Here is a 284232-nt window from a genome sequence, read left to right on the forward strand (position 1 = left end):
AGGTTAGAAAGTGCCTGTGCCTTTTGCTATCCCAACTGTGGGAACCAGTTGGCCCTTTGGTTTTTGTGACCCCTGCTTTATCATGAATTCTCTGGCATTTTCCATGGTTTCCATGAGAGGGGGGTTCTCTATGCCTGTACTTGTCAAACGATCGTTTTGTACTCAGCCCATGCCCTGGGTGTTTGTGCTGTAGCTCTTTAGTCACTGCTGTTCAACTTCAATAAAAAGAATGCCTCAAATCAGATGAAAAATGGCTGTGATTATGGTTTGTGGAATGGATTCTGATGCCCCCATTTATGTTCTGCATACAGATTTCTGTCTCATTTCCCCGGCTCTAAATGTGCCTGGTTGACTACAGTCTGGCGGAAGCCCTCAGAGTTCTACAGTGACCTCATAGAGGAACTGTCTCAGGGACAGTGCCCAAGATGTCTCAGTTGGGAATGGAGTCAAAACACAATAAGCTTCTGTCTCATTTAGCCAGCGGAATTAGCTGGGGAGATGATGTTGAGTCAGGGTGAGTAGGGTTTCGGGTTAAAGTCTCTAAAAGTTTGGACACCAACATTGAGATTCACTTGCCTGAGTTAAAAGGCTAAATGGGAACCAGGAGAACATCTGTCTTCCATTTCCAGGAGAACTTTAACTGCCTTTGCCTTACGTCATCTGCCCTTACAAATTCTTACAAACATTCAACAAACTGTTTATTCCTTCCCCATCCCTATCACATTTCCCTAGCGGCTGTTTCCAACTGTTTCCAGTCTCAGTGGTACCCTTCACAACCCTTCTATGGACCTGTAAACTTCAGGAAGTAGTTTGAGACCAGTGGGTATGGCTTACTGGTCTTACCTAAATATAATTTTTTTCTTCCCCTGCCCCTCCCCTGCTGTTTTTGCTTCTGTGTCCATTTGCTGTGTCATCTGTATCTATTTCTCTTTTTTGTCTTCTTGTCTTTCTCCTCTAGGATTCACCAGGATTTGATCCTGGGGACCTCTGATGTGGAGAGAGGTTCCCTGTCAATTGTGCTACCTCAGTTCCACGTCTCTGCTGTGCTTCAACGCAACGCTCCCCTTGGTCTTTCTTGTTGTGTCATCATCTTGCTGTGTGACTCACTTGCTTGGGTACTGGCTCACTGTGTAGGCCCTTGGCTTGCTGCGCGGGCCCTCAGCTTGCCATGTGGGTATTGCTTGCCACACGGGCCCTGGCTTGCTGTGCGGTCACTTGGCTTGTCATGTGGGCACTCACTTGGGCACTTGGCTTGCCACATGGGCACTGGCTTGCTGCATAGGCATGCTTTCTCTTCTTTTTTCACTAGGAGGCCCTAGGGATCAAACCTGGGTCCTCCCATATATTAGGTGGAGGCCCTATTACTTGAGCCACATCCTCTTCCCCTAAATATAATTTTAATTCTACATTTAAATTTTCTCTTCTTTCTCTTTAGTACTAGAGAAATGCTACTTCTATCTGCTTCTCTTGTTCTTTCCCATTTTGGGGGGGGGTGGGGGGTGGTTTCTTTTGCCATCAACCAGTATCTTTTTCCATTGGTTGGTCATATATATATGCATGAACATATACAGACTTGCTCGCTCTCTTCTGGTTAAAGACGTGTTTCTCTCTCTCATAAAACTTTTAATTTTGAAATAACTTAAAATATATAGATAATTGTAAGAATGGTAAAGAGGTTCCCAACAGAGGTAAAGAGGTTGACCAGTTGTGAATATTTTGCCACATTTGCTTTGTCATTTCCTCAATATCAGTATTTGTTGAACCATTTGAGAGTAAATTATGGGCATCGTACTTTTTTATCCCTAAGTACTTCAGTGTGTAATTCCTAAGAACTAGAACATTCTCTTTTATAACCATAGTAAAATTGTTAAAAGCAGGAAACATAGCATTAATACAATGTTACCTAACAGTCTCTAGTCTACATTCAAATTTCAGCAGTTTTCTCAATAATGGCCCTTATAGCACTCCACCCCTACCTCCACCCCTCTCAGTCTGCAGTCCCATTTCAGAATCAACTATTGCCATTAGTTCTTTGGTCTCTTTGGTCTCCCTTAATCTGGAACTGTTCCTTAGCCTTTTCTTTGTTTTTCATGACATTGACATTTTAAAAGAGTAAAGTCCAGTTATAATTAGATTCAGGTTTTGCATTTTTGGCAATTAATACCACTGAAGTGGTATGTCTTGAGTGTTATCAGGAAGCACATGGTAGCATTTTATTTGACTATTGGGTGATGTTAACTTTAATCACTTGCTAACAATAACTCAAAACAAAATCTACTTGTTTTCTTTATACATACACTTGCTTACCTGCTTTTACTTATTTATTTTTAAAAGATTTATTTATTTATCTCCCCTTTCCCCTGCACCCCGGTTGTCTGTTCTCTGTGTCTATTTGCTGCATTGTCTTCTTTGTCTGCTTCTGTTGTCAGCGGCACGGGAATCTGTGTTTCTTTTTGTTGCATCATTTTGTTGTGTTAGCTCTCTGTGTGTGCGGCACCATTCCTGGGCAGGCTGCACTTTTTCGTGCTGGGCTGCTCTCCTTACGGGGTGCACTCCTTGCGTGTGTGGCTCCCCTACGTGGGGGACACCCCTGCATGGCATGGCACTCCTTGCGCGCATCAGCACTGCTCATGGGCCAGCTCTGCACGGTCAAGGAGGCCGGGGTTTGAACCGCAGACCTCCCATGTGGTAGACAGACGCCCTAACCACTGGGCCGAGTCTGCCGCCCCCTGCTTTATATAAATGTGGTCACACACCTCTTTTGTTAGTGCAGACTTTTTTGTATTTCTTTTTTTCTTGGCCCACCTTTTTTTGGGCAACATTAGTCTCCCAGCTCCTCATTTCAGCACCCTAGTGTGTATCCTTTCATATTTTTCTCTGAACTTAGAATTGTGTACACACTGACAGTACCTCCCTTAGACCCAGATAAGAAGGATCCCTTCCCTGGGCCCTGAGCTTTAGAAGGTCCCGTTTTGTTCCTCTTCTGGCACTGTCCCTCTCTATGAGGTGACATGGTCACTCAGCTAACCTTCCCACATATTCTGAGAACTCAGGACCCTGTTATTCCTTGCCAAACTTGCCTTGAACCTGTTTCCAGTGTCTGTGGGGGCCTGTTCCCTAGTCCATTATTTTTGAAGGTAGCCCTATCTAGGCCTAAGGTGGCCAAGGAGCAATGGCGGTGAGAGAATGGGGGTGCCACTTGGTTGTGTGAGCTAGGGCATCCACATATACCACAGGCCCCTTGAAATAACACAAAGGGGGCGGGGGGATGAAGGTTGGCAGAGGGCTGGGGGCTGGTTCTCTTCACACTGCCAAATTCTAGCACTGAACTCTGAGGAGTCCAAGAATTCTAAATTTGAACCTGGCCTAGCTTGTGAATATATATGAAAGTATATTTTTCAAAGTAGGAGTGTAAAGTATATCTTCTTTAACAATATATTAACTTGATTTATAGACATTAAAATAACTGGAGGGAGCAGATGTGGCTCAAGTGGTTGACTGCTCACTTCCCACTTGGGAGGTCTTGGGTTTGGTTCCCTGTGTCTCCTGAAAAGAAAGCAAAACAACAAGCAAAACAAATGAAAAAACCAACTTGGGGAAGCTGATGTGGCTCAATGGTTGAGTGCCAGCCTCCCACACATGAGGTCCTGGGTTCAATCCCTGAACCTCAAAAAATAAAAAAAGACATGGTTATATTTGTACTCTTGCCTTAGGCCCCATGAATATTACAGATGGTCCTTTTACAGGTGTGTGTGTACATACACATATTTATATGTAGAAACACATACTCATTTTTCACTTTTTCAAAAATTGGCATCATCCTGTGCAACTTTATCTGCGTCTTGCTTTTCTTATTAGTGCCTCATGTAAATCTCTCCCAGTTGTCTGCTGAAGCTCAAATACATCTTTTGAGTAATTGGGCAGTTCTCAGTATAGATGTACTGATTTATTCATCCAATCCTCTACTGATGACCGTTCACTTTATTTTTGTTTCCTTTTGCATGATGAACAGCATTGTACACTCGTTTTTCATGAATGGGTAGTTTATTTTTTATTTTTTAAAGATTTATTTATTTATTTAATTCCCGCCCTCCCCCGGTTGTCTGTTCTCTGTGTCTATTTGCTGTGTCTTGTTTCTTTGTCCGCTTCTGTTGTCGTTAGTGGCATGGGAAGTGTGGGCGGCGCCATTCCTGGGCAGGCTGCACTTTCTTTCACTCTGGGCGGCTCTCCTTGGGGCGCACTTCTTGCGCGTGGGGCTCCCCTATGTGGGGATCCCCTTATGTGCATCAGCACTGCGCATGGGCCAGCGTCACACGGGTCCTGGAGGCCCGGGGTTTGAACCGCGGACCTCCCATGTGGTAGACGGACGCCCTAACCACTGGGCCAAGTCCCACTGGGCCAAGTCCGTTTCCCATGAACGGGTAGTTTAATATTGCCACCCATCACTGTCTACTCCAATGAAATGAATCTTAACGATTGCCATGAATCTTTTTTTTTTTTTTTTTTTTAGGATTTATTTTATTTATTTCTCTCCCCTTCCACTCCATCGTCTGCTCTCTGTGTCCATTCGCTGTATTTTCTGCATCCGCTTGCATTATCTGGTAGCACTGGGAAATTGCGTCTCTTTTTTGTTGCTCCATCAGCTCTCCGTGTGTGCGGTACCACTCCTGGGAGGGTGGCGCTTTTTTCACACAGGGTGGTTTTCCTTGCGGGGCGCACTCCTTGCGTGTGGGGCACTCCTATGCGGGGGCACCCCTGCGTGGCGGGGCACTCCTTGCCCGTGGCAGCACTGCACATGGGCCAGCTCACCGCATGGGTCAGGAGGCCCTGGGGATTGAACCCTGGATCCTCCATATGGTAAATGGACACTCTTATCGGTTGAGCCACGTCCACTTCCCTATGAATCTTTTTTGAATTAAAAAAAAAAGAAACAGAGAAATGCCTGATTTAGATCATAAAAGTCCTTTATAATCTCACCTGCTAGAGGTAAGTGGCATTACATGGAGTGTATTTTTCCAGGCTCTTTTTCTTTGTGCCAACATGTACATGCATATATTTTTATTTTTTTTTAATAGCAGAAATGGAATTATATATTTTAAAATTACTTCTGCAGCCTTTTTCACCAGTATCTCTTAATTGCCATACTTGGGTCTTTTCTCTTATCTCCTTAAACCACTCTGAAACATCCTAACTGCCCTAAATCATCCTGTCTTGTGTATTTCTTTCTCTCATTCCATTGAATATTGCGACTCCAGATTTCAGTCCCTGTATTTCCAGGTATTGATTTATTTTTTAATTTTTCAGTTCTAATTGGATAGCCTAGTATCACATGCGTTACACCACTTTCTCTCCTTATACCTGTTTCTGGAAATGGTACTGGCATTTCCCTGAGTTAACTGTGGTTCTTGACTGGCTTTCTTTGAACCTTCTCTTTCCTTTGATCTTTTTTTGTTTGTTTGTTGTATGAAGCAGGAGGTCAACCACCAAGCTACACCTGCTCTGTTCCTTTAGTCTTTACATCTGAGCTGTTGTCAAGACACTGTTAGTTGCCTTGGCCAGTCTTCAATCTTCCTCCAACTTACTTATTTATGTTGATGAATGTTCAGACTATTGGCCAGATATTTAAGATTCTACATTCTGTTTCCAGTTTTTCTTTTCAGTCTTTCTTACTGTTTCTCTCTAGGGACCTCCTCTGGTCAAGCTAAGCTGGCTCATTCAGTCTGTCCCCTGGGTTTGTCTTGGGCTTGGACTATTTCCCTGCCATTCTAGAGTGCTCTCTTAACTCATGTCTTGTGGAGCTTATTAATGAGGCGGATTGGTGCTCTGATAGACCTAACAAAATGCTGTCTGCCATCTCATGTAGGTGCTGCTGACTCAGTAGAAATATGCCTTTTATGTTCTCAGATGAGGGCTTAGTGGAATGTACCTTTCCACACGCTTTTGCCTGATCCATATGTCCCTATTCAGAGAGTTCTGTCTGTTATCCAGAAGTCCTGTCTCCAAGGGCATTGAAGGGCAGGGAGGGGTGCAGTGATAAGTCAGGGGCCCATTCTATCCCCATCTCTGGTGTATGCCTTTAACGCATTGGGCATGTGTCTGCCCCCAGACCTCATTTTCCTCATCTGTGAAATGTAGGTGGATCACAGGCCCTCCTAAGTCCCTTCCAGTTCTGTAAAAAGTGTGACCTCTGTAGGAAGCCTCTGGCATTGAACCAGGAGTAAAGTAACTTGAGAAGCCTTCAGTTTGAGAAGATATCAGTAGGATAACTCCTTAGGGGGTGGGATGGGAGGGGGGCAGGAAGGATGAGATGTAAACTTGAGATAAGCTGCCTGCTAGAGAAACCTCTATGGGAAAAAATGCTCACCAAATGCATGCTGGGAGTGTCCGTGGACAAAGAGCACCCACCCGCATCCCTTGACTCTGTCTTCTTTTCCACCCTTCTATAACTTGGCTAAGATCAACCTCTACATATTGTCCTTATAAAGATTGGAGTTAAAGAGACTATAATTCCCTATTCTAGGTCAAAGTTGTCTTCTGAGATCTTAAGAGACAGCTCACATTCTCAAAAGGTAAGAAAACCATCACAGTTAATATAGAGAGGTGGCATTCCAGAGCCACTAAAAACATCAATGTAGAAGTTTATCAGTCTCTGCACTAGGGTCAGGTAGGTAACTGAAGTGTGCACTGCAGCAAGCTCTTTTTACCTTTTAAAGCACTGCATAAAGGTAATGCTTTATGAGGCCCCAATTTGCATTCTCTATATGGACTGTACTTAATTTTTTCCAGCAAAGTTGTGGTAATGGTGGCATGGGCTGTATGAAATATATTAAGCCCAGTAGGTTTTGAGTATATGCTTGGGGCTGGGGATATAAAAAAGATTAATATAAATTAAATTGAGATAAATATACCTTTGCCTTCAAAGAGCAAAGTAATCAAAGTGATGAATAATAGTAAGAGATGACTTTGCTTGTGTAACTGCAGTTGGCTGGGGCTAAATTTATTCAGGTTTTATTTCGGTCACGCCACAAACCTGCTACGTAAGTACTGTGGATCTCTGTTTTGCAGATGAGGAAACTCATTCAGAGAAGTGATGTAATATGCCAAGATAAAATAAGTTGTAAACAAGAGCTAGTCAGAATTCTAACCTAGAGCTCTGTGACTCTATAGCCATTGGTCTCATAAGAGTTTCCTTCACACCTTGCTTTCTACACATGTGGACAGATAATTCGTAATGATCATGCCATGCAATGACAGGAAAAAAGCATGGAGGGGACAGTGATGACTTACTTGAAAGTTGTGGAAAAGCTCCTTGGAGGAGGTGCTCTTCAAGCTGAACTTTGAAGAATGGGTTGGAGTTCACTTCTGGGGAAGATGGGCTGTATTGTGTATAGGAGACAGGGTGAGTAAAAGTGGAATGCAAAAGTGCTTGCTGAATTTGGGGTAGTGGAGAGCAGTTGGTGTGCCTGGAACATGGCGTGTGTATTGAAACTAGAGAGGTCTGAACTAGAATGTGAAAGGCTTAGAATGCCATGCTCAGGAGCTAAAAGTGGGTGCAAGTAGTCAGGGAAAGGGTTAGAGCTGGAGTACAGACAGCAGATTTGCTTTCTAGAAAGATCACTGTGGTGGCGGTGTTGGGAGGTGCATTGGAAGGGAATCTGGTCCCAGTTAGGGGAGGGAGATCATTTTTCTTGACCCAGCAAAAGGTCAGGGTTCAAATTGGGGCTGTGCTTAAGGAGAAAAGTTTAGATGTAGGAGATGGATTACCTAAGAATTACCAGGATTTATTAAGGTAGGGGAAGAAGAGGGAAGAGCCAAAGAAATGGTTGAGATTTCTAATTTCGAGGCCCAGGTGGATGGTGAGAGCATTAGCTAGCTCATCTCTTGGCCTCCCTGAAGGCAGGGACTCCCCACTTTCTTCACTGTTTCCATAGTGCCTGGCAATCAGTATATGAGTATAGGCCTTGAATTAATGAATGAAAGCTCCCAGTGGATAAGTATGTGTGCTTTTTTTGGTGGGGTCAGGGTGGGGAGAGTGGGCAAATCCACCTACCTATACCTTGTCTTTTGGCTTTTTGAACTAAAGTCGTCTTGACTGCCCAAGACCCAAAGCAGTGTGTCTCAAAGCAACACTGCCTGTTTGCCACCCAGTGGAACATTTGGTCATCAAATAATCCACACTTGAAGTCTTTTGGGGAAGCAGTCATTGATACCTGTGCCTTTGGTGACCAGGAACATTGTGCTGAGTGTCAAAGTGAATAGGGGCTGAGGAAAGGAAGCATTTTTTGAGGGCTGGAGGATTGAGAAAATCTTTGGGACCTGAGAAGGATGAGTAGTAGTAGGAAGCTGAGGAGAGCCACTGATGGAGGGTTCTGCCTGGACTTTGGTGTATATGTGTGAGGCTTTTGAGGGGGCAACTGCTCTGACCCAGGTGAGGTATCTGGGCTGGTTTGGACTAGTTCAAACTGGCTGGGTAAGATGGACCTGGGTTCCTTGGGGTCTTGAATTCTGACCATTAAGGATTTGAAACAATAGTTGCTAACTTGAAGCCCCTGATAGAGCCCTCTTATGTGAAAGATAGGTCCTTGACTGTGTCCGCTAACCTCTAGGAGCCTCAGACGTGGCATCTGTAAATGGAAAACAATGGTTAACTTATCATAGTCAGGGGAAATAGTCTAGATTTTTCTTGATCCTCCTAGGTCTAAAAGTGGTTACAAGTTATTTATTAGTAACACCATAAGACTTGGTATACTGTCCTTCCCCAAAGAGTCTCTCTTTAAATAAGATGTTCTTAAAAAATGTTCATCTTAGGAAATTAACCCTCTCAGTCCTGGTTCTTGTAGTCATCTTTGTTCCAGCCGTCCACTTCAGATGGATTCCAGAAGATCAAGTCGGTTCTTAGCTCCTCAGCACTATCCATCAACCTTAGCCAGATGTCCAACATTCAGGAAGAATCTGAGCTCTTTACTGAGCTACCACTGGTCCAGGTGGAGAAAATGTTTGAAGAAACTGGAGGTAAAGCTCAGTCTCTGTAGCTTCTGTACAGAGTGGGAACCTATACCTGTGGTTTGTGGAGGGTTCAGACTTCATAAGTGTTTTCATATCTGGTGTTTCCTTTAAACCTTTTTATCATTACATATACATTGTAAGCATACTGGAGGCTTTTTGGGATTTACAAGGAGGGAAAAATGATCCTGAAACAAAACCCAAACATAACCACTGTTAGCACTTTGGTATATTTTCTTCCAAATAATTTCTAATGTATAATTTATTATCTATTGCTGGCAATAGTTCCACAAACTTAGTGGCTTAATAATAAACACATTTATTATAAATGTAATAAATAATAAACATGTTTATTTCAGTTTCTGTGGGCCAGAAGTCTCGGTTTGGCTTAGCTAGGTCCTCTGCTGAAGGTCTTACAAGGCTGTGATCAAGATATTGGCTGGTTTGTGGTACCATCTGAGGATTGACTGGGAAAGGATCCACTTGCAGGCTCACTCAGGGTGTTGGCACAGTTCACTTCCTTGCTGCGGGAGGACTGAGGGCTTCAGTTTCTTCCTGACTGTCGGCTGGAGGTCATCCTTAACTCCTAGATGCTGCCCATAGTTCCCCACCATGTGTGATTGGCTCCCATGGCTGTTTGGCTCATCAAGCCAGCAAGGGAGAAAAAAACTCGAGCAAGATGGGTGCTACAATCCTATATAATATAATAGGATTATTATTATAATACAGAATCATTGTACATCCTGAATCAGTGGTCACAGAATCAATGTACATCCTGTTACCTTTGCCATATTCTTATAGTTAGAAGCAAATCACAGGTCCTGCTGCACTTGAGGAGAGGGTATCACTCCAGTGAATATCACAAGGGCCACCTTAAGAGTCTCTTCAACCCAGATGGCTGATTGTGTTTTCATGTGTCTGTAGTAATGATACTACACATGTAATTTCAGAGCCTTATTTTTCACTTAATGTATGTCATAAGGGCTTTCCCATATTACCTTGTATTCTTCCAAACCACTAGTACTAATGGAGGCAAGTATTTGAGCCATTCCCTTGTTTTTGGGCAATTAAGTTTTATTGAATTGTGGTATCATCTAAGGCTTGACTGGGGAAGAACATCTTTTGTGCATCCAACTTTTTGCTCTTTAGAGGTTGATTTTTCCCCATTGGGGTGATGCTCCTTAAAGTCAAATAGGAATATTTAAAGGCATTTCTATTCATGTCCATTGGACTCTGAGTGCCAGAACTGGAGCCACATACACTTGCTCCATCCATTTTCTTTATTATTTATTTATTTTTAAGATTTATTTCTTTCTCTCCCCTTCCCCCCTCCCCCACATCTCCCCCAGTTGTCTGCTCCCTGTGTCCATTCGCTGTGTGTTCTTCTGTGACCTCTTCTGTCCTTATCAGTGGCACCAGGAATCTCTGTTTCTTTTTGTTGCGTCATCTTGTTGTGTCAGCTCACTGTGTGTGTGGCACCATTCTTGGGCAGGCTGTACTTTCTTTCGCGCTGGGTGGCTCTCCTTATGGGACGCACTCCTTGTGCGTGGGGCTCCCCTACGCAGGGGACACCCCTGCGTGGCAGGGCACTCCTTGTGCACATCAGCACTGCACATGGCCAGCTCCACACGGGTCAAGGAGGCCTGGCGTTTGAACCGTGGACCTCCCATGTGGTAGGCGGATGCCTTATCCATTGGGCCAAGTCCACTTCCCGCCATTTTCTTTAGTTTTGCAACCACACATGATGTAGGCAGGAAGGGCTAGCAAATCCCAATTTACAAATGAGCAAAATGAGGCTGAGGAGGGATGATTTGTGTCTGACCTGAAGATGCGATGACTTCTTGTTGGAGTTCCTTAGTGGTGATGTGTGGTGGCCAGGAGTTGCCACCATCATGTCTTGGAGGACCACTCATGTTTGTAGGCTAAGGAACAGCACCAAATTTGGTCATGGTGTTTGTGTTCGAGTATATTCACAGTTCAAAATTCAAAAGGTACTTTTCCTAGGACACCTTTTTAGTATATGAGAAGATGTCCCCCTTACCCCATGCATGCTGCCCAGTTAACCTCCCTTCAGGAAGGTGCTGTATTCAACTCCTGTGACCTTTAGAGGCACGTAGTCCATATGGTCACTTCCCCTCTTTTCATATGCAGTGGCAGCCCACTGTCCACACTGTTCTATTTGTGTGTGGGTTTTTAAAAAAGATTTATTTATTTCACCCCCTTCCTCTCCTCCTGCCCTGCTGTTTTTGCTGTCTGTGTTGTGTTCTCTACCATTTTGTCTCCTCTAGGATTCACCAGGATTTGATACTGGAGACCCCTGATGTGGAGAGAAATTCCTTGTCAATTGCATCGCCTCTGTTCCTGGTTTCTGCAGTGCTTCACATTGACTCTCCCCTTGTCTCTCTTTTGATGCATCATCATCTTGCTGCGTGACTCACTTGCATGGGCACTGGCTTACCACGCGGTCACAGTTTCTCTTCTTTTTCACTAGGAAGCCCCAGGGATCAAACCTAGGTCCTCCCATATGGTAGGCAGAAGCTCGCTCGCTTGAGCCACATCCGCTTCCCCTATTTGTATTTTTTTTTATCCCCCCGCCTTGTGGCTCTTTGCATGCTGTCTGCTCTCTCTGTCCATTTGCCGTGTGTTCTTCTGTGTCTGTATTTACTTACTTTATTTCCCCTCCCTCCCTTGTGGCTTGCTTGCTGTCTACTCTCTCTGTCCATTTGCTGCATGCTCTTATGTGTTTTTGCTTGTCTCCCTTTTTTGTTGTGTCACCTTGCTGAGTTGGCTCTCTACAGCATCTATGGGCTGGGCGGTGCTCCGCAGCACTTGTGGGCCAGGCAGCTCTCTGCAGCATCTGGGCGAGCCTGTCTTCACAAGGAGGCCCCGGGACGCGAACTCAGGGCCTCCCATATGGTAGACAGAAGCCCAACTGATTGAGCCACAGCTGCTTCCCCCCTATTTGTGTTTTAAAAAAATAGTTTTAACAAGTTTCCCCCCCTTGATTTTTACTTAATGTATTGGAGATCTTTTTCATAGCAATTTTTAAAAACTTCTTCATTAAAAAAACAAAACAAAATTTGGTTATGCTTTAAATCGGGGAAAGGAAAATTCACCATTTGCTGATACAGGCTTAAGGAAAATGGGATTGTTTTTTGTCTTTCAAAAGTCTTTAAAAGAGGTAGATTATGTGCAGGGGTTCAATACCATTTCTCGTGACTCATGGAGATACCAGGGTTCTCCTTGTTCCACAAGTTCACTTCTCCAGGCCTCAGTATATTTTGTCTTTGAGGAAGGAGGAAACTCAGTGGTTCTTGGAGAGGAGTTGTGTGTCAGTCTCTCAAGGAGTGTTTGAAAGCACCCATACCTGTCTCCTGCTGTATTCGGAGGTCCTGGCTCAGAGCCTCTGAGGTGTTTCCAGCTTCCTTAGCTGGTCACAGGGAGCTTGCATGGAGACCCATGGGCTGAGGTGCCCCCAGCTCTACCCTGGAGCGAAGTGCTCCTGTGTGCACATCAGTGTGACACATGCCCAGTGGGTTCCTCCACCTTTGCAAGCAGATATTTTACCAAGCAATGCCAGGTGTGTTAAAAATTAGTGTCCGTTTAGTCAGTTCTCATGAAAGCCTGGTGAAGCCTGCAGTGTGTCCTGATTGTACATGTGAGGAGCCTGGGGCTCAGAACGGCGACTTGCCTGTGCTCTGACATACGTCAGCAACAGACCCAAACAGGGTTGCCCCCAGGTCTTTTTTTTTTTTTTTAAAGATTTATTTACTTATTTACTTCTCCCCTCTCCCTCCTCCACCCCGGTTGTCTGTTCTCTGTGTCTGTTTGCTGTGTCTTCTCCCCTGTCCACTTTTGTTGTCAGTGGCATGGGAATCTGTGTTTCTTTTTGTTTTGTCATCTTGTTGTGTCAGCTCTCCGTGTGGGCGGCGCCATTCCTGGGCAGGCTGCACTTTCTTTTGCGCTGGGCGACTCTCCTTACGGGGTGCACTCCCTGCATGTGGGGCTCCCCTACATGGGGGACACCCCTGCGTGGCAGGGCACTCCCTGCGCGCATCAGCACTGTGCATGGGCCAGCCCCACATGGGTCAAGGAGGCCTGGGGTTTGAACTACAGACCTCCCATGTGGTAGACGGATGCCCTGACCACTGGGCCAAGTCCGCCGCCCACCCCCAGGTCTTCTGACACCAAAGCCAGGTCTTTCTTGAGCGCCCCACACCATATGTAGCACCACAGACACAAAAATGAATGATGGAAGGCCCTTGCCGACCATAGGCTCCCACTCTCCCTGGAAAGCAGGTGTGGGACAGGCTAGTGGAGAGCATCTGTGACTTTGTCCAGGAAGGACAAGTATAATGTCTTGGGGAGCAGAGGGGAGGCTAGAAAACAATACTTCCCCCCTTATATATCTTTAATAGAGCATTTAATTTTAATAGTATATTTTAGAAGTATAAAACAATTTCATTCTTGTCATTACAAAGAAAAGAAAGAAACAAATGATAGTTGTGTATAGGTTAGAAAATTCAGACAGCACAAAGAGGTGCAAATGTAAAGTGAAAACCTCTTTCCCTCTTCTTTCCCCCTAACCCCCTACCTCAACTCCTGTCCACAGAGGAAATAACATTTGCCTTGCATCATAAAAGATATGTAGGAGTTTCCCAGGAGGTAAGGGAGGAGGGGAAAGGCATACACAGAGGTGCAGAGGTGCTGCTGTGTGAGAGGGGCAATGGGTGTCCTGGGGTGTAAAGGCTGAGAGTGAGGTGGTAGGGCAGGGTAGGTGGAGCCAGGTCAGGAGGGGCTTCCATGTGGATTTGAACTCCATGCTCTGGGAAGGTGACACTTCTAGACCTGTTTGAGGAAGATGAATTTAATGGTGGTAAGGTCAGGCAGGGCACAGGAGCTGGGATTGGTGGAAAGCATCTTGTCCAGGCTCCAGATGTGATGGCCACGAATAGGGTAATTGTGATTATAATGGAGGTGAGGAGGCTGTTTTTTTTTAATGAAAAAAATTTTCTTTTGCTTTTCCACGTAACTTCACGCCATCTTTCTTCCCCAGGAACAGCCACTGTTTCTGACCTTTTTTTTACATATTTACATACATAAAGATACTTGTTACTTTTCACAAAAATGGAATTCTAGTGTGTGTAATTAGGCTGCAGTTTCCAATTTGTGCTTAATAATATATCTTGGTTTCTTCCATGTTAGCACATCTAGGTCTATCTCCCATTCTTCCATTTATAAGCTGCTGTACAGTATTCCACAGTATAGATATACATTATTCTTCAATGATGTGCATTTTAGAAGACTCCAGTTTGTTTTTGTTTTTTTCATTAAAGGTTACAATTCAACTCTTTCTTTGTATATCTTTATCTACATATATAGATTTTTTTTTTTTGGTGGCCTTTGTATTTATTTATGAAATTGTTGCCTGATGGGGAGAAGATTTTTTTGGGAACCTGACTCTAGAGTCAGGTTGCTTGATTACAATTCCCAGCTGTGTCCCTGTGTACCCTTGGGCAAGCCGCTGAGCCTTTCTGTGCCTCTGTGTTCCCATCTGTAAAGGTGAGAATTAAAGTACCTACGTTATGGGATATAGGGTTCTTGTGAGGATTTAGGAGGAATGGGTGTTGAAACCATACCTCAGGTTTTTAACCTGGGTGATTGGGTAAAGGTGATGTCATTAGCAGAGAAAGGGGAGCAAGTTTTAGAATTAAGATAATAAATTGAATTTTAGGCATGCTAAGTTGGAGGGAACAGTAGAACACTTGATTATAGAGCCTGGTACCTGGGAGAGAAATTCTCTCCTGAGTTGTAGAGCTGGGTGAATAGATACGATCATTCAGTGTCAAATTAGAAGGGAAAGGGCCAGTGATGAGAAGACAGATACCAAATGGAAGGACAGGGCAGCCAAACTGAGCCAGGAAACCAGACCAAGCCTCTCAGAGAGGCTGGGGCTGAATTCCCCAAGGGTGGCATCTCAGCAGCCAAGAAAGGGGGAGTGGCCAGTGCTGTCATCTGCTCAGAGTGAGGAGGCCCCATAAGACAAGGAAGGAAAAGCACCATCAGATGTGGTTTGGAGGTTGCTGGTGGTCTCAGTAGAGTGGCGTGGCAGAAACCAGGGAGTGGTGGGCAGAAGAGAGGGAATACAGACTGGGAAAAAGCACAGAGGAACTGGGAAAGGAAGTAAGAGAGTTTATACCCATAGAATTAGGAATTGATATATATATATCTATATATATTTTGAAATTGAGGCGTAATTTATGTACAGCAAAATGCACAGAACTTAATGAATTTTCACGTATATACATTTGTGTAACTACCATCCAGATCAAGATATAAAATATTTCTAGTCCCCTCATGCTTGTTCCTAGTAGTAATTCCTCCCCCAAGGAAGTGATATTTTTATATTCACGTTTTGAGTGTTATTAATCATTTGTCTTGAGAAGAGTGAATTCTTCCTTTTAGAGGTGCTGAGCAGGGAAACTGGCAGGTCTCCACAGAGTGCATATCTTTTCCAAAATACGTTTGTGTCTATTCTATTGTTATTCTCAAAAATTTTTTAGTAAAGTGTTTATAAAAAGTGCATTAAAATAACATGGCAGTGAACAATACATGCAGTTTCTTGAACATCTACAACATCTACATCATCTGTTCTTATACTGCATTCAAGAGAAGTTTGTTTTTTTTTAAATTTCTCTCCCCTTCCCCCTCCTTCCCCCCCCACAGTTGTCTGTTCTCTGTGTCCATTCACTTTGTGCTCTTCTGTGTTCGCTTGTATTCTTGTCAGTGGCACCAGGAATCTCTGTCTCTTTGTGTTGCACCATCTTGCTGCGTAAGCTCTCCATGTGTGCAGCACCACTCCTGGGCATGCTGCACATTTTTTGTGCTGGGCAGCTCTCCTTACAGGGTACACTCCTTGTGCGTGGGGCTCCCCTATGCGGGGGACACCCCTGCGTGTCATGGCACTCCTGCGCGTGGGCCAGCTCATCACACAGGCCAGGAGGCCCTGGGGTTGAGCCCTGGACCTCCCATGTGGTAGGCAGATGCTCTATCCGTTGAGTCAAATCTGTTTCCCAGGAGTTTGTTCTTTAAATGCTGCAACAAGTTTTACTCCCAGAGCACTTCTGAGGGAAGGCTCTAGTGCTCATGACTCATCTGACATTGCTCAGGCCCATCTTATATGCAGAAGGACCACTAAGTTCCACTCAAAATGCATAAGGTTCTTGGCTATATCTTCAGATAAGCAAGCTGGATCCTTCTTCAAGGAAGGTATGTTTTATTCAGGCTTTCATTTGTTCCTTAATCCAGCAATAAATAATAATGACTGCTGGAGCATTGTGCTGGATATTTCATGAGGAGCATAGAATAGAGTTAAGGAGCATAGAGTGTGGACATGGATGGCTTGGGTTATCATTGGGCATCACTACTTACTGCTGCTTGACCTTGGGCAAGTGAACAGGTCTTCCCTCATCAGGTGGTTAAAATTCATGAAGCACAGACAGCAGGCCTAGCATGCAGTGTCATTGCCATCACATTCTGCCACCCTTAGGAACACTCAGGGGACCCAGCAATGGAAGAAACATGTTTATCCTTGCCCTCCTGGAGCTCATGTTGTAGAGTAGAGACAGAAGAAGACAGATAATTAGGTCATGTATGTCAGGCAGTGAGGAATGTCAGGGAGAACAGTGGGCAGTGGGGGCAAGTGACTTCTTTATACCTGTAGAGGGCAGGGCCATGCTTTGAGAAACAGTGAGGGAACCACTATGGCTGGAGCAGAGAATGGAGGCAACAGTGGTGGGTGGTGAGATCTGAAAGGAGCCATATAATGCATGGCCTTCAGGCCTCTGCAAGGACTCCAAACATTTGGAGGGGATTTTAGAAGTGCTTTTAAAAAACTGCTTGTAAAAATTTTCTTAGACCCGTTTATAGTCAGACTCCTTAGAGTCACAAAACCCATAATATGGAGAACATGTTATCCTTACCCTCTCCACCTCTCCTCTTCCCTCCAGCCAAAGCTTGCATCTGGATAATTATCTTTAAAAAATGCACTTAACCTCGCCATTTTTTTGAGTTGATTAATGCTTCTTTCTTTTTATTTACTTTTGTTTTTCTTCTTTTCTTTGGAGAGTTTTTATTGATTTCACTTGTTTCAGTGCCTGGTCTGTCTTAAGGTGTTCGCAAGTGGGATCTGATCTTTTTTAGTAGCTCCTCCTCCTGCAACCTTGGGGGCCAACAGAGTTCCCCCATGTAGTAGATGTTCAGTCAGTATCTGTGGGATGATTGAATGTTGAACTGATGAGATACCGAAGATAACCTAGTAATGATGGAAGTTTCTGGATGGAGCCTAGCCTTCGGTGGATGGGGTGGATGTCAGAGATGTGAAGGAAGGGTAGACAGGGCCAAGTGAGTGACTGCATTTGAAGGGCTAGACAGCAGGAAGCCTTTCGAGGCTGTGCATCTCTGGCTGGCACTCCTCTCTTCAGCTGCAGTGGTTCCAGCTGACAAATACGGGGGAGGCTGCAAAGAGACTGCTTCTAATAGAAGGTACCTGGCAAACATGGTCCTCTGTGTGTCCTGCCTCAGTATCCAGAAACTCAGGAATGCTGTGGGTGGTGATGGGGATGAGTACCTTACAATTAAGTGGATGATGTTCGTTCTTCTCTCTTTTGAAGCCCTGGACTTGGCAACTTTCCTTCAGGCCATGAAGAGGGTTTTGAGTAATGTGTCAGATGAAATGCTAAAGGCAATATTTCTGAAGGTGGACTCCGACTGTGATGGCTCTGTTACCTGGGTAAGGAGGGCATTCCTGTGGTCTCTGAAAGGAGGCTGGAGGGAGGCTCGTGGGGTACAGTCCTTGATGAGTTGGTTGAACAAATGGAGGATTGAAAATGGGGAGGCAGTCACCACATCAGAAAGCCTCCTCGTGGATTCTGGCCCAAGCTCGTGCTTGCTGGAGTGGGTAGAAGGAACCCTTGGTGCCTGAGGGGTTGCTCCTGAGACTTTCGTGAGTGGAGCTCGTTGCAGCTCATTCCCCAACTAGGATGCAGGGAAGTGTATGACAAGTGTCAGTGACTCCTGCATGAGACCTACTGAGTGTGCAGCAGTGAGAAGCAAGTGTTCACCTCATCTGCCACATGACCCTCTCCTGCCCACCAGCCTCCCGTCTGGCTTTTGGGATTCAAGTTGGTGCCGCAACAAATATAAATGGCCCCTTCCTGGCCCTTTATGGACACTCAGGAATAGGTAAATCCATGACTGTTTTACATCCAAAAACATCAGGGCTTTATAATATAATAATAATAATAATGTTGCTTTTTTTCCTGATTTTAAATATTCTACAATGAGCATATATAGTGTTTTTTTTAAAGCACAGATGACATTTATTTTTAAAGTTTATTATTGTCTTTTTTTTTAAAGATAAATAGATCACACAAAATATTATGTTAAAAAACATAAGAGGTTCCCATATACCCCACTCCACTCCGCTCCATCCCCCATCCCCCCATCCCCCGCTCCTCCCACATCAACATCCCTTTTCATCAGTAAGGCACATTCATTGCATTTGTTTTTTTTTTTTTTTCATGGACCAAAATTGATTTATTGTTTTTTTTTTTTTTTCATTCAATGCATTTGTTGAATATACTCTAGAGCAGTGCCCCACTACATAGGCCATAGTTTTACATTGTAGTTCACACTCTCCCCCAGTCCATCTAGTGGGTTATAGCAGGATATACAGTGTCCTGCAATATTATTCAGGACAACTCCCAAGTCCTGAAAATGCCCCATATCACACCTCTTTCACCCTCTCCCTGACCTTAGTAAGTCCCGTGGCCACCGTCTCCACACCAATGATACAATTACTTCCATTGCTAGAGTCACAACAATTGTGTAGTAGAATACCAGCAAGTCCACTCCAATTTATATTCCTCTATCCCGTGGACCCTGAGATGGTGATGTCCACTCCACGTCTAAATTGAAAGGGGGCTTAAATCCCACATGGCTGATGGATGTGATTCTCCTGCTTGCAGTTGAGGACACTCTCGGTTCCCTGGCGTGGTGGTTGACCATTATTACCTCCCCGTCAGCTGAGCTGGGTAAGTCCATGGAACTGGAGAGTAGGTGTTCCAACTCTGCTGAGGCTCAGGGCCCAGCTGGCACCATATATAGTGTTTAAGCATACAATAAAGTATAGAAATTGATCTGACATATGGTGAAGTAATCATGAAAATGATAACTAGCATTAATGTCAGGTACTGTCCTAAATATGTCATGTATTATTTTACCTGAACCTCACAGGAATCCTATGGGTAGATAATATTATCTACTCCTGTTTGATAGATTGGGAAACTGTGGCATAGAGAAGTTAAGAAACTTGCCCAGGGTTGCAGAACTTGTGAGCAGTTGAGCCAGTATTCAAACCCAGAGACTTTCAAGAGCCCATGCATTAACTGCTCTGTTTTCCACCCACCCACCACTCCCAACTTGGTTTAGGAATGCATTCTGGTACTTAGGTTTCTAATACTTTTTTTTTGTTGTTTGCTTTTTAAAAATTTCTCTTAACATTCTATAATAAACATGTTTCCAATATTTTCTGCCTTCAACCAATGAACCTTAATCCAATTTCCTATTTCTTAGGCTCACTTTGGCTTGGCCATATTTTCATGAGGCTAGTCAGTGGCGTATAGAGTTCCCTTAGCGGCCCTAGGTTATGGGTACCCTCTGCCATTAAGTTGCTATATGAAGTTGGGCAACTTACATGTCCTTATGTGGACCTCAGTCTTCTTATCCATAAAATGGTGTGAATAAAGAGATTCAAATGAGATGCTGATGTGGAAGTGATCTGAAGATGTATTTAGCATTAACAGAATAAGGCAAGGAGGAAACTGCTATGCTGTTTCCACAGGTGCTTGTGAACAGACCTTTCACATGCTCAAGATCCAAGAAGAGGTCTGTTGCTTGGGTCGAGACGGACTGGAAACCAGGCATGGGGTCCCAAGCTAAATGCTGAAGCCATTCTGTTAACATTCTCCCTCCCTTTGCCTTTTCTTTCTGAGACAGCAGAAGTATGTGGATTACATGATGCGTGAGTCCCAGGGAAAGGAGTTGATGAGGAAGAGCCAGTACCTCCTGCACTTCCATCTTCCCATGAGGATTGTTCCCTTGTAAGGATCCTCTTCCCTGGACTCGAAGGGGTTTGTGTCTGACAATTGCTGGTGCCAGCCTGCAGTAAGCACCTCTTTCTTGGTGCCTACCAAGTGGTGGTACTTGGCTTGGGGCTTGATATACTTTAGCTTATTTCATCCTCACAACCCTGCAGGCATTCATGAGGATTAAGGTAGATGATTTATCCCCATTTAATTTAATTTATTTTTATTTTTTAAAAAAATTCGTTTTAAAGAAACTTTAGATTACATAAATGTTATATAAAAAATATAGGGGACTCCCATATGCCCTACTCCCTCCCCCTCCCACACTTTTACACATTAACAACATCCTTCATTAGTGTGGTCCATTTGTTACAATTGATGAACACATATTGAAGCATTGCCACTAACTGCGGATTGTAGTTTACATTAGTTTATACTCTGTCCTGTGCAATATTGTAAGTTATAACAAAATATATAATGGCCTGTATCCATCATTGTAGTGTCATGCAGGACAATTCCAGTGTCCTGAGAATGCCCCCATATTACACCTATTTTTCCCTCTCCCTACCCTCAGAACTTCTGGTGGCCACTGCATCCACATCAATGATAAAAGTTCTTTCATTGCTAGAGTAACAATAAGTCTATAGTAGAATAATATTAAGACTACTTTAGTCCATTGTTCATTCCCCAATCTTGAGGATTTGGGGATGATGATGATCACTCTACCCCTAATTGAGAGGGGACTTAGATCCCATGGGGCAGATGGATGGAACTCTCTTGCTTGCAGTTTTAGACTCTCTCTGTTCCTTGGGGTGGGTGTTGTCCATCTTCATCACCTTGTTAGTTGTCCTGGGTGAGTCCAGTGAACTGTTGAGTAGGTGCTGCAGCTCTACAACTGGCACATGGACGGACCAAAGATTTGTCTCTTGGACATATACCTATCAAGTGTAATAAGTATAGGTTCAAATAGAAAGGGCAGAAGAGCAATGTGTAGAGAAACCACAAATGAGTCCAACTCTATCACACAGGGGAGCATAAGTTTCAAGGTAAGGCCCACTGGCAGAGAGCAAAACTCCTGTCTGCCCTGCCTATATTGTCTGGATGTCTCTAGAGCCCTCAGGAGCCCTGCTATTTGAGGCAATATTTACTGAGGCAGTCAGTGAGATCCTGCTGAGAGGTGCATAAGCGTAACCTCTAGAATGACCTCCCAACTCACTGAAATCTCTTAGCCATAAGATCTCATTTGTATTAACCATTTCTCCCTTACAGTCAAGGTCTTTTTCCAGGTACATTGCTAGTAGGCACTTGGTAGTAATCCCTCTGTACCAGGGAGGCTCATCCCTTGGATTCATGTCCCATGCCAGGGGGAAGGTATATATGGTGAGTTTGGCTTAGAGAGAGGCCACATTTGAGCAACAAGGAGGCCCTCAGGAGTTAACTCTGAGCCAACATAATAGTAGGCTAAATTTCAATTTCGAAAGAAAAGGTTCTTAAGTACAATCATCACTATCAGGGCTTGGTACAATGGTCCATCTTCCTTCACTAGGCTGTCCCCATTTTATAGATGAGGGAAATGAGGCTCAGAGAGGTCAAACTGACTTGTCCCAGTCACACAGTCAGAAAGTGGTAGGATCGGTCTGTTTGTGCCTGCCCTGCCTGGGCCCAAAGATGTGAGCTGATCAAATAGGAAAGTATGTGCCATGCCATGTTGGGAAGTCAAAATAGTGGTGACCCTAATAGCAAGATGACTTAGTCAACTTTGGGGCAGGACAGAAGTCACCAGAAGGTAGCATTGATGCTTGTGAGGAAGGCTATAGGGGTGGCATCCTGTGATGCCAGGCCTGCCCAAGCAACTGTTTGCTCTACTTAATGCATGACCTTTGAGATGAAGAATGGGATGCACCAAGCCCTAGTTTCTCACTCTCCCGCCCTCCTCCATCCACTTTTATCTTATTCTTGGGTTCTAGTGCCCTCTCCATCCCAGAATGTTAGAGCAGTTACTGGAAACAGCATTACTTCACAGTTTTCAGTCACATGTTCCACTCACTTGCTCTTGGGGAACTATTTTTCTTATAAAAGATTTGTAAAAGATCTCTGTCCTCTGTCTCCTCTGTCCCACCACATCATGGGGGCAGCTAACTGGCTATTTTGGATAAATCTACAGCTTTTGGACACCTGCCTCATCCCAGCACCACACTGGTGTCCCTTTTTCTTGGCTGCTGCTGATAAACCAGTGGAAACCTGCTTGGGGAAGAGAGCAGAGTCTCCTGTCTCACAGAACCAGCGATAGCTACTTATTTGTGTGTGTGCGTGGGTCCACGTGCACATGCACACACCCAGCTTCTCTCCTGCCATTCTTCCTCTGTTGCTCATCTTCTGGGGCAGGTGCTCCCTACTCTCTGAGTTGTTTTATTTTTTGGACTCTTGTCTCTTTTATCACCTTCTACAGGCACCATGGGTGTGAGATTGTGAAAGTGCAGTTTTTAATCCCACGATTCAAGAAGATGGGGCATTTCCTGACTGTCACTAAGGATGGGATCCTGGAGTTCTGGTCTGAGTCCTTCTTGCTGATTAACTCCTTTAGGGTGAGTGGGGCCTGGTGATATGGTGCACACATGGGTCAGCAGCCTGCTAGTGAGGGTGACGCAGATGCAGAGCAGGCTCATTCTTGGGGTTTATGGTCTAAATAGCCCTCAACTTGGAGTCACAATGCAGGGTAAAGCTTCTGACTTCATCAGTGGCCTTGAGCCTCACATTTCTTTTCTACTAAACACGATTCCTTTGTCTCTTGGATGGACAACAGACACCCCAAATTCCATTTTCCAAACAGTGTCACTTTAGCCTTCCCTGCCCACCAGGCTTTTCCTCCCCCATTATGGTGAATGGCATTATCATCCACCAAGTTCCCATGCCAGCAATCAGCCTCCTTTCCTTTTCCTATCATGTTCAAACCATCACCAAGTCCTGATGATTTTATTTCCAGAATGGTTTTCAAATTCTTTGCCTGGACCAGTCAGGAAATCAGTGGTTTGAACATGGGCTCTAGAGACCAGTAACCAGGGTTGAAATCCTGACCACGCCATGTACCAGCTCTATCACCTTGGGCAGTTACTACAGCTCACTGTGCCTCAGTTTCCTCATCTGTCAAATTGAGTTAGTAATTATACCCTCTCACAGAGCTCCTGGGAGGGTTTAATAATATAATACAGCATAATGCTTAGAGTAGGGCACAACATGCAGCAAGTGACCAATAAATGTAAGCTGACATTATCAGTGTCTTTGTATGCTCAGCTCCTAGCCAAGTGTAGTGATAAAACTCTCAAGAAAACCCTCAAAACTCTCAAAACTCTCAAGAAAACTCTTCAGGCCAGTCCTGAATCCTGCAGATAAGGAAGGCACAGGTCTGCAGAGAAGAAAGGCTTATTGAAGATGTTGCCGGCAGCAGGAAAGGTTTTAAAAACCTTGTGTAATTGTATCAGATCTCATCCTTCACTGTATCCCAGCTGCTTAGGTCTGTGGAGGCCCAAAGACCCCTCTTCTCCTTGGTGGGTGTTGGGGGGTGGAGCGGGCACATTGCAGCCCAAGCTCCTGGTTTTGGCTGTTACATGGTTACCTCAGCATCCCATGGGCCAAAATCCAGGAGGGTGGAGGAAGGCAGAGGAAGGCTCCCCAGACCTGGAGATTCTTCCTTAGGGCTGCTTTGGCAAGTAGATTTTGGCCAGAGTTGAGCTACCAGGTACCATGTATGAATACTCACTGTGTGCCCTCTGTGGTACTGAGGTACTTGTCTCCCTGCCAAGGAGGTTGTGTGGGTCAGATTCCACTCCTGGGCATGAGAGAGGGCTCCAGAGGGCTCTGGTACATTGTCCTCACTGCCTGCACATCTGGGGGAGTCCCAAGAGGGCAGGCTTCCCTGCCCTTGGTGCTCTGCCTTCTGATGAAACAGTCTGCTTCCTGTCCTTGCTTTTGCCATTTCTTCTGGTCTTCTGAGTATCTGTGCAGAGAATTGCCTTAAAACAACCCCATTCCCTGCTTTTTTCCAGATCTCACACCTTTCTGCTTTTCCCAGTTCAGAGCCTGTGGTGTTTCTGGTGTTATTCAGGGAGCAAAATACAAATTCCTTAGTGTCTCCCATTCCTCCCCAACCCCAAGCCTGTTGGACTGGCCTTCTTGCTTCCCCAGGACATAGCAGCTCATTTGTTTTGCTTGTGGCTCCCCCAGCCTAGAGTGCCAGTCCAAATTTTGTCTGCATAAATGTTATGGAAGGGAAGTCCCAGAGTGAGGAAGGGTTCTGGTACTTACTGAGCTCCTACAAAGTGCTGGGCACTGTCCTAGATGCTTTAACTGACGTTATTCAAATTCATGCCTTATAAAATGATTTCTCATTAGTAAACTTCTCTGACTAGGTGATACCTGCAGATGGTAAACAAGGTTCGGACATACTGAAGGGTGGACAATGGAAAGTCAGTCTCCTCTCCAATTCCGAAAGCCTAATTCTTCCTAGAGGCAACTGCTGTGACCAGTTTTGGGGTGTTTCTTTCATGGATATTTTATACATATATCCTCTCCCTTTCTTTTTTAAATATACAGATGGTAGCACATAATGCTGCTTTCCATTTTGTTTTTTCACTTAATAATATCTTGGCAATTTTTTTTTATATTGGTATGTACCTAGCTCCCTTATTCTTACTGTCTGGGGGGTGCTCTGTGGATTTACTTCAACTGTCCTTTCCTGACAGGCACTCGGCATCTCTGACTGTCACTGTCCCAGCAGTGCTTCTCTGTGAGTACATGCAAACACATCCATAGATGTGTCTGGGAAATGGAATCTCTGGATCAAAGGCTTTGTACTTTGGGAAGCAGATGTGGGTCAAGTGATTGGGTTCCCATCTACCATATGGGAGATCCAGGGTTCGATTCCCAGGCCTTCTCATGAAGGCAAGCTGACCTGCGTGGAAAGCTGACCTATGCAGTGAGCTGGCTGAAGTGGAGTGCTGTCCCACACAAGAGTGCTGGGCCATGTGGCAAGCTGTCACAGCAAGATGATGGAACAAAAAGAGACACAGAGTAGAGATAATAAGAGATGCAGCAGACCAGGGAGCTGAGGTGGTGCAAGAGATTGAGCACCTTTCTCCCACTCTGGAAGGTCTCAGGATTTGTTCCCAGTGCTGCCTGAAGAGAAGACAAGCAGACACAGAACACACAGTGAATGGACACAGAGAGCAGACAACAAGGGGGTGGGGGGAGAAATAAATCTTTAAAAAAAACAAAACTATCTTGTCAAACTGCTCTAAAAATGTATTGTGAAGATGGGTATTCTTGAAGCCCATTTTACAGAGGTGGAAACTGAGACTCAGAGAAATTAGGGAATTTATCCAAGGCCCCATCATTAGTTGTTGGTGGTGCAGGGCTCCTGGGCTACCCTGGGAAAACATCCCCAAGCCCTGGTCTCCTCTGCTCTTCTCCTGGCCAGCTCAACCAGATCTTGCAGAGCCATCAGATGTGGGTTGTTGACATGGTGTGTCTCCATAACCTGAACCTGATTGCGGTTGCGTCTGCCGACCAGAAGATAGGTGAGTCCCTGGAGCTCCCCAAGCCTGTTCTTGGTCATTGGGAGACTTGGATTTGCACTTGGAGAGACCTGTCGGCCAAGCCTAACATGAGGATGGATTGTGTTCTTTGGCAGTGTTGCTGGGTGGTGGGGCCTTAGTAATTGCAGGTGGTTAATGACGGCCCACTTAGTGCTGGGTGCCATGAGAGGGTTGGCAGGGGGGCCAGTTGCTCATGTAGTTGACTGCCCACCTGCCTCACTTTATATCCTACCTCTGAGTAGGTGAGGGTGCTTAGTGAATGTTCACATGAATGTATGAATGCCAGAGATTTTTAAGTCAGAGGCCATAACCAGTCCCTCCTCAAATCCAATTCTAGCTCTTATATCTTGCCACTCCTAGTTCAGACTCCCATCATCTCTCACTTGGCAGCAGCAACAGCCTCCTTACTCCTTGCCTCATGGAGCAGCCAGGATGAGCTTTTAAAATGCCCCTTTGCTGAAAGCCTTCAACTACCTCCATGCTCTTAGAATGGACATTTGATCTTTAGCATGGTGAATGAGGTCTTGAAGGGTCTGACCCCTGTTGCCCTCAGCAGCTGCCTCCTCTACCTGTCCCCTCCCTGTGGCCTTCTCTCACCTCCTCTAACAGGTAGTGTGCCACTGTTTGCTCTATATTCTTCCCCATCCCCATAGCTTCTACTTTTCCTTTGGTTATCACCTTAGATGTCTCTTCCTTTAGGAAGCCCTCCCTGACCACCTTGTCCCAGTCAGGTTCTTCCATCCAAAAGGCCCTAATGAGATTGTCCCATATCCCTTCAAAGCTCTTTTTTCCCCCCAATGTAATCATACATTTATTAGAGTGATAACTTGTTTAATGTTTGTCGTCTTCTCCAGATTGTAAGCTCCATGTAGGCAGTGACCCCATTTGTTTCTCTCATTTCTGTATATTAGTGTCTGGCACATTCTAGATACTCAATGACTATTGAATGGATGGATGAGTAAATGAATGAAGTTTCTGACTGAACAAACTAGTAGGGTGGTCAGGGAGAGGAAAATAATATTTGCAGCTGTAGCCAGTGATGCAACACTAAAGGGGAGGAGAGAGAGCAGACTGTTCTGGAATGAGCAGGGACTTTGGAATCAGACAGACCTGGGTTCAGACCCTGATCCCACCACTCTGTAAGTTGGGACTTTGGGTTATTATTTTATCACCTGGTACCTCAGTTTGCCTAGATGTAAAGTGGGGCCAGAGTGTCTCCAGGGTGTGTCTCAAGGTAAATGTGGCTTAGTGGTTAGGTATGTGACACTGCTGGCATAGTGCCTAGCACATGGTGGGTGCACAATCAAGTTAACATCATTGTGATGATAAATTGTGGGATACAGATGAGAAAGCAGTCAGTCATCAGCAAGGGCCAGTGTAGTCAGGGAGGTGTTTGTGACCTAGTTGGGGCTTCAGCTGCAATCCCTGTTTCCTGTGGACTGGGTGCTGTTCTTTTTAAATTTAATTTAATTTTTTATTTTTTAGAAAGGATTTTTAATTTCTCTCCCCCCCCTCCCCATTGTCTGCTCTCTGTGTGCATTCGCTGAGTGTTCTTTATCTGCTCTCATTCTTGTCAGCGGCACCCGAAATCTGTGACTTTTTATGTTACGTCATCTTGCTATGTCAGCTGTCCACGTGTGCAGCACCACTCCTGGGCAGGCTGCCCTTTTTTTTGCGTGGGGCGGCTTTCCTTGAGGGGCACACTCCTTGTGTGTGGGGCTCCCTTATGCAGAGGACACCCCTGCATGGCAGGGCACTCCTTGCGCGCATCAGCACTGCATGAGGGCCTTCTCACCACATGGGTCAGGAGGCCCTGGGTTTCAACCCTGGACCTCCTATGTGATAGGCAGACACTCCATCAGTTGAGCCAAATCTGCTTCGCATGGGTGCTGTTCTGGGTGCTCTCTCCCTTTATCCTCAGACAGACCTGAGAATTTGGCTTTGGAATCTATTTTAGAGATGATCATTATCATCATCACTGTGCCAGTTGAGCGTCTGCCATCTCCTCAGAGGCACTCAATTGAGGCCAGAGTCAGGGATGGAAGCAGCACAGGTATAATCTTCGGGCTTGGTGGCCTCAGCCCAGCCAGCCCTCCTCTGTGACCCACAGCCCTTCTTGGGAGGCTGGGTATGTAGAGAGGCAGAGGGGAGGCGAGAGCCTGCTGTTGCAGATACGGGGAGCAGCGTGGGCAGGCAGGGTGTTGTTCGTTAGACAGAAGTTAGACTGAGGCTGGATCTGTTAGAAGGAGCCAGGTTTTTGAGATGAGATTAGATTTGAAGCAGCTAGGTACAAAGGCATCCTGGAAGGTTCTTGAACAGGATGAAAATAATGTTTCCTAAAGATTAATCTTGCAGGGGCCGGTGCAGGACAGGATGGGAGGAGGAGGTGAGCCTGCAGGAGGCAGTTTCTATAATGCATTCCTCATAAGCATCTGTGCATAATCAGATTCCCTTGTCTCTGACCTGTCTGGCCCTAATGAGGAGGCAGCTGGTCAGTGACTGACCAGAGGTAAACACACTTCCCTGCTCCTGTCTGCTCCCAGCACTTATAGGGAGATGGATGGAACAAGCATGAACTAGTCTGAGGCCCGAGGGGACAGAGGCACTCAGTTACCCATAGTGCCCACATCTCAGCATTGCTTACTCTTTTGCTTGTGACTCCCAATACCTATTCAGCTATTCTTCCATGGAGCCCTAGGCACTGACCTAGGCACCCAGGATATCATAGGCAATCATACAGACATGTTCCCTGCCCTTACAGAATCTACATTTTAGAAGGAGAGACAGATCTGAAATGTCCAAACAAAATAAAAAATAATTAGGGGTTGAGATAAACTCCATGAAGGAAATCAACAAGAAGCCGAGAGAAAGAATGACAGTAGGTCCCAGTTTAGATAGAGAAGGTCTTTTCAAGGAGATGACCCTTGAGCTGAGACTTGAAGGAGTTGGCATAGGAAGTGCCATGGGTGTTCTAGTGGAGGGAAGAGCAGGTGGAATGGCCCTGAAGTGGAAGACCTTGATGCTTTTGAGGAACTAAAAGGTCAGCATGGTGAGCAGGGTGGGAGAGGAGAAGGGGATGGGAGGTAGGGGGTGGAAAGGGGATGTTAGAGTGGCATGAGAAGGGATTGCAGAGGTCCACAGGGGCTAGCCTACACAAGCCTGCAGGCTGCAGTTGGGAGTTGGAATTTTATTCTAGCTACAGTGGGAAGCCATTGGAGAGTTTTTAGCTGGGACTTGGCTTGATGGGTCTACTTTGGAAAAACCTTCCTTTGCCTGCTGTGGGGAAAGGGCTGAAAGTCCAGAGAGGCATCAGGGAGAGCAGTGAGGCTGTGCATTGTTATCTACCAAGGGCTTTGGGTCTATGTGCTTTCCCTTCTGTCTCTTTCCCAGAGTTCTTTGATATTAGTAACCATAAATGTGAATGGGCCTTCACCTTCGTTGATCTGGACAGCTGTGCCCTGGTCATGGACTATTGGTGAGTTGCATGGAGATCAGTGCAGGGTCTTGACAATGGCCACATCACTGGGTAGGGTTGAGCCCCCCAAAAAGCCTCTCTGGAAATGGCTCTGGAAACCTTCCCAGCCCACTGGTTCTGAGGCCCCTCTAGAATGCTGGTGTGTCTGTGTCCTCTTCCCCATAAATCTGCTTCTCTCCAGGGTCTTTTTTCATGGCCACTCAGACCTTGGAGTCGTTGTTGACTCTGCTTTCCCCTCACCTCCACCCAGTCAGCTATTAAATACTGCAGAGGCTTGTCCCACTGAGGCCCAGGACTCTAAGTACTCTAGAAGTCATGGTCCACAGGAGGGGAGACTTGACAAAGAGCAGCTGGAGGACTAGAGATTATTTTATTTTAGTTAAAACAAAACAGAATAGAACGGATTTCTTTTGGACCTGGTTAAACAATAGCCTGGGCCTGGGCCCCTGAGCCTGTGTTCGGCAGCTCAGCAGATGCTGAGGGCAATGCTGGAAGGCCTCACTGTCACTTCCCTGCTCCTAGGGTCGAGTAAGGTTGTTGGAGGAGGGCAGGGATGGGCAGAGGATAGTAGGTAGGTGTGCCCAGCTGGCCCACAGCCTCTTTTGTCTCCATCTTTTCCTAGGTCTGACTATAACAGAGGTGTGTTCTGCTTTGGGGATATCAAAGGCAACGTCATAGTCTTCACCTCTGACAATGTGATCCACGGACTGTTCAACCCCCGTGTCCTCCCCAGGGCTTCAAAGTGGGGTAGTTAATCAGGATGGGCAGAGGGCCTGGGAACGGACTTGAAAGGGTGCTGAAAATCTCTAGCCCATGAGGTGATCTCCTCTCCCCCCACCTCCCTGCTCTGGAGCTTCTGGAAGGCCCTATCCTTCAGAAGCTCATGCTGCAGTGTGGCCCATGAGAGAGAGGGGTGATGGGTATTGGAAGACGGTGGGAAGAGGTTGGGAAGAGGGGCAAACTCTTGGAAGGTGGAGATTGTGTAGGCAAGGTTGGGGGGCTTCAGGAAGAATAAACCCTGGACCAGCTCTATGACCCTGGGGAAGTCACTCATCCCCTCTAAGGGTCTAACTTCCACATACAGTGGTGAGAAGGCTCCTGCTCTCCTTAGCTCTTGAGCTGCGTTTGAGTAGGGGTGGGCAGAGAGGCTGTACTGCAGGTGGCTCTGTGAGACCTGGGGCAGCCTGGTTGGACTTGAACGTGAATAAACACAACTGGCATTTATTGAGCATGTGCTGAGCATTTTGGGTGCATCTCCTCCTGTAATCCTCCCTGCTCTGCCCTGGGGTAGGGGCTCTTATTACTGTCAACGAGGAGAGGAGGAACTGAGGTTTAGAGGGGTGAAGCCACTTGTACGGTTCCCACAGCTGCTAAGTGGTGGCTGTGATTGGAAGTTAGGCGGACTGCCCCAGAGTCTTCACTTTTAACCACTTGCTGGGTTGCATCTCAAATTGATTAAATTCTGAAGGAAGCCGTTTGGAACTAGTCTGCCAAGGAACACTAGGTCCCCAGAGGCTACGGGGCCTCTGAACTGCACCCTGCTCAGGATCAAGCCTTGCTTGGGTATACATGGTGTTGGGTCTCTAGGCCACTCCATGTTCATCTAGAGGAGACCTGGGCCACCAGGGGCCATCAGCTTCAGGGACACTGATCTCTCCAGCGCTTCCTCTTGGGCTGTCAGCTAGGGTTTCTGAATAGGATACCCTCTAGAGGGTCCCAGCCTGGTGATACCCTCCTGCCACTTGCAGGGTGGAAATAAACCCTGCTCTAGGTGTAGCAGTGGATGGCACTCTGCTTTGTCCTTGCCTCATCAGCTTCTGCCCCTCATGGCTGTCCTGCCTGGGTCCAACCTGACCCTGGTCACTCTGAGCCTCCCTGGGCATAGGCCTGGGAAGTCCTGGTGGTTTTTGATGTGAATGGTAAATGGGAAACTGAGGAAGGCCAGTGAAGTTGGGCAGGAGTCCTCTCATCCCACCTGTAGATTGAAGCCTGAATTGAGAGCAACATGAAGACAAGGTGGTCTCAGCATATTGAATTGGGAGGAGAAGGACAGATCTAGCTATGCACCTAGTTCTGTGAGACCTGGAGCCAGTTAACCTCTCTCTGCCTCAGTTTTCTTATCTGTTAAATAGGGGTGATCATACCTGATCCATGGGCTTTGGTATAAGGGTACAGTGAGAGAGCACACTGTGAGGCACATAGTAAGTGCTTGGTGACTATGTTTTCCCTGCCCTCCCTGGATTTCTCCCAGCCTAGTGGGAGAGATAGGCAGATAGACAGATGGTCAGACTGCAGCTCCTAACAAAGCCTCCTCCTGTGTCCATGCACAGCCTGCCCCATTTTAGCAAACATGAGCAACATTCCATCCTGCATTGGACTTCCTTTTCAAGTTTCTTCCCCCCTTGCAAGGTGGGGTGGTGACTTTGCCCAGTAAAATTCTTGGCATAAGCCCCTGGAGCCCCTCCCCTCTCCCCCTAACCGGGTTTTCTCCCCATTCCTGGGAGCTTCTGTCATACCTGAGCCCTGCATTTCTGACCCACTTCCTTAAACTTCTCTGAGGGTGGACTTATGTTTGTCCCTTGATGCCACTGGCTCCTTCTACCTTGTGTCCAAGCCATTTAGCTTGCACCAGGGGCCTAATAGTGCTTTCCCTGAAGACTCATTAGCTGCCTGCCTTGGTGGCTTCAGCAGAAGACTCTAAGCCCTGTGAGGATAGGCCTATGCTTAATGTAGCACCTGGCATATTGTAGTTGCTCCAAACTTAACTTGTTTTATGATGCATACTTCTTGGAACTTGTGGTTGCTGGACAAGGAGCCCATAAAGTTTGAGGCATGATAGCAAACTCCCAAATGATTATTTTCCAGAATGAATAGAGCCTATTTGTTCTCTGCTTCAGCCAAGCTAGAGCTTCCTAGTGAAGAATCAACTTTAGATTACAGCAGCTAGGGAGAGTGAGGAGCCTGAATTCCAGTTCCAGCTCTGTGAGGAGCTTGTGGGGGACTCTGGACAGCACTGTTAGTCTGCCTGGGTCTTTTTCCTGGGATAGGAGACACCTCCACTGGATCTTCAAGACATAGAGAGCTTGACTGAGAGTTTGGGAAGAATTTTGAGAAGCATGAGAGGTGTAGACCAACTCAAGGTGTATTCTGAGGTTTTGATTGTCCAGCAAAGAGGAAGAACTGGTGACGTGGATATTGGTTTTTCCCCCTAGCGGAGCATTGGATCAAAGTTTCTATGCAGAAGCTCTTAAATGAGAAGTCCACTTTGCATAGAAGTTATCGACTGAAGGTAAGTTTTCTCTTTCCTTGCCCTGTTACCACGGTAATTATCTCTACACATGAACTACCCTGGGTTCACTAGACCTTGGGGCATGGTCTCTGGGACAGGGGTGGAGGCACGTCGGGTCCTCTCAGCTCCATGTAGAATACAAATATAACCCAGGTTGACTGCTTCTCTCTCACTACCTTCAATGCCAAGCCCTGGGCCTGGCAATCATAACGTCACTCCCTCCTGGTTTCCCCACTTCCTTTCTTCATGTAGACTTTCTGTACTCATTAGCCAGAAGGATTATGAAATAGAAATATAGTTGTGTCACTCCTTTGCTCGAAATTCCCAGTAGTTTCTCATCACATTTGGAAAAAGTATCTCATGACCAGGGTGTGAGGTGATCTGGCCCCTGGCTGCTCATGGGCTCTCTTCTCATTTACTCTGCTGCAGATATGCAGGCTTTCCCACCTCACTGTTCTTCAGGCTGCAGTGCTCTTCCTCAAGTACCTGTGTGGCCCTTCTCTGCTTCCTTCGGGTCCCTAACCAGCCAATCCAAAACAGCCCTGCCACATGCCTCTGCCTTTATCCCTTTACCTTTATGTGTTTACCACCACCCAACTTTGTAATGTCTATTCATTGTTTTATCACTCTGTTGCCCTCTCGAGTTTGACAGCTCCTTGAAGACAGGAACTTTGTGTGTTGTGGTTGTATCCTCTGTTCTGTCTCCAGGCCTAAAATGGTACCTGGTGCTTAGTGGCCTCCCAGTACATTTATTGACCAAATCATTGAATGAATCTGGCGCTCAGAGCAGGTCTGAGTTGTGTGGCCCAAGGTTCCTAAATGGTTCTTTTTGAGCAGATCAGATCATTCAGGCCCTGTGACCCTCCTGAGTCACACACTGGCACTCTTTCTTTTCCATCTTTCATTTTGGGCATGGTTCTCCCTCCATGTTGCTCAGTAAGGGGTTAGTTCCATGCCTTGAAGTCTTCACTGTGACCGACTCCGGGCCAGGCACTTGGTGAGATAATGTCTGTAAAACTTGAAGTGCCTTGCTCAGAGAAGGTGCTGCACACGTTTGACTGTCCTTCCAGCTCACCCTAGAATTCTCTCTCCTCCATTCTTGTTCTAGAAAGGAAAATCTCCAGTTTGGGAGGTCAAGCGCTGGTTCAGCTCACAGGGCTGGAGTTAGAGAACTCAGAGTCCATTAAGCCAGGCCAACCCTGGGACTTGTGTGCCTCATCCTTTTGTTGCCCACGTGGTGGCAGATGACATTCTCACCCACTACCTGCTTCTGTGCTGTGCTGTGTACTGACAAACATGGAGTGCAGCAGAGGGGCCCAGAAGCACAGGCTCCTCCACTGTGGGGGGCTCCCTATGGACAAGAGGAACTGGGGGCTAGGCAGACTCCTATCTGTCCTTTCTCCCTGCTTGGAATATAGGTGACAGAGAGTAATGTTAGTATAGGCCTGACCTAGCTGTCTTCTAGCTTATAAAACAAGAATTCACTAAATAATAGACTTGAGTGTTCTGAAGCTTTTTCAGTGACATGTGGTGACTACACACTCCTGATCACAGGACCTGGGGCCCTATCACTTTGCTAGAGCTGTCATCACTAGGAGGAAGGCATTAGGCCAGTGATGGCCAGGCTCTTCAGCCCCTAACACCTGTGTATCTTCTGGGGCCTGGCCCTGGAATGCTGCCCTTTGGTTGGGTCTCCCACCTTTGCTGTTCTCTTCCCAGGCTCTCCATCCCAACTGGTGCCAACAGGTCAAGTTCATCCCCCAGCTGAACCTGGTGGCCTCCTGTTCGGCCAGTGAGAAGTCATCTCTGGTGCTGACAATATTGCCATCCAACTCCCCTGAAAACCTCAAGTAAGGGCCACCTCCCTCCCTGCTGAGGCAGTGAGGTTGGGAAGGGGTTGGGTGGTGTTGCTACTGAGAGTGGGCCTACCTCCAGGTTAGCAGCATCTCCTGTGGGTAGAACAGTGTCCTGGGGATCAAGCTAGGTCCAAGGAAGCACTTCCTGCCCTATAGGCCAACAGTGGGAGTGGGGAGTGGGGTGTTTGGTGCATGAGCTCTCGAGTCTGGTTTTAATCATCATTCTGGTATTGCTACCAATGGTGAGAGTATTATAGGACTCTCTTACTCACTAGACTAGACTCAAAACTCAGCATAGAAGCCAGCAGTCAAAATGTCTTCTGAATGAAGGGATGGATGCAAATTACTTCACCTCAATGAACCTCAGTGTCCTCATCCGTAAAAGGGGGGGGGGGGTGATAACAGCACACACTTATCTCTCACTGTGACACTGTATATAATAGGTAGCATTTATTCTTTAGAAATGGTTCTTATCTATTTCCTTCATTCTGGATTCCTCTACATCAGACTGAGTTTCTTCCTTTTCTTTTTCTTTTTAAAAATTTATTTTTTATTTATTTCTCTCCCCTTCCCCCCCCCCATTGTCTGCCCTCTCTGTCCATTCGCTGTATGTTCTTCTGTGACCACTTTCATCCTTATCAGTGGCACCAGGAATCTGCGTTTCTTTTAGTTGTGTCATCTTGTTGTGTCAGCTCTCCATGTGTGCGGCGCCATTCTTGGGCAGGCTGCACTTCCTTTCGTGCTTGGCAGCTCTCCTTATGGGGTGCACTCCTTGTGCGTGGGGTTCCCCTACGTGGGGGACACTCCTGTGTGGCACAGCACTCCTTGCGCATATCAGCACCGTGTATGGGTCAGCTCCACACAGGTCAAGGAGGCCCTGGGTTTGAACCACGGACCTCCCATGTAGTAGGTGGACACCCTATCCATTGGGCCAAGTCCACTTCCTGACACACAGTGGTTTTCAGTGTATTCAAAAGTTGTGCAACCATCACCAAACTAATTTTGGAGTATTTTCATCACCCCCAGAAGAAATTCCATACCCCTTAGCTGTCACCTCCTACCCCCAAACTCCCCACCCCTCCAGCCCTAGGTAACCACTAATCTACTTTACATTTTTGTAGATTTGCTTGTTCTGGGCATGTCATGTAAATGGAATCATTATAGGTGGTCTTTTGTAACTGACTTCTTTTACTTAGCTTAATGTTTCCACAGTTTATCCATATGGTAACATGTATCAGTGCTTTAACTTTTCTTTCTTTCTTTCCTTTTCTTTTTAGGAGGTACCGGGGATTGAACCTGGGACCTCGTAAATGAGAAGCAGGTGCTCAACCACTGAGCTACACCCACTCTGCAGTGCTTTACTTTTTTATTGCTGAATAAATATTCCATTGTATAGATATATCATACTTAATCCATTCATCAGCTGATGGACATTTGGATTGATTCCACATTTTGGCTATTATGAATAATGCTGTGAACATTTACATGCAAGTTTTTGAGTAGATATATGTTTTTAGTTCTCTTGAGTATGTACTTAGGAGTGGAATTGCTGGGTCATATGGTAACTCTGTGTTTAACCAAGCTGTTTTCCAAAATGGCTGCACCATTTCACACACACCACCAGTGCATGAGTGTTCCAGTCTCTCCACATCCTTGCCAACACTTGTTATTGTCTGCTTCCTTAGGATTTTGACTCAGAACAAGGCCACATGGCAACCAAGAAGCCCATCTGAGAGATCCAGAGCTTCCCTGTGCCTCCTAGTTGGTTCGTGGTTTTTCTGGGAAGGCCTCTCTTGTCTTTGTGAAGGTCATTTCTTGGGCCGGGTTGCCCTTGCCTCTGCAGTTTTCCTCCTGCCCCAGGTATTTACTCCCTAGAGCTTTTGGGTCTATGATATTTTATACCTGAGTTGGCTGAAAAATGAACTGCAGCTTCAGATGAATCTTCTTAGGGGAATAGCAGGAGATTTGAGGACTGTGTTGGGAGAGCAGCTGGGGAAGACTGATGACATTCTGTTTGTCCCTTTTTGTCCCAGTTGTTTTCCAGAAGGAAATTCAATACTGGGATATTAGGGCTAATTTAGTTTAACTCCTCATTTTACAGATGGAAAACCCAAGTCTTAGGGAGGAGACAGGAAGATCTTGGCATCTGACTGGGGTTTTATCACAGGCTTTTAAAAAAATCATTCCAGTCCTGATAATAAGTTTGGAAGAGGGAGCCTCTGAGAATGTCTGCTATGGTGGGGAGGTTTCAATTTTAGATTCAGGGCTTTGAATTAGAACAATGTGATGGGATTTCCCATGGAGGTTTGGTTTGCTGAGGGTTGTCTCTACTTTGGTGGTAGTATTACTGCTTATGTGTGGTATGTGTTTTATTTCATAAACGATTCTTGTTTTATTGGGTCCTGAAAGCAGGATGATGTCAGGAGGATCATCTTAACATGGTCTGGTTTGGCCCAGCTGCCTTCCTAATCTCCCCTTTCCACCTTCCCTTTTTAGCCACACTGGTTTCTTTGAGGCTCAGGTATAGCCCTGCTCCTGGCCCTTTGCATTGCTGTCCTCTCTGCCTGGTGTGCTTCTGGAGGGTTTTGGTTTTGGTGGTTAGAATTTTTTATTATGAAAAACTTCAAACATAATAAAAAATAGAGAAAGTATTATTCTTTAATATCTAATACCTAGTTCAAGTTCATATGTCCCCAAATGTCTCAAATATGACTTTTTACAGTTACATGGAATCAGATATAAATCATGTTTTAGGATGGTTTAGAGCAGAGGAATGATTTGTATCTAAGAGCATTTGTTGGCAGCTCTGGTAAAAGTGGAGAGTACATGGTGGGAGAGGCAGTGGGGAAGGCAGGGAGGAGGCCTCTGAAACATTTCATACTGCATGTGATGGTGGCCTGGAGTTGGCCAGTGGAGTGGAGATGGAGGGATTTGAGGTACATTTTGGGGGTGGGTTGAAGAATATATTCACACATACAACTCTCACCATTTTTGTCTGACTGTAGTACAGCATATTGGTCGGCAGGTGGCACCATTGACCACTTGCTGGTCTCCAGTTCTTGGAGATGCCCTCTCAGGCTTCTGCAAGTGGGGCCTGGCATTGCCAACCTCAGCTGTCTCTGCAGTCTGTCTCCCATCAAGGCAGCTTGGAGTCTAGCGGTGTGGCTCACCAGTGGATGGCCTGACCTGAGTTCTTCAGGTGTAGGGGCTGGCCGTGAATGGGACCTAAGAACAGGGACGGGGTGGAGGCATTCAGGGTGCACCTGGCAGCAGGGCCTGTGTTGAATGTTTGAACAGACAGACTTTCCCATTTCTCTCGCTTCTGTCACCACCATCTAAACTAAGCTATCATCATCACCTCCCCATAGTTACCAGCCTCACTGAGATCCCCTGGTGGCCTCCCACCCTCTTCTTTGCACAGTGACAGGCTTCATTGCTCCCAGCCTTTGCCAGGGCCATGTGGTCCAGCCTCTGCCTGCCTTTCCCACCTCTTCTCATCCACTGCCTCCTTCCCACCTGTCCCAGCCACACTGGCCTTGTCAAGGGCCCCTGCTTCTACCTGAAACTTCATCCTCCCCTCCCTGTTCCTGCTGTTCCTCCAGGTCTCAGCTTCAGTGTCCCCTCCTCTGAGAGGCTGTTGAAAGTAGGTCTCCCTCAATCATCCTCTGTCAAAACAACCTGTTTATTCCCCCAGAACTTAACTATAATTGGTAAATATACATCCCCTGTCTCCCTGTTCTTTTACTGCACAATGTTAATGCAGGAAAGGGAGCCACACAGGATGACACCCAGATTACTGTCTTAGGCCCCTGATGAGTGGCAGTGCCTTTGACTGAGAATCTGAAGCAGTAGGAAGAGGTGGTTTAGGGAGAACCTTTGAACTGAGTTTTGAAGAAGAGTTTAAGGAGGAAGGACCGGCAGGGTGAGATGTCATAGGTAAGAGGGAATGGCATGTGCCAATGCACAGAGGTTCGAGGGTTCTTGGGCCTATAAGGGGCACTGGGCCCTAACCTTCCTGGAATTCCTGCCTGTGATCTTGGGCAAAATTTTTTCCTTTTTCTTCAGTGTTCTTGTGCCCAGCACAGGGTTGATGACACTCTTCAGGGTTGTGGGTGGGGTCCACAAGGCAGTACCCAGCACAGGCATGTAGCAGGAGCTTGGCACCCAGGAACTTTCTTCCCTTTTCCTTTTCCCCAGAGCCTTTTTCTCTTGATTTGTGTCATGGGTGGGAAGTACAGTTGACATGAAGATCAAGGTAAGTTTGCCCTTTGAATGAGGCAGAATGCTTAATACATGGAAAGAGTTGCTCCTGCTTTGGTGCTGATTTCACCTACCATCCTGATGTGGCTGTGGACTGAGCCCTGAGCAGGGTGTCTGGGGCTGCACCTCTCCTTGGAAGGAGAGGAATGACTTTACCTGAGGCCTCCCAGGTGGCTGTGCCTCCAGTGCTTCTCCACCCCAGTCTCAGTGGCTCCCAGCCCTGCAGCTCTCACCTCTTTGATGTTATAGGTCATCAGTGCTGGATTTAAGGAGAGGGATTCTTTGCTTTGATTACCTACCAGACAAGAACTTCCTGGGTAAGTCATCTTCATGTCACCCAGAACTGCTGGTCCAGTAGGGCTAGGGCAAAGGCTTCTGGGGCTGTGGGGACCCTCAGAGGTGAGAAGGCCCTGCAGTACTGGTATCTATGTGGCCTCCTCTCCTGTCTGTCTTGTCTCCTCTCGTTGGCACCAGGGGTTGTGTGATAATGGTTCTGCTTGGGATGGCAATGGAAGCGGTGGGGCAGGAGGACCAGAGAGGCTAATTGGACCCTTCATCTGCCAGCTTGGCTGAGATTCCAGGCCTGGCCCAGAAGAAGGTTTCTTGTGTAGGTCCCTGGTGGCGAATACCCATTTCTTGATCCCAGTGACAGGTGGCTATGACCCCATCATTCGCCTGTGGACCCCCTTCTTGAAAAAACCTATGTGGCTTTTGAAGGGGCATCAGACCTCGGTGATGCACATCCAAGTGAACCGCAAGAACTACAGCATCCTTATCAGCGTCTCCAAAGACAAGGTGCTGACCCTCGGACCACACCCCTCATGACTCCTCTCCCTCCAGTTCCTGGTCCTGGGGAAAAACCCTGGTCCTGGGAACAATAATCTAGCTCAGCCAGTTCAGTGGACCAAGATTTGGGCAGAAACTGAGGCCTGGAGGAATGGTGTGACCTCCTGGTCCCTGGTCCCACACCTGGTCAAAACTCTAGAGAAGGACCCCAGGTGAGATCACTGTGAGGGGGGCTGTGGGCCCTGACAGCCCAGTAGAGGGCTGTGTCCAGGCTGAGCAGACTTCAAAGCTGGACTCCTATGTGGCTCAGCCTGGCTTCTGTCTTTGTGGTTGAGGGTAAGGCTCTTCCCTTTTCTGAGTCTCCTTAGCCCCAGAGTGGGTAGTTGAGTGGCTTGAAGGAGAACCATTAAGTGAAAGAGCAGTGCAATGTCTGGCTCATAGTAGGTGTGTAATACATGTAAGCTGCATGCCTGCTCTCCCCTTCTTCCCAGGCCCAAAATTGTACCTCTTAACTCTACTTCTTGTGACTGGTCATTTCTCAGATCCCCAGGGGCTCCCCTGCTCAGAACCCCTGTCACTTTCTCTTCTGTGGCTATAAGTTCAGGGTATTGTCCCAACTGCTGGGCTGCTTAGGGCAACTCAGCCAGGGTGGGGATGAGGGCCGATGGCTCCAGGTGCCCAACTATGGGGGACAAGTTTGTGTTTTCAGGGACTCAGTGGATGGAGAATTGGCACCACTTCTTCACTTTTGCTATGGCATGTAATTATCACAGCAGCCCTGTGAGCTGGGCATTATCACCTTTAATGAAGGATCAGCAGCTAGAGGGCAGGGGGACAGGAATGGATTTGCTGAAATTCTGAGGGTCGGTGATTGCCAGGGCCAGGATGTAGGTTGGAATCTGCTTGACTCCAAGTCCATGCCCTTTCTAGCTCACTGCAGAGTCCTCTGAGCAATGAGGAACCTAGAATGGACTTCCATGGGAGAATTCCTCAGTCTGGGATGAGTGAAAGGAGGCTACTTTGGGGACAAGCAGGCCTTTTTTTTTGCAATTGTTTTGGTACCCACTCTCCTCATGTGTCCCAAGCTGGTCTTACCTCTGTGTGTGGCCACAGCACGTGAAGACCAGGGGAAGTGGGGGATACTGCCTTGGTTGGTCCTCATCCTTAGGGGTTGAGCATCAGCTTCTCTGCAGGGTTGAGGCCATGAGTGAAGGCTCTGGGGCTGGGGCTGTGCTTGGCCCTTATTCACTGTGTGCCTCAGTTTCCTGTCTGAGCAATAAGAATAGTGCCTCTGTTGAATGGCTGTTACCCCTGGCAGATTTGCAGAACAATGGCTGTGTGCTGGAAGAGCCTGGACAGGGTACACCTGGCCCTGCTTTCAGGGTGCAGCCACGAGGACTCAGGTGCCAGCTGCATCCCTGAAGATCCACTCTTGCCTCTTTGCCTGTTTGCCGTCCTTCAGAATATCCGCGTGTGGGACATGCAGGACTACATATGTCTCCAGTCCTTCTGTGGGAAGCTTTTTGAACTGGGAAACTGCCCCATTACCAGCACCTACTTCCACAAGAATGACACCCTCATCTGTAGCACCTACTCTGTGAGTGCTGTCCCTGGAGGGAGATGGGCTCATGGTCTTGGGGTAGTGGGTGGCTACAGTGGCTGGGGTTTGATATCCCATAGGGCTACCAATGGATGATTACATCCTGTCCCTCCCACAACTGCCATTCAGATGAAGTTTCTAGACTCCCATAGCCTGGCCCATGAGGCTCTCTTTTTTTGCTGAAAATTTGCTGAAACATTGTCTCTAGGTCCCCTCCCTACACCCCATCATTCCCAGTGTTCCTGCTCTCTCTTTTCCCCACCTGCACATCCTTCGGGTTCTCCCTCTGGAAGACCCCCCTGACCCCAGCCTGGGTTAGGAGCCTCTCCTCCACACTCCCTTGGTCCTTGCCTGCCCTTGGTCACAGCCCTTGTCACTCTCTCCAGACTCTGTTACCTGACTGTCTTTTTTGCTAAATCATGAACTCCAGGGAGGCAAGGGTCACACCTTAGCAGCCTCTCCCAAGGAGAGAACCTGGAACAAACTGACATGAAGACATCCTGTGAGCTGTGACTTGGCCGGTGCCCACAAGATTGGGATGAGTAGGAGGTGCTGATGCCCAGGGTGGTGGAAGTGGAGGGTGTGACAAGATGGGAGCTTTGGGACCTGGGAGAGCTCGGCAGCCAGCAGGTAGGCTCTGCTTAGGAAGGGAGAAGAGGGTGTCATTTGAGGTTGAGAGGAGGGGGCAGTCCTTGTGCACGTGGCTGGCTTTCCTTCAGAGAGCAGGTGTCTTGAGAAGGGATCTAGGGAGGTCTTCATCTCTTTGCTGAGTGCCAGGCTGACTGCAAGTATTTACTCAGTTAAATAGACCTTTCTTAAAAGTTCTTTTCGGATCATCAAACATCAATCCCCTGCTCTTTGTCAGGAGCTGAGAATATATTAAGAAGCCATGTGCCATCTCTTAAGGAACTTACAGGGTAGAAGAAAAACATGATTTCAGTAGAAAGTGCTAAGTGCTACCAAAGAGTATGTTAGCTGCTTCAGGGAGCATGGAAAAAGGATCTTAGCCTTAACCTGGTGTAGGGGTGGTCACAGAAGTCTTCCTGGTGAAGGGGGCAACTGATTCAGGCTGTAAGCTTCTCAGAAGTTATAAGGTGAGAGGGACCTTGGACTGGACTTGGGCTTTGGGGTTCTAGGAATACTAGGTTTGTGAGGCCCAGCCCTGGGGAGTGGGGGCCATGGAGTAAGGGTGAGGGGTATCAGTAGTCCTGATGAGGGCCTGGGGGTTGGCTTGGCTGAGACCTGCATGCAGTCAGGATGTCTTCATGTCTCTGTTTATTGGAAGTTTCTCCCTGGGATCGACCACTGAGGGCAGAGCCTTCTGACTGCCCAGCTATCTGCCCTTCTCCTTACTTGCAGATTGGGATCCTAAAAGGGTACTTGGAATCCCTGGGACCTCAGAAATCAGGGGAGGCCACAACTTACAGTGCACCCCTGTGTGCTGTCCTCTACAGCAAGATCTTTAAACAGGTGAGTGGGTGGGGCTTACCTCTGAGGCTGGCTGGAGGGCTGGGTGACACTGGCAGGACCCAACCTCCCCATGTGCCCAGGTCTGCAGCCAAGGAACAGTTAGCTCAGGTTGTGTGGATGGGGCAGAACTCATACAGTTTTGGTGCTGGAGGAGCAGGTGGCAAGTGAGAACTGGCCCTGCAGACAGATTGGCTGACATCAGATGCCAGCCCTACCACTTGGCTCTGGGATTGCCTGGCTCCTCTGGCCTTCAGTGCCCTTCTGACTGCCTCAGGTCAGTTTTAGACAGGCAGCTGCTTCACAAGGAGGGTGAGATGTAACGCTGGTCATGTAGAGGATCCTGTAAAGTTCCCAGGGTGGGTGCTGTCACTAGGCGCTATTTTCCAGGGAGGTCTTAGTTGACTTTGTCCCCTGTGGGAAGGGAGGGAGGCCCAGGCAGAGTTCTGGTCCTGAGCAGCTATCTCTGGGCTGGGCAGGGTAACTGGGTATATACCATTGTTTTCAAGGTATGAGAGCAGAAAGGGCTGCTGGGGCCTCTGCCTTCTCTCCTGGGGACCTGTCTGTGGCTTGAGCTCTGTGCAGGGCAGGCTGTATCTGCTGCAGGCAGCCTTTGGCCTAATGAAGCTGGAGCCCCCCTCTCTGTCTTTCCTCCTGTTCTGGCTCTTCAGTGCCTTCAGTTTTGTTTTTTTTAAACCCACCAGCTTTCCTAGATATTCTCAGCAGGAGGGTTGGTCTGAAACAGCGTCACCTTGCTGCTGCATTATAGCAGTTTTAATGGCAGCCACATGTTTTGTTGGGTGGACTGACCAGCTTTTACTCTCAATATTCTTCTACTTTTGGGACAGTTAGTTTTTTTCCTGTTTTTTGTTTTTTTTTTCTTTTTTTCCCTGTGATTAATGATGCTGCAATAAATGTCTTTTCTGAATTAGGCATTATTTTCTCTGGATAGATTCCAATACACACCATTTCTGAAGTAAAGGGAACTTCACTAAACTGGTTCTTTCTAAAAGAGCTGTGCCAGTTTGCACTGCCCCATGATACAGAGGAAATTCTGTTTTTAAGAGTGACTTACCTTGTAGCAAGGGGGCCCTGAGCATCTGTTTTCTCATTGCATGGAGGAAGGAGGGCTTGCTGGAGGTGCCCTGGGGAGTGGGGGCACTGGCCTCTCCAGGAGCCCCCAGCTATGTGTGTTTCCCCATAGGTGGTGAGTGGCAGTCTGAAGGGCATGGTGAGTGTGTGGGAAATCATGACAGGCAGGAGGATGATGCAGTTCTTTGTGGAGGAAACCCAGAACGTGGAGCTGACCGCCATGGCCCTGGATGAGTCAGAGCGGTGCTTGCTCACTGGTTTGCGCGACGGCACAATTAAGATGTGGAACTACAATATTGGTGACTGCCTGCTGACTTTCCCCAAACTTGACCAACTGGAGGTCAGTCTGGTTGGTCAGCTGGAGCCAGGGAGGTACACTTGAGAAGCAAAGCCCAGCTTCTGGGACCCTGGGTTGCATGATTTGAAGCAAAGTTATCCAAGAGTACAGGCTCTGGAGTCAGACTGTCTGGACCCAACACCCCCTGAGCCTTTATGTCCTTGGGCATAAAATGAAGGTGGGCAGCAGTGCCTACCCTTAGTAAGCTTTCTACAAATGTTAGTCACTCTTGCTCTTTCTATTTGGTAGCACTTCTTAGCCTACATATTGGAGCTTGGGATTGCCTTTCTAGAAGTGGGGTCAAGTGATTCAGAGCCACCTTTGTCCCCCCTGATTTGGGAAACGTCTGAGAGGATTATGGGGACAGTCTTTGAATGTGGCATCAAGCAAAGCCAGCAGCCCCACTTTGGGATTTGAGTCTATTATCTTGACCCCTTTGACACAGTCCTTTAACCAGTTCAGAAGGAGCATTTAGCCAAGAAGCTGGGAAGATGAGTAGTGGTCCAGATTCTACTACTGAGTAGCTGTTTGACCTTGGCCAGGTCTCTTGTCTATTCTCCAGTTTTCCCTTTGTATAATGGATAGGGCTACCTCCCCTGTATTCTAAGTCCATCAAATGAGGTAATGGGATGTGAGAGTAGGCTGAAATATATACTGTGGTATCAACTATAGGGAATCCTTATCTTCACTGAGTGTTTTGATTTCTCGTTTGGTACCTTTAGGAAGACAATTGGGGCTCAGAGAAATTTTATCTGAGGAGCCTTAGAGTCATATTTTCTTTCCTCTTCAATAGGTTAGTGGGATTATCCACATGAACAAAGTGTTCTATGTGACAGGATGGAGTAAGCGAATCACTTGTTTCACGTAAGTAGTGAGAATGCATCATGAGTAGATAGGGGCAGCTCACTGTTCTCTTTACTCCAGATGGATTCTCCATTCCTTGCTTTCCTATTGGCTGGACCATCAAGCAGGAAATTGGTGGGTAAGGCCGCTTGCTTCATCTGCTCATCCATCCATTCATTGAGGCTGGTTTGCTCTAGGCTTTGTGCTAGGTGTAGGTGTGGGTATAAGTAGGAATGATGGCGTTTCTGTCCTCCTGGAGCTTATAGTTCAGTGGCAAAGGCAGTAAATTGTAAGGTATGTTAAGCATTATGAAAAAAAACCCCACAGATTCTTAGGGGGGAGGGGATGAAAACGTGATTTATTCCTGGGAAATGTTCAGAAAAGGCTCTGTTGAGGATGTTGCAGAGATCTGAAGAGTGAGCAGGTGGGATCTCAGAAGAGCAGCAAAGGGCTTGGGATGGGACAAGTATTCTAGGGAGAGGGAACAGTGTGTGTAAGGGCCCTTCCTCTTTAGGCCATACTTTCCCCTTTTTTAAACCTTAATCCTTACCCAGGTGTCTGAATGGGATGGATTAATATTCATTATTTGTATTATTGTATATTAATTTCCATAGAGCCCCATGGACACAGTTTTTATGGTAGGCACATAGTAGGTGCTTAGTAAATAAGGTCAGTGAGGTAAAGCTTCAACCCTGCTCTGACATCTGAGAGTGCCCTCATCTGGGTCTGCTCTCAGTGTCCTAAAGGCTTTGGGGTTCTTCTGAGTAGAGCATTAAAGGCCCCTCTGCCTCTGGCTGTGGATGCAGGTTCCGCAAGGTGAAGCCGGTGCTCTTGTGCAAACACTGGCCAATATTCCACACTGAGGATATCCTGAGCATGGCCAAGTACCAGAACCAGTTCCTCGGGACCTCCTCCTACAATGGAGACATCCTCTTCTGGAATGTCAACATGTTCAAGCCCATCTTAAATTTCAACGCCTCTAAGAGCCCCTTCCCCTTGGAGCCTAAGAAGGTATGTTCAACAAGAATGTGCCCTCCTCTCGCCTTTCTCTCATTTGTGGGCCCGAATCTCACGGTGGGGGCGATGGGGAGGAGGAGGTAGGGAGCACCTAGGAAGTAGAAGGGATGGGAGTGATTTGTTCTGGAAGGAGTTAGGGGTTGGGGCCTCAAGCCCATCCCAGGTGGGGAGGAGGACCCCAGCTCCAATTCTGGACTTGTACAAAATTTTTCTCCTTCATTTAAAAGAGCACAGGCTATTCTTTGTCCCTCATCAAACCCTTCAACCCCTCGACTCTGGCTGAGCCCTGATGTTATCCCTGGTGCAAGATCTGGGCTGGGGTCAGAGGGCAAAAAGACAAATAGTTTGTGGACTCTGTTGTCACAAAGCCGTCTTTGTGGGGTGGGGCAGGGAGACAGTTCTTAGCAGGCTGTAATGATCATAGGTGGGTCCTCAGTGCTATGGGGCATGAGTGAAGAAGCAGATAACTCTGCCAGGGAGAGAGCCTGCCTTGGTGGAGGTGGGAAGGCTTTAAGGAATTATTTTAGGGTTTTGGTTAATAAACAGCAGCCCTGAGCCTCAACTTTATGTGCACAACCCAGTTAAGCCTCACAGCAATGCTATGTGGTGGGTTCTAGAATTATCCTCATTTGACAGATAAGAAAGCTGAGGCGCAGAGAGGTGAAGCACCTTGCCTAAAGACTCACAGCCAAGGAGTGGTAGAGTCGGGATCCAAATTCAGGCAGTCTGATGCCAGAAACTAGGGTGCTAATCTTTTCCTCTCTAGTAGATTACTCACACCTTGAAGGTGGCTTGTATTTTACCCATCACTCTTTTTTAAAAAAATTTATTTATTTATTTATTTAATTCCCCCCTCCCCCGGTTGTCTGTTCTCTGTGTCTATTTGCTGCGTCTTGTTTCTTTGTCCGCTTCTCTTGTCGTCAGCGGCACAGGAAGTGTGGGTGGCACCATTCCTGGGCTGGCTGCACTTTCTTTCGTGCTGGGCGGCTCTCCTTACAGGGTGCACTCCTTGCGTGTGGGGCTCCCCTACGCGGGGGACACCCCTGCGTGGCAGGGCACTCCTTGTGCACATCAGCACTGCGTGTGGGCCAGCTCCACACGGGTCAAGGAGGCCCGGAGTTTGAACCACGGACCTCCCATGTGGTAGACGGACGCCCTAACCACTGGGCCAAGTCTGTTTCCCTTACCCATCACTCTTAACTATTACCTCTTTGAGCTATCTCTGTCCTTGGCAGGGACTTGTAAACTCCATGTGGTCTCTGAATTACCATGGTTTAGCAGATTAAATCTGGAAGGCACTTTAGGGTCACCTCATTCAGAGATGAGATGCTGAGATGGGTAGAGATATTTAGAGGCCTCTACAGGGGGCTCCCGTGGATAGACTTCACACAGGCAGCTCAGCTTTTATCTGTTTTACACTTTGGAGTGCCCCTTAAGATTAAATGCAACCTCAAAAAATATTTGGATAATACTGTCTGTTCTACAGATGAGGAGATGAGTCCCTCCCAGGAAAAGTGCCCTGCCTGTGGACTCTCAGTGCATTAGCAGTTGGCCCAGTGATTCTGGTTTGATGTTTTCAGTTTCTGGGGAGCAAACCTTGGGGTAGCTGGAAGGCTTTGTGGTGTTGCTGTTGTGTTGGAGGCCCTGCCGTTCCCTCTGGGACACTGCAGCACCTCAAGGACTGCTTTCCCCCTGGTACAGGTGGAAGACACAGAAGGCGACCTGATCAAAAGATGCCATATGAAGGAGCAGAAGTGGGCATACAAGCCCCCACTCCACCTCTCTAGCTTCAGTGCCAAGACTGTGGCCAATGCCAGCCGGAGGCGAAACCTGTCAGCCCCTCCTGTGATGAGACGCTCAAAGGGAAAGGAATCCAACAGTCTCTCGCCCCAGCAGGTGGGAGAAAGTGCCAGGCCAGGGGACCACCCTCGTGCTTAGGCAACCTCTGTCTGTTTGCTTCCTTACTTGAATGCCCTTTTCCCAGAGTACCTTCAGGATCTATCAACTCACTTGCTTTGAGCACTGCAGGCCTGGCAGGGCACCACCCTGTTTTAGGCTTGACAGTGGTGGAGGCAGCATCTGTCCCTGTATCTAACCTGCTCTGCTGCCCTGAGCCTGGGCGTGGTCCCTTTCCTCAGCAGCCAGTACAGGCTCAAGTGTCTAAAAGGTTGGCAGGATCCAAAGGGAACACAGCCCAAAGGGCTTAAAAGTGGATGGTAGACCCTAGGCTGCATTCTCAGCCCTCAAGTTCAAGTTACTTGGCTCTGGCCCTGGCCACCAGTTGCAGAAGTGAGCTGTACAGGGTACCTGCCTTCCCCAACAGGCCTTGCCTCCCCAGAGACAGGCTCCAGGGGGAGACCCAGATGAGACAATCCACTTTTCTCCTCTGGGGCCCTCATTTCTGCCCCAGGATGAACCCTTCCAAGGATGAGTGATCATCCTATTTTGAGAGAAGTAGAGGGAAAGAGCAGGGGGAGCTACGCTTTTTCCCTTGGCCGGGGAAGACTTGACCTTGGACTTTTACAAGTACAGCAATCCCATTGTGGGGTGGTGGAGGAGCCAATTGGAAGGGTTCATCAATCAAAGTCTGATTTCCATTCTTGGGAAGCAAAGGCTTAAATGAGAAAACACTACCTTCTCAAAATACGTAAGAAATGTCAGACATATTTCAGTCTAGAGGAGATCAACATGATCTGCTAAGGCATACTTCTGCTTAAAGATGTAGGCAATTTGTATTACCATAAGACTACACTATCCTAGTCTGAAGTATCAGGGTTACATCACTGCATTCAAATCTTGGGCAGAAGCATGGTCTCTTCCAGGACGAAAGAACAGTTTTCCCCCAAAAGCACACCCAAATCTCTGCCCTGCAGAGCAGAAATTGCTGGTAACTTAAATTGGGCATTTCCCATCATCAGACTTCTTCAGGCCATGATCCCCCAGATGCCTGCTAGACTTTTCACAGGGTATAGTATCTACTGAGTGACTGCTTTTTCAGGGACTGCTTTGGGTTTTTGTTTCCCTGTGGGGCAGGGAGATACTGTCATTGCAGCCTATTTTGCTTTCCAGAAACCTCTCAGTGCTGGCAGCTCCAGGAGGCTGACAAAGTCCTACATCAAACAGTCACAGTCATTTCCTGGAGAGGGGGGAAGGAGAAGAGAGGGAACCTGGAAAAAGTCGATGCTGCGGTATTCCTACTCGGTGGCGTCGGTGGAGAAGGTGGGCGATGCTCAGCCTTGCCTGGAAAACGAGACAGGGAGTGAGGGGTCAGAATGGAAATGCAGTGTCTGCGTGTCTGGGGGCTGGGGCCAGAGTGCAGGAGCTGCCTACCGAGGTGAGCAGCATCCTTCCTGGCTCGTAGGGCTGGACTGGGAGGAGAGGTGCCATTTCCAGAACCCACTTTAAAATGTCCTGCTACCTGGGAAGGTGTCATATACGACATGTGAGTGAGGATTAGTTTATTTCTGTTTCTTCGTCATGTAGGACAGAGCTGCCTGCCATCCAGCTCCAGGGGGTCAGAGACTTGAGAATGAGGGGAGCAGTTCCTTCAGAGCTATCCTGAGGAGGGTGGGGTTAGAGAGCTAGAGTAGCTGGACATATCCCCCCACCCCCAGTTTCTGAATGTTCTTTTTTCTATTTTTAAAATTACCTTAAAAAGTTTAAGAGCAACCTATACTAGTTGATAAACAACAACATAGAGGTGTGTAAAGCAAAAACTATTATAAAAATACCTATGTATCAATCCATCCCACACCATCCCACTCCCCAAGAGTAACCTCAGGTAATAGATTGAATTTAGCCTTCATATTTTTTTGTACACTGGAGATATAAAATTATAGCTGTATCATGCCATTTGCTTTTTTTTTTTTTTTAAACTATCAGGACCAGGGATTGAACCCAGGACCTAGCATGTGGGAAGCCAGTACTCAACCACTGAGTCTCATAAGATCCCTGCTTTTTTAACTTACCAATATATCATGGGTATGTTCTCACATTAGTCATTGGTTTTTTGTTTTTTTTAAAAGATTTATTTATTTCTCTCCTCCCCCCCCCCCCCAGTTTTCTGCTCTCTGTGTCCATTCACTGTGTGTTCTTTTGTGTCTGCCTCTATTCTTGTCAGTGGCACGGGAATCTGTGTCTCTTTTTGTTGCATCATCTTGCTGCGTCAGCTCTCCGTGTGTGCAGCACCACTCCTGGTCAGGCTGGACTTTCTTTCGCACTGGGTGTTTCTCCTTATGGGGCGCACTCCTTGTGTGTGGGGCTCCCCTACACGGGGAACACCCCTGCATGGCATGGTACTCCTTGCACACATCACCACTGTGCTTGGGCCAGCTTCACATGGGTCTAGGAGGTCCTGGGTTTGAACCACGGACCTCCCATGTGGTAGGCAGACGCCCTATCCATTGAGCCAAGTCCACTTCCTTCTCACATTAGTAATTTGGATTGTCTTCTTCTTTTGTTAAGTTATTTCTTTTGAATAATTGCATAGTGTCCATAGTTTGGATGTACCATAAAAAATTAAACCAGTCTTCTATTGACAGGCATGTACTTAAGTTCCAATTTTTAACCTTTACAGATAGTACTTCATTGAACATCCTTGTACACATTTTTGGGCATTTGTGTGAGTATATCAAAAGGCTGGATTCCTGAAGCAGACTTGCTAACAGCCCCCACCCCTTTATGTTTGTGAATCCAAAGTCGATGACTCAAGCTTAAACTTGAGGGCTGGTGACCTTGTCCTGTCAGGGCACCGGCAGTTATTTGTTGAGTGCTTACTACATGTCAAGCACTGGGGAGAAAGCAGTGAACCGAAGAGACAAACATCCCACCCTCATGGAGCTTACATTCTAACTGGGATGAGACAGACAATTAACATATGTGGCATGTCATAGGACAAATAAGCTGGGAGGAGGGTAGGGAGAACATGCATGGGAGGTGAGTCTGGGGGTGCTGTTTTAACAGAGTGGTCAGGGAGGGCTTCACAGAGAAGGTGGCATTTGCACAGAAATTGAAGGAAGTGAGGAAACATGGCTTGCAGTTATCCAGAAGGACAATGACCTAGGTGGACAGTGACCCCTCCACCTGGCACAAAGGCCCTCAGGTGGAATCCTATTTGGAATGTTCAAGGAAGAGCATCTCTCTCACTCTCTCTCTCCTACCCCACTTTTTCTCCCCCCTCACCCTCTTTCTCCCTGCCTTTCTCTCTCTTCATCTCTCTCTGTTTTCCTCTCTGATGGTTTCTCTCTCTAACAGAAAGTGATAGATGTCCTACACTGAAACAAAAATTCAAACTGTATTGTAGTGTAAGTAAAAGAATAATGGTCTCTCTCCTCAATCTCCAGAGGTAACTACTGTTAAGATATGTGCTGTATTGTACCCCTTGAGACTTTTTTTCCTGTGCATATACAAGCTGATACATATATGACCATATATATATGCATATAGATTTTTTTCACCAAATATTTTATTATAATATTCTGCAGACTATTCTTTTTCACCTGACAATCTTGGGCATTTCTTCATGACATTGTTTATGGAGTCACAACCTTCCTTTTATTAGCTGCATAGTGTTCTAGAACATGCTGTATGGTCTATCCAGCCAGCCTGCTCCTGGTGTTGGATGGTTAGTTTTCTAGGTTTTTCCTTTATAGGCAACATTGCAATGAACATCCTTGTACATAAATTTTTTCCCTTTTGTCTATTTCCTAAATATAAAACCCCAGGATTAGAAATATACTCTTTGAAAGTTTATTGATATTATTTCCTAAATATAAAACCCCCAGGATTAGAAATATACTCTTTGAAAGTTTATTGATATGTTTTGTTAAGTAATACTATAAGCACCAGGTAATGCTCAGGGGGCCCTTAATATCTGCCAGGCACTAAGTGTACCGTTTTATTTTTTATTTTTTGTGGTTGGGAAATTATTTATACTGAGCAGGGGGTGGTGGGGGGGTGGGGGGAATGGAGTGGGTAGGTGTCCAGGCTCAGAACTTCTGGAACTGCTTCTTGGTGCCCGCAGCCTTGGTGACCTTGAGCATGTTGAAGCGTGCAGTCTTGCTCAGGGACGGGCACTTGCCCACTGTGACAATGTCACTGATCTGGGCATCCCTGAAATGCGGACAGGTGCACAGACATGTTCTTGTGGTGCTTCTTTTTTTTTTAAGATTTATTTATTTATTTATTCCTTTCCCCTCCCTCCCCCCGGTTGTCTGTTTTCTGTGTCTATTTGCTGCATCTTCTTTGTCCACTTCTGTTGTTGTCAGTGGCACAGGAATTTGTGTTTCTTTTTATTGCGTCATCTTGTGTCAGCTCTGTGTGTGTGCTTGGCACCATTCCTGGGCAGACTGCACTTTCTTTCGCGCTGGGGGGCTCTCCTTATGGGGCGCACTCCTTGCGTGTGGGGCTCCCCTACACAGGGACACCCCTGCCTGGCACGGCACTCCTTTGTATGCATCAGCACTGCACATGGGCCAGCGCCACACGGGTCAAGGAGGCCCGGGGTTTGAACCGCAGACCTCCCATGTGGTAGACGGACGCCCTAACCACTGGGCCAAGTGCGCCGCCTTGTGCTTCTTAAAGCAGTTGTATTTACGGATGTAGTGGAGGTAGTCCCTTCAGATGACGATGTCCTTTGCATCTTCATCTTGGTGACCACACCAGACAGGTTGAGCCCTTGGATGGAGAAGTTACCAGTGAAGGGACATTTCTCATTGATGTAGGTGCCTCTGTGGCCTCTGTGGGTGTCTTAAAGTCCAGACTGGCATTTTTGTAGTAACGCAGAAGCTTCTCCTTGCCAGTTTCTCCAACCAAGACCCTCTTCTTGTTTCGGAAGATTGTCGACTGCTTTTGGTAGGCATGTGCAGTTTGAATGTCTGCCATCTTCCCAGCTACTTGAAAAAAAGAGGCTTACTGGTTTTAAATGTATTATTTTCCTTTTATCCCTTAAATACCCCTGGGAGGTATGTGCCATAATTATTCCTTTTTTATGGATGAAGAAACTGAGGCTCAACAAGGTGAAGACTTGCAAAAGGTCTCACTGCCTGTAATGGCAGAGTCAGTGTTGGTTCCACATCTGTTTGACTTTGAATCTGAGTTCTTAAAAACTCTTTGTACTGCCTCTTTGGGAATACTTTGTGCTTTTCACCTGATGGAGTGGTGTGTTATATGGATTTTTATTGTGAATCTTGACTGATTTTTTTCTTATTCTTATTTTTTGAATAACTTTATTGAGATATAATACACCTATCATACAATCCACACATTCAAGTGTACTATTCAGTGAGTTTTAATACATTCACAGATACGTAATCACCACTGCAATTTAGAACATTTTCATTACCTTACAAAGAAATCACATACTCCTTAGCTATTACCCTGTATTGTCCCAGACTCCCTACTCCCCACTCCCCATCCTGTCAGCCCTAAGCAGCCCACTAAGTTACTTTCTATCTCTATGGATTTTCCTATTCTGGACGTTCATATAAATGTAGTCTCATAATATGTGGCCTTTTATTATTATTATTATTTTTTAAGATTTATTTTTTATTTCTCTCCTCTTTCCTGCCACCCCCCCTGCTCCCCCGTTGTCTGCTCTCTATGTCCATTCGCTGTGTGTTCTTCTGTGTCCACTTATATTTTTGTCATCGGCACCGGGAATCTGTGTCTCTTTTTTATTGCGTCATCTTGCTGCGTCAGCTCTCCATATGTGTGGCGCCACTCCTGGGCAGGCTGTGCTTTCTTTGCACAGGGCAGCTTTCCTTGCAGGGTGCACTCCTTGCGCATGGGGCTCCCTTATTTGGCGGACAGCCCTGCATGGCATGGCGCTCCTTGCGTGCATCAGCACTGTGCATGGGCCGGCTCCCCACATGGATCAGGAGGTCCTGGATTTGAACCGTGGACCTTCCATGTGGTAGATGGACGCTCTATTGGTTGAGCCAGATCCACTTCCTGTGGTCTTTTATTATTGGCGTCTTTCACTTAGCATGATGTTTTTAAGGTTCATCCATGTTGTAGCCTGTATCAGTACTTCATTCCTTTTTATGGCTGAATAATATTCCATTGTATGGATATATGACATTTTGTTTATCCCTCCTTCACTTGATAGATGTTTGGGTTGTTTCCACATTTTGACTGTTATAAATAATGCTGTTATAAACATTCATGTACAAGTTTTTGTATGGACATAAATTTTAATTTCTCTTGGGTCTATACCTAGGAATGGAATTGCTGGGTTATATGGTAATTCTGTGTTTAAACATTTAAGGAATTGCCAGACTATTTTCCAAAGTGGCTATACCATTTTACGTTCACAATAGCAGTTTATGAGGGTTCCAGTTCTCCACATCCTCATCAACACTTGTTTTTATGTCATTTGATTATAGCCATCCTAATAGGTGTGAGGTGGTTATCTTGTGGTTTTGATTTGCATTTCCTTAATGAGTAAGCATGTTGAACATCTTTTCATGTACTTATTAGCCATTTGTCTATCTTTGGAGAAATGTCTATTCAGATCCTTTGCCCTTTTTTAAAAAGAAATATTTTTATATTTTTTGAATTAGAGAAGTTGTAGGTTTATAGAAAAATTACACAGAAAACAGAGTTTACATATATATATATATATATATATATACACCCCATATTATTAATGTTTTCATTAATGTGGTACCTTTGTTATAACTGATGAAAGAATATTATTAAAATTATAATATTGACTATAGTTCATAGTTTACATTAAGGCTCACTGTGTTGTACAGTCCTGTGGTATTTAAAAATTTTGTATTCTGTTCACATATACACAACCTAAAATTTCCCCTTTAACAACATTCAAATATATAATTTGGTGGTGGTAATTACATTCACAATGTTGTGCTACCATCATGACCATTCATTACCAAAACTTTTCCATCACTCCACAATAGAAATTCTGTACCAAATAAGCATTAACTCTCCATTCCCTGTTCCTACTCACTTGATAACCTGTATTCTAGTTTCTGACTCTATGGATTTGCTTATTCTAATTATTTCACATCAATGTGATCATACAATATTTGTCCTTTTGGGTCTGGCTTATTTCACTTAACATGTGTTCAAGGATCATCCATGCTGTTGCATATATCAGAACGTCATTCCTTTTTAGAGCTGAATAAGATCCCATTGTATGTATATTCCACATTTTGTTTATCCATTCATCAGTTGATGGGCACCTGGGTTGTTTCCATCTTTGGGTGATTTTAAGTAAAGCTGCTACTTGTAAATAACATCAGTGTGCAAATACCTCTTTGAGCCCCTGCTTTACATTCTTTTGAGTATATACGTAGAAGTGGGATTGCTGGGTCATCTGGTAATTCTTTTTTTTTTTTTAATTAGTTATTTTATTTATTTCTCCCCCTGCCCCCATTGTCTGCTCTCTGTGTCCATTCGTTGTGTGTTCTTCTGTGTCTGCTTGTATTCTCGTTAGGTGGCTCTGGGACCCATCCTGGGACTTAACTTTCTGAGGTACCACCAAACTGTCTTTCACAGCAGCTGCACCATTTTTCATTCTTACTAAACAGTGAATGTTTCCATTTCTCCACATCCTAATGCTTGTTATTTTCAGTTAAAAAAAAAAAGGAGCATTCTAATGGGTATGAAATGGTATATCATTGTGGTTTTGATTTACATTTTTCTGATGATTAATGATGTCCAATATCTTTTCACATGCTTATTGGCCATTTGTATATCTACTTTGGAGAACTGTCTATTCAGATCCTTTGCCTCTTTTCTAAAATTGGGTTATTTATCTTTTTTCTTATTCAGTTGTAAGAGTTCTTTATGTATTATAGATATATATCCCTTATCAGATAGATGATTTTCAGTTTTTCTCCTAGTCTATGCTTTATTTTTTTTACTTTCTTGATGGTGTCCTTTGTAGCACAAAAGTTTTTTATTTTTTATAATATATGAATTGATTTTCAGATATTAAACCAACCTTGCAGTCCTAGGATAAATCCCACTTGGTCATGAAGCACAATTCTTTTTATATTTTGATGGCTTGTTTTGCTAGTATTTTGTTGAAGATTTTTGCATGCATATTCATAATGATATTGGTCTGTAGTTTTCTTTAGATGTCTTTGTCTGGTTTTGGTATCAGGGAATATTGGATTCATAAAATGAATTGGGAAGTGTTCCTTCCTACTCTTATTTTTTGGAAGAGTTTGTGAAGAATTGGTATCATTTCTCCTTTAAATGTCTGAGAGAACACAGAGTGTCCTGGATTTTTCTTTGTGGGTAGTTCATTATTCCTAATTAAATCTCTTCATTTGTTGTAGAACTGTTCAAATTTTCTGTTTCTTCTAGATCAGTTTTGGTACTATGTGTGTTTCTAGGAGTTTGTCCATTTCACCTAAGGTATCTAATTTGTTGGTGTACAGTTATTCATTTTATTTTTTTATGATTCTTTTTATTTCTGCAAGGTTAGTAATAATGTTCCCTCTTTCTGATTCTAGTAATTTGAATCTTTTCTCTTTTTCCTTTGTCAGTCTAAGGGTTTGTCAATTTTGTTGATTTTGTCGAAGAACCAGTTCATGGTTTTATCTCTTTTCTTTATTTTTTTCTATTCTCTATTCCATTAACTTCTATTCTAATCTTTATTATTTCCTTTCTTATGTTAGTTTAAGGTTTAGTTTGCTCTACTTTTTTTTTTGTGCCTTAAAATAAGGTTATTGATTTGAGATCTTTCTTCTTTCTTTAATATAGGCATTTATAGCTATAATCTTCCCTCTAAGCATTGCTGTAGCTGCATCCTCTTAATTAAATTTTTTTGATTAAGATTTTTAAAAGATTTATTATTTTTAAAAAGATTTATTTATTTCTCTCTTCTCCTCCATTGTCTGCTCTCTGTGTCCATTTGTTGTGTGTTCTTCTGTGTCTGCTTGTATTCTCATTAGGCAACTCCAGGAACTGATCCTTTCGCAGTGGGAGAGAAGTGATTATTCTCTTGTGCCATCTCAGCTCCCTGGTCTGCTGTGTCTTTTATTATCTCTCCTCTGTGTCTCTTTTTGTTGCGTCATCTTGCTGCACCAGCTGTCCGCCCCTGGGGACCTCTTTCTATGCCTCTGCTTTGCCGATTCCAGACTCCTTAAGACTTCTCTCAGCCTCTTGGGGCTTCTCTGTCTTTCTGCAGTCCTCTTTCTCACATGGCAGGATCAAAATGGCAGCTTCTTTTCTTTGTGTGTGTGTTCTCTTTCTTTCTGTGTCTCCATTTATATAGGGCTTTAGTAAAAAGGCAGAGACCCAGTCTGATTCACGCCTCACTGACATAGTCTAATCAAAAGGGATCTAATTGGGAAGTGGATGTGGCTCAAGCAGTTGGGCTCCTGCCTACCACACGGGAGGTCCATGGTTTGGTTCCCAGTATTTCCTAAAGAAAACAGCGAGCTGGTGCAGTGGGCAGGCATAGCAAGCTGACATAGCAAGATGACACAACAAGAGACACAGGAGGAAGAACATAATGAGAGATACAACAAAGGAGGGAACGGAGGTGGCTTAAGTGATTAGGTGCCTCCCTCCAACATTGGAGGTCCTGGGTTTGGTTCCCAGTGCCTCATAAAGAAACAAAGAAGGGAAACGGACTTGGCCCAGTGGTTAGGGCATCCGTCTACCACATGGGAGGTCCGCGGTTCAAACCCTGGGCCTCCTTGACCCGTGTGGAGCTGGCCCATGCGCGGTGCTGATGCGCGCAAGGAGTGCCGAGCCATGCAAGGGTGTCCCCGCGTAGGGGAGCCCCACGCGCAAGGAGTGCGCCTGTGAGGAGAGCTGCCCAGCACGAAAGAAAGTGCAGCCTGCCCAGGAATGGCACCGCCCACACTTCCCGTGCCGCTGACAACAACAGAAGCAGACAAAGAAACAAGACCCAGCAAACAGACACAGAGAACAGACAACGGGGGGAGAGGGGGGATTAAATAAATAAATAAATAAATCTTTAAAAAAAAAGAAAAGAAAAGAAACAAAGAAGATGAACAGACATAGCAAGTCCCAAACAATGAGAGGGTGGGGAGAAATAAATAATAAATCTTAAAAAAGTGATCTAATCAAGTTCTCTTAACCAAATCTAATGCAATCAAAGGGTCTTACACCCACAGGAATGGATTAGTTAAAAAGCAGTCTTTTCTGGGATTCACAAAAGAACTTCAAACTGTCACCAACACCATGATTGGCAGGTGTGTGTGTGTGTGTAAGCTCTCTAAGGCTGGCCTGCTTCTGATGCTGACCCTCACCCCTGTATCCTATGTGCTCTGCCCTCCATCCCTCCTTGAGCAACAAAGTTCTTTCTCTCTAGGTAGCTGGGCAATGGCAGAGTAAAACCTTTCAGGATGGTTCCCTAGAAAGGGCTACAGAGTGGAAATCCTGAGCGCCAGGTGTCATCTGTTCTCTGTTCCCCTTCTTGGCCTAATATGCTCTACAACTCTGACTGTGCTCTTAGCCTGATGCAGCACATCAGCCAAGCAACTCTCTCCTTAAACTTGCTGGGGAAAGTAATTTCCCATTGTGGATTACAGGAGTGACATGTTAGATAAAAGTTAGCAGAGGTGGAAAGAACATGATCTAAAGACCTGCACAAGAATTTGGTTAAAATACTTTCATGACTGATTAGCTGAAAATACGGGTATTTTGCTTGAAGGAGAAAGCTTTGGTTTTCCAAATCATTTTCCCCCTCCCCTCCCCCATCTTGCTGTTTTTTTTTTTTTTTTTAAAGATTTATTTTTATTTTATTTAATTCCCCTCCCCCGGTTGTCTGTTTTTCTTGTGTCTTTTTGCTGCGTCTTGTTTCTTTGTCCGCTTCTGTTGTCGTCAGCGGCACGGGAAGTGTGGGCGGCGCCATTCCTCGGCAGGCTGCACTGTCTTTCGCGCTGGGCAGCTCTCCTTATGGGTGCACTCCTTGCGCGTGGGGCTCCCCTATGCGGGGGACACCCCTGTGTGGCAGGGCACTCCTTGCACGCATCAGCACTGCGCATGGGCCAGCTCCACACGGGTCAAGGAGGCCCGGGGCTTGAACCATGGACCTCCCATGTGGTAGACGGACGCCCTAACCACTGGGCCAAAGTCCGTTTCCCTGCTGTGTTTTTTTGTTGTTGTCTCTGTCCATTCACTGTGTGATCTTCTTTACCTATTTCTTTTTTTGTCTTCTCTTCCCATCTTTCTCCTCTAGGATTCACCAGGATTTGATCCTGGGGACCTCTGATGTGGAGAGAGGTTCCCTGTCAATTGCACCACCTCAGTTCCTGGTCTCTGCTGCACTTCACCTTGACTCTCCCCTTCATCTGTCTTTTGTTGCATCATCATCTCGCTGTGTGACTCACTTATGTGGACACTCGGCTTTGCTGCGTGGGCACTGGTTCACTGCGTGGGCACTGGCTCACCATGCGGGCACTGGCTCACCATGCGGGCACTTGGCTCACTATGTAGGCACTTAGCTCACCACATGGGTACCCACGTGGGAACTTGGCTCTCTGCGTGGGCACTCAGCTCACCATGTGGGTACTCGGCTCACTGCATGGACACTTGGCTTGCCACATGGGTACTGGCTTGCTGGGCAGGCGTACTTTCTGTTTTTCACCAGGAGACCCCAGAGATTGAACTTGGCTCCTCCCATGTGGTAGGCAGAGGCCTATCACTTGAGCCACATCTGCTTCCCCAAATCATTTTTTTTTTAAGATTTATTTTATTTATTTGTCCCCCCTTGCCGCTTGCTTGCTGTCTGGTCTGTGTCCATTTGCTGTGTGTTCTTCTGTGTCTGTTTGTCTCCCTTTGTTGTGTCATCTTGCTGTGCCAGCTCTCTGTGGGTGTGGGCTGTCAGCTCTCCATGGGTGCAGGCCAACTTGTCTTCACAAGGAAGCCCTGGGAAGCAAACTCAGGGCCTCCCATATGGTAGACAGGAGCCCAGTCGATTGAGCTACATCCACTTCCCCCCAAATCATTTTGAGTTGAGTTAAAGGTCTTAAAAAAGTCTCATTTGAGATTTTTGGGTTGTTTCTAATGTGGAGTTATTGCAAATAATAAATATTGCAAATCAAAGTTGTCTGTCTTTACTCATTCAACAAACATTTATTGATCACCTACTGAGTGTCAGGTACTGTTCTATAGCTGAGGATAAAGCAGTGAAAAAAAGATAAAAATCCGTGCCCTCAAGGAGCTTATATTCTAGTAAAATGTTTCTTGGGACCAGCTAGATAGGAAGGGTGGAGCAGTCATCACCATTTTCTTTGTGCATCAAGGAGATCAAGGAGTGGGTAGGTGTAGTGACTTGTCCCAGGTGCCTCAGTGACAGGTGGTAGTGGCTGGGCTGAGCCCTGGCCCGTTGCCCTGGCTCATTACCCTGCTGGGCTGGGCCCACCTCTCTCTTACAGATAATCTTCCTGCAGACCAGGCCTCGCCTGCCCCAGACGGCTGCCCTGCTGAGCAGCTGCATTGATGGCTACATCTATGCTTGGTCCATCCATGGGAATGGAGGCCTGCTGGGAAAGTTCCCTGTGGATGTCCAAGACAATAGGGACGTGGTTGTGGGTGCCATGGCCACTGACAAAAATGACTGGATCCTCATCACAGGGGATTGCAAAGGATACATCAAGGTGAGGAAGAAAGATGGAAGGCTGGCGTCAACCAAGCTTCTGGCCAGCTTTTTGTCCCATGTGGTCTTTGCCTGGTCTCCACTCCTTCTGGGTACTGGTTTCATTTGTAAAACAATGGGAAGTAGGGTGAATTACCTCAGAAGTCCTCTCCTGCTCTGGTGTGCTAAGGGAATTGAGCAAGAAGTCACTTTGTTTTTGTTTTGATTTTTCATTTGATTGAAAAGACCCCTCCAAGAATCTTCCCCAGTGAACCTGTGTTCCATCATTTTCTTACAACTCCCTGCTCCCCCAGCTATGCTGTGATCAGGTGTCCCAGGAGCTGGGTTTGTGCTTTGTGGTGAGACATGAGTCAAGAGTGTCTTATCCTTGGGTTAGTCACTCCATCTCAGTGAGTCTGGCCTGCAAAATCTCTAAGATCCCTTCCGGTCCTGAGAGTCTGGGTGTCAGAGGGGTGAGGAAGAACTATTCCTGGGTGAAGAGGAATGGCATGCAAGCAGTCTACAGAGTGAGTTGGGGTTGGGGTCAAAGGGTGCTGGGCCACTAACCCACACTTTGTGTCTAGATCTGGGACATCAAGGATTACTGCACATTTGCTAACGACTGGCCATCACAAGCCAGTCAGGGAAGACACATCTCTGAAACACAGAACAAGTTCCAGGTCTCAACAGCTAAACCACTGCGGCTTAGCATCTCAGAATACAAGCCCTTGAAGGAGAGTAAGGTAGGAAGATGACTGGAGGGTTCCTCCGGAAAGTACCTTTGATTCCCATTAATGAGCTGGGGTCTGGATTCTCTGAGATTGAGTCTTCTTCTGTCTTGTTCAAGGTTGTCTGACTAATGTAGAAAAGTCTCTGAACTAAACGTCTCTGTTAACCATTTAGACTCAATATACACGCACCATATGTACACACAGGCATGCACACCTTTTCCATGGGCAGTGAGGACCCTGGAGTCGTGCATGCTTTTAAAAAATAACTAAAATTGTTATGTATTTTCTCAAACAGCTGATATATTAACATGGCTCCAGACTCACCTGGTATTTCCCTGATGACTAATGAAGTTGAACACCTTTTCATTAGTTATCAGGAAAATGCAAATTAAAACCCAGATGTGATACTACTATATGTACACCCACCAGAATGTCTAAAACTAAAAAGATAGGCAATACCAAATGTTGGCAAGGATGTGTTAATAGATCCATTGAAACTCATACACTGCTGGTATGAAAGTACATTGGTAGAATTACCTTGGCAAACTGATTTGCAGTAGCTACTAAAGCTGAATATTATGCTTACCCTATGACTCACAGTTCCGCACAGGTTTATACTTGTGATAGTTAGGCTATTGTGTCAACTCGGCCAGGTAATTGTGCCCACTTGTTTGGTGAAGCAAGCACTGGGCTAACTGTAATACAAGGGCATTTATGAACGTTAGACAACATTGACTTTACTGCAGTGGTAATCATAGATAGCTGGTTATAATTACATCAGTCAGGGAGATTGCCATCAGCAATGAGTGCTGCTTAGCCCAATCGGTTGAATGCCTTAAAAGGGGGAAGTGATTCCAGCATAGATAAAGAATTTCCCAGCTCGTCTTTGGACAGCCAACATCTCCCAGAACTCATCCAGAACCTTCATTGGACTTGTATTGCAGTCCCTGGTTGCAGCCTGCCTGCGGAACCTGGACTTGTGCATCCCCATGACTGCGTGAGAGAATCTTATAGAACTGCATGCTGTTGACAGATATCTCTTGTTGATTCTGTTTCTCTAGAGAACCCTGACTAATACAATACCCAAGATAAATCATGCAGTTAAAAGATATGTATATATGATAATATATATGATAAAAGATAAGAAAGATATGAGTGTTCATAGAATTACTATTTGTAATAACTCCACATTAGAAACAACCCAAGGCCCATCACTAGTAGCCTAGATAAATAATTTGTGGGGGAAGCGGACTTGGCCCAATGGACAGGGCATCTGCCTACCACATGGGAGGTCCGCAGTTCAAACCCCGGGCCTCCTTGACCTGGGTGGAGCTGGCCCACGTGCAGTGCTGATGTGCGCAAGGAGTGCCCTGTCACGCAGGGGTATCCCCATGTAGGAGAGCCCCACATGCAAGGAGTGCGCCCTGTAAGGAGAGCCACCCAACGTGAAAGTGTTACGGCTGTCACTATTGCCTCCCTTTTAGGTATTGCTGGCCTAAGTACCGGAACCGCCGCTGTCGTTCTCCAAAAACAAGGCTTTTCCCACTTGAGAGCTGCCATAGATGAAGATTTAGCACGCATTGAAAACTCCATCACCCATCTCTAGAAATCCCTTACATCCTTATCAGAAGTTGTTCTCCAGAACAGGAGAGGTTTAGATCTACTTTTCCTTAAGCAAGGAGGGCTTTGTGCCGCACTAGGCGAGGAATGTTGCTTTTACGCTGACCATTCTGGCTTAGTCAAAGATTCCATGTCCAAACTTAGGGAAGGAATTGCAAACCGCAAACGTGAGTGAGAAGCCCAAGGAAGTGCCTCCTGGGGATTCAACGGAATCCTTCCTTACATTCTCCCCATACTAGGCCCCTTAATAACCATACTCCTTATAATATCCTTTGCACCTTGGGCCATAAAAAGAATTATACAACTAGTAAAAGACCAAATTGATTCCGCTCTTAGCAGGCCTATTCAAGTGCACTATCACTGGCTTCACCTCGCTGATCAAGGTATATCTTTAGACTAACTAACTGCTGCCCACCCTCACGGGTGAAAAGCCCCCTCCTACGGAAACAGCCATACGCGGTCTATGAAGGCTTCCCGTTATAGCTTGCTGTAATTGCAAGCCATCTGTCGCTGAGGCGCTGGACTGGTTAGCCAATGACAGGCAACTGGGCTAACCCATCAATCAACCTAAGACAGGGACATGGCCTTTTGCTGCCATGATTCCCAATGATGGGTAAGATTGATTGCATACCGGGTAAGACGAATCGCTTACCGGTTGTAGCCCCGACCTAAGACAGCCACAGCCCCCCTTTCAGCACGGGAGTACCTTGCAGCCGCATTCTTCCTCCATCCTTTTGAAAAACAAAGGGAGGACCCCTGTTGGGCGCCAGTGTGTCTCAGCCAGCAGGACGATCAACGGGCGCTCTGGACCCTATGAGGGAAGAATGGTATGGGACAAGAGACACAAAGAACGACAGCAAGACAGTATTCTGATCAAGCTGCAAAATTTTATTGAGGGGACAGAGCATATATACTCTAGGGAGGAGGGGGGTGGCGGGTAAGGATAGGTGACGGTCTGGGATTGGCAGCTGCTGTTGCTAGGGCGGAAGAGACAGGCGGGTAAGCACTTTTGGCGTGAACTAGTTTCGTAAAGAAGGGAGAGGGTGACCTAAGCTATTGTTGTATCAGTCCAGGCGGCCATGTTACCGGCATTCCTGAAAGGTAGATTCTATGCATGCTGCCTTAATCGCCCATAACATGAAAGAAAGTTCAGCCTGCCCAGGAATGGTGCCACACACATGGAGAGCTAACACAAGCAGATGATGCAACAAAAAGAAACACAGATTCCCAGTGCCACTGATAAGGATAGAAAGGTCACAAAAGAACACACAATGAGTGGACACAGAAAGCAGACAACTGGGGGGAGGGGAGGGGTGAAGGGGAGAGAGAAAAAAATTTGTGGTATGTATGTACTGCAGAAGCCAGATATAAAAGACTAATTTTTAAAAACGATTTATTTATTTATTTATTTCTCTCCTCTTCCCCCCCCTCCCTGGTTGTCTGTTCTGTGTCTATTTGCTGCATCTTCTTTGTCTGCTTCTGTTATTGTCAGCGGCATGGGAATCTGTGTTTCTTTTTGTTACGTCATCTTGCTGTGTCAGCTCTCCATGTGTGCAGCGCCATTCCTGGGCAGGCTGCACTTTATTTTGTGCTGGGCGGCTGTCCTTACAGGGCGCACTCCTTGCATGTGGGGCTCTCCTACGCGGGGATACCCCTGTGTGGCACGGCACTCCTTGTGCACATCAGCACTGTGCATTGGCCAACTCTACACTGGTCAAGGAGGCCCCGGGTTTGAACTGCGGACCTCCCATGTGGTAGACAGACGCCCTAACCACTGGGCCAAGTCCGCTTCCCAAAACGATTTACTTTATAGTTAAGATTCCATTTATATATGGTACAAAAACAGAAGAAATCTGTCCTATTAGAAGTGATAAATTTTGGTGGAAGGAGTGGAATGACTAGCAGGGGTCATGAGGGGAATGTTTTTGGGGAATTGGTACTGTTCTGTTTCATTATCTAGGTGATCATACAGCTGATCATATAGCTGATATAAGTTTGTAAATATTTAATCAGTGGTATATTTATGAGATGTACATTTTTCTGTATGTATATTATATGTCAATGAAAATTAAAAATTATCAAACAATATGAAAAGGCTACAGGGAAGAGTCTTATTCTTACTTCTCTTTCCCCCCAAAACCATTTCTGCTCCCTTAACTAACCAATTCTATTGTTTTTTTCCCTTGCAAATAAGACATTTTATTTGTCACTTTTAAAAGGCTGAATTTTAACAGATTCTTGAACTGGTGGTTCGTATCCATCAGCTCGTTTGACTTTAGCACTTGTCTCATCTCCAGTTGCTTTTCCAAAACTATTACCTTCACCCTGAAGTTCCACGAGTTTTCCCAATTCAAATTTGCGCTTCTTCAGCATTTTCACTTTTCTAATGAAGACATCATAGAGATGATAGATAGATTGGTAAGCCTTTTCTATGTCTTTTCCAGTGCTGTCTGGAATCAATGTATTGACCACTTCTTTCAAGTTTGCACCTCTTAGGTCATTATTTCCATCATCTTCTTCCGAATTTGGCAGACCTGTTGATGCTGGGCGTATGAGGTCTTCTGAATGTGATTATTGCATTTTTTGGTAAAATCAACATAGAACAGATGAAGTAAATAACTATCGTAGTTTTGACATCAACATGTGCTTCAGTCATGGTCTACCATTTTTTCACCATGGGGCACATTTTGTCTTGGGTAAAATCCATGCCATGGAAGTTGGTTAGGCAGTTTTTGCCCTGCACAGCCTCAGTAATTAGTGTGAATTTTCTAAATGCAACTTCATCATTCTATGGATCAGCAAGGCTCTCTTCAAAAACACGATTCTTAAGGCCATCAGATGCAATTTATTGACCTCAATGACTTTTTCTGAGTGCTCAATAGAAATGCTCTATTGAATTTTGAAAGTTATTCTTCCAGCATTAATTAATGCAAACACAACTTTTCTCCTTGTTTTTACATGAAGGAAGCATATTGTAAACATTGATACTCACCTTGCATTTTTTCATTTTTGTTTTTTATTTTATTTTATATTTTAAAATTTCTCTCACCATTCCCTTCCCTTCCCCGCCCAAGTTGTCTGTTCTTTGTGTCCATTTGCTGCGTATTCTTTTTGTTTGCTTCTGTTGTTAGCAGCACGGAGATCAGTGTCTCTTTGTTGTTGCGTCATCTTGCTGTGTCAGCTTTCCGTGTGTGCAGCACCATTTGTGGGCAGGCTGAATTTTTTTCCCGCTGGGCGGCTCTCCTTATAGGGCACACTCCTTGAGCGTGGGGCTCCCCTATGTGGGGGACACCCTTGCGTTGCATGGCACTCCTTGTGCACATCGGCACTGTCCATGGGCCAGCTCCATACAGGAAAAGGAGGCCCGGGGTTTGAACCATGGACCTCCCATGTGGTAGGCAGACGCCCTATCCACTGGGCCAAGTCTGCTTCCTGTAATGTATTTTGGAGATTTTTGTATATTGGTACATGATTTTTTTATGGCATGTAGTAAGCCATAGAATGTGTTATTGATATAACCCCTTTTTGAGGGAAATTTGGATTGTTTTCAATCTTTTGTTCTTAAGAGTAAATCATGAATAACACTGAACACGTGTCATTTCACATGTGCAGGAAAATATCAGGATAAAATCTTAGAAGTGTGATTGCTAGGTCAAAGAGTTATATGTACTTGCATTTTTTCTTAAAATATATTTTGAAATCATGTCAAATTTATAGAACAGTTGCAAAAATAATACAAAACCCCTGTAGAGAGCTCCAACATACTCCCCTACCCCAGATACCCAGATCCACCAATTTTAACATTTTACCACATTTGCCATATTATTCTATCTACCTGTCTATTTTCTAAACATTTGAGAACAAGTTGTATATATCATGCTCCTTGAACACCTAGTAATTCCATGTACATTTCCTAGGAACAAGGATCTTCACTTATGTTACCAGCCTAAGCGCAGTTATTAAGTTCAAGAAATTTACCATTGCTATGAAGCTTACAAGTCTATATTCCATTTTTTTTCCCTATGTCCCTTTGAGCCTTTTCTCCTCCATTGTTAGATCCAGTCCATGACCATGTATTGCATTTAATGGCGTTGTCTCTTCAGTCACTCTTTTTTTTAATTTTAAATTAAAGAATCATATACACAACATAAACATTCTCACCTCAACCACTCCTAAGCTTACCCAGTGGAATCAATCACATTTACAATGATGTGCTACCTGTACCACCATCCATTCCCAGAACTTTCCCATCAGCCCAAACAAACCCTGTAGCCATTATGCATTAATTCTCCAAACCTCCCCCCTGCCCCTGGTAACCTATACTCTATTTTGTGTCTCTATGAGTTTACATATTCTAGCTATTTATATTGATGGAATCATGCAATATTTGCCCTTTTGTGTCTGACTTATTTCACACAACATGATATCTTCAAGGTTTATCCATCTAGTGGCATATATCAGACCTTCATTCCTTTTTTTCAATATAAATTATTTTTCATTAAAGAAGCTATAGATTTACAGAAAAATCATGCAGAAAATAGAGTTCCCTTATATCTCCCTCATTATTAACAACTTACATTAGTGTGGTCTCTTTATTACAATTGATGAAAGAATATTATTATACTTGTACTATTAACTGTAATCCTGGTTTGCATAAAGCCTTCCTGTTTGTGATGTACAGTCCTCTGGGGTTAAAAAAAAAAACTATTCTAGTAAAATATATACAACCCAATTCCCCCTTTAACCACATTCAAATGTATAATTCACTGTTAGTTACATTCACAGTGTTGTGCTACCATCATCCCCATCCATTACCAAACATTTTCCATCACTCCAAATGGAAACTATGTACAAGTTAAGTATTAACTCCCTACTCCTTACCCCTACCCCAGCCCCTGGTAAATTGTATTCTGGTTTCTGACCTTATGAATTTTCTTATTCTAATTATTTCATATAAGTGAGATCATAAAATATTTGTCCTTCGTGTCTGGCTTATTTGACTCAACATGATGTGTTCAAGGATCATCCATGTTATTGCATGTATCAGAAATTCACTCCTTTTTCTACTGAATAAGATTTCATTTTGTTTATTTATTCATTGGTTGATGGACCCTTAGGTTGATTTCATCTTTTGGAGATTGTGAATAATACCTATGAACATTAGTGTGCAAATATCTGTTCGAGTCCCTGCTTTAAATTCTTTTGGGTATATACCTAGAAGTGGATTGCTGGGTCATCTGGTAAAGTATATGTAACTTTCTAAGGAACTGTCAAACTGTCTTTCACAGTGGCTACACCATTTTACATTCCCACCAACAATGAATGAATATTTTTGTTTCTCCACATCCTTTCCAATACTTGTAAATTTCCCTTTTTAAAAATAGTAGCCATTCCAGTAGGTAAGAAATGGTATCTCATTGTATATTTTTTTAAAGATTTATTTATTTATTTCGCCCACTCCCCTTGTTATTTTTCACTTGCTGTGTCTGTTCATTTTCCTTGTTTCTTTTTTTAGGAGGTACCAGGAGTCAAACCTGGGACCTTTGATGTGGGAGGGAGGTGATTAATCACTTGAGCCACCTCTTCTCCCTGCTTTGTTGTGTCTCTCATTGTTTTTCCTCCCTGTGTCATCTTGTCATGTCAGCTGGCCATGCCTGCCCATTGCGCCAGCCCGCTGTTTACTTTGGGAGGCACTGGGATCCGAACCAGCTTCCTCCCATGTGGTAGGTGGGAACCCAGTTACTTGGCCCACGTATGCTTCCCTCATTGTGGTTTTTATTTATCCCTCATTGTGGTTTTGATTTGCATTTCCCTGATGACTAATTATATTGTTAATCTTGTCATGTGCTTAATGGCCATTCTATATCATCCTTTTTTTTAAAGATTTATTTTATTTCTCTCCCCTTCCCCCCCTACCCCTGTCCCAGTTGTCTGTTCTCTGTGTCCATTTGCTGCGTGTTCTTCTTTTTGTCCGCGTCTATTGTCAGTGGCACGGGAATCTGTGTTTCTTTTTGTTGCATCATCTTGTGTCAGCTCTCCGTGTGTGCAGCGCCATTCCTGGGCAGGCTGCACTTTCTTTCTCATTGGGTGGCTCTCCTTATGGGGTGCACTCCTTGTGCCTGGGGTTCCCCTATGCAGGGACACCCCTGCATGGCATGGCACTCCTTGCGTGCATCAGCACTGTGTGTGGACTAGCTCCATACGGGTCAAGGAGGCCCACTGTTTGAACCACGGACTTCCCATGTGGTAGACGGACGCCCTATCCACTGGGCCAAGTCTGCTTCCCTCCCCCTTATGTTTTTTTTTTCTTTTACATGTGCATGTTTAGTTTTACCAGCACCATTTGTTGAAGAAACTTTTTTTTTTCCCTATTGAGTAGATTTGGTTCCCTTGTCAAAAAACACTTGGCCATAGATGTATGGATTTATTTCTGCACCCTCAATCTGTTCCATTACTTTATATGTCTGACCTTTTGCTGGTATCACACTGTTGTGAATACTGTAGCTTTGTAATAAATTTTAAATTTGGGAAGTGTAGGTCTACCACCATTGTTCTTTGTTTTCAAAGATGATTTTTGCCATCAAGGACTCCTTACTCTTCCATATAAATCTGATGATTGGCTTTTCCATTTCTGCAAAGAAGGCTCTTAGAATTTTGATTGGTATTGTATTGAATCTGTAAATTGCTTTGGGTAGTATTAACATCTTAACAAAATTTAGTCTTATGTCCATGGCATGGAATATCTATCCCTTTATTTAGGCCTTCTTTAATTTATTTCAGCAGTGTTTTCCATGTATAAGTCCTTTCCATCATTGGTTAACTTTATTCCTAGATATTTGATTCTCTTAGTTGGCATTCTCTTAGTTGGCATTGCTTTCTTGATTTTCTTTTCTGATTGTTCATTGCTGGTACTTAGAAAACACTACTGATTTTTGCCTATTGATCTTGTAACCCACCACTTTTCTGAATTCGTTTATTAACTCTAGTAGCTTTCTTGTAAACTATTTGGGATTTTTTTTTTTTTAAATATAAAGGATCATGTCATCAGTATAATAGGGTTCGTTTTACTTATTCTTTCTCAGTTTGAATACCTTTTTTCCCTTTCTCTTGCCTATTGATCTGGCTAGAACTTCCAGTACAATGTTGAATGGGAATGGTGATAGTGGCATCCTTGCCCTGTTCCTCTTCTTAGGGGGAAAGCTTTCATTCTTTCCCCAATGAGTATGATGTTATCTGTGGGTTTCTCATATATGCCCTTTATCACAGTGAAAAGTTTCCTTCTATTGCTAATTTCTGATTGTTTATATCAAGAAAGGATGCTGAACTTTATAAAATACTTTTCTTTTTATTCTGCCCCTCCCTTGCAGCTTGCTTGCTGTTTGCTTTCTGTGTCCATTCGCTGTGCATTCTTCTGTGTTTTTACTTGTCTCCCTTTTTTGTTGCATCACCTTGCTGAGTCGGCTGTCTGGGGACTAATAGGCCTGTGGCACTCTGCAGGCTTGTTGGCCGGCTACTCTCTGCAGCATGCAGGTGAGCCTGCCTTCACAAGGAGGCCCCAGGATGCGAACCCAGGGCCTCCCATATGGTAGATGGGAGCCCAATTGATTGAGTCACAGCCACTTCCCTGTCAAACGCTTTTTATGCATCAATTTGGATCATTTGTGTGTTTTTCTCTCTCTTTTTTTCATTCTATTAATGTGGTGAATTACATTGATTTTCTTTATGTTGAGCCTCCCTTGAATTCCTGGGGTAAATCTCACTGAATCATGGTGTATGATCCTTTTGAAATGCTGTTGGATTCAGTGTGTTAGTTTTTTGTTGAGAATTTTTGCATCAATATTCATAAGGGATATCGGTCTGTAATTTTCTTGTCTGGCTTTGGTGGTAGGGTGACACTGGCCTCATAGAATGAATTAGAAAAACTTCCCTCCTCTTCAGTTTTTTGGAAGAGTTCGAGCAGGATTGCTGTTAATTCTTCTTTGAATGTTTGGTAAGTGATTTTTCTTTTTGGGAGGTTTTTGCTTACTTATTGAATCCCTTTACTTGTTATTGGTTTGTTGAGATATTATATTTCTTTTTGAGTCAATTTAGATAGTTTGTGTGGTTGTAGGAATTTGTCCATTTCATCTAGGTTATCTAATTTGTCAGTGTGCAATTGTTTGTAACATTCCTTTATAATCCTTTTTATTTTTTCATAGTTGGTAGCAAGGCCTCCCCCTTTTCTTTCCTGATTTTAGTTATTCATATTCTCTCTTTTTGTTAGTTTAGCGAAAGGTTTATTGATTTTTTTGATGTTTTCAAAGGATCTAGGGAAGCAGATGTGGCTCAGTTGATAAGACCTCCACCTACTATATGGGAGGACCCAATTTGATCCCTGGGACCTCCAGGTGAAAAAGAAGAAGAGAAAGCATGTCTGCGCAGTGAGCCACTACCCACATAGTGAGCCAAGTGCCCGTGCAAGGGAGTCACACAGCAAGATGATGACACAACAAAAGAGAGATGAAGGGGAGAGTCAAAGCAAAGCACAGCAGAGACCAGGAACTGAGGTGGTACAGTTGACAGGGAATCTCTCTCCATATCAAAGGTCCCCAGGATCAAATCCCTCTGAATCCTAGAGGAGAAAGATGAGAAGAAAAGACAAAAAAGAGAAATAGATACAGAAGATCACACAGTGAATGGACACAGACAACAAAAAATAGGGCAGGGGAGGGGACAGGGGTTGGGAGGGGGAGGGGAAGGGGAAAAATAAATAATAAAATCCTAAATAAAAAGGATCTGCTTTCAATTTTGCTGATCCTTTTGTAGTTTCTCTGTTCTCTGTTTCACTTATTTCCAGTCTACTCTTTATTTTCCTTCCTTCTGCTGCATTTGGATTTCATTTGCTCTTCTTTTTTCTCATTCCTTCAGATGGGAGGTTAGGTTACTAATGAGATCTTTCTTCCTTTTTAATAAAAGGATTTAAAGCTATAAATTTTCCTCTCAGTATTGCCTTTGCTGCAGCCCATAAGTTTTGGTATGTTTTGTTCTCATTTTCATTCATCTCAAGATATTTCCTGATTTCCTTTGTGATTTCTTCTTTGACTCACTGGTTGTTTAAGAGGATATTATTTAATTTGCATGTATTTGAATTTTCTAGTTCTTCCTCAGTCGTTGATTTCTAACTTTACTCCACTGTGGTGAGAGACGATACTTAGTATGATTTCAATCCTTTTAAATTTATTGAGTGGATGTGGCTCAGGCAGTTGGGCACCTGCCTCCCACATGGGAGGTCCTGGGCTCAGTTCCCAGTGCCTCCTAAAGAAAACAAACAAACAATGAGCAGACACTGAGTAGAAACAATGAGCAGACATTGAGCAAAAATAATGAGCAAATGAGAAAAAACAAGCAATGAGCAAAAAACCTCGATGAGCAGACAGTGAGCAAAAACAATGAGCAAGACAATGTGTAAACAATGAGCAGACAGTGAGCGAAAGTCAAAAAAAAAATGAGCAGGGAATGGATGTGGCTCAAGCAGTTGGGTGCCTGCCTCCCACATAGGAGGTCCGGAGTTCAGTTCCTGGTGCCTCATAAAGAAGAAACAAACAGACAATGAGCATACAGTGAGCAAAAACAATGAGCAAACACACATGGGAGCCATCTTGGGAGCGGAGGGTTATTTTATTGAGACGTGTTTTGTGACGTAACATATGTTATAACCTAGAGAATGATACATGTGCACCTGAGAAGAATTTGTAATCTGTTATTACTGAATGGTGTTCATGCATTTGCAGTTTTGATAGCCAGCTTTTAGTCTTTTAGATGCCTTTGGAAGATCTGCACAAAGATGTTTAGTCTAGTTTTATTATGAGGAGAATTTCATTGTATTTGAATTTGGTGGGATTTGGTTACCAATGTGTATATAGTATATGAATACTTTTAATATTTATATAACCATTATAATAACAGTGAAATTTCTTTATTATGTTTCCAGAATTGTGATAAATGTTTTTATGAATTCTCTTATTGAATCTCATAATGACTATGTGGGAGATGTTATTTTTCAGATACGACTGATGAATCTGAAGAGCTGGAAGGACTTGCCTAAGCTTACACAGCTGCCTGTGTTAGACCTGGGATTAAACCCAAACTTGACTACAGAATTTCTGTTTTCTGACCATGTGCTCTTAGTTTTGTAATGATATACTTTAAACAATTTGGAATTGTATTGTATGTTATTGGAATTTCCTATATCAGTAAATATTCTTGAAAATCACATTTTCTGACAATTAGATAATATGTCACTTTTTATAAACTTACATCATTTACCTTGTTACATATTGTTGGGCATTGCAGTTGTAAAATTTCTGTATCTTAAAAATCATATAAATGGAAAGATTCTTAGAAAGACTCAAACTATCAAAACTTACTCAAGGAGAGTGGATGTGGTTCAAACAGTTGAGCTCCCATCTCCCAAATGGGACATACTGGGTTCAATTCCTGTTGTCTCTTGCAAAAACAAAAAACAAACAAGCAAAACAAACAAAAAAACCAGCTCAGGGAAGGCAGTGTGGCTTAGTGATTAAGTGCCTCCACAACGAGGTACCAGGTTCAATTCCTGGCTCCTGATACCTCAAAACAAAACAAAACAGAAAAAAAATTGCTCAAGAAAAATAGAATTGGGAGCAGATGTGGCTCAAGTGGTTGAATACCTGCTTTCCACAGGGGAGGTCCTAGATTCAGTCCCTGGTGTCTCCTAAAAGCAAACAAAAAAACAACAAGCAAACAAACTAAAATCCCGACTTAGGGGCCTGAAGTGGCTATCCTGAGTTGAGTGCTGGCTTCCCATATAGGAGGTCCTGGGTTCAATTTCTGGCCTCAGTACTTAAAAAAAAAAAAAAAATCCGAATAGACTTACAAGTAAAGAGATTGCATTAGTAGTTTATAAACTTCCCACAAAGAAAAAGCCCAAGCCCAGCTGGCTTCACTGGTAATTCGATCAAATATTTATTTATTTATTATTTATTTATTTATTTTTAAATTTTTTATTTCTCTCCCCTCCCCCCCCAGATGTCTGCTGTCTGGGTCTATTTGCTGTATGTTCTTCTGTGACCACTTCTATCCTTATCAGTGGCACAGGAATCTGTTTCTTTTTGTTGTGTCACCTTGCTGTGTCAGCTCTCCATGTGTGCGGCGCCATTCTTGGGCAGGCTGCACTTTCTTTCACACTGGGCAGCTCTCCTTACGGGGCACACTCCTTGCGTGTGGGGCTCCTCTACGCGGGGGACCCCCCTGCGTGGCAGGGCACTCCTTGTGCACATCAGCACTGAGCATGGGCCAACTCCACACGGGTCAGGAGGCCCGGGGTTTGAACCGTGGACCTCCCGTGTGGTAGGCGGATGCCATATCCATTGGGCCAAGTTTGCTTCCCTCCACCAAATATTTAAAGACGAATTAGGGAAGCAGATTTGGCTCAACTGATAGAGCATCTGCCTACCGTATGGGAGGTCCAGGGTTCAAACCCAGGGCCTCCTGACCCATGTGGTGAGCTGGCCCACGCGCAGTGCTGATGTGTACAAGGAGTGCTGTGCCACGCAGGGGTGTTCCCTCGTAGGGGAGCCCCATGTGCAAGGAGTACACCCCATAAGGAGAGCCTCCCCATGTGAAAAAGGTAGCCTGCCCAGGAGCGGTGCCGCACACACAGAAAGCTGATGCAGCAAGATGACGCAACAACAACAAAAAAGAGATGCAGTTTCCCAGTGCCACTGACAAGAATGCAAGTGAACACAGAAGAACACACAGTGAATAGACACAGAGAGCAGACAACTGGCTGGGGGGAAGGGGAGAGAAATAAATTAAAAAATATATTTCTAAAAAAAAAAGACGAATTAATGCCTATTCTTCACAAACTTTTCCAAAAGAGTTTTTTATGAGGCAAGTATTACCAAAGGCAACATTAAAAAATCACTATAGATTAATATCTCTTAGGAATATAGATGTAAAAATCATCAATAGAGTGGGATTTATCCCAGGAATGCAAGGTTGGTTTAACACCCAAAAATAAATTAATGCAATACTCCATTTTAGTAGAATAAAGAGCAAAAACCATACAAACATCTCAATATATGCAAAGAAACATTTGCCAAAAATCCCTGGATGTGCTATGATTAAAAGGAAGCTTCCTCAACCTCATAAAGACTATCTATGAAATATACACAGCTAATTTCTTAATGGTAAAAGATTAAATTCTTTCTCCTTAAGCTCAGGAACAAGACAAGGATGTCTATTCTTGTTATTTGCATTTAACATTGTACTAGAAGTTCTAACAAGGTCACTTAGGCAGGAAAATGAAATAAAAGGCATCCAAATTGAAATGGAAGAAATAAAACTATTTGCAAATGGCATGATCTTGTATATAGAAAATAATTAGGAATCCACTAAAAACTATTGGAATAAATGAGTTCAACGTGGTTGCATAATTTGTTTAATAAGCAAAAATCAAGTGTATTTCTATGTATTAGCAATAGAGTGCAAAAACAGTTACTCTACAAACTACAAAATATGAAAGATCTTAAAGAAGACCTAAATAAATGGAAAGACATCAATGTTAATGGATTGGAAGAGTTACTATTGTTAAGATGACATTATTCCCCAAGTTTATTCAATGCAGTTCCTATCAAAATCCCTGCTTCCTATCTTGCAAAAATTGACTGCCTGATCCTAAAATTCATATGGAAATGAAAGAGACCCAAATAGTTAAAACAACCTTGAGAAAGGACAGAATTGGAGAACTCACTTAACAATTTCAAAACTTATGACAGAACTACAGTAATTATAGTCATATAGATAAATGGAATGTAAGTGAAAGTCTAAATATAAAGCCTCACATTTATGATCAAGACAATCAAATGTGGGGGGAATTGTCTTTTCAATAAATAGTGCTGGGACAACTGTATATCCATATGAAAAGAATGAAGTTGGACCCCTTCCTTACATCATATACAAAAATTAACTCCAAATAGATCAAAGACCTAAATATAAAAACTAAAACTAGAAAAGTGGAAGAAAACATATGATACCAAAAGGACAAACAACAAAGGAAAAAAATAGATAAATTGAACTGCATTAAAATTTTAAAAAGTTTTCTGCAAAGGATACCAACAAGAAAGTTTTCTGCAAAGGATGCCAACAAGAAAGTGTACAGAATGGAAAAAGAAATTTGCAGATCATGTATCTGATAAGGAACTTGTGTTAAGAATATATAAAGAACTTTTCAAACTCAATAATAAAAAGACAAGACTTCTGGGAAGATGGCAGACTAGAAAGACATGGGACTCTCTTCTCCTCCAGAAAAATACCTAGAGGATAGGCAGAAACTGCCTGTAAAAAGATCTTTTAGAGTTTAGGTCACCAGGCAAAGGCTGGACACCACCCAGAGGAGTGAGGGAAGAAGGAGGGAATCATGATGATAGAACTGTGAGTTGAAACCAGCAGCTGTTGTTGCTGGCACCCTCCCCCTCACCAAAGACACTTAGAATACTCAGGCCTCTGGGCCAGAGGCTACAGACAAAGGGGCTCCAGGGAAACACCACCTCAGGACAGGGGGGAGAGAGGGACACAACATAAGGCTGACTCAGCTTTTAACCCACAAACATGGTCTGCTGTGTCTCAACAGCCCTTCCAGGCCAGGTGGGCCTACACCATTGTTTGCCTTGGGAGCCAGCAAAGGGGTAAAGATATATGACCCTCCCTCCTTCTGTACTAACCAGGGCTGATTATTGAGGATGCAGAGGGGAGTGGAAGTATTTCCTACCCAAGAAAAAGAAGGGGGCTGCCAGAGAAGGCTGGAGAACTGTCTCTAAGAAAGTTTAAATTACAAGGATCTTAGCCTTCAGGCAGGAAGCTCTATCATATTGATTCGGTCTTTATTGCAACAAACACCCTCTGACCAGGCATTGAACACAGAGGGCTGCCAAAGTGTGCTGTCTACTGTCAGACCAAGAACATGCACATGAGAAAATTAAAAATAAATAAGAAAGGCTTTTTGTGGCCTTTATAGCCTCCCTCCTCAATGCCCTAAGAAGTGGGTCTGCAACCAATTACTGGGTCTACAACCCAGTTTTGAGCAAATAGCAGGGACAATCCTAATATTCCAGGTTGAGCCAAAAATCCTGCCACTATATCCCTACAAAAGAGAAAGAAATTAAGCATCTGAGTAAACTACATCCTAATCAGATGCCTAGACATCAGAAAAAAATTATGAGCCATCCTAAGAAAATGGAAGATATGGCCCAAGGAAAGGAATATATCAAAGCCCCAGAAGAGATGCAGGATTTGAGAAAACTAATTAATTAGTGAGATGTGCACCAATTTCCAAAATCAAATTAATGAGTTGGAAGACAGTATGGCTAAAGAGATAAATGACATCAGGAAGACATTGAGCAAGGAGAAAGAGGAATTTGAAATTCTGAACAGAAAAGTAACACAGCTCATGGGAATAAAAGACACAATAGGTGAGATAAAAAATACATTAGAGGCATACAACAGCAGACTTGAAGTGATAGAAGAAAGAACAAGTGGTACAGAAGACAGAACAGTTGGAATTGAATAGAGAAAAGAATGGAAAAAGTTGACCAGGATTCAGAGAGTTGAATGACAACATGAAACACAACAGCATACACATCATGGGAATTCCAGAAAGGAAAGAGAAAGGAAAAGGGGCAGAAAGAGTATTTGAGGAAATAATAGCAGAAAATTTCCCAGCTCTCATTGAAAGAAATGAATTTACATGTCCAAGAAGTGCACTGTACCCCAATCAGAATAAATCTGAATAGATCTACTCTAAGACATACTACTCAGAATGTCAAATGTTAAAGAGAAAATTCTCAGAGCAGCAAAGGAGAAGCAAATGATTGCATACAAGGGATGCCCACTAAGACTTAGCACAGATCTCTCATCAAAAACCATGGAGGTGAGAAACAGTATCCTAATTGTATACCTAACAGTAAACAATTAGGATACTGAAAGAGAAAAACTACCAGCTAAGAATTCTTTATCCAGAAAAATTGTCCTTCAAATATGAAGGTGAGTATAAAATATTCACAAACAAACAGAGTTCATAAAAAAAGAATCCACCTTTGCAGGAAATATTAAAGGAAGCCTTATAGCCTGAAAGAAAAAGACAGGAGAGAGAGGCTTGAAGGAGAGTACGGAAGAATTGCAGAAAGGATAACCAAAAGAGTAAAAAGACTGACAAAAATACGTGACATATAAAAACCAAAGAATAAAATGGTGGAAGGAAATAATGCATTTACAGTAGCATTGAATGTGAATGGACCAAACTCCCCAATCAAGATATACAGGTTGACAGAATGGAGGAAAAAAAAAAAAAGAGCTATCCGTATACTGCTTACAAGAAGTGTACCTTAGACCCAGGGATACAAATCGGCTGAAAGTGAAAGATACTCCATGTGAATAGTAACCAAAAAAGAGCAGGGCTAGCTATATTAATATCAGACAAAACAGACTTTAAATGCAAAAAAGTTATGAGAGATACAGAGGCCATTATATATTAATAAAAGGGACAATCCACCCGGAAGATATAATAGTCATAAATATCTATGCATCTAATCAATGTGCCCCAAAGTACATGAGACAAACTCTAGCAAAACCGAAGGGAGAAATGGACATCTTTACAATAATTGTTGGAGACTTCAACATCCCACTCATATCACTAGATAGAACAACTAGACAAGATCAACAAGGAAACAGAGAACTTGAACAATATGATAAATGAGTAAGACCTAACAGATATACAGAATGCCACATTCACACTCAGCAGGTTATATATTCTTCTCAAGTGTCCATGGATCTTTCTCCAGGATAGACTGTTAAGGCACAATGCAGGGAAGCAGATTTGGCCCAATGGATAGGGCGTGCGCCTACCACATGGGAAGTCCAAGGTTCAAACCCAGGGCCTCCTGACCTGTGTGATGAGCTGGCCCACGCACAGTGCTGATGTGCGCAAGAAATGCCGTACCACTCAGGTGTCCCCCGCATAGGGGAGCCCCACGCACAAGGAGTGTGCCCCATGAGGAGAGCCGCACAGTGCAAAAAATGTGCAGCCTGCCCAGGAATGGTGCTACAGAAACAGAGCTGATGCAGCAAGATGATGCAACAAAAAGAGACATGGATTCTGGGTGCTGCTGACAAGAATACAGGCAGGCACAGAAGAACATGCAGCGAATGGACACAACAGACAACTAGGGGTGGGGAAGGGGAAGAAATAGAAATAAATCTTTAAAAAAAAAAGGCACAATGCAGCTCTCAATAAATATGAAAAGATTGAAGTTATACAACGCACTTTTTCAGATCATAATGGAACAAAACTGGAAATCAGTAATAGGAAAAAAGTAAATTTGCCAAAGTGTGGACACTAAGCAACACACTCCTTAATAATCAGTAGGTCAAAGAAATTGCAAGTGAAATCAGTCAATATATTGAGACAAATGAAAATGAAAACACAATTTATCAAAACTCATGGGATATATAGCAAAGGCAATCTTGAGAGAGAAATTTATAGCCCTAAACGCCTGTATTTAAAAAGAAGAGAAAGAGCTAAATTCCAAGATTTAACTGAACAACTAGAGAAACTAGAAAAAAGAACAGCAAACCAATCCCAGACCAAGAAGAAAAGAAATAATAAAGATTAGAGCAGAAGTAAATGAAATTGAGAAAAAAAGGGAGAAAATGAACAAAACCAAATGCTGTTTTTTTGAGATCAATAAAATTGACAAAACCCCTAGCTAGACTAACAAAGAAAAAAAGAGAGAAGATGCAAATAAATACAATCAGAAATGAAAGGGAGGAAGATACTACTGACCCCACAGAAATAAAAAGATTGTAAGAGGATATTATGAGAAACTATGCCAACAAACTAGACAACCGAGTAGAAATTGACAAATGCCTAGAAATGCACAACCTATGCTGACATTAAAAAAAAATAAAAGAACTTAAGAAAACAATCACATTTAAGGAGATTGAATCCGTCATCAAAAATCTCTCACCAAAGAAAAGTCTAGAACTAGATGGCTTTACAGGCAAATTCTACCAAGCATTTTGAAAATAATTAACACCAATCCTGTTTAACTCTTCCAAAAAATTGAAGAGAAGGGAAAATTACCCAATACATTTTATGAAGTCAACATCATTCTAATACCAAAGCCAGATAAAGATGCTATGAGAAAATTACAGACCAGTCTCTCTAATGAGCATAGATACAAGTATGCCCAAATCACCAAAAGCATTCTAAAAAAAGAGCGACATGGGAGGAATTTCATTGCTTTATTTTGAAACCTATTACAAAGCTACAGTGGTCAAAACAGCATGGTACTGGCATAAAGAGACATCAACATCAATCAGTGGGATAGAATTGAGAATCTAGAAACAAACCCTCACCTATATGGTCAACTGGTTTTTGACAAACCTGCCAAGTCCATGTTAATGGGTCCAGACAGTCTCTTTAACAAATGGCTATGGGAGAACTGGATAGCTATAACCAAAGAATGAAAGGGGACCTCTATCTCACTCCCTATATAAGAATCCACTCACAATGGATCAAAAACCTAAATATAAAAACCAGGATCATAAAACTACTGTAAGAAATTATAGAGAAACATCTTAAAGATCTTGTGTAAGATCTTGGACCTTACACCCAAAGCACACACAACAGAAGAAAAAAATAAATGGGACCTCCTCAAAATTAAACACTTTTGCTCCTCACAGGACTTTGTCAAAAGGGTGAAAAGGCAGCCGACTCAATGGGAGAAAATATTTGGAAATCACATGTCTGATAAGGGCTTAATATCCAGGATATATAAAGAAATGTTTCAACGCAACAATAAAAAGACAAATGACCCAATTAAAAAATGGGAAAAAGACTTGAATAGACATATGTCCAAAGAAGAAATACAAATGGGAAAAAAAAAAACCACATGAAAAAATGCTCAACATCACTAATTATTACGGAAATGCAAACCGAAACTATGACATATCATTTGACACCTATCATAATGGCCACTACTGAAAGGACAGAGAACTACAAGTGTTGGAGAGGATGTAGAGAGATAGTTAGACATTCACTTTTGGTGAAAATGCAGAATGGTACAGCCACTGTGGAGGACTGTTTGGTAGTCCCTAAAGAAGTTGAATATAGACTTGCCATGTGATCCTGCAATACTACTATATATACACAGAAGAACTGAGAGCAGTGACACAAACAGACATCTGTATACCGATATTCATAGTGGCATTATTCATGTTTTGCCAAAAGTTGGAAACAACGCAGGTGTCCCTCAGTCAATGAATGGATAAACAAACTGTGGTGTATTCATGCAGTGGAGCATTAGGCAGCTGTAAGAAGAAATGAAGTCATAAAGCCTATGACAAAATGGATGAGCCTGGAGGACATCATGTTAAGTGAAGTAAGCCAGACACAAAAGGACATATACTGTATGATTGCGTTATTATGAACTAAAGATATTGTGTAACATATTGTATGATTTAAAAAAATTATATGTATCCAGCACATCTAATTGAAAACTGTATGTTTTCAACTGTATTTTCTTTTTCTTTTAAATTATTGTTTATATTTTCAATTATTAAATGTACAAAATTAAGAAAAAAAGGAAATGGGCAAAGGATCTGAATAAACATTTCTCCAAAGAGTGGGAAATGCAAATCATCAACTAGGATGACTTTATTAAAAAGGCATAATAACAAGTGTTGTCAAAGATGTGTAGAAATTGGAACCTTCGTACACTGCTGATAAGAATGTAAGATGGTGTAGCTGCTTTGGAAAACAATTGGACAGTTCTCCAAACAAATACAGAGTTACCATATGATCCATCAATTCCATTGCTAGATACATACCCTGGAGAAAGTAAATATCTGTCCACACAAAAACTTGTACACAAATTTTAATATCAGGATAGGAAGACTGAATATTATTAAGATGTCTATCCTACCAAAACTGATCTACACATTCAATACAATCCCAATAAAAATCAACACAGCCTTCTTTAAGGAACTAGAAAAACTAACTATGAAATTTATTTGGAAAGGAAAGAGACCCCGAATAGCCAAAGACATACTGAAAAAGAAAAACGAAATTGGAGGAATCACTCTACCTGACTTCAAAACATACTACAAAGCTACGGTGGTGAAAACAGCATGGTATTGGCATAAGGAGAGACACACAGACCAATGGAATCGAATTGAAAGCTCTGATATAGAACCTCACATATATAGCCACATAATATTCGATAAAGCCACCAAACCCTCTCAAGTGGGAGAGAGTGGCCTATTCAACAAATGGTGTCTGGAGAACTGGATAGCCATATGTAGAAGAATGAAAGAGGATTACCATCTCACACCTTATACAAAGATCAACTCAAGATGGATCAAAGACCTAAATATAAGAGCCAAGACCATAAAAACCTTAGAAAGCAGTGTAGGGAAACATCTACAGGACCTTGTAATAGGAAATGGATTTATGAATATCTCACCAAAAGCACGAGCAGCAAAAGAACTAATAGATAAATGGGACTTCCTCAAAATTAAAGCCTTCTGCACCTCAAAGGAGTTTGTCAAGAAAGTAAAAAGGGAGCCCACACAGTGGGAGAAAATATATGGCAACCATATATCTGATAAGAAACTTATAACTTGCATATATAAAGAACTCCTATATCATGAAAATAAAAAGATAAACAACCCATTTAAAAAATGGGAAAAAGATTTCAACAGACACTTCTCCAAAGAAGAAACACAAATGGCTAAAAAGCACATGAAAAAATGCTCCAAATCTTTAGCTACCAGGGAAATGCAAATCAAAACTACAATGAGATACCATATTACTCCCATAAGATTGGCAGCTATGAAAAAAACACAAGAATACAAATGCTGGAGAGGATGTGAAGAAATGGGAACACTCATCCACTGCTGGTGGGAATGCAGAAGGATCCATCCATTCTGGAGGACAGTTTGGCGGTTTCTCAAAAAACTAGCTATAGATTTGCCATATGACCCAGCAATACCACTGCTGGGTACATACCCAGCAGAACTGAAAACAAGGACACAAACCGATAAATGTACACCAGTGTTCATAGCAGCATTGTTCACTATCGCCAAAAGTTGGAATCAACCCAAATGCCCATCAACAGATGAGTGGATCAATAAAATGTGGTATATACATACAATGGAATACTACTCAGCTTTAAGAACAAATACACTACAAACACACGTGATAACATGTATGAATCTTGAGAACCTTATGCTGAGTGAAGCAACCCAGGCATTGAAGGACAAATACTTCATGACCTCAATGATATGAAATAACCAAGCTGCCCTAGATAGCAAGAGACTGAACGATAGACTTACAGGAAATCGGAGGGTGGAGGAAGGATGTGAGCCAATGTCTGCAGGGGTGGAATTTCTGACGAGCTGGTGGTAAGTATGAACACAAAGAAGAGATAAAATGGGGGCAAGGGGTTGCCTTTGGTTGGGGCTTTGCGGGTTTGAGGGTGGCTGGGGATGGGCGGATGGGTAATATTGCCCAAAAGTGGGGGGAGGGAGGGGTAGCATACGAACACAGGAGAGTGTCAGGTGTTGGTGGAGAGTAAAATGCTGAGAAAATCATATCAAAATATAATAAAGAGGGTTACCTGTTTAGAATGCTTGGAGGGGAGGGTCTGATGCAGGACGGGCTCCTGGGGAATGTCTAAATGCTCATTCTGCCAGAGTGGGTGACACCATGGGGTAGAAACCCAAGTAGTGAGAGTGGGGGTGGACCCACATCCTGGGGAGGACTAATGCCATCAAATAGAGGGAACTGTATCCCTCGAGAGAAAGGGTGGCTCCCAGGGCATTGGTGCAGTTGAGGAAGTTAGGCCCTGAACACTATTCCATCTATCTCTGGAAGTGGCTCCTCGGGAAACGGAGGTTGGCTGTCCTGTGGGCACCAAGGTGGAAGGGAAAATGGACGTTAAATGTGTGGAACCAAGGTAAATGGGGGGTAAGAGAGAAGTTTTGTGAGAGTACACAAGGATGGATATAAAACATGTAATATTACACCATAACATATAGGAGATGACAGACTGATAATGTAAACCATAATGTAAAACATAGGATAACTAAGAATTAAAAAAACTGTGTATCCTAAAGTATGCACCACAATGTAAGCACAGATGTCACCTTGTTTGAAAGCTATTGTCTCAGACTCTGTATATCACGTTAAGTAAATATGATGTGAATAGGGTGTAAGAGTATCGCTGTGGAAGGGAAAAGGTTTTGTGGTGGATGTATGGGAGTGCTGTATATTATATATATGCATTGCTGTGGTCTAGGGCTCCTGTGAAGAGAAGTTCAATAATTAGGGGGAAAAAAAAAAAGAAAAAGATAGGATGTAGAATTTTTTCCAAGTCAACACGTATTCTTTATCTAACCTTTAAATCCATCGCTATATGCCATTTCCTAGTAAGGGACCCTGACATTATATTGGGCTTCAAATTTCAGGGAGTTCTGGATCACAGAGTGGTTCAACAATGGCAATGGAGGAATACTGGTATAGGATACCATTGAGAGGTGATATATGGCTGACAGGGAGCTGTACAGAACATATGTCCAGGGTGCATGGTAATGTTTGGATATACTCATAGTGGCAACAATTAAAAACCACAGTAGGGGGGGTACTGGGTTCCTGGCCAGTGGTGCTCTGTCGTGGTCCCTAGGGGAGCAGCGACAGTCTCCCAGGTGCAGCGGCGGGGACCGGGAGGGAGTGAGGGTTCAACAGTGAACCCCTGACGCTAATGACTATGCTTGTGAGCTGATAAGCCTAAAATAAGAACAAGGCCTAGAGCAGCATTGTGCCTGGGAATTTCCTCCTGTCAGCCTTCATGTTACTCAAATGTGGCCAGTCTCGAAGCCAAACTCAGCATGTAAATGCAATGCCTTCCCCCCAGCGTGGGACATGACACCCGGGGATGAGCCTCCCTGGCACCGAGGGACCACTATCAACTACCAACTGATGATGCAACTGGAAAATGACCTTATATGGAAGGTTCAATGCGGATCAGCAGAATATCCCTGTCTACATAAAATAACATGACTTTAAAATGCTGTTTGACCTAATGTAAGGGGGAAATGGAGAAATGAGTTTATATCGCTACGAGTCTCTAAAAAAGAGTCTGGAGGCTGTCAGAAGGATTGCCCTTATGCACAACTGAGCAGAGTCTGAGAGACAGATAAAGCAGATACAACCCCCAGGTATTGGTTCCTTTGAGGGCTAAAGAGACCCATGGGAGTTATGGTCATGGCAGATGGGGTTAACTACCAGGTCAGATGGCCCCTCTTTGGAACTGGTGTTTATGTGTGATGAATCTGGACTCAGATGGGATCTCTCGTCATAAGACTTTCATGCTAATGTGCTGGAGTTGCAGTTAGTGTTGGGGTTTAAGATATAATTAGGGGATTTGAATCTCTGGACTGACAATGTGATAGCCAGGTCCTGAGCCTCAACAGACTCCAGCACCTACAATCTGATTTATTGGACTCACCACACTCAGCTAAGATGGAGTTGAAGAAGGACAACCACCACACCATGGAGCCTAGAGTGATTACAACTGAAAGTGGGAGGATTGCATCCAGCATCCATGTGAAATCTGAGCCTCCTCTTGACATAGAGGTGCAATGGACACAACCAATCCAATGTCCACATAGAAGAGGTGGCATTGGATTGGGAAAAGTGGACATGGTGGCTGATGGGTATGGGGAAAGGCAGGAAGAGATGAGAGGTGGAGGCGTCTTTGGGACATGGAGCTGCCCTGGATGGTGCTTCAGGGGCAATCACCGGACATTGTAAATCCTCACAGGGCCCACTGGATGGAATGGGGGAGAGTATGGGCCATGATGTGGACCATTGACCATGAGGTGCAGAGGTGCCCAAAGATGTACTAACCAAATGCAATGGATGTGTCATGATGATGGGAATGAGTGTTGCTGGGGGGGGGGAAAGGTGGGGTGGGCGTGGTGGGGTTGAATGGGACCTCATATATATATATTTTTTAATGTAGTATTATTACAAAGTCAATAAAAAAAAAAAAAGAAGACAAGCAAAAAAAAAAAAAACCACCAAATTTTAATATCAGCATTATTCATAATAGCCAAAAAGAGGAAGCATCCCAAATGGTGAAAGTCCACTAACTGATGAATGGATAAATAAAGAGCAGGTATAGCTTAGTGGGGTTGAGCTGCTTCCCATGTATGAGGTCCTGGGTCAATCCCCAGTACCTCATTAAAAATTGTGGTATATCCATACAGTGAAATATTATCCAGTAATTAAAAGGAAATGAAGTATTGATGTATGTTACAACATGAACCTTGAGAACATTATCTAAATGAAAAAAAGTCAGTTGCAAAAAATCACATAGTGTATGTTTCATTTATATGAAATGTCCAGAATAGGAAAATCTATAACATAAAATAGGTTAATGGTTGCCTAGGGCTGTGGGAGGGCATTGGGGGAAGTGGTTACAAGGTTTCTTTTTGGGATGATGAAGAGGTCTAAAATTGATTGTGGTGATAGTTGTGCAACTCTGAATATACTAAAAAACACTGAATTGTACCCTTAAAATGAGTGAATTGTATGTGAATAATCTCAATAAAGCTGTTTTTATAAAGGCATAAAAATCATTGAGCAAATATTATTTTTTGCAAATATTTTATCATTTGTTTGTTTGTTTGCTTGTTTTTATGGTAATGGGACCAGAGAATGGGAAGTTGGCACTCAACCACTGAGTCACATCAGCTCCTCTGAGTTGGTTTTTTTGTTTGTTTGCTTGTATGTTTTCAGGAGGCACTGGGGACTGAATCTGGGATCTCCATATGGGAAGCAGGCACTCAACTGCTTGAGCCACATCTGCTCCCCAATATATTTTCTTGTTTGTGTTAGTTTATCTTCACATCAGGTAATTTATTCCAAGGAAACTATGTTAACCATATAGGTGGTTTTTTTCCCTGTTGGTGAAATTGTAAGTTTACAGAAAAATCATGCAGAAGGTACAGAGTTCCCATATATCCTCCCTCATCCCCCTTCTGTTTTCCCTATTATCACATTGCAGTAGTTTGGTACTTCCATATAACTTTTTAAGGCCTTTGATACATACTGCCAAGCTGCCCTCTAGAAAATTTATACAGTTTTGCACTTTGTTAGCCTATTTTGCTTTGTCCTCTGTAACATGAGGTATTTACCGGCAGTATTTATCAGTGAGCCCTGCCCTGGGTCTGCCAAATTGCCTTGCCTATAAAAGGCATTGAATAAGTATTTGACATGAAAAAACTTTTGGCCAATTTTTAGGTACAAATAATTTCTTTAAGATATCTTGCTTATTAGTGATCTATATTTTATTGGATATGTATAGAAATTTGTAAATTTGCCTCTGTACATTTCTATTGTGGTAAGCATCTTTTGTAAATGATGTGTAATCATTTTGAATATATTAAAAGATATGAACTCATTGTCTATGATATACATTGAAAATATTCTCTCCCAATTTTTCATTTGTGGTCATTTAAAAATTGCAGTATTTTTGTGTTTTGTGATCAAGGCAAGTTTTCCTTTGTCTTTCTGTCACTTTCCTATTCAGAGATAAGGTAAGTATTCATTCATACTTTCAATTAGATGTCTAATGGTTTCATTAACAATAATTCTTCAACCCTTCTTACATTTATTTAGTTGTAAGGTTAAGATAATGATTTAGGTTTCTCTTAATAATTAATCAGGCATTCCAGCACCATTTTTTGAGTCATGTTTTTTATTACCACATTTTGCTGCCATTCTTACTATAGACTAAAAGTTTAATATGTATATGGGTTGGTTTCTGAGTCTTGTTTTCTTCCATTGTTCTACCTGTTTAAGGTTTGTTTCATTGTGATTGAACATATTTAAATATGGTGGTATAAATACCCCTTCATTTATTTTGTTTTGATTTCAAAATGATTTGTTATTTTCATTCATTTTCTAGTTAAATAGTGCTTTGTTTTCTCATAGTGTAATGTAATAAAGTATCCCCCTTACTCTTCATATCCCTCTCCTGATACTCAGTGAAATAACCGGAGAAGGCAAAAAGGCCTGGGGTCTTGCCCTAACCTAACCATTCTAGCTGTGTGACCTTGGACCATTTACTGTCTCTGACTCTCATTTCTCTTCTCTCTAAAAGGGTGAGAATCATACATATCCCAAAAGGTGGTTATAAGGTTTAAATGGAATAATGTGAATAAAGGTACTTGGTAAACATTATAACAATATGCAAGTGCATTAGTTTGGTTTTACCAAAGAACCTGGTGAGGTGCAGAGAAGTGCTAGGACCTACCTAAGTTCACCAGCAGGTCAATGTGGAATGTGTCCAGAACTAGAAGCCTGGGCCATGTTCCGGGAGCCTTATGCTGGGCTCTGCTGCCTCTAGTTTTGGGTGCCCTCTGATGAGCCCATGTGGTCTTGATGTAAGTAGTTCTCCCATACTGTCCTCTGTAGGTCCTGGCTGGCCAGACCACGTCCCTGTTTCCCCCCAAGCTCATGCATTCCTGGAAGGGTCATTTGGATAGTGTGACAGACATCCTGTATGTGGACTTCTTCCAGCTGGTTATCAGTGCTGGTGTGGATCAGAACGTCAAGGCTTGGAAACACTCTGGTGACCCCATTGGTATGAGTCCCTCCTGAAGCTCTATCTTGCCCTTTGGCCCTTTCTGGCCCTATGCCTTTTAGATCATAAGCTGGTATAAACCTTATACCTGTGGGAAGGGGGCTTCAGGCTACAACCAGATGTGAATCTGTCAGTTGTCTATTCAGCAGTCTGTCCATTAATCTATCCCATTCATATTTGATCAACATGCTTTGTCCTTGTATATATTTTCATCTTTTTAAAAATAAGTTTATCACACAACACACATAAAAGTACACAAATCAAGTGTACAGCTTAGTGTATCTTCAAAAAATAAACATATACCCACATAGCCAATATCCCTAAGAGGAAAGAACATTACCAGCACTCGAAGGGCTTTCCTTATCCCTCCCCCCATCACTACCTACCCATCTCCAAAAGTAACTGCTGCCTTGACTTTTTTTCCCTCTGTCTGGTTGCTTCATCGTCTTTTTGGTCATTTTCTCCACTCTGCGGAGGCCTGTGCCTCTCCATGCTGCACAGGTCTGGGATGGCTTTTTTCTTTTTATAACCAGGAGGTCCCGGGGATGAAACCCAGGTCCTCCATGTGGTAAACAGGAGCTCAATTGCTTGAGCCACAGCTGCTTCCCTGTCTTGACTTTTATTTTTATTATTTTTTAAAGATTATTTATTTCTCCTCCCTTCCCTCCCCCACCCCGGTTGTCTGTTCTCTGTGTCTATTTGCTGCATTGTCTTTGTCTGCTTCTGTTGTTGTCAGCGGCATGGGCATCTGTGTTTCATTTGGTTGCGTCATCTTGCTGTGTCAGCTCTCCGTGTGTGCGGCACCATTCCTGGGCAGACTGCACTTTCTTTTGCGTTGGGCGGCTCTCCATATGGGGCGCACTCCTTGCGTGTGGGGCTCCTCTACATGGGAGACACTCCTGCGTGGCACAGCACTCCTTGCGTGCATCAACACTGCACCTGGGCCAGCTCCACACGGGTCAAGGAGGCCCGGGGTTCGAACCACGGACCCCCCATGTGGTAGACGGACGCCCTAACCACTGGACCAAGTCCGCTGCCTGTCTTGACTTTTAAACACATAGATTAGTTTTGTGTGGTTTTGAATTTTGTATACAAAATGCAATAGCTTCTCCTTTGTATCTGGCTTCTTTCTCTCAACATTATTGTATACCACTATGTTTGTGCAATTTATCTATTTGTTGAGTATAGCAAATTCATTGTCACTGCTCAATATGGTATTCTATGGTATCATATACCATAATTTATTTATCTTTGCTACTGTTGATGGACAGTGAGTTGTGTCTGAGCTATTAAAATTTTGCTGCTATGAACATTCTTATACATATCTTCTGGTAAAGAAGAGTTTGCATTTCTATTGGGTATATACCTAGGAATAGAATTGCTGAATTACAGGGTATATGTATGTTCAGTCTCAGTATTTCCTGTCATACCGTATTTCAAAGTGGTTACCAATTTGGACTCTTTCACCTGCAATGTGCAAGAATGTCCCATAATTTTATCAACTCTTGGTATTATCAGTGTTTAAAATTTTAGCCATTTCAATGGCATCTCATGTCTTGTCTTTTTTTCCTTTTTTTATAGTATACTTTTAAAAAATTTCCCCTCCCCCCGCGGCTTTTTTCCTTGCTGTCTGCTTTCTGTGTCCATTCGCTGTGCGTTCTTCTGTGTCTGTATTTTATTTTTATTCATTTGTTCCCCTCCCCTTGCGGTTTGCTTGCTGTCTGCTCTCTGTGTCCATTCATCTGCGCATTCTCCTGCATTTTTGCTTGTCTCCCTTTTCATTGTGTCACCTTGCTGAGTTGGCTGTCTTTGGCGCTTGTGGGCTGGGTGGCACTCCACTGTGCTTGCAGGCCTGTGGCTCTCCGCAGCATGCGGGCCAACTTGCCTTCACAAGGAGGCCCTGGGATGTGAACCCAGGGCCCCCCATATGGTAGACGGGAGCCCAACTGATTGAGCCACAGCCACTTCCCTTTTTTTAATAATCTACTTTTTAATTTTAAAAAAGATACTTAGATTACATAAAAAATATGAGGGATTCCCATATGCCCCACTCCCTAGCCCTACCACATTTTCCTACATTAACAATATCCTTCATTAGTGTAGTACATTTGTTACAATAGATGAACACATTTTGGAGCATTGTCACAAAGCATGGATTATAGTTTACATTGTAGGTTACATTCTCCCACACAATTTTGTAAGATGACAAGATATGTAATGGTCTGTATCTGTCATTGCAGTTCATTCAGGACAATTCCCAAGTCCTGAAAATGTCCCCCTATTACACCTATTTTTCCCTTTCCCTTCCCCTCCCCTCAGAACCTCCAGTGGCCACTGTCTCCACATCAATGATGACAGTTCTTCCATTTCTAGAATCACAAAAAGTCTATAGTAGAATAATAGTCTATTCTAGTCCATCATTCATTCCCCAATCCTGAGGATTCTGGGATGGTGATGCCCAATCTGCCCTTAATTGAGAGCGGGGCTTAGATCCCATGGGGCAGATGGATGGAACTCTCTTGCTTGCAGTTTTAGACTCTCCCTGTTCCTTGGGATGGTCATTGTCCATCATCATCTCCTTGTTAGTTGTCCTGGGTGGGTTCCAATGAACTGGAGAGTAGATCTAATGAACTGCTGAGATTCAGGGCCCAGCTGGCACATGGACAGCCCAAAGATTTAAGTCTCTTGGACGTACACCTATCAACTCTAGTCTAACTGTAGGTTCAAATAGAAGGGGTAGGAGAACCATGTGTAGGGAAACCACAACTGAGTCCAATTCTGTTACACTGGGGAGCATAAATTCCAAAGAAGGGCCCACTGGCAGGGCACCAAACATCTGAGCTATCTGCCCTGTATATAGTGTCTAGGTGTTTCCAGAGCCCTCAGGATCCCCTGCTATTTGAGGCAGTATTTACTTTGGCAGTCAATGAGATTCTGCCAAGACATGCATAAGCATAACCTCTGAAATGACCTCCCGACTCACTTTGAAGTCTTTTAGCCATATAAACTTATTTGTCTTTACCTTTTCCCCCTTTTGATTAAGGTCTTTTTCCAGTTGCATTGCTAGTTGGTGCTTGGTAGTAATCCCTTGGTGCCAGGGAGGCTCATCCCTGGGAGTCATGTCCCATGTTGGGGGGAAGGTAATGCTTTTATATGCTGAGTTTGTCTTAGAGAGAGGTCTTGTGTTTTTTAAATAATTTATTTAAAAAAATTTTTTAGCCATTTCAATGGCATCTCAAGTCTTTTAAATGATTTATTTACATATTATGTAAATAGTTAAAAACCTTTTAAGCAGACAATTCTTTGACACTAAGTACATTGACAATACTGTGTAAACTTTCACTACTATCTATTTCCAGGCTGTTTTCGTCATCCCAAACCAAAACTCATATTCATTTAGTAATAACCCCATTCCTCTCTTCCCCCACCCCTGGTAACTATGATTCTGCTGTCTGTATGAATTTGCTTATTCTAAGAATTTCATATAAGAGAAATCATATATATTTGTCCTTTTCTGTCTGGCTTATTTCACTCATCATGATGTCTTCAGGGATCATCCATGTTGTTCCATGTATCAGAACTCCATTCCTTTTCACCACTATGTAAGATTCCATTGTATGGGTATACTACATTTTGTTTATCTGTTCATCTGTTGATGGGCACTTGAAGTGCTTCTACCTTTTGCTACTTGTGAATAATGTTGTGATGAACACTGGTGTGCAAATATCTATCTGAGGTCTGCTTTTAATTCTTTGGGGTATATACCTAGGAGTGGAATTGCTGGAACATATGTTTAACATTCTCAGGAACTGCCAAACTGTTTTCTACAGTGGCTGCACCATTTTACACTGCCACCAACAATGTATGAAGGTTCCCATTTCTCCACATTCTTGCTAACACCTGTAATTTTCAGTTTTTTATTTTTTATTTTTTAAAAATAATAGCCATCCTGGTGAGGATGAAGCAGTATCTTGGAATTTTAATTTGCATTCCTTTAATGACTAGTAATGTTGAACATGCTTTCATATGCTTACTGGCCATCTGATTATCTTCTTCGGAAAAATGTATATTCAAATCCTTGGCTCATGTTTTAATTGAATTTTCTTTTTGCTGTTAAGTTGTAGTTCTTTATATATGCTAGATAGTAAACTCTTTTCAGATATATGGTTTCCAAATATTTCTCCCATTCTCTTGGTTGTCTTTTTCTTAATGATGTCCTTTGATATACAAAAGTTTTTAATTTTAAAGACGTTCATTTTATCTATTTTTTCTTTTGTCTCTTCTGCTTTTGGTGTAAAATGTAAAAATCTATTGCCTACTATAAGGTCCTGAAGAAATTTGCCTATTTTTTTTTTAAAGATTTATTTTATTTATTTAAAGCCCCCCCCCCCCCCCGCTTGCTTGCTGTCTGCTCTCTGTGTCCATTCGCTGCAAGTTCTGTGTCTTCCTTTGTTGCATCATCTTGCTGCTCCAGCCCTCTGTGGGCATGGGCCATCACCTCTCCATGGGCATGGGCCAGCTTGCCTTCACAAGGAGGCCCTGGGAGGTGAACCCAGGGTCTCCCATATGATAGACGGGAGCCCAATCAGTTGAGCCACATCTGCTTCCCTCCTATATTTTTTGTAATAGTTTTATAATATTAGCTCTTGTATTTAGATCACTGATCCATTTTGAGTTAGTTTTTGTATATGGTGAGAGGTAGGAGTCCGCCTTCATTCTTTTGCATGTTGATTTCCAGTTTTCTCAGCACCACTTGTTGAAGAGACTATTGTTTCTCCATTGAATGGACTTGGTACCCTTGTCAAAAATTAACTGGCCAAAGATGTGCGGATATAACTCTGGACCCTCAATTCTATTCCATTGATCTATAAGTCTATCTTTAGGCTAGCACCACTGTATTTTTTTTAAACAAATCAATTTTATTGATATATGTTAATAAAGCATCAGATTCATCTGAAGTGTACAATCAATGGTATTTGGTATAATCACATAGTTGTGTATTCATCACTTCAATCACTATTAGAGCATTTTCATTATTTCAGTAATAATAATAATAAACAAGCAAACAAGAAAATTCCTCATCTCTCAATCTCTCTATGCTTCCCTCACTGTCCATAGCTGCTGTTTCTGGCTATTCTATCCAAAATGTATAATCAATGACTTTTAGTATATTCACAGTGTTGTACATTCATCATTTTATTTATTTATTTACTTATTTATTTTAAAGATTTATTTATTTATTTCTCTCCCCTCCCCCCCCAACCCTGGTTGTCTGTTCTCTGTGTCTATTTGCTGTGTCGTCTTTGTCCACTTCTGTTTTTGTCAGTGGCATGGGAATCTGTGTTTCTTATTGTTACGTCATCTTGTTGTGTCAGTTCTCTGTATATGTGGCACCATTCCTGGGCAGGCTGCACTTTCTTTTGCACCGGGCGGCTCTCCTTATGGGGTGTACTCCTTGTGCGTGGGGCTCCCCTACGCGGGGAACATGCCTGCATGGCACTGCACTCCTTGCGCGCATCAGCACTGCTCATGGGCCAGCTCTGCACGGTCAAGGAGGCCCGGTGTTTGAACCGCGGACCTCCCATGTGGTAGATGGATGCCCTAACCACTGGGCCAAGGCTGCCGCCACATTCATCATTTTAAAACAATTTCATTACTCCAAAAAGAAAGATTCCACACCCCTTAGCGTTCCTTCCTCAGACCTACATAACCACTAATTTAATTTCATCCTTATAGATTGATGTATATTTACATTTTTCCCCAAATTCTCAATTTATTCATTTTTAAAAAAATATTACATTCAAAAAATATGAGGTCCCCATTCACTTCCACCGCCCCCACCCCACCACTCCCTCCTCAGTAACACTCTCCCCCATCATCATGACACATCCATTGCATCTGGTGAGTACATCTCTGGGCATTGCTGCACCCCATGGCCTGTGGTCCACACCATAGCCCACACTCTCCCACGTTCCATCCAGTGGGCCATGGGAGGACATACAATGTCCGCCAATTGTCCCTGGAACACCACCCAGGACAACTCCAAGTCCCGAAAATGCCTCCACATCTCATCTCTTCCTCCCATTCCCCACACCCAGCAGCCACCGTGGCCACTTTTTCCACACCAATGCCACATTTTCTCGATTATTAACCACAATAGTTCATGAATAGGATATCATTAAGTCCACACTAATCCTTACTGTATTCCTCCTTCCTGTGGACCTTGGCTTGGTTGTGTCCATTCCACATCTATGTCAAGAGGGGGCTTAGATTCCACATGGATACTGGATGCAATCCTCTTACTTTCAGTTGTAGGCACTCTAGGCTCCATGGTGTGGTGGTTGTCCTTCAACTCCATCTTAGCTGAGTGGGGTGAGTTCAATAAATCAGAGTGTAGGAGCTGAAGTCTGTTGAGGCTCAGGGCCTGGCTATCATATTGTCAGTCCAGAGATTCAAATCCCCTAGATATATCTTAAACCCCAGCACCAACTACAAGTCCAGTAAAGTAGCATGAAAGGATTGTGAAAAGAGATCACATCTGAGTCCAGCTCCATCACGCAGAAACACCAGCTCCAAAGAAGGGCCAACTGGCATGGCAGTGAACCCCATCTGCCATGACCATAGAACCTGTGGGTCTCTTTAGCCCTCAAAAGGACCAATACCTGGGGTTGTATCTACTTTATCTGTCTCTGAGACTCTGCTCAGGTGTGCATAAGGGCAATCCTTCTGACAACCTCCAGACTCTTTTTTTAGAGACTCATAGCCATATAAACTCATTTGTCCTTTCCATTTCCCCCTTAATTTAGGTCAAACAGCATTTTTAACTCCTGTTATTATATGTAGACAGGGATATTCTGCTGGTCCATGTTGAACCTTTAATTCAAGGTCATTTTCTAGTTACATCATTAGCTGGTACTTGGTAGTGATCCTTTGGTGCCAGGGAGGCTCATCCCCGGGTGTCATGTCCCATGCTGGGGGGAGGCATTGCATTTACATGCTGAGTTTGGCTTCGAGACTGGCCACATTTGAGTAACACAGAGGCTGTCAGGAGGGAACTCTTAGGCACAGTGCTGCTCTAGGCCTTGTTCTTATTTCAGGTGTATAGGCTCACAAGCATAGTCATCAGTATCAGGGGCTCACTGTTGGACCCTCCTTCCTTCCTGGTCCTTACCGTTGCACCTGGGGAACTGCCGCTGCTCCCTTAGGGACCACGACAGAGGCCCCCCCCCCCCCCGCCTGCCAGGAACCCAGTACCCCCCCAGCTGTTGTTTTTAATTGTTTCCACTATGAGTATATCCAAACATTTCCATGCACCCTGGACACATGCCCTGTATAACTCCCTGTCAGCCATATATCACCTGTCAATAACATCCCATACCAGTATTCCTCCACTGCCATTGTTGAACCACTCTGTGATCCAAAACTTCCCGAAAAGTGAAGCCCAATATAATGTCAAGTTCCCTTACTAGTAAAATGGAATATAGCGATGAGTTTAAAGGTTAGATATAGAATACGTATTGATTTGGAAAAATTCTACATCTTATCTTTTTTCCTAATTATTGAGCTTCTCTTCACAAGAGCCCTAGATCACAGTAATTCATATATAGAATATACAGTACTCCCACATATCCATTATAAAACCTTTTCCCTTCCACAGCGATAATCTTTTAACTTATTCATATATTTACTGAAACTGATGTACAGATATTGAGACAATAGCTTTCAAACAAGGTAACATTTGTGTTTACATTGTGGTTTATACTTTAGGCTATACAGTTTTCTAAATTTTTTAGTTATCCTATGTTTTACATTATGGTTTACATTATTAGTCTATCGTCCCCTATATGTTTTTGGTGTAATATTGCATGTTTTATATCCATCCTTGTGTACTCTTGTGAAACACTTCCTTTGTCCTCACATTTACTTTAGTTCCATCTATTCAATATCTATTTCCCCCTCCCCTTGGGCCCCACAGTGACAGTCAATCTTCATTTCTTGAGGAGCCATGTTCAGGATACTTGCAACAGTGTTGAGGACTTGACTTGCTCAACTGCCCTAATGCCCTGGGAGCCGCCCTTTCTCTTGAGAGATACAGTTCCCTCTATTTGATGGCATTAGTCCTCCCCAGGATGTGGGTCTACCTTCACTCTCATTATATGGGTCTCTACCCAATGGTATTACCCACTCTGGCAAAATGAGCATTCACATATTCCCTAGGAGTCTGTCCTGCGTCAGATTCTCCCCTTTGAGTATCTTAAACAGGTAACTTTCCTAATTATATTTTGAAAAGGTTTTCTCAGCATTTTACTTTCAACCAACACCTGACAATCTCCTATGTTCGTATGTTGCCCCTCCCTCCCCCCAATTTCTTGTGCAATATTACCCATCCGCCCATCCCTAGCCCCCCTCAAACCCGCAAAGCCCCACCCAAAGGTAGCCCTATGCCCCCATTTTATCTCTTCCTTGTGCACATACTTACCGCCAGCTTATCATAGATTTCACCCATGTAGATGTCAGCTTACATCCTTCCTCTACCCCCTGATTTCCTGAAAGCCTATCTTCCAGTCTATAGCTCTCTGAGGCAGCTTGCTTATTTCATATCATTGAGGTCATGTAGTATTTAAATGGAATCATACAATATGTAGTACTCTGTGTCTGGTCTCCTTCACTTAGTATAATGTGGTTTTTTTTGTCTGATAGTAACTTGCATAGTGTTAAATTTGTTCAGCTTCAAAGAAAAATGATCTTACATATGCAATTCTACCCATATTCAAATTTTACATCATATATTTACATTTCACATTATATATACATATATTTTTAAAGATTTATTTATTTCTCTCCCCTCCCCCCTCAACCCCAGCTGTCTGTTCTCTGTGTCTGTTTGCTGCGTTTTCTTTCTTTGTCTGCTTCTGTTGTCAGCAGCGTGGGAATCTGTGTCTCTCTTTGTTGTGTCATCTTGTATCAGCTCTCCGTGTGTGCGGCACCATTCCTGGGCAGGCTGCACTTTCTTTCGCGCTGGGCGACTCTCCTTACGGGGCGCACTCCTTGTGCGTGGGGCTCCCCTATGCGGGGGACACCCCTGCGTGGCAGGGCACTCCTTGCGCACATCAGCGCTGCACATGGGCCAGCTGCACACGAGTCAAGGAGGCCCGGGGTTTGAACCACGGAACTCCCATGTGGTAGACAGACGCCCTAACCACTGGGCCAAGTCCGTTTCCCTCACATAATATATTTAATTCCTAATAGGGCGATTATACAGTATTTGTCTTTTTGTGTCCGGCTTGCTTCACTCAACGTAATGGGCTCCAGGTTCATCTGTATTGTCATACGTTTCCTGACTTCATTTCTTATGGCTGCATAATATACCATCATGTGTATGCTCCACAACTTGTTTATCCACTTGTCAGTTGATGGACACCTGGGTTGTTTCCAACCTTGGCAATCATGAATAATGCTGCTATGAACATCAGTGTGCAGAAGCCTATTTGTGTCATTGCTCTCAGTTCTTCTGGATATATACCTAGCAATGGTATTGCCAGATTCCATGGCCAAGTCTATATTCAGCTTCCTTAGGAACTGCCAAACAGTCCTCCACAGTGACTGTACCTTTCTACATTCCCACCAACAGTGAATAAGCATTCCTCTCTCTCCACATCCTTTCCAACATTTATGGTTTTCTGTCTTTTAATGGCCGCCAGTCTAATAGGTATGAAATGATATCGCATTGTAGTTTTGATTTGCATTTCCCTAATTGGTAGTGATGTTGAACATTTTTTCATGTTTCTTCACCATTTGTATTTCTTCTTTGGACAACTGTCTTTTCAAGTTTTTTGCTCATGTTTAAATTTGATACTTTGTCTTTTTCTTGTTGAGTTGTATGATATCCATATATATCATGGATATTAAACCCTAATCAGATACATGGTTGCCAAATATTTTCTCCCATTGAGTCTACTATTTTTTCACCCTTTTGACAAAGTCATTTGAGGTGCAAAAGTTGAATTTTGAGGAGATCCCATTTATCTATGTTTTCTTTTGTTGCTCATGCTTTGGGCGTAAAGTTTAAGAAACTACTGCCTACCACAAGATCGTGAAGATATTTTCCTACATTTTCTTCTAGGAGTTTTATGGTGGTGGTTTTTATATTTACTTCCTTGATCCATGTTTGAATTAATTTTTTTTGTATAAGGTGTGAGAGAGGAGTCTTCTGTCTTTCTTTTGTATATGGCTAACCAGTTCTCCCAGTACCATTTGTTGAATAGACTGTTCTGGCCCAGCTAGGTGGGCTTAACAGCTTTGTCAAAAGTTACTTGACTGTAGATGTAAGGGCCAATTTCTGAGTTCTTGATTTGGTTCCATTTGTCAATCTGTCTGTCCTTATGTCAGTATCATGTTGTTCTTACTACTGTACCTAAGTAATATGCTTTAAAGTCAGGAAGTGACTGTCCTCTAACTTCCTTCTTCCCTTTAAAGATATTTTTGGCTATTTTGGGCCCCTTACTCTTCCAAATAAATTTGATTATTGGCTTTAAAAATATATATATATATTTATCCCAATTCTGAGAGTGGTGTCTTGAAGTTTCCAACTGTTATTGTAGAGATATTTATTTTTCCCTTCAGCTTTGCCAGTGTGCATCTAGTGTATCTTGGGGCACTGAGATTAGGTGCATAAATATTTAGAATAATTGTTTCTTCTTGTTGAATTGCCTCTTTTATTAATACATGATAACCTTCTTCATCCCTTATAACAGTTTTGCATTTAAAATCCATTTTGTCCAATATTAATATTGCCACTCCAGCTCTTTTTGGTAACTATTTGTGTGGAATAGATTTTTCCAACTTCTCTCTTTTAACCTGGTTATGTCCTTACATTTGAGGTGAGTCTCTTGTAGACAACATATGGCTCATATATTTTTTTTCATCCATTCTATCAGCTTTTTGATTGGGGAGTTCAAGCCATTAACATTCAATGTTAAACTATAAAGGCATTACTTACTTCATCCATTTTGACCTTTGGCTTTCTATTGTCATATTGTACTATTGTCTATCTTTTTATCCTTTAATTTATCCTTTATAATAATCCTCATTTCTACACTCTTCTCCAAGTCTTTTGCCCTTGTTTTTTTCCTTTCAGGCTGCAGCAACCCCTTTAGTATCTTTTGTAATTCTGGTCTTTTGGTAACATATTCTATCAGTTTTTGTTTGTCTGTGAAGACTTTGAACTCCCCTTCATTTTTTTATTTTTTATTTTTTATTTTTTAAAATTTATTCCACCCCCCCCCCTTGCAGCGTGCTTGCTGTCTGCTCTTTCTGTCCATTTGCTTTGTGCTCTTCTGTGTTTTTACTTATCTCCCTTTTTGTTATGTCATCTTGCTGAGTCGGCTCTCTGTGCTTGTGGGCCTGGCCGCACTCTGTGGCACTTGCGTGCCAGTGGCTCTCTGTGGTACCTGAGCAGGCAGCTCTCTGCAGCATGAAGTCAAGCCTGCTTTCACAAGGAGGCCCTGGGACATGAACCCAGGTAGAAGCCTAACCGATTGAGCCACAGCTGCTTCCCCTTCCCTTCATTTTTGAAGGACAGCTTAGCCAGATACAGAATTCTTGGCTGGCAGTTTTTCAATTCCTTAAATACATCATACCACTTTCTTCTCCATGGTTTCTGATGAGAGGTCTACACTTAATCTTATCAAGATTCCCCTATATGTGGTGTTTTGCTTTTCTCTTGCTGCTTTCAGAATCTTCTCTTTATCTCTGATATTTGTCATTCTGAATAGTAGGTGTCTCAGGGTAGGTTTGTTTGGATTTATTCTGTTTGGGGTACATTGTCTGTCTTGAATAGTCATATTTATATCTTTCTTAAGGGTAGGAAAATTGTCAGTTATTATTTCCTCAAATATTCTTTCTGCCCCTTTTCCATTTTCTTCTCCTCTGGGACACCAATAATGTGTATGATTTTGCATTTCACATTGTCATTCAATTCCCTGAGACTGTTCCACTTTTTCCATTCTTTTCTCTTTCTGTTCTTCTTTCTTCTCCAGTCCAGATGTTTTGTCTTTGAAATCACTAATTCTGTCTTCAAGCAATTCAAATCTGCTCTTATGTGCCTCTAATGTATTTTTAGTATCCCCATCATGTCTTTCATTCCCATAAACCTTCAGCAAATAGTGAAAGTCTTTGCAGACTTTCAAATTGTTCTTCATGCTAACCCAGTATCTTCTTAATATCCTTTATCTCTTTAGTCATATTTTATTTAAATTCTTTGAAGTGATTTAGGAAAATTGTGTGATTATCATTGATTAATTGTCTTAAATCCTGAATCTCTTCAGGATATTTGATCTGTTCCTTTGGCTGGGCTCTCTCTTCCTATTTCCTGGTATGGTGTGTAATTTTTGCTGATGTCTAGGCATCTGATATGTTGGCAAATTTACTCTGGTGGACAGTTTCTCTCTCATGCCTATTATTTTTTTTTTCACAACTCTTCTTTAATATTTGGTTCAACTTATCCTAAGTCTTTAAGATTTCCCAGCTTAAGTTGTCAAAATCATGCCAGGGACTCACTAGTGGGATGCAGACTTTCTCCCAAGGGTCAGGTAAAGAGGCTCTAAAAGCAGTTTTTGTCCATGTAATTTCCAGACCAACCTGCAGAGGGTGCTTGTTTGCCATTGAGTTGTATCTCTCTCAGTTTTCATTGGGCCAGAGCCGAGATTCAAAGAGGGCTCTGCTGGCCCAATTCACTGAAGAAAAACACCCCACTCCCCCAACTGCCCTTCCATTTTCCCTTGTAAGAGCTGACAGGGAGGAAGAAGAATACTACTCTCTCAGCTGCAATGAACCAGGTGTTTTACTGCCACTGAGTATCTTGGGGATGGGGGAGGGGACCCCTTTCTAGCTGCTGGGAAGTTTAGTAACTCACAGTTTGTTGTTTCAGCTTCTTCATCTCTCTGTCTCATCCTCCTGGAAGTTGTGATGCACTGTCCTGGTCTGCTGGCACCCAAAGCAGGTCCTTTGGGCAGCTTTTGGCTCTTTCTCCATTGTTTCTGTGAGAGAGTTGAGCCTTTACTGTCTAATCTGGTGCCATCTTTCCACAATCCCCACCACCCTATTTTAGTTACTGTAGTTTTGTATAAGTTTTAAAACCAGGAAGTGTGAGTACTCTAACTTTGTTTTCCTTTTACAAGGTTATTATTGTTATTATTTTTTGTGGCTTTATGGGGCCCCTTGCAATGCCATATAAATTTGAGGGTCAACTTTTCCATTTCTGCAAAAAAGGCTGCTGGAAATTTGATAGAGATTGCATTGAATTTGTCGATTGTCTTAGGCAGTATTGATTTCTTAACAATACTAAGCCTTCCAATCCATGAACATGGAATGTCTTTCTAATTATTTAGGTCTTCTTTCAGCAATGTTTTGTAGTTTTCAATGTACAAGTCTTTTACCTCCTTGGTAGTTTTCAATGTACAAGTCTTTCACCTCCTTGGTTAAATTTATTCCTCAGTATTTTATTTCTTTAAGTGCTATTGTAATGGAATTGTTTCTTTGATTTCCTTTTCAGATTGTTCGTTACTGGTGTATAGGAATCCAACTGACTTCTTCATTTTAACTTGTAGTCTGCAACTTTGCTGAATTTGTTTATTAGTTCTAGCAGCTTTCTTGTAGATATTTTTCTATATCTAGGATCATGTCATATGTGAATAGGGATAATTTAACTTCTTTCTTTCCAATTTGAATATCTTTTATTTCTTTCTCTTGCCTGATTGCACTGCTTAGACCTTCCAGTACAATGCTGAATAATAGTGGCAATGGTGGGCTTTCTTGTGTTGTTCCTGTTCTTTGGGGGAAAGATTTTATTCTTTCGCCTTGGAGTATGATATTTACTGTGGATTTTTCATAAATATTCTCTATCATGTTGAAAAAGTTCCCTTTTATTTCTAGTTTTCTGAGTGTTTTTATCATGAGAGTATGCTAGATTTTGTCAAATGCCCTTTTGGCATCAGTTGAGATGATCATGTGTTTTTTAATTATAAACTTTTATTGAAATATATCATTAATATGTGAACATACATAAACAATAAATATATAGTAAAAATTGTGAACTTACAAAACAAGTATGCATATCATTGTACAGGCCTCCCATACATCACCCCTCCACTAATGCCTCACTTTGTTATAAAACATTTGTTACAAACTATGAAATAATATCATCAAAATATTACTACCAACTATAGCCCATATCTTATATTTGGTGTATTTCCCCCCCAATCTACCTGATTATTAACACCCTGTATTAGCATTATGTATTTGTTATAGTTCATGAGAGAACATTCTCATATCTGTTCTGTTAACCACACTTTCCAATCCATGAACATGGGATATCCACTGTCTTACACAGTTCCATGCCTTGTACATCCATTCAAAGTGTACACTCAATGGCTGTCATTTTCATTACAGAGTTGTGCTGTCACCCCCTCAGTCAATTTTAGAATGTTTTCATTACTTGTTCATGTTTTTCACCCCCTTCATTCTATTAATGAGGTATATTATATGGATTGATTTTCTTATATTGACCCATCCTTACATTCCTGGAATAAGTCTCACTTGATCATGTGTATAATCCTTTTGATTTGCTTTTGGATTTGTTATGCCAGTGTTTTGTTGATGATTTATTGCATCTATATTCATCAGGGTATTGCTCTGTGATATTCTTTCTTTCTTTTTTTAATATTATATTAAAAAAATATGAGGTCCCCGTATACCCCCCACCCTGCTCACCCCACTCTTGCCCCCATAACAACAATCTCCTCCATCATCATGAGACATTCTTGAGTTTGGTGAATACATCTCTGAGCACCACTGCACCTCATCACAGCCCACACTCTCCCACAGTCCACCCAGTGGGCCATGGGAGGACATACAATGTCTGGTAACTGTCCCTGCAACACCACCCAGGACAACTCCAAGTCCCGAAAACGCCCCCACATCTCATCTCTTCCTCCCACTCCCTACCCCCAGCAGCCACCATGGCCACTTTATCCACACCAGTGCCACATATTCTTTGATTACTAATCACAATAGTTCATGAATAGAATATCAGTAAGTCCACTCTATTCCGTACTCTATTCCTCCATCCTGTGGACCTTGGAATGTTGTGATTTTCTTTTCTTGTGCTGTCTTTCTCTGGTTTTGGTATTAGGAAAATGCTGGCCACAGAGAATGAGTTAGGAAGTAATCCCTCCTCTCTTATTTTTTTGGAAGATTGAGAAGGATTTGTGTTAAATCTTTAAATATTTGGTAGAATTCAGCAGTGAATCTACCCAGTCGTGGACTTGTCTTTTTTGAGAGATTTTAAACTACTGATTCATTCTCTTTAGTTGCTATAGCTTTGCTGAGATTTTCTCTTTCTTTTTGCATCATATTAGGTAATGTATTGTTTACGAGGGTTCATACCACAGGAATGGATTAAATTTAAGTACTTATTTTTTCTGGTATATGTAGCTCCAAGCCACCACAGTCTGCCCTCTGGACCCCAAAAGACATGTTCTTTCCACATGGAAAATACGTTCATTCCGTCACAACTCCCAAAAACCTAAGTCATTTCAGTAAAAATGTTAAGTACAAAATTGGTTATGGGTATGGCACAAATCCCCTCTGTCTGGGAACCTGTAAAATCTAGAAAAGAAGTTATCTGCTTCCAATATGCAATGGGGGAACAAGCTTAGGATAAAAATTCCCATCCCAGAATGGAGAAATTAGAAGGAACACAGGGGTCACGGGTCCCAAATAATTCTGAAAGACAGCAGGGAAAACTCTGTTGGATTTCAGGGTCTAGGAGTCACCTATGGATGGATGTTTTATCCTCTGGGCCTGAAGAAGGGGCAGTCCCACCCCTTCTAAACACTTGCACAGTGAACATGCTCACCCCAAACACTGTGATGAAGGCCCCATCCCCTCTGAGCTCCCGTATGGTTGCCAGTCCCTCCATGAATGACAGGACACAGGCCATACCCTCTTCAAGTTTGGGGCGGTGGCCAGGTTCTCTGTGAACTCCAGGGCACAGGCCCCACCATCTCTGAGCATCAGGGGTGGTGGGGTAGTGGTGGCATCTCCCTGAACAATGGGGTATAAGGCCTGCCCCTTCCAAGCACTGGGACAGATGGCCTGCCCCCTCAAATGCAGGGGTGAACCTGCCCTTTCCGCACACATTGGAGGGACTGCTCTCTTTGGTCCAGACTTTGACTTCCATAGTTCTGCCCTTGAAGTCATTTCATTTTATCCCTTCTCTGCCCCTTTCAGTCCAGCTGGCAGTGGTTCTGTTCATCAGATTCACAAAAACTTGTTAGCTTTGTGTGCAATTCATAGGGGTCCAAACCATCAGACAATAAAACTTTCTACAGATCCTTCCTGCATAACTGCATTTCCAATTTGGACTTTCACTGAAATGGCTGACTAGATCCATGTTCAGTTAAACCTTCACTTGGAGTGCTATTCTCCAGGGATTGTTTTCCAGAAGCTCAAGGAGGTTCCTGATAGAACTGCTTCTGGCCCTAGTCTCGTAGCATACTATCTAGATAGGCTCAGAATTTTCCGAACAATATTTGGTTTCTTTGTGCTTAAGAGTTGATTTATTTATTTATTTGAAGGCAGTTTTATTGGGATATATTCACATACCATACACTCTATCCAAAGTGTATAATCAATGGCTTTTAGTATAATCACAATGTTGTACATTCATCAACACAAAAACTTTTAGAACAATTTCATTACCCCTTAGGAGTCACCTCTCAATCCCTCTATCCTTCTGAAGCCCTACATAACCACTAATCTAATTTAATCTTTATAAATTGATTTATATTTACATTTTATATAAATGTTATCATACAATATGCAGTACTTTGTATCTGGTTTCTTTCATTTAGCATAGTGTGTTTTTGTCGATTAACATCTTGTTATATTAACATTTGTTCAGTTTCAAAGAAAAACAGTCATATATGCAATATTACCTATTCAAACTTCACATAGGTTTTCCTATGCTATACAGTCCCATGTTACTTTTTTTAGCTTTCTTTTTAGTAATATACATTTCTTTAGACTTTCCCTTTCAATCACTATCATACCCATGTTATAGCACTGCTAGTTATAAACATTATGTTGTGCTTTCACCTTTTCTAGTCATTTTCAAAGATTAACACATCATTTTTACCAGTTCTGCACAAGTTGACCCTCAACTTTCCATTTCTAGCCTCATTCTAATCTCTTTGAATTTGGTGACCCATATTCAAGTACTTAACTCCATGAGATTACACAATATATTTAGTTCATAATAGCACAATAATACTGTATTTGACTTTTTGTGTCTGACTTGCTTCATTCAATGTAATGCCCTCCAGGTTCATCAATGTTGTCATATGCTTCATGACTTCATTTCTTCTTACAATTGCATAATTTTCCACCTTGTATATATACCACAGTTTGTTTTTCCATTCATCAGTTGAAGGACATCTGGGTCATTTCCATCTTTTGGCAATTGTGAATAATGCTATACTATGAACATTTGTTTGCAGATATTTTGTTTGTGTCACTGCTTCCAGTTTTTTTTTTTTTTAAGATTTATTTATTTATTTCTCTCCCTTTCCCCCTGCCCTGGTTGTCTGTTCTCTGTGTCTATTAGCTGTGTTGTCTTCTTTTGTCTGCTTTTGTTGTTGTCAGCGGCACAGGAATCTGTGTTTCTTTTTGTTGCGTCATCTTGTTGTGTGGGCTCTCCTTGTGTGCGGTGCCATTCCTGGGCAGGCTGCACTTTCTTTCGTGCTGGGTGGCTCTCTTTATGGGGCGCACTTCTTGTGCATGGGGCTCCCCTATGCAGGGGCACCCCTGCGTGGCAGGGCACTCCTTGCTTGCATCAGCACTGAGCATGGGCCAGCTCCACACGGGTCAAGGAGGCCCGGGGTTTGAACCGCGGACCTCCCGTGTGGTAGACAGACGCCCTAACCACTGGGCCAAGTCCGCTTCCCTGCTTCCAGTTTTTCTGGGTATATATCCAATAGTGGTATTGCCAGGTCATGTGGCAAGTATATATTCAACTTCTTTATGAACTGCCAAACAGTCTTCTACAGTGGCTGTACCATTCTGCACTCCCACTAACAATGAATAAGTGTTCCTATCGCTCCACATCCTCTCCAACTCTTGTGGTTTTCTGTCATTTTAATAGTGACCATTCTAATAGGTGTGAAATTATTTCTCATTGTAGCTTTGATTTGCATTCCCTAGTTGCTAGTGATGCTGAACAATTTTTCATGTGTCTTTTTGCCATTTGTATTTCTTCTTTGGACAAATGTTTATTTAAGTCCTTTGCCCATTTTTTTATTGAGTCATTTTCTCTTTTACTGTTGAGTTGTAGCATCTTTTTATATATCATGGATATTACACCCTTATTGGACATGTGATTTCCAAATATTTTCTCCAATTGAGTCAGCTGTCTTTTCACTCTTTTGACAAAAGTCTATTGAGGTGCAAAAGTGTTTAATTTTGAAGAGGTCCCATTTATTTTTTCTTTTGTTGCTCTTGTTTAGGATGTAAGGTTCAAGAAACTACCACCTACTACAAGATCTTTAAGATGGTTTCCTATATTTTCTTCTAGTAGTTTTATGGTCCTGGCTTTTATATTTAGGTCTTTGATCCAGTGTGAGTTGATTCTTGTATAGGGAGTAAAATAGAGTCCTCTTACATTCTTTTGGTTATGGATATCCAGTTATCCCAGCACCATTTGTTGAAAAGATTGTTTTGTTCTGTTAACATGGACTCAGTAGGTTTGTTGAAAACTAGTTGGCTATAGAGTTAAGGGTTTATTCTTGGACTCTCAGTTCTATTCCACTGATTGATATGTCCATTTTTATGCCAATACCAATCTGTTTCTTTTTTTTTTTTTAACATTTATTTATTTTTCTTCCCTCCCCTCCCCCGCTGTTTTTTTGTTGTCTGTTCCATTCACTGTGTGATCTTCTGTGTCTATTTTTCTTTTTGTCTTCTCTTCTTGTCTTTCTCCTCTAGGATTCACTGGGATTTAATCCTGAAGCGAAGAAAGGTTCCCTGTCAAGTGCACCACCACAGTTCTGGTCTCTGTTGTACTTCACCTTTACTCTCCCCTTTGTCTCTCTTTTGTTGCATCATCATCTTGCCGCGTGGCTCATTTGCGTGGTTACTGGCTCACCACACAGGCACTGGCTCACCATGTGGGCCCTCATGTGGGTACTTGGCTCACCATGCATACACTTGTGCGGGCACTCGCCTCACCACATGGCCACTTGGCTCACTGTGTGGGCACCCACATGGGCACTCATCTTGCTGCATGGGCACTCGGCTCGCTGCATGGGCACTCGGCTAACTGCATGGGCACTTGACTCACTGAGTGTGCACTCGGCTCGCCACACAGGCACTGTCTCACTGTGCAGGCATGCTTTCTTTTCTTCTTTTTCACCAGGAGGCCCCAGGGATCAAACCTGGGTCCTGCCGTATGGTAGGTGGAAGCCTTATCACTTGAGCCATATCCGCTTCCCTACCATGCTGTTTTGACCACAGTAGCTTTATAATATATTTCAAGGTCAGGCAGTGGAAGTCCTCCCACATTGTTCTTTTTTTATTTTTAGAATACTTTTGGCTATTTGGGTGTACTTTCCTTTCCAAATAAATTTGGTTATTGCCTTTTCTATTTCTATCAATTAGGTTGTTGGAATTTTTTTTTTTTTTTTAAAGATTTATTTTTTATTTATTTAATTCCCCTCCCCTCCCCCGGTTGTCTGTTTTTCTGTGTCTTTTTGCTGCATCTTGTTTCTTGTTTCTTTGTCCGCTTCTGTTGTCGTCAGCGGCACGGGAAGTGTGGGCGGCGCCATTCCTGGGCAGGCTGCTCCCTTCTTCGCGCTGGGCAGCTCTCCTTATGGGTGCACTCCTTGCGCGTGGGGCTCCCCCACGCGGGGGACACCCTGCGTGGCGCGGCACTCCTTGCGCGCATCAGCACTGCGCATGGGCCAGCTCCACACGGGTCAAGGAGGCCCGGGGCTTGAACCGCGGGCCTCCCATGTGGTAGACGGACGCCCTAACCACTGGGCCAAAGTCCGTTTCCCAGGTTGTTGGAATTTTGATTGGTATTGTATTGAATCTATAAACCAGTTTGGGAAGGATTGACATCTTCATGATATTTATTCTTCCAATCCATGAACATGGGATGTCTTTCCATTTGTTTAGGTCTTCTTTGATATCTTTTATCATTGTTTTGTAGTTTTCTGTATATATGTCCTATACTTTGGTTAAATTGATTCCTAGGTATGTGAGTCTTTTGTTGCTATTGTAAATGGAATTTTTTCACTGATTTCCTCCTCAGACTGTTCAATATTAGTGTACAATAGCATTACTGATTTTTGTTTATTGAACTTGTATCTTGCCACTTTGCTGAACTTATTTATTAGTTCAAATAGCTTTATTGTAGATATTTCAGAACTTTCTAAATATAGACTCATACCACCCATGAGTAGTGAGTTTTACCTCCTTTTTTCCTATTTGGATACCTTTTATTTTTCTTGTCTAATTGCTCTATCTAGAACTTCTAGCATACTGCTGAAAAACAGTGTAAACTGGGAAGCAGACTTGGCCCAATGGATAGGGCATCTGTCTACAACATGGGAGATCTGTGGTTCAAATCCTGGGCCTTGTTGACCTGTGTGGAGCTGGCCCATGCGCAGTGCTGATGCACGCAAGGAGGGCTGTGCCACGCAGGGGTTTCCCCCACATAGGAGAGCCCCACGTGCAAGGAGTGCACCCTGTAATGAGAGCCACCCAGTGCGAAAGAAAGTGCAGCCTGCCCAAGAATGGCGCCGTACACATGAAGAATTGACACAACAAGATGACGCACCAAAAAGAAACACAGATTCCCAGTGCCGCTGATAAGGATAGAAGCAGTCACAAAAGAACACACAGCAGATGGACACAGAGAGCAGACAACTGGGGGGGGAGGGGTGGGACGACACAAAAAAACAGTGGTAACTGGGCATCCTTGCCTTGTTTCTTTTTGTTGTTGTTTTTTTCTCTCCCCTTTTCCCCACCCCCCCCAGTTGTCTGCTCCCTGTGTCCATTCACTGTGTGTTCTTCTGTGTCTGCTTGGATTCTTGTCAGCAGCACCAGGAATCTGTGTCTCTCTTTGTTGCGTCATCTTGCTGCATCAGCTCTCTATTTGTATGGTGCCACCCTGGGCAGGCTGCACTTTTTTCGCACTGGGCGGCTCTCCTGATGGGGTGCACTCCTTTAGCGTGGGGCTCCCCTACACGGGGGACATCCCTGCGTGGCATGGCATTTCTTGTGCACATCAGCACTGCGCATGGGCCAGCTCCACATGGGTCAGGAGGCCCTGGGTTTGAACCCTGGACCTCCCATGTGGTAAGCGGATGCTCTATCTGTTGAGCCAGATTTGCTTCCCTTGTCTTGTTTCTGATCTTAGTGGGAAAGCTTTCAACCTTTCCCCATTGAGTACAATGTTGGCTGTGGGTTTTTCATTTATGCTTTTTATCATATTGAGGAATTTTACTTCTATTCCTATCTTTTGAAGTGTTTTTACCAAGAATAGATGCTGGATTTTGTTGAATGCCTTTTCTTAGACATGATCATGTGGTTCTTATCCTTCAATTTGTTAATGTTGTGTATTAAGTGAGGTGATTTTATGTTGAACCACCCTTACATATCAGGAATAAATCCAACTTGGTCATGGTGTAAAGTTCTTTTGATACGTTGTTGGATTTGATTTGCAAGTATTTTGCTGAGAATTTTTGCATCTATGTTCATTAGAGAGGTTGGTCTGTAATTTTCTTTTCTTGTTTATCTTTCCTGGCTTTGCTATTAGGGTGAGGTTCACTTCATAAAATCTGTGGGGTAATTTTCCCTCCTCTTCAAATTTTTGCAAGACTTTAAACAGGATTGGTGTTAATTCTTCTTGAAATGCTTGGTAGAATTCCTCTGTGAAGGCATCTGATTCTGGACTTTTCTTTGTTGGAAGATTTTTGATGATGGATTCAATCTCTTTAAATGTGATTGGTTTGTTAAGTTTTTTTTTTTTTTTCGTTAATTTTTTATTTTAAAGAAGCTTTAGATTACATAAATGTTACATAAAAATCTAAGAGATTCCCGTATGCCTCACTCCCTCCCCTTCCCACACTTTCCTACATCAGCAACATTCCTTATTAGTGTGGTATACTTGTTATAATTGATAAACACATTGAAGCATTGCTACTAACCATGGGCTAGAATTTACATTATAGTTTACATTCTGTTCACACAATTTTTTAGGTTATGACAAAATATACAATGGCCTATATCTGTCACTGCAATGTCATGCAGGATGTTCCAAAAATGCCCCCATGTAACAACTATTCTTTGCTCTCCCATCCCTCAGAACCTCTGGTGGCTACTGCCTTTTTATCAATGAATCAATGGTAAGAGTTTTTCCATTGCTAGAATAATAATGTTTATAGTAGAATAATAATAAGTCTACTTTAATCTACTGTTCATTCCCTAGTCTTGAGGATTTTGGGATGGCGATGCCCACTCTGCTTCTGAGAGGTAACTTAGATCCCATGGGGCAGATGGATGGAACTACCTTGCTTACAGTTGCAGACACTCTTTGTTCCTTGGGATGGGCATTGTCCATCATCATCTCCTTGTTGGATGTCCTGGGTGAGTCCAATGAACTGGAGAGTAGGTGTTGCAATTCTTCTGAAAATTAGGACTTACCTGGCACATGGGCAGATCAAAGATTTAAGTCTCTGGGACATATATTTATCAAGTATAGTGTTAATTATAGGTTCAAATAAAAGGGGCAGAAGAGCCATATGTAGAGAACCTATAAATGAGTTAAACTCTGTTACACTGGGGAACATAAATTCCAAAGTAAGGCCCACTGACAGGGTGCCAAATTTCTGAGCTGTCAGCCCTACTTATAGTTTCTGGATGTCTCTAGAACCCTCAGGGTCCCCACTATTTGAGACACTTTACTGTGGCACTCAAGGAGATCCTTGTATTTCTTGTAGCATCAGTGTAGGTTGTTTGTGCATTTCTAGAAACTTGTCCATTTCCTCTAGGTTGTCTAGTTTGTTAGTATACAGTTTCTAATAATATCCTCTTATGATCCTTTTTATTTCTGTGAGGTCAGTCGTAACTTTCCTACTTTCATTTCTGATTTTATTTATTTGCATCTTCTCTCTTTTTTTCTTTGTTAATCTAACTAAGGGTGTCAATTCATTTATCTTCTCAAAGAACCAGCTTTTGGGTTTGTTGATTTTCTCTCTTTTGTTTTGGTTCTCATTTTTACTTATTTCTGTTCTAATCTTTATTTCATTCCTCCTGCTTGCTTTGGGAATGGTTTGCTGTTCTTTTTCTAGTTTCTCCAGTTGTTCAGTTGGATCTTTGATTTTAGCTCTTTCTTCTTTTTTAATATAGGCATTTAGGGCTATAAATTTCTCTGTCATCATTGTCATCTGCTGGCAGCCCCTCTTTCCCCAGAAAGGAAATAATTCCACTCCCCTCGGCATCCTCAACAACCAGTCTTGGTCAGGAGGGAAGATGTTTGAGAGGGTTGCATCTCTTTAGTCCTTCGCTGCTGGCTCCCAAGGCAAACAATGGTGTGGCCCCTCCCTGCCTGGAAGGGCTCCTGGGACGCAGCAGACCATATTTGTGGGTCAAAAGCTGAGTCAGCCTTAGGCTGTGTCCCTTTCTGTCCAGTTTTCTAGAGAGGTAGATCCCTGTGGACCCCCTTTGTCTATGAGAATTCAAAATTATCTGGAGTGGAGATAGAGGGTGGAGGGAGGAGGGCTTCCGCAGCTCCAGCTGCAGCTTTAACTCACAGTTTTGTGGTTGAGATTCTTTTCCTTTGCCTCTCTCTCTTCTGGGTATCCAGGCTTCCCCTGGTGTCCTAAACCTACATTTTTTTCCGGCCTGTTTCTGCTTGTACTCTAGCTATTTTTCTGGGAGAGGAGAGAGACCTGTGTCTTTCTAGTCTGCCATCTTCCTGGATGTCTCTCCCTCATTTTAGAAAGACAGTTTAGGTGGATATAGAATTTGGTTGACAATTTTTTTCTTTCTGCCCTGTAATATATCATATTGCTGCCTTTTTACCTCATGGTTTCTGATGAGAAATTGTCACTTAATCTTATTGATTAAGATTGTACATGATATGTTGCTTCTCTTGTGACTTTCAGCAGTTTTTCTTTGTTTGTAGCATTTGGCAATATGTTTATAATGTGTCTCAGTGAGGATGTTTTGAGAGTCACCTCTTTGGATATGTATATTCATGTCTTTCATTAAATTTGGGGAGGTTTCAGCCATTATTTCTTTGAATATTCTTTCTGCCCCCTCTTTCTTTCTTCTTCTGGGACTCCCATAATGTATACATTGGTATGCTTGATGGCATCCACAGTTTTCCTAGACTCTGTTTACTTTTCTTCATTCTTTTTTCTTTCTACTACTCAACCTGAATATTTTCGATTGTCATATTCAATTTAAGTGTTTCTTCTGTCAGCTTTGATCTGCTGTTGAAACCTCTGTAGGAAATTTTTGCTTTCAGATACTGTGGTAATCAGCTGTGTTTGGTTCCCTTTGTATGATTTCTGTCTCTTTATTGAAGTTCTCCTTTTGTTCACATATTATTTTCCTGATTTCTTTTAGTTCTTCTGTGTTTTCCTTTAGCTCTTTGAGCATATTTAAGACATGTTTTTTTAAAAAAATTTTTATTAGAGCAGTTTTGAATTTATAAAACAATCATGTGCATGTGTGGAATTCCCATATAGCACCCCTCCACTAACACACTACATTGTTGTGGAACATGTGTTACAGATTATGAGATAATATTGTCAACATATTACTACTAGCTATGGTCTATAGGGTACATTTGGTATATTTTTTCCATAACCCTCCCTTTTATTAACACAGTACCTCTTTGGCATTGATGCAGGAATATTACAGTATTGCTGTTAACTATATTCTGTAGCTTACATTAATTACATTTTTCCCATGCTTCTCTGGTTTCTCACCACCTTGCAATAGTGCTGAACATTTGTTCTAGTTCATAGAAATACATTGTTGTTTTTGTACTATTAACTACAGTTCTCCTCTACTTCTGGGTTCACTATGTTATTCAGTCCCTAGATTATTCTCTAGATTTTTTTCAATTGACATTTACATCCCTAGACTACCCTCTTCAGCCACAACCCCACTTATAAACCAGCTGCATTAGTTCTACTCACTATAATGTGTTACCATCCATTTTTATACATTTCTACACTTTTACAGTCAAGTTAATTAAAACTTCAACATACATTAAGTAGCAGTACTTCTCAGCCCTCCTCCTCTCTCCTAATAACTTATACTATAGATTTTAACTCCATGCATTTATTCTTCGTATTTGGTTCATATTAGTGAGACCATACAATAGTTGTCCTTTTGTGTCTGGCTTATTTCACTTAGCATAAGGTCTTCAAGGTTCATCCATGTTATCATATGTGTCCCAATTACGTTTCTTCTTACAGCAGCATAGTATTCCATCATATGTATATATCACATTTTGTTTATCCATTCATCAGTGATGGACACTTGGGTTGTTTCCATCCTTTGGCAATTGTGAATAATGCCACTATGAACATTGGTGTGCAAATGTCTGGTTGCATCACAGTTTTCATTTTTGTTTTGCACTTGCTGTGTCTGTTCATCTTCCTTGTTTTTTTAGGAGGCACTAGGAACTGAACCTGGAACCCCTGATATGGGAGGGAGGTACCCAACTGTCTGAGCCACTTCTACTCCCTAGTTTGTTATGTCTCCCACTATGTTTTTCTTCTTGTATCTCTTGTTGCATCAGCTCACCATGCCCACCTGTTATGCCAGATCACTGTCTTCTTAGGAGGCACTGGGAACTGGACCAGGGACCTCCCATGTAGTAGACAGGAACCCAACTACATGAGCCACATCTGCCTCCCTCAGTGTCTTCTTAATATCCTTAATCTCTTTAGCCATCTCATGAATGTATTAAGGAGATTTGTTTGAACATCTATAATTAGTTATCTCAACTTCTTTATGTCATCTGGAAGCTTTTCCTGTTCCTTTGACTGGGCCATATTTTCCTGTTTTTGGAATGGATTATACTTTTTTTTGTATGTGTGTGCTGGCATCTGGCTTATTAGATGTATTATGGGTGCAGTTTCTCTCTTTAGCTTAGGACTTTCTTGCCCTTTCTCCCTTGCTGGATGTGTAGAAAGAGCTGAGGATATAGTTGGTACTGTAAGCTGTGGAGGCTGAAGCTGCCCACATTGCCCCAGGAACTGATGAAGCTTCTCCCATCTTTCTCTGCTGCTGGGGGTAGGGAAAGAGCTGCAGCCATGTGCAGCAATCCAAGCCATGCAGGTCAAGACTGTCTGTAGTTGCCCAGAGAGACTGACGGAGCTTCATGTGCCTTCCTCCCCTGCTTGGGGTGGGGATGGAGCTGCAGGTGTGGGCTGCAAACTAAGCCATGTGGGTCAAAACTGACCTCAATTGCCCAGGTGGGCTGACATAGCACTGGCCTACTTCCTCCCCTGTCAGAAGTGTGGGTGGACCCTTGGGAGTGCCCCAAAATCTAATCCATGTGGGCTGAACATGCCTGCAGTTGCCCAGATAGGCTGAAGAAACAGCTCCCTTCCTATCCTATTGCAGTGCAGGGATGGAGCCCCAGGTGTCTGGCTATCCAGTCTGTGCCAGCTAAAAGCACCTGAAGTTGCCTGCAGAGTCTGGTGCAGGTTCTTCTACTTTTTTTTCTGCTGGAGGTGGAGCTGGAGCCTTGGCTAGGGCTGTGATCGGATCTGGGTGGAAAGAAGCTGGTCCCTACTGTTGTGATTTTCAATCAGCCCTGCTTTCCTTCTTCCTGGGGTGGAGTTAAAATGGTGGCTTCCAGTCACTTTCCAATTTAGACAGGCTCAAACTTTAGCTGTTCTTAGGATTATACTTTAGCCACCTGAATTTACTAATCAGAAGCTGAAGTCAGTGCCCAACCGTCTCCTCTTCCCCAATTTTTGGGAATGGAGCTTCCAACTCCAGCCACAGAATAGCTCCTGAGGCTGCTTGCATTGCCAGTGGAGGATGGGCAATGGCCTCTGTGGTGTGGAGTGGTCTTCTCATGAATCCACTGCAGATGGGCAGTCTCCTCTTTCCATTCTTTCAAGGATGTTGCAGTATGCTCTTCCAGTCTCCTGAGCCCACCGAATGGGTGTTTTAGATAGCTCTGGGTAATTACTAAGTGCCCTGGAGGATGAGCTGACTCTTGGAGCTTCTTATTCTGCCACCATCTTGCCCCTCCTCCTTAATTACTTTTTAATCTTGTTGCTCTTTGAGAATCTGATAAAAGCTAAGAAAAATGCATACAGACACTACCCAAAATTTCCGGAGTTCAAAGATACAGATCAAGATTCCCCACAGTCAGTTTTTCTGCTTTTCTGTGCAGGTGATTCATTCAAGCCCTCAAAGTTTAAGCCTTTGTCTGGTATGTTCAAAGCCTGGGCTTCCTCTTTGATGATTTCTGATGCTTTATCTTGCTCTTTTGAATGGATAATCACTTCCTCTTTCCTTACATGCCTTGTAATCTTTTGTTGCATACTGGCCATTTTATTCAAGCTTTATTTCAAAAAAAAAAAAAATAACAGAAAAAGGCAACTCAACAAATTATGGAAGATTTATTTTTTATTCAAACACAGTGGACATTTTAATATTTCAGTGTGTTAACTTTGGAATTTAGTCATTGAGGTGTCTGTTCCTAAGCTTGTGTGTGGCCTTAGGAATTCCCCCATTTACAAAGATTAGAATACCTTTCTTCTCCCAGGAAGGAAGACCTCTTCCTGGTCCCAGGTACTGTACTGTACGTATTAAAGCTGGGAATTCTTTGCCCCAGGCAACTACTATTTGATTATTTTCTCACACTGCTTCAACTGCCTTGTAAGCTGCTTCCACATTCTGGCATGGCAAATCAGACAAGTGTTCTGGTTTAGTCCTTCAATCTTCCACCACACAGACTGGTACAGACCTCCATACACACCAGTATGTGCACAAAGGTCACTCTGCTTCCTCTTGAACCAGGAACAGGGACCTGAATTAGGCATACAGGCTGGCTCCACACTGAGCCAGTGAGCAGGTGGGAAAAGGGCAAGCAAATGCACTATGAGGTTTTCCTTCCATTTTTAAGTTGTCTTTTTCTTGATTTGGCACTCTCCCAGTTACTGCAGCCCTTTAACTGTTTTCTGGAATTCTGAGAAAGATGGTTCTGCCAGTTTTTGCTTGCTGTATAAAGATTCTTTTGGGGTATAGAGCCCTGGAGCATTTCACTCTGCCATCTTAATGCTGTCACTCCTCCAGCCAATTAAATTAAAATTTTTGTTTTGTTTTTTTTAAAGATATTTAGATTACATAAAAGTTACATAAAATATATAGGAGATTCCCATATGCCCTGCTCCCTACACCACGCACATTTGCCCCCATTAACAACATCCTTCATTACTGTGGTACATTCATTGTAATTGATGATCACATTTTGTAGCATTGCCACTAAGCATGTACTATAGTTTACATTGTAGTTTACACTCTCTCCCACACAATTCTGTAGGTTATGGCAAGATATATAATGGCCTTTATCTGTCATTGCAATTTCATTCAGGATAATTCTCAAGTCCCCAAAATGCCCCAATATTACATGTTTTCCCTTTCCCTGACCTTAGAACCTCCAGTGGCCACTTCCTCCACTTCAATGATATAAGTTTTTCCATTGCTAGAATCACAATAAGTCTATAGTAGAATACCAGTAAGTTCACTCTAGTCCATGGTTCATTCCCCAATCCTGAGGATTCTTGGATGGTGATGCCCACTACACCTCTAATTGAGAGGGGCTTGGTCGCATATGGATGGGAATCTCTTGCTCACAGTTGTAGGCTCTCTCGGTTCCTTGGTATGGTGGTTGTCCATCATCACCTCCTTGCAGTTGTCCTGGGTGAATCCAATGAACTGGAGAGTAGGTGTTGCAACTCCATTGAGGCTCAGGTCCAGCCAATTAATTTTTAAGTTCAGACATTGTGTTTTTTATTCTAGACTGTTTATTTGATTATTTTCTAAGAGTCCAATTCTCTATTGAAATTCTCCTTTTCACCCATTTAGTTCATATTTCCTTTTTTTAATTTAGCATTGTTTATAATAGTTACGTTGAAGTTTTGTGTGTTTAATATCTGAATCATTTGTGAGTCTACTTCTACTGTGTATTTCTGCTTTTCATTATTGGTTACATTTTCCTACTTTTCACATGTCTTATACTTAAAAAAATAATTTTCTAGACTTTGTGTTAAAAATAATGCAGAGACTGAAGTTGAAGTTATTTTCATACTGAGCATTTGCTCTTTACTCTGAATATGGCTGATCACCTCAATCCTGCCAGGAATTGAACTGCCTTGTAGCTTGATTACAGCTTTGGGTAGATTTAGTTCACCTCTGTTTTTAATTGTCTTATAAATGAAGTGTGTTTTGTGTTTGTTGTAGCTTCTCCCTCTTGTGGGACTCTATCTTGCAATGATTTCACTCTGCCTTTCTACCCCAGCTCCCAGAATCTGAGCTTCCCCTACCCCCCTGCACTCAGCAAATATCCTGTGGGAAAAACTGTGGTGCATTTGGGACTCCACTTGATTTAATACATCATTCCAGCTAGCATGATATCTCTTCTATCTGGTAGATTCTTTCTACTTAAGCCAAGCCTGATTCTCACTCAGCTTGTGTCCAGATTCAGGACATGCCTTCAGAACAGAAAACAGTTCCCAACTGCACTTCTTGGAAGGAATCTTCCCTCGCTTTAATTTTAGTTATCTAGTCTTCTTTCCTTCCAAAAATCTCTTAAAAATATGATTTTGTAATTTTTTTTTTTTTGCCAGAAGGAGAGTATCCCATTCACTGTACTCTGTCTGGAAGTAGGACTCCTTTTTCTCTATTCTTACTACCTACTTTCTACTCCAGTAATACCCTCCTCCCTGCCCAAACCTCCCATCTGAGGATGCCCTGTCATTTTGTACCATTGCCATTTTACTCATGAGTGACTTACAGCTGCACTGAGGATCATTCAGTCATTGTTTCACAGTAGTCTTCCCATCTCAGCCTACACTTGGGGCAGTAAGCTTTAGGTCTGATCTCCAAGCATATTTGTAGATTGGTGTCTGATTCCTGAAGATGTTTACTGAGTTCCTAGTATAATGCCTGGCATATGGTGGGACCGGGTCTATGGGGTTGATGGTGGACTCTTTAGGGGGGAAGCAGAAAGCAGAGGATTCAGAGAAGGGTAATATGCCAGTCCAGTTCCCGTTACTGAGTAGAGTATCTCGTTCAATCTCAGGGACGTTTGGCGTGCATGTTTGGACAAGGCTACAGGATCCCTGCGTGGATGGTGATGGTAAGCAAAGAGCTACCTTTGAGGACAGGGATGACTCCAGGGATGCCAGCAAGAAGGCCTTCCAGCCAAAGTTGCAGTGAGTTATCACAGCCCTTCTGTCTTCTCTGGCCTTAGAAAGGGATCGCTCAGAGACTCCCTAGGACCCAGGCAGCCTGCACCTGGGCTGGATAGTGCTGGGCATGGTGGGGTGGGCATTGGGAAGGCCAGAGGGTTGAGGCCTGCAGGCAAGCCTACTCCACAGGTGAGGTTGTGCCGTGAGGGCCTGAGGCCCTGTTCTTGCCCAGCTCAGCTGGAAGGTTGAACAGTAAAGGGGGGAATTTTATCATACTCAAGTCCTTAGACAGGACTCTGCCTCTGGGCCAGGCTGAGATTTGCCAGGGGCGACTACCTTGTAGAGGCCATTTCTAAGTATCCAGAGGCCTCGGGCAGGAAAGTGTCTAGGTCCTGCCCAGGGCTCTAGTTCTAAGCAGATACTGCATTCTTTCTTTGATTCATGGGGAAGAAGGCTGCTTGCTATCTGTTCCTTCCCCTAAAGTTACTTCCCCAACCACACTCTACCCTCATTTCTGACCAAGTCTTAAATAATTTTGGTTCATTCAAAAAATATTTTTTGAGGTCCCGCTGACTTCCCAGCCCAGAACAATCCAGACATAGGTCCTACCTCAGTGAACTCACAGTCCACTTGGGGAGGTGGATATGTAAACCGGTGACTTCATTACTATGCGATAGTTAAGTCGTAGGAGTATTAAGAGCAAGGATGACTCAGAGGACTATCCTCTTGATTCGGTGGATCAATATGGAAAGCTTTATAGAGAGGAGATTCTGGAGTTGGGCTTTGAGGTGTAAGTAGGAGTTTTCCAGGCACTTACAGAGTATTTTTGGCTTCTGAGCTCCCTGTCAAAGCAAACACCTTGACACTCCTGTGGGGGCTTCCAAACAAGTTGGAGATAGGGTTTCTCTGGGACTGGAAGGATGCTTAAATATTCCACATTGGGCAGTTCAGTTAGGGCCACAATGGTGTGGGAGGTGTTATCTGGCCTTTGTGGAGAGCACATGGTGGCAGGGACACAGGGTTTGCTGGGGACTAGCTTAATCTGGACTTTGCTTATGTAATTGAACACTTGCTCAATGACGGACCCTGGGCAGTATGGCCATGGAAGAAGGACGAGAAGGTGAGAGAGAATCAGGCCTAGGAGAGGGACACCTCTTGGGGTACCTGAGAAGGCCATCCCACCTCTTGGGGGCGGGGGCTACAGCCTGTAAAGGAAAGCCCTTCATGGCAGGGAGGAGAAGAATCTTGCTGATATCCTGGCCTACCAGCAGCACGAGCAGGTGGCGCTGATGGATCTCCTATACGGGAAGGCAGACAAGGAGGCTGAAGCTTGGGCCAGAGTACACAGGATGGCCCTGCTGTCCCCATGGGCAGGAGAGCGCTCCTTGGAGGACACTGAGAGCAGCTGGCTCAACTGGGAGTCCCAGGGCAAGCTGGTGAGGCTGAATGGGGGACACTGGGGCAGGGGGAGAGGAGCCCCAATTCGCAGCCCTGAGTCTTCACTCTTGCCTATGACTCCTGCAGGAGAGTAAAGTCTTGGGAGCAGCGTATAAGCACAAGAAACGGTCTCGGAGTCCTGAACTTTGGTCTACCAATGTGCAGTATGCCTGGATGAAGTATCAGGTGAGGCTGGGTGGAGCCAGCTTCCTGGGACGCTGGAGCTGCAGACAAAAGGGTCCCATCTGCATCAGTGACCACCTTGTGCCCACACGGCTTCTGAGAGGCAGTGATGGCAACATCCACCCTTTAACAGGATTCTGAGCTACAGACAGTTCTGGAATGTGACTGATCTGGCTGGTTTGTTTGACAAGGCCCTGGTTGAGGCCATGGGCTCAGTTTTTTTCTTTGAGGACAGAACTCAGGGGACATGTGCAAGGAGGTCCTCTTTGGGCCTGGTACCGTCTGCAGCCCTCAAAGCATTTCCTGTAGTCTGTGGTTATTTATTTGCTGGTTAGTGCATCTACTGCCTGTGTTCCCACGACCGAGAGCTGCTCAAGAGCAGACACAGGGCTCATGAGGCCAACACCCAGCAAGCAAGACGTGTGGATGGAAGGGACATAGCCCTCCTTGGGGTGAGAAAGGAGAAGCAGGGGCTGTGGAAAGAGCAGACTTGCGTCCTACCCTGCTGCTTGCTTGGGGAGACCCCAGCCCCAGCCCCTCCCAGCTTCATTTTCCCCATCTGCTGCAGGGAGACTGTGGGAACGCCCTCCCCTCAAACGGTGGGGGTTAGGTACAAGTGAGATAATGCCAAAGGCCATGTTACATTCCTGCAGGCCTTCCCTGTTCCAAGCTGGGGAGAGGCTAGCGCCAGAGGACTCCCTCGCCCCTGTCCTGCAGACAGCCTCAAGTGCAACCTGGCGAGTGTTGGCGGGAGAGGCAGGCGTGTGTGCGCATGGCCCCGAGCCCACTCCGAGCCCCTGACGAGAGTGTAGAGAGGCGGGCGGGGTCTGACCTGGCACAGAGTAGGCTAGCAGGGCCCGCAGACTGCAGCTGCTAGCAGGAGCCACGTGCTCTGGAGCTCCCTTTCCGGTGGGAAGACCTCAGGGCTCCGTGGAGGGAGAGGCCCAACTTCCTTCCTGCAAGCCTCATGCATGCGCCCCTGCCGAGCTCCCCTGCTCTGTCTCCCACAGATCTCACCTCAGATCTACCAAAACCTGCACTTCAGTGACCTGAAGCCCACCCAGCAGCTTGACTTCTCCACCATACACAAGATCCCAGATGAGAGGGTCCGGCACATCCGTGTGATGACCCACAACATCCAGAAGGACCTGGAGGGTGACAAGGAGCAGACTGTGCCTGATGCTGCCACCAGCATGCCTGCTGTCCCCTCTACCCCCTCCTCCTTGCTCTCCCTCTCATTCTCCGCCTCCAAGTTCCTAGACTCCAACTCGTCCACCCCCCCAGGGCTCCAGTCCTCCTCCTTGCTGAGGCCCTGGTCAGCCTCCCCGGCCCAGTCCACCCCCTCAGACCCATCCCAGGCATCTGAGTCCATCTTGCAGAGGTCAGTGACCCCCAAGACCCTTGTCCCCTCACTCAGGCAACGCTCAGGGCTTGTGTCCTCCGTGAAGAGGGGCTCCCACGTCAGGTTCTGAGGTGCCTGCGTCCTGCTCTCCAGCTTGACCTCCGTCCTCCAGGCCCACAGGGGTGCTGCCTGTGGCTTGTGCCCTCTCAGGCCCTACCGGGTGTGGCCTTCATCCTGCTGTCCTTGCCCTGCTGACTTGTCTTCTCTCTGGTTCCTCACCAGAGACCAGGAGAATAAAATAAATTTTGAGATGCTGGAGTCCCACAGGCCATGAGGCAGAATGGCTGAGGGATGGGCTGGCTGTGGTCTTTCTTCAGGGGGAAAGCAGGATCCTTCTCACCAGTCCAGGCTTTATTTCCTAAACCCTCTCATGCCCAAGAGCTCATTTGAACTGGACAACAGCCCTCTTAAGCATTCACTCCATTTTACAGAGGGGGAAACTGAGGCTTAGGGAGATGTGAGGTTTGACAGCTAGAAACTGGTGGAGCTAGGGTTTGAGCCCAGGCTTTTCTGAGACAGATCCACTGCTCCTTCCACTGTAACCTACTCTGGGCAGCATTTCAGGTGGACAACTCAGGATGGGGAGGTGGGGGGATCAGTTTTGTCTGTCGATGAAGAAAGCAGTGGCAGGGCCAAGGCCAGGCTGAGTGACTCTGTCCTCAGATGGGAGGTGAAGGGATAATTTTGGGCTTTCTACAGAAAGCTGGGGATGAGGGTAGAGAGGATGGGTGGGGATGTGGCAATTACCAGGCCTTAGGGGATTTTCTCAAAGGCCTCTGCACTGCCTGGGTCTGTAGGATATTCGGCATCCCCTCTAGAGACAGGAGTTCCTGACTTAGGGGCCAACCTCAGGGGAAGCTTCTACTCCACTCTGGGACTGGGAACACTCCCCTCAACCTACCAGCCCCAGTTTGCAATAACTTGACTGGTGTTTGCATGCATGTTTTATTTTTGGCACATTGTAGGCACTTAATGATAGATCCTGAGCTTCACTCCCTACCCCCAGCCACTTTCCCTAAACCCAACCTTGGAGATTTGTCTCTGGCTGCCAGAGCTGGCAGGGGCCCTCCTGGCAGCAGGAACTCAAGGCAACTTATCTCTGGAGAATAACAGACGCCAAAACAAAAGATGGGAATGAGCTCAGTGGGATTGAGAGACCCTCTGTCTGTCCTGCCACCCATGTCCAGGCCCTCCTGGCCCAGTCCCCTACATGGGATGTTGGGCAAATAATTCTAGATCATCCAGGACTGAAGGAGCTTAGAAAACAAATGGGGCAATTGAGGTCAGCGTCACACAGGGAGACTGTGTGAGAGCCAGGTTGGAGCCCCGATGGAATGCCTCCTAGGTCCTGGTGCTTCCCCACATTTCCATGTCCCCATAGAAACTCCATCCCCAAATCTCCTGTAGCCCCACAGCCCCGCCTTCCACCTTTTAGCTCCTGCTCCCATTCCCTTCTCTCCCAGGCCAGAGTGAAGGAGCCTGTTTCCTCCTTTCCACCTGTTCTCTGCCTTTTGCATCAATGGTCTTAAAAAGCAATTCAGGGAAGTGGATGTGGCTCAAGCAATTGGGCTCCTGTCTACCATATGGGAGGTCCAGGGTTCGATTCCTGGGGCCTCCTGGTGAAAGCAAGCTGTCCTGCACAGCAAACTGGCCCACGCAGAGAGCTGGGCCACGTGGAGTGCTGGCCTGAGTGGAGTGCTGGCCTGCGTGGCAAGCTGGCCCGAGTGGAGAGCTGGTGTAGCAAGATGATGCAAGAAAAAGAGACATGGAGGAGAGACAGTAAGAGACACAGCAGACCAGGGAGCTGAGGTGGAGCAAGAGATTGAGTGCCTCTCTCTCACTCTGGAAGGTCCCAGGATTGGTTCCTGGTGCTGCCCAGACATAGAAGAACACACAGCAAATGGACACAGAGAGCAGGCAATTGGGGAGGGGGGTTGATATAAGTTAAGCTTAAAAAAAAAAACGATTCAGATTTTGCTCTTTTCTGATTCTAAAATAGCACATGCTGAGTATAGAAAATTAAGGAAATACAGAAAAGTGTAAAAGAACCACCTGGATCTGACCTAGAGATCATTTTGGTACACTTTCTCCTAAACATTTTCTATGTCCTTATGTGCACTTGTGCACACACCCTCACTTATACCCTCACACACTCAACACTCACACTCATCCACTCACGTACATTCTCACGTGCTCATGCCCTCACACACATACCTGTAACCTCGGCACTTGAGCTCTGAGTCCAGCACGCCTTGTGTGCTGCGTGAACACCCTGTTGCTGCAATTCCTCCTAAACCAGCCCCTCCCAGATCACCCTCTATAGGACCTGCAACCACTGCCAAGTCACTTGTGAAAGGAGCAGGAAGACACACACCTCCTGCTCATCTCCTGACAATTGACAGTCCAACAGAGGAACAAACAGCCATTGGTCTCCAGTGGAGCAGAAACTTTCCTCAACCAAGCAGGCTGAGGGGCCATGACCCCGGCTGGCAACCCTGGGAGGGCGTTCCTCCACCAGCACATGGGGCATGAGGGCACCAAGGGGATGTGGGGACGGCTTTTCTGGCACCACTTCCCAAATTGGACATTAGTTCAACATTTACTGAACACCTGCTGTGTGCCAGGCACTGTCCCAATGCATTGGGGACACTGGAATGAAGATGACCAAGCCCTTTGCTGCTGGGAAAACAAATCATTCCTCTGCAGTGTGGTGCCTCCTTGTTATTTTAGCCCACAGATTATCTTTATTGAGCACATACTCCATGCCAAGGATTGGGCATCTGGCGTAAGACAGGCGTCTCTCATGGGATAGTGTGTGGATGTTGAGGTAAGGACCAGGAGAAGCAATCCGACGTGGCTTCCTGGACGGGGGGGGTGTCTTTGTGTTTGCTGTTTGCTCTGTCTGAGAAGGATGACCCCTAGGTGAAATGGCCTTTCCTTCATGCTCAAAATTAATAGCCCCCCAAATGTCCCATCACCCTTGCGCTCTGTGACCCCTGCCCTGCTTTTCCTCTTTATCTTCTAGCATGTCAGCTCTCCGAGTGCAGGACCAGGCTTGTCTTGTTCATAGTTCATGTGTTTGGCATGATGCCTGGTGCATATTAGGTTTTGGATACTTATTTGTCCAATAAACAGTAATGACTTTTAGCTCAAGGTTGGCCTCCCTCAGGAGATCTGAGCTTGAGCCCAACTGTTCTGGGTTTGCCTCAGTTTCCCCTCTGCTGGGGCTGCATGTACTCTGTTCTCCTGCCCTGGCTGGATTTGGGTTAGTCCCTCCCCAGTGGGGAACACAGACCCCATGTGTGAGCCCAAACCTCGGTGGGGCTGCTGGGGGAGGGGCAGCAGACAAGGTGCCTTGAGGTCCCGACTGGCTCTGGGTTCCTGGGCTTCTGCACGGCATAAGGTCTGCAGGGGCAAGCTGGACTGGCAGCTGGAGGGTGAAAGAACGAGGGACGTTCTTCCAGTTGAGGGCAACTGCAGGGTCAAAGGCCTGGGGGTGAAGGAAAGAAAGGGGCAGGAAGGGGCATTTCTGGTCCTCCCAGGGCCAGGGCTGCCCTGCCTCCAGCCGGTCTTGCTCTGGGAGTCAGGTTGGGGATCGTGCTTCTCTGAGGGCCTAACTGGCAGGTGGGCCCTGGCGGGCAGCTGTGGGTGTTCTGTGTGGCTGTGGCCTGCTGAATCTCCCTGTGGCCACGCACCGTCGGCCTCCTTTGCCCTGTGATGAGGAGGAGATCCAGAACCGCGAGTCCTCGTGCCCCAAGGACGTGCACCCCATGCCTCATGGCATCCGTCATTTCACGCGGGTCCCCAAAGAACATTGATGCCTGCCTGTGTTCGCAAGGGGGCCTTTGGTAGGGCAGTGGAGCTTGTGCTTTGGGACAGCCGATTCCAGACCTGGCGTTTTTGGGCGGTGGGGAGGGGACCTTCCAACCTTCCAGCAGAGGGAACAGCAAAGATGCCAGCTGGCATTTTTGGAGGAAGCGAGGAGGCCAGTGTGGCTCAGCAGAGGGAACGAAGGGACAAGTGGGTCGAGGGGTCCCCAAGGATGCAGCATGCAGTGCCTCCCCCTAAGACTCGGGCTTCTAGAACAATGGGAAGCCACTAGGCAGTTTAATAAAGGTCCCGGTGTGAGCTCATTGTTGTCTTGAGACGCTCCCTCTGGCCGCTAAGAGGGGATGGACTGTGGAGGCAGGAGTGTCCTGCCAGACCCAGGAGGAGGCGCCTGGGCCCGAACCAGAGGCCCTGACACCTGGGCTGCTGCTTCTGCAAACATTTTTTTTTCTTTTTACTTCAAGCGCTTTTTCAAAACATCACATCTCAATTCTAAGATACATATTAAAAAAAATTTTTTTTAAGTTTCTGAAATGGGGGTGTGTCTCACAAATGATGTGTGCATTCAAGGATTTTTTTTGCCCCTTGAAAAACTGGTATTAAATTGGCAGGTCCTAGAATGGAAACCAGGTAGTGAGGGGAATCCTGCTGGGGAGGGAGTGCCCTCTTGTGGATACCAATAGACACTTTTAAAATGACTAAATAGTTTTATTTCTTTATGGCAAAATTAATTCGTGTTCAGTCTAAAAAATTATAGCATGCTATTAAGCAACAGAATGACAATAAAAAGACCCAAACCCCATGTTATTCATGGGGGCCCACTGTGTGCCAGGCACTGCTCCTACTCGATGCTGTCGACCTCACAGCCTACAGGGAGGATATGACTGGTCAGGGTCCTTAGAGGAACACACCGAGGCTCAGAGAGGGAGGTGACACATCACACAGCAAAGATTAAAACACCCCACCTCCAGTGGGAAGCAGGGGAGGTGGGTCAGGTTGTAGAGGGCTCCCAATGCCACCCAGGGGAGTGTCAAGAACCGCACAGGGAGGGAAGCGACTGCGGCTCAAGCAACTGAGCTCCCATTTACCATATGGAGGACCAGGGTTCAATCCCTGGGAACTCCTGATTAAAAAAGAAAAAGAAAAAAGATGTCCCAGTGGAGAAGACCCCCGAGTGGTAAAGCAACTCACCAAAAAGACAATGATGCAACCAGATAGAAAAAAAATGCTATGGGGAGCAGATTTCAGGCCCAGCCTCCGAAGAGCTCCTGGGTGGCAGGGGGGTCAGCGCAGCAGGAGCGGGAACTCCTGCTCAGGCCCAGGTGGGATTTGCCAACAGCCTCCGAGTCATCTCAGCCCACATCTTTGAGATCTGCACCAGGCTGCAGGCAGGCATGGCCGGCCAGCTGGTCATCACCAGGCCAGGTGCAGTGGGTGACTGGGACCCTCCACATGGTAGACGGGAGCCCAATTGTTTGAGGCACATCAGTTTCCCTGTATTTTTTTTTTTTTTTTTTTAAACACAGAAAGTCCCATGTCCCAGGAACTCCTGTCTTGGCCAAACCAGGCCAGTCAGTCTCCCTACAGCTGTGGGATCCCAGTGGGGAGAGACCCTGCCCTTCTTCCGGCCTTGCCCCCCATGGTGTCTGAGGCGTGACCCGGGGAGTCAGGCTGCGGTTTGGAGGGGTGACTCCCCTGCAGTGCTGGTGCCCAGGGGTACGCTCAACACCGTCCAGCACACATGGGGCCGGGACCTGGGGCTCAGTCTTCAAAACGCTTCAGGTGGGCGCTTTGCTGGGGTGGAGGGTGGGGCAGGGCGGGGGGCCCAGAGCCCCTGACCTGCCTGACCCACCCTCCGCCCTTCCTCACCCTCACCCCAGCAAAACGCCTCTCATGCTGAAGAACACAACCATTCCTTTGCAGCTCTGTCCCCTGGCAATGGCCCTGCCACCACTCCAAGGACACAGGTTCTACTGGACATCTGCCAGCCCTTTCTGTCAGTCATGCTCTCTGCCCTGGTCAACATTCCCCCAAGGACCCTTCCTTGCCCACAGATGGGGAGTGGCTGGCCCCACATCCTAGCTCCTCAGCTCCTCCCTCCTTCCAGTAATCACAACCCAACCCCGAACACCGCGCCCATTCGGAGCTCACACTTGCTGCAACTTCAGCTTTGGGCCTCTGAGCTCCCCCAAAGCTCCTCAGGCACACCTTAAGGGGGAAACATGCTTTAAGTCCTCACTTGGCCAATTAATTTTTGCACCAAGTTCCAACCACCTTGGATATGGGTTTTCCATGCTCAGAGCACATTACACGGATGATGCAACACCAGGTGCTGTTAAGAACTGTTTTTTTTTTTTTATAAAAAGTTTCTTTTTAAAAAATATATCCTTTTTTATTTTTTTAAAAAAGACACTGAGATTACATAAATGTTACATAAAAAGTATAAGGGGTTCCCATATGCCCCGCTCCCAATCCCTCCCACATTTTCCCACATTAACAACATCCCTCATTTTTGTGGCATATTTGTTATAATTGATGAACACATTTTGGGCATTGCCACTAAGCATGGATTATAGTTTACATTGTAGTTTACACTCTCTCCCGCACAATTTTTTTGTAAGTTATGACAAGATACATAATGGCTTATATCTGGTATTGCAATGTCATTCAGGACAGTTACCAAGTCCCGAAAATATCCCCATGTTGCACCTGTTTTTCCCTCTCGTTCCCCTCAGAACCTCCAGTGGCCACTGCCTCCACATCAATGAAAACAGTTCTTCTATTGCTAGAATCACAATAGTAGAACACCAGTAAGTCTACTCTAGTCCGCTGCTCATTCCCCAATCCTGAGGATTCTGGGATGGTGATGCCCACTCCACCTCTAATTGAGAGGGGGAAGAGCTGTTGAGAGCATGGACTCAGAGGGTCCATGAATTCTGGCTCTGCCTGCTATGGGGTAAGTTCTTTCTCTAAGTTTCAGTTTCTTTATCTTTAAATGGTCCCATACCTGGTCTATACAAAATATGCCTTCTATGTTTACCTGGGTTTGAATGTCTATGGGTGTGGCCAATAACTGGGGCCCTTCCATGAAGTCTAAATCAGGACAGACCCAGCAATTTGATAGATTGCCCAGGTCACCAGTCCTTTGTCTGGTTGGGAAAAAAGGATGGTGAATGACCAGGAAGAGAGGGCAAGGGTTGAGAATGAGGAGTTTAAAATGGGTAGGATTCATTGCAGGAGGGACAGAGATGGATTGGGGTACGGAGAAGGGGTGAGGTGGGATGGAAATGAAGATGAAAGCAGGCTTTACTGAATTCATCCAACCTGAAGAAAACCAGGTCAGGTTCCTGGGTTAGCTGTTCGTACTTGATGCTTGCTACTTCTGGGTGATCTAAGCCTAAAATCACCAGTAAGTATTAATTATACAGGCCTGGCCCCGGGTCTTGGGATGGTTGCCTACATCCGATGTTGTCTACTTCTCATCCTTGGTAACACTGAGCTTTGGGTCCCCATCAGGAGTGGATTTCCAGTCAGGGTTGGGAGCTTTTGACAGGAACCCGGGCCCTTGGGGACACAACAGAACACAAGGCCGGTACCGAGCTCAAATCCAGCCACAGCTCCAGAGTCAGGTCTGTAGTTGTTTCAGAACCCATTTCTGACACCATGTAATGCCAACCTAGAAATAACAAAGACATTTGTTTGGGGTCTTAGAATTGCAATTCAGGGAACAGTTTCAGGTAGCAATCCCAAATCATGTCCCCGAACCTGTCTTTTTAATCAACACATTATCTTGACTCGCTGAAGATACCTAGTGCCCAGGAATTACGAGATAATTTTTATTATCATCATTGTTATTTTTTATAGGCAATAAGAGCAAGGGGCAGGAGACCTGGAGAGGAGGGTTAACGGAACTGCAGAGCTCAGGTGTGTTAGCTGACTCAGCAGGGAAGGGGTTAATAACTCCTCTGCACGACTGAAGGAGCCAAGTCCTTTTTGGAAAGAATCCCATCAAGATAGGGAGATCAAACAGAGACTTGGCACCACAGCGCTGGGCCCAGGAGGGCAGGAAATTGACATGGGGAACACAGCTGTGCAGTGGTGCCCACCTATGCCCTCCAACGTCTGCTGAGAACTCTGTGCCTCTTCGTGTGGCCCCAGAATGGCTCTTGTCAGGCAAAATGACTGTTCCATTTTATGGATTAGGAAACTGAGTCAGAGGGGACCTGTGACTTGCCCAGTGGCACACTGGCTCCCTGCACTGACCCCCACCCCTCACCCCCCAGGCTGGAATGCTCACGCATCCTGGGGTGCACGAGAGGTCAAGCAACCCTCTGGTGTAACCCGTTAGTACTGAGGCCAAGGCAGGGTTTGACCATCAGGGCCTGGCATGTTCGGTGTTCAGAGTTTCTGAATCCTTATCCAGAAGAGTCCTGAGGAGGCCTGGCTCATGCCTGTTTCTGCACAGACATGCTGTGCCCTCAGGCAAGACTGCCCCACTCTGGGTGCATTAGACCTGGGTTTCCCAAAGCAAGATCTTACACCATACCTGGCATGAGGTGACTTTAGGTGCTACAAGGACATGGTGTTAACAGTGGACCCACAAGGAGAACAAATACTTACTTTTTCAATTTTCTCTTTTAAAAGATTTGGGTAGGATTGGTATTGCTTCTTCGTTCAATGTTTCACCAGTGAAAACATTTGGACTTGAAATTCAACTTCCTTAATAGATGACTCTTCATATTTTCTCTTGAGTCAGTGTTGGTCATTTGTGTCTTTTCAGAAATGTATCCATTTCAACTAATTTGTTGAATTTCATGGCATAAAGTTGTTCATAATATTCCCTTATTTTCCCTTCCATGCTGGTAGGATCTGTAGTGATGGCCCTCTTTCATTCTGATATTGGTGTCTTCTCTTTTTCCTTCCCTTGATCAAAACAGCTAGAAGGGAAGCAGATGTGGCTCAAGTGATTGAGCTCCTGCCTACCACATGAGAGGTCTGTGGTTCATTTCAGTTCCTGGTGCCTCCTAAAGAAGACAGCGAGCTGGCATGATGGGCAGGCATGGTGAGTTGATGCAATAAGATGACATAAAAAGAGATACAAGAAGAAAAACATAACAAGAGACACAACAAAAGAGGGAAGGGAGGTGGCTCAAGCAATCAGGTGCCTCCCTCCCATATCAGAGGTCCTGAGTTCAGTTCCTAGTGCCTCCTAAAGAAACAAAGAAGATGAACAGACACAGCAAATGCAAACAATGAATGGGTGGGGAGAAATAAATAAATCTTTAAAAAATGAAACAGCTAGAAATATCAATTTTTAGTTTTCCTTTAATTCTTCTAATGAAACTGAAGGGAAAGACTTAGATGCTGACAATTCTTCAAAAACAGCAAATTGCCTTTTTAACAGAGGGAGACAAGGCCCCAGGTCAAGGCCTTCAGCATCTGACTGTAAACTGATTCCTTTTTGAGGAAGTTTATTAAAATTTCAGTTGCTTTTTATTTTTGGAGAATGACTCTGAATTTCCATTCACACTAGTCAGTAAACAAACTTACTTAAGGATAAAGAAAAATGGTCCATATAAAAGAAAAACAATTAAGTTATTAAGAGGAGTCACAGACCTGCCCAAAGGAATAGCTACAGTGGAGCACGTGGAGCTGGACGGCCTCCAGGGTTGGGGTCGGGTTACTGCAGCCGGTCACCCTGCCTTCCTGGCCTTGGAGGCTCCTTGCTCAAGTCCTGAGGACACAGGATGCCCAGGAAAAGGGCAGTTTGTGAGCCCCGACTGGCTCACTCAAGAAAGTCGCCTTCAGGATGTGTCCTGCCTTGCTGAGTGGGTCCTGGGGTTGGAATGAAAGATTTTGGGGCAGCAAGCTAGTGAGGCAATTTTGGAAGAGGCTGTCCCAAGGGGGGGTGTCCCAGAAAGTTTAAATGTTAGGGGAAGAAAACCTGTTACTGTGGACTGAATACATTACCTGAATACATTTTTCAGAAGAGGATACTGAGGCTCAGAGGAGTCACAGAGGTTTCATCTGACACTCTAAGGTGTTAGGGGTGTCAGGGGTGGGGGTAGATCCAGTAAGGATCCTGGAATCAATAGTGTCAGAAGAATGTGGGCAACAGGGCTGAATCCCAGCTTCTCCACTTCCTGTGCAGTCCTGGGTGTTTAAACCTCTCAGAGCCTCAGTTTCCCTATCTGTAAAATGGGGATAAATGTAGAGCTCAATGGCTGGTGGTTGTGTTCTTTGGTAGGGAGGGGATGCGGTCTGAAAGTGAGTCTCTGGGCTCTTTTGGGGGCCGAGGACGGCAGCCGATGGCCCACACTGGCCATGGTGCCCGCCACTGGTGACGCTGGTGCTAAAGCTGAGGCTGTGGAACCTCCCCATGAAGCTGCTCGAGGGCGGCCAGTGGGTGGTGAACACGTGCGCCTTACGGAGCAGCCGCTGAGCCCAGGGGCTCCCATTCCCACTGCTCCCTCAAGGTAGTGAGGGCTGTGGGGGGGCACCCTTGCCCTCCTGACCCCCACCCATCCCCATCCCAGCGCCTCCTAGGAAAGGCTCTGCTTGCCTCTTGCCCACTCAGGTGTGAGCAATTGAGGATAGCATAGACCGCGGACAGAGCTTTAGACCAAAGGAACAAATGGTGCCCCAGCAGGGCCTTCCGGGAGGAGCAGCTCTAGGGGTGTCAGTCAGGGAAGGGTCATGGTGAACACAGACAGGTGAGTGCGGTGGCCTTGAGCACAGCATTCCCAGATCTTCCTCTCAGATGACTTTTCCCTGCCCAGGGAACTGGGGCTGAGGACTCTCTCCAAACCTTCTGAGAAACGGGGTCCCACCCTACCCACTGCAGGGGGTGTGCTCTGGGGCCTTCCCGTGGCTTAAGAGCACAGGCTTTGGGGTTGAGCGACAGGTAAGCCACTGCCCTTCGAGGGGCCTTCACGGCCGCATCTGCCCAGCGGGGGGCAGCAGTGGCACTACCTCCTGGGGCAGGGAGAACACACAGGTACAGGCCTGGCACATCAGCCACGACGGAGCTAACTCACATTATTATTATTGCTGGTGGCATCGCCAGATGCTTCCTGTCTCTCTGTCCCCCATTCCAAGCCTAGCCAGGTCAGAGCCCACTCCTTCCTTTCTCCAAGGGTGTCTGGTCACGTTGGTGGAAACTGAGGCCAGAGAGCTTGAAACTTACCCCCGGTCACACAGTGAGCCCAGGCAGCTCTGAGGCAGCCTCTCTCTGCTGAGTGGGTGACGCAGGGGAAGCCCCCTTCCCTCCCCCAGCAGGGCCCGGGGTCTTAAAGATACCGCTCCATCGGCAGCGCCTCCTCCATCCAGTCCTCGCTGTCCGTGGGAAACATTCCCCAAGTTGGAGAGGCCCAAGGGTCAGGAACTCGGGCCCATTCTCTCTGTAAGAAGCAGGGGGGGCGATGGGGTCGTGTTGAGGGGTGGGAGGTCCCCTCCGATGCATCCTCCCAGCTGATGGCAGCGTCAACGTCAGCGCTTGGCTGGGCAAGCCCCCCCCGCGCCGCGGGCGCCAGAGCGCGCATGCTCTGTGCAGCCCGGCCGGGCCTGGCGGATCTGGACTGTCTCCCCCGGCCCTGGGACGCCTCCGAGGTGCCCCGCCTTCCGCACCCGGACAAAAGGGCTAGCGGGGGAGGTGTCCGGATAGGGTCGTGCGTGGCCGAGTCCCGCCGCGGGGCGGGGGTGGGGCGGCGGTGTGCGGTGCTCCCTGCGGCCTTTCGCAGTGCGCGGGGTCGCCTGCCCCGCTGTGTCCGCCCTCCCCGCTGTAGCCTTGTCCACAGGGGAGATGCCCCCCCAGGCGTCAGAGCCCGCAGTGGCCTCGCATCTCGGGAAAGGGAGATTAATGAGCCCAAGGGCTCCGTGAAAGCGGCTGACGTCCCTTGGCTAACGAGGGCGAGGGAGGGGTATTTATTTGGTGGATGATGAGAAGGTGGCAGGGGTGGGCCTGGTATCAGCCTTTCTGAAGGTAGCTGGCAGGGTCCCCGGCCACCTCTGGAGGTATAGCTTAATAGAAGGCTCTGATTCTTTTTTAAGATTTATTTATTTATTTATTTCTCTCCCCTTCCCCCCTGCCCTGGTTGTCTGTCTGTTCTTGTGTCTATTTGCTGTGTCTTCTTCTTTGTCCGCTTTTGTTGTTGTCAGTGGTATGGGAATCTGTGTTTCTTTTCGTTGCGTCATCTTGTTGTGTCAGCTCTCAGTGTGTGCAGTGCCATTCCTGGGCAGGCTGCACTTTCTTTCGTGCCGGGCTGGGGGACACCCCTGCGTGGCACGGCGCGCATCAGCACTCCTTGCGCACATCAGCACTGCCTGTGGACCAGCTCCACACGCGTCAAGGAGGGCCAGGATTTAAACTGCAGACCTCCCATGTGGTAGACGGACGCCCTAACCACTGGGCCAAGTCCACTGCTCCGATTCTTAAAACAAAACAAAACAAAACAACCAAAACCAACCAACCAACCAAAAAAAAACCTAACATAATTTTGGCTTTCCACCCCAAAATATAATTTAATATAAACACATTTTATCAATTTCCCAGATAAATCTCTTTCTCTTCCCCTGCCCCCAGATCTCTGTAAAAATTGTCACTCTTGGTCCCCGTCACTTTCCGTCTTGCTGGCTTAGGTGTGGCATGTCTAGAACGTTTGGGGGGCACAATGAGGTGTCATAGATGATTGGAGGTGGTTTGCGGTTGCTTCTAATTTTCTGTCTCGATGACTTTGTGCTTTCTGCTTTTGGCAGGACGAATGGGGGTTGATGTTTGTTTTTCAATGTGCAGAGCTGGTTTGACTCTGGGGAGTCCTCATGGTCCCCCCACCCCACCCCTGTTCTGCCCCCCACACCCCAGCTAGAGAAGGCGTCGGCTTGAGTAATGCCCAGCCTTTCCCAACATGTTGGGAGACAGGAATTGTTGACAAGGCAGGTAAAATCCAAACACCTATGGGGACCCTCAGATGCAGGAGATGGAGTGGGAGAGATGTGTGGCTAAACAGGGACCGCGCGCTCAGGAACAGGGTGGCGGGGGCGGGGGGGGGGGGGCGCCACTGTGCAGATGGGGAGACTGAGACCTGGAGAGGCCCTCAGCTGGACCCCAGGCCTCGTGTCCCCTTCTCCCCTTCCCATCCATTTGCCGATGAGCTGTCAAGGATTTCTCAAGGTAATGCTGCTCGTGGGCTTGTGTCCCCAACCCCTTGAGTGCCCCCTCAGGACCTGGGGAAGGCCAGGCCGGCCAACCCCCTGCAGATAAATGCCTCTGTCCTGTGCTTCCAAGAGTCCAGGCCTGTCCTGGGCCCATCACCTGGGCAGTTCGTGGTGCCAGCACCCCCTCCTGTGTGTGCACTGTTCACTCACCTGCCTTGTATTTATTGAGCACCTACTGTGTGTACTTTGTGCTAGGTGCTGGGGACATAGAGGGAAATAAGACCACCACGGTGCCTGCCCTTAAGGACCTCACACAAAGTAAAGAGGGAGAATAATGCAAAGAAAGACACTCCAACAGTGCTTCGGGCTTTGACACTAATAACGAAGGGGCGGGGACAGGAGATGCGGAGGGAGATAATAGGTAGTTAATTACCACCAAGCGCTCAGCAAACGAAGGAGGAAGGACTTGGAGGAGAGCAGCCCTCTGAGTGGAGACAGGGCCTCGGAGCAAGCAGCTGGGTGAACGTTAGGTGAAGAGGGCTCCACGCAGCGGGGCAGCTGGTGCAAGGGCCTGAAGTGGGAACGGGCTTAGAGTGGCCAAGAAGCAGCAAGGGGGCTGGAGCGGAGAGGACTGGGGTGGGGGGCAGGAGGTGGGAGGTGGGCTTAGCGAGGGAGGCGGGGCCTTGCCGAGCACGCCAAGGCTGCGGGACTTCACCCTGGGGAGGCGGGTGGCATCACGGTGCGTGGAGCAGGGCAGTGGCGTGGTCTGAAGGGAGAAGGGTGAGCAGTGGCGGTGGAGCAGGGTCCCGGGAGCCAGGGTCGGGTTTGGGACCTGCTCTGGAGGTAGAGGTGACAGGGGCGCCATTGTGCAGGAGAGAAAGTGCCGGGAAGGGAGGCGTCCTGCTCAGCTCTCTGGTTTTTGTCCTGGGTCCCTACACAGTTTTCCTATAAATGTCATTGAATGAACTCTTGGTGAGGTGGGTGGTATTTCCCCCATTGTACAGAAGAGAGCAGAGGCTCAGAGAGGGGCAGTTACTTGCCTAAGGTCACTCAGCAATTTGCAGTCCTGAGCATGGCTCGTTCCTCCCACAGCACTTCCTGATGCCCTTCTGGTTCTTTCCCACACTGACTGGGTGACCGTGGAAAGGTGGCTACACCTCTCTGAGCCTCAACTGGAAAGCGAGGCAGCCCCTCCTCGTGAATTGGAGGATTAAAATAAAAAAAAACAGTGCCCGCTGGGCGGCCCTCACTCATAGTAGAGGGCTGAGGACCCCACAAGGAGGAGGAGGAAACAGTCACCTCCAAAAGCAGGCTAGAAAATCCACAGAAGCCTGGAGACTCGAGCAACCCGACCCCACCAGCTTGCACACCTCCAGGGACAGGGGCCTCCCTCCCTCCATAGTTGGGCTATTAGAAAGTCCTTCCTCGAGTGGCACCCACTCCCACCTCCTGCTCTGGCCCAGCTCTGCCGAGGAGGGCAGCAGGGGATGAGGGTGCAAGGCTGAGCAGTTACAGTCTCTTGGCTTCTTGCGGGGGCCACAAGAGTGACCCACCATGTCAACTCGCAGAGGCCCCAGTACCCCCTACCTTGTTCTCCCGAAGGCCTACAGCTGCAGGCCCCACCTCTACCAGCCGCTCCCTTTCTAGACACCCGCTGGCAGGGACTCTAGAACCTGTCAGCCCGGCTTTGAATCCTCGCTCCGCAGCTTGTGCGCTGTGTGGCCCCAGGCCCACCTCCCTCCCTCCCTCCCTGGCAGGACTGTGGGAGGCCACCGCCCAGGCCTAACTGGGGCCCCTCAGGGCAGGGCCGGGTGGTCCTCCCTGCAAAGGCCAGGGTAGCAGAACCTCCTGGATGGCCTCTGGCAGGTCTGTGCGAACTGGAAAGGGCTGTCCCAGAGCCCTTGAGGAGGCCACGCCCTCACTGAGCTGCTCACTCGTCTCTGGTGGGTGCCATTATGGTGGAAAGGCCGGTGGGTAGGAAGGTCCCTGGGGAGCTCCGCTCTTCCCGGGCCTGGGGTGGACGTGGCCTTCCTGCTTCCCCACCCAGACCCGTGTCCAAGCCCGAGCTGCTGGGAGGACGCAGGCCAGGGTGGAAGGCAGGTACTCCCCGACCCTGGGGGTGGGGACGTGCCCGGGCCCCTCCTGTCCCGGGCTGGCACCTGAGCAGTTAACACAGCTTAGGGGGCTTTCCCTGGTGCTGCGGGGCAGGAGCAGCCTCTGTGTGCCCACAGGTCCAGTAAGGACTGTGGGGGGTTCTTGGGGACCCCAGAGTCTGGCCCAGCCTTCTCATGAGCCCCGGGCTCCAAGGTCAAGACGAGAGGTGGAGGGAGACCCCGAGTTTGGCTCCCTGGCTGTGACTATGACAGATGTGGGGCCAGCAGCCACCCCCTCTCCACAGGGCCAAGCCATCCTGAGGGCCCCAGGAGGGGGCAGAGACCCCAGAGAAGCTGCGGGGCTTCCCTCTGGCCTGGGTGCAGGGGAGCTTGAGCCGCTTTCATTTGGAGAAATAAAGCGACGTTTCCCTCTCCTTACGTGCAAAGCAGTTCCTACGTTAACCACAGTCAGCCAGGGCCTTTTGTACTAGTCTCTCCCGCCTCTGGCAGGGAGGAGGTGAGCACTAGCATCTCCTGGTGCATATGGGGAAACTGAGGCTCACGGTCACAAGAGGGGGAAGCACAGGGCAGAGATGGGGCCCCGGGCTTTCTCTCATCACTGAGGCCATCTCCCACTGTCTGTTCAGGGGTCTCTGGGCCTTGAACCCCAAGAAGCAGAGGCCCCCCCTGCCCAGCCCTGCCTGGCTTCCAGGGATTTAGTGAGATTAGCTAAAATCCTGGGGTTTGAGCAAAGCTTATCGGCGGCGCCACTCTGGGGGCCCTGGGGGAGGTTTGGCGCGCTCTACCTCCGGTGTGTCTTGGTCGCCGCTGAGAGCTGGCTCTCTGGCCCACTGCCCACTCCTCCGCTCCAGCCCGGTGGGTGGACTGAAAGGTGGGCAGGCGCCAGCCTTGTGCTTTGTGGGCCTGGAACGGGGGTGGGCGGCAGCGAGGCCTAGGGGCAACCTCTGCTCCCCTGCTGGCCCAATCAGGGATCTCTCGTGGGACTTGGGTGAGACCCGGCCCTCCCGGTGCCTCAGTCTCCAGCTCTGTGCAAAGGGGCTATTCAGGTGCACTGTGGACGGGAATGCGCAGCCCAAGGGATCACGGCTCTTGCAGGATAGGGCGTGTGCATGTGGGTGAAGGAGGGGATGGGTGGAGGAGACCGGGCAAACTGAGGGCGAAGAAAGGGGAGACTGATGATCTGGGCAGGGGGCTGAGCTGCAAGCAGTGGGTGCTGCCCACTTTATGGAGCTCCTCCGGGGTCAGCGCTCTAACTGACCTTACGGGATCGTCTCAGCACTGTGTGTGTGGGGGAGGGGCCTGTCATCTGCTCACAGGGGCTGGGTTGGAACCAGAGGTCCTGCCCCTCCATGTGCAGTTCCTGTTAGACTCTGAGGTGGTGAAGGAGAGGAGCAGAAAGAGCAAGTGCTCAGGGTGGGCAGGTTAGGGTCAGGGTTGCAGCTCCTGGGACTTGCTGTGACCTTGGGAAGTCGCTCCACCTCTCCATGCCTTAGTTTCCTCGCGTCTGTGGGGTGCTCTGGCTGCAGTGCGAGGAGGCGATGAGGGGATGTGTGTACCCACCTGTGGCTTATGGAACGCTCACCTAGCACACCTGGGAGAGGAGACCCATGGAGGGGCAAGTGCCCAGGAGGGTCTGATGGCAGGTGTTTCCTCCACAGTCCGTGGAAATGTCAGCAAGGGGACAGCCCCCAATGGGTAAAGTATCCAGGGTTAAATCTGACAAGAAAAGTGCAGAACTCATATGAAAAAAATGATGACCCTTTATGGAAAGATGTCGAAAAAGAACCTGAAGAAAGGAGAGAATCTCCATGTTCCAGGAAGAGGGGAGCTGAAGTGGCCCAGACACGGCTTCTCCACAGTCCTCCACCAGCCAGGGCCAGTCCAGCGGCCTTCTAAAAATGCGCCTTGTACAGGGGGAAGAAGGGTAGGTGGGAATGCTACAGGGGAACAAAGATGGACTCGTCAAGAATGGTACCATACTGTGAGTTTTTGGTAGTCATCCAGCAAAAAGGAAATTAGATCTCCATCTCACACCATGCACAAAAATTCCAGATACTGTGAAGTGCTTATGCACCTGTATATCTCATCTGTGTGCATATGTGTAATACACACATACACAGGCATTAAAGGTGTGTGTGTGTATATATATATATATATGTATGTATGTGTGTATATATTATAAAATCAGTAGACGAAAAAAGAGAAATGTATTTTTATTAACTTGGAACAGGGATGTCCTTCCTGAACGACGCATACAACTTAGAAGCTATAAAGGAAAAAAAATGGATTTGACTACAGTTAAAAAAGCATCTGTCCAACAAAAGATACTTTAAACAAAGTTAAAAGACGACTGGGAGAAAATCTTTGCCACTCTTTTAACAGCGGGAGGGGTGATTGAGGGGGACATTTTGGGGAAGGAGTGGGGTATCTGTGGATTAGTTTTTCATCAGCCTCAGTATGGTTCGGCTTTTTAATAATAACGGTTCACATAAAAACTACCACAGGGGAGCAGATGCAACTCAGGTAGTTGAGTGCCTGTTTCCCACATGGGAGGTCCAGTGTTCAGTCTCTGGTGCCTCCTTAAAAACAAAAACCAAACAAGCAAACAAACGAAAAGGCCAACTCAGAGATGCTGATGTGGCTCAGTGGTTGAGTGCTGGCTCCCCACATACGAGGTCCCAGGTTCAATCTCTGGCCCTGGTGCCTCAAAACAAAACAAACAAAAAAAGTCAAGCGATTGAACTCCCGCCTGCCACATGGGAGGTCTTGGTTCAGTTCCTGGTTCCTCCTGGAGAAGAAGAGCAAGACAGTGATCTGGTGTGAGGGGCAGGCACAGCAAACTGACACAACAAGATGATGCAACAAAGGAGACCCAAAGAGGAGAGACAATGAGAGACACAACAAAAGCAGGGCACTGAGGTGACTGAGCACCTTTCTCCCACATGGGAGGTCCCAGGTTCAGCTCCCTATGCCTCCTAAAAACAAGACAAGCAGACCCAGAGAGCACACAGCAAATGGACACAGAGACCAGCAGCGAGTACAAACAAGAGGGGAGGTAAATAAATAAAACAAAGAAAGACCTTAATGGTAGGCTGCGCCTGCATGGCTCCGGGCACCTGCTTGCTGGGAGGGGTGGGAGATGACCTGTGGAGCCCTTCGGGGGCAGGCCCTGTGGCCAGGGGCTGGCAGGGAGGCTCTGCAGACTGCAGACTAGAGGCCAGAGGCTGGGGTGGGGGGGCTCTGCTCCAGCAGGGGCCTGGCTGGGGGGCCGCCTGGCCAGCCCTCCCAGGAGACAAGCGAATTTCCGATTCACCTGCCCTCCTGATGCCGGGCTGGACCGGGGCCAGCATCTCCACCTCTCTGCCTCTGCCCACGAAGAATTCCCTCCCCGGCAGGCCCTGCTCAGGGCCCTGCTCGGGGGCAGCGTCGCCCTGTCCTGGGGCTGGGGCTGGAGCCTTTACTCCACACCGGCTGTTGGGTAGCTCTACTGTGCCGAGAGCTCTGTGGGCCTTAGCTCCAGGGGGAGGGATTCTGATCAGAGTTTAGCAGTCACAGTGGATGCTGTAGCGTCCCTAGCGCTACCTGCCAAGTAAACACTAGAACAGGAAGCTGAGGGAACAGAATCTTTTACACCTGGAAAAGCCGAGGTCCAGAGAGGGTGCGTGTCCTGCCTAATGTCATGCAGTAAAACCTCCTTATGATGTTGAAAGGCTCTGAAGAGGGTGGGCTGCGGCTCTCACCCACCACCTCACCTGACGCTCCCAGTGGCAGTAATGCTGCCCCCACTGTCTGGGGAGGTCAAGGCCACAAGAGGGCCAGGTCTTGCCCATGAACCCATGTGGGTCAGGGCAGATTTGACGTGAAGCCAGGCCTCTCTCATGAACAGGGGTCAGGTCGCCTGGCTTTGAGCCCTGGCTGTGCCATTTGCGGGCCGTGTGTGTGCTCCGGGAGCTGCTTGGTCGGCTCCTTCACTGTCCCCTTCTGTGAGGTCGGGCTGGGTGGGGGGGCTGGGCGGGGGGGGCCTGAGGGAGCCGGGCTCCCAGCACCTGCTCAGTAGTTGCTCGTCGCAGGCCGGGCCCACGGGCATGCTCCGGGGCCAGAGGACACGCAGACGTGGGTGGGTGGTGAAGAATAGACTTTATGCTCTCTCTGGGGGTAGGGTCTAGTTGGACTGGCCTCTGGGCGGGGCCACAGAGCCGTGGACGCGCACACGGTACAGGCAGGTGAAGCGCGGGTGCCCCCAGTTGCTGGAGATCTTCACCTTGACGGCGCCAAAAGGCCGGGCAGGCTGGTTCTGGAAGAGGAAGTCGCAGATGTGGGGGACAGCCCATCCGTGGCCCCCACCTGCCTGGCCTGAAGGGGCTTTGGGAGTGGAAGGGGACCCTCGATTTCACAGGTGGGGAACCTGAGGCCCAGGGAGGGGAATGGACTGTCCCAAGGGCACACAGCAAGCCAGTGCTCCAGGGCTGGGATAGAAGGTGCTGGGGCCAGAGTGGTCTCAGGCTTTGGGCCCTGCCACATACGTACCGTGTGGGGCCCCGGCTGAGCCAATGCCCCTCTCTGGGCCTCAGTTTCCCCCTCTGTAAGGTGGGAATGGTGATACCTGCTTTCCAGGGTTGCTGCATGAAAGAGGATCTCAGGGCTGGATGATCTAGCCGCCCTGGGTGTGTGCAGCCCCGATGGCCTGCCCCTCGAGAGGGGATGGAGCCTGCGTTTGTTACACTCCTGCCCAGTGCAGGAAGGGGCCCACTTGGTTTGCAAGATCTCACTCGATGCTCTGAACCTCCCAGGGAGTTACAGAATGGGAAACTGAGGCCCAGAGAGGAAGGGAATGGCCCGAGATCACACAGCCTTGGTGGCTGGGTTGGAATTGGGGCCAGGGTCCACCCGCTTCCCAAGTCTGGACACTTCCCACCACTGAGACCCCTGGCTGTTCCAGCAGCCCCCTCCACTCCTGCCTCTGCCCCCAGCCCCATCCCTCCCAGGCCTCAGTTTTCCCACCTGCCACTTGAGTTGGATCAGACGCTAATTATGGGGCTTCCCAGCATGGAGACTCCAAGTTTGGAGCCCCAAGTACCGAGCCCCAGGGGCCCCTCCTGCTCAGCACCTGCTGTCCCTGGGAGGAACTTTCCCAGGCAGTGCAGGGTAGGTCTCCCCAGGGTCCTGCTCCTGGCCCTGGGCGGTGGCTCTATCTCTCTGAGCCTCAGTTTCCTCATCTGTTAAGTGGGTCAGTAACTGTGCCCCTCCCAGGGCTGGTGGGACTGAAGTGGGGGTCCTGGGCAGAGCCCCGCACATGGCGTGCGGTTGGTAGATGCTCAACACGGGCAGCTTAGCTCGGTTACCTGGAGCGGGAACATCTGGATGGTGTTTTCTGGCTGAAACTGAAACGCCCCCAGGAACACCTCCTCCTTGGGGTAGCCTTCCATGCCCTGCAGAACCGGAACCGAGGAGAAGGTGTCAGCTGCAGGCATGGTCTTCAGAGGGTGCCTCCTCTCTCCAGCTGAGACTTGAACACCTCCCAGGATGGGGAGCTCCCTACCTCTCTTGCCACTGTTCCATTGCAGCACAGAGCAGTGGACAGGAAAGAGTGCCAGACTGGGAGTCAGAAGGCAGAGGGTTTCCTAACTCTGCCGCTGACCTGGGACGTTTGGGGATTTTCCTGAACCTCTCTGGGCCTCAGTTTCCTTATCAGTGAAAGCTTGGGTTGAAGGACAGTAGCCGTTTATCCCCTATCCTTGGAGCTCTGAACCTCACCCTGGCCATTCCCTGCCTTGACAAAGCTTCATTCACCACCCCCCCGCCTGGGTCGGGACACACTGTGTCCCAGTGCCTGCAGCAGGGCACGCTCACATAGATGACGAAGTCCTTGGGGGCCGTGTCCAGGCTGCCCGACAGGGAGATGGTCTTGGGGATGTGCTGCAGTGTGAGGTTGGACAGGTAGACCTTCTGGGCCAGACGGATGGTCACCTGGCCGCGGTCACCCGCAAAGGCCCAGCAGTTGCCTGGTGTCACGTTGGGCTGTAAGGGCAGGTGCAATGGGGGCCATGCTGGGTCAGTGAGGGGGCTTGTGCATCCCAACCTGGCTCTCCCAGCCCTCCTGGTTGAGCCAGATCCTTCCTGTCTATAAAGCTTGGCTCCTGTGCCCCGCCCCCCCCCCTTCCAGGGAGCTGCTCTGACTGCCTGAGGCAGGGGTGCAGCTTTCCCCAGCCCAGTGCAGTGAGGAGAGCTGCCTGATCTCCAGCCTCCGCCTTTTCCCCTGGCCCATTTGTTTGTTTGCTCATTAGTCCACTCATCCATGCATTTACTCATTCATTCATTTATCCCTACCATCACTCTTTGCAAGATTTTATAACCACCCTGGCATGCAGGAACCATTATTATCCACATTTTACAGATGAGGAAATTGGAAAATGGAGGAGGAAAATGACTTGTCCAGGGCCTGCAATGAGAAACCGGAAGCCAGGAAAGGAAAAGAGTTTTGACCGAAATCGCACAGCAAGGGCCTTCATTCAGCAAGGGCCTTCATTCACAATGTCATCAAGACATTGTGAGTGTCTTGGAGATGGCGTGTGGGCGGTCCTCCCTGGAACAGGAGATGCTAGGATAGGGTGCAGGGAATGTGGGGGTCCAGGCAGGCCTCCTGGGGGAGCCGAGGCTGAGGGAGGGTAGGAGCTAGCTGGGCAGGGAAGGCAGGGAGGGGAGTCCAAGCAGAGGGAACAGCATGCATGAGCTGGGCCTGATCACGTGGAGAACTGGGGGTGGTTGAGACGGGCTGGAGGGGCCGAGTCTGCTGGGCTGGCCCTCAGCCCCGCTCCCCGCCTGCCTGCAGCCCGCACTCTGCGAGCCCAGCCTCGCCCTGCCCTGCCCTGGGTCTGCCAGTCGCCCCTCAGGGACCAGGGCCCCGCTGTTCCCTCTGCCAGGCATTGCCTTGACCCTCCTCCCTGCCTGACGAGCTCCTTCTCAGCCATGACCTCCTCTTCCAGGAAGCCTCCCAGTCCCTGACAGGCAAAGCCATCTTGGAGCTGCCCCGTGGCTGTGGCATCAGCTTGTGCTGGCTGAATAAAGGCCCTTGCTCTGTGACCAGATGGGTCCCTTCTCCTCTCTGGCCTCAGTTTCCTCATCTGTGAGGCAGGATTTGAGAGGGGTGAAGGCTCAGGTTTGAACCCTGGCTCTGCCACATACCAATGTCCAGCTTGGTGGCCACAGGCAAGTGACTTGGACTCTCAGAGTCTAGTCTTCTCTGCAAAGTGAGGACCCCCAGGGTGGTCCCAAGGATCCCCCACCCTCAGGTCTCAGGGGATGGGTGATGGGGACCTCCCGGGCTAAGGCAGGCTGTTCCTGTCCCTGTCTCTGTCCCCTGCTTCTGCCCCAGCTCACCGGGGGCCCCTGCCCTCTGCTCCCCGCTGACCCCTGCCGCCCTGCTCCTGGCTTCTCCCTGCCCCGATCCTGTCAATTGCTCCCTCCCGCTGGCCCCTGCTCCTACCCCTACCCAACCCTAGGTCCCTGTCCTCTGACACCCACCCCCAAGCCCTACATCCAGTGCCTCCTGCTCCCACCCCGTCCCTGCTCCCTGTTTCTGCCCCCTGCCCCTCTCCCCTTGCCTCCCACCACTGCCCCTACCTCAAGGATCACATCCGGGGGCTGTGCATAGTTCCAAAGTCGGATCCAGTTCCAGTAGGAGCGAGCCTTATCGTGGTTGTATGTGGGTGACGTGTGCTCAAAGTCAATGGTGGCCCCTGCATGGGAGGTGGGGGGTCTCAGCAGAGCCCGCCTCCCTGGCTTCTGCCTGGTGGAGGGAGCCCCACTGGTCAGGTGCTCAGTATGTACCCAGCAAGCACCCTGGAAGGGTCACTGGTCCTCTCTGACCCTCAGTGTTTTTCCCTGGGAAACGGGGTGGGTAACATAGTAATGATAATAGTAGGAATAACAGCGTCCATTTCGTAGGCTGCAGTGCTGCTGAAGTAGCTAGAGACCAAAGGCTTTTCCACAGGGCCTGGCACAGAGCCAGGCGTAGTTATAAGTCAGCCTCTTCTTCTGGCTGGGATTGATTGCTTCCATTTTAAGAGGAGGAAACCTCTATCCTGAGAGGTTAAGTGAGGCCAAGGTCACTCAGGGGTTGGGGATGATGCCCTCTGACTCCACATCTCGCCTTTTCCCCTCCTGAGTCAAGCCTGGGGGCGTCTGGGTCAGCCGGTGTCACCTGGAGGGCCTCTGGGGGTCCTCACCGCTGCCGGATCCGCCTGCCCTGCGTCTCCCGCGCTGCCCCACTTGCTCCAGCTGGCGTGCGGAGCGTCATCCCAGGACAGCTTTCACGTCTCTCCTCTTGTCATCCAGCAGGTCGCAACGCCAAGGTCCCCTGCACTGGGAGGCCTCCCTCTGCCCCGGCCCCCCCATCGCAGCCACCTGCTTTATTTTCCCCCAAAGAACAGATTCCCAGCCACACGCCTGCCGGACTGTGGTCCCCCAACCCTGAGGGCAAGGCTGGCTGTGTCCCACGGCAGGCACAGGTTTGGAGAGTGAGTGTGTGGGGGTGTGTGGGGGGGCAGAAGGGCCAGGTTCATGCCAGGAGCCTGGGGGTTGGCACTTTCTTGTCCCATCCTGGACCCCGCAAGTTAGAGAAAACAAAATCCTAGCAAGAAATCCAGGTGGGGAACAGAGGTTAGCTCTGAGGGTGAACTTCCCAGAGCAGAGGGTGTACATGAGGAACACCAGAAGAGAACTGAGATCTCCAAAGAATCTGAGGAAACTTGAAGTAGGCAGACAGGGGGTCCTGTGGGGGGTGGGGCATGGCTCTTACCTATGGATTTCAGGGCAAAGTCCGGCTTTTCGATGTAATCTCCATGTATCATCTTCATTATTTTCTGGGCCATTTTTTGCTGGGAAGGTAGAAAACACAGGCTGGGCACTGGTGTATTCTTTTTTAATTTTTTCTTTAAGTACCGCGGTTGGGGATTGAACCCAAGACCTCATATACGGGAAGCTGGTGCTCAACCCCTGAGCCAGATTGGCTTCCCTGAGTTGGCTCTTTTGTTTGTTTGCTGGTTTGTGTGTTTGTTTTTAGGAGGCACCCGGGACTGAACCCAGGACCTCCCATGTGGGAAGCAGGCGCTCAACTGCTTGAGCCACATCTGCTGGAGCCACATCCGCTCCCCGCGGTGTATTCTTACTGATGACAGCCCACACGTGTGTGTTCACGCCAGGTGACAGGCAACTCTCCTCCCTGCCTGCTCACCCCTGCCCTGTGGCCCGTGGCTACACAGGGCCCCCCCAAGCCCCACCCCTGGTTCACACAGTGCTTTCACCTTTATATGCACAGGGGGCCACGCAGGGGTCCGGGGTTACAATGAGGTGACAGGCGGGGGGTCCAGAGTCAGACAGACCTTTACTGCTATGGAGAGCCTCAGGCAGGTTACTGCCTCTCCCTGAGCCTCGATTTTCTTATCTGTAAAATTGGGACGACAGTAACGTCCTCCTCTCAGGGCTCAGAGCTGGCCTTATAAAACCCGTAATATGTTTCAGGATAGTTCTTAGCCTCAAGTGTGTTCACTCTTATCCTCTCCCAGCAACCCTGGGAGGTAGGTGCTATTATTATCCCCACTTGAAAGATGAGAATACTGAGGCGTGAAGAGGTAACTTGTCCAAGGCCATGCACTTAGTAAGAGGCAGAGTTAGGCATTTGTTTCCAGAGTTTAGGCTCGTAGCCACTATTCTGCCAGATAAAGATGGCAATGCCCTCAGCACAGAGCCCGTACATGGTAGGCGCTCAATAAATGCCAGCTATCATATACGTTAGACTCTTCACAGCTGTGGCATTTTCTGCAAGTAGCCAGAGCAATATCTCCTACTCCCCCTGCTCCTGTTTCATGTTCTTTGGACCCTCTTCTCACGGGCAGGTGGGGTCCAAGTTCCTTCCCCCCAGTCTGGGTGGGCACGGGACTTGGTGGAAGTGATGCCAGGGGACCTCGGAGGTGACACGGCCTTGCCTGGTTCTCTTGGAACCCAGCCACCTTCCTCACCGTGTGGGAAAGCCCAGGCCACACCGGGAGGCCGTGTGTAGGTGCTTCGGTCAACGGCCTGCCCTGAGTTCCCTGCTGAAGGCAGCAGCAGCCTCCAGGCCTGCGGGTGACGATGCCTCCAGAACCCTTAACCTCTGAGACTTCCCGGCCGACATCATCGTGGAGCAGAGTTGACCCAGCTCCTCTGTGCCGTCTGAATTCCTGACCCAGACAAACCCCGAGCATAATCAAATGGCTATTTTATGCCAGTAAGGGGTGGGGCGGGTTGCTTAGCAACAAAAGCCACTAGGGCAATAGCCCACTTGTTGCAGGTCAGCAATTTTGATTCTATTTTGTTGATATGGAAACTGAGGCTCGGAAAGGTTGATGACTTGCTTGAGGTTGCCCAGCTACACTCTTCGCCTTATTTGCTGGGCAAATTCTCACTTATTCCTCATTAAAACTGGGCCATGAACCCCAAGAACTTCCCTGATGGCGCCCACCCTCTCTCTGGCCCAGGAGTGGGTGGGGCTTCTCCTTTAGGATTCATATATCTGGGGAGCGCCTTGAGGGGCAGGGAGTGGATCTCATTTATACTTGATTCTGGGTTCTCAGCACAAGGCTTAGCACACAGGAGGTGCTTAATTGATGCATACTGATTAGCATGTGCCTTTGGACTGCACCTTTTTTCAAAGACAGCAAACATTGACAGTACTTACCATCTGACACGTGTTATTTTAAGAGTATACATGCATTTATGAAATTTAATCCTTAGCCCATTTTCTAGATGAGGAAACTGAGGCACAGAGAAGTTAAGTAAATTGGCCAAAGTCTCATAGTCTCTAGGTGGTAAAGATGAGATTGAAATTTAGGCAGCCTGGCTCGAGAGCCGTGCCTATAAGCACGAAGCTCACAGCCTCTCTCAAGCCAGACGTCCTTCTCTGCTACCTGCCCCCTGCCGGACGCTGCCCACCTCTCTCATTGGTGGAGAGGAAGCGTCTACAAAACGTAGGCATGAGGGGCGGATGCGCTCCCCTCCTGGGCCCGTCTGAACAGAGCCCTTGGTGGAAGCTTGAGGGGAGAGGAAGGGCCAGTGGCAGCCTGCGACTTTGGGACAGGAAAAAGTATAGAGGAGATTTAGAAAGATTTGCTGATTTTTACACAGTGGAATCCCTCTTTGTGATGCCTTTAAAACACTTAGCTTCTAAGCAAAGATGGTGAATTAAACACATCATGTAGTTTTGCTTTTTTCCAATACTCTGCTAAAACTACAGTAAAGGAATTTAAAATGGTTAAAATGGGAAATTTTTTGTTATATATGTGTGACTGTAATGAAGAAAAACAATAAACTACAGAATTGTAAAAAATAAATTTAAAAAATCTATACCCAAACATGTATGAATGGGGAGAGTAGGAGAGAGACAACCAGCCTGCTGGGAATGGTTGTACAAGTTGTGCACTGCAGCAGGGGGCTTTGAGTGGGACTGGAATCCAGCCCTTAATTTGCTCTTTGAGATCAAGGAAGGTGATTTTTTCCAATTTGTCTGCCCAGAGCAGTGGCTTTTCCCACTTTGCACAAAGGCACAATATGTACAAGCAGTGGCCCTGGAGACAGTAGTAAAATTTGGAAATGGAAAACAGGTGGATAAGCAGGGGAGGGTTTAGCACAGTATTTCTGAGTGGAACGCTATTTTCTTTTTGTCTTTATTTGCTTTTTTAATGTTACATTAAAAAAATATGAGGTCTCCATATACCCCTCACCCTCCTCACCCACTCCTCCCCCCATAACAACAACCTCCTCCATCATCATGAGACATTCATTGCATTTGGTGACTACATTTCTGAGCACCCCTGCACCTCATGGTCAATGGTCCACACCATAGCCCACATTTTCCCACAGTCCACCCAGTGGGCCATGGGAGGCCATACAATGTCCGGTGGAACACTATTGACAGTTTGGGCTGTATAATTCTCTGTTGTAGGTGATTGTCCTATAGATCGTAGCATCTCTGGCCTCTACCCACCACGTGCAGCAGCATCTCCCACCACAGTTGTGACAACCAAAATGTCTCCTGGAAGGCAAAATTGGCCCTGGTTGGGTACCACTGACTTAGAAGTACTAAGAAAGCTGAATCCTAAGCAGGCAATCCTCAAAAGGCTAAGGATCCTTCACACTAGGTTTCTCTAGCTTTCTGGTGGAGGAGAATTGGATGGAAGCCAGTTAAAGAGCAGTTAAATTTACCCTTTACCCAAGATACTCTCACACCCCTCCCTAAGAAGCCAGGTGACTTCCCTCCCTAGAAGAAGACTGGAAGTTTATTCCCTGGAGAGGGTGAAAGCAGAGAGCTTCTGTTGGGACAGGTAAAGATTTCTTAAACAGGACACCAGAAGCACTGACCATAAGAGAAAAGGTGGATGCATTGAAGTTAATTAAAACGAAGAACTTTCATTCATCATGTTAAGAGTGAAAAGGCACAATATAGACTAAGAGAAAAGTCACAATATGTATATTCAACAAAGCATGTATATCCAGAATATAAACGAACTCCTTCAAATCAATAGGAAAAAGACAACCCAAACTTTTAAAAAAAGGCTGTTGTCCAAACAGTCAATAAATATACAAAAAGACAATAGTATTAAAAACAAGGAAACGCAAACTAAAAGTTATCAATGAGATAAGTTTTCACCCACCAGAATGGCTAAAGAAAAAAGGACTGATAATACCAAGTATTGGTGAGGATGTGGGACACCTGGAATTTGCATACACTCCTGGTGGGAGTGTAAATGGTAAAACTGTTTGGCAGCATCTAGTAAAGTGAACATAATCATACTTCATGATCCAGCAATTACATTCCTAGATATATATGGAAGAGAAATAAATATATATGTTCACAAAGTGACAAGCAAAATAATGATTATAGCAGCATTATTTGTAAGAGCCCCAACCTGTAACCAACCCAAACGTCCATCTGTAGAATGGCTAAATAAACTACGGTATATCCATCAATAGCATGCTTCTTAGCAACAAAAAGGAAAAATGAAACTACTGATACACACACAACATGAATGAATCTCACAGACTTTATTCTAAGTGAAAGAAACCTGACATAAAAAAGAACATACTGTAGGATACAATTTATATGAAGACCCAGAACCGGCAAAAGTAATATGTGCTGCTAAATGTCAGAATAGTGGTTCCTTTTGGGGCTACATAGTCTAGGGAGAATCACAAGGGAGCTGGAAATGTTCTATATCTTGATTTTGGCGGGTGTAGCAGTTTGATATTGTTTATGAATTCCAAAAATAGATATTGGATTATGTTTGAGAACTAGTCTGTTCCTTTGGGAATATTAGATTGCATTGGATTCAGAGGTTTCACTTTTGCTTGAGTTGTGATTAGGGCTTTGATTGGGCCATGTCAGTGGGACATTGAGTCCCCGCCCCCTTGATGGGTGGGGACTCACATAGAAAACTAAATGGCAGAGCAGTTAGTTAGAGTTTTGATATTGGAGCCCAGGGAAGTAAACACACAGAGAAGCAGATACGTGAGGAAGGAGAGAAGTCTCAATTAGACACCGCAGAGGCTGTGCCAGAAGAGATACGAGCCATTAGTCTGATAGTCTACCGCTGGCCTTGTGGGAAGAGCAGAGCAGCTGAGGCTGGAGAGAAATGAGCCCCAGGAATGAGATGAGACTTACCCCAGCCAGCAACTGAGATTGGAAGAAGCTGGGACCACGGAGCCTTAAGAGGAAGAGGAAGCTTGAACCCTTGCAGACATCGGCGGCCATCTTGCTCCAACACGTGGCAACAGACTTTGGTGAGGGAAGTAACTATGCTTTATGGCCTGGTAACTGTAAGCTTCTACCCCAAATAAATACCCTTTATTAAAGCCAATAGATTTCTGGTATTTTGCATTTGCACCCTTTTGGCTGACTAATACAGTGGGGTTATACAGTTGTGTACAAATGTGAAAGTTTCTTGTGCTGTGTACCTAAGATTTGTGCACTTGACTATATATCTTATATCTAAATAAAGCAAAATTAGAGGGTCTCTTGGGGGAAAACCAGGCACAGTTGAAGGTGAGGATTAGATTAAGTGCATGTGTGTATACACTGAATACTGAGACCCCCACCCCTGAATTTTTGGGGAATCCACCAGTCCAAGATATCTGCATTAGTTGTCTACCAACGAAACACACCCAGTGAAAGTCATCAACTTTCCTGACACATGTTCAGAGCCTGTAGCCTGCTCTTATTTCCCTACTCTTACATATATACATCAAATTAAAAAGAGCCCATGGAGGGAGAAGAAAATGTCAAAAACAAAAATGATCATTAATAAGCTCAGAGAGATTAAAAATACATTGCATTCAGAAAATAAGAATAGGAGTCTATGAAAAGGGACACAAAAAGCAAATTCTTGGAATTCAGAATATATTAGTAGAAATGAAAAACTCAACAGAAGTTTTGGAGAATAAAGTTGAGAATATTTTCTCAATTGCAGAACAAAAAAGAGGAAAATAAGAGAGAAAAAAATTAGAGAATTAGTTCAGGAGTCTAATATCCAAATAATAGAATTTAAGAAACAAAAACAGAACAAACATGGCTGGGAGGAAATCACCAATGAAATGATTAAAGAATATTTCTCATGACTGGAGGACATGAGCTTCCAAATTGAAAGAGAGCCAGTCCATAGACAAATTACTGTGAAATTTCAGACATAAGGTAAGATGGAGGATTTCCGGATAAGATGCAGTAAGTTATAGAAGGCCAATGCTTCCTCTAATGACATGTAGAAAAAGCCAAATAGTTTTCTCAAATCATGTTTTTAAAGGCATTAATAAGCTATGAAAGCAAGGAGGACAGATGGACTAAAATTTCTGAGAAGAAATCATTTTGAAGTGTGATGACAATTTTTTTTAATCCCTGGGGGCATTTGGTGATTCTGGATGTAGGCTGAGCATCTGGAATTGGGCCAGTGAAGGGGCTGCTACTGGGGAAAGAGAATACAGTGAAGTTTTTAATGATCACACAGAGCTAAAGTGACAAAATTGGAGACATGAGGAGGTGTGAACACAGCCAGTTTCCCCACAAGATTCTAACTGAATTCCTAGTCTATGTAGGAGGCTAAAGAAGGCAGAGTAAAACCATGGACTGCTTCTGGAAGGCAGAATAAAACTTTGCAGTCACACAGTGCTAAGAAACAAAGTCTGTCTGAGGGAGGGGGCCCTAAAACAAGAGACAAGAGATGAAAGCCTCAAAACAGTGATTTCTTTTAGCATGTCAGAATCACCTGCAGGTGATTGTTAGAAAGCAGAGGTTCCTGTCCTCAGTGTATCTGATTTAGTAGATGTGGGGTGGGGGTGGGGGGCTTCAAAATTTGAATTTCTAAGAAGTTCTCAGGTTATGCTGATGCTCTTGGTCCTGGGCTCATACTTTGGGGTCCTCTGCCCTAGAAGGAGTGGTGAGTCAATACTGAGCATCTACAGTTACATTTCACCAGGGAACACTAAACCTATTCTGGGCACAACTAGAGGCTGACAATTCAATCTTCACCCTGGCAGAGAAGCCTGCTGCTGGGGTCAGAGGTTTTACATTCATGCAGGACTGGGAGAAAAAATTGGAGACTTGAGAGGCCCCAAACACTTGGCCAGTTTTTGCCCATCAAGATATTTGCCAAATATTTGAAGTTACATGGGCAGGGTGCTAATGAGTTAGGCCAAAAATCTCTGACTAAATCTTACAAAAATTGAGATCCAGGTCTGAGCCAGCTGAATGCGTGTTTAGATAGAAGTGACCAATCAGCCCACTTCCTCTGCCTCACGAAGGAATGGATGAAATCTTTCTGGTGATCTACAGTTCTCTTATACATGGTGTAATATATGCAGAGGAAAGATTATGTTGATAATCAAGAGAAAAAACAGACAGGAAATAGGTGATCCAGATATTGAAGTTACCAAACAAGGACTTAAAATTATCTATGATTAACATGTTAAATAAACAAAAGAGGGACAACATAGATGAAATATTGGAGAATTTCACCATAGACTTAAAATATATGAAAAAGAGTAAGTGTATATTCTAGAATGAAATATTGAAAGATCTGAAATTAGGAACTAAATGATTGCATTAACAGTAGATTGGACAGAGCATAATACAGCTTTATTAGTGGGCCTGAAGAAAGGTCAATAGAAAATACCAGAACATAGAGAAAAATAATGAAAAAACAACAACAAAAAACCCAAACAAATTAGGTAATACCATGGGAGTCACATGGAACACATTCCAAAGGTCTAACATACATGTAATTGGACAGCCAGAAGAAGAGAGAGCTAATGGGTGAAGAAGTAATGTTTTAGGAGATAATAGCTGATAATTTTCCAAAACTAATTGACACTCACCACCACCCACACCCTCCAGTAAATTTAGCAAACTGCCAAGGCAGTGTTAAATATAGAACAATTTTTGGATTCAAAAAGAACATCCTGCAAACCTTTCAGGGATAAAAAAAATAGATCACAGTAAAGAAAAATTGATGAGTGGCATTAAACTTCTCAACAGCAACAGTAGAAACTGGAATATGATGGTGTACTTCCTTCAAATTTCTGAAAGAAAACTATTTTCTACTTAGACTTCTGTACACAGCCAAACTACCAATCAAATGCAAAAGAAGAATAAAGATATTTTCAAACATTCTCTCTCTCTTTCTATCTATCTGTCTATCTATCTATCTATATCTCGATGTCTAGATCTAGATATAATATAGATAGATATAGATATAGATACAGATATGGGTAATCTTCTTTCATTCTATTCAAGGAAGTTATTGGGGAATGAACTCCAATATAAAAAAATACATAAATATATATATTTTTCCAATATAAAAAATATATATATGAAAAATCAATTGTGTTTCTCTCCAAAAATGAGGGAAGAACCCACAAAAGAGGCTTGGGATATAGGAAACAGCATCAAACCAAGAGAGAAATTAAGTGTCTAGGGCAGAAAGGCCAGCGTCTTACCTCATCTGACATGGCTTCCATTTCCTGGAGCTTGGCAATGAGCTGGTTCATGTTACCTCGGAGGTCCTGGATTTCCCCAGCATGATGTCGCACCTTCTCCTGGTACATCCTTCCCAGGAAGGAATGAGAACATGGACTGACTGATTTGCAATGCTGCTATTTTCACCCTCAGCTCCTCCCTTTGCCAGGCAGCCAAGTCACTCTCTTGGGCCCATCTCTGGACCACCCAGAAATTAGTTCTTATCTTTATTTTTTTTTAAAAGATTTATTTATTTATTTAATTCCCCCCCCCTCCCCCGTTGTCTGTTCTCTTTGTCTATTTGCTGCGTCTTGTTTCTTTGTCCGCTTCTGTTGTTGTCAGCGGCACGGGAAGTGTGGGCGGCACCATTCCTGGGCAGGCTGCACTTTCACGCTGGGCGGCTCTCCTCACGGGGCGCACTCCTTGCGCGTGGGGCTCCCCTACGCAGGGGACACCTCTGCGTGGCGCGGCACTCCTTGCGCACATCAGCACTGCGCATGGGCCAGCTCCACACGGGTCAAGGAGGCCCAGGGTTTAACCGCGGACCTCCCATGTGGTAGACGGATGCCCTAACTACTGGGCCAAGTCCGTTTCCCTAGTTCTTATCTTTAAAACATTACTTATTACTCATGTTCTCCCTCTCACCTTAGGTATCCTTAAATATCATTCCCTCCAGATATTCCTGAGAATTTTGCCTGCAATTAAGAATGTTGATACCACGTGGTGTCTTGCTTAAAATTTCTCCTCAGCCACCATTTGCTGAGCACTGACTAAGGAACAGGAACTATTTATGGTTCTTTACATCTTCTTTAGTGCCCATAATTACCCAGAGTTAGGTGGGCATTATGCCTCATTATTTAAATGAACAGTCTAAGGCCCAGAGAGGTGAAGCGACTTGTATAAAATCAACCAGGTATAAAGTGTGGGAGCTCAGATTTGAACTCAGGTTGGTTTGACTTGCAGAACCCACATTCTTAGGCAATACATCCCAGACTGTGCTCTGGCTCTGGTTTTTGAATTATAATAGGACTACTCAGCAGGTTCCTCTTACCTCAGGCTTTGCAGTGGATTCTTTATGCTGTCATCCTGTTGGGGAGTTGAGGAAATTAAGATATCTCCTTCAGATGGTCTAATCCAGGCCCAAAAGAGCCTTATCCATCCATTCTTCCATAACCATAAATCCACCCATTCATCTATCTTCCTATCTTCTCTCCCATCCATCTATCTACCCTCTCATCCATGTACTCTCCCTCATCTACCCACCCTCAACCATTTATCTACCCTCCCATCCATCTATCCATCCTCATCCATCCATTCATCCATCCATCCATCTGCCCATCCTTCCATCCACCATTTATCCATCCATTCTTCCATTCTCCCTTCTTTCTCCTTCCATTCATACTCCCATCTGGCCATCCAGTCATCCAACATTGATTAGTCATAACCCTATGCCTGGCCCTGAGCTGAACATTGCTGGGATGAATTAGATCTGGCTCCTACCTTCAAGGAGCAGCTAGTCCAGTTGGGGAGACAGGCACGATTACAGAAAACTGCATTCATGATTACAGAAAATTATGGAGGGGAGAGGGGAATGCAACTGCCTTTGCCTGGGTGCTTCTGGAAGAGGTGATGTTTTAGTTGGATCTTGAAGTATGTGAAGGATTTCGTTAAGTGGAGAAGAGGAGAGGGAGGTACAGGCCTCTTAGGTGCCCTTTCCCTATAGATCTTCAGAGATTTTTTGCTGTCCTCAGACAGGGACCTCTGACCACTGTTTTCCTCCTTCTTCCTCTTCAGGAACCACAAAGCAAATGATCTTATCTTATTTAAACAGAAGAGCAAACTTCCTTGAACGAAGAAAGTAACGTCTTCCCTGTCCTCGCCATCCCACTTTAGGTGGGGCCCTTGAGAAGGGAGAGATGGACCACCTCTGGGGGGAGTGACAGGGGAGACTCTCTGGAGGAGGCAATATTGCATCTGTTCCTTGAGAGTCAGATTTTGGCAGGCTCTATGGGTTCCAAGTGGATGACATGGCAAAGGCTGAGGTTTGGAGCTGGGATGAGTCAGGAGCTGATTAGGGTCTAGATGTGATGAAAGGGGAGCCACGGAGGTGACAATGACTGGACGCGGTGGGACCAGTCAGTAGTGGGGCCTGAATAGGGCACTCACTCACCTGCCAGACTTCCACTTTTGATGGCACGTGTATAGAAAGCACCCAGAATCCTGTGGGAAATGAGAATGAACTATTTAACATGGAAGGCCTAGACTCTGGAGTTAAGACATCTGGGTTTTAAATCACAACTTGCCCATTTCCTGACCTTGTGCAACTTTGGGGAAACCATTTACTTTCTCTATATCTCAGTTTTCTCCTCCATAGAATGGGAACAACAGTAATATCCGCTTCATGATCAGACGGGATCATATATGTGAAGGGCCTCACATTATTCAGACAGTTGATGTCTCCTCCCCCTATCCTGTCCCAAAGTTATTGGGGAAATTACTGGTGAGGAGAAGGGGGAATGATTTTCCTGGCATTTTATGGCCTCTGTAGTATCTGAAATTCCACTATTCAAGACACTGTTTAAAAACCTTTAAAACTTATTTGTTGTTCATGATAAACACATTCAACAAACTAAGAATTGAAGGTAACATCCTCAACCTGATAAAAGTCATATATGAAATACCTGCAGCTAACATCATATTTAAAAGTGAAAGACTGAACATTTTCCCCTAAGAACAGCAACAAGACAAGGATGCCTTCTCTTGTCATTTCTATTTAATATTGCACTAGAGGGTCTAACCAGGTCAATAGACAAGAAAAAAAAAAAAGTCATCCAGATTGGACAAGAAAGAGTAAAACTATCTCTATTTACAATGACATGATCTTGTATGAATCTTAAGGTATCGAAGACTGGGTGTCTTGCTCAATGTCAGAACTAATAAATGAGTTTAGCAAGGTTGCAGGATACAAGATCAATATATAAAAATCAATTGTGTTTCTATCAACTGGCAATGAAAGATCTGAAAATGAAATTTAAAAAAGATTCTGTTTACAATAGCATAAAAATAAAAATATTTAGGAATAAGAAGTAGAAACAACCCAAATATCCTTCAACTGATGAATGGATAATCAAATGTGGTATATCCATACATTGGAATATTTTCAGCCATAAAAATGAATTGAAGTGTTATGACATGATTGAACTTTGAAACATTATACTAAGTGAAAGAAGTCAGATAGAAAAGACCACATATTATTTATCATTTTTATGAAATGCTCAGAATTGGCAAATCCATAGAGACAGAAAATAGTTTAGTGCTTGGCTATGGGTTGGGGAAGGAGGCATGGGGAATGACTGCCAATGGTTGGTGGTAAAAATATTCTATAATTTGATAGTTGTGATGGATGTGCAACCTTGTGACTGTACAACAAATACAGAATTGCATACTTTTAAAGTGTGAACTTTATGGTGTAGGAATTATATTTCCATAAAGCTGGGGAGTTTCCTTGGACTCACTGTCCATTATCCTGTGCAGAACTGATTCTCCCCTTCTCAGCCCTTGCCCTACCTCCCTGCCTCAAGATCAGGAGACTCAAATAGAAAGAAAAGGAGATTCCTTTGCTTGAGAAAGCAATGCTGTGAGGTGTGAGGCAGTGGTAGGGCTGGAAAGAGGCCACAGAAACCTTGAAGGAGGGAGAATTAATTATAACTTGGTTTGGGAGAGGTTTACAGTTTTCAAGGCACTTCTTGGTTTTCAAAAAATTTTCTTGGTCTTCATCTCATTTAATCTTCACAGCAACACCCATTAGACAGGTAGGGAAGCTGAGGCTCATGGAGGGGAGAGTCTTGCCCAGTGACATGTAGCTAGTCAGTGCCAGAACTCTTGCTCTTGCCTGCCCCAGGCTGGGCTGGAGCCCAGGGGCACCATGACCTGAGACTGGCAGGAACCTGGGGACGCACCAAATCCACAGAGGATCAGGATGCCTGTCTTCTCCATGATCATCTGGAAGAACAGCTTGAATCTGGAAGGCAGAGAGGCAGTAGTTAAGGTAAGGCAGGGCTTTACACAGATCGTCACTCCTTTCCCTTTCCCTTCCCTGAGGGGCATGTCCCTTTCTGGGTGATGATGCCCTCTCCAGGATGCTGGCCACCTTCTGTGGCTCCCAAGTGTCCCAGAAGAGAGAAAGCTCATACTCCAGCATTTTGGTCTATCAGAGATGAACTCACAGAATTCACTCTCCTTCTTGCTCCCTTTCTCCATCTATATACTGCTTATCCTCCTCCTTCTACTCCCTGGTGAGCTCATCCTTCAGGGTTCAGCCCAAATGTCCCTTCCTCCAAAGACTTCCAGAGTCAACATTTTCAGCTGAGTCCTGTGAGTTTTGGTGTCTGCTTTCCCACCTGACTGTGAGCTCATGAGTGGTGGGGACCATGGCTGGAACTGAGTAGGCATTCAGGAAACATTTGAAATTTAAACTTTATATGAATGAATGAGGTGGTCAGCTTTACAGGAATTCAGAGTGATTAACATGGGCATTCCAGAAAAATATCATGTGCAAAGGTTTGGAGATAGGAATGGGAATGGTATGCCCCGGGAGTAAGAACTCTATAGACTTGTTGGCCCAATGGGTCCACAGATAGAAGCAGAATGAGGGCAAGTTGGAGAGAAGGGTGGGGCAGGATTCCAGAAGGCAGCAGGCTGAGGAGCTAAAGCAATGGGGAGCCACAGTGGTTTCTGGGGTGAGGGGGTCTGATGAAAGTCAGGTGTGGAGTAACTTATCTGGCTTGATGACCAAAGGGGAGGTCCAAACCAATGAGGGAGCTGCCTTGGTCTCCAGCTGTCTTTTCTCAGCCCCTACTTACCTGCATGTATTGAATAGAGTGTGTTGGGTCCAAGTCCTCAGGGTACAGGCCATGTTGGTGACCCAGGCTGCAGAGGAGACAGGGAGCAGTGAGTAGTTGCACTTTCATCAGGGCTCAGTGATTCTCCTGGGGCTGGAGAAAGACCCCAGAGCTGGGGGATTCTCCCAACTGGCTGGTCAAGTCCAGGACAGCCCCTTGCTCTGCTCATGGATAATCACCAGCTTAGAATGAGCACAGGTCCTATAGGTGAGCAATTCTTGCAGCTGGCAATCAATAGATACTTAATAATGATTCAAGAGCACAAAAAGACTGGGATGTGCAAAAACCCATTCCCTTAGATACCAAGATCTTCTGAAGGACAGGGTCCTAGTCTGGTTCATTGTCCAGTCTGGGGCTAGGCAAAAAGTAGGAGTTCATGAAAGTGATTAAAATGGAAAGCTTTAGGTTGTACATATGTTACCAGAATAAAAAACTTTGAAAAAACAGTAGAACTCTATAACATAATATAAACTATAGTTGATAGTGTAATTATAATAATATTTCATCAATTACAACAAAAGTACCACACTTATGTAAAGTGTTAATAATAGGGAAAACTGTGCAGGTAAAGAGGGTATATGGGAGCTCTGTTCTTTCTGCATGAATTTTCTATAAACCTACAACTTCTCTAGTAAAAAAATGTAGGGGTTCAGGGATATTTGTTGAAAGAATGGAAGAATGGAAGGATGGAAGAGAGATTGGATATATGGATTAATGGGGTGGATGGAAGGATAGATAGGTGGGAGGATGCAGGGATGGATGAAACAATGGATGAGAGAATGGATGCCTGGCTGATTTGGAAGATGAGTGAATAGGTGGATGGATGAAGCGATGGGAGAATGAGAAGAGAGATGGATGGATGTGTGGATAGGGGGATGGATGAATAGAGGGATGGATGGACTGATGATTGGATGGATGTACAAGTTAATAAATGAAAGCATGGGTGAACTGATGGATATCTCAAATGGCTGGATGGCTGGATAAACTGATAGGATGCATGGATATTATGACATGGATAAGTGGACAAATGATTGGACAAATGACTGAAAGGATGAGTAAATGGATGGACAGGTGGATGAACATATAAGAAAAAGACAGATCTTTAGGGTGTGGTCAGAACCATGTCCCTGAAGTGAGGGTAAATTGCATCAAACCATCCCCATATCTTCACCTTTACCTCCTGGTCCACTGGCCAGGCTAGGGGCAGAATAGGGAAGGTCCGGCAGCGAATCCCTCCTCTAAACAGCAAGTCTCCCTCTTTGCAACTACTGAATGGATCTTGGCTGTAATGAAACGTGTGATGAGGAAACCCCCAGAACTCAACTCCCTACTATTCCTGTAGCCCTAAGGCTGGATCCTCTCCCCTGACCACATGGTTGGCCAAGGCAGCTCTTTGGTTTATACGTACACGTCCATCCCAGCATGCAGTGAATCAGGCCTGGGGCATTGATGGGAAACAGGAAGGTGTCAGGATCTGTGGAGAGCACAAGAGCTGTCATGTCACTGCACTCTGGGTTATGATGACTGCAGAGAACTTGGTGTGGGCATCCCTACCCCCCCTGCCACCTTGCTGGGTGGCCCAGAATTGCCAGTTTGACATCTCTGAGCCTCAGCCTGTCAGCTGCCCTTGAAGGCCCACCCCAGGACCCCCGCTCCCCTCCCTGCTCACTCATGTTTGGTGAGGACTCGCTTGCCACCCTGCAGGGGTTCCGGCTTCGTTGGGTGATCCTGGGGATGACAAGACCCACAATCACTCTTTACAGTTTACAAGGAAAGATGGTATGTGTGTGTGTGTGTGTGTACTGGTGTCCCTACATTCCAGATGGAGAAGCTGAGTTGCAGAGAGATTTGTCCAAGACCACCAACCCGTGGGTAATCAGAATGAGGGTTAGACTTAGGTCTGGCTGGCCCCAAATCCAGGTCTCATTTGAAGAAATGACGCAGTGTGCATCATGGGGTGTTGTCACCAAAAGCCACCCCTCCCCTTGTTGGCAGAGGCCTGGTTTGTCCCCTTGTCCACTCCTCCCTCTGTGATTTTAGACAATGCTGCTTGGTCTAAGTCTGTTGTAGTTATGCCCAGTTCCTTTGCTGTGATTGGTTCAAGGATGAGTTAAGTCTCGGGTGACGGGTGGGGTAGAGAGGTGTGTTCTGGGATATGCAACCTGGGGGAAAGCTTTTCTTATTGCTAAGGAGACCCACAGGAAGCAATGTCCACTCTCCTTCCACCCTCTCAGGCATGTGCCAGTGTGATGCCTGGAACTGAGGTTGCCATCTCAGGGCCATGAGAAGCAGCTCACAGTGAAGAGCAGAAAGGCGTGGCAGGGATCTGGGTCTTGGGTGGCATTGAAGAACCACAGAATTAATGCAACCAGGAGCCACCCGTACCCTGAACTTCTGGATATGTGAGATAAATTTTCTTTATTTCTTAAGGCAATGGTCTCTAACCAATTTTTATTATATCCCCAATGTATCTGTGTTTGTTTATTAAGAATTTACATATGTGCCCCATTGTGCTAATATATTATTTACTCTTTCCAAATGTATAAATTTATTTATATATCCCCAAGGAATATAAGCTAAAAGAAGATAGCTTAAAAAACAAAACAAAACTGTGGAAGTCCTAACAATTTCTTCCTCACCCCAGTGGATTGTTTTGCTTACCCTTTGGGGTATACACCCTGTTTTGGGGGTGCAGAGATAGGCATCATTTTGAGTTGGAATTTCTGCCACTTGTAACCAGAGGCCTCTTGACAGTCATGGATGGCAGAAATACTCCTTTCTTTTTTTTAAACCTGTCTCCCTCATTAGACTGTGAGCTCCACGAGGGCAGGGAGCACATCCGTATGGTGCAAAGGTGTGCTCCCAGCGCTGAGCAGTGCCTGGTAAATAGGAGGTGCTCAAAAAGCAGGGCAGTAGTTGTAGCTCAATGGTTGGGCGCCTGCTTCCCACACATGAGGTCCCAGGTTCAATCCCCAGTACCTCCTAAAGAAAAATCATGTGCTGCAGGATGACAGCCCTGCTACTTCCTAGCCGGGAGGCTTTGGGAAAGTCATTGTGGAAATTCTCTGACCTCTGGTGTCACATCTGTAAAACGCAGTTGATAATGCCCACTCGGCATTATATAGACTGTAAAGGGCTGGGCAAAGAGAGTGTCTGCTGTCCTCACCTTCTGGCCCTCGTGTCCCGGGCACCGTGGACCAGGTCTTCAGGTAGGGCACCTGAGTCTCCGGGGCTCCTTGCGGGCCGCGGCATTGCTTTCCTTCTCAGGGAACAGGGAAAAGTGGTGATGGCTGTCGGGGAGTTGACGAGGAAGAAGTGGCTGTTGCTGCTGCCGCTGCCTCTGAGGGTCCCCTGGAAGGTGCCATGTGGAACCTGCCTGGGGCGGGTGGGGCTGTCAGCACTTTGTGACCTCACAAAGCAGGTGGGTGAGGGAGGTCAGGCCAGCCTCCACCCTGGCTCTGAGACCTTCCCTCGGAGGAACCGCTTGCCCATTTTTAAGATGGGGAAATTGAGGGCTCGAGATGGGAAGGCCTCGCCAGGGTCTCGGGGGCTGGGCAGGGGTAAGAGCTGAGGCTGTAGAACCCAGGCTAGACTTTTTCTTGCTCCCCAACCGGCTCCCTGCCCCCAAGCACCCCAGATTTACCATCTCAGTGTACGCATTTTGCAATGCTGAGCTGCTCACTAGCGAACCGTTTAGCATAACACAGAATAACATTCGCAAGCTATTGTTTCCATAAAGAATTCTAACGGAGTGGAAATGTCCTGCCAAGTGTTTTTCTGTTAGCCCTGCCTGTGGAGGGGGGCCTGGCTATTTGGATGGTGAAGATAAAAATGAAGGCATTTTTGCCCCCTGGTGGCACTTGCACAAATTGCCAGCTAAGAATCGGTGGCAGGATGTGATTACGTCAGTTTACATAACAAATAGGAATTAAGGTGAAGGTGGAATTAAGGTTGCTAACCAGCTGACCTTGAGAAGGGGAGAGTATCTGGATTACCCGGGTGGGCCTGAGGTGATCCCAAGGGTCCTTATAAGTGGAATTGGGAGATGGAAGAGAGCCAGAGGGATGGCAGCGTGAGCAGAGCTCAGTCTAATGCTGCTGGCTTTGAGGATGGAGGGATGGGGCCAGGAGCCAGGGACAGCAGGCAACCGTTGGACTCTGGAAAAGGCAAGAAAACAGATTCTCCCCTAGAGAGTCCAGAAAGGAACAGCCTGCTGACACCTTGTGTTTAGCTCAGTGGGTCCCATCTTGGCCTTCCAGCTACCAGAACTGTAAGCTAATAAAGCTGTGTTGTTGGAAGCCACTAAGCTTGTGGTAATTTGTCACAGCAGCCATTGGGAGTGAATACAGCACCCCAAAGAATAGTGTCATCAGTGGAGAAGCAGCCCGGAAATGCTGCACTATTCCTGTTACAAAGGCCTTTCAGTTGCACAGTCATTCAGTCACTTGGAAAATATTTATTAAGCACCTAGTGTGGTCTAGGCACTGGACACAGGTGTGAGCAGAAGAGTTCCTATCTCGAGGCGGAGTGGGCGAGTGGCGGGTGCTGGGCCTTGCACAAGGCAAGTACTCACAGAGGCTCTTTGCCCTTGCCCTTGGGAGACCGCTGGGCTCTGTGCTCTGGGGAGGGCCGGGAGAACCTCGCTGCTTTGTCTCTAGGCTGTCACCCAAATGTCCCTTGTGCTGGAAACATTGAGGGAGAGGAAGTGATTGTGCTGAGAGCAAACACCAAGAGTGGCTTTGGTCAATATTTGCACCTCTCTCCACCGAGTCCGTTTACCTCAGCTGCGGTGAGGGGCTGGGAGAGCCTGCTCTTACGCGCTGACGGGCAAACTGAGGCCGGGTGTAGGATGGAGAGGGAGCTTGCAGCTGGCTCTTCTCATTCCTTTTCACTTGTCGGAGGAGGTGAGGAGCCCTGGCTGGGAGGTAGGGCTAGCCCAGGTGAGCTCTGGCCAAGCAGGGTGGGGTGTGACAGCGTCTGGGGTCCACGTCAGCTCTGTGGGCACTGAGGGGGACTCAGCACAGAGTGGGCCTGGGCTCTGGGACTGGTATTTGGGCTGGTATGAGTCATCGGGAGCCACAGAGGGCTCTGGAGCAGGGGTAGCACTTAGGCCCCAGGTGAGTCATGCAGAGGCTTGGAGGGGCGGGCCCCACAGTTATGCCGTCATGTTCTGTGCACACACATAAGTACATATGTGCAAACATGCATGTCCCAATAACTAGGAAACTGTCCACTCTACACACACACATACCATACACATGCAAGCCCACAAGTACACTCAGTACACCAAGCCCACATGTATGCACGTGGACACAAAAGTCCCCCATCTGCACTCATGTAGCTATGTGTGAACAGGCCAGTAACACCACAAAGCACGGTGCCAACACGCCCACTTCATGCACACGCTCACACATGGACACACATTTTCCTCTGGAGTCAATAATTATGATCTTATACACACTGTGCACAGGAATGCATACATGCAACCATGCACGCTCATCTAACCACACATGCTCTGTCACACACATAAACACGCATGTAACAATGCATCCCCGAATACACATGTAGATAAATGCACACATTCCCTCACACACAAACACATGTGCATATGAACCACTTCACATGCACACAAAGTTAAGCAGCAAGGTCTGGCTGCCTGGGGTCACCCACACTTTTATGTTAGGGCTCAGACTATGACAAGGGCCACGGCTCAGTGTGTTCAGGATCAGGACTCAGTGTGTCCCTAGGAACAGGGCTCAGTCTATGATTAGGATCAAAACTAAGTCTATGACAAGGATCAGGACTCAGGTTGTGTCCAGGGTCAGGGCTGGACAGCTTCCTGCCACTCCTAGCACAGTGGTCTTTCTGGAAGGGCTCGGAGGCACCAGGCCTGAGAGGTCACTGCAGCCATCCCCCTTCCTTGGGTGCCCTCTTCCTTCCAGGCCTTCAGCTGAGCTTGGCTGGGGTAATGAGGGTCCCTTCTGGGAGCAGCCCTCCTTCTAGGCCTTTCCTGGCCCTTGAGGCTCCTGCAGCAGTTGGCAGCTGGACCTGGCTACGTGGCAGCCCCACCATACGTGTGGGATGAGACACTTTGGCAAAATTCATATTTGCAGGGAAAACACTTGCAACCCCGAACAAACCTGCCCCACCCCAAGTCCCTTCCCAGTGGGCCCTGCACACAGGGCAGCTTCATAAAGTGGCCTCCAAGCGGGCGTGGGGAGGAAGAGGCCGTAGCTGTGCCGAGAGTCCACCTGCCTCAGGAACCCCCTAAGGTAGGCTTGGGGTGGGGCAGTCACCCCTCCAAGGAGTGAGCCTCAGCGTCTCCATCCATTCAATGCAGATGCTACCTCCAACTGCATCTGCAAGTCTTGCTGTGGACTCTGGGCAAGCACCTGCTCTCTGGGCCTCAGTTAGCGCATCGGAGCGGCAGCTGCCTTTTCTGCCTGGTCCACTCTCCCCAAGTTGGACACAGATCTGCTCACTAGGCTGGGCTGGGTCGGGAGGGCCTCACCTTCGGGATATCCCTTGCCTGGCATAGGCAGAGATGGGGGCGGGAGCCGTCCTGGCCCCCCCTGCGCCCGGCTGCACTCAGAGAGCTGGACACTGGGCTGGGTTGTCACATCCCGGGCTTTGGGGTGGTGGGCTGAGCTCCCCCAGCCCTGTGTCTCAAGTCCTCTTCTGACACGGCTTGTGTCCTGCATGTGGCCCGGTCTGCTCTGTGGCGTTAGGCAAGACCGCGTCTTCTCTGGGTCCTGGGGAACATTTCCAGCCCCAGTTCCTCCAGGGTCTCTGGTGGAGCGGGCAGGGGGATTGCCCTCTCCAGGAGCAGAGAGGCAAGCGCTGATGTCCAGGGGGCTGGGCGCAGGGCTGGGCCGCCGAGCCGGGGTGGGGTTGAAGCCACTCCTGGACAAGCTCCCTGACTCCTGCCCTCACCCCTGCCCGCAGAACTCGGGGGACAGCCATGGCTCGGGCCTGCGGGCTGGGCCTGCTGCTGCTGCTGCTGCCGCCGCCTGCGCTGGGCGCCTCCATGCCGGGCACTGTGGTCAGGCTCCAAAAGGCCGCGCTGCGCCACGGTAAGAGCCAAGCCGCCAGGCCTCTGCCCTGCCCGTGTCTGTGCAGGAGTGTGCACGCGTGGGTGTGTGGGCACTTCGAAGTGTGCATGTGCATCAGTGAGCTCAAAAGCCCCCTGGGCACCGGGATTTTTGTCTCATCCCCTGCAGTGTCCTTGGCACCCAGATGGTGCCTGACACCCAGTCCCGCTCGATAAATATTTGTTAAGTGAATGAATGGGAGTAAATGTCAAATGTCCAGTATGCTCATGTGTCTTAGTGGTGTGGGCAGAGGGTGGCTCCTTTTGCTCGATGTGTCTCCCCATGAATTTGAAAATCCATGGAAATGCACTGTGTGTGCCCTCCAGTAGAGCCATGGGCAGGTGTGCAGGTGCCCGTGGGTTCCCGCGTGGGTGCGTACACAGATGTGACCGAGCACCCTGGCTGCACATGTGTCCCTATCATGCTCGGGTGTTTGAGAAGGGCTGCTGGCGTGCACAGATAGTATATGGATGCTGGCCGCGCGTGCCGGAGTGTGTCCACATGCGTACTTGGGGAGGGGCATGCCCAGCCCAGCCCTGCAGGGAGCGTCCTGAACTTAGATCCCCACTGGGCTCAGGGAGGGAAGATCCCTGCCAGGCCCTCCCTGGGGAGCCTCTGTCCCAGAGCTCTGCTAGACCCTTCCAAGTCCTGCCCCAGCCCCTGGGAAAGGCAAAATGAGGAAACAGGCCCAGGGAGGGACGGAGGCTGCCCGGGTCCAAGACCCAGCACAGAGCTCTTGACCCCTCCCTGTGGCCCCCCCGGAGAGGCTGTCAGGGGTCCCAGGGACACTGGGTCAGGGATGGGAAATGAGTAGCTGTTTCACCCCAGGCCAGTGCGATCTCAGGAGGGACTTTGGTGGCCCAGGCCATGAGGCAGCGGGACAGTGACTCAGGGAGCAGCAGGGAGCCCCTAGGGCACACACAGCCTTCCGGGACCTTGGATCCGGGCAGACGGGTGGGGGATAAAAGGGGTCAGTGATCCGTGCCGAGGTGGCTGGCACCAGGAGCACAGGTGTCCTCGCCTGCGCCCGCTGGCTGGGCCCCCCCCCCTCGTCCCGGGTGAGCCTCCTTTGTCCCCAGAGAGTCCTCCTGGCGGCCTCCTGTGTTTGTTCTTGGCAAAAACCCAGCGGGAAGCCCACACCGCACCCACCACTGCCGAGGGTGGCTGGGCGGCTTCTCAGCACCTCCTCCCAGCCCACCTCAGGCCCCCAGGCTTCGGGCCCTGGCTCAGGCCAGTACTAGAGAGGGAGGCCCAAGGCCTGGGTGGGCCTCAGCCCAGCACAGGCGGCTGGGACGGAGAGGGGCTTCGGGCGCTTGGGGACCACTGTCCTCATGTGCGGTGTCTGGGGGAAAGGCAGCCCAGAGAGGTGCTGGGACTTCCCAAGGTCCCACAGGGAATCCCAGTGGACTCCGGGCCTCTAGACTCCTAATTCAGTGCTCCCTTCCCAGCACCATGATCTCTCACCTTATGCCAACTCACATTCAGTTAGCATCTCCCTGGGGCCCAGAGCAGAGGTGAGGAAGAAAGTCCAGAGACCCTGGAGCCAGCTGCCCGGGTGCAGACCTGACTCTCCCAGCCCGGTTCCCTCCCCGCTGTAAACCGAGCATTAGGATAGTAGCGGCACGTACAGCGCCCAGAAGAGTGCCTGGCACAAGGAAGCCCCTTGTAAATGATAGCCCTCTCCTGCACAAAATAAACAGCAACAACACAAGTGAATGTTTATTGAGCACAGTCTTTACCATGACCTCCTGTGACAGGTGCCGCTAGGATTATTGCACATTTATCCAAGCCTGGATTAGTTTCCTGGGGCCACCGTAACAAGCATCACAAACTGGGTGGCTTAAAACAATGGAAAGGCATCGTCCCCCAGCTCAGGAGGCTGCAAGTCCAAAACCAAGGTGTCGGCAGGGCCGCGCTCCCTGGGAGGGCTCCTTCCTTGCCTCTTCTGGCTTCTGGGGGCCGAGGCCATCCTTGGCGTTCCTTGGCTCGTAGCGCGTCACTCCAGTCCCTGCCTCTGTCTTCACACGGCCGTCTTCCCTGCATGTGTCTGTGTGTCTCTGCCTACGTGTCCCTCTTCTTATAAGGACATTAGATTTAGGGCCACCCTAATCCAGTGTGACCTCCTCTGAACTTGATGACGCCTGCAAATCCATGTAAGGTACATTCATGGGGGCTTAGGACTTGAACAGGTCTTTTGGGGAACAAAATTCAACACAGGACAAGGGGGAAATCAAGTCACAAAGCAGCCACAAAGGTAGTGAATAGCAGCATTGGGATTTGCACCCAGAATCTGAGGACAGCAAGGGGCTACCTCCATAGCTACCAGGGATGATTGGGAAATACTCCTGCTTGAAGGCTCCCTGGAGGAGGAGGAACCTGCGTAATTAATAAAAGTAATTATTATTACTTTTTGAGGTACCGGGGCTGGAGATTGAACCTGGGACCTTGTGTGAGGGAAGCTGGTGCTCAACCACCAAGTCACGTCAGCTCCCCTGATTTCTTTCATTTCTTTCTTTCATTTGTTTGCTTATTTTGTTGTTGTTGTTGTTTTGTTTTTAGGAGGCACTGGGGATGGAACCCGGGACCTCCCATGTGGGAAGCAGGTGCATAACCGCTTGAGCCACATCCGCTGCCCATTATTTTTGGCAGGCAGGATTTTGAGAGGCAGCAGCGAGGGAGGAAGGGCCTGCCTGGCAGAGGGCCTGGTGTGCGTGGTGCGCCGAGGCAGGCTAGGGGGAGCCGACTCACCCTCCCGGGGTGCCTGTGTGCAAGCCCCTCCTCGTCTCTGAGTCCCCTCCCACTCAAAGTGTGGGCAGATGGCAGGGGCGGCTGATGGGAGCCTGACCTTCCCCTACCCTGGACCCACAGTGTCTGAAATCGGAAAAGCCCCCCTCCAGCGGGCCCTGCAGGTCACCATCCCGTATTTCCTGAGCCACAGTGGAGAGGTGCTGCAGCCCACCCGGTGAGTGATCCTGCCCTCCAGGTAAAGTGCTCCTGCCACCAGGGGAGGGCCCCCACCTACCCACAGGAAGAGTACTCCTGACTGCTAGATGAGTGCCCCCGCCCTCCGGGAGAGGCTTGCACCCACCAGATGAGTGGTCCCAGGAGGGTTCAGGAGAAGGGGGCCCAGGTGGAGACATGGGGGCCTGAGGCCTCTGAGTTAGTGGCTTCTGGGCCCCCAAGGCTGGCAGGAGTCTTGACTGCTTCCTCCAAGAGCTAAAGTCGGAATTGGACACTAGGTCCAAGCCTGATTTACCCCCCGCCCCCTGGTAACACCTAGTCGCAAAAGCGTAGGTAGGTGGGGGCAGCTCGAACTCACACGTCTCCGGGGCTGGGCCGATGGTCCCCGTGTGGGGATGCAGGCTCGCTATGCCCAGATCTCTGCGTTTTCAAGAAAAGCCAGACATACATACATATATTTTACCAGCATTTTTAATTTAATTTTTAGATTTTATTATGCTCTTGTATTTCATGTGTTTTATAATTCATGAGGACTAGGTATCACACTCATTTTTACCCATTTAAAAATTGTAAGGTTAATATTTTCTTTTTTTTTTTTAGTGTTACATTAAAAAAATATGAGGCCTGCATATAACCCCCAACCCCCTCAGCCCACTCCTCCCATAACCACAACCTCCTCCATCATCATGGGACATTCATTGCACTTGGTGAATACATTTCTGAGCACCGCTGTAACCCATGGACAATGGTCCACATTATAGTTGTGCCACGATGATGGAAGAGGTTGTTGATGTGGGAGGAGTGGGGTAGGGGTGGGGGGTATATGGGGACCTCATGTTTTTTGAATGTAACATTAAAAAAAGAAAGAGAAAAAAAAAAAAGAAAAAAAACCATTTGAAACTCTGGGTGGGTGAAAATCCTGTCTGGGTGCTATGGCTGGTTGGGGGCCCCAGTCTGTGACCCCTCGGGGGGCTGGGACCCTGCTCGTGGCATGGGTACTGAAGGTGGAGTCATGGGGCTCCGAATGACCATGGCCTGGCAACTCCACGCCCATCACGTGGCTGTGCGCAAACAGTGCCGCGGGTGTGTGCGTCTAGCTGTGGGAGCACCTGCAGGATCGTTTCGAGGGAAAAGAAGCAGGTTTTGGGTCATCCTGTGTCCCAAGAAGAGTCATGGGAAAACGCTCCCCCACGTCCTCATGGTAGTGTTCGAGCGTGGGTTTTGGATGTTTTAAAACATACCGTTTTGTAATGTCTGAATTTTTCCCCCTCAACAACAATGCAGAATAAAAAAAAAAGCTTTCATATAAGATAAAAAGAAATTAGGCTAGCTGGCAAGTACTTAGCCCACAGAAGAGGCTGTTTTAAAAGGAGTGAGCTCCCCATTGCTGGAGGACTACAAGCCAAAGTTCAGAGTTTGACGCTGTGAGGGGATTTCTGCCCTTGGGGATCTGAAGGACTTTCTTTTCCCATCCTCCCAGCCTTCCCGGCTCCTTAGTGGATCAGAAACTAAAACGTCCCGCCACTAAGACCTGAGCAAGCCCTCATCCAAGTCCTGCCCGAGGCTGAGACCCCTGTGCCTTTTCCCTCGCCTCCCGCCTGCCCCGCCTGGGCGTTCTTGCCCCTGGGAGGGAGAGCACACCCCTCCTCACCTGCCTGTCTAACCGTCAGAAAGCCTTTCTTCAGAATGTCACCCACCCTAGGGGACTCCACGGCGTAAGGGGGCCACCCTGTAACCTCGATTCCCACCTGCAGGATTCAGATTCTGAATGTCCACGTGCCCCACCTCCACCTGGGCTTCATTGCCGATTTGGGGGTGCGCTTGCTGGCAGCGGCCAATTTTACTCTCAAGGTCTTTCGGTAAGTAGGTGTCCTTGTCGGGGGTGGGGGCAGTTTCAGGACGTTCCAAGGGGCAGAGTGAGGGGAGGGGGCTTGGCAATCCTTCTGGGACCTGCATCCGGGCCTCCCGACTCCCTGTCCAGTTCTCCTGGCGGGGAGCGCGGCAGTGGGAGAATACCAGAGAACCTGGACCTGCTCAATGGCTGGGCCGCTGGGCGGGGTCATTCCACTTCCCCCAGCCTCAGCCTTCCCAGCTGTAAAATGGGATAAAACTTGCAGGGTGGCTATGAGGGGTGCAGTGAATGGACTTGTGGCTGTAATTAGAATTTCTGTCCGCCTTTCACAGGGCAAGGCTCACAGCAGGTGCTCAGTAAACATTGCTAACAGAATTCTTTCTGGACATCAGGCACTTTAGAGGGTACTGCATTTATCGTCACACACTGAGCGGGACGTATAACGCCTCTGCCCCGACGTACTGCCTCCCGGGTGCTTTCCATTTTATGGGTGAAGCTCTGGGCTGGGTCATTTGTACAGCCCCAAGAGATAGGTGCCACCCATCTTATGTCCATTTTACAGAAGAGGAAATTGAGGCCGGCAGGGGGATTGACCAGCCTGGGGTCTCCCAGTGAGAGCCAGACTTCCTACCCGTCTGCTGCAGGCTCTGTGACCCCGAGTGGAGACCGGGGGCGGGGTGGGGTGGTTGTCCTGTGGGGCCATCTCACCCTGAGCGGGAGCCTGGCTTGTGTCAAGCGGAGGGCAGGCCTGGCCAGGGGGGTGCCCCAGCTGGGCGGCGCCTCGGGGGCTCAGGCCTGGCCTCCCTGCAGCGGCGCAGAGCCCCTGGGGCTGACGCTGCCCGTGGGGCTGCTGGCCGATGCCCGCGTGGCCCGGGCCTCCATCGGGACCCCCGTGGTCAGCATCTCCTCCTGCTACGCGTTCTTCGGCAACAGCAGCACGTTCCAAGGTGCCAAAAGGTGGGTGCCTGGTGAGGGCGGGTCTGCAGGCTCCTCGGGGGTGGTTCCTGGAACCCCAGATGCTAAGGCTGTGGGTCCCACTCAAGACTTCGTCCACTGGCCACGGCAGGTCTAAGAGAACCCCGTCATCAGTCCTGCGTGTGGCTGAGGACGTTGAGGCGCAGAGGCGGGGAGGGACTTGCCCGAGGTCCCACCACGAGTGGCCGAGCCTCACCCTCTCCACGTGACTCTCCCCGCCTGCCGGAGCGGACACAGAGCCCGCTGGCTGCGGATGTGGCTGAGTCTGGCCTTTGCAGCGCCCTCTTGCCACCCCCCACCGCAAACCTGGGGACCTCCCTTCCAAACCTGGGGACACATGACCCTCTTCCTTGAGACTCGGTTTCCTCACCTGTCAGAAGGGGACAATTACGACGCCGGCCCTGCGTCTGGCACAGGGCAGGGTATTCCGTGGGAACCGCTGGCCTCCCGGCGGGGGGCCGAGACGTCTCTCCCAGGCTTGTGTCCGTGCAGAGAGCTAGGCCCTGACGGGGGGACCCGGAGCTCAGGAGCCCCTCTGCGTCTCGCCCTCAGCGCCTCCCCTGCCTGGCTGGTCCTGTTGCAGAAGCACATCAAGGCTGTCTTGAGGAACAAGGTAAAGGACTTGGCGCCTTCTCGGGAGGGGGTCGTTGCTTAACTCGGGGACGCAGGGCATGTGGTGCGACTGCGGGCATGGGCCGGTGGATGGAGGGCAGGAGAGGCTGGAGTGGTGGTCCAGGGAGTGGTGGGGAGACCCGGGCAAGGGCGGGGGGGTTGGAGGGATGGGGTCATCCTCTTGGCCAGCTCCCTTCCCTGCCAGCGCTTTCAGGGACCACGTGATTTGTGAAAAGGAGGCAAGATGAGAGCGGCAAGGCCTGGGCACTGGAGCCAGTTGTGTGGCCTGAGGTCCCGTCCTGGCTCCCCTGCCTCCCCGCTGTGCATCTTGGCTAAGTCACTTCACTCCTCTCTGCCTCTAATGCAAAAAGAGTAAAATCCCTCCTCACAGGCTTGTTGTGGGACTAAAGCGTTAGCGTTTGAGTTTAGACCAGGTTTGGCAGTATGCATGCTGCTATTACCCCTCACTTTACTGTTGTCATCGTCTGCACTGCGGCTGCCTTGGTGAGGTGCAGGGTCCCCTTGCCCCGGGCAGTGGGCTCTCCCTCCCTGTCCCTGCCCACCCTACCCCACCACCCTGTCAAGGGCAGTAGCAGAGGCCAGATCAACCCCCAGTGAGCCCAGCCACCCTCCCTGGAGGTGGGCCCCAGCACTCCGTCTCAGGGGTGGGTGGAGGGCGCAGCCTGTCCTGGGGGTCCTGCAGGACACCCAAGGGCCCTTGGCTCAGCCTGCTGGCCTGGCCGCTCCTCTCCCTGCTCCCTCACAGCCAGTGTCTCCTGCCAAGCGGCTGCAGGAAGGGGAGGCCTGGGCCTCTCCTCGGCCTCCCGGCCTCCCCTGGCCTGGGCCGATCGGCCTTGCCTGGACCTGGCCTTCTGGGCTCTTGTCTGCTACCTTCTCTCATCACCTGGGCTCGGTCCTGTTCTCCGCTGCCTGGCAGTGATCTGCCTTGTTCACCTCTGCCTGCCCCCCCTGCCGTGGGCACCAACTCAGGCTCTCTGCCTCAGGCCCTTTGTGCCCACTGTAGCCATCTCGCTCTGTGCTCCCACAGCCCCTGCTCCTCCTTGGATGCTGTGGCTCTTCTGCCCCCTCCAGCCTTTGGGCTGCTTCTCCTCTGTCTCCTCAGTGCCCAGAGGAGCTGCTGAGAGATGCCCACTAGGGGGTTGGAGGAAGGAAGGGATTCTAGGCATGGTGTGTGGGTGGCAGAAGACTTCCAGACAGGGACCCCAGACCCCCTCCAGCCCTGCCGGCCACCTAAGCCCAGCCTCCTCTCTGCCCTGCCACAGCTGTGCCTGAGCGTCTCCAACCTGGTGCAGGGCCTCAACGTCCACCTGGGCACTTTAATTGGTAAGTCCTGGGAGCCCAGGGGAGGGGTGGGGCCCCTGACACTCCCCTTTGGGTGAGGGTCCACCTCTGGGCAGACAATCATAGGACACTTCAGTTGTGGGATCCTAAACCATGCAATTCGTTGTGGAATTTGGGAATCTCCAAATTTTAGAATAGTTCAGTCTTTGATTCTAGAATCTGCATAACTTAGACCAAACAATCTGAAAAACAAAACAAAATGTTTGATGTATGAGTCTTAAAGATGTCATCCCTCCAAGAATGGAGAAACTTCTCACCACTGAAGCTTAGAGTCTAGAATCATTCACCTATTCAGAATCATGAGATTTTAGAGAGCAGGCTCTCACGTTGGGAGGGAGCGTAGTGGTCTTAATACAGGGGTTCTTTACAAGGGCTCTGTGAGCTTGAATTTAAATAAAAAAAACTATTATTCTTGCAGGGATGAATTAGTGTGGGTGTGGGAAATTTATTAAATACTACACAGACGGTGTGGACTTAGTAAGGAGTCCGTGGTTTTCACCTGACTGGCAAAGGAGTCCATGGAACAAAAAAGGTTAAGAACCCCAGTCATAACGGAATGCTTGGGCTTCTTTTTGCACAACCCCAGAGAGACACGTGCCGTGTGATGGGGCGTGCGTTTCGTGAGAGGCCCAGCCCAGGCCGCTCTCTCAGGGGCCAGCGCTTGGGCCTCACCTGTCCTGTGAAGTGTTGGATGCACAGCTGAGCCTTCTTGAACTGGACGGTTATGCATTAATTTCTATGCAGTACGAGTGACAATACATAACCACCCCATCTATCCAGGGCATGCTGGGATATTAGTAGTAAGAGTTGATAGACAGCTGTAGTTGATAGAGAGTTGACAGTGATTAAAAGTTTTTGCTTGCAATTAATTTAAGAAAAAGCAAGTAAATTTAAGGAAAAATAGGAAATAAATACAGAAGGTCATGTGAGGTGGCCTGAGGATAGGCTACATCAAGCCTGAGAGGCGCAGGAAGTCGGGCTCCCGAGTGCCAGCCCTCAGTGGCCTCAGGCCGCGGGCCTTTCCAGCTGGCAGCAGCGTGAGGCGGTGGAGAGAACTTGGCTTTGGAGTCAGACTGACTTGGGGAGATGCCCCTGACCAAGACCGAACCTCACTAACCTCCGTGTGTGGGTGCGTGTGGGTGCACGCGTGAGTGTGTGAAATGGGCTGATAACCTCTCAGGATTGAGGTGAGAATTGAATGGGACCATGTGCTCCCTGCCTTTCCTGTGGTTCTTTCTGGCCTTTGGCAGAGGATTTTTGAGCCTGCAGTGAGCCTTCTTCCTTCTAACTCGGTGTCTCTCGCCTTTTACTGTTTGGGAAGGCGGAACTCCGCCTGTTAAATTTGTGTCTAGACTAAGAATCCCGTGGTTGTGAGGGGCTGCATCTTGGGTGTGTGCACTTGGCAGCGTAAGTTTGCTAACTCAGAGGTCTTTTGTGCCTCTTTTGTTTCTTGGCCTGGTTCTGGCTAATCGAGGCAGTCAGATACAGTTTTCCGGGTAGGAGAGGCACTGTGGATAATGCTAATGTGCCGTCTTCTCTTCATCCCGGGCTCCGTGAGGCCTCAACCCCGTCGGTCCTGAGTCCCAGATTCGCTACTCCATGGTCAACGCGCCCCGCATCACCGACGATGGCATTTCCCTGGATATCAACGTAAGTGCCTCCTTGTCAGCCCAGAGTTGTGGACCTGTTGCCGCTGGAATGCTCAGCCTCCCGGAAGGTTCCTGAAGGAGAGGGAAGTGAGGAGGAGAGGAGTAGAGCAGCATTCCGGTGGCGGCCTGGCACGTGGTGAAGGTGTGAGGCCGGACAACCTGCGGCCTCTCTGGGGGTGGCGCCCGGGAGCCCTGGGCCACCTCCCTGCTGAGACCCTGCGTCTTGTCTCCCTGCCCCCCAGGCTGTCCTCTTCCTCCTGGGCAAGCCCATCGTCCTGCCTGTGAATGCCACCCTCTTCGTGTTGCCGCAGCACGTGGGCACCCAGGGTGCCATGGTAACCATAGGCCTCTCCCAGGACCTGTTCGACTCTGCCTTTCTCCTGCTGCACAAGGCTGGGACCCTCAACCTGGACATCACAGGGCAGCTGGTGAGCTCTGGACCTGCTGCCCGGGGCACGTGGGGCAGCAGAGCCCTGTGACCCAGGCTGGGGGGGCCCATGGTGGAAGGTTGTGGTGGGGCAGCCAGAGCTCTGGGGCCAGAGGGAGGCCGTTGGAAGGGCAATTCGGGGGGTGCGGGTAGGGGTTCCTCTCTGTGAGAGGCAAGTGGGGGTCAGGCTAGCTGCCCTAACATCTGCCGTGGGGGGGGCATTTCAGCAGTCGGACACCAACCCACTCAACACCTCTGCGCTGGGCCAGCTCATCCCCGAGGTGGGTGATGCTTCTGGGCGTGGCGGCTGAAGCACGGTGCTGGGGGAGGGTGACCTCCACTGGCCCCCGTCTGTCCCGAGTGGGGTTCAGCATCTGCACTTCTCATCTGCTCCTTGTCGGGGATGGCCCGGCTTCTGCCCAGAAGCCACGCTCTGTCACCTCCTCGTGCCTTGGCCCGCCAGCCTCCTCTGCCTCGTGTGATTTTCCTCTTAAGCATCCTCAAAGCCCTAAAGGAAGGCTAAGCCCCAGCCTGGTCCAGGGGTCTCCTCCCAGCTCCCATTGTTCCTGGGCTCCCCTCCCACAGGCTGTGCGTCCCCCACTGGACAGGGCGTCCCCAGGGCAGGGGCCTGGGCGGGACCCGCCTCTGCGGCCCGGTCACGGCAGCACAACGCGGGCTTGGCTTCAGCAGCGTTTCGGGAGTGGCTGAATGGAGTCATTTGGCCCCAGTGGGACCCTCCGCCCTGTCTCCCTCTCTGCTCCCCCAGGTGGCCAGACAGTTCCCGGAGCCCATGCCCGTGGTGCTCAAGGTGCGGCTGGGGGCCAGCCCCGTGGCCACGCTCCGTACCAGCAACGCCACGCTGCGGCTGCAGCCCTTCGTGGAGGTCCTGGCCGCGGCCTCCAACTCAGCCTGCCAGTCCCTTTTCTCCCTGGACGTGGTAAGTGAGGCTGGGTGTAGCCAACTGGAAGGGCTGGGCGATGAGTCGGGAGACCTCATTTCCTCCTGCACTCTCTCTCTTGCTTTGCTCTAGCCACGTTGTTCTCCTTGTTGTTCCTTTTTAAAAAAATTTTTTTTAAAAAGATTTATTTATTTCTCGCCCCCCCCCCCCATTGTCTGCTCTCTGTGCCCATTCGCTGTGTGTTCTTCTGTATTGGCTTGTGTTCTCATCAGGCGGCACTGGGAATCTGTGTCTTTTTGTTGTGTCATCTTGCTGGGTCAGCTCTCCGTGTGTGCAGCGCCACTCCTGGGCGGGCTGAGGTTTCATGTGGGATGGCTCCCCTTGCACAGGGGCCACTCCTTGCGCAGGTGGCACCTTACACGGTGATACCTTTGCATGGACCACATTCCTTGTGCGCATCAGCACTGCGTGTGGGCCAGCTCACAACACGGGTCAGGAGGCCCTGGGTATGAACCTTGGATCCCCTATATGGTAGGCGGATGCTCTATCTGATGAGCCACATCCGCTTCCCACCTTGTTGTTCCTTGGACGTGTCAGAATTGTCCTACCTCAGGCCCTTTGCACATGCCGTACCCTCTGTAGAACATTCTTCCCCTGGCCCTTGGCATGGCTGGCTTCTCCTCATCTTTCAGGACTCAGGGTAAATGTCACTTCCTTGGGCAGCCTGAGTTAGGTGGTCCTCCACCTCTGCCTTGACACCTGTCTGGTTATTTTGGTTATTTTCACCTCCCCCACTGGCCTACGGAGGGTTCCCAAGGGTAGTGACTGGGCCTGTTTGTGTCCCAGGGCCAGTGCAGGGCCTGGTACACAGCGGATGCCCAACAGGCTCCGCCGCCTGGATGAATGGGTCTGGGTGGGAGGCTGGGGTAGCTGGTGGCCTGCTGGAGGCTCCCATGAGGCTCTGTTCCCGCTGACCCTGACATCTCCGTGTGCCCAGGTAGTTAACCTGAGCCTCCAGCTGTCTGTATCCAAGGTGAAGCTTCAAGGGACCACATCCGTGCTGGGGTGAGTGAGGCCTCCTGGACCCAGCAGCCTCGGTGTGTCCTTCTGTGCAATGGGCCTGCAGCTACCCTGGGCCGCTGAACTGAGGCCTCAGCAGTCAGAGGACCCTGGGACATGGTGGGGGCAGTCTGGGGGTGGGGAGACACTGGGCATAGCCCTGAACCCTCCTGCCTCTCTTTCAGAGATATCCAGCTCACCGTGGCCTCCTCCAACGTGGGATTCATCGACGTGAGTCTGGGGGTGGGATCCCCAGGGACTCTTGCACTGGGAGGGCCAGGCCTTGAGCCTGGGGAATGTGTGCGCCTTCAACTGCACATGCCTCCATAACCAGGGCTTCCTCCTGGGGTGTCTGGGGGCAGAGGTCAGTTAGCTGGCCCATCTGACAGCTTTTCTCCTCACAGGCTGGCTGGCTGTGGTCAGTCAGCTCAGCCCGGCAGTGAGTTGTCAGTCAGCCTGCCTGTTGCTCAGCCTGGTGGCTGCTGATGTGGTCAGCCAGCCCTTGGCCCAAGTCCCCGTCATCAGTCAACTGGACAAGTCCGTGGTTGGCAGCACATCAGCTGTTCCTCCAGTCCCTGTGACTTGGCCGGGCCAGCAGCCACCGTGCCACCATTTGTCAGTTGAACTGTTGGTCCATATGCCCCACCAGTGCCTCCATCCATCAGTCAGTGTCCACCAGTCAGTGCCAACAGGTCAGTCACCTGGGGTCAGGTGTCTGTCAGTCTGAAGATTAATGTTTGGTGAACAAATGAGTGTGCGTCAGCCAGTCTGTCAGTCAGCCACACAGTGAGTGAGCCTCAGTCAGTCGGCCCTTCTGTCAGTCTGTCAGTTGACATCAGGTGTGTGCCTAACTGTCCATCTCTCTGGCCCCTCTCCTGGCCCCTTGGCTGGGGCAGGCCCATGGCCCCCACCTCCCCGGCTCCACGGCTGCAGACGGATCAAGTACACGTCCTCATGGACACTGTGTTTGAGCAGCCCCTACTGGACCACCTCAATGGTGAGCCCCACCCACCTCAGTGTGGCCTCTCTGTCCCCATCCCCTGGGCCCCTCCCACCATTAGGCTCAGGGACAAAGAGGCCCGTGTTGGCCTTTTGGCTTGGCTGGTCAGCTGCTTGGTGATCTCGGTCAAGCTTCTGTCCCCCTCTAAGCCTCAGTCTCCTCTTCTCTAAAATGGGTCTAATGGTAATGGCTCCCACTTCCAGGGCAGCTGTGAGGGCTCAGCGAGTGGCTGCAGGGGAGGACCTCAGCACACCGGCCAGCTCCGGGCGGGGCGCTGCTCCCACTGCCCGGCTGAACCCGATTCCTCCTTTCCCTCCTGCAGCTCTCCTGGGCATTGGCATTGCCCTCCCCAACCTCGTCAACCTCCACTACGGCACCCCCGAGGTCTTTGTGCACGAGGTGAGAGCCTTTGGGTGTGGCCAGATGGGGGCCCTCCACCCGGGATGGAGGCTGGGCTTGGGGAAGTGGGGTCACCTCTCCCCACTCCCTCCCTGCTCGCCAGGCCTGAGGTTCCTGCCAGGACCACACTGTGGATCCATAGCTGCAGTGAAGTGGAATATTCGGGGTATCAAGAGACACAGGCGAGGGTTTCACTGCACTTTAGATCCCATCAGACGCTGCACCACATTCAGGCTCCACTCAGGGGATTCAGGCCTTTGATTGTCCCGTGATTCAGTGCCTTGGATAGACACAGCCCCCTCAGGGGCTGGGGCCAGTGACAGGGGCTCCTTAAAGCTTGGTGGCAAATCTCTGCAGGCTGGATGGGGGAAGGAGCCTCCCTACCCCTTGTAAAAGCACTTTCTCTGGATCGGAAACTGTGGGCACAGGGTTCAAGCACAACCACTGCCCAGGGTGAAATCCTACAACTTCTTTCTGTTTCGTCTGGACTATAAAAGGCTAATATTTCTTCTAATTTAGTCAACAAGGCATGCGTGGGACATGCCCAACACCTGCGTGTGCTAGCCACACCCCCTTAGCGGGGGCTGCCTGTGGCCTTCCAGGGAGTCCTTGCTGAAGGACTATGGCCCCAGGACGTTTGTGTCACCTGCCCCCGTAAGAAGGAAAAATGGGCACATGGAGGAGCCAGGGCTGTAAGTGGGAATTTCCCCACGACTCCTGCAAACAGGCGTGGTCAGGGGCTGGCCCACTCGACACTCACGAATTAGCCAAGTGGGCCAGAAGTCAAAGCTCCCTAGACCAGCGCTGTCCAATAGAACTTCATGCAATGCTGGAAACCTGCGCAGTTCAAAACAGTAACCACTGTCAGTCACGGCCCCACGTGGCTGTTACAGCCCTTGAAATGTGGTCAGTGCAACTCAGGAGCTGAATTTTTAATTAAATTGAATTTAAATAAATTTTAACTTAATTAGCCACATCACCAGCATCTGGCCCAGGGCTTGGCTTAGTGAAGACTGGTTAAAGGAACGAAGGCAGGAAGGCTCGGCAGGCTCCTGGATGTTTCTGCGGTGCAGGGTAGAGCGTGGGGGAGGCATGGGGAGTGGCCGGCTCTGCTGTGGAAAATCCCAGTCACCAAGCAGCAATGACACCAACCATGTGTGGGGGCCACGCTTTTCCTGCAAGGTCTCACTGTATCCTCACAGCCGCCACCCCAAAGTGACAGCAGGAAACAGGCCAGAGAGGCAAAGCACTCTTCCCAAGACACACAGCAATATTGGCCGAGCATGGCCTCAGGGCCGGGGCAGAGAGGCGGCTGGGAGTCCTGCCTGGCCTTGGGCAGCCTCTGACCTGGGCCGTGGTTTTCTTTGCCCTTCAGGGCTACGTGGTGGTATCCAGTGGACTCCTCTACCAGAGCTGAGGCGGGACCACCGGGAGGGCCGAGGGTGGGCCGGCTGCCTGCTCAGGGGGCCTTCTCTCCTCAAGCCACTCGGGGAACTGAGGCAGCACCAGCGAGCCTGGATGGCCCAGCTGGGCAGTTCAGTCATCACTCACCCCCACCCCTGCCCCTCCTTTCCTTGTCCCTCCCTCCCCCCCCACCTTTGTGGGGAGCAGATGCTCCTCCAGACTGTACAGATATGTCCCCTCTTGGATTAAACATCTTCTCTTGAGCTGCAACTTCCAGCCAGGCCTGGCGAGCTCTTTGTATTCCCGAGGCCGTTCCCTGCACGCAGCCGCTGGGTGCTGTCTGTCCCTGGAGACACCAAAGCTGCCTGGGCCCGGAAGAAGAGGTGATCATGTCTCTGCTGACCACACCTGCTGATTCGGTCACCTCCTTGCCCATGGGGAGCTCGCGGGGATCCCGGAGAGCACCAAGGACAAGCTGGAAGCTATGAAGACCGGGGTGGCACTCTGGGCACCACGCGCTCTGCCCTCCCCCTCTATAGTGTCATGTCCATCTTGTTAAGAGAACCTCATAAGAGCCCTGTGAGTTGGGGAGGCAGGGTCTGGAGTGCCATTTTACAGATGCAGGGACTGAGGCCCAGCAATAGAGAAAGGTGCCAGAGTCCCAGAGCTGGCGGGGGCCAGATCCCAGGAAAGTGACCTTCCTAGAATCCAGACGGAAGATGTTCAGGTGCCTCCTCTCTTTACCAGCACTGCATCCCCACCTGGGGTTTGTCCTTGGGTCACAAGCCTGGGGGAACAGGCAGCTGTTGCTTCTCTGTGGAGTCAGGATTTGCTTTCTGGGCCTCTGACCTCACTGACCACGTCTAATTCCTTTTCCCTCGGAAAGCTCTTCAGACCCAATGAGTCACACACAACAAGATGACCTAGGGAAGCCTGAGGGATGGCAAGCCAAAACCCTGTTGTTTTTCCCCCTGATAAGCTAATCTCTTAGCCAGAGATTGTAGGCCTTCCTGCCCAGATATACAGGATTCGTGTTCTGTTTATGTTTCCTTTTGGGAGTAAAGGGTGCCTGAATATCCACCATCGGTAAGCAAAGCCCTTGGTATAGTGTGACACTAGCCTCTCTCCCTGTAAGTTACAGGTTCATCCCTAAGATCTCAGGACTGACTGGGGGACCTAGACCCAGCCCAGGGATTGGTGATGGGAAGGAGATAAGGGTGGTGCTGAAAGAGTGGAAAGGAGAGGCTGTAAAATGCAACTTCATGGTTTGCTCAGGACAGCTTGTCATTTATTTTTCTTGATTGCTTAGTTAATTAATTCATTAATCCCACTTATACTGGGGCCGAATACAGGCTCAGCCCAAAGTTAGGTAGTCTGGTGTATTGGGGAGACAAAAAAGCTTAAGATACAGTTCAGGTCATAAAGGAAGTTAATTACCTAGAAAAAGAACATGAGCTCAATATGTAGGCTCCATTCATTAAACAGTCATTCCATTTGTCCATCCATCTTTCCATCCACCCATCCATCCATCCACCCATCCATGCATCCGTCTATCCATCCACCCATTCACCCATTCATACATACATCCATTTGTCCACCCACCTGTCCATCCATCCACCCACCCATCCATCCATGCACCTACCTTTATCCATCTATCCACCCATCCATCTATTTGTCCATATACTCATCTATCAATCCATCCATCCATTCATTCTCTCATCTATCTATACATCTTCATCCATATACCCAATCACCTTCATCCAACTACTCATCCATCTGTCCATTCATTTATCTGTCCAGTCATCCATTTATTTAGCCATTTTTCTAATCAGTCAGACTTTGTGGGTACCCATGATATATCCAGTTCTGTAACATATGCTCTTTTAAGAGGAGGGCACAAAGGCACCTGAGCCAAAATCCCTGCCCAGAAGGAAGTCCATGGTCTACTCAAAGACAGCTGATGAATCCCTAAGGGACACCATTCAGCCACTCAGTGAGACGGACAGATGAGTGTAGTCGTCTGGGTCCATTCAGAAGATAGAAACCACATAGTAGCTTCAACAGGGAGGGTTTGATATAAAGAATTAATACAAATATGAGGAAATTCTATATGGTACCCTAGGGTGAAGGGAGAGTAGTCAAGGAAGGATAAAGTTGGAAGGGGTTCAGACCTCATTGGATGAGGTGTGGTGCAGCCTACTGCACAGCAGAGATTCCCCAGTTGGACCAGGGCAGAGCTGGCCTGGAGCTGCTGGGCAAACAAGAGGCTACTCTTTGGGGTACAGGCCAGAGAGCAGGCCATCAGTAAACTAGTGATGTAGATGGAATCCGGGTACCCTTGGGGACAGAAGACGGTCAGAGCCTGCATTCAAGACCACATGGGGGTGGGTGGGAGGAGCTTGCAGAGGGATGCTGGGCCCTGGCATGGGCAGGCGCCCTACAGCGTGGATGGGCCAGGGGATGGGGGAAAGTGTTCTGAATTTTGTTTGGTGAGGACCGCGGAAAGGCTGTCTCCAGGCTGAGGCTACAAGGCGGCAGAGGGATCACGTATGGGCCTGTGGCTGGGACAGGCTTCACCAGATGTTCTCATATCCACCCACTGACCCTGACCTGTGCCGGAAATCACAGGAAGCCCCTCCTCTTACAACGTCCCTCTGGTGCCCTCCACTGAGAAAGGCTAACATCATGCTCACTTTCAAGGATGCCATTGCTTATCTATATTGTTGCAATATAGAACATATAATGAAGTGTGCATTTGGAGTTGAGGAACAGTAAATTGCTAATGACACAGAAAAGAGAAGGCCGTGTCCTCCCAGGTCTGGCTCCTTTACAAATATCCCACTCCTCCACCCACCTGGCCCGCTCTTAGCCATGAAGGTAGACCCGCACATGGTCTTTCTTTCTTTATTTTTTTAAGATTTATTTTTACTTTATTTCTCTCCCCTTCCCCCTTCCCCCGCCCCCTGCCCCGCCCCAGTTGTCTGCTTTCTGTGTCTATTTGCTGTGTGTTCTTCTGTGACCACTCCTATCCTTATCAGCCGCACCTGGAATCTGTGTTTTTGTTGCGTCATCTTGCTGTGTCAGCTCCCCGTATGTGCGGCGCCATTCCTGGGCAGGCTGCACTTTCTTCCGAGCTGGGCGGCTCTCCTTACGGGGCGCACTCCTTGGGTGTGGAGCTCCCCTACGTGGTGATACTCCTGCGTGGCAGGGCACTCCTTGCGCGCATCAGCACTGCGCATGGGCCAGCTCCACACGGGTCAAGGAGGCCTGGGGTTTGAGCCGTGGACCTCCCATGTGGTAAGCAGACGCCCTATCCACTGGGCCAAGTCTACTTCCCCTCGCATGGTCTTTCAAGGCCTTCGCACTTGCCTTCTGCTACACCTGGGATACCTCTGCCTAAACTATTTACCCTTCGATGACCAGGTCAAACACCAGCTTCCCCAACTCCTTCCAAGCCTGCAAACCCACTGGGTGTCTCTTCCCCTGGGACTCTGACGCCCTTCCAGCTCATGCTCTGGGTATTTGTGTCCCTGCTTCCCTCCCCACCAGCTATATCCTGACTGACCTCTGAGTCTCCTCTCTGACATTCCCCAGAGCCCAGCACACAGCAAGTGCTTAATAAACGTGTGGTGCGTGTATTACATGTGCAGTTATGTGCTGGAGCTCCGGCCCAGACTTGTCCCATCCCCTGGCCCCAGGCAAGTCAGCAGGGAGCCAGAACCCCTGCGGCAGGTGGGTGCTGCTGGATGCTGGGTCTCCAAGGGTCCCTGGGGAAGGACAGGGTTTTGGGACCGGCCCATCCTTCAGCGCCCGGGCAGGGGGAGAAGGGAAGAAGTGATTAGGGAAGTTTGCCTGGAGGAAAGGGCTGCAAGCTGGTCCTGGAAGGATGAGGAACTTGGAGCAGTAGCAGGCAGGGTGTTGGAAGGGATCAGGCAGGGTGAGTCTGGGGTGTAGGGGAAACTGAGACCAGCAAGATGGGCAGAAACCCAAGTGGGTGTGCGAGGAAGGTCTCAGCCTGGGCTCCAGAGCCCCTTGGGTCCAGATCCAACCACAGCTGTGCCACTCATATGCGGCATGACCTTGGGCAAGTGGCTTGATGTCTTTGAGCCTCAGTTTCTCTATCTGTAAAATGGAGAAAACTGCAAAGGCACCCACCTCATAGGGTAGTTCTGAGGATGGCATGGCTGCTGCAGTGAAGTGCTGAGCACTGTGCCTGGCACAGGTGAAGGGCCCAGTACCTGGGAATTACTGTACTGCTGTTGTCAGTGTTGTCACGGAGTTCCACCCCCTTGTCACACAGAGGAGAACACAGTTCCCAGGGAGGTGGAGGGAGTATCCCAAGGCCACCCATCTCGTGAGGCCCATGGCCGGGATTGGGACCCAAATTCCTCTACCCACTCAAGGGGCTGCTCCAATCTCCCCCCACCCATGTCCTTCCTGCCACCCCTAATCCCTCGGATGGCCCTGGGGGAGGGGAGGAGGCTCAGGGACCAGAGCCAGAGGGCACTGCCGGTGGATCTGTGGGCGCGAGGAGCTGTGAGCCCTGCCCGGCCGTCTGTCTGTCGGGGGCGGACTGGCTGGGATGAAATGATGCTATCTGCGGCTACTGGCCCAGGACTGGCTCCTCCAGCTCGGGACTGATGTCGGGGTGGAGATGGGCTATGCCAGTCAGGGCCCTGCTCTGGCTCCGTACCAACCTGGCAGGTCCTGAGGGCCCATGGGCATGCGGGGCCAGGTGCTGCCTCGCTCTTAAGACCCTACGCTCCCCGTGGGTGGACGAGGGAAACCCCGTCCCCCTGCACCCTCCCTGGGCTGTCCAGTCAGATCAAAGGCCTTCAAGGTGCCCCCCAGCCACACCTCCCAAGGGCTCATGGAGGCCGGAGCAGAGGCTGGCCCCGCCTCTGTGGGTCGTTCACCACGTAACCCTGGACCCCTGCCTTTGTTGCCTGCTCCCACCTCCGGTTTGGAAAAGCCCCCTGCCTGGCACTTACCACCTCCCCGTCTCTCCCCCAGGAGGGTCCCTCTGAGGATATCTCACTTGGCCACTGGCTCCTCGTGTCCCCCACCTACATCCCAGGTGGGGCACAAGTCTCCCCCTGGCCTAGCCTTTGCACCTGCTGGTGCCCGCCCGAAAGCCTCTCCATGGCTCTGTAGCTCTGCCTTCTGCTCCTCCCTCTGGTGTCAGCTCCAGTGGCCCCTGCGCAGGGGGGGGGTCTCCTGGATCTGGCAACCCCGTCCTGCCCCACATCTTGCTCAGAAGCAGCCTTGGGTTTGAGCTTGCTGCTTGGTGCCCACCTCCCCCTTAGGCTCCAGGAGCCCTCCCAGTGCAGGAAGGCAAACTGCCTTCTTCACTCCTGGATCCCCAGCACCCTGCACAGGCTGGGTACACAGCAGGTACTCAATAAGTGTTTGCTGAAGGAACGAATGAGTGCCTACTGTGTGCCCAGCCCTGTGGGAGGTGCGGGCCTAGGAGAGTGGACGGCGTGCACCCTGACACCCACTCCGGCACCCTCCCCAGCACCTGCCCTGGCCCGGCCACCTGGGCTCCCCCGGCCACCCTCATCCCCCGTGCTATTTACGTTGGAACAGAGCGAAGCGTCACGTGAGCAGCGGGGCTCTTGTTCTTCGGGCCTCTAGATAATTATCTGGGCCTTATTAAACCCTCAATTATCCAAGCAGCTAAGCAGGCTCCCAAATATAAGGGCTTCCTCATGCCGGGGAGGGGAGGCAGGGGCCAGTCATCCTGGACACTCTCGGGCGCGGCGAGGTAAGGACAGGCCCCGCCTGTGGGCCTCTCCCTGGAGTGTCCCATCTAGCCCTGTCACTTTGTAGGTGAGAAAGCAGGCCTAGAGAGGGAAGGGGCCTGCCTGAGATCACACAGCAAAAGGGTGGCAGGCCCAGGGCTCAGACCCGTGTCCCGACCCCAGCCCAGCGCTCCCCACCTCACAGGCAGCCCCGGGCCGTTGCCGCGTAGGATTTAGGCAAGACCAAGGAGATGGCAGTGGAAGGGGCCTCCCCGGACCCCACCGGAGGCAGAGGGGAGACCAAGGAGGAGCAAGCCCCGGGGCCTTTACAGGGCTCAGAGCTGAGCTGAGGTGGCCGGGGATGGGAGCATCTGGAGCTCTTATGAAGAGGGGGCAGGGGAAGGGACCCCAGGTGCAGGAAGGAGTGTGACCCCGAAGGATGGGGATGGGGGCAGCAGGAAACGCGCATCATGGGGTGGGCTGGATTATGCGTAAGGTCAGGTTCAAATGATCTCTGAGGCTGGGGGTGTGTGCAGAAGAGATCCACTGATCTCGTCTGCTGGTGGAAGAGGCAAGGGCTGAGCGAGGACTCAGGGAAGAGCAGGTTTGGATGTGGGGGGGTCCAGCTTAGCAAAACAGAAGCATAACACTGACACTAACTGCTTGTCCCAGAAACTCCTGCACGACCTTAGTGCCCTAAGCCACCTATTGTTCTGAGGTGACAAAAATCCCTGCCCGATTAACCCTAACCTGGCATCAGTTCTGTCCTGGCAGTGGAGAGACTGGGGAGGGGCTCAGTTTTTGGGGCTCAGTCTCCCCATCTGTGAGGTGGGCTGGAGCTGGAGGGACCTTTGCCTGGTCCCGTCCAGCTCTGTCGCTCTGGCACAGAACTCCATGGTCCCTCTGGGGATGGTTTTCAAAGAGATTTGGCTCTGGGTGTGCATGTGCATGGTGTGTGCCGAGGCACACGTGTATGGATTCATAGGGGTTGAGGAAATGCCAAGGGTGATTATTTTCAAGCTGTGATATTTAAAAAGTGAACGGGGTGAGAGAGAAACAGCTCACACTTTGCTCTAACAAGTATTGGTTGTTAGCTGGGCCGCTCTGCCCTGGCTCTTTACCCACGGGCTCCTTCTGAGGCTTTAGGGTTCCGCCTCCTTAGAGGGGTCTTCGCTGCCCAGGGCGTCCTCCCCCTCCAACACGCGCGCTTTCCCCCACCCTATTGCTTCTCCTCTGTCTCCCCCTCCAGATTTTAGATTCAGGAGGAGCAGGAAAGTCTCTGCCGGGTGTATCTTGTAGCCTGATCTGGCACACAGTGGATACCTGATAAATGGGAGACGAGTGAATGAATGAATGAATGAATGAACGCAGGCATAGGCTTGGGCTGGGGAGGTGGAGGATCGTGGAGCCTCAGTGGCCCGAGCCGCTGGCAGCAGGTGTCCAGATGGAACTGCCGCTTCCCTGGGCTGACGCAGGCTGGGTGCCCAAGGCCTTGTCTGATTCTTTGCCTTTTCAGCCAAAGCTCCCACCTGGAATAAACACTTGGTCTCTGGTTGGTGGAATTTCAGGTCTTGGTAAGTGGGAGGGAGGGACTTCCGGAGGGGCCGAGGGTGTGTGTGGGGCTCCCCTGACATCCAGAAGGAGCTGGCGTGGGAGGCCCCGGGTCGGTTCTGAGGCTCAGCGGCTATGAGAACTTGGGCCTGCCCCTCACTGCCCCATCGGTGAAGCTGTGTCTAAAGAGGCCTTAAAGGACTGTGAGTTGAGATTTCTGGGCCCCGTGGGGAGGTAGTGCTGGGCTGGAGGAGGTGGGGGTCACCACTGGGTGTGGGTCAGAGTGGGGGGCACAGAGGGTTCCCTCATTCCCACACTGCAGTGCGAGCTCCCGAGTCAGGGCCGGGTTGGAAGCCCCCTCTGTGGTCCTAGCACTGCCCGGCTCCAAACACACTTGAATCCACAAAAACTGCAGCTGCACCTCCCAGCAAGCCTGTAAGGCATGGTGGTCAGAGCTTAGCTCACTCAACCCGCGGAAAAGGAAACTGAGGCTGAGAGAGGGCAGGGGCCTGCCGGGGGTGACTCCAGAGGGCCCCACGTTTTATCAGGATGCACCTCCCACCCTCTGGAGAAGGCGGCAATGATGTCTGCTGAGCTGGCAGAGGTCAAAGGGCTCATGGACTCTGCGAGGACCCAGAGGGCTGCGTCTGCTCTGGGCGTGGGGTCCCCCGGGGGCACCAGGGCCTGGTGGGCTGCACCCAGTTCGGGCCCCACTGGCGCAGGTGGAGCCATGCTGTGGATCCTGTGCCTGGCCCTCTGCGGCCTGCTGGCTGGCACACGGGCGGACCCCGGGGCACTGCTGCGGCTGGGCATGGACGCCATGAACCGCGGTGAGCTGGCGGGCCCAGACGTGGGTTGGGAGGAAGGGGCGGGCATTGACCACTCACGTTTGCATGACCTGAGCCTCCTATGGGCCTCAAAATAGACTTATGAGCTTTGTGTTATTTTATTCTCCTCTTTTACAAAGGGGGAAACCGACCGAGGCCCAGAGAAGATGGGGTGACTTGCCTAAGATGCCCCAAAAACTTAGAGGCAGAGCTGGAAATCCTGCTGCCTTGGAGCCTCTCCGTGACCTTGAGGGCAGGGGTTGGTGGTCACAAGGGGGCTCTGGGAATCATAGACTTGGGTTCAAATCCTAGGTCGGTCACGGACTTGCTGTGCTGTCTCAGGCAAATCGCTTTCCCTCTCTGTGTAGCTGTTTGCTTATCTCTAACTGTAAAATGTAAGGAAATGTAAAATGGGGCCACTAGTCCTTCCCTGGCAGGATCAAATGAAACCAGAGAGATCCTTAGGAAAATTTATTTTCCACTCCATGCCCAGCTCCGTGATCCCAGTTGCAAAGGGTGAATGACAGTTCTGTCAGCCCAGTGTTTGTCCCTCCCTCTTGGAATTACCACTGTGAGCATCCTGGTGGGGTTTCCCACACAGTGTCATTCGGGCTGAGGCCTCCAGGCTTGGGGAATCAGAATCTCTAGGCTTCTGCATTTTAACAAGCTCCCAAATGGTGCCCTTACTAGCCCAGGTTTGGGAGTGGCTGGCACAGAGGATAACGTCAAGGCTCTAGCTTGGCCTCTGTGATATGGCCCCTGCTAACTGCTCGCTTCTCTGTTGTCTCTCTCTCCACCATCCTCCAGCCATACTGAATTATCCCTCTCCCCTCACCATGCCATGCTTTCCCCCTCCTCCTCTCCTTTGGACTCTGTGCCTTCTGCCCGGAGTAGTCCCTTTCATCTCGTGCTGCCTGGGAAGTCCTATTCCTCCTTCAAGGACCAAGTTATATGTCACCTCCTCCTGGAAGCCTTCCCAGCTCTTCCCCTCCTGACCTGGGCCCCTCATGCGGTTCCTCCAGCTGCCCGCACCCACCCTCTTAGAGCTCTGGGCACTCGTTACCGTCCTTGCAGGTGGCCCTGTCTCCTCTGCTAGGCTGGAGGAGGGCAGGGGCTAGGCAGACTCATTTCTGGGTCCCCCGATTGCCCAGCCCCGGGTGAGGCACAGTGTCTGGGGCACGTGGTGTGCCGCCGGGAAGCAGGGAGGGCAGGGGCGCAGTGGGGGAGCCCAGCTGAGTGTCCCTTGGGCCCCCCTTTCCAGAGGTCCAGAGCGCCATGGATGAGAGTCACATCCTGGAGAAGATGGCAGCGGAGGCGGGCAAGAAGCCCATGAAGGGCATCACCAAGTGAGCGGGACGGGCTTCGGGGCGGCGGCCGGGCGGAAGGCGGTGGGGAAGCTGTGCCTGCACCTGAGGAAGCTGGTGTGCGGCCCGGGGCCTCTCCCTGCCTTGTCACTGTCTTGCTGGGCGACCTTGAGCTGGTGGTTACTCCCGCCTGGGCCCCGCCTCCTCGGCCATCCCTGGGGACATCCCTGCCCGTAAGCAGGTCCTTGGGAGGAGGACGTGAGCCTGAAAAGTCCAACTCCGACTCCCCGCGTGTAGCAGAGGCTCTCTGGAAGTGGGTGAAATTGATGGAAAGATCCTCCAGTGGCACAGTAGGAACGGGATCAGCAATTATTTAATGTCAGCAAATCGGTTCCTTTGCAAGTGCATCTGGGATCGACTGGTAGGGCCTGCCTGGACGGAGGTGCTGGGAAGGACTTTGAGGCATATCCAAGAGCTCGGGATGGGCAGCTGGAGGTGTAGGTTCCACATCTTGGCTGTCCTGGACCTAGACTGGTGGTTTTCAACCCATGGGTGATTTTGTCCTGCCGGGGACATTTGGCAGTGGCTGGAGGCATTTTGGCTGTCACGACTTGGGGGAAGGGGGGTTAATACTGGCATCGAGGTTTAGAGACATCGAGTGGGAGGCTCTAGACGTCCTACAGTGCACAAAGAATTCTCCCGCCCAAACTGTCCCTGGTGCCACCTCTAAGCACACCTCCCCCTTAGTTGCCAGTGGGGAAACAGAGGCCCACAGGAGGGGACGGAGCAGCTCAAGGTCACACAGTGAGCCAGCCAGTGACCTGCCCCACCCGTGATGAACGCTTTCCGGGTACACGTTTGTTCACGTCCGGCCTCTGCGCAGTTTCATGCCGGCCCTGTAGGTCGGCTTCTCCCTGTGGCCCAGGATGGGCCTGTCCTGGAGGCTGCCCGGCAAGGTGGAGGAGGGGCGGGTCTAGAGCCTGGGGCTCCCCTGTCGGGTTCTCACGGCCGTGGATGCCTGTGCCCTCCCAGTCTGAAGGTGAAGGATGTCAAGCTGCCGGTCATCACCCTGAGCCTCGTCCCTGGGGTGGGCATCTTCCAGTGCGTGTCCACGGGCATGACCATCACTGGCAAGAGGTGAGTATGGGGCTGGCAGGGGACAAGGGAGGAGGAGAATGGCCTCTTTGGTGCTCATTTATTGTGTCCCACCCGGGTGCTGTGTTATGGACCTGATCACAGCTAACCACAGACTGAGTGACTAATCTAGGAGAGGCAGCATTTGGGAGGCAGGGAAGATCAGAGAAGGTTTCTGGGAGGTGGTGACAGTCAAGGAGAGTTTTGAAGGATGTGTAGGAGTTCACCCAGGCAAGAGGGGAGGGGAAAGGCCTGGCTGCGTGACCTCGGGCCCATCCCATGCCCTTCTCTAGCCTGTCTCTATCCACCCTCCCCCTCCCCCCAGGGCCGCTAAGACTGTGGGCAAAGAGGAGGCAGGGACAGTGGTGGCAGAGATGCCCGTCATGCCTGCCTGTGCCCTCCTCTAGCTTCATGGGCGGGAACATGGAGATCACCGTGGTCCTGAACATCACAGCCACCGACCGGCTTCTGCAGGACGAGGAGACGGGCCTCCCCATGTTCAAGAGCGAGGGCTGTGAGATCATCCTGGTCAGCGTGAAGACCAACCTGCCCAGCAAGTGAGGGCTCCGCGGCCGGGGCCCGCTCAGGCGGGGCGGGAAGGCGGGCTCCGCCCCGGCAGCGCCCCCTCCCCGCCGCGCCCCTGCGGAGCCCCTGCCCCTCCGCCCCTCTGGCCCGTGTGTGTGCCCCTGCTCACCCGCCCTCTGCGCTTGTGTCCAGCATGCTGCCCAAGGTGGTCAATAAGTTCCTGGACAGCACCCTCCACAAAGTCCTCCCTGGCCTGGTGAGTGGCCCGCGGCCAGCCTCCGCCCCCCGCCCTGGGACCGCTGGGGCCGGGCCTGGCAAAGGCATTTTATCTTGGGTGCCCCTTTGGGGAGAAGGAGTCTGGGCCTGCACTGGCTCGTCTAGTGCTGTGTGCTGTGAGCGTGGGGGGAGGCGAGGGCAGGCTGCACATCGCGTCCTGCCGGTGCTGCTTGGGTGGCCTCTCCCTGGGGATCGAGTCGCACCGCTTCTGCAGGCTGAGTCCGCAGATCGGGTTCTGGTGCAGGTTCTGCCACTGACTTTCTGGGTGCCTTGGGGCCTCAGTTTCCCCACCAGTGCCTGTCCCCCCAGGGCTCTGGGGACTTCCTGTGGAGTACCATTCCCCTGTGAGGGGTGTGGCCCCCATGCTGGGCCCCCTCAGCCCAGTGCCTCCTCTGCTTCTAGATGTGTCCAGCCATTGACGCGGTCCTGGTGTATGTGAACAAGAAGTGGGCCAGCCTGGACGGTGAGCGGCCCTCCAGCCGCACGCCCACCGCGGGCCATCAGGACGGCTAGACTTGCACGACCCACTTCCCATTCCAGCCTGGGGACCAAGAGGAGGGCTGAGGTCATGCTGTCCATCCCCCACTGTCCCAGCGGGAGTCCTCCCGAGTCAGCCCTCCGTCCACTGCTCCGTCCATCACCCCCAGGACTGCAAGGGCAGCAGCCATTCTGAGCTCACCCACAAACCTGGCGCCCCGAGTTGTAATCCCGATAGATGATATCTGACTCTTCCTTGCTGGGGGGTGGGGTCTGCACGTCCATCATCTTAGGGCCTCCAGGGCGCCCCACTGTGGGGCAGAAGACGTGCAATGGCTGGCACTGAGGAAAACAGCTCACATTCCCAGCACCGTGGCCTGGGACAAGTCACTTTCCTCCTCTGAGCCTCAGTTTGCTCATCTGTAAACTAGAGCTGATGGTTCTGTGTCCCTGGGCCGGTGTGAGGCCCTTGGCAAAGACTCCAGGGTAGGCTGTTATTGCCCCCACTTTGCAGATGAGGTTACTGAGACCCAGAGATGCTAAGCAGCTTGCCCTGGGTCCCACAGAGGCCAGGCTCAGGTGGCAGGTGGCTGGGGCCAGCTTCTCTGGGATGCCCCTGGGGTTGGCCTCTCCCTGAGTGGAACCGTCCTCTTTGCACAGCCCCCATGCCTGTGGGCCAGGCAGGCACTGTCAAATATGTCCTGACATCCGCACCAGCCACCACAGCCAGCTACATCCGCGTGGACTTAAGTGTAAGCCCCAGGGGTGGCCAGAGGCCTGGGCCCTCTGCTTCACTGGCCCGGGTGGGGGTCTGCAGGTGCCTGGTCTGGGTCTCCGGCAGGTGGGAGGACCCCTAAGGCCATGGTACATCCAGGCCCGCCAGGAGAGTTCTCCCTGACCCGGGCCTTCTCCCTCTGTCTGCTCCAAACATGAGTCCTTGAGTCCCTGAACTGACAGCTGGGCTGCTGACATCACACTCACACCTTCTCCAAAGCTGTTTGCCTCTCCCAATGAGTGGTCCATGCAGACAGATCCTACCATTGTGCAGATGGGAGCACTGAGGCCCAGGCAGGAGGCAGGACTGGGTCCCACAGGACGCTGGTGGCAGTGGCTGTTTGACTGCATCTTCAGGAATGGAAAGAAAAATTCTAAGACGTCACGTCCTTGTGAAGTCTTTCCAGTGTGGTTCTTATATGCCCCATTTGTTTTCCATTTGCCTCTTTCTCCTAAAATACAACAGAAAACACCTTATGGATAAACAAGGCTCCAATCAGTCAGAGTCAGATAAACTGAGGTTACCTAAGCAATCCTAGGAGGAGCTGCCAGTGGTTTAGGGGCTGGCTCCCTTACCCTCTCAAGCTTCTGTCTACCCAATAGTACACTATGAAGTTTATTGTATCCTGCTCTGGCTCTGGCTCTACCATTTAATGACTTGCAGATTCAGGGCTTGGTTTGAGCTCCATTGGGGTGGAGGACCATCCCAGGCTCAGCTCCTCACACCCAAGGCTGAGTGACTTCACCTCCTGCCTGTCCCACAGCCTATTGTGCAGCAGCAAGAGGGTGACACTATTGAGCTTCCTGACGCTGGGGAGGCCCTCGAGGTCCCTGAGGGCTACCCGGAAGGCTCTTCACAGCTGGTGCTCTCGGCTGCATTCCTCACCGCTGAGCTCACCCTCCTGCGGGAATCCTTTGATGTAACAGTACAGGAGTCGAAGGTGAGCTACCCAGTCTGCCCCCTCCCAACCCTCTCATCTGCTTCTTCCCCCTCATAATGACAGTCCCTGCCTGGCTTGTCCATTCTGAGAATTATCTTGGAGTTGTGGGCAACACCAGTACTGAAAGATGCCAGGACCAATTGGGGATTCTAACATCAGTTCATCCCATCATTCACCATCCCTCATTCCAACTGTCCATACAACCAGTTATTTATTCATCAATTTACACCTCTCAGGCATTGGCCATCCATCTACCTTCCTTTTATCCAGTCCTCATTCCCCTACCTATCTATCTCTCTACCTTGTATTCATGCCCTCGGTGCTATCGTTCCAACTATCATCCATCCATCCTTTCATATCATCTACACCACACCTAGGACAGGGTCTGATACTGTTGAATGAATCAATCTATGCATCTGCCATCTATCGTCCAAACACCCATACACTAACATACCTTCCCACCCAATGCTCCATTATCCATCTATCTGTCCTCTCACTCATCCATTCATTCAGCTATCCATTTTCTGTCCACCCATCCCCATCTCCACTGCTATATCCATTCCTCTTCCCATCCATCCACCCACCATCTATTCATGTGTTCTCCCATCCATTCCCTACCCAACAATTCAACCATCCATTTTCCCCATCCTCCATCCTCCTTTCTTCCATTCTCATTTGTCCTCCATCTTTCCATCCTTTCCTTTACACTCCTATCCATCTGCCCACACATTTTCCCTTCATCTATCCATGTACCCTTCCATCCATCATTCCACCCATTCACCCACTCATCCCTTCAGCCATTCTCCCATCCTCTTACCCCTCCATGCACCCTCCTCCACTCATCCATCCATCCATACACCATTCTCCCATCCATGTGCCCACTTATCCATAAGACAACATTTTCTCAGCATTTGACCTTGTGCTAAGAGCTATGGATATAGGAATGGGTAAGCCACCATCTTGGTCACCCAAAGAGCTCATTGTGTAGTTAGGCAAACAATTAAGCACAGAGTGGTAAGTGTTGTCATGAAGGAAACTCAAAGAGTATACCTTATGGAGTCAGAAGAGATGTTTGCTAGAATGAGTCAGGGAAACCTTCAGCAATTCTCACCTTGACTTTTATTTTGTAGATCAGTGGGCTGCCCCCACAAACCACCAAGACACTGGCTGGCTTCATCCCTGAAGTGAGTACCCCAACCACCCATACCCATGATCACCATGAGCTGCCCTGCCCTCTTCTCCAGGCAAATGGATGAGGGACCTGGTCTTTTCAATGCCACAGTTCCCTTTTCCAATGTGGAAACATTCCAACACTGCATAAAGTACTCTGGGTCCAGTGTGGAAACAGCTCAGCCATCTGACATATGGAAATTGCCAGATTGTATGTCTTGTTCCTTTTATTTATTGATAGATGTATTCCCAGGTTTTCCATATCATACTTTCTTTGTTCTAGGTAGAAATTCTCTGTTTAATGAGGGACTCCTGGTTTCAGCTGGAGCCACCAGTCTGAGAACTGGTCCTAAGGGGAGTTTCCTCGGTTTCATAGGTGGTTGAGGCCTATCCCAAGCCAAGGCCCTTGGTGACCAAGATCAGGATCAACAAGCCCCCCAAGGTCACCATGAAGACAGGCAAGAGCCTGCTGCACCTCCATGGCACCCTGGAGATGCTTGCTGCTCACCGGCGGGGCAAGACTCCTAAGTCCCTCTTCCGCCTGGAAGTCGTGAGTGTGGAAACTATTCCCCATTGAGTCCCAGCCTAGTGGATATGTGAGGCTGGAGGGGGGATCATAGTTGATGGCTGAGTAATGGATGGCAAGTTCTTGGTTAATTTCAATCGTGTGTTCCCAACTGTTACCTGGTGTCTGATCCATGCCTATGCTGTTGAACCTTTGAATGACTGGAAAGAGCAACAAACAGAAGATCAATGATTTAGTCCTTTCTTTCTCTCTTCCACTTCCCTCCAACACTCACTAGTAGCTTAAGGGCAGTGAAGGGTTCACAGAGATTATGGAGCCCAGAAAGGCCCCATATCCAGTTTGGGGAAATCACAGAAGACATCACCAGAGGAGGTGATGCCTGGGCTCATCTTGAAGGGTGAGCAGGAGCTGACCAGGGAGGGGGTGTTGATATTGGGGTGCTGGGGATGGAGGGCACTCCAGACAGAGAGTTCAGCATGCATAAAAGCCTGGAGCAGTAACACAGTGTATAAGGACCTACAAATGATACCAGGTATTTTGGGGGTCCAGGAACAAGGAAGGAGGAGGAGCCTGGGGAAATGGAGGGGTTCAATCCCTGAGATTGGAATGGGTAGAGAAGAGGACTGGCACTAGGGGCCCATCTGGCCCCTGCTTTGTCTTGGCAATGGTACCCCTGACTGGGGTACCCACTGCCTTCTCCCCACTGCCCTCCACCCCAGCACTTCAACCTGAGAATCCAGTACTCAGTGAGTGGGGACAGGCTGCAGATGGCCACCTCCTTGGACAGGTAGGAACCTGTGCTCCACGCTGGCATCCCTGTGCTTCTGCATGGGTATTGCCAGCATCCGCTGGGCTTCCTGCTCCAGGCTCTCCCCCTAATCCACCCAACATGGCCCACACTGCCAGCCTGCTCTGGTCACTAATTCTGCTCTAGAACTCTCACTAGCTCCCCACTGTCTGCATGATCTTCTCTCAAATCTTAGCGTGGCATTAGAAACCCTTCTCAAATTCTCCCACCCTCACTCTCATGATTCCACTAGGCTCCTGAACAGTGAGTCTGCTCATGGGCCCATGTCTCCTTTTCCATTAAAGGGCCCTTCTCCCTGCCATCTAAATGCCATCTGCCAGCCAGGGCTCACCTCAAAAGCCGCCTTCTTCTTATACTAATAAGCACTAATGTTTGCAGAGCGCTCTCTCTCTGTCCAGCCCTGGCCCTGCATGTTGTATCGATTACCCCGTTTCATCCTTACACTCTGGGAGGAGGGTACTAGCACCATTCCAGCTTTACACTCGGACACTCGTTAATTCTTTCATTTGCCTAAATCACCGATCTGACTTGTCTTAGGTCAGGATTCTTTCAGTTGCAAGAGACAGATCTCCAATTTTAACTGGCTTAAGCCCCAAAGGGACTCTTTTGGCTCCTGTCATTGAAAATACCTTCAGACTTTGCTGGCTCCAGTAGACAAAGTTCTCAAGAATCCCATTCCCTCTTCCCCTTGCCTTCGCTGTCCACTTTGTTGCTGGATTCTCGGGTAGCCTCTCCCCACGTGTGGCAAATTGACCATCGCTATGAGAGGCCTCTTGTCCAGTGGTTCTAAGAAATTAATGAGGCTGCTTCTCATTGGTTTAGCTTGAGTCACATGCCTAACTCTAAGCCAATCACTGCGACCAGGAGCGGGAATGCTGTGATTGGCCAGGCCTGGGTCATGTGGTCACCCTCGAGGGCTCTGGGTTCAGCTCTTCTGGAATGCCTTCTAATGGGAGTGGGGGAGGCAAGGTTGTTACTGGAAAAGAGAAGAGAAGTTGGGAAGGTAGAGCCACTAGATGACCATCATGTGACCATTCTGGTGCGCACACCAGTGCCTACTGGAGGCTGTGCAGGGGTGGTGGGATGAGGGTCCCCAACCTGGTGTCCTGCCAGGCTCTTGGACTCCAGTTAGGTGTCAAATCTCTGGCCTGGGGCTGGAGCAATAGAGTGGCGGGGGTTCCAGGGGGAAGAGGCAGGGCCAAAGGGGGGAAGGGGTGAGCCATGGGAAACAGCAAGGTGGTGAGCATCCCGTCACAGGTAGCAGGCAAGCAGTGGCTTAGAAGCACCTGGCCTGGAAGCTGTAGAAGGGACTTCTGCATCAGGGAGGGGTTGGGTGTTCTTGGGACCCCCCATCTCCAGGGCCAGTGCTATGGCTCTGACCACCCTTTGCCCTCCCCCCGCCACCTTCCCACAGTTTAACGAGCCTGTCCTGCAAGTCCTCATCGATTGGCACCTTCAATGTAAGTGTCCCAAGTGTTCTGACTTGAGGCCAAGACTAGGCCTATTCCACTTTGGAGCCACAGGAAAGGACTTTCACAGGAGGCAGGGTGACTAGAGCAAGCCCCCAAGGTGGGGCTTGGGCTTCTGACTTGCTGTGTGACCATGGGAAGGTCCCTTAACCTCTCTGAGTCCCTGTTTCCTTTTCTAAATAGGGATGGACATTTTCCTGATTGATCTTAAAAAATATTGCCATGGGCAGTGGCAGCCTGGGGTGGCCAAACTGTTATTTTTATTAGTCTCTGTGGTATCAAGACCCAACAGAGAACCTGGCCCCAGTACGGGATAAGAACAACGATGATGACAATAGCACTTACTGAGTACTTACCCTGCGCTGTGTGCATCACACAGTCTTGTTTAACCCTGGGACCAGGTGCTGTTATACTCCACTTTCACAGATAGGGAAACTGAGGTACAGAGAGATGGTGAAGGAATGAATGACCATAGCTCCTGAGTTTTCTGTAGGAGCAGAAGTGGGTTGCACAGAGCCCCCTGCTGGCTGCCAAATCCCCCCGTCCCTGTACCATGGCCCTGCGTGTCACCTGGACAGGGACTAAGCGGTGTAGAGGGGCAGGGGCCTGTGGCCAGCCAAGGCCCAGTTTGGATGCAAGCTGGCCGAGTTATCTGATGTTTGTAATAGTCACTGCCACGGTCCCCTGAGCCCCGTTGGAGTGGGAACCCCCCAAAATCGTTGAGTTGCACCGACTTGAACTGGATGACGGGCCGTGGAAAGTCCTCTCTTCCCTCTCCCTGCCTCAGGAGGTGGACCTGACTGGCTTCATCACCGATGTTCTGCGGGAGGCCTACGTCCCGGCTGTGAATGGTGAGGACTGGGGTTTGGGGCTCTGGCTTTTCTGGTGCCAAGAGGCACTTTATGCAGGGAGGGCGGCCACCTGGGTGGTCTCAAAACCCCCGCACTAGCTGCCGCTGGGGGCGGAGGCCACAAGGGGGCGGAGGGCCACTGCCGAGGCTCCGAGGTCGGTGCCTGGGACAAAGCCCCCTCCCACAATTTGGACACTGACCCTTGACCCCAGACCGTGCGGCGAGTCGCCGCTTGACCCGCACCTGGGATGGTAGATACCCGGTGACCAGGCTGCCCGTGCCACTGGCATATACCGTGACTCCGTCTCCGCGCTGTCCCCACGGTTCGGCTCCCGCAGCCGCCCCTCTGTCACCGCAGGGCGGGCGGGCTGAGGGGGCGCTCGCCCTGTTTCTCAGGTGTGCTCCAGGTCGGACTCCCGCTGCCGGACTTCCTGGGCATGAATTACAACCTGGCTGAGCTGGACATAGTGGAGGTGAGGGGAGGGGCTGGGGCCCGCCAGTCAGGACTTCCGGCAAGGCGTGAGGAGCCATCGCCCACTGCCTCTCATCAGTGTGAGGGGGCAGGGTAGGGGCGTACGCGGCCACCAGCGTAACCCTGCCCGCCCCTCAGAACCTGGGCCTGCCTTGGCCAGGGGTTCCTCAGGAGGAGATTTGAGCTCTCCTACTCCCTCGCTCTGCCGTCTTGAGCAAATACTTCACCTCTCTGTGCCTCCGTTTTTCTGCTTGGGAAATGGGGCTGATAATATGGAGGCTGACCTCCTGGGGCTGTTACGAGGATTCATTGAGATACTTCACTTAAAAGCATACAGTGAGGGCTCAATAAATGCTAGCTATTCATTGTCCGCCAAGCGCCGTGCTTGGAGCGCTACATGCACATTTTTCTCCTTCATCTCTCCACATTGGGAGGCAGAGAAAACGGGGGCTCAGAGAGGTGAGGGGGCCTCCCTGGGTCCAGCTCACCCTCTGCTCTGGGGCGCCACACTGGCTTCCACCCTGTCCCCGTGCCCGGGTGGCCCTGCCTCTGCCCCCCGGGCCCCACCCTGCCCCTGGCCCTTCGCCTCCTTCCAGAACGCCCTGGTGCTGGACTTGGTGCTGGACTGACTGTGGCAGGACCCTCCTGGCGCCTGCCTGCACGACACCAACAGACTGCAGCCCACGGAGGGGCCGCCCTGGGTGGAGAAGGGGAGGCCTGGCCCCCGGCCCCGCGGCTGCTTCCTGTGCCCAGGAGCGGGCGGGCCGGGCCCGGGGGGGTGCCTTGGCAATAAACAGGAGAAAGGCCCTTCCCGACACCTCACGTGTCTGCCTCTTTATTTGCGGCAAATCAATGTATGGCTTTTCTTCCCCTTCAGTGGGTTTCAGGGTCTAAGAGGGCAGCTCGCCACAGACTTGAGCACATATTGAGCACCTGCTGAATGCCATGCTCGGGGTTTTACCTGTGTCCTCTCACTTAATCCACATTTTAACTCAATGTGGTAGAGGGGCAACTGTTGAGGGAGACGTGAGAAGGTGCTTCCTGTTTCCGTGTTGGAGCGGAGGTGGGTAACTGCGTGACCACGTGTCAGTGTGCGGGTGTGAGCACATCAGTGTATACACCAGTCTGTGGGCGGCCTGGGTGGTCGCCTGTGCACACACGTGTGTCTGGCTGTGGAGGTCTGCATGGCATATGAAAAGGCCTCTGGCTGCCCGTCTGTGTCTACCTGCTCTTGTGTTTACGTCTGTGCCCACACATGGCACTTTCCAGATCTGTACCCTGCCACCTCTCCTAGGACTCACACTGATATTATTCTTTAAATTGACTCGAAAAGCAAGTGGCATGGGATAGCTGGTAGGTAGTTATACATAATGAGGCACATATTTATAGACACACTGGTGTAAATTTACACATATATTTGTAGTAGTATTACACAGCGATAGAAATCCCTCAAAAGAAATACACCAGACACCAGCTGTAATAATTTCTGTATAGAACTAGTTTCTTCTTCATCCTTTTTATTGAAGGAAATTTAGAAGGCAAAGACTATCTCCTAGCTTGACTGCTTGAAGGCTTGCGTATGTATCAGCACACATCTAGTAGAGCTGCCGCTCGTGAGGCCCTTTCACCGACAGCTCGGAGCCAGGGGCTATTAGTGCCTGAGGGAAGACCAGGCAGCAGCAGACCAACCGCTGAATTTACCGGCGACCACACCAGCCACTCGTAGTTCCATTTACCCGCGACCACACCAGCCACTCGTAGTTCCATTTACCCGCGACCACACCAGCCACTCGTAGTTCCATGGCTTGCTAAACAGGGATTCTTGAGGAAGAGTTGCCTCAGAGTGGGGAGAGGAGACAAAACACTATAAAAAGTTTTACGGGAGGGAAGTGATACAGCAAAATAACAGAAATGCTCGGGAGTTCGTGTGCTATGACCAACTCAAGCACTGAATAGCTAAAAAATCTGCAGTAAGTCATTTAACCTAAAAAAAAATTAAACAATTTTTACATGGTATTAGATTAAAATGCATTTAAAAATAAATGTATTATAAATGGATCCTGAAAATTAGTGTCATTTGCTATCATGTAGAAGCAGAACTCCTTAACTCTGAGAAGAAATGCCCATCAGGGCTCCCCCTATGCTAGCCTGGTGCTCCAGCTCTGGAAATTATTGGGGGTGGCCGTGTGTCTGTGTGTCTGGTGGTGCCTATGCCTGGCAATCTGTCTGTGTCTCTATGGGGGTGAGTTTTTGCATGTGAGGGGCTGGGCAAGTCCCTGAGTGCAGGGGTCTGTGGGCGAGGGGTGTGGCCAGAGGACAGCGCCCCTGGGCCGGTGGGACCCTGGCAGCTGGGCCCCATCCCAGCCTGGCTCGGGGCCCATGCCACAGAGGAGGCAGGCCCTTCCCTCCCTTCCTCCCGGATGCCAGGGCCACCCCCTTCGGCCCTAATCCCATCACCCATCATCTCCCCGGGCTCTGGGACAATGGCAGCCTTGAGGAAGCCTGGCAGAGACAGGCGCCTGGGTAATCCACGGGTGGCTGGCGCTGGGCCAAGCACGCCCCTCCCCTCCCCTGCCCTGCCCTGGGATGCTCACACAGCACACACATGGCCACCTAAAACCTCACCACCGCCCTACCCAGGCGGTGTGCGGATGGGGAAATCAAGGCACAAAGCTGTTAGGGTTGGGAGGCCTGGGTTCTCGCCCCGGTTCCTCCGTGGTGAGCACTGCGTGGCCTTGGACCGACCGCAGCTCTTCTCCAGACCTTGGTTTTCCCACGGGGGAGAGGGCTTGGATGCTCTGACCTCTGGTCTCATGTCAGTGTTCGTCTCTTGGGCAGGTACTCTGGATTTACTGTGGGCCAAAGGGCCAATGGCTAACGGGGGCTAGGCTGGCATGGGGAGTCCTGCACTGTGACCCCACAGTGCTGTCCCCATGGGCTCTGCTCACCTCCCAAGATTTCCACAACCCAAATGGCCAAGTGGAGGCTCGGAGAGATGAGGCGACCGGCCACGGCACACGGCACAGGGGGAGCTCGGTCTTGAACCTCTGGCTGCCTGAGCCCAAGTCTCTTCCTCTCTCCTTCAGACCATACTCAGCCTTGGGATCCTCGTTTAAAGAAACGAAGGACCAGAGAGGGTGTGTGACTGGCTCAGAGCGAGGGGTTGGCAGAGTCGGGTCTTCAGCCCCGGGCCCACAGCTCTCGCCCCCCACGGGCCTGCCAGGCGGCCCCGCCCTGGGATGAGGCCCCACAGCCCTGCCCCACCAGCCACCACCGCTCCTGCCCGTCTCCCTTCCCAGCCTCCCCAGGGCCTTGCGGAAGGCCTCCCAGGGGAGTCGCCATCACCTGCGTTTCTCCAGCTCCCCTGGCACCGCTCCCTTGAAGCCCTAAAGTCCACTTCCGGGATACCTGTCTTCACAGCCTGCCCAGGTGGTTGAGGGTGGGCACCTGTGGTAACAGGCCACTTTGCAGCTGGGGAAACTGGCACTGTGAGGGAGTCACTCAGCAATGACGGAGCCGGGATTTGAACCCAGGAATCCTGGCTCCAGAGCCTAGGGGTGTTTCTTCTGATCGAGTCCCTCCCCTGCTCTGTTCCCTTCCTTGGCTCCCATCGCCCTCTCAGGGCTCTCAAAAGGGCTGTCCATCAGGTAGCTCGGTGGCTTGTGGGACACGCTGGTCCCCGGAGCCTCCACGCCAGCCTGTTGAGGCAGGGCTGACAAAGGCCCAGAGACACGTGTTTTAATGAACCCCATCCCACGGGCAGGCCGGTCCCTGGCCGGAGTCGGCGCATGAGGGGTTTCATAGGTACCTGGTGGGGGGTCAGAGTTTCTTTTGAGGAGTCTAGTAAAAAATGGGGGAGATGAGCCAGAACAGAAACTGGGTAACATTTTTCCCCTTCCAAGAGGCCAGGCTGGACAGGAGTTAAGATGGCAAGTGTTAGAGTCAGGTGTCCTGCTGGAGTCCTGTGTGACCCTGGACACAGTGAGTGCTCAATAAACACTAGGTGTTGGCACTCTGTATTAATCTGGGTTCTCCAGAGAAACAGAACCAATGAGGTATAAATATTTATTTATTATAAAGGAATTGGCTCACATGATGGGGAGGCAGGGTGGGCTGGCAAGCCTGAACTCCATAGGGCAGACCACAAGCTGGAAACTTTGATAAAGGTGATGTTGAAGTTTTTAGTCCTAATTCCCCAGGGAAAGCTGGCTGGCTGGCTGGAAATTCTGACAAGAGCCAATGCTGAAGTTGCAGCAAAATTCTTTTGACCTCTAAAAGCTTCATTCAGTTCTGGTTTAAGACCTCCAGCTGATTGGATGAGGAGATGCCCCACATTGCTGTGGGAAAACTCTTTTGTTGATTGTAGATGCAATCAATTTATTGTAGATGCAAATCCCATTTGCAAAATGTCCTCAGTGACAAGTAGGCCGGTGTTTTACCAAACAACTGGGCATAATCATGGTGCCAAGTTGACACATGAAAGTAACCATCATACTTTTCCCTCTTACTCCCTCAAACAAATGTCTTAAAAATATTGCCAATTCCAAGTGCTGATGAGGATGGGGAGCAGCCATATCTCTCAAGGTCTGCAGGTGTGAATGTCGAGTAGCACAGTCACTTTGGAGAACAGAAGGAGTACCTAGTAAAGCTAAACACGTGCACATACTATCATGGTTCAACAATTTCACTCCTGGGTAGTAACTCACACAAAGACTTGACAAGAACGTTCCTAGCAGCTTCATTCATAAGATCCAACAACTGGAAACAGCCTGGCTGCCTCTAGACAGGAGAGTGGGTAAATGAATGGTGGTATTTCACACAATGGAGTAGTATACAGCAAAGAAAAAGAACAAATCATTGCCTTATACAACAACATGGATGAATTTCATAGACAACGTGTGAATGAAACCACATACAAAAGAGTACATGCTGAGATTCCATTCATATGAACCTGAAGAACACACGGAATCCTCCTATTGTCCTAGAGGTAAGGAAGAGTGGTCACCCATGATGGGGCAGGCAGGCAGTGACTTGGAGGGGACACCAGGGGGGCTTCTGAATTGTTCAGTTTGCAAAAATTCATTGAGTTGTGCACTTATGATCTGTGTTCCTTTCTGTACATGTTTTATATTTCAGTTAAAAGTTGTGTGATTTTTAAAGCATATTGTGGTTGAGTAGTTGGTTGAACCCCTAAAATCATCAGGATGAACTTTCTAGAGTTGGAGGTTCAGAGGTTATTGAGGCAAATGAGGTAGATACCACGCCCCACACTTCACTGGGTTCAGGGCCCCACGCAGAGACAGATCCGCCAATGCACAGACAATTACAACACAGTGTGTGGCAGACACCAATAGAAGGAATCCTAGGGAACTGCTTGGGGATCCAGGAAGGCTTCCTGGAGGAGGAGGTGCCTAAGCTGGTCCCTGCAGAGGAACTACAAGTAAAAGCCAAAGCCCTTCTCCTAGGGGGCCTGCCACTTCCTTGGACCCATCTCCCCTTCTTCCCTCGCCCACTCCCTCCAGACATGCTGGCCTCCCTGCTATTCCAGGATCACCAGTCTTTGTGGCTGTGGTTCCCCCTGCCCGGCCGGGGAGGCCCTCCCCCACATATCCACCTCCATCAGGGCAAAAGCCACCTGGAATACAGGCCGCCCCTGGCCACCGTTTTGAAAATTGAACCCCTTCTCCACACTCCCGAGCACCTTCCCCGCTTTATTTTCTCACCAGCCCTGACTTCCTGGATGACGTGCTTACCTGCTTTCTCTAGAGCTGTGCTGTCCAAAACGATGGCCTCACCAGGCCACTGAGCGCCTGAAATGTGGTGAGTCCAAAAGAAGGTGTGACGTAAGTGAATTCTGAGGGCTTAGTATGAGAAAAAGAATGCAAAATATCTCATTGGTAATTTTATATTGATTACATGTCAAATGATAATAGGTCGGACATATTGGATTAAGTAAAATATAGTATTAAAATTGATTTCACCTGCTTCTTTTTACCTCTTTTTAAATGTGGCTACTAGAAAAACTAAAATTGCATTCTCCTTTTATTGATCAGCTTCTTGAGGGCAGGGGTGTGTCTCTCTTATTCACTGCTGTATCCTCAGCGCCTAGCGAAGAGTGGATGTTCCATAAATAGCTGCTGTAGAAAGAAGGATGATGGATGATGGATGGATGGATGATGGATTTCTCTCCACCACCCTCTGAAGCAGCCTCTGGGAGGGGACAAAAGCAGCTTGCTGCAGTTCCCTGGGGACACTGGACCTTGGGAGGTGGGGGTGGAGTTGCTATGCTCCCCCCACCCAAGTCTGCCCAAGGCTCCCTCTCCAGGTCCCCCTGCTGTCTCTACACAAGGCTTGGGACTGGGGAGACACAGCAGCCTAAGCACTTTCCTTCCTCCCTGGGTCTGGTGGGGGGGCCGGGTGGAGTCCATGCCATCGGGATGGCTCTCGAGGAGCTCTGCAGGGAGCCCCGGTGCGGGGGGGGCTGCCTGGGCAAGCGGCAGCACCCACCCCAACCCCCATGTCGGGAGGCAGCTGCCTCTGCAGTCCCCACACCTTCACTCCCTCCACTGGGCACCGACCCCAGCCCCCTCGCTCCCCAACCACTCTCCCCGCAGAAGGAAGGCTTAGCCCAGGCCCGCAGGGAAAACCGCAATTTGCTTCTGACATGACATGTTGACGGGTTTCTGGCGGCCATGCCCCCTTTGTGTCCCCAGAGCCGCTGCGGGCATATAAGGGCCTCCCCAGGGCCCGGGAGGGTGGAGGAACAAACAGGAGGCTGGGAGCCCCCACCCACCCCTCGTGTCGCTGCAGGAGCGGGTAAGGCGGCCTTGTCCCTCTCTCCAGCTCTTGGCCCCATGGCTTTCCTACGGCCCCATCTGAACAATGGGCACAGAAAGCATTAACCCCAGGAGGGGACTGGGGGTACCTAGAGGGTGACGGGAGGAAAAAAGCACAACATTTTACAGGTGGGAAAACCAGGGCCCAGAGGAGGGCAAAGGCTTGTTACACAGTCATGCCAGGGCTGGGGGCTGGGACGGAATCACCCTGTGCAGGGGCTCGCGGGTGCCCGTTTCTCTCTAACCCATGGACGATGCCAGTGGCTTCCCACTGTGGAGATGGTTCCTTCTGTGAGAAAACCTGGAAGTTACAGGGAGCCACTTTGGGGTGAGTTTGGGGGAAATAAGATAAAACACAGCGAGGGTGGCAGCTGGTTCATATAGCACCCACCCAGCGCCTTGGTGCAGACGAGAACCAGGAGCCCTCTGTGGGCAGACCAGGGCAAGTGGTTGGCGAGTCACGTGCAGCTGGTTGTGGTGCCTGCTGGCCCCCCTGGCAGGCGCCCCCTGCCTTCTCTGAGCTTACAGAGATGACAAGCAGGGACAAAAACAAATAAGGCATAATTGCAAGTTGTGATAAGCACCGTAAAAGAAATTCTCTGGGTGTTGTACAGTGACAGAGGGCTTCTTTAGACAAGGTGAAGGAGGGAGGCCTCTCTGTAGAGGCGACGTTTATTGGAACCTGACGGATGAGGAGTCGGTCATGCAGAGAGCAGGGAGAAGAGCCTTCCTAGCAGGACAGCACGTGCAAAGCCCTGAGGTGGGAAAAAGCTTGGCATGGCCAAGGAGGAGCAGGGAGGGGACAGTGGCAAGCAGGGCCTAGCGGGTCATGGCAAGGAGCCAGGGTTTTGTTCCACGAGCAGAGGGGAGCCAATGGAGGGTCTTAGCAGGGTGACACGAGAGGATAGATGGATATGTGACTAGGTGGGCTGATATGGAATTCCACAAGGAAAAAGCCTGCTCTATGAAACTAGTGAGTTAGCCATGCTTTTTTTTGGTCTTTATTTATTTATTTTAATATTACATTCAAAATGTATGAGGTCCCCGTATACCCCCCACCCTCCTCACCCCACCCCTCCCCTCATAACAACAACCTCCTCCATCATCATGAGACATTCATTGCATTTGGTGAATACATCTCTGAGCACCGCTGCACCTCATGGCCAATGGTCCGCATCATAGCCCACACTCTCCCACGTTCCACCCAGTGGTTAGCCATGCTTTTTGACTTACAAGGTTTCCCAACTCCTGTTCCATTCCTTTCTCCAACAAGGCTCGGGATGGAGGTGGGGAAGGAAGGAAGAGGCTTTGCGTTCTCATCAGCCACGCCCTCTGAAATGGCCCCAGAGCCAAGGGCGAAAGCAGGCCCGGAAACAAAGGCACATCCTGCTGTAGTGCAAGGGGAGCCTCTGTGGACCTCTTCCTCCAGGAACCAGCCCAGGCTCACTGCAGCCGCAGAGGACCAAGATTTTGAAGTCAAACGAACTCAGCCTTGAATTCTGGTCCTGCCACTGATTAGCTCTCTCAGCCTTGGTTTTCCCATCTGTGAAATGGGACCTAATGAGAGAGAGGCTCGGAAACATTATAGAACGCTTTAGAAGCTGGACCGTGCTCACATGTGTAAGCTGCTGCTGGCACTTGAATGAAGAGGGCTGAGAGAGAAGGGGCACTTGGGCCGTGCCAGGGGGGCTGGAGGCTCCAGCTCGGTGACGGGGACTGGGAGAGGGAAAGGCTGGGGCCCGAGAGGACCTCGGGGTGCCTGCGTCTGCTCCTTCCAGGTGTGCAGCTGATGATGTTGGGTGCGTGGTCCCTGCTTCTCCTCTGGGGTCTGGTGACTCCGTGCCAGGGGCTGCTCGAGACGGTGGGCACGCTCGCTCGGATCGATAAGGATGAGCTCGGCAAAGGTGAGCAGCTCGTAGGGCGTCCAGCTGCAGGGTGAAGCACCCACAGACAGGCTTAGAGGACGGGCTGTCAGGGTCAGGTGAGAACAGGCTGCATAAAGGGCATAGTCTCCTGGGTTCTGGGCAGTGTTTTCAAGGGGATAAAGGTTTGCTTTGCTGTCTCGAATGGGTATTTAATTCACTGTCTTCGGCAAGGTAGACGGGGCAGGTATGGGTGGAGGCTGTCTGGCTCAGGGATGGTGTTGGGATGGAGTTGAGGGGGTGAGGGAAGAGGGCTGCCTGGGCCAGTGTCTCTGTCCCTGTGTTTCTGGGGTGGGGGAACTTTACTTGGCATTTGGTGCTAGAAGACCCAAAGGCTCAGTGGCTCAGTCTCGGGGTAAGAATAGAGCAGCTGTGAACAGGAAATGCTTTGGGGGGGGCACTCCTGCCTGCCTAAGCCCCTCTGCCTCCCGGCAGTGGCCCCTTCAGTCCCGTCCTTCTTCCAAGCTGCAGAGTTAGGCCTGGGTGCCCCGGAGGAAAAGGGGCGGCCTCCTCCATCTTAACCATGCCGCCCGTGGCTGCCGTGCTCCCTCTCCTGTGGTTCTGCCCTTCCTTTGGGTGCTGCGGGGTGGCCTGGGGTCGGAAGCCCTAGTCATACTGTTGGCCTCAAACCTGATTTGCTGTGTGACTTTGAGCAAGTGCCCGCCATTCTCTGGGCTTCTGCTTCCCCGTCTATAGTATGAAGCGGCTGTCATGGGATTCGCTCATTCATTCCACAGTCTTACAGAGTGTGCCCACGTGCCAGGCAGGGCCTGGGGCTGCCAGCACATGGAGTATAAGGCTGTTCTGGCTCAGTGGGTGCCACCATTTGAGTGTAACTTCTGGACCAATTTTGTTTAAAAAAAAAGAGGGGGGGGGTCCACCCAGGCTCAGCGGAACAGGGCTGCTGCCACACCCTGGAGGTGGAGAAGGGTTCCCAGCACCTGCCCATCCCTGCCCTATCTGCAGCCATCCAGAACTCGCTGGTCGGGGGCCCCATTCTACAGAACGTCCTGGGTTCAGTCACATCTGTGAACCAGGGCATCCTGGGCTCAGGAGGACTGCTTGGAGGAGGCGGCCTGCTGAGCTATGGAGGAGTTTTTGGTGTTGTCCAGGGGCTCTCTGGGTAAGTCCCTCCCGTGAGGCCTCTCAATGGCCCACCTACTTTGTGCCCTATGGGGAGACCAGCCTTGTCTTTGCTTCAGGGAGTAGATGAGAGATGGATGCTAACTTCTAGGCAGGCAGTAGGGGTGGAAAGGGGAGCACTGAACAGGGAATCCCAGGATTCTCATCTGAAAACTACAAGTGTTCTGTGTGTCAGGCAGGACAGGGGCAGCCACAAGCCTCTGTGGCTGAGGGTATCAGGTTTGGGGTCACTCCAGTAGCCCAAGGTGTGGCCTGGGGCAAGGTGCTTAGTCTGTCTGGGCTAATCCAGGCATCACCAGGGCCCTGCCCTCACCTCCTTCAAGTCTCTGCTCAAAAGAACCCTGCCCTGCCAGGCCCTCCTGACACTGGCCCTGCCTTCCTGTCCTCCAGGGTACACCTCGCCCCTGCATACCATATATTTTACTGTCTTGTTTCTTATCTCCCTCCTAGATTTTAAAGCCCAGGAGGGACAGGAATTTTGTCTGGTTTGTCCAGCACATAGTAGCTAATTTTATAACCCAATGGCCACTCCAGGGTTTGCTGTGAGCCTGGCACTGTGCTAAGCAATTCAGATGAATTCTCCCACGGAATCCAGAGATATGACTATCATCAACCGCATTGAACAGATGAGGACATTGAAGATGGGGCTGCTAGGGGACCTGCCAAGCTCACCAGCTGGGGAGGGGGGAGGGAGGAGGGAGTCCCTGTGTTTAATCACAGGTCCCACTACCTGCCCAGGGTGGGTGGGAACTAGTCCATGAATCAGGAGGACGTCAAACAACAGGCCCCAGAGAAGGCTGCAGACCAGCAGGCAGGGCAGGGAGAAGGGTCATTGTACAGGAGGAAATGGGACGGTGGGAGCAGAAGGCGGAATGGATGTCCACCTCCCAAAAAAGGAAATGGACTGCTGGAAAGGGGCCCAGGGAGGGCTGACATTGCCGGCGGTTCGCCATGTATCACTCTCTGGTAGGTACAGCCCATATCCCTACTTTATGGATGGGGAAGCTAAGGCACAGAGCAGCAACATGACTTGCCCAGTTAGTGGCAGAGCTGGAACTTGAACCTCTGGTGTGTGGCCTTTATTGATTGCACTCTTAGTGGTTACCTGGTGTGGTTTTTCCAGGACCGTGAGTTAATCTGTGTCAAGCAGCTAAAATAGAAACTGGCACACAGTAAGTGCTTGGTGAATATTAACTATTATTATTATGTTACTTGATGCACTCCCTGTCCCACTATAGACTCCTCCTGCTCCGTGAGACTAGGGCCTCAGACATGAACCAGACCTCATCCTTGCCATGAAAAGCACCCAGTGTCTAGCAGAGTCCCTTGCTGACTATCCAGTGAGCTCAGGGCGGCCTGGGCGAGATGTGGGGGCTGCTCAGAGGAGGGCATCTGACTCAGTGGGAGAAACAGGGAGGAGGGCTTCCTGGAGGAGGGGTTGCCCTCGTTGAGATCAGGAAAGCAGGGAGGAGTCAGCTAGCTTAAGAGGAAGGCAGGGTGGAAGCAGAGTCAAGGGAAGGGTTTCCCAGATAGAGGGAACAGCCTGGGCAAAGGACGAAAGGACAGAGAAAGGAGTTAGCTCAATGTGGAGCCCTGTTTGAGAGCCCCTCGGGGTGAGTGTGTGTGAGCCAGGGGGCTGGCACGTGTGGGACGATCCTGGCAGAGGCCGTAGGGCTTTGGCGGGGAGAAAACAACTTCATCGAGCCTCCAGCGAGGAGGATGTTACACGTATCGGGCACCAGCTCCTGCACCCACAGTATCTCGCTGGGTCTTTGCAACATCCCTAGAAGGTGGGTACCAGTATCAGCCCCATTTTACAGATGAGGCAACAGAGGCCCAGAGCAACGAATAAGTGGCCCCAGGGTGATCCTCTGGGTGAGAGGTTCTGGGTTCCACCCGGTTTGGGAGGTCGAGGGCACTTCTGGGCTGGCGCTGGGGTAGGGGTGGGGATGTCGGGCAGCTAGCGGCCCTCCCTCCACTTCCACCACAGGTTGAAGATCGAGGAGATCACGCTGCCCAGGGTGTCGCTGAAGCTGCTGCCGGGGGTAGGGGTGCAGCTGGACCTGCACACCAAGGTGGGCCTGCATGGCTCCGGGTGAGTGTGCCCTGGAGACCGCCCCCTACTGCTCCCCACCCACCCCACTGCCCCACTGTGCCCCAGCCCCCACTCCACTGCCCGCTCCCTGGGGGACCTCCACCTCACTCTCTCCCCAGGCCCCCACCCCACTCCCTGGGGCTCGCCAAAGCGGGTTGGGAAGGGAGCACAGGGGCATGCAAAATGGGACATGGAAGTAGGGGGCGGGGGAGGGAGGGGGACTAGGCCCCTCCCCGGGACCTGCGTGGCCGGGCTGGGTGCGTGCGGGCACGGCAGGGGGGCGCACTAGTGCAAGGGGCCGGGCGGCCTGGCCAAGCCCCCAGCGTCGGGTCTCGCAGCCCCCTGGGGGGCCTTCTACAGCTGGCGGCCGAGGTGAACGTGTCGTCGCGGGTGGCGCTGGGCATGAGCCCGCGGGGCACGCCCATCCTCATCCTCAAGAGCTGCAACACGCTCCTGGGCCACATCAGCGTGCTCTCGGGGTGAGTCCGCAGGCTCCGCCCCGCGCCGAGGGGTCCCCGGCACCCGCGACCTGCCCCGAGTGGCCGCCCGCGCACCTGAGCCGGGGTCTTCCGCGAGAGGCCGGGTGGGCGGGACCTGAACCTGCCCGCCCCCGCCGGCCCCCGCGCGCCTCAGCAGGGCAGACCCGCAGGCGCCGCCGCCACCCACAGGGACTTCCCTCCCGCAAGCAGGGCCCAGCCCTGGACGACCGCTTCTCCGGTCGCTGACGGCCGGCTGCCCACTCGCCCAGACAGAGCAGGCTTGGGGCCGCCCGGGACCCCTCTGCGGGGAACCCCGACCCCTCTCCAGCGTGGCTGCGGGCTTGCTGCTTGTCCCCAGGGGAGCCCCTTCCCCTGTCTGGGCCTCAGTGTCCCCGCCTGTATAATGAGGGTCTGCATTAGATGATCTGGAAGGCTCTGAGTGCCCCTGCTTGCAGAGTCCTCCTCTTCCCTCTACACTTGTGTTGAGTCATTTCTCCTGTGGCACAACTGAGGCCCAGAGAGGACAAGGGACCAGTCCAAGGTCACATACACAGTTTGAGCTGGGGCTGGAAATGGGGCTGGCCTCTGGATTCAGGTCCAAGGTTGTTCATCCCGTCTCCCTACCCACCTCTGCTGCACCTGCCCCTCCCTTGCCTGACACCTTGGGCCTCCCCCATTAGTGTCCACATTCCTGCCCCCATTTTTGCTGGGTGGCCCTGGTCAGTGATGGGTCTGTGTTAGTTCCCAGGAATGGGGTTTACTAGGCTAAATGCTCCTCTTGCACCTTCATAAGGGGATTCCCAGCAGGGTCTTGGCGTCCCTTAAATTCCAGTGGCTCAGTCCTACTCATCTGAGCTAAAGGGCACCCTGGAGAGAGAGTGTGGGGGATAGTGCCAGCACCTCGGGGTTGTGGTCCTGTAGTGGCCCCCCAGGTCTCCAAACAGACCTGAGCCCATCTACAGGTACCTTGCAGGTCCTTTATTCTCATGCTGTCCCCTTATTCATTCATTCATTCGACAAATATTTATTGAGCGCCCTACTCTAAATCAAACACTAGTCTAGATCTAAATGTCACTTAGTAACAGACTTGTATTGAGCGCTGACTATATACCAGGCATATAGACAATCCCATTTTATCTTGGCAGCAGCAGCTCTACGAGGTGGGCATTGGGGAGATGGGGAAACTGGGAAAGGGACTTGCCCAGGGTCCCCTAGTAAGGTGGAGTGGGGACTTAAACCTAGGACCCCAAACCCAGCCAATCCCACCAAGAAGGGAGTGGAGAGAAATCCGGATCCCCAGTGCCCACCCTGCCCCGTCATCTGGGCTGGTGCTGTTCCCACGCGGCGGCCAGGCCCTCACGAATCTCGCTTTGTCCAGGCTGCTGCCCGCGCCACTCTTTGGGATCGTGGAACAGACGCTCTTCACGGTGCTGCCAGGACTGGTGAGTGTGGGGGCTGCAGGAGAGGCATTCCCCTCCCCCAGCGCCGTCTGCACCCCCCACCTAGTTTTCTGTAAAGCTGGGCGCCAGCCGGGATTAGGCTGCACCTTGGTTCCACGCCCACCAGGTAATCCCGTCCTGGCTGGCTGGGCTCAGGCTGCCACCTGCGCCAGTGTGTCTTTGGGTGGGCAGGCACCATAGCTCCCCAGACCTCCCGGTCCTTAGTCTCCAGGTTTGCCTGGTCTGGTCCCCTGCTCTCATAGCCCTGTCTTTCTTATCCGGGGCTCTATTTTTGTCACTTGCATTATTATTACTTCCATATTTTTCTTTACATTAGCTTTAAATTAAACTTTAAATGGACTAGCTTAATGATTTTCAGCTGAGCTCTGTGCTTAGCAATCACATACAGGAAATCACATGCATATTTTTAATACTCCATAAACAAAGCATGAAATGATTAAACAATTCAAGGATGCTTGCCCACCCACTGCCACCCCCTGGGGCAATCCGGCTTCCACACTGCAGGAAAGCTGGCCCCTCCTCCTGACGCTGCAGAGGTCACAGAGCCAGCCAAGGTTAAGCCTCCTGACCCCTAGTCCTGGCTGTCGCTCCCCTGTGGGTCCTGGGGCATAATTTTGGGATTGGCAAAACTGCTCCGGGCTTGAAGAAGCCAACTTGGAAAAGAAGCTCAGTGGGTCAAGTGGGTCCACTTTTAGGGATATTTCAACAGGGGGGTTCTGGTGCATTTAAATTGCAAACCCTAACTGGGCTTCCTGGGAGAAGTGGCCGGAAGAGAGGTTTTGCGTGCCTCAAAAGAGGTTTTCAAAATCAGAGTTAATTGCCAGCATTTAGAGATTGGAGAGTTCTCTTAATCGGATTTCTGGCTTGTCTTGCTCAATCAGCCGAAACTGCCCAGTGCCTCCTTCCTGCAGGTCATACACGGTTGGCGCCGAGTGGGGGCTGTTCCTCTTGCCCCCTGCAAAGCCTTCTGACCTTTTCTAATTTCTGTGACCTGCCTGACCCCAGAGGCCCTGGAGTCTGGGACCCCAAGTTTAAATTCCCCAGCCCTCTCTTGCCGCTCTGTGACTTGAACCTGAGCAAGTTGCCTTTCTTCTCTGGGGCTGGAGGGATGCCTCTGAGATTCCTGCTTTGATGGGCCCAGATTCTGTGATTCCCAGACTCAGGATTCTGCAAGCTGAACTGCTGGGTCGTCCTGCACAGGGGATCTTAGCAAACGTGGTGGTTTGGTCGTAGACATCCCAGCCCAGACCTGATTCTCGGGGTAGAGGGGAGGAGACACTGGGCAGGGGTCTTCATTCTAGGAATCCAGAGAACCAGGGACTCTGGCCTCCTGGGGTTGGCAGAGGGGGCTGAGGCCCCGGAGGGAATCGCAGCCACCTTAGTCTCCTCGGGAGAAGCCTTTGTCCCAGTGTCCCCACTGGCCTCTGAAATGTGTCTCCCCTCTCCCCCAGCCTCCCTGGGGTCTCCTGATGGAGCTGATGTGAGAAAGGGAAGCAGGGCCCAGAGGCCCTGGCCCTCCACACCCCCATTCCAGCCTCTGAGACGTCAAGTCTTCGTCCAGACTCCAGCCCCTCCCCGGCCTTCCCCCTTGTGTGTCCCCCATGAGTCTCACTGTCCCACCTTGCCTCGGTCCCTGGGGCCACACAGCAAATCATTTAAGGAAAATGCAGCTGTGCTCTGTGTCAAGTTGGGGTTCGTTTTTGCTTTTCTGTGACACCGTCTTCTCCGGACGCAGCTGTGCCCTGTGGTGGATACCGTGCTGGGCGTGGTCAATGAGCTCCTGGGGGCTGTACTGAGTAAGTTGGGGCCCTACCCCCTCCCCTTTGTCCCCTTCTCCCATCCCTCTAATTACCCCAAGGGAGTATGGCTGCCGAGGATCATGGGAAGGGGCAGAATCCTGGGAATTTTTACTTCTTCCTCCAACTGCGAACCTCGGCCTGACTGGGCCGCCGTTTGGAGGAGGCCCAGTGGTGCAGCCCTGGGCTGAGGCTGGCTCAGCAGGGCCTGGCGGCTCAGAGCCCCCAAGGCCCTGCCTGTCTGGGCCAGCATTTACTGAGAGCCCGTGGTGTGTGTCTGGCAGTGTCAGAAACACGAGGCAGATATTAGTGATGTTCCCACTGGACAGACAAGGTGACCAAGGCCCAGCTTAAGTGGATCTCATCTCCTTGAGCCCTTCCAAGACATGGAGGCCTCTGTGTTCCACAAAAAAGGCTTTGGAAAGTATAAAAAGGCATGCCCAGAGTAAGCATGGAAAACTTGGTGCAGATAGACCTCTCTCTGTGGCATATGTGAGAGACGCAGGGCCACAGGCTCTGGAAGCCCGCGGGCCTGGGCTTGAATCCTGGCTTTGCTGCTCTGTGGCTTGTGTGGCCTTGGGCTGGTGGCTTCCTCTGTCTGAGGCTCAGTGTCCTTCTCTGCATTTTAAAATGCGGATGACAGTAGTGCCCAAGTGAATATTTAGTATAGTGCTGGGCATTCGGCGGGAACTCACTAAATGGAAGCAGGTTCCTATGTTGGAGGTTGGGCTCACGGTGTCTTCTCGTTCCCCCACGCAGGCCTCGTGCCCCTGGGGGCTCTTGGGTCCGTGGAATTCTCTCTGGCCACGCTGCCTCTCATCTCCAACCAGTACATAGAGCTGGACATCAATGTGAGTGCCCCGGGGGCCCTGCCCGCAGCTGGGGTGGACGGGGGATGCTGGTAAAGGCTGAGTGGGTGAGCAGCCCTGAGCCTCTCCCGTGCCCTGTCTCTGGCACCTGCAGCCTATTGTGAAGAGCGTGGCTGGTGACGTCATCGACTTCCCCAAGCCCCCCAAGCCGCCCAAGCCCATCAAGGTGCCCCCCAAGGAGGACCACACGTCCCAAGTGACTGTGCCGCTGTACCTCTTCAGCACCGTGTTTGGGCTCCTGCAGACCAACGGTGCCCTCGACATAGACATCACCTCGGACCTGGTCAGTGGGGCGGAGGGGGGGCGCGAGTGGGGGTTCCCTGCCCTGCCGTGCTTTGGCGATGCCAGCCCTGACCTAGTCACACTGTCCCTGTCGAGCTTTGCCGGGTCTTCTTCCTGATATAGGAGGGTGTTGGCTAAGTGCTCTCACACACGCTGCTGCCCCCCCCCCCCCGCCAAATGTGGCAGAAGGCCCTCGACTTGGCTAAGTCCAAATGGGACCTCTGAATCCTTCTCAGTGTGCCACCAGGAAGCCATTTCAAAACTGGCCTATAAATGAAGCCAACTTCCTATCCCTGTGCTAGAGGAACCCGCCAAGAATCAAAACCCAAATGGCCACTGAAGCGTGCCTGGCTAACGTCGCCATTGCTTTCTCAAGAACAGATTTGAGTTGGAGAGAAGAAAACTGGGGTTGGACTGTACCAAAGGTCACGGAGACATTTGTTCTGAAGCATCTGAGCCCTCCCTGCTTGCACTGTGGCCCCTCTCACCCCTACAGATGTCTGAAAGGCCCAGCCCCCCCCCCCCCACCCCGCAGAAGCCCCACCCAGAGGCATTTTCTTGGCTTCGATCTTCTCCTGTGAGCACTTAGCTCCTGGGTCCCCACCAAGGGAGCAGGGCTCCAGCACTCTCTGAAGGCAGGGTCCAGAGAGAGCTCTGAAGGCCTCTGGGTGGTTGGCTTAGACCCCTGAGCTGGGGTGGGGAAGGGACAGCCAAAGCCAGGCAGAGGTTGCGGGAGGAGAATGTGTGTGTCTGAGCAGCCTTGGACATGGTTGCATGCATATGAGTGTGGTGGGGAGAGGGGGACCTCAGAGGCTGTGTCATGGGCGTCCTGACTCAGAGGGAGTGTGGCTGTTTTTACCCTGCAAGAACTGGTCTCTTCTGAGAAGTTGACATGTAGTTTGGGGGTGGGAGGGTGGGGGTCAAATATCAAATAGCAAGGTTCTGGGGGGCTGGGCAGGTACAGAATGGGAGCAGACCTGGTGGGTGAACTGGGGAGCCCCTGTCCCATCTCTCAGGTGGCTGCCACTCAGCTGCCCCTAGGAGAGAGGGTACAAGTCCAGCATGGCCAGAATTCCCAACTTTTAAGCCAGAAACTGGCAAATTTATATGACTTCTTATGAATATAAAATTTAAATGAATTCCTGACATGTCAATACTGGAAATGCATTCGTAGTTTTTGAAAATACTGCTTGGGTAAAAAAAGCAAAAATGCCTGAGGTCTGATTTGGTCCCCTGGGCAGGATGGTTAAAAGGTTCTGGAATTAACCTGCTTGGGTTCAGATCCTGATGCCCTCCATTGACCAGCTGTATGACCCCAGGCAGGAGCCTCAGTTTTCCCATCTGTAATTGCAGCACCCTCCTCTTCAAGCTGTTGTAAGGGTGAAATGATCAAAGGCACACAAAACCCTTAGCATGTGCCTGGCACGTAGTAAGTGCTCAGAAACTGGTGACTGATAGGACAGACATGGGTGTTTGCAGAGGTGTGTGCATGCATTTGGGAGCGTATGTGGATAAATTGTCTTGTGTGTGCTGCTGGATTCCTGCCCTGTTGCTGTGTTCACCTCCTGTCATTCTCCTATCTGGTCTTTGTCCCAGGTTCCCAACAATGTCCCACTGACAACCACAGACCTGGCTGCTTTGGTCCCTGAGGTGAGTGACTCTCATGTCAGAGAATTTGGGCTTTGGCCACCGTAGCTCTTTCCTAGTTCAGCCTGAATACAACTCCAAAATATTTCTCCATACACCTCTCCAAGCAGCTGCAATCGACTGTCGAGTCCAAATTCACACTAAGGGGTGAATGAATAACGCCATCTCTTGTCTGATAGCAGATTTTGCTTGGAGAGGAAAGGACCAGGATTTGGCTGCCCCAGAAGGCAATTGGGCATTGACCCCTTCGTTGTTGCTTCTCCATCAGGGATTCTTTGCAGGTTTCTGAATCACCTCCCTTCAACTGCCTTAGTTCATCTTGGCCTTGGTCGTCTCTGCCTCCGGAGAGAATGTCAGTCAGGCCTGCCTGGCTCATGCTCTAACCGCAGTGTTCAGCCTGGTGCCAGCTGCTCAGCGGGGGCTCAACGAGGGTTTGTTGATTGACTGACTGATTCTATTACTGGGGTGTCTGAGGGACCTGTTCTGCCCCTGCCTCTGTCCAGGCGCTGGGGAAGCTGCCCCCCAACCAGCACCTCCTGCTCTCGCTGCGGGTGAAGGAAGAACCCACGGTCACACTCCAGAAAAAGAAGGCGATGGTCTCCATCCCAGCTGCCATCCATGTGAAGTCCTACGATCCTAGTGGGACCCCCGAATCCCTCTTCCAGCTGAACGGAGTGAGTGGCCAAAGTCTGGGGGCCTGGCCCTGGAGCTCTGAGTGGGGCTGGCCCTCTCCAGGCTTCCCCCGATTTCAGGGCGGGAGGCCCCACACGGCACAGCACTAGAAGTCCTCTGCCACCACCCCCATTGTTGCTGTCAGGGCTGAGACCCGAGCACCAGCCTAGACTCCTGCCTGCTCCTTCATGGCACGTCCAGCCTAGCCAGAGGCCCATCCCCTCTGCTTCCTCGGGGGCTCAGGAATTGCCCCCCATCACTCTCGCTCCTTGGGCTCATGTAGTTCTCAGATAATCCTCCAGCTTCCTCCTGGCCGCCGCCTTGCAGTCTGCCCTCCTCATCTCCCCCTCCACTAGTTTTCTCAAACCCATCTCGACAGAGGCAGCTCCTCTCCTGCTCCCTCTCTGCTCTGGCTCCCCGTTGCCAGGCTGCTATTCGATGCCCTGCTGCCTCATCCTGTCCTTGCACCCTGAGCCTCAGCTCCTCTCCCCACCCACCTGCCTTTGTTCCCACCAGCCCTTCCTCCTGGGGTGCTGTCCCCCCTTCACCTGGCGAACGCTCCGTCTTTCCAGATTCCGCTCCGGCTTCCTTTGGGAAGGCTTCCCTGCAGCCCCTTCACCCCATGCAGGCTGGGCCGAGGGCCACCCCACTCCCACGGCCCTGGACATCCTCTCTGTTGACTCCGCTCACCCCCAGGTGTAATGCCCTGGCTCTTGAGCACCAGACCCTTCGCCTCACCGCCCTGTGCCCAGCACGGAGCCTTCCACACCGTGGAGCCTCAGTGAGGGCCAGCGGAGGGATTGGCTGATGATGGACGTTCCCTTGTGGGCACCTCTTTTCAAGGCAGACCCATCCTTCGAGCTCATTCTGTGATTCGGTAACCTCTGACTATTTGTCCCATGCAGGTTATGACTCTAAATGCGCAGCTGGCTCCTTCGGCTACCAAGCTGCACCTCTCCCTGTCCCTGGAACGGTAACGTGGGCTGCTGGGCCTTGTCTTAGGAGTAAATATTAGGGCCCAATGGGAGCTGCCTCCCCTTTATGGGATATCAAAGAAGTTCCAGGCATCTTACCGGCATCACCCTCGCCTTTAGGACCTGACTTGGAAGGGACAGTGTTAACCCATTTTACAGACGTGGCATCCGGGGCTCAGAGAGGCAGGTTCCAGAGCCAGACTTCTACTGTGCCCCTTTACCCTGGAGTCCAAACTCCTGAATTGTCAGCCCCAGATGCTAACCACTGAGACGACTGTCCTTGAATATCGCAGAATGCTCGGTTATTCACGTGGCTTGCTATTTCCCTAGTCTCTGCCCTCTATCCCCCAAATAATTAGACATGATCATCTTAGTAATAACCAAAGTGATGATGTTGGCAACAATTCTTCCTTACACGTGCCTGGTACTTTACAATTTGCAAAGCACGTTACAGGTCCAGGAACCATATCAGGCCAGGCTTCCACACTGGTGGCAGGGGCTTTCCCAGGGGTCTCTGGGATCAGCCTGTCCTGAGCCATAGGCACCCACTGCTCATCTGACCCCATTTCAGTATCCGCCTTGGGTGCCTCGGGCTCTTTCTGCCCCTGCGTGATTCCACCACAGCCCGTTTCCAGCCCTTCCCCTACCGAGGGCCTCTCCACTGCCTGTTAACCCCCCCTTCCCGGTGGCAGTTCATGCCTCAGCCCTTCAGGAGGTAGAGATGTGTGTCCAGGCTCTGGCCCCAGCCCTACACTTGGGCCAGCTGTGGTCCATCAGCAAGGCATTGCCATTAATTAGCACCTGCTGTATGCAAGGTGTCCTATGTCCATCGCTTAGTCTGAGGGAGGGCAGTTCCTCCAAGCAATTCAGCCACTAGAGAGTAAAACAGCAGAGGCTGAGACCGAGGCTCCAAGTCCAGGCAGTGGCCGTGATGCCCAGAAAGGAGGTTATATTCAAGATCCATTTCACAGGCAGCAAAACGGGGTCTCCGTGTCGAGGCTGGGTGGAGGCAGAGTTGGGCCTGTAAGCCTGTTTCCTGAACCCGGCGTGCTGTGGTTGGGACAGGCTAGGAGTGGGGCTTAGGGCAGGGGGTGGGGAAAGAGCAGCTCTCAGCAGGCGAGGGTGGTGGGAACTGGAGCCCCTCAGCGTCTCTCTCCTCTCTCCGCCAGGCTCAGCGTCAAGCTGGCCTCCTCCTTTGCGCACACCTTCGACGTAAGTCCCTGGGAGGGTGAGCGGCTTGGCGGTGGGGAGAGTCTTCGGGCGGGAGTTAACAAGGGGAGTGGGGGGATGGTGAGCCAGGTCCGCGTGCCTGAGCTGGCCTACTCAGTCTGGGCTCTGCTCTAACATGCCCTGAGTGTGTGTAAAGCGGTGAGCATCTTAAGAAAGTGAATGTCATGATCTTCCGAGGTCTTGAAACCTCACAAAGTTGTAAACATCTAGAATCTCGCAAGGGTCCAAAACTCTGGAACTTCACACAGATGATAAGGTTCTCAAACTCAGAAAGTTCTAAAATTGCAAAGCCTCACAGGACCCTGAGTTTCCAGCTTCTGACAGTTCTGAAGTTCTGAAATTGCAGATGGTTGCAGGTTCTAGAACATTCTAAGGATTCCTAAACTGGCTGGGTTCTAGGGTTAGACCTCACCGAGTTCCACTAGAGCTAGGCACATGTTCTTCCCTCTTTCTCAGGCACTGCCTTGCTTCAGTCCAGGGCCCACAGACCCTTCCCCTAGAAAGGTGCCCCCTCCAAGCTTGGGGGTCGCAGGTGAAGACGGCCTGAATCAGAGAGTCTCCTTTGGGGTCAGAGGTGGCTAGCTGAATCCCCAGGCTTGGGGGAGGCTGGGGCCGCTGGGCCCCAGGTAGGGGCGAGCTGCCCGCTGTGAAGCCTCCCTTCCCAGCCTCCACGTGCCCCGCTGCAGGCGTCTCGTCTGGAGGAATGGCTCAGCGACGTGATCCGGGTGGCATATGTGCCGAAGCTCAACGGTAAGGGCGGCCTGAGCTGTCCTGTTGGACACACGGGGTGTCTGACTTTAGGACTGTCTAATCCATTGCCTATTTCCATTGTTCTGATGGGAACGCTAGGGCCAGAGAGGGGTTGATCCCCCTATTTCTAAGATGTAGAAACCAGCACGCCAAAGTTTCTATTCAAATAACACTGGTTAGCATCTACATCCTGAGGGGCTCTGGGGTCTGAGATCTCATCTGACCTGAGTCCTGTCCTCAAGCTCACAATCCAGTGGGAAATAGTCACATAAAGAAACGATTAGGATGATTAGGATATGGATGACTGATGTGCAAGGGGCTGAAGGAGCTGCCCGGAGGCTCTGCTGAGAGGAGCTGGGAATGACAACACAGAAAAGGGGTGTTTTCATTTGGGTTTAGGAGGATAAGTAGGAGTTTGCCTGTAGGGAAAATGAGTTCCCAAGAAAAGAAATAAATGACTGCTCATGAAAAGTAGTGGAAATAAGGCCACCAAATCCCACCTCTAACCCCTACATATTTTTGTTTTCAACCACTTCCTTTTCACAGAGGACCTGGAAGTTGGAATCCCTCTGCCTAAAGTTCTCAATGTCAATTTTGCCAATGCAGTTCTAGAGATCATAGAGGTGAGTTTTCCATGCAGACATGGCTCAGATGGGCCTTAAGCTTGTCTCTGGAGAGCCGTGTTTGAGAGTCGTAAGGGCAATGCTCTGACTCCTCCTCTGGCCTGACTCTGCATCATTTTCTAAATTGCTTAGAGAATTACAAACTGCTTAATTTGGGGGTGGCAAATAGATGACATGTGCATTACTACTTCTTCCTTACTTGCCCATGGCAGACATTGTCAATCAATCACTGAGTTCTTTACTGTTGAATTCAGACACATGCTCTGGCCCATAGGATGGAACCTCAGAGTCACTCAGAATCAGTTTCCCTGGACCAGGGATGGCAAATACATGTGCTGTCTCTCCCTTATCCTATGCCCATGGCAGACATGGCTAATCGATCATGACGCTTTTTCTCACTGAGCACAGACATAGCCTCACAATCCTTCTCAACCCAGCACAAATTTGAGTCTAAGACTGGCTTGGGAGGTGGGCAGAGCACAGAGCTCTGCACTCACTTCTCAGATAAGGACCGAGACTGAGGGTCAAACTTCTGACCCAAAGTCACACAGTTCGCTAGTGGCAGAAATAGAACTTGGACCTGAGTCTCCTAACTCAAGTCTTCAAGTCAGCAACCTGCCCCACACTGGATGTCATTTATTCATCATTCATCCATTCACCCAGTCATTCACTTCCAAATACTTAATGAGCACCTGTTATTCTGGGCGCAGTGCTCACACCAGTGCCAGGGGTGGAGGGACATCGAGATGGCTGCAGTGGTGGGGGCAGAGCAGGGGGTTTGGGCATAAGGACTCAGCGGGCCTAACAGAGAGTTGTCACTCCCTGCAGAATGCTGTTGTGCTGACCGTGGCATCCTGAGGCTGAGAAGGCTGCCCTCCCTCCCTGCTGACACTGGAGTCCTGTCCATCTGACCACCCTGCCTCGATGTCCCCCCAGTCCCTAGCCTGTGTCAGTGACAGCATCAGCATCCCCTGTCCATGCAGGTCCACTCAGCACCCTGGCCCTGTCCCCAGTCTGGAGTGGGGATTGCAGGGCTCTCCACAGGGCTCTGCTTCTGGGGCCTCAGTGGTGAGCCCTGAGCTTTCAATAAACTGCTTCCCTGTCTCAGCACCTCCTGGCTTGTTTGTTCCCCAGGCATGGGGCCTGCCTTGGCCTCTGCCTTCCTCGTCCTCCACGGCTCCAGGCAGGAGCTCCTGGGGGCTGCAGGGGCTTGGGCCCAGCGACTGTAGCTGTGCATCCCTAACTGACCTGGTTGGCCTGGCAGCCTCTGTGTCCCGCCCAGCCTTCCTTCCCTTCCAGCTCCCTGAATTCCTCTCGTTCTCTCTGTCTGTGTTCCTCTCTCACGTGTTCACCCCACTTCTCCAGATACCTCAGTCTTTTTCACTCAGTTTCCCACTGTTGCTCTCTCTCTCTGAGTCAGTCTCTCTAGCTGACTTTGGGGTGCTTTGCAGAAGTGACATCTGAGCTGAATTTTGAAGCATGAATAGGAGTTTTCCAGCAAGAAAAAGAACCAACATTCCAGGATGCGAGGATGAAGGAGACCCAGACTTACCTGGAGGGGTTCCCACATGCTGCACATCAGATGTGAACACACCTCAAGATAGACCTAAGAACGCAGCGATGGCCAGTGCTCAGTGCAGATGGGAAATGGATGCCAGAGAGGAACTGGCTGGCCCAAGGCCCCACGCTGGCAGAGTTGGGGTGGGAATCTGCGGGTCCTACCTTTCGGCCCTGGGACTATTCCTCACTGCTTGGGATGGGCCTCCTTGGTTTTTGGGAATGGCCCCAAGTTGGCGCTTACGGTGGGTCTGAATGACGAGGTGTCAATGAGGCTTTGGTAACTGGCTCATATTTTGAACTTGGGGGACAGGTAGAGGAGAATTGGAACCCATCTGGTGGTTTGTCCACCAGTAGGAAAGGCTCTGAGACCATCCTTCCACCCACCCATTCATCTATCATCCATCCACCCATCATCCCATCCATTTACCTATCTACCCACCCATCCTCCCCTCCATCCTCCCTCCATCTCCGTCTATCTACCCCCTCATCCACCCATCAATCCTCCTTTCTTCCCCATGCCATCCCTCCCAACCACCCTCCCATCCTACATTTAGTGGTACCTACGACCTGCTAGACCCAGGGTTAAATGGTATTTTGGGGTTTAACTTCAACTTTTTTCTCACCTCCAAGTGTTCACTTCCCGGTTAGCATAGCGGTTAAATGAGTGGCTCGAGAGTAGCTGCCTGTGTTCAGATCCCATCCAGGTGGCTGATTAGTCATGTGGCCTTGGGCAAGTCATTTCATCTCTGAGCTGTGATGTTTTCATGAGTAACATGGGGATGACAGTTACAAGCGTTTGAGGGTTACATCAGCACTCAGGCCAGCGACTGAGAAGACGCACCCACTCACTGTTATTACTGCATTATTTACCTCCTGACCACCCCTTGGTCTGTTCCCTCCTCTCCACCCCACAGCTCTGCCCCAGTGACCCCTCATCGCCTCATCACCTCCCCTTCCCTGGCCACCCATCCTCCTCTCTTCCCTCCCATCCTTGACCTCCGCTCCCATCTAGCTGCCCCTGACAGCCCTCAAGGGCTGGCTTCTCATCGCCAGCAGGAAATCAGCCAAACGCCTGGGCTTGGCGTCCAAGGCTGCCCAGCAGCGGCCTCAGCCGGTTCCCCCTGGAGCACAGAGGGGGAGCAGAACCGTCACTGCATCTCAGGTCCCCATCTGTGGGTTGGGAATGATGTCGTGGCATTCACAGGTGTCTGAGGATGGAATGAGGCAGCCCTTGTAAAGCTCTGAGATGAGTATTCTAGGGTAGATGCTAAATGCTCAGTGGTGGTGCCAGGCCTCCTCTTCCTGGAACCCCCAAGTGTGCCCGGCAAGCTCCTACCATCCTCACACTCGGGGCACACGCGGCCCCCACTGGCAGAGCCTCTCAGCCCCTCTTGCGTTCACTGTGCCGTGAGCAGGGGCCAGGATGGCACTTACCACGCGACATTGTCACTCCCTCTCTGTCGTTCTCCCATTCAGCCACGGGCTCTGCAAGGTGGGGACGGTCTCTGTCCCATCATGGTGTCCTGTGGCTGTACAAAGGAGCAATGAGAGCAGCTGGCCTCTGCCGAGCACTTTTTGTAATCAGACATTACATTAGATATTTAACCCTTGGCTCACTTGATTTCCACAAGGACCATAAGTGGTGGGTATTCTCACCCTATTTCACATATGTGGAACCTGAGGCTTGGAGAAATGAAATTGCACAGCTCTGAAGTGGCAAAGCCAGGATTTGAACCAGATCCTTCTGAACCTAATTCCTAGGATTTTCATTGATGTGCTGTAAATGATAACACTTGTTGTCATTTTCTGAGCACTTAATAAGTGCCAGGCACTGTTCTAAGTGCTTTAGAAACATATGTCATTGACTCCTTGAATCAACTCTGTTTTCTAAGGATTGTTTTTACCCTCATTCTACAGTTGAGGAAACCGAGGCACAGAGCGGTTAGGTGACTTGTCCAAGACCACACAGCTAGGAAGGGCCAAAGTCAACATTTGAACCCAGGTCCACCTGACTTTAGAGTCTGGGTTCTGGACCTCTGCATTTAGGTGGGGGGATACAAAATGACGTGAAGGGCTCCCCTGGCGGGCAGGCAGTCCTCGAGGGAGACCAGGGCTGAGTGTGTGGGGGTAGTACTCTTAATCTCTGGAGCTCCGTGTGGCCCCCCAGGGTGGCTGAGTTGCCTGAGGCTCCTCCCAGGGAATGTCCCTCCAGCCACCTGCTCTCCTTGACTCTGAACAAAGGCGTCTTTGGACGCTAAGCCCAGGTGATCTCCCTGGCGCCAGGGCTGCGGTAATCCTCACGGGGCAGCTGGGGGCAGGTGGGCCTCAGGACTGCAGACCGGATAGGGCCTTGGGCGACTAACAACAAGCACCGCTGTGGGTGCACTGCCCTCTGCAGCTTGCAGGGCATGGGGGAGGCACAACTGCCCTCCTCACTTTTCACTTTAATAAGGTAATATGCTTGTTTAACAAGCATTTATATCACACTTACGAAGTGCAGGCCATGGGGAGACACCAAGTATTAAACAAGGGAGGATCAGGGGCCCATTGAACTCAGATAATTATCATCACTTTGAGAGGTCCTTGCTAGTCTCCCCATTTTACAGAGAGGGGAACCGGGGCACAGAGAAGGAAAGCCGTGAGCACAAATTCATGCTTGCAGCCGATGGGGCAGCATGCGCTCCTACCAGTGGCTCGCTTCGTGGGGGGCGGGTGGGGCTGGTGCTTTCTGAGCCCCTTGGACCCAGGCACGTCCCAGACCTTTCCCAGGCTGGTCCTCGCAGCCCTGCTGGGAGGCGCGATCACGTGTGCTTTGCAGAAGGCCAGCCCGAGGCCTGGAGGAGCGGTGATTGTCCTGGCCTGGGATGTGGGAACTCAGGTGCATAGTAACTCTCGGGGATCCCTGCCCTGAAGCCCCTCCTACCCCCATGGAGGGATATGATGGCCTAGGCTAAGGCCGGAGCCACTTCCTCATGCTCCTCACGCCCTCCCACTCTGTCACCTGGAGCCTGCAGGGACCCTGGAGGCTGAAGCTAAACTCACTGTCTCCTGAGCACAGCTCCAGGCCCTGTCCTCAGAGCTTTGCAGGATGGAGTCACTTGAGCCTCATAACCTCGTGTAGTGCTGGGGCAGCGCCAATCACCATTTTATGGCCAGGACAACGGTGAGCACTGGTGGCAGAATTCAAACCCACAGCCAGTTCCAGAGCCTGTGCTTGCGAGGTGGCATCCATGCTGCCCCTGCAGACAGGGAAGCTGAGTCCCAGAGAAGGGTTGGCATAGCAGCAAAGAAGGAGAAGCCAGTGGTGACATCAGCAGAACCTGGCAGGACTTGACCTCAGTTCAAGAGCCCCGTGTGGAGTCCAGGGCGACACACATGCAACCACGCCCCGGTTTGAGGGCAAGCCCTGGGGGAGAGAAGTCCCTGCCTTCTGGGTCTGACCAGTGGGGGAGAGGGTGGTGGGGGTGGCGGCGTCAGTTAACCATGGAGGTATGACCTAGGCTGGGGCTAGAGGTGGAGGGAGCAAGGGGGTCCCAAAGACCTGCCAGTCCGGCGGAGGATAAAAGCATCCATGTGTTCACTCATTCATTCACTGCACTGGCTCTTGTGCCTGCGCTTGGCTAGCAGAGGGCCACAGCCTTGGTTCGCCTGGTTCTCCCAGAGCATCAGCAGCTCGCCATGGGGGACAGGGGGCCCTGCATGGCCCAGAGGAAGGGTAGGTGTGGAAATGATCAGGGAAAGCTTTCTGGAGAGGAGATTTCTGCACGGTTTTGATCAGTGGAGTCAGGAGGAGGGCACTCTAGATGGGTGAGCGGCACATGCAAAGGCCCAGAGGTAGGGAGGCCAGGGGCGATGGGAAGGGGATGGGAGCCGTGTGAGGAGAGCAGCGGGATGTGGGTGGGGAGGGCGGCTCTAGCTGGAAAGCAAGGGGAGAGGGCTGGGCTGGGTCCGGGGACAGAGGCAGCCACCGCAGGTCTTGGAAGGAGCAGTGATGGCCTCTGGAAGCGGGGGAGGACTGGCTGGATGGGGCAGGAGGGAAGATTCTGGGTGAGAAGGGCCCTATATTGTGAGAGGACAATATGGCTACATGGCAGCGTACAATTGTCAAAACTCAGCCAATGACGTTTGAGATTTGTTGATTCTACATTCTGTACGTTTTACATCTGAAGAAGAGACTCATAAACAATACTGAACTTCAGGTGATGGTGTGTGTGTTGATGTGCTGAGGGGAAAGTGTGCTGATGTCTGCAATGCACTTGGAAATGCGTCAACAGATGGATTTATGGTGGATGGAGAGCTGTGTGATAAAGCAAGTGTAACAGAATGCTCTACTTCCTGGTGGGTACAAGGTGACAGCTACATGCATATTCCTGTACACTTCTTTCACCGTTTCTGTAAGGGTGAAAATTTCACAGTGAAATATTGCCGGGGTTGTGGGGGACCCTCTGCAGGTCAGAAAAGCTCATCATCTGCTTGTTCTCTGCACACAGGCCCCAAGAGGAATCAGATCCACATCCATCTCTATTAGTCCTCAGATCAGTACTAGAAGGGAGAGATTATACCTATTTTAAAGATGGAAATAATGTGAGGCTCAGAGAGGGGAGGTGGCTGGCCCAAGTGAGTCAGGAGTTGAGAGGAGTTCGAACCTGGGTCAGATCGATCCTGAGTCCAGTTTGGGCATATCCAGCCGGCCTGGACTGTCTGGAGTGGGTAAGCACTTGGAGCTGGAAACCTGATGCAGGGCTGGGGGTGGGGTGGGGACATTTCCAGTTCTTCAATGTGGGGCCAGGCCGGGGTCTTCAGGAACGTGCCCAGCCCAGGGCCGATAAACTCGGGCTCAGGTAACAACATCCGGGCTGAACGCAGTTCTCAGAATTAGCCACAAACCGCAAGCCCTTGTGGTTTTGGAACTCAGTGCCCGATTTGCATAGTAAATCTGAATTCTGGTCTCTGGTAATTACACAGTGCTCCTTCTCTGAGTCCAGGCTCAGTCTCCACCTGCTATATAAGGCCAGCCTCTGGGCAGGCCCAGCCACATCAGAGGGCCCGGCGAGCGGGACCTCTCTGGACTGAGCGGCAGGGACGTGCCAGGGGTAAGGAGAAGCCCCTTCTTAGTCAGCATCTGGGTTGGCAGTGGGAGGCTGAGCCTGGGAAGGCGTCCTGTGGCTGAGGGAAGGGTGAGACAGTCCCGGACTGGAGGCTGCCAGGGCAATCCCTCCACCAGCCTCAGTTGTCTTGTAATATGGGCATTGCCACGATACCTTCTCAGGGGTCCATCAAAAGGACTTGGCATGTGGATGATATGCATGGCAGAGCCACACCCCTCTTCCCTGGGGTAGGGGGTACCTGAGTCCCCCTAGAGATGCCTCAACTGCTTCCTGATGCCCGAAATCTTTCCATTGGTGATCATTTCACCACCTGAAGGTGGTGATCTCTGTTTGAACATAGCATTCTCAACGCAGTGGCACTGGGATGAGAGGAGGAAGCCAGAAAAAGAATTTTTGTACATATTAGTCCTTAATATTCTAGTCTAAATGAGTGTGTCCAATTTTCTCATGGAAGCAGATGGGGGTGTAGCAAGAACTTGGGGGATTTTATGAACTTTAAGGGAAGTGAGAGCAGGGAAAAGAGAAGAGGGGTGCATAGCTGGTGGAGACCAAAGCCAGTGATTTCAGTCTGGCCCTGATAGGAGACCATGTCCTGGTTGATTTCCTGAGGCTGGTGAAGGAGTAGGTAGGGCCAATGGAGTCAGAGAACTGGGTGAGGGCTTGGAGGCAGCAAAATTGAGTTCCCTGCAGGTTGACCAGCTCATCCCAAAATACCTGCGTCACCACTCCAATCTTACAACACTCTCCACCTGCTTCTTGCAGTCTGATGTAATGGTCCCCAAACAATAACAATAGCTGCTGTCTACTGAATGTCTACTATGTACCAGATATGATGTGTTAGTGATCAGGAAGCAGAGGTGAAGTCTCTTGCCTAAAGATTAGATAGCTCTGCTCAGCTAGCTCTGATCCAGAGCCCTTCCTTCATCTTAATCACATGGGAGTAGAACTGTCTCCTCTAAAGAAGTGGGAAAGAGTATATGTTGGCTGGCTGGATATATGGGAGGGTGGCTAGATGGATGTGTTGATGGGTGGAGGGACTGATGGAAGGTTTGAATAGATGGTCAAAAAAGCCTAGCCACTTGTTCTCTGCACACAGGCAGATGGACATGTGACTGACTGGCTGGATGATGGAGAGATGGGAGGATGGGTGGATGGGTGAAAAGGAGGGGAGAATGGATGATTGGATGAGTAAGTGTGTGGGTGGATGAATGGATGGTTGAGGGGGTGGTAGGTGGGTGATTGGATAGATGCTGGAGGGATTTCCCCAGAACCTGCTTGCTACCATTTTGCTATTTCAAATGGAAAACCCCATTACCCTTTTCCCTTGAGGCCCCATTTGGAAATCTCACTTGGGAGATAATCAGACAACCCACAATCTAGGACAGAATGAACATGTTGTCCACTGTGCATCCCCAGATTCATTTCAGTTTGAAAAATTCGGGGGGTGGCACCAGGAATTCGGCGCCCTGCCCCACTCTCTGGCCTCTGTTCATTTCCCGTCTCCGGGTCTCAGGGTCCTGATATGACCCTTAGCAGGGGTGTCTGCCCTCCTGCTGGCCACGGGGTGATTCCTGGCCCCGGGCGCCCTGTCTCCTCAGCAGGGAAGCAGCGCCAGCATGTGGACGGCATGGTGTGTGGCCGCCCTGTGCGTGGCGGCCGTGTGTGGCATGCGCCAAGAGACGAACACCGTCCTCAGGGTTACCAAAGACGTGCTGAGCAATGGTGAGTCCCTCCTCAGCATGGGCATGGCACGGGGAAGGCCGTCCAGGCAGCCCTGCTCCCCAGGACCCTCACGTCCCTGGCAGACCCACATCAGATGGCCGGGTGATGTCTCCTCTCCAGGCCTTAGTTTCCCCTTTTTCTTTCGGCTGCCATTTCCCATCACCTATGTGCCAGGTGCTAGGCACATATGCTCATGTCTCTTGAGAAACAGAGAGCAGTGATTAAGAGCTCGGGCTCCGGAGTCGGCTTTCCTGGGGTTCAAGTCCTGACTGTGAGACCTTAAGTTCATGACTTGAGTTCTTAAGCCTCAGTCTCCTCGTCTGCAAAGTGGGTGCAATTATGGACCTCATCTCAGAGGACTGATGTAAGGCTTAAATGAGACCATGTTTATGAAAACTAAGCCCAGTTCTGGGTACATAGAAGGCCTTCAGTAAGTGGGAGCTACAATTAGTGCTGCCTGCAAGTGTTAGGACCTCAGTTTTGTCATCTGGCAAGTGGGAACACGCTCCCTGCACCAATTCCCATCCAGAGCTATCATGAGAAAAAGAAAAGAGATAATTTTCTGCTTAAGTGGCCTCAATTTTTTCAATCCATCAAATGAGGACAATAATTGTGGCTTTTATTATTTCCCAGGAATCAGTTGAGATGATGCAAGAGAAAATAGGTTTTTTAAACTGTAAAGTATAGAATATTTGGAAGGGAGGAGGATGAAGAAAAGCCATCCAGGTTTGACTGCCTGATGTTGACATCTAATTTAAGTGAGGCCAGGTAAACGCAGCAGGGAAAGAGAGCACCTGGGACGTCAGGGTTGGATTGGCCTGAGGAATCTCCTCATTTGATCCCTGCATCTCACTGATGGGAAAAGTGAGGCCCAGGGAGCTGAGGGATGCCTCGTGGGGGGTGCCCAGGAGCTGGAGGTGGGAGAAGAGAAAACCCTGGCTGATGCTTTGCCTCTCTGCAGCCATTTCAGGCACCCTGCAGCAAAGCGATGCTCTGCGTTCGGCCCTAAGAGAGGTGCCCATGGGTAAAGCTGGTGGTGATGGTGGTGGGCCTCTCCTGGGGGGTTTGCTTGGTGGAAGTGGAGGTGGAGGCGGCGGGGGAGGTGGTCTTCTGGGGGGCCTGCTTGGTGGTGGGGATGGAGGGGGCGGTGGCGATCTCTTGGGTGGGGTTGGAGGAGGCTTGTTGGGTGGCAGTGGCAGCAGTGGTGGTGGGCTGCTGGGTGGTGGTAGTAGTGGTGGTGGGCTGTTGGGTGGCAGCGGTGGTGGTGGGCTGTTGGGTGGCAGCGGTGGTGGTGGGCTGTTGGGTGGTGGTAGTAGTGGTGGTGGGCTGTTGGGTGGCAGCGGTGGTGGTGGGCTGTTGGGTGGTGGTAGTAGTGGTGGTGGGCTGTTGGGTGGCAGCGGTGGTGGTGGGCTGTTAGGTGGCAGCAGTGGTGGTGGGCTCTTGGGTGGTGGTGGTGGTGGTGAACAGTGCAGTGGTGGCAGTGACTGGGGGCATTCGGATGGGGGCCGTGGTGGTGGGTTGTTGGGTGGTGGAGGTGGATTGCTGGGTGGCAGTGGTGGTGGTCTCTTGGGTGGTGGTGGTGGTGGTCTTTTGGGCAGTGGCCGACACCATTACAATGACTACAGACGCGTTGAATTCCCCCGAGGTGTCGGTGGTGTTCCCTACAACGACTTCCATGTCCGAGAGCCCCCCCCCAAATACACCAACGGCAACCAGCTTGGCGGTAATTACAAGTATGGTCACATCAATGCCAACGACAACAGTGCTCAGTTGGGGGGCAAATACCGATACGGTGAGATCCTTGAGTCGGACGGAAGCATCAGGGACCTCCGAAGTGGCAACTACCGCAGTGCTGAGAATGCATATGGCGGCCACAGGGGCCATGGGCAGTATAGGTCAGCCGAAGGCACGGCGACCGTGGGCAGGCTTCACCGGCGGGAGCTGCGACCCGGAGAAATCCCACCTGGTGTGGCCACTGGGGCGCTGGGCCCAGGTGGCTTGCTGGGGACTGGGGGAATGCTGGCGAATGAAGGCATCCTGTCAGGCCAAGGGGGCCTGCTCGGCGGGGGAGGTCTCCTTGGCGATGGAGGACTTCTCGGAGGAGGGGGCGTCCTTGGCGTGCTTGGCGAGGGCGGCATCCTCAGCACCGTCCAGGGCATCACAGGGTAAGAAGGACTGGGCTCTCCCTCTTAAGCCCCCTGGCCAACCTGCAAACAGGGGTCCTCACCCCCGAGACCAGGGGTTGGGGGAGGGAGAGTCTTCAGAACCCCATACACTCTGGGGCTTGGTTCTGGACTGAACATCTTGAAGGTCCCGATTTTATGGTTTGGGGTCTTGGCGATAAAACAGGCCCACATTTGCGCCCCAGCTCAACCTTTTATATTTGATGCATAACTCTGGGCCCTTCTTTTCGTCTCTTTTCATCTCTGTTTCCTCATCTGTAGAACAGTCATAGTAAAATAATTTAAGTGGAAAATGCCCAGGGATTAAAAATCTTATATATATAATAATTTCAATTATGCCCATGTCCTTTATTCATTCTTTAAGTCAGCGAATATTTGGAGCTCCTACTATGTGTAGGGCACTGTGTTGGAACTGGGGACATCACCCAGTGGTTATGCAAAAGAAGACACACCTTCTGTCCTCATACAGCTTGCAGGCAGGTGGAGAATATGGACAGGAATAAAGAAGCTGCAAACAACATAAAATTACCGCAGTGATAAGAAGCTCGTAGGGCAACGAGAGTGTGTATAATGGGGGAGCTCATTTACCTGGGAGGTCAGGGGAGGCTTCCTGGAGGAAGAGGACCTTGGCTGAAATCTGAAGAATGTGCTGGAGGGGACCAGGCAAAGGGGCAGGGTCAGGTAGAATGAATGGCACTTGTCTGTGGAAAAAGAATTCAAAGGAAAGTAGATGTATTCAAAGGAAACTCAAAGGAATTCAAAGGAAATATACACTGGAGGTCTCTGGGCGGTGGGATTATGGGTTGTGGCAATTTTTGCTTTAACCTTTCTGTTTTCCAAGTTCTGTCCATGAAGCTCAGGTCTCTTTAGAGTCAGGAGGAATGAGCATGCAGATGAGGAGGGTGTGTGTGTGTGTGTGTGGGTGCTCCCGGCAAGTGGGGGGCGGTGGGGGCTGCACCCCCTCACTGCGCTCCGCACCCCCGTGCAGACTGCGCATCGCGGAGCTGACCCTCCCTCGCGTGTCAGTGCGGCTCCTGCCTGGCGTGGGCGTCTACCTGAGCTTGTACACCCGCGTGGCCATCAACGGGAAGAGGTGCGTGTGTTCAGCCCCAGAGGGGCCCCTGCACCCCGTGTCCTCGCGGGGGGAGCACGTCATTCCCCTCCTCTACTTCCACGCCCCCATCTCTTTATCCAAAAACGGGGAGAACAAGATGAGTTACCGGGGCGTGGTTTATCAGGTGGGACTCAAGGTTGCCTTGCAACGGTGAAGGCGGTTGAGAGCCGGGAGGCTGGAGAAGTGACAGCCTGGGTTTGAGTCCAGACCCTGTCAGGTAGAGCTGCATGGCCTGGGGTCATTCTTGCATGGGGATAGAAGACCGCCTCCTTTCCAGAAGGCTGTGGCCGTAAGGGAGGGAAGGCAAGCCAAATGCCTCCTGAATAGTGCCTGCCACATAGTAGGAGCTTATTAGAGGACCTCAGAGGGTGGACTTTGACATAGATTAATCCCCACCAGACAAGGTCATGTCTACAAAGCCATGTGATTGGGTGGTCACCCTGGAAGCCAGAATTCACGTACAGAGTTCATTTGGTGACCCCTGTTCCCAGCCTTTGGGACTGGGGAGACAGATTTGCTCACTGACGATTTGAGGGATGAGGGAAGCCTTCCTTGTCTGGGATACTTAGAGAAGAGCGAAGGGAACAGGTGGCAGGGACAGCAAGGGCAAAGCCTGAGGGGGAGGAGCTGGGCAGGCCTGGGCGAGGGTGAGCTGCCTGGTAGTTGGGTGGGACTCAGCGTCTCCATGGCTTCCTGGTCTCCTCCAGTCTTATTGGCTTCCTGGACATTGCGGTAGAGGTGAACATCACGGCCAAGGTCCGGCTGACCATGGACCGCACAGGTTACCCACGGCTGGTCATTGAGCGATGTGACACCCTCCTGGGGGGCATCAAAGTCAAGCTGCTGAGGGGGTGAGTACCAGCAGGCCGTGGATCGTCTTGGGGGATGATGGAGTGGTCTTCCTTTGGCAAGCAAAATGGCACCACCCACTTACCCCTGAGCACTGGGGTGGGAGAGCAGTGAGTCTAGGGGATAGAGAGGGCTCACACTGCACTTGCATGACCGGGTGCTTGCATGACCGCGCTGCAGGGGCTGTGCCTTTAAACCCAGGTTGTGAGGCTTAGCCAACCTGATGACACAGGCTTCCACTTCAAAAAGGCCTGGATCCATATGGCTAAGAGCACAGGCTCTGCAAGCCAACAGGGGCTCAAATCTCAGCAACACTATTTTCCTGGCTGCGTGACTTTGGGAAACCCAGGTGCCTCTCTGAGCTCCAGTTTCTTCATCTGTGAAATGAGGGTAATTCTTTTTCCTTTGGGAATTGAGATAATGGATGTAAAACACTCGGTGCAGAATCTGGCATACTTGAAGAGTTTATGACTATGTTTCCAACAGGAGTTGCATATCCATTGGTACCCCAACTCCTGGGGAAGTTTCCCAATTGGTTCTGTCCAACTAGACCTTGGTGAGGGGGATTTTTTTCTAGGACATCCTCCCCACAAAGTGGCCAAGTCTCTACCCTCTGTCCAGGGTGGCCTCAAGTGTCCATGTCTCATCCAGCCTGCAGTCCCCAGGCCGTGGTCTTGGATGAAGGTACACTTGGGGCAGTCCAGCGCTGAGTCCCTTTCTCATCACTCCCCGAGCCTCTTCATGGGAGACCCTTCTTCAGCCTCTCTGTGAGGCTTCTGCCCTGGCCCCCCCCCCCCCCCCGCCCCCGCCCATTCCTTTCCCTTCTCTCTTATCTATTCCTTGACCCAATACCTCTACTTTTCATCTTATCTTGACTTTGGGAGAAGAAAAACTCACCTGCAGCTTGAACCCAAATCTTTCAGATTCAGGCTGGTTTCTCCTAATCTTTGCTTCTGCTTCAAAATGGGTGGAGCAGGGAAAATAGGCCCCAGGGGAAAGAGGGGGAGGGAAACACACTGAGACCTCACAGGTGTTTACATTTACATTTTTCACTAGGAAATATACATGGTTTGAGAATAAAAAACGACAAAAGGACAGCTTGAAGGCTTGAAGAGCTCCTCACGAGCCGCTTCCCTCTCTTCCCTTTCCATCAAGCTCGCCACGGTTATTCATCTTTGATGCTCCTTCCAGTCTCTTTATACGAATGCAAGCAAACATAATTGTAGAAGCTTACTTCTCACCCTTCTCCTTACACAAATGGGTGCATGCTATAACACTTTGCACTTTGCTTTTTCTGTTTCCTCTATGTGGAGATTTTTCTGCATCTGGACTTTGAGAACTTCCTTGTTGTTTAATTTTTCACCGCTGTGTAATATTCCACTATCTTGGTGCACTATTATTTTTCCAATCCCCTATTGTTGGACAATTCAATTAGTTTAATCTTTTGCTCTGACACATAAGGCTACATGAATAACCTTAAACATAGCATCATTTCACATGTGGGCCGATGTGGCTTCTCCAAAGGGAAAAGCAATCTGTGTCCTGAATATACAGAGACTAAACTACATATACACACATATACACATACACACACCTGCACACACTTTCATACATGTGCATGTGTGTTCTCAAGGGCCTTATCATCCAAGGAGAACTGGAGCCAGGAGAAGTCCCCTTAAGGTGAATCCACTTTAAAAGTAAGCTTTGGGGGAAACGTTCTAATTGGGACTATATCTCAAGCAAGTCCTAGCTTTGTCAAACTGGCACACTACTGCCTAGACTGCTATAACCTTGGAGGGAGGGGACAGGCAGAGTTCAGTGGGGGGTGGGAGATCAGTTTTCAAAGGGGTCCGATTGCAGCCTCAGCATGTAGGGCCTCTGGAAACAAATCCTTGGATTGCAAGTCTGTTTTCTGTTTGTGTATCTTGTCTATATACAATCTACCCCTGCCTCCCTTGAACTCAATGGTTAAGAGCTGGATGGTGTACTTGGAACCTACTCTGGGTCTCTTCTCCCGACCTCAGTTTCCTTGTCTGTCAAATGGATCGTATCTCACAATCTTTCTAGTACCAACACCCTGTTCTCTCATTTCATTGGCCAGTGTTCCTTCTTCTCCCCCTTCCACAAACATTTATGGAGCACCTACAATGTTCCAGACACTGTGTTAGCTATTTGGACAAAGTAAGACATCGATTTTCCTGTTGGGAAGATTATGCAAATCGGCAGGGGACAGCCCACTAGAGACTGGAGTGCCAGATGAGCAAGAGGGAACCAGGGCTGAGACGACTTCTGCAGTTAAGAATCAGCAACATCACAGCTCGGGCCCCTTGTAGAGCTTAAGAAGCAGCATTTGTTCGTCTAATGAATGAGTGACTGAATGGCCAAACAATGTGCCTGGGTGGCCTGCCCAGGCAGGTCCAGGGGAACACCCGCTGTCCTTGCAGCACTCAGAACAGTTTTCCAGCACTCAGAGGCTCTCGCTGTTCTGAGAGCCTGGGCTGGGGGCCCCTGCAGTCACCTTGAGGCCCTCCACCCGCGCTCAGCCTGCGAGTCTCGCCCTCACCCTGTTTCTCTCCCTAGCCTTCTCCCCAACCTCGTGGACAACTTGGTGAACCGAGTGCTGGCCAACGTCCTCCCCGACGTGGTAAGAACCTGCTGGAACGGGGCGGGGGGCAGGGAGCTCCGGTTCCCCAGGTCCCCAGGGCCACTGCCCGGCCTCCCCGCTGTGGGCAAGCAGGTGACCCAGGGGATGGAGGGGCCAGGGGACCGGGGCACGTTCTTGGCGGTCTGGGGAGGACCCCGAGAGACATGGGGGGCAGATAGTGAGGGGACAGGGAGGCGGGGCTTGAAAGCCAGCTGGGTCCCCTGCAGACTGGGAACTGCGGCTGAGCCTTCCCTGGGGCGGCGGCGAGGCCAGGGCGCTGCCCAGGCGTCAGCCGTCATTGTCGCTGACCCCGCGGTACCGCCAGCCCTTCACGGCCCTTTCTCCCTACAGCTCTGCCCCATTGTGGATGTGGTGCTGGGTCTTGTCAACGACCAGCTGGGTCTCGTGGACTGTAAGTCCCCCTGGCTTTTCCTCACCTGACACCTCTTAGTGCCTTTGCTGGGCCCAGCTTGGGAAGGTGCCGCGACGCGGAGCTGTCCTGGGGGAGGGCCCGGTGCGCGGGCAAGTCAGACCTGCCCTCGGGCCCTTGAACCGCCGTGGGGCTGGTGCCACGAGAAAGGTCCCAGGGGAAGGTGCTTCCCACCTGGGACTGGGGGCTACAGCCCTGGGAGGGAGTCGGGGCTGGCTTTGAGCGCGCCTCTGCCCCGCAGCCCTAGAACCCTTCCCAGTTTCCTCATCTCTAAGACGGAGGGTCTGGCTTCAAAGAACAAAGGGATTAGGAGTGTGAATGATGAGGGACACCGTGGCGACTGTCCAGGCCTCAGACTGGGGGTGCAAGGACCAACACCCCCACTCCCAGGATTGCTGAAGGCAGGCTGCCCACGTGGGCATGCACAGTTCCAGGGACCTTCTGTCACGGAGGTGACAACGTACCGGCTGCACCTCGAGTTTGCAGGACATAACCTGGACAGCCATAGAGGGCAGCCCTCTCTGATGGGGATGCCACACTTCCCTGGAACGCGGGGTAGTTTGAGGTTGGCTTTCCCCGCAGGGTCAAGGGCTGTTGGTCACCTGGCAAGGAAATGCCAACTCCAGTTGAGTAGTACGTTAGGTAATCCTAAAACTTCCTCTCCGGAATATACCACTTTGCAGTTTACAGAGCTCATCCACACCCAGGATCTCACTGGCCCCATTCCATGTAGCCCAAGGGGCTTATAACATTAAGCCTGCTTTACAGAAGAGGAGCTTGAGGTCAACAGAGGCCAACAGAGGCCATGCAGCAATGAAGAGGCAGAGCTGGGATTTGAACCCAGAACTCTTGCTGTTTCCACAGACCCTAGAGCAGAAGCCTCAGCCTCCCAGGCACAGGGCACAAAGAAGGACAGTATTGGGTGGGGGAAGGGGGCTTCCCTGTGACCCCCGCCTTTGCCTGCAGCTCTGATTCCTTTGGGGATATTGGGAAGTGTCCAGTACACCTTCTCCAGCCTTCCGCTTGTGACTGGGGAATTCCTGGAGCTGGACCTCAACGTGAGTGCCTGGGCTTGGGGGCAGGGGGAAGTGGTCCTCCTCCCCAAAGGCAGTGGAGCTGGGGAAGGGCTCCCGGGGCTTCTGGTGAATGCCCAGAAGCAGCATTTGAACAGGAATCTTTGTGGATTAGACAAAGACCTCCTAGAAACCATGTTAGAAACATAATCACACCCAACACTTACATGCACTTACGGTGTGCCAGGTGCCATTCTAAGGACTTTGTGCAGATTAACTTCAGCCATCCCCATAGCAGCGTGGCACGCACACACATCCTGGGGCTGCACAGGATGGATACCTGCCCCAATTGCTCCATCATACAGAAGTGCAGATGCACACACACCTTCCCATGTACACAGGCACACCTTCGCAATGCATATACGCACACCCACCATGTTCATAAACACATACCCGCTCAACCATTCAAGAGTTATTTATTGGATACCTGCTGTGTGTCTCGTCCTGGGATGACTACTGGAGATATAGTAGTGAATGAGACAAAGTCTTTGTCCCAAGGGAGTTTATAATTTACTGGAGGGGAGAGGCCATCCAAGAATCTCTCAAATATGAAAGTATAGACCATGAGTTCTGTGAAAGAGGGTCAAGGCTTTCAGAGCCTAAAACAAGGGGAAGCCAAGGAGGGCTTCCTGGAGGAGATGACTCCTGAGCTGAGACCGGCCAGATGTGTGGGACTTAACAAGAGAAGTATATGGAGAGGGAACAGCGTGTGCAAAGATTGTGTACAAAGCAGTGGTAAGAGGGTGTGAGGAACTGAATAGGCACTGGTGGCTGGTCTGCAAAGGGTGAGGGGCTAGAGACGAAACCAGGGAGGCCCCTGGGGACAGAACACAGAGTGCTTTGTCAGCCATGGAGAAGAGTCTTATCTTCAAAGAGTAAATCAGGCAATGTACATTGTGCATACACATAAATGTGCTAATTCATTAAGGCAAGGCTGAGGTGTCACACAGATAACTAAAATACAAGGTGATATGCCATGGCCATGACTACAAATGATTATGAAGCAGGATTTGCATCACATACTGAAGGAGTCTCTTAGGCCGAGCAGGTTAAGCTGGGAGGGCTGCCTGGAAGCAGATTTGGGGCCTCACCCCAGCCTTCTGCCTCCTTCTCCCTTCTCCTTCCCGCGTCCCTGCTCACAACCCCTCTCCTTTGCTTCCCCAGTCTCTGGTTGGGGAGGCTGGAGGGGACCTCATCGACTACCCACTGGGGCGGCCAGCAGTGGATCCCAGGCAGAGGATGCCAGAATTGCCCCCCATGGGCGACAACACCAACTCCCAACTGGCTATTTCTGCCAACTTCCTGGGTTCGGTGTTGACTCTCCTGCAGAAGCAAGGGGCACTGGATATCGACATCACCGACGGCACGGTGAGTCGTGGCCCCGTTGGGGAGGGCAGGCGGGGCAGCACACGGCTCCTGTGGGTCCTTTCTAGTCCCCCTGGCCTCAGGGCAATGTCTTCAAGAGAGAACCGTGGCCGGGCCTCCTCTTGACTCATCTCCAATTCATGGGTGTGTATTGATTACATCAGTGTTCACCAAGCAGGGTGCCTGGAGAGGATTTAGGTAGTTTGCAGATGCAGCTCTAAATAACGTAAAATCAGAGGATGAGGAATCAGAACAGCTTTATTGATGTAAAATTGAGTAACAATAAACTGCACATAGTCAAAGTATACAAGTTGGTAAGTTTTGACATATATTTACACCCTTGAAACGAATACCACAATCAATATGTGGAATATATCCAGCACCCCAAAGTTTCCTCGTGCCTCCTTGTTATCCAGCCCTCCTGTCCCTCCTCCACCCCAAGAAAACCATGCCGATGCGTGCAACAACGTGGATGAATCCCAATGTCATTATGCTGAGTGGACGAAGCTGGACAGTCCTATTCCACTTTATTTCAATGCTTTTTAAGAAACATAATGTATTCTCTTAGATACGTATCTCAATACACATTTTTAGCAGCCTTTCACTAATAAGCATCGATACTAAGTAACTAAAAGATATCCAAGAATAAAGTATTGCCCTTAGGTGTGCTCCACAGTTGTTTTTTCTCCAAACCTTTTCTTCTGAGAAATTTCAAGCCTTCAGAAAAGTTACAAAATAGTACAATGAATGCCCGTGTACCCTGCATCTAGATTTACCAGTTTTCTTACTTTGCCACATTTGATTCATATCTATCCATCCATCCATCCATCCATCCATCCATCCATCTATCCGTCCCTCCATCCGTCCATCATCTGTTTGTTGTTATTGAACAATTTGAGTTTTGGGGGCCATCTATCATTCTATAAACGTCAGTGTGCGTCTCCTAAGAACAAGGTGTTCTCTAAAAAGCCACCACACTAATTACGTTGATCTTTGATTCATAAAGAGGACAGCTTCCATTGGATTCTGGTCCGTAGTTAATCCTCTTGCCCTCTTTTTCATGCCTTCCTTTGAACTAAGAGGGCATAGGTCTCATACCCAAAACCCTCCACAGACGCCGATACCCACTTAGAAAGTAATGGGATTGTTCAGATTTCGATGTGTTTATTTTTACGGTTGTCATCTCTTTCTGGCAAGTAGTATTGGCTTTGCATTTTTAGTATGTGAAGCTTTAAAAAGTAAGTCAACTTAAAGAAGATATTAAGTGAACAAAGGTAAAAGTGGTTCAGGGATATGACAGAAGTCATGGTTTTAATGGATACAGGTTTATGCAAATAGGACTCGCAGGAGCTCACCTTTTAATAAAGAATTACATTTTATGGAGAAGAAAGATTCAAGATGACCTGGGCTCCAGGCCTTGCCTCCTGCTTGTAAACCATGCCTGTGGGAAGCTTATGTGGCTGGCCCGGGCTGTTCAGCCACAAAATGGCTCTCACGGTCCCTGTGGTGGCCGCTATAGGACAGGCAGGGCCTCCCAAGGGCTCTGGTACCCTAAGGGAGAGGAGCATGTCAGCGCTTGCAGGAGTCTGACTCTAACCACTGCGTTAGCAGCTCCTGTCCCTGGGGCCTCAGTAGTCACACGGTCCTTCTTCTTGTCCTACAGTTTGAAGATCTTCCTCCACTTACTACCTCCACGCTGGGGGCCCTGATTCCCAAGGTACGTCGGGCAGGTGGGTCCCCTTGTCTTCAGCCTCACCCTCTTTCCAGCTGCTCCAGAAACCGGAGCGGAAGGGAAGGTGCTCAGTGCCAGGACAGGGAGCCCCTAGGACCCTGGGAGAGCAGCGACAAAGGCTTGGAGGCTGGACGCCCCTGAGAGTGGGCTGTGGGGGGTTGAGGGGGAAGGATCCTGAGCTCTAGCAGAGGACCAGTCTGGCCCAGCCACCTCCTTGCTGTGTGACTTTGGGCAAGAGACTTAATATCTCTGGGCCTTAGTTTCCTCATTTGTCAAAAAAGTCTCCTAACACCTCTGCCAGTCTCATCTCTGAGGGCCCAGGCGATGATGGGTGGAAAGCTGGCGGCTCCGGGCTGGGCCCATGGCAGGTGCATGGTGGTTTCGAGGGCAAGAGCCAGATCTTTGGAGCAGACAGACCTGAATTTGAATCCCAACTCAGCTGTGTTACCTTAGGCAAAGGACTTCCCCTCTCGGAGCCTCAGCTTGCTCGTCTGGAAAACAGGGGTAACAATACTCACCTCACTGGGAAGCTGTGGACATGAGCAGGCATTTGATGGATGAATAATGTATGCATCATTACTGATGACACAATCATAAAAAAAAAAAAAGAGAGAGAGAGCAAGTGTACGCATGTTCAGTGAGTGACCTCGTGCGGCTGGACCAAGGCCGGGGCTCTCTGACCCCGTTCCTGTCCCTGTTCTGGTGCCAGGCTCTTTCCATGCCAACTCCTGAAAAGAGGTCCATACAGAGCAAGCTTTATACAGGTGTAAAGAATCGCAGCAGTCTGCAGCCATTTGAGACCTTTCTCACCTCTTTTCTACCCACCCCGGGTGGTTGTGGGAATTCAGAAGAGGCAGGAGAGGACTCCTGCCCTCTGCTTCCACTCCCTCTCCCTGAGATCCACACAAGCACCACGTGGTCACCACCGCCCTCGTGCGGTTGGAAGCCACATGGCGATGCGCTGTTTGCTCCTCTCAGAGGCAGGGGCTGCCTGGGAGGCAGGTGGACTCCTTAACTAGAGGGGCCTTTTATCTCCTGGGCCACCTCCCACGCTCACGACTGTTTATGGTTTATGAAACGCTTTGAGGAGCCTCTCTCTCATCTGGTTCTAACTGTCCCCCCATCCACAGGCCCATCGGGGAAGAATACCCCTATTTTACTGGTGGGGAAACTGAGGCTCAGAGAAGTCACACAATGAGGCAGCCGCAGAGCTGGGCTACAACAGGGACTCAGGTCTCAAATGGGGCAGGGGCTGCAGCAGGGGGGATTCTGGCTAGACGCAGGGGGATGTGTCCTGGAGACCAGGGCTGGGGCAGAGCCATCAGGGGAAGCTTGTTCAGAGCTAGGATGGGCATCACAGGGCCCCGCCTGCTCTGGGGAGAGGGTGAGGTAACCCCTGAGAAGGAAGGGGTTGCTAATTCTAGGAGACTCTGCATCACGTGGGGCTGGTTGGGATATGAGTGCCCTCTGGGGAAGCATCCTGGAAATCCCCTTGCCAAAAGCCAATTGTCCAAATAACTGACTTGCTGAAAGCCAGTTTGCCAAAGGGTTAGTTTATGCAGTGGGCAGTTGGTTGCCATTTGACCAGGCTTGCCAGTTGACCAAGAGCTTCGCCTTGAGTGTTCAGGAACATGAGTCGAGGCTGCTTAGGAAGGCTGCGGCATTGCATCGGGACATGCTTCCGTTCAAACCGATTTCTTTCCGTTCTTTTTAAAAGCAACTTTGAGGTTGTCCATATATTTGTATTCATTTAAAATTCCTTAAAATAAAATTTGTTTGGTGAACCATTATTTAGTAAATATGGCAAACTGGTCATTTGGTGAATTTTCCCTTTAGCGAGTTTGCTTTTGGTGAATCAATTTGGGGCAAAAAGGCTCAGACCCCCTCCCACTCTGGGTCTCAGGAGACCCTCAGCAAATCCAAGCAGGTGGGTCAGCCTGTGTCTTCCTCTGGGATTTTGCTGCAAGATCCCTGGGGCCGTGGACTCCTTCATTCTGGGAAGGGCGAGCAGACGCGGCAGGAGCGGAGGAAAGGGCTCCTGGGCCACACGGGCCTGGACTCAGCGCTCGGCTCTCCGGCGGCCTTGGGCACTTTGCTCTGAGCCTCCATTTTCCTCTGAACCTATTTTTTCATGATGTAGCACGAAGGAAAAAATACCCTATGAAGGTGTCCCCATGTGATGATTCCATGACATTATCAATGTCCAGTTCCTGACCCAGTGCCCCCAGGAGACCTCTCTGGACCAGGACCAGATTTGCAGCAGTGCCATGTGTTAGGCACTGAGCTTGGATTTTGCCATCACCGTCACATTTAATTATCACAATAGCCCTGTGTGAGAAGCTCAGAGAAGGCAGCACCATGCCCACATCCCCCAGTGGGTGGGTGGCTTTCCCACACGGTATGTAGGGCTCAAGCCCTGTCATTGAACCTGAAGTTACCCAGGTATGAGAGCCCCATACCAGATGTCTAAAGGTCGGCTGACAACCCCCAGGTCTACCTCCACTGCCAAGGGCCCCCCTCACCCTGCCTGGTGCCCTCCCACAGGTGTTCCAGCAGTACCCCGAGTCCCTCCCACTCACCATCAGGATCCAGGTGCCGAATCCACCATCAGTGACGCTGCAGAAGGACAAGGCGCTGGTGAAGGTGTTTGCCACTTCCGAGGTCATGGTGTCCCAGCCCAACGACGTGGAGACCACCATCTGCCTCATTGACGTGGTGAGTGTCTGCGCAGTGGGCGCCCTCGGCTGAGCCTCCAGACAGGGCCAGGTGGTCTCCTCGAGCCATACAATCTTCAAATCCCCACCCCCTGACCCCAGCAGGGAGTCTTCGGGCCTGGTTTGAGGGCCAGATGATAGGGTTCAAATCCAGCCTTGGCCACTTCTAGCTAAGTGGCCTTGGCGAGTCACCCCTTCTCCGAGCCCGATTTTCTCCTTGTCACTAGGGATGGTGGCAGGACATGCACGAGATGCTCAGAGCAGTGCCGGCCTACAGTAAGGGCTCAGAAAGGGGAGGCCATTACCATTCTCACAGGTCATGTATTAGTGTAGACTACATTTTTCATAAGACCAAGTTTTGCTTTTGTTTTATTTGTTTTGTTTAGTTTCTGAAGGAAAGTAGACATGGAGAAATTGCCCTACAATAAGGCTTCTGTTTGCAGAGGGGCCTCTGCTGGGGGGCAGTGATTGGCAGTGAGATTGCCCGATCCCACCTGCAGTGGTTCACCTGACACAGGTTCCCAAGGCTGCCAGGGACCCCTTCTCCCCCAATTCTGAACTGAGACATCTCAGAGAAACTTGGTAAACACCCCACATGCCAATCATTGGGATTCTGTGACATTTGTCTTTCCGAGAAACACACATTCAGCCCTCGCTGTGACTTTACTTGCAAACAATAGTTAGTGCTGGCAATTCATTCATTCTAACTCCTTTCCTCTAGAGAAGAATAAAAAAAAAAATCATCCAGTACATGGAGAGCGTTATTGGAGGGGAGTTGGACCAAGGTGTCCATTACTGGACAGTGGTGACATTTCCTTCTTCCCTTTTCCTCCAGAACACAGAACTCTTGGCCATGTTTTCTGTGGAGGCGGATAAGCTCATGATCGACGCGAAGCTGGACAAGTAAGGGGGCTCCCTGCCTCTGGCTCCTGCTCCTCTGAAAGGGTCTTTGGCGCTGCTGGGGCTGGCCCTGGCTCACCTGGGGGCCGCCAGGGAGGACTTAGAGGTCTCCTGGTGTGGCCATCAGGGGCTGGGCGAATCCAACAGGCTGCAAAAGTGGAGATGGGGGTGACGGCCAAGACTGATGGTGGGCGAAGCCATGAGCTAGCTAGAAAGAACCTGTGCCGGCAGCAGAGTGACGACGCATCAGTGACAGTGACGATGGTGCTGAGGAGGCACCAGGCTCTGCTCTAGGCCCTTTAGAGGCATTGTCTTGTGTAGCCCTCGTACCAGTCCTGTGAAGTCAGGGCTGTTGTCCCACTTTAAGGAGGAGAAAACTTAAGGCTCAGAGAGGTGAATTTACTTTCTCAAGATCACATAGCAAGTGAACCAACCCAGGCCTGTCTGCACCTAGAGCTGCATTGAGGGGTTACAGCACAGGCGTTGGAGTCAAGCTGTATGGGTTCAAATCCTGATGCGACCATTGACTGACTGTGTGATCCTGGCCAAGTGCTCTGCCTCTCTGAGCCTCAGTTTTCTCATCTGAAAATTGGGATAATTATCACTACCTCATAGTAGTTATAATAATCATAACTTATTCATCAAATGCTATGTGTTAAACATTGAGCTGAGTCCTAAATGTGTCAATTCACTTAATTCTTTTTTAATGGGATTTTACTTTTCTAATTGTCTATTTCTATGCAAATATCTTGATTTTGTTATAACGATTTAAAATGTAATTGCCTGCGTAAGGCTCTGCCTTTTTAAAATTAATTTTTTATTAGAGAAGTTGTGGGTTTACAGAACAATCATGCATAAACTACAGGATTTCCATAAACCACCCTATTATGAAAACCTTGCATTAGTGTGGTACATTTGTTACAATTCATGAAAGCACAGTTTTATAATTGTACTATTAACAATAGTCCATTGTTTAGCTTAGGGTTCATTGGGTTGTGCAGTTCCATGGATTAAAAAAAAAATTTATTCTAGTAACAAATATATAACCTAAATTTCCCCTTTTAATCACTCAAATATGTAATTCAGTGTAATTCGTTTCACAATTACCATCACCACCATCCATTATCAAAACTTTTCCATTGTCCCAAATAGAAACTGTACATTTTAAGCCATTATTTAATTTCTGACATCAATCTAAGGAAGTAGGTACTGTTATTATTCCCATTCCAAGACCAAAAGAGATGAGGTGAAATATTTTCAGCAGATGCCTAGTTTATTGTAAATTTTTCTTCTTACAACATATATTTACCTAGTCCAGCAAATGGGACTTACTCACAGTACAACACTAAGAGCCATCCAGAAGTTTCTAAGGAGTTTGGAATGAGAAGAAGGGGCTTCCAGCAGGGAGTACAGGGAGGGAAATCTCCTTGGGGAGGAAAGGGGCTTGGGTGCTGAGAAGTGGAGAGATGGAGGGGAAGAGAGGGATGAAAGGAAAACCAGGAGAGAATTAAAAATGTCCGCAGCAGAGAGTCCTCTGCTCTGTTGCTTCTCTCCTGTTGGAGGCTGAGCCCATCCTTTGGATTTTCCACCCTATGTGTGGGCCCGGCCTGCCCCTCTTAGGTGGCACTGTTGGTTTGAGAGTGCACGTTCAGGGGGTCCCTCTCTGACCTGGGGCCATGCAGGGTCCCCCGGGAGCCTCAGATGGTCTTCCAGGGTGTTGCTGTAAGGACGAATCCACTGATGTTTGTACCAGGCACAGTTCTAGGTGTGAATTACCTCATGTAGTCCTTGCAGATACCCACTTTGCAGAACAGGAAACTGAGGTATGAAGAGGCCTCAAGTAATCTGGCCAAGGTCACAAGCTCACCATGGCAAGGCTACAATTTGAGCCTTATATATATATGGTAGATAAAGCCGTTAGCATTGTGCCTAGTGCGTAGCTACTGCTCAGTATGTGAAACCAGCTTATTAACTCCCTCCAGATCATTGTGCTTATTAACTCCCTCCAGATCAAGAGAGCGTTTCATGAGCATGTGGGTAGGGGCTTCTGATAGTTTATTGAAATGCAAGCATCTCATGATCCTTGGCAAGCTCTCCTTCTGATGGCTGTTTTCTTTTTCTGCAGGACCAGCCTCAGCCTCAGAACCTCAAACGTGGGCAACTTTGATGTAAGTGCCAAGCCCCTGGCCCCAGGGTGAGCTCTCCTGGGACTGGAACCCAGATGCTCCCAGGGCATCCCAGCCAGGATGGCGGGGACAGGGAAGTTTGCAGGAATTCCCAAGCGTTGGCATTAGCACTGCCAGGCCTTAGAGATCAGCAACCTCCTTGCACAGATGGGGAAATTGAGGCACACCAAGTGAGGGAGGGTCAGAGTAGACTCAGTGCTCTTTCTGCTGTGCCTGTGATGCTGTCCCAGTTTAACTATTGTCCTAAATGGTGCCACTTGGTCCAAACCTCTCCATTCCAGGCTTGAGAGGTGGTGGGATGAGCCCTTCCTTCCTGGAGTTGGGAGACTTGGCTCTGCCACTGACTGCTGTGCAACCTTGGGCAGTATCAACCCACTCTGGGCCTGTTTCCCCATCTGCAAAATGAATGGATTTGGCTTCATTGCCATCATCCTTTCTACTCCCCAGGTCCTAGAATTCTGCTTTTCTAAGACTCTATGAATCGGAGACTCTCGTGTTCTTGGGTTTGGTCCTCTTTTCACCTCTAGGTTCTTCTTGGGTCCTCCGCCCCACTCACGGCTTCCGGAACTCCCCTCTCTAATCTTACAAATTGCCAACTCAGCAGGCACTTGCTTTCTGGAGTAAGTTTGGGTGACATTTCCATATGGGCAGAGAGAAGTGTCAAATCTATTTCTTGCTCATTTTTGAGCTTTTCTAACCCAAACAGCCACTGCTCATGGAGTTCATGGTATCACCAGCTTCATTTTCTAGGCAGAGAAACTGATGCCCAGAAGTGGCTGTGACTTGCCTGAGGCCTCAGAGCTGGCTGGAGTGAGTTGGGACTGGAACTGAAATTTCTGAACTCTAAGTGGAGAAAGGAGCTAACACTGATTGCAAAATCAATGCATATTTATGAAGCTTCAGAGGAAGTGCACCAGGCACTCCATTCAGCTCTTTTTTGTTTAATATGCTTTTCTCATTTAATCCTCACAACCTCCTTATGACGTGGTAACTATGATTAACTCCATTTTCCAAACTTGGAGGCTAAACTCAGAGAAGTCAATGACTTGCCCAAGGTGACCTCTTTTTGAGCCCCTTGGTCTGACCACTGTGAGGATCTATAGGCAGGCGTTTTACGTATAGGAGCTTTTGTTTCATTTTTATAACCACCCTGGGGTGGGAGGACTACACACTCCCATTTTCGAATGTGGGAACCAAGGCTTAGAGAAGCTTAGGGCAGTGATACATGAAAAAGTTCAAAGCCCTGCATTCTCCACGATCTGCCTACAGTCCTCGCTGCATCCTTGCAAGCTGGGGCTCCTGGCGTGTTTTCCCATTTTACAGCTGAGAAAGCTGAGGGTCAAAGAGGTGGAGGAATCTGCTCCCAGGCCCTCGGAGGCTGCCCTGAGATGGGAACCTGGCACGCTGGCGCTGGGCCTCCCGGGAAGAATTTAAGCCTCATTTGGTTCACATCTCACCACAGGCCTTCGACCCGTCCTTGCCCCTCCCTGGGCCTCAGCCTCCCATCTGAAGATGGCAGATGGAGCAGACGACGCCCGGCCGGGGCTGGGGTCCCGCGGGCTCCCTCTCCTAGCCTTCCCCGCAGGCAGCCCCCCGCCTTGGCCTGGACTCAGTTCCCATTTTCCCCCCGCAGGTTGGGCTCATGGAGGTGCTGGTGGGGAAGATTTTCGACCTGGCGTTTATGCCCGCGATGAACGGTGAGAGCGGGCGCCTGCCCTGCCCGAGGGCGCGTGGCGTGGGGACCGGGTGGCGGTTGATTTGTTAGGCGTGTTTATAGCACAGCGTTCTGCTGAGAAGTTACTCTCAGAACTTCATCCTCAGCCTATTTATTTATGCCTTTGAATGCAAACGCGCCCCCCATGGGTACCTCAAAACCTCCTTACTTGGCTGCTTCTGCTTTATTTTGTTTGGCTGATTGTTTTGTTTTTCTCATGCATATGTAAAATTCTGATTGTATGTGAAAATTATATGTGTGTAAATTTTAGGAAGTCCGGAAAAGTTTGAAAAAATATCTCAACTTCCCAGAGGCAACTAACTTCAACAACTGAGTATATTTTCTTCTAAACGCTTCTTTCTTCATTTTTTTCATGTAGTTATTTCATGACTTATTTTCAAATTTGTATTTATTTTTAATTATACAGGGCTAATTAAATGAATGCATTCTTTTTTTTTTTTTTTTTACCAGGGACCGGGGATTTTTCTTTTTAAGATTTATTTATTTATTTATCTATCTATCTATTTATTTATTTATTTCTCTCCCCTCCCCCCAGTTGTCTGTTCTCTGTGTCTATTTGCTGCGTCATCTTCTTCGTCCACTTCTGTTGTTGTCAGTGGCATGGGAATCTGTGTTTCTTTTGGTTGCATCATCTTGTTGTGTCAGCACTCTGTATGTGTGGCGCCATTCCTGGGCAGGCTGCACTTTGTTTTGTGCTGGGTGGCTCTCCTTACAGGGTGCACTCCTTGCGCATGGGGCTCCCCTATGCGGGGGACACCCCTGCGTGGCATGGCACTCCTTGTGTGCATTAGCACTGCGCATGGGCTAGCTCCACACGGGTCAAGGAGGCCTGGGGTTTGAACCACGGACCCGGGACTGGGGGTTGAACCTGGAATCTTGTATGTTGGAAGCCGGCTCTCAACCACTGAGCCACATCAGCTTCCCTGAGTTAGTTTTTAAATTTGTTTTGCTTGTTTGTTTTTTTGTTTTTTAAGGAGGCACCGGGAACTGAACCCGGAACCTCCCAGGTGGGAAGCGGGCACTCAACTGCTCGAGCCACATCCACTCCCTGAATGCATTCTTATTATTTTTAAAAAATTCAACCAGTGCAAATAAAGCTAAATTTTCCCTTTCCAACATCTCTAATCTCTTAATTCAGAATCCTCTCCATTGGCAGTCACATTATCAGTTAGCACATTTTCTTGCCCAACTTTTTAATTGGAATAGACTGAGCATGCTTGATCTTTTCTGTAAGAGTTTCAAGAATATTACCAGTAAAGTTACTTGTCGAAGTGAGGGTGGGGGTAGCATTTGCAGGCTGAGCAAGCTGGCCGAGCAGCCGTGCCATCCCCTTATCATTGGAAACCTCAGTCCCCGAGCCCTCAAGCTTCTTGGCCTCAACCTCTCCCTCCTGATTTCTGCTTCACAGAAGGGAGAAGAAGGAGAGGGGCTGGCACGTTCCAGCTGATGCCAGCAGCTGTGCCAGCCTGGGTTTTACAGGACAGTCACCAGGTTCATTTGGCAAGAACTTGACGTTACCCAGCACCTTATTCTGAGAACCATTCTATGGGGAACAGGCCCGGGTCACAAAGTCCCTGCATGTTCCCCAGCGGGAGAGAATGATGCCAGAAGCTGTGCCGGGCTGACCTGGGAGGCAAGCAATGGAGACCCCCATCCTGGCTGGGCCACTAAGAGTTGGTGTCAACTGGAGAAAGTCCCTTAATCCTGCTGAAACACAGTTTACCCTTCTGAGAAGTGAGAGATTGGGTTAGATCCATGATTCCCAAAGTGGGTTCCATTGAACATTAGTCCTATAAGACACCCTGAGAAAAGGGTTCTGTGGCCAAGCATATTTGGGATGTGCTGAAGATAGTCCTCTTGGGCAGATTCACAATGTCCTTACTGCTCAGCAAAGTCCTGCTAGAGGCAGAAAGTCGGTTTCCTTCACTTAATCCACCCCTACCCCCCACCCTTTCCTCCCTCCCTCCCTCTCTTCCTTTCCTTTCTCCTTCCTTTCTTTCCAGAACACTGATTAGCAGGTCTACTTGGGCTGATAATCTAAAAACAAACAGCACATCCCCTGGCGGTCATTTATTGGGGCCCCCCTTGTGCATCCTTCCACTCCTCCATTTTGCCAGCATTTGTCCACTCCTCTCGGCCTGGCCCAGGGCTGGGTAATCTTGGGACACGATCCCTGCCCGCCAGGAACCACAGTCTGATAGGGGAGGCTGATGCAGAAAGAGAGAATACTGTTTCGTCATTTCTCTACTAGGGGAGGGGAAGGGGCAGCAGTAGCCTGAGTCCTTGGTCTGGGGTCAAGGACGCCTCACCGAGGAGGTTACATCGGAGCAGGGTCTCAGGGAAGGCTGAGAACCTACCAGGGAGGCAGGGCTGAGGGAGCGAGCTCCCTGCAGGAGGAAATGCGAGACCCAAGGCCTCGAGGCAGAAAGAATTTTCCAGTCTTTCTGTAAGCACTGGTGGCTTCCCGGGGGGCTGGCTTGTCTCGGCTGTGCTGACCATGCCCGACTGGTTTCTTCCACAGCTGTGCTGGGTTCTGGAGTCCCTCTCCCCAAAATTCTCAACATTGACTTCAACAACGCAGACATCGATGTCCTGGAGGTAAGGGGAGGTAGAGGTGGTGCTGCTTTCCCCTCAGTGCCCTTTGCCTGTCAGCCTTGGTGGATGCAGGTTGTCAGGTCAGAAACTGGGAGAAGGAGGAGAGGGGAAGGGCAGGGCAGGGAAACAGGGGTCTCTTCCTGCAAAGCATGGGACTGAGGGAACAAGAAACAAAGCTACCAAATTGCCTTGGAGGAAGCTTTTCACATCCACGAGCTCATTCACAACAACCATTATTCCATCTTCCAACGGGGAAAGCTGAAGTTCAGGGCACTAAAGAGCTTGCCCAGAGTGGGAAGTTTATTCACTGGAAGAACTTTTATTGAGAACCTACTGTGTGCCAGACACTGCAAGGGACAGGGGATACAGCAGTGAACGACAACCACGCACAGCCCTGGCCCTCGCCAATCTCTCCCAGCCCAGTGGGACTGTAGGCCTTGGGGTAAACATTCCCGCTGGTGATCGCCTAATTATAATCATGGCAGGTGCTTTGAAGCTCAAGTGCATGGGCTCTTGTTTTTCCTATTTGGAAAAAATGGTAAAGAAAAAGACCAAACATGTATATCCTCCTAGATACAAATGCAACCCAGAAATCACCACTTGAACCATTTTTTCACTTGTCTTTATGGGGTTTTATTTTTAAACATGACTTTGACCAGGGATGGTCAGTGAAGCATGGTGGTTAAAGAATGAGGGTTCTGGGGCCCAGCGGCCTGGGTTCAAATCCTGCCTCTGCAGTTTCCAGCTGGGTTGCCCTGGGCACACTATTTCTCTGAGCCTCAGTTTTCTCCCCTATTAAAAGGGATTAATCATAGCACTATCTCTAGGGATGCTTTTAGGGTAAAATGAGATTCTGTGTGCAAAGTACCTGGCATAGTCCCTGGCACATAGTAAGCATTCTCGACGTGTGTGCCATTATCCGTCTAGTCATTATAATAAACATCTTGGTACATAAAACTGTTTTGGGATTCAAGGGTTAGTTCCTTGAAACAAGTTCCCAGAAGGGGAATGAGTGGACCTTTGCCCCAGACTGACAATTTCCAAAAGGTTATAGCCATTTGCATGGTCCCTGCAGTGTGTGGCGCATGGCTCCCCGTGCCCCACCAGGCCTGGCCCTCAGCCCGGGGAGTGGCCACCCCTCCACATTAAGGGGAGCAGACGAGGGGGTGGATGATGGCCCTGGATGGGCAGTGTGGCCAGGGCTCCGATGCAGGCTCTGGGAGTGTCCCCAGGAGTTGCCTTCCTGGTTCCACCACTTGAGCTCCTACAGGACCTCAGCCCTGCTCTGGGCCTCAGTTTCCTCATCTGGAAATGAGGAAGCAATGATGCCCACCTCATGTACTGTTGTTCCTGTGTCTGGGCCTACCCCAGCCTTGGGTGATGTTTGTCCTCACATCAGAGGCGAAGGGCCTCAGTATTAGAGAGGGGAGGTCAGTTGCTCAAGGTCACAAAGCTCAAACCTGAGGGCCTTTCCAAAATTGGTGGGGGCAAATTTTCTTTCCAAAACATATATTATTTTATTATAAATTACCTGCTTTTTATTTCTCCTTTGTATTCCAGTAAGGAGATTATACTGGTTTTTAAAATATATGTGTAAGTAGGTTATATAATCTATGAATTTTATTTCAGAATAATAAAAGGAGTAGTAGACTACATTCCTGTAATAAAAAGTAAAATGAGGTGTTGCGTCTGAAAGGTAGAGAACTACTGGTGTAAATAAAGCTCAATGTCTGGTTTAGGAGACCCCTGTAAATGGTACTATCATTATTATTACTGTTACTATTATTATATGGATCTAGCCATTTGTTAAAACTTTTTATTCTGAAATCATTTTAGATGTATAGAAAGGCTGCAAAAGTAGTACAAAGAGTTCCGGAATACTCTCTACCCAGCTTCCCTTCTTGTTAGTATCTTACCATAACCACAGTACAAGGATCAAAACCAGAAAATTCACATTGACTCAAAAGTGTGAACTCATCTATGAGACCTTATTCTCCAGTTTTCTCACAGGTGTCCTTTTTCTGGTTTGGGATCCAATCCAGGATCCCACATCGCATCGAATTATAGGAACCTGACATTTCTGATAGTCTGGGCTGTTTGGGAGAATACCCCTTGGTTTGGGTTTGTTCGATGTTTTTCCACGTTTAGACTGAGGTCAGGCATTTTGGGCGAGAATTCTACAACAGTGACATTGTCTTCTTCTCAGCGCATCATGTCAGGAGTCTAAGTGTTTGTGTCGTGTTCCCGGAAATGTTCCTTGATCACTTGATTAAGGTGGTCTCTCCACTCTTGTTACCATTTGCCCCTTTATAATTAAGGCATATCTTGTGGGAGGTGCTTGAGACTGTGCAGATATCCCATTTTTTATCGTACTTTCTCCCTAAATTTTGTATTTGTTAATGGTTCTTGTCTGCAACAGTTATTGCTGGGATTTTGCCCAATGGTATTTTCCCATTTCTAGAATTCCTTTTACATTTGTTAATTGGAATTCTATAAGGAAGAGCTGTCCTCCCCAATTTATTGAATCAATTATTTATTATCTCTGTATGGACATATGGACATTTATTTTGTTTTATGGGTTTTAATCCATTACTCTCAGCATTTATTGTGTTGCAGATTTTTAAAAAATTATGAAACTGGGTTTTGGAAGATTGGGGAGAGGGGTTCAGGCCTTCTGCCCTTATTTTGAGGAAGAAGGAGATGAGGGAAGGGAAGGAAGTGATTTGCCCAGGTCCTTGTACCAGGCAAGCTCGCGACACTTCCAGGGTGATCTCGGGGCCCATTTGGCCGCGTTTGGCCCTGTCGCTCAGTGTTCCTGCTTCCCGGAAGCGTGGCTCGCCCGATTGACAGGCTTGTGACTGATCAAGCCACCCCACCCACTAACCGGGTTCTCTGTTCTGCCCTTGAAGGACCTCCTGGTGCTGAGTGCGTGAGTGACGGGCGCAGAGACGCTGCCACCGCCCCCGGAGAAGCCAGCCCCGGCCTGGGCAGGCTCAGCCTGGATGTGGCTCCTGGGCCCCGAGTCCCTTCAACCCTCCACGACAAACCCTCCCCAGCCCTGTGACCCCCCTCCCCATGTGACCCCACCCCAAAAAAGGTCCCAGCCACTGTCCCTGTCGGCCAACAATCTCATCCACTGTCAGCCCCAGTGACAGGAGGTGCCCTAAGGCCTTGCCACTACGCCGAGTACTTTACACTTTCAATAAAAGATGCCACTTTCCCTGCACTCGGTTGGGGTGAGTCTCCTTGAAGACCCCTCGGTCGGGGCCGGGGTATTTCGGGCTCCCCTGCCAGCTGTCACTACACCAGACAGAAGACGGATCAGTCCATGCTGGAAAAATGTCAGCTACACTGGGGACCCCAAAGGCGAGCAGGAGGGGCTGTCCTTCCGCTCTCACCACCTTGTCTGGACCCCTCACCCCAGCCCCTCAGCCCGCAGGACCCTGGAGCAACAAATTCAAAGCCACCCGACCTCACGGTGCCAGAAGGATCGCCCACGGCACACCCCAGATGGCAGGGGCTCCTCTTCTTTCTCAGCTTTGAGTTGCCTCCTTTCCTCTCCTTTTTTTCTGTTTTTCCAGCTTGTGACTTGCTCAGGTCCAGAAGGGTGGGTGCGTGTATGCCAGGCGCAGGGCTGCGGTGAAAGGCTACAAAACCAACCCTTCCCACCACGTCCTCTGAGAGCTCGTGTTTGCTGCACACTCACCACCTGCCGAGCCCTGCATGAGGCCTGGGAACTTGGCTTCATTTAACCCTCAGAACAGCCCCGAGTGCGACCAGGACCTTCCCTATTTCACAAATGGGGAAACCAAGGCACCGAGAAATACAGGGACTTGTCTAAAGTCCCACAGCTGGCAAGTGGCGGTGCTAGGGTTCGAACCCTTGTGAGTTTAGCCCCAGAGCCCTAATCACTCACTACTGCTGCTGCTCACAAGTTGCAAGGGGTCGCTTCAGGCTGGATTTGGCCCCAAAATGTATAGTCCCCAGAGGAAAGAGCATGAGAACCATGTGTCAGCCCTTAAATTCTTCTCCCGGGAAAAGAGGCACTTCACTTCTGCTCACATTTCAGTGGCCAAAGCAAATCACATGACCTCAGAGGGTGGGTAAATATTATCCTTTCCTACGTCCAGGAAGGAAGGAAAACCGGATATACTGGGGAGCACAGCAATGTCTCCACACCCTCCATGTCCTCCTGGTCAGGGAGGCTGGAGGCGTAGCTGGCGGGGAGCGCGGCTCCTGTTGCCCAAGAGATTTGGCAGAGATACTGGGCCACAGGTACCCTTGGATCCAAACCCAGGCAAGTACGGGCCCTGCAGCAGCCAGAAAAGGAGCGAGGAGGCTCCCAGAGCAGCCCTTTACAAACATGTCCTTGGTTTCTAGAAATAAAGCCAGTGTCTGTGCATTCAATCAGAACTAGACCCCAGCCGTGCCCTCACCCACTCAGGGAACTGCTCTATGAACGCCACCTCCAGGGTGCCTGGGAACCCGTCTGCCGGACTGCAAGAGAAATAGCCAATACGAACAGCAGTCCCGCGGGGTTCTAGTTTCCCTGGCCAATAGGACAGATCTGTGCTACCCTGGCATCAGGAGGTGATTAAAAGAGCAAGAATTTTGGAATCAGGAGGATGGGGTTCAAGTCTCACCTCTGTGTGACTGCGGCAAGGCCCTTAGCCTTTCTGAACCTCAGTTTCCCATCTCTAAAACGGATAACAATAACAACATTACAACATGGGAGTGGGAATTAAATGCGATGTTTGTTGTTTTCAGAGGTGCTCAGCACCAAGACTGGTACACAGTAAGTGCTCGGGATGTGCTAGCTGTCGTTAGGAGCCACGTCGGCTAACGAGCCTTTGCCCCTGGCAACCGAAGGACAAGGAGGGCCTTGGCGTGTCTCTTGGCCAAGAGTGTGCCCAGCAGAGCCCTTCCAGAGCCCAGGCAGCGGCCACTCCCGAGACAGCCCCATCTCTGGGGTTAGAGCCACGGGAGCACATTTCCGGCAGCTTAAGGAGAGTTAGTTGATCCCACCTTCTAGTCTGGAAGGGCTCAGAAATATTGAAGTCCTTTTCACACAATTAAGAAACTTTTTTCCCTCTTTGTGATTGTTTTTAAGATTTATTTATTTATTTTCCCTCTCCCCCTCCTCCTGTGCTACTGTTTTTGCTGTCGTTGTCTTCTCATTTTCTCTCCTCTGGGATTCACTGGGATTCAATCCTGGAGACCTCTGATAGGGAAAGAGGTTCCCTGTCAACTGTGCCACCAATTGTTCCTAGTTTCTGCTGCACTTCACTTGACTCTCCCCTTGCCTTTCTTTTGATGCATCATCATTTTGCTGCGTACATGGGGCACTGGTTCACCACGTGGGCACTCGCACGGGCACTGGCTCACCACGTGGGCACTCATGCGGGCACTGGCTCACCACGTGGGCACTCATGCGGGCACTGGCTTGCCGCGTGGGCACTCGCACGGGCACTGGCTCACCACGTGGGCACTCATGCGGGCACTGGCTTGCCGCGTGGGCACTCGCACGGGCACTGGCTCACCACGTGGGCACTCATGTGGGCACTGGCTCACCACGTGGGCACTCATGCGGGCACTGGCTCGCCGCGTGGGCACTCGCACGGGCACTGGCTCACCATGTGGGCACTCATGCAGGCACTGGCTTGCCGCGTGGGCACTCGCACGGGCACTGGCTTGCCGCGTGGGCACTCATGCGGGCACTGGCTCGCCGCGTGGGCACTCGCACGGGCACTGGATCACCATGTGGGCACTCATGCGGGCACTGGCTCGCCGCGTGGGCACTCGCACAGGCACTGGCTCACCATGTGGGCACTCATGCAGGCACTGGCTTGCCACGTGGGCACTCATGCGGGCACTGGCTCACTACGTGGGCACTCGCACGGGCACTGGCTCACCATGTGGGCACTCGCACGGGCACTGGCTTGCTGCGTGGGCACTCATGCGGGCACTGGCTCGCCGCGTGGGCACTCGCACGGGCACTGGCTCACCATGTGGGCACTCATGCGGGCACTGGCTTGCCGCATGGGCACTCATGCGGGCACTGGCTTGCCGCGTGGGCACTTATGCGGGCACTGGCTTGCCGCGTGGGCACGCAGGCACTTGCATGGGCACTGGCTTCCTACGCAGGCACGCTTTCTCTTCTTTCTTTCTTTTTCACCAGGAGACCCCAGGGATCGAACCCAGGTCCTCCCATATGGTAGGCGGAAGCTCTATCACTTGAGCCACATCCTTTCCCTCCATGATTTTTAAAAACAGACTTTTTCAGGCCTTGTTTGTTTTCTTTCATTCAACATCAGGGAGCTAAACTGGAAACCCCCTAGCTCAGTTTTGACAGAAGAGAGGAGGAGGGGAAAGAGGATGGAAAGAAAAAGGAATCACTGCTTATTAAATGCCTACTGAAGGCCAGAAGTGGTACCAGGCTTCTCTCACCCATTATCTTGTGAAATCCTCACAGCTACCCTGGGGGGTAAAGGATATCATCATCATTTCACAGCGGGGGGTGTGAGGCTCAGAGAGGTTAAGCAATTTGCTCGTGTTCACACAGCAAGTGGAGAAACTGGGATGATTTTCCCAGGACTTCCCTGTGCAAAATGGGTGCCCACCAAATCTGAAGCCTGGAACCCTTGAGGTGTCCCCAGAGCTAAGCCCTGGGCTCTCAGCTCAGGTGTAGAGGGCCACCCCATACCCCCAGCTACCACCTTCTTCCCCACACCCCTAAGGCTCTCTGCTTGGTGGCAGGCACCCCACCGATGTTGCCAATGCTCGTTTTCTAATAAACTTTCCATTCTGCACACAATCCTGGATCGGAGTCTGTGCCTGCGGTTCAATGACACCATCATCTTAAAAGTTTGCAGCGTGGGGGCTGGACACCTGGGAGGTGCTTGAGAAATGTGAATCCACCCTCTTGTACATCTATAAGTTCAACCTGTTCTCTTTTTGAGATGGAGAAACTGAGGCCCAAGGAGGTGAAGGGAGGTGCTAGGAGTAGCACGGTCGGGTCAGAACCAGGTCTCCTGAGCCCACATCACAACTCCTTCCACTTCACCGGGTCTCAAGTCCTGGTAAACAGTCATCAGGGCAGCCTATAAAATGCAGATTCCCAGACCCCTGCTCCACAGAGCCTCTAATTCAGTAACCCCAGGATGGGGAACTGGAATAATGACCTTCACAGGTGCTTCTGGTGCAGCTGAATTGGGGGACACACTTTGAGAAACATGGTGTTAATCTACCTTCCCCATTTTGCAGTTGGGGAAACTGAGGCTCAAAGAGGGCCGGGAGCGCACAGGAAGCAGGTGACAAAGTGGATTTCAGAACCCAGGCAGTTGATGCTCAGCCCTGAACCTAGGCAGGCCTGGCCTATTTGTGAGGTTGTTCCAAGGGGTCCCACAAATCCCGTTAGTCTGAGCCCCTCCCCCGTATCCAGGTATGAGCCCACTGAGACAGAATCAGCTCATCTGACAACTCCCAGCTCCCGCCACCTTCCAGGCAAGAGGTGACCTGGGAAAGGACCAATACAGAAGCTGGCATGGCCTGAGCTTGTTAACAGCAAGCCAGACAGCTGCTCTGGGGAGCTGCGGGGGCCCAGCTCTAACGAGCCCTTTTTTGGAGTCTTGAGCTGACCCTGGCAGGGCCCTGCCTCCCTCCCCACCTGGAAGTTGACATCTCACCTGTTGGCCTGTGCCATTCATCTGCTGGCTGGGGAATCTGCATCTCCCTCCCAGGCACTTAGGCTGCACCTGGGAGCTCTTTGAGTGCTCCCCCCTCCCAAGCCACCCACATCCCTCAGCTCAGTCTTGCCACCTCTCCCTCCAAGCGGCTGTCCTGGTTCAGGAACGCCTTCCCTGGTTTCTGCACCTGCAGAGTCTCCCAGGTCTTGCCCATGCCTGGATCTACCCTGTCTGGCCTGCAGATCTGATTCTTCTTTCAACAGTTGTTTATTGAGCACCCACCATGTGCTGGGATTCAAAGATGAGTAAGACAGTCTCCCCTCTCCACAGTTGGAGGGGCTGAAAAGTTTGGGTTTGGAAATATTTGCCAAGGCTGTGAGTGGACCTTGGGCCCCCTGCAGCCATGAGCTTCTGGGGTCCTATCACCTCTCCAGGGCCCTGCCAGGGAGCCAGGTGCAGTCCCCAGTGCACCTTCCCAGGCTTGGGCAAATCCCACCCCCACTGGAGAGCTACAAAGCATGTCGTAGTTAAGTTCTCACTGGACCTCCATCTCAGAACGGAGGCAACGCAGGGACTGGAATTCCCATTTCACAGCTGGGAGAACTGAGACATGGGAAGAGGGCTTGCCAAGGCTACCATGAGGAAGGGGCAGCCTCCTGATCACGGCTGCAGGGCTCTTTGCACTAATCCTGACAGCAGCAGGGGACCATGCTTCCTTGTGCCAGGCATTGTCATAAGCCCTTGGCATGTGACTCCTTCGGCCATCGCCAGAGCCCTTGGCAGCCACCAGCATTTTTTTTATTGACTTTGTAATAATTTTACATTAAAAATATATATATGAGGTCCCATTCAACCCCACCCCCCCACCCCACCTCTCCCCCCCCAGCAACACTCGTTCCCATCATCATGACACATCCATTGCATTTGGTAAGTACATCTTTGGGCACCTCTGCACCTCATGGTCAATGGTCCACATCATGGCCCATACTCTCCCCCATTCCATCCAGTGGGCCCTGGGAGGATTTACAATGTCCGGTGATTGCCCCTGAAGCACCATCCAGGGCAGCTCCATGTCCCAAAGACGCCTCCACCTCTCATCTCTTCCTGCCTTTCTCCATACCCATCAGCCACCATGTCCACTTTTCCCAATCCAGTGCCACCTTTTCTATGAGCCACCAGCATTAACCTCACTTTAAGAAGAGGAAGCCGGGCTCAGAGAGGCAAGTTGCCTAAGGGGACTCAGGGCCCGACGCAGCAGAGCTAAGACGCAAAGGCAGGCGGAGCAGACTCCAGAGCACCTGACCTTAACCGAGGCCACGCAGATTACGCGACGCAATGTAAATCCAGCCCAGTGTGGGCTTCTACTGGGCCCCTGCAAGCGGCGAGAGAGAGTAGGGATGAGCTTGGAAATCTGCTTTCCATGTCGCACCAGGGGCGTTAAAGCTGAACCTTCCCATCAAACAAGGGTTCATGGGTAGCCTGGTAGAAAAACAGGAGAGCAGAGCCCCATGGGCTGCAGGAGGGCTGGAGGATGGGGCTTCGGGAGGGGGGCCCTCTGGGTTATAAATGATGGTATTAATGACAGCAGGCCATACAGCACTATTAAATAGGAGAGGAGTGTGACGTATAATATCACAGTAGCAGCTAAGCCCTCAGGCCAGGCCCTTCATGTCCTTATCTCATTTATTGCTCACAAAATGCTAGTCTCCTCCCCATTTTACAGATGAGGAAACTGAGGGTTAGCCAAGTTATGTAATCAGATCACACTGCTAATGAATGGAAGCCTCAGGATTCAAACCCAGAGTCCACAGAGGCACCTCCCAGGCCCTGGTGTGAATCCAATGGGGGAGCAGGGATATAGGAAAACTTCCCAAGGATTCCAGGTCCAGATGCTCAGGGCTCCCCTCTTCCCTTTCCAAGCGCCATCCCTTCAAGAGCTGCTCCTCCTTACCCCTCCCTTCCACAAATTCTCCTTTGCCCTCTTTAAAGAAGAAGGACATTTCTCTCTTTCCCCCCATTCCTTACCAGTGCATTGCCTGGGGGATGTCGGCCTCCAGGGCTTCCAGCAAAGGGAGTGGGACGGATTCTCTAATGCCCAAGAAATAAGCAGGTGGGTTTCAATTTGCTTTCAACAAAAGAGGAGTATCAGTATTACTACCATTATTTATCTACTGCAGTGCTGTGAGGAACTGTTTTTGGCATATACGTTGGAAACTGTTCAAAGGAACGTGCAACGCTGTCCTGATAAAACTCCTTCCATCCCATCTGGCGAATAAGCAGAATATGTACTTACAGTACTTTGTCCTCTAAAAATGAAAATTAAATCTTTAACGGGTGCTGAACCCTGCCTACTCATTCTAGTGACATATAAATTAACCCACAGATAAAAGAACTAATTGGAATAATAAAAAAAAACCAGCAACATCTGTCTCAATCTGATATGTGCTTTCCAAATCAATGTTACTTTGTGTTGAATTATCAAAATTTGCTTTGATAAATTGTGCATCTCTAATAATTGTAATAGCAATCTAAAAGACTATTTTGAACATTTTGGGCCTTATGGTTGAAGGAGATTTTTAAAAAATTGACAAATGCACATATTTTTGGTGCAGAAGGGTGTGCCCTCTTCTTGCCTGTCCACTGCCATCTCTTGTTCTTCTCCCCCATCGTTAACTTCCCACCAGCTCTGTGGACTTCCTAACTATTCCTCTAGCCCCCTGCCTGCTCCTGCCGGCTTTACTCTAAGCCACCTTCTCAGGGAGGCCTTCTCTGACCTCTCTATCTAAAATTTCTCCCTCCTTCCCCTCAACCCTTCAGAACCCCTCAGCCTTGCCTTTTGTTTTTTCCCCCTTAACACCAATCACCATTTTGCACATATTTACCTTGTTTCTAGGTGAACTGGGATGTCAGCTCCACGAGGGCAGGGATTTTTGTTTGTTTTGTTCAGTGCAGTCACTTCAGCACTGACCTTGGTTAATTATATAGGTGTTCAATAAATTGTAGTTAAATGAATGAAAAAAAATGAGTGAATGAATGAATGAATTTAATCACATACTTTCAAGCATAAACATTTGTTATATTAGGATAAGAATCTGGTGAATGCAAATACAAATTCAAGGAGAAAAAGGAATGCCATAACATTTCCAACTGTTAAAGAACTTGTTTCTGTGTTTTTAAATGAATGAAGGTGAGAATCCACTATTATGATATTTATATTCCATTGGATACATTTATAAGAGTAATCTAAATATGTTATTTCAAAACGTGAATAGTTACAATCACCTGAAAATGATACATTTTGCAGCTATGTACACACAAACTGAAAAATTTGAAAGGTCAACTTAAAAGTGAGTGAGAGGCAGTGGATGTGGCTCAAGCAGTTGAGCCCCTACTTCCCACACAGGAGGTCCTGGGTTTGGTTCCTGGTGCCTCAAAACAGCAACAGCAAAACAAACAAACAAACAAACAAAAAACAACTCAGGGAAGCCGATGAGTCTTAGTGGTTGAGTGCCAGCTTCTCACATAGGAGGTCCTAGTTCAATCCCCAGGTCATAGTACCTCAAAAAAAAAAAAAAAAAAAAAAAGAGTGAGGGTCAGCAGAGACCCATACTCAGCACCCAATATGGCATCTTTCCTCAAGGTAATCAGCTACCTGGTGGCAGGTTGATCACATTGGAGCACTTTCATCGTGGAAGGGGCAATGATTTGTTCTAACTGGAATAGACACATATTCCCGATATGGATTTGCCTTTCCTGCATGCAATGCTTCTTCCAAAACTACCATCCATGGACTTACCAAATGTCTTATACACTGCCATGATATTCCACACAGCATTGCTTCTGATCAAGGAACCCACTTCACAGTGACTAATCTGTGGGAATGGGCACATGCTCGTAGAATTCAATGGTCTTACCATGTTCTCCATCATCCTGGAGCAGCTGGATTGATAGAATTGTAGAATGGCCTTTTGAAGACTCAATTGCAGCATCAACTAGGTGGCAATACCTTGTCAGACTGGTGCCATTTCTCCAGGAGGCTTTGTATGCTCTAAGTCAGTGTCCACTCTGTGGTGCTGTCTCTCCCATGGCCAGGATTCATGGGTCCAGCAACCAAGGGGTGTAAATGAGAGTGGCACCACTCATCATCGCCCCACTCATGATCCACTAGGAAAGTTTTGCTTCCTGTTTCCGCAACCTTAAGCTCTACTGGTCTATGGGCCTTAGTTCCAAAAGATGGAGTGCTTGCAACACGGAACACAACAATGATTCCAATGAACTGGAAGTTAAGACTGCCACCTGACCACTTTGAGCTCCTAATGCCTCTGAATCAATAGGCAAAGAAGGGGATTATTATACTGGCTGGGGTTATTGATCCTTACAATCAAGGGGAAATGGGACTGCACCTACAAAATGGAAGTAAAGATGAGTTTGCCTGGAATAGAGGCGATCCCCTAAGACTTCTCTTATTATTACCATGTGCAGTGATTAACTCAATGGAAAACTATAACAACCCAACCCAGGCAGGGCTAACAGTGTCCCAGAATCTTCAGGAAAGAAAGTTTGGTCAACCCACCAGGCAAAGAACCATGACCAGCTGATGTGCTTGCTGAGAGTAGAAGGAACATGGAATGGGTAGTGGAAGAAGGTAGTGATAAATACAAACCTATTTTGAGCACATGACCAGTTACAGAGACAAGGACTGTAATGGTCATGACTATTTCTTCCTTGTTTTGCGTATGTTTGTATATGTACATAAAATGAATATCATTTTTCCTTACCTAACCTTTCCCCTTATCATAGGATATAAGTTGTATTAGTTTCATGTCATCATTTTTAAGGATGTCAAGTTTAAGAATGAATATAACTCAAGGACTTGCACCCTATTTTGGAGGGATTTAGTGCATTTCTGGTTGTAAGCATGACTGCTGAATATTTTTGGGTGGAAATATATGTATATCTGTTATTGTTTTTATTTAGAGACTAAGTATGGTTTAAGGTGATGTTTGTGGCTGCCAAGTTGACAAGGGGAGGATGTGATGATTAGGTTAATTTGTGAACACTGCCAGGTAATGGTGCTCAGTTGTTTGGTCAAGCAAGCACTGGGCTATTTGTAGTAAAGGGGCATTTCATGGACTTTAATCATCAATGAGTTGATTGCATATATGGCTGGTTACATCTACAATCAACTAAGGATATTGTCATCAGTAATGAGTCCTGGCTCATCCAATCATTTGAAGGCCTTAAAAGAAAGGATTTCAGCATTCAGAAAGAGAATTCCCTTCTCTACTCCAGAGAGTCAGCAACTCCTGGGGACCTCATCAAGGACCTTCCTTGGAGCCCTGGGTTTGCAGCCTGCCCTGTGGAATTTGGACTTGTACAACAACAAGAACGAAAAACAATGGCTGCTACAACAATATGGAGGAAGCTCACAAACATACTGTTGAGTGAAAGAACCCAGGCACGAGAGAGCACGTAGTGTGTGATCCCATTTACAGAACACCAAAAACTGGCAAAACTAGTGGATGATATTAGAAGTTACCCTCAGGGGAGAGTGAGAGCCTGGGAAGGGCTCAATGGGGCCTCTAGATTGCTGGTGATGCCATGCTTGTTGTCTGAATGCTGGTTACATAGGAAGGCTCCGTTTATTTTATTTATTTATTTATTTTCATACCAACATTACTTTTATGATACAGCACAGCAGGAAAAAAAACACAGAGCAATAAATAACTTGCTTAGAAATATACAAATAAAAATTTATAATAAAAATAAGGCAATTTCCAACAATGAACATTTTCCAACAATGAATCCATGTAAATTTAAAAAGCTTAAGTAATAATTGCATCTGCACATCCTTGTTTTTTTTAAAATTGATTTTGTAAAAATATTACATTAAAAAAAATATATGAGGTCCCATTCAACCCCACCACCCCCACCCCACCACTCCCCCCCCAGCAACATTCACTCCCATCATCATGACACATCCATTGCATTTGGTAAGTACATCTCTGGGCATCTCTGCACCTCATGGTCAATGGTCCACATCATGGTCCATACTCTCCCCCATTCCATCCAGTGGGCCCTGGGAGGATTTACAATGTCCAATGATTGCCCCTGAAGCACCATCCAGGGCAACTCCAAGTCCCAAAAGCGCCTCCACATCTCATCTCTTCCTGCCATTCCCCATACCCATCAGCCACCATGTCCACTTTTCCCACTCCAATGCCACCTTTTCTCTGTGGACCTTGGATTGGTTGTGTCCGTTGCACCTCTATGTCAAGAGGAGGCTCAGATTCCACATGGATACTGGATGCAATCCTCCTGCTTTCAGTTGTAGGCACTCTAGGCTCCATGGTGTGGTGGTTGTCCTTCTTCAATTCCATCTTAGCTGAGTGAGGTGAGTCCAATAAATCCGATTGTAGGAGCTGGAGTCTGTTGAGGCTCAGGGCCTGGCTATCATATTGCCAGTCCAGAGATTCAAATCCCCTAAATATATCTTAAACCCCAACACTAACTACAATTCCAGTAAAGTAGCATGAACGGCTTGTGAAAAGAGATCCCCTCTGAGTCCAGTTCCATCACGCAGAAACACCAGCTCCAAAGAAGGGCCATCTGACATGGCAGTGAACCCCATCTGCCATGACCATAGAACCCATGGGTCTCTTTAGCCCTCCAAGGAACCAATACCTGGGGATTGTATCTACTTTATCTGTCTCTTAGACTCTGCTCAGTTGTGCATAAGGGCAATCCTTCTGACAGCCTCCAGACTCTTTTTTAGAGACTCGTAGCCATATAAACTCATTTCTCCTTTTCTTTTCCCCCTTACATTAGGTCAAACAGCATTTTAAAGTCATGTTATTATATGTAGACAGGGATATTCTACTGATCCGCATTGAACCTTCAATTCAAGGTCATTTTCCAGTTGCATCATCAGTTGGTAGTTGAGAGTGATCCCTCGGTGCCAGGGAGGCTCATCCCTGGGTGTCATGTCCCACGCTGGGGGGAAGGCATTGCATTTACATGCTGAGTTTGGCTTCGAGACTGGCCACATTTGAGTAACATGAAGGCTGTCAGGAGGAAATTCCCAGGCACAGTGCTGCTCTAGTCCTTGTTCTTATTTCAGGCATATAGGCTCACAAGCATAGTCATTAGTATCAGGGGCTAACTGTTGGACCCTCATTCCTTCCCGGTCCTTGCCACTGCACCTGGGGGACGGCCGCTGCTCCCCTAGGAATCACGACAGGGAAGGCTCCCTTTATACCAATCCCAGCAACATGCTTAGGATTTGTGCACTGAATGGATGTATGTTATACTTCAGTAGAGAAGGTGTTGGGGGTGCATGGCTCTTCAAAATTCTGTTACTGAGTACAAAACTAAGAGGTTTGGAGTCTCTCTCAGGTAGACACTGCTCTGACTGAAAATCATAACATGTCCCCAAATGTTCACAGCCAGAGGGTTGTGAAAACGCAGAAGAAGGAGAGCCCACTAGGGCTGCATGTCCACACTCAGCCGAGTCAGCCCAGTGGCCTCAGGCAGAGGTCGTTTCAGATGGTGTGAAAGGGCGTAGGGAGTGCAAGGGACTTGGCCAGGCACCTTGACTCTTGGGCCCGAGTGACCTCACCGCGGACTCAGCCTGGCCGCCCCAGGTGCCCTATCCCTCAGGCCTGCAATCACCTCACATAGGATGGGCTGGTTTTCTTCCTGGTGCCCGGTGAGGTGTGAAATGAGGAAAGAGCCTGCAGGTAGGAGGGAGGCCACCCAGCCCTCTCCATAGCCCACACCATCTCCCTGGCTCTGCCACCTTGTGACTGACCCCTCCTTCCCAAACCAGTGGCACCCTGAGGGCACTGGGTTCAGGCTGGGTGCCTGGAGGAATGAGGGAAAGGGCTAGGAGGGGCCTGCTGGAGTCAGGACCCCTGGACCCTTCCCATTTAGCACTGGGTCCCCACGTGGCCATGCCAACGCCCCGGGCCTCCCTGGGCCACAGCCTCCTCCTGCTCTGTCCCCAGAGAGTCATACTGACATAAGAATCAACCTCGTGACAACAAAAGCCCCTTCAGCGGGGACTGACCTTTACAGTTTGCAAGTCATCTCCCCTTCTGTCAAGGAGTGGGTGCTATGGCCAGTGCCTGGTGGGATCTGAGGTCCAGAAGGGAAGGGACACGTTCAAAGTCACACACCTGGCCAACAGCAGAGCTGGGTCCTGCCCCTAAAGCTCTCTTTTCTTTCCGACTCCAGATCCTGTCCAGCCGGGTGGTTGTTAGAGTAGTTGTGCATTTATAGAAAAAGCATGCAGAAAATACAAAGTTCCCACATGCATGGCGCCCCCACATAGTTTTCTCTAACACTAACACTTTGAACTAGTGTAATACCTTTGTTGATGAAACAAAAATATTATAATTATACCATTAACTATAGTCGATAGCGTATATTAAGATTCACTGTTTGTGTTATACATTCTTATGTTGTTTTATTTTCATTTTTATCCTGGTAACATGTATACAACCTAAAATTACGCTTTTTAACCATATTCAAATATATAATTTGGTGCTGATAATTACTTTCACAATGTTGTGCTACCATCACAACCATCCGTACCAAAATTTTTCCATCACCCCAAGCAAAAGTTCTGTATTAATTAAGCATTAACTCCCCATTCCCCACCCCCACCCCAGCCCCTGGTAAGCTATATTCTATTAATAGTTCCTGACTCTATGAATTTGCTTATGCGAATTATTTCCTATCAGTGAGATCACATAATACTTGTCCTTTCATGTCTGGCTTATTTCATTCAACATGATGTCTCAGGAATAATGAGATGTTCACAGCCCGCAGTCTTTCCCAAGGCAGCAATTCCCTCTAAGAAAACTGAGCCCCCCAGGGAGTTGCCTTAGAGTAGAGAGCTAACTTCCCTGGGGGGAGTCACTGGGGGATCAGGCTAAAGCTGTGGCCTCGTCCCAGAATCTGCATGAACTCATGCAGAGACCCACACAGACATGCAAATGCACACGCACACGTACAATGATGTATATACACAATCACACGCAGTGACAGACACAAACACACATGCACACTGAGACTCACAGGCACACACATAGATACACAAACACATGAGCACACACAGACAAGCCTACACATCAGCCCACACATGGTCACATACACAGACGCAACACACACACAGACACACACGGACATGCACACAAGCACACACAGGCACACACATAGACACACTCAGACACATGACACACACATGTGGGTTTGTGGCGGTTTCAGAAAGCCCCCATACACTGCCTAAGTTGCTGACTCAGGTGACCTTGTGGCCTTAGCCATTTCAGGCCTCCAGGGCTAAGCCCTTCCCCTGCCCTCCCTACCTCAGCCCTGGTGTTGGCCAGAAGTGGCTGGTGCTCCAGGAGACCTGCTCTGGCCTTCAAGGTCATCTACCCACTCCCTCTGTCCCTGGGCCAGCTCTTGGCCTGACGTACCTGCTACTTAAGCTCCTTTCTGCTTCTAGCTCTCACTCTAGAGGAAGGCGGAGGGGAGTCACTGGTCCAAGGTGGCTGGAGCACATCCCAGGTAAGGGTCCTACACACCCCACCTTACCTCAGACGCCTGGAGAGCAGCCAGGTAGTGGTGAGGAAAATGCTGGAGCCCTGGTTTTCATCCTAGCTGTCACTGATCTGCCCTGTCACTGAGGTCTCAGTTTTCAGATCTGCCAAATGGGTGCTCGATCTTTTGTATATTATGTCTGCCAAATACCTGACACCCTCTGAGGAAAACCCAAAGCTCACCTGCCTGAGACCCAAAATGTGTCAGCTTATGGGCATTCTGTTTTTATTTTGCTCATTTGTGGTCAATTCTAAGGACATGGACAATACCATTAATATTGTTGGGACCAAATTTCTTGCTCTGACCACCAGAAATAACTGATTCCATCAGTAGCACCATCTGTTGAACAGGGGCAAGAAGGTGGCATGAGGATTCTAAGAGAGGCTGGAGGTGGGTGCTGAGCCTGGTGCTGCTCAGTGTGCGGCAGCTGTCATTACAGTGCTGTTGTTGCTGTTCTGTGGTGCCACTGTGAGGTACTCCACTGTGGGCACTTCACCTGGGGTGTTCCACCATGAGATGCTCCACCATGGGGCACTCCACTGTGAGGCACTTCACTGTGAGATGCTCCACCATGGGGCACTCCACTGTGGGGCATGCCACCATGAGACGCTCCATGGCTAAGGCTCCACCAGGAGACGCTCCACTGCAAGGTGCTCCACCTTGACGTGCTCCCCTGTGAAATGCTCCACTGTGAGATGATCCACTGTGAGCCACTCCACCAGGAGATGCTCCACTTTTCAGGCTACTTCTGTCTGTTCACCACAGGCCCCAGGGGAGAAGGGAGCACGGTCATCTACAGAACTGGGCCCACTCTGCAGAGGTGCGGCTGGGCGAGGAGCCATTTACCCTGGGGATTAAGTTGGGTGTTCGCAAACCACAGAAATAGTTCCAGTGGTCCCGTGTCTCTGTCCCGTTTAGGAGGAGATCATTTCCAGCCTACTTCATCTCTAGGTTCCACAGGGAGGGCTAAAAGGACTTCTGTATTTTAGATGCCATCCATTCCATGACACACCAGTCTTTGGTGTGCAATACCAAGAAAGAAAGCACACTGCTGACTAGGCACATTGATTTTAAGATGCAGCCTGGTTTCAGAGAGAGTAAAATGAGAAAAAACAAGTCTTAGAGCTAATGAAATACAGTGGTAAAAAGTAGGATGATGTAATAGATAAGATAAGCTTCCCAGCCTTCCAGGGACAAGGAGCATCCTTCCTGCTCTTTCCACGCTTCTTTCCTTCTTTGTTCCACATGTTTTAAAGTGAGGTTTAAGGTACATATGGTAAAGCCTACAACTCGATGACTTTTGGCTTAAATGTAAACCTGTGTAGCCACCAATGGAAGAAATTGTAGCCTTGATGTGGAGAAAGTGGCCACGGTAGCTGCTGAGGGGAGGGAGAGGGAAGAAGAGATACGATGTGTGGCATTTTCAAGACTTGGAGTTGTCCTGGGTGGTACTGCAGGGACAGATGCTGGACATTGTATGTCCTGCCATGGCCCACTGGGTGGAATGGGGGAGAGTATAAACTACAATGTAAACCACTATCCATGTGGTGCAGCAGTGCTCCAAAATGTATTCACCAAATGCAATGAATGTCCCACGATGATGAAAGAGGTTGTTTATGTGGGAGGAGTGGGTTGAGGGGTGGGGGGTGTATGGGGACCTCTTATATTTTTTGAATGTAATATTTAAAAAAAAATAGAAGGGGGCAGAACAAGATGGTGTCTGAGTGAACGCACCTTATAGTCTCTCCTGCAAAGAAGCGGCTGGGCAGTGTTGGAAATTCTTCAGGACCAGGCTGTTTCGGGATTTTGCAGGGCAGGAGGTGTCTGGACATCGATTTGGTGGGACGGTGACAGAGAAGACTCTTGTAAAAGGTAGAAATCAGGCTCTCTTTTACAGAGATAGAGGCTGCGTGCAGGATGCTGCCCCATGGGGCGGGTGGCGTGGCAGTGGCGATTCCTGGAGGCTCTGCGGTGCTGGGGAATTCATAAGCCCTGAGCGGGCTATTCAGGGGCTTGCAGGGCAGGAGGCCTGTGGAAACTGATTTGGTGAGACAGAGACAGAGATTTTTGTGAGGTGTGGAATTTGTTTTCTGACACGGATATCAGCGCTTCCGGCTAGAGCCCCGCCCCCTAGGCCTGGCTGCTGGTCTGCAGCATCCTTAAAACAGCTGCAATATAGAGGCACCCCCAGCTGTTTCGGGGATTGCAGGGCGGGAGGTGTCCTGAAGTCGAATTGGTGACACAGCAGAGACCCTAGTGAGAGGGGGAATTTTGGGTTTCTAACACAGAGGTCAGAGTTTGCGGATGTGACCCCCCCCCCATAGGGCTGGGCACCCAGCTGCGGGGATCCCTGAAGGCTGTGTTGTACTGTGGTGTTCCCAGGCTCCTTGTTAACCAGATTTGAGGTTGCCAGGTCTGTGCCCCCTAAACCCTGGTGGCCCACACCCCAGAGACTCATACCTCTTGAGTCTGCAATATCACAGACTTCCCATCCCTGAATCCACCATGCTCTGAGGTCCATCTGAGGTCCTTGATTGTCCTAGCCCTTGACGTTTGCGTTTTTTTTTTCCTCCTTCTTTTTTTTAATTGTTTTTTTAAAAAAATTTTTTATTGTCCTGGTTGCTAATATTACATTATCTCCTAGCCTTTTCTCCCATTGTATCCCCCAAGGTCTTTTTTTCATTTATTTAGATTTTTTTTTTTGTTCTCTTTCTTCTTTTCTTTTTCTTACTTGTTTCCCTCTCTTTTCTTTACCCACCCCCCCTTTTTTTCTTTCTTTCTTCTCTTTTTCTTCTTCTTTCTTTTCCCCCTTTTTCTTCTTGTTTTATTTTACCTTAATTATACAATAGGTGCTGCAGGGAACACCTCACATTTGCTGGGTTTCCTCATCCTCCATGGCCTCATTTCTGTGTGAATTGATTTTGGCCACCTACACTATCCCTTTTCCCTCACAACTTGATATCCTCCATCATCTACTGTCTCTCCTATATTCCACCTTCTTTTCTTTGGTCCCCAAATTGTCTAACTTTTAATTTCTAATACCTTTGTTTTGTTTTCTGTCTTTTATCCACTCATGATACTATTGTCTTTCTTTTCTCTTTCCCTCTCTCATGAAAACAGTGGCTTTTTAATTCACACTATATTCCTCCCATATTCAGTCGACTACCTCATTACAGGTACTCTACTTACTGCTATAACTCTACACAACTTACATGAATCTAATATCCATCCTCCCAGATCTCATATTGTCGCTCTGTTAACATTTATTACCAATACTACTTTACACATTTTCCTTTCTTACATAATTGCCTTTCCCTGGCCCTAATATTTTCCTTCAAAGTGAACTCAGCTAGCAACAAGAAATTAGAATAAGAAGAACAAAGTGACAAAGAGAAGATATAACACTTACACAAGAACAACAGCTAATTAATCCCCAAGAATAGACAAAAAAGCTAAGGAACTGATTAAACCCGTCAAGATAAAATGATGACCAGACGGCAACAAAAAACTACAAACCAAACCAGTAATCAGGAAAACATGGCTGAATCCAATGAACAAACTAAAAACCAGGAAGGGGAGCAGAACTTCACACAAGTAATTAAAGATCTCAGAACATATATCAGAGACAAACTTAATGAAGTAAAGGAAGAGGTTAACAATATGAAGAAAACACTTGGAGAGGAAATTGCAGACATATGCAAAAAGATAACAGATATGATGGGAATGAACACCACAGTTCAAGAAATCAAAAATACACTTGCAGCAAATAGCAGCAGATTAGAAGAGGCAGAGGAGAGAATTAGCAATGTGGAAGACAGCACATCGGAAATCAAACAGATAGTAGAATTGATTGATAAAAAGATAGAAAAAATCCAGCTAGGACTTAGGGACCTGAATGACAATGCAAAACACACAAACACATGTATTATAGGCATCCCAGAAGGAGAAGAGAAGGGAAAGGGGTCAGAAGGGGTGTTGCAGTAAATAATGGCTGAAAACTTCCCAAATCTACTGAGAGAGACAAATGTACATATCCAAGAAGCACAATGCACCCCAAACATCATACACCCCAACAGGCCCACCCCAAGACATATACTTGTCAAATTATGCAATGCTCAAGACAAAGAGAAAATTCTAAAAGCAGCAAGAGAAAAGAAAACCATCACATACAAGGGAAGCTCCATAAGATTAAGTGCTGATTTCTCATCTGAAACCATGGAGGTAAGAAGTCAGTGGTATGATATAGTCAAGGTACTAAAAAAAAAAATTTCCAACCAAGAATACTCTATCCAGCTAAACCAGCATTTAAAAATGATGGAGAGTTCAAAATATTCACAGATAAACACAAATTGAAAGAATATGCCAACAAGAAACCTCCCCTTCAAGAAATTCTAAAGGGAGTTCTGCAGGAAGAAAGGAAAAAACAGGACAGGCAGAGTTGGAGGAGAGTGTAAGAACAACAAAAAAGACAAAAAGAGAAGGAAAAAAAAGCAAACAAAATATGACAAACACAGTCCTATCAAAATATGGCTAACATAAATAATTCCTTGAAAGTAAACACTGAATGTCAACGGATTAAACTCACCTATCAAAAGATTCAGACTGGGACATTGGATAAGGAAATATGACCCATCTATATGCTGTCTACAAGAGACACATCTTAGACCCAGAGATTCATGGAGGGTGAAAATGAATGGTTGGAAAACAATTTTACAAGCAAACAATAACCAAAAAAAAGCAAGAGTAGCTATATTAATATCAGACAAAATGGACTTTAAATACAAAACAATTGTGAGAGACAAAGAAGGATACTACATATTAGTGAAAGGGACAATCTCTCAAGAAAAATGAACAATCATAAATATTTATGCTCCTAATAAGGGCGCCTCTAAATATGTGAGGCAAACACTGGAAAAACTAAGTGAAAGAATAGATGCATCTACAATTATAGTGGGAGATTTTATACACCACTATCAACTCTGGACAGAACATCTCAAAAGAGAATCACTAAAGAAACAAAACATTTGAACAGTATATTAGAGGAGCTGGATCTAATAGACATATACAGATCATTACACCCAAGTACAGAAGGATATACATTTTTCTCAAGTGCACATGGATCATTCTCCAAGATAGACGGTATGCTAGGCCACAAAGAAAGGTTTAATGAATTCAGAAAGATTGAAATCATACAAAATAATATCTCTGACCACAGTGGAGTGAAGCTGGAAATCTACAAGGGCCAAAGGCCCAGATATCACACCAAGATATGGAAATTAAACAGCACATTCTTAGAAAAACAGTGAGTCAAAGAGGAAATCTCAAGAGAAATCAATAACTACCTTGAAACAAATGATAATAACACAGCATACCAAAACTTATGGGATGCAGCAAAAGCAGTACTGAGTGGGAAATTCATACATCAAAAAAGAAGAAAGAGCAAAAATAGAAGAACTAACTGTACATTTGGAGGAATTAGTAAAAAAACAACAAAATAATCCCACAGGAAGAAGAAAGAAAGAAATAACAAAGATAAGAGCAGAACTAAATGAAATAGAAAATAAGAAAGCACTTGAAAAGATAAACAAGACCAAGAGCTGGTTTTTTGAGAAGATCAATAAAATTGACAAACCTTTAGTGAGACTAACAAAGGAAAAAAGAGAGAATATGCAAATATACAAAATAAGAAATGAGAAAGGAGATATCACCACTGACCCCACAGAAATAAAGACTATCATAAGAGGATACTTGGAAAAACTATAGTCCAACAAAAATGACAATTTAGAGGAAATGGACAAATTCCTAGAAACACATAAGCAGCCTATATTGATGAAAGAAGAAATTGATGATCTCAACAAACCAATCACAAGTAAAGAGATAGAATCAGTCATTAAAAACCTCCCAACTAAGAAGAGCCCAGGGCCAGATGACTTCACAGGTGAATTCTACAAAACATTCCAGAAAGAACTAACACCAATCCTGCTGAAACTTCCAAAAACAAAAGAGAAGGAACATTGCCTAACACATTCTATGGTGCCAACATTACCCTAGTACCAAAGCCAAACAAAGACACCACAAGAGAGAAAAATTACAGACCAATATCTCTAATGAACTTAGATGCAAAAATACTTAATAAATACTAGCTAATCGTATTCAACAACACATTAAACGAATTATACACCACGACCAAGTGGGATTCATTCCAGGTATGCAAGGAGGGTTCAACATAAGAAAATCAATCAATGTAATACACCATATAAACAGATTGAAGGAAAAAAATCACATGATTATATCTATAGATGCAGAAAAAGCATTTGACAAAATACAGCACCCTTTCTTGATAAAAACACTCCAAAAGATCAGAACACAAGGAAATTTTTTGAACATGATAAAGAGTATATATGAAAAACCCACAGCCAACATCGTTTACAATGGAGAAATCCTAAAATCCTTCCCTCTATATTCAGGAACAAGACAAGGATGCCCACTCTCTCGCCTTCTATTTAACATTGTCTTAGAAGTACTTGTTTGAGCACTGAGGCAAGAACCAGACATAAAAGGCATTCAAATTGGAAAGGAAGAAGTCAAAATTTCATTATTTGCAGATGACATGATCCTATACATAGAAAACCCTGAGAGGTCTACAACAAAGCTTCTAGAACTCATAAATGAGTTTAGTAAAGTTGCAGGTTATAAGATCAATGCGCCAAAATCATTGGCATTTCTGTACACCAATAATGAGCAAGATCAGGAGGAAATCAAGAAACAAATACCATTTACAATAGCAAATAAAAAAAATCAAATATTTAGTAATAAATTTAACTAAAGATGTAAAAAACTTATACACTGAAAACTACAAAAGACTGTTCAAGTAAATCAAAGAAGACCTAAATAAATAGAAGACTAGTCCCTGTTCATGGATAGGAAGACTAAATATTATTAAGATGCCTATCCTACCAAAACTGATCTACACATTCAATGCAATCCCAATAAAAATCAACACAGCATTCTTTAAGGAACTAGAAAAACTAACTATGAAATTTATTTGGCAAGGAAAGAGGCCCTGAATAGCCAAAGACATTTTGAAAAAGAAAAATGAAATTGGAGGAATCACACTACCTGACTTCAAAACATACTACAAAGCTACAGTAGTGAAAACAGCATGGTATTGGCATAAGGAGAGACACACAGACCAATGAAATCGAATTGAAAGTTCTGATATAGAACTTCATATATATAGCCATATAATATTTGATAAAGTCACCAAACCTTCTCAACTAGGAGAAATGGCCTATTCAACAAATGGTGCCTGGAGAACTGGATATCTATATGTAGAAGAATGAAAGAGGATTACCATCTCACACCTTATACAAAGATCAACTCAAGATGGATCAAAGACCTAAAATATAAGAGCCAAGGCCATAAAGACATTGGAAAGCAGTGTAGGGAAACATCTACAAGACCTTGTAATAGGAAATGGCTTCATGAACATCACACCAAAAGCACAAGCAGCAAAAGAACCAATAGATAAATGGGACTTCCTCAAAATTAAAGCCTTCTGCACCTCAAAGGAGTTTGTCAAGAAAGTAAGAAGGGAGCCTACACAATGGGAGAAAATATTTGGCAACCATATATCCGATAAGAGACTTATAACTTGCATATATAAAGAACTCCTATATCATGAAAATAAAAAGATAAACAACCCATTTAAAAAATGGGAAAAAGATTTCAACAGACATTTCTCCAAAGAAGAAACACAAATGGCTAAAAAGCACATGAAAAAATGCTCCAAATCTTTAGCTACCAGGGAAATGCAAATCAAAACTACAATGAGATACCATATTACTCCCATAAGATTGGCAGCTATGAAAAAAACACAAGAATACAAATGCTGGAGAGGATGTGAAGAAATGGGAACACTCATCCACTGCTGGTGGGAATGCAGAAGGATCCATCCATTCTGGAGGACAGTTTGGCGGTTTCTCAAAAAACTAGCTATAGATTTGCCATATGACCCAGCAATACCACTGCTGGGTATATACCCAGCAGAACTGAAAACAAGGACACAAACCGATAAATGTACACCAGTGTTCATAGCAGCATTGTTCACTATCGCCAAAAGTTGGAATCAACCCAAATGCCCATCAACAGATGAGTGGATCAATAAAATGTGGTATATACATACAATGGAATACTACTCAGCTTTAAGAACAAATACACTACAAACACACGTGATAACATGGATGAATCTTGAGAACCTTATGCTGAGTGAAGCAACCCAGGCATTGAAGGACAAATACGACATGACCTCAATGATATGAAATAAGCAAGCTGCCTCAGAGAGCTAGAGACTGGAAGATAGGCTTACAGGAAATCGGGGGGTGGAGGAAGGATGTGAGCCGACGTCTGCAGGGTTGGAATCTATGATGAGCTGGCGCTAAGTATGAGCACAAAGAAGAGATAAAATAGGGGCAAGGGATTGCCTTTGGGTGGGGCTTTGCAGGTTTGAGGGGGGCTGGGGCTGGGTGGATGGGTAATATTGCCCAAAAAATTGGGGGAAGGGAGGGGCACCATACGAACATAGGGGTGTGTCAGGTGTTGGTTGAGAGTAAAATGCTGAGAAAATCGTATCAAAATATAATTAGGAGGCTTACCTGTTTAGGATGCTCGGAGGGGATGGTCCGATGCGGGACAGACTCCTGGGGAATGTCTGAATGCTCATTTTGCCAGGGTGGGTTGTACCATTGGGTAGAGACCCAAGTAGTGAGAGTGGGGGTGGACCCACATCCTGGGGAGGACTAATGCCATCAAATAGAGGGAACTGTATCTCTCGAGAGAAAGGGTGGCTGCCAGGGCATTAGGGCAGTTGAGCAAGTCAGGCCCTGAACACTGTTGCAAGTATCTCTGGATGTGGCTCCTCGGGAAATGGAGATTGGTTGTGGCTGTGGGCCTCAAGAGGAGGGGAAAATGGATGTTGAATGGATGGAACCAAGGTAAATGTGGGGTAAGAGAAGAGTTTGACGAGAGTACACAAGGATGGATATAAAACATGTAATATTACACCAAAAACATATAGGGTACGACAGACTAATAATGTAAACCATAATGTAAAACATAGGATAACTAAAAATTTAGAAAATTGTATAGCCTAAAGTATAAACCACAATGTACACACAAATGTTACCTTGTTTGAAAGCTATTGCCTCAATATCTGTACATCAGTTTCAGTAAATATGGTATGAATATGTTAAAAGATTATCGCTGTGGAAGGGAAAAAATTTATATTGGATATGTGGGAGTACTGTATATTGTATATATGAATTACTGTGATCTATGGTTCTTGTGAAGAGAAGCTCCATAATTAGGAAAAAAAAAAAAAGAAAAAGATAGGATGTAGAATTTTTCCAAATCAATGTGTATCCTATATCTAACCTTTAAACCCATCGCTATATTCCATTTTACTATTAAGGGAACCTGGCATTATATTGGGCTTCACTTTTCAGGAAGTTTTGGATCACAGAGTGGTTCAACAATGGCAGGGAGGAATACTGGTATGTGATGTTATTGACAGGGGACGTAGGGTTGACAGGGAGTTATACAGGGCATGTGTCTGGGGTGCATGGAAATGTTTGGATATACTTATAATGGAAACAAAAAAACAACAACAACAACAACAAAAACAACAGCTGGGTTCCTGGCCCGGGGGGCTCTGTCGTGGTCCCTAGAGGAGCAGCGGCAGTCCTCCAGGTGCAACGGCAAAGACCAGGAAGGAATGATGGTCCAACAGTGAGTCCCTGATACTAATGACTATGGTTGTGAGCCTATACGCCTGAAATAAGAACAAGGCCTAGAGCAGCACCATGCCTAAGGTTTCCCTCCTGACAGCCTGCGTGTTACTCAAATGTGGCCAGTCTCAAAGCCAAACTCAGCATGTAAATGCACTGCCTCCCCCCCAGTGTGGGACATGATACCCGGGGATGAGCCTCCCTGGCACCGAGGGATCACTACCAAGTACCAGCTGATGACATAACTAGAAAACGACCTTGAATAAAAGGTTCAATGCTGACCAGCAGAATATCCCTGTCAACATATAATAACAGGAGTTAAAATGCTTTTTGACCTAAATTAAGGGAGAAATGGAAAGGACAAATGAGTTCATATGGCTATGAGTCTCTAAAAAAGAGTCTGGAGGTTGTCAGAAGGATTGCCCTTATGCACACCTGAGCAAAGTCTCAGAGACAGATAAAGTAGATACAACCCCAGGTATTGGTTGTTCTGAGAGCTAAAGAGATCCACGGGTTCTATGGTCATGGCAGATGGAGTTCACTGCCATGTCAGTTGGCCCTTCTTTGGAGTTGGTGTTTCTGCGTGATGGAGCTGGACTCAGATGGGATCTCTTTTCACAAGCCTTCCCTGTTACTTTACTAGAATTGTAGTTGATGCTGGGGTTTAAGATATATCTAGGGGATTTGAATCCCTGGACTGACAATATGATAGCCAGGCCCTGAGCCTCAACAGACTTCAGCTCCTATACTCTGGTTTATTGGACTTACCCCACTCAGCTAACATGGAGTTAAAGAATGTCATCCACCACACTATGGAGCCAAGAGTGCCTACAACTGAAAGCAGGAGGATTGCATCCAGTATCCATGTGGAATCTAAGCCCCCTCTTGACATAGATGTGGAATGGACACAACCAATCCAAGGTCCACAGGAAAGGAGGAATACAGTACAGATTAGAGTGGACTTACTGATATTCTATTCATGAACTATTGTGGTTAGTAATCGAGAAAATGTGGCATTGGTGTGGAAAAAGTGGCCATGGTGGCTGCTGGGTGCGGGGAATGGGAGGAAGAGATGAGATGTGGAGGCATTTTCGGGACTTGGAGTTGTCCTGGGTGGTGCTACAGGGACAATTACCGGACATTGTAGATCCTCCCATGGCCCACGGATGGAACGTGGGAGAGTATGGGCTATGATGTGGACCATTGACCATGAGGTGCAGCGATGCCCAGAGATGTACTCACCAAATGCAATGGATGTGTCATGATGATGGGGGAAGTGTTGCTGTGAGGGGAGTGATGGGGTGGGGGCGGTGGGGGTGAATGGGGACCTCATATTTTTTTAATATAATATTTTGAAAAAATGAATAAAATAAATAAAAAAACAAAAAACAAAAAACAAAAAAAATAGGAAAAAAAAAGAGATATAGAACTTTTCTATTACCCCCAAAGGCTCCCTGTGCCCCAGTACCTGCCCCTAGAAGGAGTCACTCTTCTGACCTCTAGCACCATGGGTGACCTTGGTCCACTTTGGAACTTCATCTAAGTGGAACTAACAGAGCAGGATCTTTTGTATCTGACTTCAACATAATGCCTGTGAGAGTCATCCATGTTGTTGAGTGTACCAGCTTTTTCCCACATCTCTTTGTCTTTATAAATCAAGTGAAATGCAGTTCAGGATGCTGGGCTCCTCCTCTCTGCTCCCCTCCCCTCCCTGGGTGTACTGAGACTCCAAGCAAGTCCTCTTTGCCTGTGTGGTCTCTGTGCTCACTGGCCGTGGCCCAGCTTGCAGAGGGACCCCAGTCAGCTCTGCTGGGGCCACTACCCTTTGGCTTCTGGGTCAACCTCAGACTCACAGGATTTTGTAACCCCATTCTTTCTAGCTCTTGCCATAGCCCCACCTGAGGTGCCACATGTTTAGGACTTCATGGGCATTTGCCAAGTGAGAGCTCAGATCCTGCCGTTCCGTATCTGACCTCCTCATGCCGCATTTGGGTGAGGTCTGCCCCATCTTGGGGGCCAGGCTGTTGGCCTCTTCAAACCCAAACACACTACGTTCACTTCCCTCCTCCATGTGCTCAGTCACTCATAGACCTGGACTTCCATTCTCAAACCAGCAGGGACAGGGCCACAGTATGTTTATGCAGGTGTGAGTCTCACAAAGTGTATATTTAAACAACTTTTAAAATTTGAATTAGTGGGAACGCATGTGTTTCAAGCGCCTGAGCGTCTACCTTCCACATGGGAGGTCCCAGGTTCAGTTCCCGGTGCCTCCTGAAAAGGCAAAAACAAGCAACAAGAAGAACAAACGAAAAAACTAACTCAGGGAAGCTGATGTGGCTCAGTGTCTGAGTGTCGGTTTCCCACATAAGAGGTCCCTGGGTTCAATCCCTGGCCCCCAGTTCCTCAAAAACAAAAACAAAAAAAAAATTTTTTTTTAAATTACTTGTCAATATTTGAAAATTGAGAGCTTCAGCTCATCCCTTGACAAACTGTTATCAAGCATCTACTGAGCCAGACCCTGTTTCAGAGTTTGGGGATACTACTGTAAACAAAACAACAAACTTGCATTTTACAAGCTTTTGTATTAAAATAAAATGCGCTGTGGAGCAACATTTTTTAAAATAAGTAAAATAAAACACCATGTTTCCCTTGAAATTTGTAAGTTGTAGCCACAATGGGTCCACGTTTCCCACATGACAACAGTTGGGTAGAGCCCAGGAAGAGCTGCACATTCTAAGAGGGCGTTTGCCTTCCAGGGCACAGCAGCCTCTCCCCCAGGCTCCTGAAAGTATTTGAAGTTTTTAATTGTTGGCCTGGGTTTTTGGAAAGCAAAGCCCTCCTTGGGGTCGTCTCCTTTGTTTCTGACAATTGTTGTCAGTCCTGAACAAGAAAGGCTGTCATTGACCCTTCCCTGCCTTTTCTCCCCACTCGTCCCCACACTGCCTCCTTCCCTGCTCCAACAGCCACCGACAAAGCCCAGGCCGAGGGTTGGGAGACGGAGGGGACATTCCTTTCCAGTCTACAATATTAAAATCTCAGGTAATCCTCAAGAGGCCACAGCCACCATTAGACTATTAAGAAATCTTCCCAGGATCACCGCTGTCCCATTGAGGTTTTGTCATGGACCCAATGCTGTGCCTGGGGCTTTGTGAACATTCTCTCGTATCTTCCAACCACTCTGTAATGGGGAGGTCTCCTTTTATTCTCATTTTACAGCTGGGAAGACTGAGGTTCAGACAGACAAACTGTCTCAGTCAAACTTACCCAGCCCTTAAATTTTGGTGCTGGAACTAGAAGGCAGGTCTTCCTGTCCCCGTAACCACTCGTAACCACCTATGGCCATTACTCTGATCCACTCTAGTTCTTGCCAAAGGGAAGTCCTTGGTGATTTTCTGTGGGACTAAGGTGGGTGGCACCTTCCCTCCATTACCTCCCTTTTCCTCTACAGTGATGGGATTGAGCTGAAGGAGAAAACCGTCCCCACCATTAGTCCTACCATGAGCACACAGACCCTTTGCTACGAGTCAGAGATGGCAGATCAGCGTCTTCTCTCAAGGGGGTGACCCAAAGGGGGAGCAAGTTGCTGTAGTATCTGCAATGAGGGATGCCATGGGTTTTTGCTCTTATTTCCATTTCCTTTGCATCTTACTTAGTTTGTTATATTGCTGCATAACTAAATGCCCCCCCCCCCACCTCCGATTTAGTGGCTTTTATCAGGAATTCAGGAGCAGTTCAGTTGGGCAGTTCTAGCTTTGGGTCTCTCATGAGGCTGTAGTCAGGTGAAGGATTTCTCATTCACATGCCTCGTGGTTGAGGCTGTCTCTTAGCTGGCCCTTAGCTGGGGCTGGCAGCTGGAACACCTTGGGGCCTGGGCTAAGGTCCAAAGGCAAGCATCCCCAGAGAGACAGCAGGTGTGCCCCACCTTTCAATGGGAGGAGTGTCAGTAATATTGTAAGAAGAGCATGTGGGATAGGACAAATACGTAGGTGCAACTGTCTTTGGCCATCCACCACAGCATCCCTCACCCACTAGCTCAAGTATTAAAGAGTGAATTCAAATAATAACTCTCATGGTTCTAGTTCTGTCATTACCTAACAAATGATCTTGGGCAGGCCATTTTGCTTCAATTTCCTCATTTTTAAGTTGGTGTAAATAAAACATACTTCTCAGGGCTGCAGTAAAGGTTTTATTAAGTGAAATGGTGAGTGGAAAGCAACTAGCATGGGGTCTAGCAGACAGCAGGCCTTCCATAAATGGTAACTGCTACAGCAGCCACTGCTACCAGTGGAAGCATTACTCTATAGTATGGGGCCAGCCTGCCTGGCTTTGGAGTCTAGCAAAGGAGAAATGATGTGTAGGGAAGTAAAATAACTTGCCCAAGATTACATAGCTGGTAAGTGGAAGAACTAGAATCTGAAGCCAGGAAGACTGGCCCCACACTATTGTGTAAAGGTCTTCTCCTCCCTTACCCCCAGCAAATGGGAATCATAATAGTACTTACAAGGTTCTTATGAAGATGAGATGGGATCATGCAAAGTGCTTAGCACAGTGCCTGGCACATGACAAGCTTAATAAATGTTAGCTGTTATCACAACTACAAGAGCAGAGGAACTTACCATTTACAAAATGCCTCTATATTCAGGCATGGTTTCCTCTCAGGAGGTAGGACAAGTAAAAATATGCTAGTTTTACAGATAAGGAAACTGAGGATCAGAGAACTTAAGTTACCTGATAAGCCACATAGAAAGTGATGGTGAAGATAGGATGAGATGCCAGGCCCCCTGGCTCCTCAATCTGTGTTGTCCTGTTGACCAACTATTGTCTCCACAGGCAGCTGGAGTGAATATGGGAAAGCTTTTGTGGGCTCTCCTCCTCCCCTGCTGCCTTCTTAGCACAAGTCATGCTCAGTTTGGAGGTCTCCTCTCCAGAACAGGC

General features: G+C 48.6%; 6 protein-coding genes, 1 long non-coding RNA gene and 2 pseudogenes across 9 annotated transcripts; 5 read left to right on the forward strand and 4 right to left on the reverse strand.

Annotated features, from left to right (window-relative positions):
- The first annotated feature begins 3718 nt into the window (after window positions 1-3718).
- EFCAB8 (EF-hand calcium binding domain 8) lies at window positions 3719-122234 on the forward strand. Its single transcript, XM_058287350.1, has 27 exons — window positions 3719-3746; window positions 6457-6569; window positions 8841-9012; window positions 17676-17794; window positions 20062-20165; window positions 22600-22735; window positions 25624-25723; window positions 29132-29216; window positions 29839-29963; window positions 32429-32505; window positions 34225-34355; window positions 38871-38938; window positions 39268-39416; window positions 40870-41004; window positions 42367-42477; window positions 43679-43906; window positions 44697-44767; window positions 45553-45757; window positions 47465-47659; window positions 48833-48982; window positions 60151-60372; window positions 60935-61093; window positions 88263-88431; window positions 118838-118970; window positions 120178-120382; window positions 120471-120569; window positions 121577-122234. The coding sequence occupies exons 1-27, from the start codon at window positions 3719-3721 to the stop codon at window positions 122036-122038; spliced, it is 3951 nt and encodes a 1316-aa protein (XP_058143333.1). The 3' UTR covers window positions 122039-122234.
- On the reverse strand, window positions 51751-52645 carry LOC101445800 (small ribosomal subunit protein uS17-like; annotated as a pseudogene).
- LOC139437559 (small ribosomal subunit protein eS1-like) lies at window positions 64901-65540 on the reverse strand (annotated as a pseudogene).
- Window positions 122235-128126: 5892 nt separating the features above from the next.
- LOC101446260 (uncharacterized) lies at window positions 128127-133342 on the reverse strand. Its single transcript, XR_009183197.1, has 2 exons — window positions 130417-133342; window positions 128127-129604 (listed from the first exon to the last, which is right to left on the reverse strand). It is a non-coding gene; the product is annotated as an uncharacterized lncRNA (long non-coding RNA).
- Window positions 133343-141181: 7839 nt separating this feature from the next.
- On the reverse strand, window positions 141182-162357 carry SUN5 (Sad1 and UNC84 domain containing 5). Its single transcript, XM_004464091.3, has 13 exons — window positions 162166-162357; window positions 160669-160727; window positions 160408-160473; window positions 158961-159027; window positions 158058-158119; window positions 156269-156318; window positions 155150-155184; window positions 154080-154188; window positions 145861-145939; window positions 144684-144799; window positions 142914-143081; window positions 142406-142492; window positions 141182-141357 (listed from the first exon to the last, which is right to left on the reverse strand). Exons 1-13 carry the CDS (start codon window positions 162249-162251, stop codon window positions 141226-141228), a joined length of 1116 nt encoding a protein of 371 aa, XP_004464148.2. The 5' UTR covers window positions 162252-162357; the 3' UTR covers window positions 141182-141225.
- A 2840-nt stretch (window positions 162358-165197) lies between these two features.
- BPIFB2 (BPI fold containing family B member 2) lies at window positions 165198-180958 on the forward strand. The gene is made up of 16 exons (XM_012527385.4): window positions 165198-165271; window positions 165945-166072; window positions 168959-169052; window positions 170806-170910; window positions 171714-171860; window positions 172431-172491; window positions 173774-173834; window positions 175411-175502; window positions 175744-175929; window positions 176156-176209; window positions 176695-176865; window positions 177824-177891; window positions 178071-178116; window positions 178819-178882; window positions 179208-179284; window positions 180660-180958. Exons 2-16 carry the CDS (start codon window positions 165961-165963, stop codon window positions 180699-180701), a joined length of 1380 nt encoding a protein of 459 aa, XP_012382839.2. The 5' UTR covers window positions 165198-165271; window positions 165945-165960; the 3' UTR covers window positions 180702-180958.
- Window positions 180959-188541: 7583 nt separating this feature from the next.
- Window positions 188542-200346, forward strand: BPIFB6 (BPI fold containing family B member 6). The gene is made up of 15 exons (XM_058287403.1): window positions 188542-188813; window positions 190072-190156; window positions 191147-191251; window positions 191656-191805; window positions 191966-192029; window positions 192452-192512; window positions 193187-193278; window positions 194065-194241; window positions 195372-195425; window positions 195788-195961; window positions 196657-196724; window positions 198160-198205; window positions 199002-199065; window positions 199461-199537; window positions 200133-200346. The coding sequence occupies exons 1-15, from the start codon at window positions 188564-188566 to the stop codon at window positions 200163-200165; spliced, it is 1500 nt and encodes a 499-aa protein (XP_058143386.1). The 5' UTR covers window positions 188542-188563; the 3' UTR covers window positions 200166-200346.
- Window positions 200347-206310: 5964 nt separating this feature from the next.
- Window positions 206311-223417, forward strand: BPIFB3 (BPI fold containing family B member 3). 3 transcript variants are annotated; one of them, XM_071211834.1, is made up of 16 exons: window positions 206311-206352; window positions 208151-208276; window positions 209261-209417; window positions 211428-211532; window positions 211871-212011; window positions 213390-213453; window positions 215207-215267; window positions 216027-216118; window positions 216231-216419; window positions 218015-218068; window positions 218569-218739; window positions 219643-219710; window positions 220881-220923; window positions 221628-221691; window positions 222238-222314; window positions 223143-223417. In XM_071211834.1, the coding sequence occupies exons 2-16, from the start codon at window positions 208162-208164 to the stop codon at window positions 223170-223172; spliced, it is 1431 nt and encodes a 476-aa protein (XP_071067935.1). In that variant the 5' UTR covers window positions 206311-206352; window positions 208151-208161; the 3' UTR covers window positions 223173-223417. The 3 variants fall into 3 exon arrangements, with proteins under 3 accessions (XP_071067935.1, XP_058143387.1, XP_058143388.1); XM_058287404.1 differs by lacking the exon at window positions 206311-206352 and adding an exon at window positions 207775-207992; XM_058287405.1 differs by lacking the exons at window positions 206311-206352; window positions 208151-208276; window positions 209261-209417 and adding an exon at window positions 210970-211227.
- A 7181-nt stretch (window positions 223418-230598) lies between these two features.
- Window positions 230599-255441, forward strand: LOC101428919 (BPI fold-containing family B member 4). The gene is made up of 16 exons (XM_058287406.2): window positions 230599-230704; window positions 231666-231728; window positions 232350-232869; window positions 233876-233980; window positions 234709-234852; window positions 237431-237494; window positions 237846-237906; window positions 238891-238982; window positions 240162-240365; window positions 242026-242079; window positions 244639-244809; window positions 245644-245711; window positions 247834-247876; window positions 249528-249591; window positions 252151-252227; window positions 255134-255441. Exons 1-16 carry the CDS (start codon window positions 230599-230601, stop codon window positions 255155-255157), a joined length of 1860 nt encoding a protein of 619 aa, XP_058143389.1. The 3' UTR covers window positions 255158-255441.
- Window positions 255442-284232: the final 28791 nt, after the last annotated feature.

This window comes from Dasypus novemcinctus, chromosome 24 (assembly GCF_030445035.2).
Source record: "Dasypus novemcinctus isolate mDasNov1 chromosome 24, mDasNov1.1.hap2, whole genome shotgun sequence".
Lineage (NCBI taxonomy): Eukaryota > Metazoa > Chordata > Mammalia > Cingulata > Dasypodidae > Dasypus > Dasypus novemcinctus.

What these genes read in the sequence shown, in the direction of transcription:
- BPIFB6 (XM_058287403.1), top strand. Translation starts at nt 188,564, where the DNA reads ATGATGTCTGCTGAGCTGGCAGAGGTCAAAGGGCTCATGGACTCTGCG. An exon ending in ACAAAGTCCTCCCTGGCCTG is followed by an intron (nt 192,030 to 192,451) that starts GTGAGTGGCCCG and finishes CTCTGCTTCTAG; the next exon opens with ATGTGTCCAGCCATTGACGC. An exon ending in CTACGTCCCGGCTGTGAATG is followed by an intron (nt 199,066 to 199,460) that starts GTGAGGACTGGG and finishes CCTGTTTCTCAG; the next exon opens with GTGTGCTCCAGGTCGGACTC.
- SUN5 (XM_004464091.3), bottom strand. Translation starts at nt 162,251, where the DNA reads ATGCCGCGGCCCGCAAGGAGCCCCGGAGACTCAGGTGCCCTACCTGAA. An exon ending in ACTCTATTCAATACATGCAG is followed by an intron (nt 158,120 to 158,960) that starts GTAAGTAGGGGC and finishes TCTGCCTTCCAG; the next exon opens with ATTCAAGCTGTTCTTCCAGA. An exon ending in AATCCACTGCAAAGCCTGAG is followed by an intron (nt 154,189 to 155,149) that starts GTAAGAGGAACC and finishes CTTCCTGGGAAG; the next exon opens with GATGTACCAGGAGAAGGTGC.
- BPIFB3 (XM_058287404.1), top strand. An exon ending in CACATCAGCGTGCTCTCGGG is followed by an intron (nt 212,012 to 213,389) that starts GTGAGTCCGCAG and finishes CGCTTTGTCCAG; the next exon opens with GCTGCTGCCCGCGCCACTCT. An exon ending in TAGACATCACCTCGGACCTG is followed by an intron (nt 216,420 to 218,014) that starts GTCAGTGGGGCG and finishes TCTTTGTCCCAG; the next exon opens with GTTCCCAACAATGTCCCACT.
- EFCAB8 (XM_058287350.1), top strand. Translation starts at nt 3,719, where the DNA reads ATGAATATTACAGATGGTCCTTTTACAG. An exon ending in ACCAGACAAGAACTTCCTGG is followed by an intron (nt 38,939 to 39,267) that starts GTAAGTCATCTT and finishes TCTTGATCCCAG; the next exon opens with TGACAGGTGGCTATGACCCC. An exon ending in ATGCCTGGATGAAGTATCAG is followed by an intron (nt 120,570 to 121,576) that starts GTGAGGCTGGGT and finishes TGTCTCCCACAG; the next exon opens with ATCTCACCTCAGATCTACCA.
- LOC101428919 (XM_058287406.2), top strand. Translation starts at nt 230,599, where the DNA reads ATGTGGACGGCATGGTGTGTGGCCGCCCTGTGCGTGGCGGCCGTGTGT. An exon ending in GTGGCCATCAACGGGAAGAG is followed by an intron (nt 233,981 to 234,708) that starts GTGCGTGTGTTC and finishes GGTCTCCTCCAG; the next exon opens with TCTTATTGGCTTCCTGGACA. An exon ending in CAAACGTGGGCAACTTTGAT is followed by an intron (nt 247,877 to 249,527) that starts GTAAGTGCCAAG and finishes TTCCCCCCGCAG; the next exon opens with GTTGGGCTCATGGAGGTGCT.
- BPIFB2 (XM_012527385.4), top strand. Translation starts at nt 165,961, where the DNA reads ATGGCTCGGGCCTGCGGGCTGGGCCTGCTGCTGCTGCTGCTGCCGCCG. An exon ending in AAAGGCCGCGCTGCGCCACG is followed by an intron (nt 166,073 to 168,958) that starts GTAAGAGCCAAG and finishes CTGGACCCACAG; the next exon opens with TGTCTGAAATCGGAAAAGCC. An exon ending in TGGGCCAGCTCATCCCCGAG is followed by an intron (nt 176,210 to 176,694) that starts GTGGGTGATGCT and finishes CTGCTCCCCCAG; the next exon opens with GTGGCCAGACAGTTCCCGGA.